This window comes from Cataglyphis hispanica, chromosome 17 (assembly GCF_021464435.1).
Source record: "Cataglyphis hispanica isolate Lineage 1 chromosome 17, ULB_Chis1_1.0, whole genome shotgun sequence".
NCBI classification, from domain to species: Eukaryota; Metazoa; Arthropoda; class Insecta; order Hymenoptera; family Formicidae; genus Cataglyphis; species Cataglyphis hispanica.
Window position 1 is genome coordinate 3,594,726 of NC_065970.1, and position 216,869 is coordinate 3,811,594.

At 33.0% G+C, this 216,869-nt stretch overlaps 21 protein-coding genes across 54 annotated transcripts; 12 read left to right on the forward strand and 9 right to left on the reverse strand.

Annotated features, from left to right (window-relative positions):
• Positions 1-2,054: 2,054 nt before the first annotated feature.
• On the reverse strand, positions 2,055-5,226 carry LOC126855879 (uncharacterized). Its single transcript, XM_050603941.1, has 7 exons — positions 4,974-5,226; positions 4,685-4,858; positions 4,206-4,408; positions 3,976-4,129; positions 3,583-3,851; positions 3,259-3,477; positions 2,055-3,176 (listed from the first exon to the last, which is right to left on the reverse strand). Exons 1-7 carry the CDS (start codon positions 5,020-5,022, stop codon positions 3,123-3,125), a joined length of 1,122 nt encoding a protein of 373 aa, XP_050459898.1. The 5' UTR covers positions 5,023-5,226; the 3' UTR covers positions 2,055-3,122.
• Positions 5,227-5,950: 724 nt separating this feature from the next.
• LOC126855889 (60S ribosomal protein L18) lies at positions 5,951-7,733 on the forward strand. Its single transcript, XM_050603952.1, has 4 exons — positions 5,951-6,026; positions 6,168-6,254; positions 6,979-7,185; positions 7,376-7,733. The coding sequence occupies exons 1-4, from the start codon at positions 6,024-6,026 to the stop codon at positions 7,643-7,645; spliced, it is 567 nt and encodes a 188-aa protein (XP_050459909.1). The 5' UTR covers positions 5,951-6,023; the 3' UTR covers positions 7,646-7,733.
• Positions 7,734-9,028: 1,295 nt separating this feature from the next.
• On the forward strand, positions 9,029-27,455 carry LOC126855878 (cAMP-dependent protein kinase type II regulatory subunit). Of its 4 annotated transcripts, none has more exons than XM_050603938.1 (9): positions 12,095-12,444; positions 12,535-12,873; positions 13,877-13,968; positions 17,833-17,916; positions 18,601-18,707; positions 18,990-19,251; positions 19,499-19,657; positions 19,775-19,877; positions 20,144-27,455. In XM_050603938.1, the coding sequence occupies exons 2-9, from the start codon at positions 12,837-12,839 to the stop codon at positions 20,272-20,274; spliced, it is 975 nt and encodes a 324-aa protein (XP_050459895.1). In that variant the 5' UTR covers positions 12,095-12,444; positions 12,535-12,836; the 3' UTR covers positions 20,275-27,455. The 4 variants fall into 4 exon arrangements, with proteins under 4 accessions (XP_050459894.1, XP_050459895.1, XP_050459896.1 ...); XM_050603939.1 differs by having other exon boundaries at positions 12,095-12,423; XM_050603940.1 differs by having other exon boundaries at positions 12,095-12,286.
• An 853-nt stretch (positions 27,456-28,308) lies between these two features.
• On the reverse strand, positions 28,309-30,599 carry LOC126855880 (transcription elongation factor, mitochondrial-like). Its single transcript, XM_050603942.1, has 6 exons — positions 30,298-30,599; positions 29,912-30,054; positions 29,609-29,819; positions 29,350-29,496; positions 29,030-29,192; positions 28,309-28,757 (listed from the first exon to the last, which is right to left on the reverse strand). The coding sequence occupies exons 1-6, from the start codon at positions 30,349-30,351 to the stop codon at positions 28,441-28,443; spliced, it is 1,035 nt and encodes a 344-aa protein (XP_050459899.1). The 5' UTR covers positions 30,352-30,599; the 3' UTR covers positions 28,309-28,440.
• Positions 30,600-30,773: 174 nt separating this feature from the next.
• LOC126855869 (kinetochore protein NDC80 homolog) lies at positions 30,774-33,225 on the forward strand. Its single transcript, XM_050603914.1, has 2 exons — positions 30,774-31,023; positions 31,348-33,225. The coding sequence occupies exons 1-2, from the start codon at positions 30,885-30,887 to the stop codon at positions 33,069-33,071; spliced, it is 1,863 nt and encodes a 620-aa protein (XP_050459871.1). The 5' UTR covers positions 30,774-30,884; the 3' UTR covers positions 33,072-33,225.
• A 3,128-nt stretch (positions 33,226-36,353) lies between these two features.
• On the reverse strand, positions 36,354-39,495 carry LOC126855877 (E3 ubiquitin-protein ligase MSL2). Of its 4 annotated transcripts, none has more exons than XM_050603934.1 (4): positions 38,717-39,495; positions 38,407-38,570; positions 37,730-37,930; positions 36,354-37,646 (listed from the first exon to the last, which is right to left on the reverse strand). In XM_050603934.1, the coding sequence occupies exons 1-4, from the start codon at positions 39,303-39,305 to the stop codon at positions 37,374-37,376; spliced, it is 1,227 nt and encodes a 408-aa protein (XP_050459891.1). In that variant the 5' UTR covers positions 39,306-39,495; the 3' UTR covers positions 36,354-37,373. The 4 variants fall into 4 exon arrangements, with proteins under 4 accessions (XP_050459891.1, XP_050459889.1, XP_050459892.1 ...); XM_050603932.1 differs by having other exon boundaries at positions 38,335-38,570; positions 38,717-39,494; XM_050603935.1 differs by having other exon boundaries at positions 36,386-37,646; positions 37,730-37,927; positions 38,717-39,493.
• A 92-nt stretch (positions 39,496-39,587) lies between these two features.
• LOC126855865 (uncharacterized) lies at positions 39,588-53,831 on the forward strand. Of its 5 annotated transcripts, XM_050603902.1 has the most exons (13): positions 39,588-39,714; positions 39,930-40,185; positions 43,253-43,376; positions 47,301-47,368; positions 47,640-47,929; positions 48,870-49,080; positions 49,235-49,512; positions 49,890-50,013; positions 50,544-50,764; positions 50,870-51,056; positions 51,528-51,743; positions 51,841-52,059; positions 52,421-53,831. In XM_050603902.1, exons 3-13 carry the CDS (start codon positions 43,354-43,356, stop codon positions 52,789-52,791), a joined length of 2,208 nt encoding a protein of 735 aa, XP_050459859.1. In that variant the 5' UTR covers positions 39,588-39,714; positions 39,930-40,185; positions 43,253-43,353; the 3' UTR covers positions 52,792-53,831. The 5 variants fall into 5 exon arrangements, with proteins under 5 accessions (XP_050459859.1, XP_050459856.1, XP_050459857.1 ...); XM_050603899.1 differs by lacking the exon at positions 43,253-43,376; XM_050603900.1 differs by lacking the exon at positions 43,253-43,376 and having other exon boundaries at positions 39,589-39,681.
• Positions 53,832-56,469: 2,638 nt separating this feature from the next.
• LOC126855882 (BRISC and BRCA1-A complex member 1-like) lies at positions 56,470-59,442 on the reverse strand. The gene is made up of 3 exons (XM_050603945.1): positions 59,285-59,442; positions 58,252-59,180; positions 56,470-57,865 (listed from the first exon to the last, which is right to left on the reverse strand). The coding sequence occupies exons 1-2, from the start codon at positions 59,372-59,374 to the stop codon at positions 58,293-58,295; spliced, it is 978 nt and encodes a 325-aa protein (XP_050459902.1). The 5' UTR covers positions 59,375-59,442; the 3' UTR covers positions 56,470-57,865; positions 58,252-58,292.
• Positions 59,443-59,743: 301 nt separating this feature from the next.
• On the forward strand, positions 59,744-63,058 carry LOC126855872 (probable ATP-dependent RNA helicase pitchoune). Its single transcript, XM_050603922.1, has 10 exons — positions 59,744-59,935; positions 60,045-60,083; positions 60,257-60,310; positions 60,398-60,664; positions 60,937-61,251; positions 61,331-61,632; positions 61,720-61,872; positions 62,014-62,184; positions 62,385-62,562; positions 62,805-63,058. The coding sequence occupies exons 1-10, from the start codon at positions 59,851-59,853 to the stop codon at positions 62,930-62,932; spliced, it is 1,692 nt and encodes a 563-aa protein (XP_050459879.1). The 5' UTR covers positions 59,744-59,850; the 3' UTR covers positions 62,933-63,058.
• A 494-nt stretch (positions 63,059-63,552) lies between these two features.
• On the forward strand, positions 63,553-66,658 carry LOC126855873 (pre-mRNA-processing factor 17). Its single transcript, XM_050603924.1, has 8 exons — positions 63,553-63,727; positions 63,885-64,101; positions 64,261-64,587; positions 64,870-65,084; positions 65,184-65,447; positions 65,662-65,795; positions 65,869-66,090; positions 66,369-66,658. The coding sequence occupies exons 1-8, from the start codon at positions 63,593-63,595 to the stop codon at positions 66,544-66,546; spliced, it is 1,692 nt and encodes a 563-aa protein (XP_050459881.1). The 5' UTR covers positions 63,553-63,592; the 3' UTR covers positions 66,547-66,658.
• A 204-nt stretch (positions 66,659-66,862) lies between these two features.
• LOC126855874 (transmembrane protein 181) lies at positions 66,863-76,651 on the forward strand. 3 transcript variants are annotated; one of them, XM_050603927.1, is made up of 13 exons: positions 66,863-67,160; positions 67,859-68,043; positions 68,350-68,453; positions 68,573-68,722; positions 69,374-69,476; positions 69,686-69,839; positions 69,925-70,005; positions 70,665-70,764; positions 70,850-70,977; positions 71,272-71,421; positions 73,223-73,325; positions 73,500-73,730; positions 74,151-76,651. In XM_050603927.1, exons 2-13 carry the CDS (start codon positions 67,892-67,894, stop codon positions 74,282-74,284), a joined length of 1,590 nt encoding a protein of 529 aa, XP_050459884.1. In that variant the 5' UTR covers positions 66,863-67,160; positions 67,859-67,891; the 3' UTR covers positions 74,285-76,651. The 3 variants fall into 3 exon arrangements, with proteins under 3 accessions (XP_050459884.1, XP_050459883.1, XP_050459882.1); XM_050603926.1 differs by having other exon boundaries at positions 67,871-68,043; XM_050603925.1 differs by having other exon boundaries at positions 66,864-67,160; positions 67,853-68,043.
• On the reverse strand, positions 71,436-73,222 carry LOC126855884 (chitin-binding domain protein cbd-1-like). Of its 2 annotated transcripts, none has more exons than XM_050603946.1 (3): positions 73,192-73,222; positions 72,256-73,097; positions 71,436-72,005 (listed from the first exon to the last, which is right to left on the reverse strand). In XM_050603946.1, exons 2-3 carry the CDS (start codon positions 72,649-72,651, stop codon positions 71,691-71,693), a joined length of 711 nt encoding a protein of 236 aa, XP_050459903.1. In that variant the 5' UTR covers positions 72,652-73,097; positions 73,192-73,222; the 3' UTR covers positions 71,436-71,690. The 2 variants fall into 2 exon arrangements, with proteins under 2 accessions (XP_050459903.1, XP_050459904.1); XM_050603947.1 differs by having other exon boundaries at positions 72,256-72,617; positions 72,868-73,216.
• Positions 76,652-83,952: 7,301 nt separating the features above from the next.
• On the reverse strand, positions 83,953-164,028 carry LOC126855860 (maternal protein pumilio-like). Of its 5 annotated transcripts, XM_050603884.1 has the most exons (18): positions 163,885-164,028; positions 162,707-162,928; positions 162,369-162,503; positions 162,163-162,276; positions 147,431-147,572; positions 144,453-144,564; positions 143,911-144,010; positions 143,681-143,811; positions 141,573-141,921; positions 93,127-93,513; positions 91,768-92,008; positions 90,451-90,615; positions 89,435-89,554; positions 88,278-88,572; positions 87,562-87,802; positions 86,823-87,213; positions 86,458-86,626; positions 83,953-86,351 (listed from the first exon to the last, which is right to left on the reverse strand). In XM_050603884.1, the coding sequence occupies exons 1-18, from the start codon at positions 163,978-163,980 to the stop codon at positions 86,018-86,020; spliced, it is 3,744 nt and encodes a 1,247-aa protein (XP_050459841.1). In that variant the 5' UTR covers positions 163,981-164,028; the 3' UTR covers positions 83,953-86,017. The 5 variants fall into 5 exon arrangements, with proteins under 5 accessions (XP_050459841.1, XP_050459843.1, XP_050459842.1 ...); XM_050603886.1 differs by lacking the exon at positions 90,451-90,615; XM_050603885.1 differs by lacking the exon at positions 89,435-89,554.
• A 332-nt stretch (positions 164,029-164,360) lies between these two features.
• Positions 164,361-172,163, forward strand: LOC126855870 (alpha-(1,6)-fucosyltransferase). 7 transcript variants are annotated; one of them, XM_050603919.1, is made up of 6 exons: positions 164,361-164,496; positions 168,616-168,898; positions 169,018-169,203; positions 169,288-169,506; positions 169,630-169,711; positions 169,787-172,163. In XM_050603919.1, the coding sequence occupies exons 2-6, from the start codon at positions 168,663-168,665 to the stop codon at positions 170,846-170,848; spliced, it is 1,785 nt and encodes a 594-aa protein (XP_050459876.1). In that variant the 5' UTR covers positions 164,361-164,496; positions 168,616-168,662; the 3' UTR covers positions 170,849-172,163. The 7 variants fall into 7 exon arrangements, with proteins under 7 accessions (XP_050459876.1, XP_050459875.1, XP_050459874.1 ...); XM_050603918.1 differs by lacking the exon at positions 164,361-164,496 and adding an exon at positions 164,799-164,929; XM_050603917.1 differs by lacking the exon at positions 164,361-164,496 and adding an exon at positions 165,214-165,351.
• A 553-nt stretch (positions 172,164-172,716) lies between these two features.
• Positions 172,717-179,872, reverse strand: LOC126855863 (retinoblastoma-like protein 1). 3 transcript variants are annotated; one of them, XM_050603895.1, is made up of 9 exons: positions 179,730-179,872; positions 178,631-179,162; positions 178,231-178,527; positions 177,632-177,694; positions 177,283-177,377; positions 176,797-177,177; positions 176,277-176,716; positions 174,949-175,891; positions 172,717-174,838 (listed from the first exon to the last, which is right to left on the reverse strand). In XM_050603895.1, the coding sequence occupies exons 1-9, from the start codon at positions 179,865-179,867 to the stop codon at positions 174,656-174,658; spliced, it is 3,072 nt and encodes a 1,023-aa protein (XP_050459852.1). In that variant the 5' UTR covers positions 179,868-179,872; the 3' UTR covers positions 172,717-174,655. The 3 variants fall into 3 exon arrangements, with proteins under 3 accessions (XP_050459852.1, XP_050459850.1, XP_050459853.1); XM_050603893.1 differs by having other exon boundaries at positions 177,593-177,694; XM_050603896.1 differs by lacking the exon at positions 177,632-177,694.
• A 39-nt stretch (positions 179,873-179,911) lies between these two features.
• On the forward strand, positions 179,912-191,582 carry LOC126855868 (leukocyte elastase inhibitor A-like). 5 transcript variants are annotated; one of them, XM_050603912.1, is made up of 10 exons: positions 179,912-180,045; positions 180,845-180,971; positions 182,666-182,813; positions 182,963-183,450; positions 187,745-188,089; positions 188,492-188,827; positions 189,149-189,405; positions 189,513-189,642; positions 190,007-190,413; positions 190,486-191,582. In XM_050603912.1, the coding sequence occupies exons 5-10, from the start codon at positions 187,760-187,762 to the stop codon at positions 191,009-191,011; spliced, it is 1,986 nt and encodes a 661-aa protein (XP_050459869.1). In that variant the 5' UTR covers positions 179,912-180,045; positions 180,845-180,971; positions 182,666-182,813; positions 182,963-183,450; positions 187,745-187,759; the 3' UTR covers positions 191,012-191,582. The 5 variants fall into 5 exon arrangements, with proteins under 5 accessions (XP_050459869.1, XP_050459870.1, XP_050459867.1 ...); XM_050603913.1 differs by having other exon boundaries at positions 190,007-190,305; positions 190,414-191,582; XM_050603910.1 differs by having other exon boundaries at positions 182,963-183,273; positions 183,345-183,450; positions 190,007-191,582.
• A 443-nt stretch (positions 191,583-192,025) lies between these two features.
• LOC126856047 (U1 small nuclear ribonucleoprotein C) lies at positions 192,026-192,985 on the forward strand. The gene has a single exon (XM_050604224.1). It carries the CDS (start codon positions 192,196-192,198, stop codon positions 192,721-192,723), a length of 528 nt encoding a protein of 175 aa, XP_050460181.1. The 5' UTR covers positions 192,026-192,195; the 3' UTR covers positions 192,724-192,985.
• A 485-nt stretch (positions 192,986-193,470) lies between these two features.
• Positions 193,471-198,194, reverse strand: LOC126856048 (uncharacterized). 3 transcript variants are annotated; one of them, XM_050604226.1, is made up of 3 exons: positions 198,172-198,194; positions 197,897-197,956; positions 193,471-197,722 (listed from the first exon to the last, which is right to left on the reverse strand). In XM_050604226.1, exons 2-3 carry the CDS (start codon positions 197,937-197,939, stop codon positions 193,893-193,895), a joined length of 3,873 nt encoding a protein of 1,290 aa, XP_050460183.1. In that variant the 5' UTR covers positions 197,940-197,956; positions 198,172-198,194; the 3' UTR covers positions 193,471-193,892. The 3 variants fall into 3 exon arrangements, with proteins under 3 accessions (XP_050460183.1, XP_050460184.1, XP_050460182.1); XM_050604227.1 differs by lacking the exon at positions 198,172-198,194 and having other exon boundaries at positions 193,471-195,937; positions 196,013-197,722; positions 197,897-198,163; XM_050604225.1 differs by lacking the exon at positions 198,172-198,194 and having other exon boundaries at positions 197,897-198,163.
• A 333-nt stretch (positions 198,195-198,527) lies between these two features.
• Positions 198,528-203,274, forward strand: LOC126855798 (tRNA (guanine(10)-N2)-methyltransferase homolog). Of its 3 annotated transcripts, none has more exons than XM_050603756.1 (9): positions 198,528-198,847; positions 200,148-200,213; positions 200,604-200,840; positions 201,012-201,146; positions 201,204-201,467; positions 201,579-201,717; positions 201,791-201,989; positions 202,115-202,241; positions 202,310-203,274. In XM_050603756.1, exons 2-9 carry the CDS (start codon positions 200,151-200,153, stop codon positions 202,472-202,474), a joined length of 1,329 nt encoding a protein of 442 aa, XP_050459713.1. In that variant the 5' UTR covers positions 198,528-198,847; positions 200,148-200,150; the 3' UTR covers positions 202,475-203,274. The 3 variants fall into 3 exon arrangements, with proteins under 3 accessions (XP_050459713.1, XP_050459711.1, XP_050459712.1); XM_050603754.1 differs by lacking the exon at positions 198,528-198,847 and adding an exon at positions 199,576-199,851; XM_050603755.1 differs by lacking the exon at positions 198,528-198,847 and adding an exon at positions 199,673-199,805.
• Positions 202,790-205,764, reverse strand: LOC126855801 (ER membrane protein complex subunit 2-like). The gene is made up of 7 exons (XM_050603760.1): positions 205,311-205,764; positions 204,749-204,862; positions 204,457-204,607; positions 204,239-204,382; positions 203,907-204,063; positions 203,632-203,727; positions 202,790-203,543 (listed from the first exon to the last, which is right to left on the reverse strand). The coding sequence occupies exons 1-7, from the start codon at positions 205,342-205,344 to the stop codon at positions 203,370-203,372; spliced, it is 870 nt and encodes a 289-aa protein (XP_050459717.1). The 5' UTR covers positions 205,345-205,764; the 3' UTR covers positions 202,790-203,369.
• A 400-nt stretch (positions 205,765-206,164) lies between these two features.
• Positions 206,165-215,953, forward strand: LOC126855792 (uncharacterized). Its single transcript, XM_050603741.1, has 3 exons — positions 206,165-207,349; positions 207,504-210,251; positions 210,997-215,953. The coding sequence occupies exons 1-3, from the start codon at positions 207,341-207,343 to the stop codon at positions 212,674-212,676; spliced, it is 4,437 nt and encodes a 1,478-aa protein (XP_050459698.1). The 5' UTR covers positions 206,165-207,340; the 3' UTR covers positions 212,677-215,953.
• The last annotated feature ends 916 nt before the right edge of the window (positions 215,954-216,869 follow it).

The following is a 216,869-nucleotide window of genomic DNA, read 5'->3' on the forward strand; positions in this document are numbered from 1 at the left end:
CATTTGAAAGAATAATTTTTTGAGAATTACCAATATTATTACAAAAAGAAAGAAAAAAAGATTAGAAATTTGAGATATTTGAACATGCAAGAGATTTTTAACTTTAAGAAAGGTATGACGCGCGTTGAGTGAATACAAGCGGCAGAAAGTATGTAATAAATAATAATGCTTTTCGCGCTATTTTTTACTTCCTCTTGTGTGTTAGATATACGATTGGCAGAATTGAGTGAAAGAGAATGGGTTTACGCTTATCAAAACTGTCCTCATCTATCTTTTTACATTTAAATAGCGTAATATACTTTTATACATTTCTAGTTGTAACACACGTTACTTTGGTCATACATTTCTGCTATATTTCCTGATTTTATATCGCTATATTATATATTGCGTATCATGTAGAAAACACCGTGCAGAAAAGTAACCGCAACGCCAACAATAGCAATCAGTAATTTAATCCAAACACTCCGTACATACCATAGTGCTCTTGAAATAATTTCATGGATGTGATAAGTTTTAGATGTCGTAAACAATTGAGAGAGACTATAGAGTCGCCGTGCGGAGAGATAATCGCGTCAACTATGCAAAGTGTCTCGCGTAATGCGTTATAGGTCGTTTTCTTCGATAAGAATACAATCAGGTAACACTCTACGTGACACATTCTGCATATGTCTCATAAAATCCGTGAAGATAATATTATTATCTAGTATATATAAAAGCAATAAGCATTTCTCATCATATATAGCGTTCTTCATATTACTACGAATGGAAACACACACACACACACACACACACACACACATACATATATCATAGATTTATAATCTATTTATCACTGTATCTCAATATTTCGCATATTCATTGATCATTAATTACTATAATAATATTAACGATTTGGAGATGACACATGGATTAACATATTGTGTATCTCTCAACAGCTCTCAATTTTCATTTTACGCATTACTCTTTTAATACATTAATTTAGAAATAATATACAATATACAGGCAGCCAAAGAGAGAGACATTTCTTTTTCATCATATTTTAAATCTCCCTCATATAAATGAGATCGGTGCAAGATTATTTCATATGCATAACATTCCTTTTACGCAGAGTACGATATAATTCATCACAGACAAACTGTAGTGTTGAAATATACAGTAGCAAGTATTGATTATATTGTACGGCGGCTCTAGTCGAACGAATATACCTCCGTAATTGTCACTCTCTCAGCACAGAGAGTGATTTACATTACTTAATTTTAACTTAACTTCGGTACCTATTAGACACTATTGTTTACATTTATGCACAGTTTACCTCAAAGAATATATTTTCTCGCCCGGTGACATATGCACATATATATGTATATATATATTTATATATAAATACGTATATATATATATATATATATATATATATATATATATATGTGTATGTGTGTGTATATATTGTATATTAGCGTAATATATACAATATATGTATGTTAATTGCCAAGACATACTTTACATACTTTATTTTACACATAATATATACAAAAAGAAAAGAGAGAATTCAGCAAAAATTTATTCATTTTTACTATCGTTAATCATAATTTTATATATTATATATAAAATAAGAAGACTATTAACTTATTTTCTGTAAACCCTCATTTCACCCTCTTCTTTTTTTAAATTAGATTTATTATTTTAATATATTGCGCGATTACATTTTTTAGGATGCAGTTACTTTGTACATACGTTTTATCTGCGATTTGTATATATATATTATATATGTATTACCTGCAAAGAACATTATATAAAATATATATTTTAATATATTACGTATAAAAAGAATGAAAAACTACATGAAACTATAATCTTATTGTTTGAAGTATTAAGAACTAAATATACGAAATATTTAATAATATTGTTGACCCTTCTTGAACACGTCGTCTTGTTGTAACCACTGATTCAATAAAATTAAGACTGTATAAATGCATTTTATGTAGAAAAATCTGTGTCCCCTCTGCACATGGAAAGAGTTTGGTATATTACAAGGATACAGCAAGATCAAAACACAGTTTCATAAATGGAGCAACTTTATTATCAAAGAATCTACACTGCGACATTGGCGTGTAACAATAGAATCAAATATGTAATACTAATATCATCGAGACATTCAATGCCAATAGACGAATAATAATTTTCTTTCTGTTTTTTATATTAAATGTATGCAAATACAGCATTCGTATATAAATCTACCAATATAAACAATCATTCATACATGAATAAGGAATATCATCTTCTGTGTATATTTTAAACACGTCTCTAACAATGTTTGTACTTACGCGATCCTTTAGGTCGTACATACTCGAGTTATCGATAAAACTATGCGATAGTAATATTTGACTGGAATAGAAAGATTTCTCAACTTAATTCACAGCTTATGGAAGATACATCATGGAATGTAGCAAATATAAAAGAGAGAATTCCTTTTCTATACATCCCATATATTCAACAATAAAAAGTATATGGATTCTCAACAACTTTATTAGTACAATCCACAGTCTGGAAAAAATAGCATATAAAAAGCGTCTTTTTTTTCTTTTTTGTGATGATTTACTAAAATATATTCATCCAAATCGATTTATAAACTATGAATATTATCTTAAGTTTAAGCATTATTATACATACATACATATATATATATATATATATATATATATATATATATATATATATATGTATATATGTATATATATATTTATACATATGTATGTATATATTTTCGTGCACAAGATCTTAACATTGTTCCGAATCATTCTTGAGAATTTGACTAGCGCGACCTTTCAAAAAAGGTGCGAAAAAATTATGTACTTTGAAAATTAACTTGGTATAATTAAGTACATTAATTACTATTTTATCACAATGGCGATAGGCCAGTCTACGAAATCTTCGAATTCCAGATAGTATTATCTCTTGACGCAGATCAAGCGTCACGTGTAATATAGAATGTATATAACATGTATAGAACCCTTTTCTAGGCACACAGTGAAACGGCGCTTGGCGCGTCTGTATGTATCTAATATTTAAAAAATTATCATAAGCTTGTCGATATATTTGAATTCGGCAGTCAATATTGCTAAAGTTTACAGGACCAAAGAATGTGGGAAGATTTTCATGCTTATATAGTCATCGAGTACCTGCAAATTCATGAGATCATTTTTAAATATTTTTGTGTACATTTTTCTCTCTTCAGATTTGATTTCCAAATTGTCGACTTACCTCTCTAAGGGCTTCTTTTGTTAATTTAGGATATAGGTATGTAAATCCTGCGGTGTTTGAAAGCTTTCCAGGTTTTAAATATAAATGTTTATTATATAAAAGCTCTTGATCTATGTAGGGCGACAGAGGGCTGTTTTCCACTCCATCCTTGCGACATGCTTCTGCCCAGGGACCCATGTGCTTGTCATTTACTTCCTCAACAACAGAGTTCATATCAGTCTATAAAGCATAAAATTATAAGTTGTAATTATTATCTTATTAAAATTTTAATAATCTATCTTTAAACATTACTTTGGTACATAAATATATGCAAAAATGATATACTTTAGCCAGTGTTGATAGTGTTGTGCCCCAATAATCGTGGTTGATATTGAATAGTTCTGAGACTATGGCACTTATGGAACCTTGAGTGGAATCTCCCTCGTCAACGAGGTTATATGTCTGGCCTATTGTTTCTGGTCTATTGGCCACATGCCAGATAGCTCTCGCGACGTCTCTTACATGAACTGTATTCATATGAAGTTCTGGTCCCCAGAGTAATTTCATCATTTCTCCTAAATGCTTATAAACTGCACCCACTACTAATCTCGGTGCTAAAAATTGTAAAACTTATTAAATATAATACTGCTTTCTTTCTTTATTTAATTTTGGTAGAGGAGAATGTGTAGATATTTATCAATAAAATTAAAAAAGAGCAGATATATTTTGTAGAATTACCTAAGCCATTTTTGTCACCACAACCATATACAATGGCTGGTCTGAGTATAGTATATTTCAAATCTGGTATATTCTTCAATTCATGTTCTACTTGTAACTTGTATTTCGCGACAAACGTCCATGGTTCTCCAGCATCCTCTTCCTTATGAGGAGCCTATGCAACATTGCATATTGGTAAGTCCTGAATCTATATTCATATATTAAAATATATATCAATATCACAAGAATACCTTTTCAGAGACATTAAGATTGCCGGAAGATATCTCCACATAATGCGAGACTTTAATCTTGGCTGCTAGTTGAGCGCAATTCATGCTCAATTTATAAATTCCCTCTTTATACACTGCATCTGTAAGGCCACTCTTTGTCTCGCCAGCACAATTGAACACATAATCGATAGGCTCATCAGATGAAAATGCATTTTGGCAGGATGCTTGGGTAAGTTGACAAAAATTATCTCTTTAGATATGACTGTTTACATCATATTTTATATGATAAACTGAGGCAAGAGAGCGACGAGATGATTTCAATTAATCAAAAAATATAGACTAAATAAAACGATAGAATCATTCAATTATTCTCCTACAATCAAAGATTTCTAATTAATAATCGAGATTTGAAGAAAATTAACGCTTTAAATTTACGCTAATTATAGAATAAGACTCCCACTCTTTCTCTGCTTGCCCTAGTATATCCTATTGCATATTACCTATGTTAATCAAGTTAGCGCTTTTGAATTCGAGCAAGGGGTTCTCGAACACTCGCTGGTGCTTTGCGTTGAGCCACGCTGTCTGCGGTGGTACCTTGTCCACGACTCGCACGTACGAAACCAGATCATTATCCAGCAGATATTCCACGAGATGACGTCCGATAAAACCGCATCCTGTGCGATAAGAGTCTCTCAGTCACCGTTTTATCGGCACTCTTCCGCTCTTATGTACTGCATGTGTAAAGTATATATATATATATACATATATAAAATAAAGAGTATCTCTCACCTCCTAGAACGATCACCCTCGCTTTCTTATCACAAGTGGGCGTTGCCATAATCGTCTGTCATTTAACCGTTCGACTACACGTTTCCTCGTCGGGGAGCGCGGTGTCGTCGGCAGAAAAATTGTCGGATGACTGTTTAATGACACTTTGGACTGCGCTCTCACCCGGTCTCGTCGACATTCGATTAACCTAAAACTCGCCGCTAACCCGATTGACATAAAGCATATTTGACGCGAATGATGCGCCCTCTGTCCGCTTATCGCGAAACCAGATCGCGCCCGGCCTAAGTATTTTCTTGGAAGAAATAACAGGCGCGAAAAGTATACACTGTAGCGATAGTAGGCAAAAAAATCAGGTCAATTTTCAGTGCGCATCGCTTTCCGCGATCAAAATATGGCTGCGCCAATCGCATCATAATATTATTGAACTTGATTGTTTATTGACAAGGAAACCTCGCAAATCCGAAAATTTTGATTTTAATGAAACTTTACAGCATGCAAGAGGAACTAATAGATAAATTTAGAAATTTTCAGCAAGTCCAAAAATGATTTTAAGGGGTGAAAGCAACTCTCATATGTAGAATGGTTTGTTTTTTTTTATGTATCTCGAAAACTATTCGAGATATCAAAAAATGTTTTATATGAAAAAAGTTTTATGGTAAAAATTCTATTTAATTATATTATTTTTTTTTAATTTTGCAAAAATTTTTTTGTATATTATTTTTTCAAATTTTTATTAATATGACTAAATACACTTGGTTTTGATAAAACTTTTATATAAAATATTTTAAAATATAATAAATATAACATAAGTATAAAATATTTTTTAATATTTCAAATAGTTTTCGAGATTTTCGTGAGATTTTTTTGTGAGACCAATCAAATTTGATCTTAACAACTTTCAAATTGGTCACGTGTGAACACTCTATTGTATATATTTATTCTATGGCGTTTCTTTTGCCGAGAAAAATAACCTCGGCGGTGCCCTCTGTCATTTCCGCTCTTTAGAGCATACGAGTCTCACGTGTGTGGTTTCTTTTCCGGTTTGTCAAAATGGTAAGACGGTGCAACGATGCCCGATTCGATCGAAAAATCTGACTATATTATATTTGTCGCCGATCAATCGCGACAATAAAACTCGCGCATCGAATATTAAACTTTTCGAGTTCAATTAACGATGCGTATTTCTTTTCGCAGGGTATCGATATTAATCATAAACATGACAGGAAAGTGCGGCGAACGGAGCCCAAGTCGCAAGATGTGTATTTACGTCTTCTCGTCAAGGTAAATAATTTTTTTATTTTTTATATTATTTACTAATTAATATATATCTTTAAAATCCTAATCCAAGCACTTTTTTTGCATAAGAACTCGACTTTATTACATTCGAATCTAGTTTAGAGAGCGTCCATTATTTCGTATTGGTTGAGGTTAGGTCTCGCGTTTTTATTACACGTGAGACAACAGAACTTTCAATTGTATCTTTAATCATCTTTCGATTATCAATCGAATAAAGTGAAAGTTAAATTTCGTATGGATTGGGGAGGTAATTCATTTAAGTTAACTCTTGCGAGCTGCACTCTGTGTCAGATCTTACATAGACTGATTCAATTTTGAATGTTCGCTAGAGAAACGCATGTCAATTATCCTATCTCGCTTATTTGTAAAATAAAAAGGCGATTATTATAGTTGACACATGTATTTCTATTATATGTATTTCTTTTCTGCTTATTGTGGACTTACTGTTTTCAAACTTTCTCCAGTGTAGCTTTTCTCGCATGGATAGAATTGTATGGAGTCTTAAGAGGACATATTTATACATGTTTTGTCATAATCAATCTTTTGTGTTTTTGATAAATTGTGCACATATTTGTTTCTTCTGATTGACAATATCATTTTTTGTTGGAAATTGATAAAGTTTTTGAAGAACTGGAAAGCTCTGGAGTTAAAGTTTGGAAACTGTGAATTTATATTACGAAATCTTAGTGATAATTTGGTAATGTTTTAGTTATATCGGTTTTTGGCAAGGAGAACAAATGCCAAATTCAACCAAATTATATTGAGAAGACTCTTCATGAGCAAAATTAATCGACCACCTATCTCAGTTGCACGTATTGTACGATTCATGAAAAAACCTGGACGGGAGAACTGTGTTGCTGTGATTGTCGGTACTGTCACTGACGATGCTAGGATTTTTGCAGTTCCAAAATTGACGGTACATATAACATATATATATATATATATATATATATATATATATTAATATTTAAAAATGTTAAAATTGTATTATATAACAAAAAATTATTGTATGTTATATTTTGAATATAAGATAAAATATATGCACGATATATGTGATGTAATGTCAGCGCATATAATAAATTTATTTTGTTATTTTGATCTTATAGGTATGCGCTTTACGCGTAACCGAGAAAGCTCGGGCACGCATCTTAAAAGCCGGTGGTGAGATCATCACATTTGATCAGCTGGCTTTACGCGCACCGACCGGCAAGCGCACAGTTTTAATGCAAGGACCGCGTAAGGCTCGCGAAAGCGTGAAGCACTTTGGTCCGGCACCAGGTGTACCACATTCTCACTCGAAACCGTACGTGCGTTCTAAGGGACGAAAATTCGAGAGGGCAAGAGGCCGTAGGCGCAGCTGCGGCTATAAAAAATAAATTTAGCACTTCAATGATCGTTCCATCATTTGCAATCATTTTTCCATACGATTGATTGGCTTGAAAATAAATATTGATTTAATAACTACTTCTCGTTCTCTTCTTTCTTATACTACAGGTACATAGATTTCTATTTAATAACTTTTTTGTTCTTATTACACTTACATGTTACCGTTTATTTGTAATTATATTCAAAGTTTGATATTTATTATACATTAAGAATTGCGTAGCTGAATCCTTTGTAAACATTTGACATATGTGAAGGATTAAGATAAATAATAAATGACAGAGACTCAGTGTGATTTGCATGACGTTTTATTAGTTGTACATGCATTAATTATAAAAAGAAAGCTGTTTTAGTTTAGCATTTATGGGCAATTTATGAAATTAAATATGCTAAAATATTTAATATGTAATAAAACACTATCATATTTTCTCTGTTGGTGGCTAGAAAATGTAAATCACACTCTTTAGGCAATATTAAATTATCAAAAATGTTCATAAAAATAGGCTTACGAATATACAAATCAAAGAATAAAAAAGATAATAGGAACTCAGTGATGCATTTAGTAGGGAACGCAACTTTAATAATACTAAATGTGTTTACATTAAATTATAATCAAACTTTCCAGGACTCAAATCGGGTCCTTTTTAATGGCTGAGTAAAAAAAGAATGCAAAATAGAATATAAAGATAATGAGAACGCAGCGGTCAAATTAAGCGCAAGCAATAATCGTTAAATCATAGCCATGGAAAATAAAACGTAAATAAAAGGTTAAAATATGAAAAAACGGAAGCAAATTCAAGCTAACGCTGTGAGTATGCCGCTGTTAATTTGAATTTACTTTCGTTTCTCACGTTTTGATCTTTCATTTGCGTTTTATTTTCCGTGATTATAATTTGCACTGCATGCACTTAACTTGGCTATTACGTTCGTTTTACATTTATATTCTATTTTACGTGTTTTCTTATTTTATTTATTTTTTTTATATTTTTTAAATTCTTTTTATTTTTGAATTTTATTTAATATTATTAAATTTGAATTCTATCAATTGTCGTTTGGGTTCCTATTCTATTTCCTTAAAAAACATTAAATAACAATTTTTATTATATTAAAATATATGTGGGATATAACATTGAAAAAAAAAAATTCTTGAATACTGATATAATTTTTTTTAAAGAAATAGATTAAAATTCAAATAATTATATTTATATTTTCTTTTTTATTCTTTGAAGAGAAAAGAAAAATTGAAATATGCGATTGGAACGAACATAGCCTATCATCGATTGACACTCGAATCGAACTCGATGACCGAGACCGAATTCGACTGAAACTTCATGCTTCACGCGACCCGCAGCGCTCACGACGACGCGGATGTTATCAGTCGCCATCTTAGCGACCGCGATTGGTTCCTTGTCGGGATCCGCGTCGTATGTTCCGCGCGACTGTGCGTAGCGTCGTCTCGGTAGGCAGGTAGCCCTCCCCCCGTCCCTCCTTCTCCTCGGTCGTGCGGAGAGTCAGCGCACGACACCGGGAAGCGACCGGGGAGCTTCGTCGGCGGACAGGCAACGAACTTGCCGGTGCACAAGAGGAGGAGGCCGGTGGGAGCGACGGCGACGAGAGAGAGAGAGAGAGAGAGAGACAGCCAGCCAGCCAGGCAACAGCGCGCCGAGGATAGGCGATCCTTTGACGTTTCACACCTGATCCCGGCATCGGCGTGACGTGTGTGTTAGCCGTGGACGAATTCGCGTCGCGCGACAGCGCGACTTGGAAAAAGCCGAGGCATTGAGGAGGAGCGGGAAGCTTGATAAAGGTCGCGCTTGGAATAAGAGCGAATAGGACGAGGGGACATCGGTGAGATCCGTTCGCGAAGATGAGCTGTCAACGTAACGTCGGCAAGATCACGGTGCCGGACGACCTGCGCGACGTCCTGCTGGAGTTCACCATCAGCTATCTCCTGGAGCAGCCGGGCGACATCATCGACTACGCCGTGGACTTCTTCACGCGCCTACGTGACACGAGGCGGACGCAGCTGATCCAAACGGGCGGCCAGACCTCGACGTCCACGCCGGACGAGTCCGTTGACGACGAGGGTGAGTTTCGTAGGCGAGGTCCCTCCCGTTTTCCCCATCCCTTCTCTCTTCTTACGGACTCTCTTTTTATTCTAGCTAATTGAAATGAATTGCGAGAGGTCCAATTTTTTATATTTGTGACATTAAAGATTATTGATATAATTAAATCTCAAATTGACAAGTCGTCGTTGGAGAAAGATAATTGGAACAGGACGTAGAAACCTCTCGTCGGAGTTAAAGGTCAACTATCGTCGTAGGTGACCGATCGGAATTCTCGATCTCTTTTTTTCCAACATATGCGAAGGAGATGGAGAATCTGTGATTATAACACTGGCATAGAGAATGATAGATAGTCACGGTTAAATGATTGTGATTAGCGTCAATCGACGTTGGCAAAGTCAGTCCCGAGAGCTCGACGAGAGCTCGGCTTGAGATCGATATCGGTTATTATGTTATAAGCTCTGGCGAACGTGGGGTCTCCACCGACGTCGATCGTCGTCGTCGTAGTTAGCGAGGTATTCGCACTTTATTTCCGGATCACGTATATAATACACGACTATAAAGCATGGAACATACATCAGTAATTTAGCGATATATGAACCATGAAATAATTTAATGACACGGAACAATATTCTCTCCATCGGCGTAGATTTTTTTTTCTTCGGTATTCCTTATTTATTTTTATTTCTTTATTTATTTTTATTTATTTATTTTTCTATTTATTTATTATTTATTATGTTTTTTATTTTTATTTATTTATTTTTCTATTTATTTATTATTTATTATGATGTTTTTTATTTTTATTTATTTATTTTTCTATTTATTTATTATTTATTATGATGTATTATGAATTATTATGATGTTATTATAATATTTATTATGATTATATGCTGATATTATGATGTACGGGAAGGCTCATTTACGTAAACAAAAATAAAACAGAAATTAATTTCAGCAGATAAGAATAAGTGACATTAAATACTATAGTAAATTTAATAATACCGGATGACGATTTCTATTTTTTTTTCTTATCAACGTGAGATATCGTTTTTACGGTAATTGTCGATTGTCTAGAATCTAGATAGGTAGATCTCGCGGTTGACACTCACGCGATATTAATTACGAGCATGTTAAATGACAATAATACAGACAATTAGTGCAGACCGTTATCAGTAGAAGTGAAATGAATGATGTTTGACAATCACGCGTTACGTCTGAACAAGCGCGAGGATATTCTACTTAAACAACGAGATGCAAAATAACAGTCAAAACATATATTTACATTTATTACATATGACATATTACATATTTATTCGCGCACAACTTTGATTTCGTTTCCGAGTCCGATGATTTGACGGCGGGGGGAGTGAGGGAGGGGGAGGCGGGAGAGAAACAAACTACAGATATTCCTTTTTTTTCTCCTTCTTGTTTTTCTTTCTCTAATCCGGATATCCGTCTATTTATCTCGGGGAATTGGTATTGCTCTTTTACTCTTCCCATCTTTCTTCGAGGGTTAATTTAATTCTCGATTTTTTTTTCTAAGAAGAAATCCCTTAAATCTCATAGAGAAACTTGAAAGATAAATGCTTTTAAGCTATTATTAGAATCCTTTTGTCTGTTGATTAGATGAAGAAAAGATGTATTTAATACAGTTTTATACGGAAAAAAAATTATTTTTTATATTAAATTATATGGCTTATCACGCATCGAATTTTAGTCACATTTCGATATCTCGGCAGTTTTCATTGATTAGGAAAATAAAAATAATCATTATCTTCTCTCTCTCTCTCTCTCTCTCTCTCTCGAATTCAGATTCCTTCGCAAGTTATTCGATCGTGAACTTAACGAAATCATTTGAACGTTTTATATCTTGCCGATAATAAAATTGTAGAGTATTAATAAGTTACTCTCAATTGAACTGTCGCGTTTGACAGGCGCATCTCTCAGTTTTTGATGGATTGAAGCCGATAATCGATCAGAATCCCTCCAGGCCTCTCTCTCACGTGGTTTACCAGACACCCCGCCATCTTCCTACCCCTAAATAGCTGAAGATATTATCAGAGCGTCGCGCAGGGATGAGAGCAGTCTCTCTGTACCTCGAGACGCGCCCCGAGGAATCTCGTGCGTTGGAAAGAGAGATGTATACTTAGATATAATATATATATATATATATATATATATATATATATATATATATACATATAAATATATATTATATATATGTATATATATACGTGACGCGTAAACGGTACGTACGGTTAAAGATCCAGACGTTTGGCAACACTTTGGCTCCGATCTCTCGCCAGATTTTTCCCCGAGGCTTGCGCGCGGTTGTGGGAAAACTCTCGCTATTTTCCGCTGTCAGGCGCTGTCGCGAGGCGAGATTCTCGGGTGCGCGGTAGTTTCGACAGTTTGGTCCAGCGTTTAACCGGTATAACAACACGAGCGCGTGCCTCTGTCTCCCGTCTCGTGCGATTCGGATTTCAATTACGATTTGTTTCTTTTTTTCTTCTTTTTTTTCAGCCACGCGTTTATCGTCTCCTCCCTTCGCCTTCTCTCGGAGAAAACGTAAGATCGGTAAAAGATGCGATACCTCGTAGACATCACTTCTCTTTTCCGAAGTATTTTTTTCAATCGCGAGTTTCTTTCGAAATGTTAACGCTCGATCGTTCGATCGATGTAATGTTTTTATACGATACGCTGAGGTAGAAAAGGCGAGAAATGTCGTAAGAAGATATGTAAATAAATGTGTGCGTGCTATCGCGGAAAATTGTTTATCTCTTATACATACATGGGTGTGTGTGTGTGTGTTTCAGAAACATTTATTTCGCGCCGCATCGATATTTCATCTCCCCCCGCGTGATTATTGTGATAAATTCATGCGCCGAGTGAGTCATTCGTAAGCAGAGATACGGGATATCGCTCCCCCCGCATCGATATAAACTTGTTTCGCGGTGTCACAAGTGTATCGAAAAAGTGTGCGTAAACGTAATTACACACATTGATTATACACGGGGAGAAGGGCAAATTTTCTCCCTTGCGTGTTCGTCTCTCTCTCTCTCTCTCTCTCTCTCTCTCTGTCTCTCTTCTGTGTTGTGTGTCTCTTTCCGTGGGCCAAATGTCGCTCTCCGTCATCGAGCCACTGGATGATAAAGGTGCGAACATTATACCACGTCCCATTATTCGAATAGGAGTCCGGATAATCCCCTTTCCGACATTCAACTTCATTTATCTCCGAAGGAAAAATAAACGATCGAAAGAATCGACAGAGTTTATTCGCAAATCCGTGACTTCCACATCTGTCAAACGTCACATCTGTCAAGAGGCTCGATTTTTTTTTTTTTCAAATTATTAAAATTACATTTTTTTGTGTCTCTCGAGTTATTGCGATAAATTGTTGTATTTTTGTTGAATTATTGTGTCAGAATCGATTCTTTCGGAAAGTTTATTGTAAGAAAAGAAATTCATTTTATACCCTTCCAATTTGTCTTCTCTATGAATTACAATTTTGAATCCAGATAAGGAAAACTTTTGTATTATACGTGACAGCGGAAAAATATATCTCTGTAATTGAGATATGAAATAAAATCCTTCTCAAGAGGAATCCCTTAAAGGAAGATGATACGATATATTGCGTATCATCTTATCCAACGTATCCGCGAAATATAGTTCGTTTTGAAACGAAGGAGTAACATTGATATCGTGAAGTTATTTTGTATGAAAAAAAAAGAAAAAGAAAAATCGATATTAGTGAAATTATCGAAGGATCGCACGAGGTGCATCGACGAGGTCGAGGATGCAAATTTCATGGCGAACTTACGGTACAAATTTGGAAGATAAACGTTTTTTGCGTGCGACACCACTCAAAATGCTAATGTCGGGAACTCTTAAATGTTAAAGCTGCAATTTATTCCTCTCTCGTAATTACCGGAGACCGGATTTTGCCGCGGCTGCGAGAACTAAAACAAGCTAACGCGTAACCTTTTGCATTTTACATAATTGAGTGGATGATAATTTTATTTATTTTTTTTTTGCTTTTCTCGGAAATTCTTTTCCTCTCCTTCTCGGTAGCAACACCATTCGTCGCAAATTATGTCTAGTTTGCAATTGTATAATCTCTATTCAGATTGAAATATGCGTCTCTCTTTTGCATTTTAGAGCCACCAGTCGGCCGATTCGCTTCCAGAAGGAAGAGCGTTTTCGCGGAGACGTACAATCCCGAGGAAGACGAGGAAGATGACGGCTTTAAGGTAGTGTGTCATACTTTGTTATACCATTTACCACGATCTATCGGTCACGTTCTCGATAACGAGGCGAACTAATGAGACATCCTTTGCGAAGATATGACATCTCGCGTCTTATATCTTTTAAGAAGAAAAGAAAAAAAAATGTTTTACGCGCCAGCGGCTGAACAAGATTATGGAAGTTGACTGAATAACAAAAATCACATGTCGATGTATCGCGACTTATTTTGTTAATATAATTGTGATAGTAATCTTTGTATCTGTTCAGATCGTTCCATTGACTTAATAATGTTTATTCGAAAACAGTGTTTCTTTTCTCGAGGTCTCGATATGTCATATCGCTGTCATATCAAGGGATCCTCCGTTGATCAGATATCACAATGACCGATATATATTCTTTCAGATTTCTGAGTGTATTTTTTTGTTTTCTCATAAAGGAAGCTTTGTTTTCGTGACAATTTTTTTTTCATTTTTTTATCATTAAAGATTATCATTAAAGAATTGGTATTGAATTTGGTGAGGATTGATGAAAGGGTTTATTTTTTATAAAATTTTGAATTTTTTTTGAGAAATGTTTGTCCTAACTTTCAAGATTTTAAGATATCGAACTAAATTTTTTTATTTGAATATAGTATTATTAAAGAATGATTGAGATTTTCTATGCAATTTTGAATTTTTTGAAAAGTGTCTGCATGCTTTAACTTCCGCAAATTTCGAGATATCGGGTTAAATTTTTGAACATGATAAAGCTTCTTCTATGAGAAAGCCAAAATTGAAAAACTTGTTTGCTCTAAAGAGGAGCTTTGTGAGCAAAATAAAATGACGAGGAAGCAAGTTTCTAATATGCACGATTTTCATCTCTTTTTTTTATGCTTACGACACAACATTTAAAGCACCTGATCTGCCGATTCGCCAAAATATATAATCGACGAAAACACGTGTAAGCACGTGTGTCGCTGAAGCGTATCGCCTCTATAAAAGGTGCATTATGCGTGAAAAAAAAATCAAAGTAATATGAATTCAGCGAAGAAACAAGCAATTAAGATCAGGATGTGTATCTATGCAAATCGATTACTCGGCGACTTCCTCCTCGTCGACGCTTATTGTTAGACAAGGTCAATGTATTTGTGTTAATTATTTTCATAGATGTAGATGATGCTTGTACAACATATTTATGCGTACATATTAATACATTGCATATTGCCCGCTTATATTTCACACCAAGAATGGCTCCGTCTTTGACGGAGAAACAGTTTAGGTCTTTTTTTTTTCGGTAGCGGCAGAAAATAGAGTCTCGTTACGAAACGTCGTCATACACCGCGCTTATGTATGTGCGTGTATGTATATAAGGAAGTATAGAGGTATATAATATATCCTAGTCTATTAAAGCATCACAGCATATTCTCTTTCTCTCTCTCTCTCTCTCTGTCTCTCGGCTTGCTGCCGCGCGAATGACGAAACGCGAAGAGAGTTACTTTGCTCGACGATGCGAGGCCGGCGATGTACCTTTGTGACGTCAGGCCGCGTATTCGATAACCTGGTCGGACGTGATTACATATACATACGTATATAGATACGTGTATATGGTGTGTATCGCGTACGTCCATACATGAGCGCGCGCCCGTGAATGAGGGAGAAAGGGCGTATACATGTGTGTGTTGTGTGTGTGTGTGTGTTAGAGAGAGTAAGATTTGCCGCGTGGTAGCCGCGATAGGTCGGGTTGAACGAGAGAAAGAGAGAATTTTCACAAAGCAGGCCGGTGAATCCGATTATCGGCATCCCGTGGTGGCTCAGGTTACACGAAGAGGAAAATCGGCGATCTTTCTCTCTCTCTCTCTCTCTCTCTCTTTCTCCTCTAGGCTGCTAGGCCGACCGATCATATTTTCTTCCCTACGTGCTACAACGAGACCAGGACAACAGGTAGAAAGAAACTGGGGCACCTGCGTCTTTTTAAAAAGACTACGATGAGTCTCTACAAATTATACTACGCAATCTTCTCTCAACTATGTTTTACTTATAAAAAGTAGACATCAAGCTCCCGTATTATTTATTTATTATTTTTTTTTTTTTTTTAGGTAGATTCTTCGACTAGGAGAGTTTGAAATCAATCCTCTAATACAAAAATATCGAGGCATATTTTCAATAATCTTCGAGAGAGGAAACTCACACATGAAGCCGAATTTATATTTTTCAAGAAACTAATTTTTTTCAAAATTCTAATAGAATTTTCGAAGCTCGGTTGCAAAGAACGTTGCCGAAAAAACGCCGATCTCTCTCTCGACGTTCTTGTTGGAAGGAAAAATCGATTTTAAATTCCGACCGCAGAATCTTTCTCGTTGAAATGTAACGGGATACCCTGGTACGTGTTCGAAAAGATAATGTATCGAATGTGGCGAAATAACAGCTTTACAGGTGGCGAAGTCAACCAAACGGCTGGTCGGTCCGAGTCTCTACAACGAGATCTTTAATCGTGTGATACAAGCCGCACAATGCTCGCAGATGGAATATATAATAGGAATAGAGAGCTAGAAAGAGAGAGAGAGAGTAACAGCAAAATTGATCGCTTTTGTGCAACAATTGGGACGATAACGAAACAAAGAATTCGTCCGCTTGTGGAGAGACTGATTACCGCGTGTGTATTCGCGAGAGAAGCGATACAAGTCGCTATCGCGAAGAAAATAAAATGCGTGATGTCTTAAAAGTAATTAATTTTAATATAGAAGCGCGCTATATAAGAGAGAATAAAATTTTTAGTTGTAAACGAACGACTTAATGTAATATTTTCAACGTCTTGAGAACAAAAAGCGGATAAGCAGCTTTCTTGAAAAATGGATCTTTTAAGTAAAATATTGTTTTTCTATGCATAAAAAATTTATAGTAAATATAGCGATCAAATATGTCTCGTTCTAGATATTAAAATAGAGATGCTACACATAATACTAAAGCGTACGCGCAAAGATAATGACATTTTGAACTTTCTGCCGTTATTGTCTCTAATTTCTCAATTCGTGATGAGGTCGTCATCTGACATATGACGCATAATTTTGTAATATGTTTAGTAGTTTATGGCTATAAAATAATTACATGCGAAGGCTTTGTTGCGTATGATTTACGTGTTTTATACAATTTATATTATGTTTGGGTTGCCAATAATTTCACTGAAGGTTCGATGCAAAAAACTGCGTACATCGCTTGACAGTCCTTCAAACTTGACAAACATGATGTACTTACTATCTTGAAAGTTACGTTGAATGCAGAGTGTGGGAGATGTCAAAGTTCATATATCTAGTCCAACGTAAAGGGCAATGTTTCTAAAGTTGAAATATCGAATTTGCTCGCGTTGCGGCTTTTAGAGAGAATTGCACTCTCTTTCTCAGTTGCTTATAAAATCCTATGAAATATAGTCTTCAAAAGTTCAAGAATCACTTAAAGAGTAGATAACGTGGGACGCTGGCAAATATAATATATATCGGCACAGCAAATAATAATAATATAAAATAATATAATAAATATAAATACATATATTTATTAGATAATCATTTATGCTTCTCTTTTGTAAATAAATTGTTTGACCTCCAAGAGAGAAGTATTGACAATGACATCGAACTGTCTTTAAGAAAGAAAACATCATACATATACAAGTTTTATTTATAGATTTATATGTATTACATTAAAGTATACTTTCTCTCTCTCTCTCTCTCTCTCTCTCTCTCTCTCTCTCGTTATCCGTTAAAAAAAAATCTTAAGCAGATGAGAAAGGAAGATATTTTCCGTTTGTACTGACACTTTAAGAATAGAGTTAGCAGTTTTGTCTAAGTTGTGTTTTATCTAAGCTTAATTTTGTCTTCATATTCGGTTTATTGATTTCAGATGGTCCATCCAAAGAGCGACGAGCAGCGACAAAGGCTCAGCGAGAGCGTCAAAAACATACTTCTGTTTCGCTCTCTAGACGAGGTAAGTTAAACATCTGCGCTTTCATCAGCCGTGATCGCAAACAGGAATAGATATAACAGCGGCTCGTATATTCGCGCCAGCTCGGCAAAATACCAAGAAATCCACGAATAATCTCTTATTAAGAGCAATTGGTTTTGCCGACGAGAGATGACTCGCACATAGTATGAGATAATTATTTCTTTCATCAGCGATTTACGTTCGAGCCAAATAAAATAGTACAGCGGTCACTTGGTTATTAGATTAATATTGATGCTATACGAGTTATATATCTTTATTTAATGTTAACATATTTTATTATATATATCTTTATTTAATATCAATATATATTTCATTTTAATGTATATTAATTGGATATTTTATATATTAATTCAAGACTGAATTATATCAAGTTCTATTTAACATTAAAAAGTCGCGAGAAAGAGAAAGACTTGTCTATAAATTTTTGTCAAGAGAAAAATCAATTTCATATCGTTTAGAAATCGTTCAACTAAGTTTTATTGAGCCAAACGTGAAATACTTTTGTAATAAACGCGTTTACCTTGCAGAAGCACGTACATTATAACCGTAATACTCACGCGATTTCGTATTTGCAATTTTAAAACCGATATATTTTGAATCATGGATGATAATATTGCTCTAAAATGTATTTATATGTGTATAATATTGTAAGAATTACTTTTACAGGAACAAATGGCGGACGTACTTGACGCGATGTTCGAAAAAACCGTTCAACCGGAAGAATTTATTATCCGACAGGGCGACGATGGTGATAACTTTTATGTGATCGAGAGGTATAATACTTTTTCTTTATATATTACAGTTAACGTATCGATAGGCTTCTCCCTTCAACGAGAAGCTCCAATGAACCAAGATGAGAGATGCACACAATCGATCGCGGTGCTTTTACTTAGAGCTGAAAATATTCGAACAATCTTTCAATCAATAACTTTATTATTTAATTATTCATTTTATCACAATTTGAAATTTCTTCAAACAAGACAAATTGAATCGCTTTTTACAATTCTCTCTTTCATTTCCGATTGTCTCTAACGATCTTGCTTTTTGTGTTTTAGGGGAAAATTCAACGTTTACGTGAAAGATCCTGTCACGATGACGGATAATCACATTCACACTTATGATAATCGCGGTGCTTTCGGAGAACTAGCCCTTCTATACAATATGCCCAGAGCAGCCACCGTCAAGGCCGTTTCGCTCGGCACACTCTGGGCTATGGACAGACAAACTTTCCGACGCATTCTCCTTAAATCCGCGTACAAGAAGCGTAAAATGTACGAGGCTCTTATTAATAAAGTGCCGATGTTGAAATGTCTCGAGGTAAATATTATTATACAGCTTTCTCAATCGCTTTTTTTTTTAATCGATTATGTTTGCGTTGTAAAATCTTAAATAACTCTTGAGTTTTTTTTCCATATTTTGAGGTCAAATAAAATTATAAATTACTATGTGTCTTCTATTCCTTTTTTTACTTTAATCAGACGAGATTGAAATAGAATAAAAGAGAAAAAGAAATTTTTGAAATGCCAGTTCTTATACGATATTAAACGTGAAAATTCTTTTTCAGCCTTACGAACGTATGAATTTAGCGGATGCCCTTGCGCCGAAACAATATTCCGATGGCGAGCAGATAATCAGGCAGAGTGACAACGCGGATGGAATGTATTTCGTCGAGGACGGCATCGTCAGGATTACTATACTGGGCGAGAACGGTCGTGAAATTGAGGTGCGCATTTATATTATGCGTTAATTCAGTTTCCCGCGAAACGATCCGATTACGACTACGATGAGCGCCAAGAAAATTCTGTCCTTACTTAACCCAGTTACCTTTAATATCGCGCAGATTAATCGTGTTCCGGCTGGCGGTTATTTAGGCGAGTTGGCACTTGTGACGCATAAACCACGCGCTGCTTCGGCCTACGCTGTAGGGGACGTCAAACTGGCATGTAAGTCTATTTCGTTATCGCCCATGATTTTAAAATTGATAGGTAATCAATAATATAGCGTCAATAACCCAGTTACGAATATTGATATTTACAGTAATATTATTATTATTAGATGTTGAGAGATAATCGCGATATTTCTGCGTCATTTAATATCCTTCTGAAATCTTCTATTTATCAAGCTTTTAATCGATTTTTAAATCGATTCACGCAAATATTTCGTTTTCGTCTAAAGTAATTATTTTATTTATTTAAATCATTACTTACAGTCTTGGACGTTGAAGCTTTCGAGCGTTTGCTCGGCCCGTGCATGGAACTTATGAAACGTAATATTGACGATTATGAAGATCAGCTAGTCAAAATATTCGGCAGCAAAACCAACATCTCCGACATTCGATGAATTGTCTTCGGCAGAGACATATCGCCGCGCTGCTGTACTAAAGGACGCGACACTTTCGTACAGTATATAATGTATAACGTGCACAAAAGAGAACTTGTACCACCTACTTTTGAATCTCATCCCGCGTATTTCGAGTATCGACTCGAGAAGATCAACTGTTTCGTATGACTGTTCACTTTGGACGTATACCGATTAAGATTCGTCGACGATAGTTACCAAGTTTATACCTACGACACACATTGAACAAAACTATAGGCTGCTCGACTATGTATAAACAAATAACAATGATATTTAATAATTATTCTCTAAGACTGTACTAGATCAAAAAGAAGGTACGTTAATGCATTCTATTACGCGCTCGATCGTTTGCGAAATGAATATCTCCATTTATTATAATCTCAGTGAAAGATTGGAATATAATACTTTGAGATCTAGGACAGCATTATTATTACATATTATTATATTAATATTCTTATCCCTGGAATAATTACAGTTTATCTTGATGTATTCTACGCATACAAACGTCGCGTATACTTCCTCGTATTATCCATTATTTAAATCGGCAGCTACGTTTAATAAGCCACCAAGAGTCTTGAATATTCGAAATTGAATGCTCTTTTAACACATTCTTCTTCTCTCTGGCAAAGGTGGATTACAAGAAAAACGACTCTAATGATCGTATAGCGACATAAATCTTGTAAAGTTTCTATGAGATACTTATATATGCATATCACTCCTTTTCGAATATAATGAAAGTAACATTGCCACTATTAAACTAAATAAAAATAATATCCTTTGATACATCTATTTAATAATAAAATATCTTAATAAAAAATATCAGGTTAGACAATCAAGATTTTATCTATAATTTTCAACGAGTATTAACACGCACTTTCTTCGTGAAATAAATACGCACATATACATACACGAACAAACATCACACATAAACGCACATACTTGTATGTAGTAAAATCATTTTTAAGCGCAACATTTAATCTACATATTATTTTTATTTTATCTTTTTTTTTCTATAAATTTGTGAGTTTTATATGAATTATTTTATTATACATATGAATATGTACGTATTTTATGTATTTTATGTTAAAATCAAGACATTTTGAATTTATTGCAATTTTATATATAATTATATATGATTAAATTAGCGTGAAGTATATCAGATTGATTTTTCTACTTGAGAAAATATCAATTTTTTTTCTAAATTGCAGATTAAGTTTTTTTTTCAAGTGAAAAAAAACGCGCATTAATTACGTCTGACATTTTTGTAGTATTTAAAAACTTCTATAATATTGCAGACGTAAAAAATCGGTGAAAAGAGTACTGATTTATATATCCGCTTGTTTATGGATAAAAATTAATAAACGCCGGAATTTTACAAAACGCATTCTATTTCGGATATAAAGCACTCTCACTAAATGCATAGGAAAATTAGCGAGCCTTAAGATTGACTTAAATGCGCGGATATAGCAAAACAAAATAAATATATTTGAACATGCGTACGATATAAAAGATATACAGTCTCTTTTACAATAACACAAATGTAAATGCAAAAATAAGAGAGGAAAGGGATAAGATTCTCGAATTGTTTTTTACTTACATATATTAGTGTAAATGTCATCATTCGCTAAAGATTATGTGAATTTTATTGTGAAAAAAATAACCGCGCGTTTAAGCCAAGCGTTAAATTCAATGTGTTTTGCTGTTAAAAATCATGGTAACTCGAGGATCGATTATATGAGAATCCGTCAACTTATGTTTACTACGTGTATATATGATATACACGTTATACATGAATGATATACGTCTATATCACGATATACACGAATGATATCATCATTATAAGAGCCCAGTCGAAAACTGATTATTGTACGAACAAGAGTTGCGAATGCTAGTCACTTTTTTATGATCGTGCTATCGTCACTCATCTTTCTTGTGACAATTACGCTCGATCATAAGAAAAAAAATAAAAAAGGAAAGATACATTTTATTATTAAATCGTATATTTACTACTGTGACTGAGAAACTCAATGAAGCGACAGAGCTTTTCAAATAATATCACAATCGTGTGAGGGAGAAAGGGGAGACTAGTATGAAAATGAAATAGAAGATAGCATAGGAATTGTTAATAACAATTGTGTTATCAATTATTCTTTGCTTATGGCATTTGCAATGTCTTGCACTGGAATTTTTTCTTTTTTTGAATATAAGAATTTTTCTTATAAGCAAATTAATTGAGAATTATTCTTAAGAGAATAGTTAAACGAATTTGACTAGACGTCAATAACCTGGAAAAAATTTACACTTTAACAATTAAAGTTTTACTTTTGCTTTATAATGGCAGCATCTTTAGTCTTCCACTGTATCTCCAGGCTGTGATATTATTTTCGACTGAGTATTTCATTCCCTTTCTTGTAGTTTTTTTTCTACAAGATGAATAAAAAAATATCGTAATTGTTATTGAAGTCGCGATACATCAAACTGATGAATTTATTTTAAATGACTAAACCAACGTATCTTGTATATGTAAATGCGACAAAGACTTCAATGGATTAACAAAAGTGACTTGATTATTGTTGGATACGAGGAACTCTAGACGTATCGCAAAAGAAAAACCAAAAAAAAAATAATTCGCATATTAAATAAACTTGATACGCATAAGTACTTACTTGTGTTAGCTTACATTTGATGAATTAAATGTAAAGCATTAAAAGTTAGAAAGTCTGTCCAATTCACATTATGCTGTATGTATCTATCATGTGATTTGTCTTATATGTTGCGTGTTGTCTTTCATGTGCGAGTGTGGATATGAATATGCGTGTGACGATCGAGCCAGTAATTTGTTAATTTATGTTGCTATTATATCGATAGTTTACAATCTTTGATAGTTATATAATTCATGTTATCGTCATTAAAGATAATGCAATATATCGAAATATGTCCTATGGATAAATATCGTAACAGTAGTATGCCTTACTGTGCCGCACACTGGATCTTCGCCTTTTTACTTCCAAAGAGGAGAAGATCTATAAAGTATCGAAGATATAGATTTCGTTATATATCCACGATTTACATTGCTGGACAAAATGATTAAAATTATTAAATTAGTGTAAATATATACAAAAACTTTTTTTTATAATTTTTTTTTTATTATAATTTGTAATTTTGGTCACAATTCCATTATTTTCGTTTAAGTTAAAAATCACTTACATTAATAATTTATAATTAGTATATGAATCAATTTGGTATGCTTATAATGATAAGTTTTTTGTATCAGAAATTTTTTAAATATTTTATCATTAAACCAGCAGTGTATTAGTTATATATTCACATGTTCTACATCCAGCAATGGGCATTCAATTTTTCGTCTTGCAAGTCTTCAAACAATTGAATCAATATGGAATTTCGTGTTATTTTGAATATTATTGGAAATTAGGATTTTTTATTAATCTTGATTACATCTTGTAGAATCTTCTCTTGTTTTAATAATATCTCTTAAAATTAACAAAGAAGTTTGGAGACACTCTGGACATTCTTGTTTATTGAATATGAATTATGTATCAATGTTTACGGAATATGAATTATGTATCAATTTTTGAACGAGCACATTTTTTATTTACATTTATAAATTATTGTAATGAAATTATTATTCTTATTATTGTCATAAGAAATATTATGCAGAGAGAGTATAATCTTATTTTAGATCTCAAATTTAAATAATATTTCGCGTTTGCTGTATCCATTTACAATTTTTAAAACTTTTAACAATTGAATATATCTCAAGAGATTTGTTAAAACGAGGCCTTTGTAATTGCCGTTTATCAAAATCATTTCAAGGATATTCAATTTTAAATAATATTTAAAATGACTCGAAACTCTCTTCCATTGTGTGTTTTCAATGATTCGGAGCGCTTGACTCAGCCCGCTAAATTGCAATTCTAGTCCAAAGTGACATGTGACATAATAGAGAAATGTTTCCGACCAAGTAGCATATATCGAAGATCTGAGAATCGACAAATTGATCGCTAATAATATTTATAATTGGCTAATTATGTACCAGTAACTTATTTCTTTTACACGTTTAATTTAAGTTTTCTCTTATGTGCAACGAGATATATTTCTTTAATATATTTAAATTTATTAAATGTAACAATTATGTATTATTAATGTTATTGTGCACGTAACACAATGCACTTTGCATCGGACCAATTTCAAAGATTGAATTTGCGACTATTTTTTTTTTCTTTCTCTCTAATATCACTCTAATATTCTTTCTTTCATCGTATAGCTGAATATAAATTCTTCCCCGACGTTCACCCGTTATACCGAGTTCTAAAATGTTACGTTCTAATAACTTGATTGTCTCTATAATTTTTAAATTGTATTATTTCCACGAATATGTACGTGGCAGATAAACTTTATACAAATTTAGTCATAAACGTGGCTCGAGAAATAATAATTCTTCAATTAATTCTCAAGTCACATGCTTTAATGCTAAGAGAAGCAATACGAGTCTTAAACTCGATTGCGTGCCGACAATCGTCCGATGTCATTGTCTGAAAATGCTTGTATGATTGAAAGTGTCTTGATGAAGTTTTATATATCTTATATATTTTATCTCTTTTTCTTTAGAATAATCTCTCATCATCTTGTTAAAAGACCGACACTTTCTTCATTTTAGATTCATATACTGCACTTTCTTTTCCCCACACTTGAATGCCAATAATATTACTATTTTACTGCGAGAAAAAATTATATGCTTCTCTAAATTTCTTCAGAAATGGCATAATTTATCGCAAACATTCTGTGCAATTAGAATAAAACGAAAGGAAAGAGTATGCAGTTACGGGAAATTGGGATGTTCGAGGACCCAGAAGTATATATATATATGTATGTCTCTCTTTTGTTACGTGTCCCCGTTTTATCATTATATCTTCGAACCAAAGCATGATAAAGAGAAATCTCTTTGATTGTATTGTAAATGTTGAATAAATTTAGAATATATAATTAGCTTTATATAAAATGTGTGTATACACATGTTGCTCGAAGCGTGACATATATATAGCGGATATAACATCAGAATGATCTCTTTGTGTTCCGTTAGTGATGTAAGAAAAAATTGATCTTGTTTTTGGTTGAGTTATACATATCGTTTAAAACAAACAGTAAAATTGTTAAGTATTTCCTATATTTTGTAACCCGTTCGATGACATATCCATCTAACGTGTTAACAATCCTTATATCTTCAGAGAAGAAGAAACAATAAAAAAGATCCGCATATAGTAGCCTTCTTTTTAAATGCGAAATAACCGAGATAGATTCGTTTCACAACATTTCGTAAAGAATTTTTTTTATCGATTTTTTGGATCTATTATTATCATCCAAAATTTCTTCTTGTATCTGTCGGATAATATTATGAGATGCGACCCTTCCCTGAACTGTATATCTAAACTGGATTGATTTTATACATATGCATGCAATAGGAACGTTTGTAGTTATAACAGAGTGTTGTAAATTATACAAATTAGTAACACGTACTTAATGCCCCTCGTTTCGCAATGTGTTATAGTATTATACAATGAAAGTTGCACACACATATATATAGGGTATTTTCTTATAGATATGATACAGGTCGATACTATTGTATTCTTCGTCAAAATGTAAGCTTTTACCTTCGGCAAAAAAAATTTCGAATTGTATTCTATCTGTATATGAGACACTCTACATATATGTGTGTACATATAGTATATAACATATACCGTTGTTAAGGTATATAGTGTATATACCTAATATATTTATGTACATAAATATTAGGTATATATACACATACATATACATATATATAGAATATATCAGTATATATGTCGACACTCGTTTCCAGCTGGTCTGATCGGGTCTCATTTTAATTATATAAATTGTGTTAAAATCTGACGGCAATGCGATTCAAAGTAATCGAGAGCCAAATGCAATGCAAAACGGATCGATTTATTGTATGATACAATGCAAATGTATGTCCATATATAATTTGTTAATATATATCGAGAGGTAAATAGATTTTACTAAAGATTTTCTGTGTGTGCTCTGTGGATGCAGCGCAACAAGTTTATCTGCGTATAAATATATAGATATAACCCGGAGATATATATAATCGAAGGACGAAGGGTAAATTAAACGGAGTACTTGCGCACGCTTTGTAATATAAATCTGTAAGATGCGCGATCACATGTCGTCCATGCGTCTTTTTCTTTTCTCTTTTTTTAAATAATATAAAATTCATTTATATAAAATAAGTCTCTCGCCGCAGAGACACTTCCAATGCTTGTAATAATTATGCGTTATATATGGAGCAAGAAGGCAATCGATAAGTAAAAATTAGAGATACACGTGCTCACTTTTACATGCCTCGAATTTAACGATACTTAACAGTTAATCACGCTCCTCATTCGATTGTAGATCATTTCTGATCGTCACACTGATTCGCGTGCAAGTGAACGTCTTCGCAAACTGATATATTAATTATATTTAATCGTTAGAATCAATAATTGGAATTTTATTTAGATCTTAATTTAGACTATTAATTATTATACTAATTTTTCTTACAAATATTCTATAGCTAAATATGTTTTTTTATAACGTTTCATTTTCTGCTCGATAAGGAATTGAAAAAAGATTGAAAGTATATTTCTGGCGGCAAATACATATCTCTATACGTGCAATAACACATACTGATTTGGCACGCGCAGCCAATCGAAAAGTCAGGATTAATCGAATAATCTTGTTCATACATACAGCTGATGTAATTATTATTATTTATTTTCTCATACATAGGATGTCGTAGAAAATTGGATGCTGTTCTGTTTATTAGAACAAGGAATTTCTTAAATTAGTATTATGTTACAATCCTTTTTACGGCCATCCTCGTGCAGTTTTTTGTTCATATATATATATATATATATATACACAGGCTTCATGATTCATTTAGCTGTAAACAGCTTCCAAATTCTTTCTGCGATATCCTTACGTGGACACGTCTCGTCGCGTATAAGCTTAACTCGGATACGTTCATGTACGTATTTTCGTGATGGAGCCTAAGCGCGGTTGTAAACCAAAGTCAAGTCTCAGATACATAGAATGAAAAATAAAGATTTGGTGTCTTTCCCTTTAAAGCTTGATCACCATTTTTGTACACAAGTTTTTCTTTTTTACACACACAGTATTACTGTTCAATTAAGCAGCAGCGTTTAAATGTAACTATATGTCACGAGCCGTGATTCGAGTCGTGCATTTCAGTATAAAATATACAGAATATATAAAGATATATATTACACATCATCAAGAATAAGCTTCTCGTATCGGATTCACGAGGTAGCCACCGCTCATCATCTCGCTCTCGTATACTCGCTCAATCATTTTGCATCGTCCGGATAATTTTATTTTTGTCGCAAATGCCGCGCGATACGCTATACAAAATTTCATATAAAATAAACGAATACGAGTTTGTATCCGAGTAGCGAGCATAACAATATATACTTGGTATAAATAGATAGGTTAATAAAACGTGAGGATATAATAAATGAAATGGATCTATACAGAAAGAATCAGTCTATCGTATTTGTTAGTATCATTATTATTATTATTATTATTATTATTATTATTATTATTATTGATAATTCTCTCAGATTTATGCACTCTCGATTCTCTCGCAATTTCATAAATAATTATTTTCACAAAATACAACATTCGCAAGTGAATAGACTATTATCAATTCCTTTTATCACTTAGGAGATTCCATTAAAATTTCAGAATTAGGAAAATCCATTCGCATACACATATTGATGCTTATAAATATATATATGCATATTGAAACTTATAAATATATAAATATCCTCAAAAAGATTCCTTTGTATGTTATCTATTTATATTTATATCAAACTTATATTGGATGACAACTTGAAATGTTAAGACAATAAGTTTTGTGACATTTAACCAATAATTTCGGATCTACCTTTCCTTCTCAGATTGGAAATAACAAAAAATATCTTTTTATTAGCTATTAACAATTATATATAATATCAATTTCAAAATAAATTCATCGATAATATTAATATTATTTTCTTATTGACATTATTAGATAACAATAAGCAATAGATTTTACATGTCGCTACGAACGATCATATCAGGTCTTTGATGTACAACTAATTCTAAAAAAGCTAATGCTATCAATAAAGACCAACTAACTTGCTCTTGATAGACAGGACTTTGCGCATTGTACATGTTTCTTAATTCTGTCTTTATTAATACACTTGGCAGGCGTTCTTTGGTTTCCATTAATCTGTCGTTCTCTTGCAGTAGCTTTTCCATTATATATTTTGTAGCTATAGTTTCATTACCAACTACAAGTCCATAGATTTTTGGTAAAACACGTTGGCGCAATATAAATACATTATTCAATACAAATTCTGCAGTACCTGAAAAATTTACAATGCAACATTAACTTTTGTTTTTTTTTTTTAAATATATAATAGATGTTTATTAACATTAGAATGATAAAAACGATTAATTTTTTTGTGATAGTTGCAAATAAAAATCTGTTTAATCATTATCTTATTGTTCAGCAATTAATTCTTTTGCTTTATGTAGAAAGAAGGAAACAATTTTTTCTTCTTTTTTCAATACCAATAATGAATTTTAAGTGTTCAAGTATTAATATAATTGTCCATGTATAAAATAATTTTCATACTGTTAAATTTGCTATTTGATGTTGCCAGGTACGATAGAATGATAGCGGTTATCGCAGACTCTTGTACATAAATCGACCGATCCTTCTGATAGCCTATATTATTAACAATGTCCTGCAGTACATATCGATCAGCTTTAGGTAATTTTGCAGCTATTGGTAATGTCTAAAAAAATAAAAATAGATAGTTGACGATTTCGAATATTCATTCTACAATTAATAATCAATTTGAAATCCTTGGACAATAGATTTTTTTTATTAAATTATATTATTATAATTATATAATAACACTATAATTGTATTTGTATTTTTGTGATACTTACTAGTTGAAGAAAAGAATGAATATTTTTCTTCAACTTATTTTGTGGAAAAGACTTATAGCTCCATTGTAATACTTCGCAATCGCGATTTAACAATGACCAACTTATCATATTTGATCCTATGTATATACCTAATACTGTATTAACATCCTGCAATATTTCATATAGATAGAATTGATTACATATTGATAACAGAAAGAAACTATTAATAATTTATAAAGCAATATTTTTCAGTTTGAAAATTAAATTTGATTTCTTGTACCTTTTGGTTAAAAGTTTTTGGTGTTAGGATTAAGCCTCGTGTGATTTTTCTGGGACTCTTTGTCTTACTACTTATGATTGACTTGTAGAACTTGAATAGACATTTGTTATTTATACCCTTAACTTGTAATAAGTCCTCCAATGAGTTATATGGTCCATTATATGTGCGATGGTCTTCTAAACTCTGCGCACGCTTCTTAGTAATGGAATACCTTATAATTTCAATGATAAAAAATATATAATCAGAAATTTGCCATCATGTTTGCAAAACAGGAAATTTTTTGTATACAAATAATTAATTTACTGCAATAGATCTTCTGTGCCTTTGCTATTTATTATTTGGAGTATTTTTTCTTTATCTTCTTGAGAGAGGGAATCTATATTTATAGTATCAGTACACATATTTATTTTGAAAGCAATTGTATTTGATCCCCATTGTTTGTAGATCTGCAAATTAAATCATAAAAAATAAAGAGAACATTAAATCTAACAGAAAATTTCTTAGAGAAATTATATATATATAATGCAAATATATATATGTAATAGAATAAAAATATAGGATACATTTTATTAAATTGATTCTTAATTATAAAGTTTTTTTTTCATATTGTTTACCTATGTAAAAGTTATTAACTTCTACAATGTATATTATAAAGTATTCTCTCTTATCATACAATACGTAAGATTTACCTGCGGTTTTTGGCTCTTAATAAAAGTATTAAATAACTTTCTTATGTTCCACATTCTCTTTATTATAACAAATTACACATGGACATAACATTCGCCCATAAATATATCTATGGTTATTTTTTGTCCGATTGGCGTGATAAAATATATTAATTATGTATTCAGTTATATAAATCGTTAACAATCATCAATTTATACTTTGTTTATAGTGTTATAAGTAAATATTTACACATGAAGAAAATTATGTAAAAAATGTTCTTTTTACTAACAAAAGAGGAAAAAAAATTCTTTATACTGATTAGTTAGTGGAACAATTTGTCAAATGTAACAATTGGCTACTGGATAGACAACATCTGGAGTTTCGAAGATGTCTTGCATCAGCAGCCAATCGGTACGTTCGACAAAATCTCTATCGTATGTCAAATTGGAGAAACATTACCTTAAGAAAACTTTATTGTCTTAAGGTTGGCAATGTTGGATTCGGATGATTTAACTGCAAAATTCAAATATTTGTGTACTTTGGCGTTACGTTCTACAGGTGAAAATTCATTTCTCATGATATTCATTTCATTTTATTTCATTTCTCCAAGATGGATCAGCGAAGAACTATGACGTTGAAGCCGAAGAGAGTTTCGACCGGCGACAGTCACATTCCCAGGCCTCGTTTCAGGAGCTCCTCCAGCGATCGAGCGGGATCGATTGGCCGAAAATCGTATTTAAGGTCTTCAGGTACAGAGTTACAGTACATTTAAAAGCATTCAAATTTGTAATGTCTCTCAATCAACTAAATAATAATACCACGATAAAGGTAAATATTCCAAATATATACAAGTTTCTTTAAATTTTTTTTATCTTATCTTATATATTTTTATATATTTTATATATTTTGAGAGGTAAATATTGAATCTACCCAAAAAAATTGTTGCCCCTTTTATTTTTTATATATATTTTAATATGATGACTATGGAAGTAAATATATATATATGTAGAAAACATTTATTGTTAAATCTTTGTCTCATTATTTATTATTTTATTTATTATTTATATATATAGGTATAGCTAAACCTCTACATCTATTGGCGACTCCAGTTACACCTGCAAGAGTTTCTAGGGCTAATGTGCCAAGTTCAGTACGTTCAGAGGGACATCATACGGTATTACCAATAGGACGTTCGCCATCCGGCGATCGTAATGCCAGTAATGCCAAGGGTCCCAGAAAGGACACAAGACCCTTGGGCGATAAGAGTTATCAGATGGAATTGTTGAATAAGATAGATCATTTTTTTCACTTAAATCAGCGTTCAAACATGCTCAACAGTAATGGAAGTCTAAAGCCGATTACATTGAATATTTTCGTAGATGTTTCTAATTTTCTATTGAAGTCCCTTGATGTCAAGATAGATATCAAGCAAGAAATCACAACAAAAACTTACATAGAGGAGATTCCGAAATATGCAAAGAAGGTGCATTATCCTGGTGTACTAAGCAAATCATGGTTAAAAACCGCCAATGTACCGCATTCATGGCCCAATGTTCTTGGATGGATTGGCTGGTTGGTGGAAGCATGTCAAGTTAGAGAACTTGCGTTAAACACATATCAATTGGAAACTTTACCATTCGTAGGAACAGAGCAACAAGCTCATAGTAACAAATTAGAGTTTATAGCACTGTTGCAATGCTATAAAGCTTGGAATGACGAAAAACATGATGAGGAAGCGGAATTGTTGGAAAAATATCAACAGGACATCATAAGTCAGAAAGGCATTTCCGAAGAAGATATAGCTCAGGGACAAAAAGAATTGGAAGACAATAATTCGAAACTACAGATAATAGAAGAGGAATCTCGGAAAATTGATGAAATGGTTAAACATTTGAGTGAAAAATTATCGTTTTTGCGTGATAAAGAAGAAAAACAGTTAAATAGTATTAATGCCACAGAAGATTATATAAAAAGGATTTCTGCTGAGACACAACAGTTAAATGCAGAACGCAATGTTTTGAATGAACAGATTCGAGTGGGAAAGATACAATACAAAGAATTAATCTCGATTGTAAAGAACCAACCTATGTCTAAATCTGAAAAAGAAAAAATTGTCAAAGAATGCACAGAGATACAAAACTATATACATGGATTTGATGAGCATTTGACAGATTATCATAAGGAATCATACACTTTAGATATCAAATTAGCAGCCTTCAATAATGATCTCAATAAAGCAGTATTAGCATATAATAAAGAGATTTTTATGCATACCGATAACGACATTGAAGTGAATTTTGATGAATTAAAACTTCCAGAGAAAGGATTATTAAATCCAGAGATAATGGATATTATGAAAGAAAAAGTTACTTTAATGAATACTTTCAAAGAATTATTGGCAAAGCAATGCAATGAAGTAGATTCTCGTATCTGTTCTGAAACTTTAAAACTGGAGAAACTGCAAGAAAAAATTAAATCTATTGTAGATGAAGATAAACTAAAAGAGGAGAAATCTTGCATCGATAAAACGAAGACAGATATGAGAAATAAAAAAATTGAATTGACAAAACAAATAGAAGCCCTGAAAAAAGAAATCAAGGAAATGCAGAATACAATGTCAAATATACAAGCAATAGACCTTGAAATAGAAGAGGCTAAGGATAAATTAAATGCACTAAATAGAAGGCAAACATTTTTAGAACAATCTGCTGAAGAATTTTTCGACAAATTTTATAAAATCATTGGTGAACATAGAAGCGAGCTTTATAATATTTTAGCAAGAAAAAATAAAGATTGAATCTCTCTAAATCTCTGTAAATATTCTTATAATAATATGTTCATTATTTTTTTTCATATTATTTGTAATATATAATCTATTACACATGTAGTATACCGCTCATATTTGGTTGTATGATTTTAATACAATATGTTACAATATAGTAAAATGATAATAAATACAAAAATATAAAATGATAATAAATATAAAAATGTGTGATTTTAAACAAGGAATTTAATAAATACGTTTCTCATGGAAACTCTCATATGTCGTTAACAAAATAAATGCACTTTTTTGTTTCATATTTCTTTTTCATTTTCTTTTTACAAAATGATGCAAATTCTGGTATGTAAAATATTTTTATTCTATTAGTTCTGTGTCATGACAATGTGCAACTCATTTTTTTTCTTTTCCTTTTTTTGGATAAATTTTAGACATAATGTGACAAGTTACACAGTTGAAATATACATTCTTTAACTCCGCAATGTACATGATACATTAATAATTTATGAATAACAAAAGATTTTAATGAATACTATGTATATTACATATAAGAGATGTTGCATCCAATAAAGTATTCATCTTTTGTGAGAGTTATATTTTACAATATAATCGCGTTTCATCGACTCTTAATTATATCATGAGTAATTGATCTTCTATTGAGGAGTAACTTTCTAATTAATTTGCTGTACAATTTCACTTTAAACATTTGAACTAGAACATTTTTTTATATGAATTTTTAAAAATCATTTTATTTAAAACATATTAGAAATATATAGCAGGAAAAAGTCAAGTAAATATAGGAATGTGTGACATGTATGTTTTCTATTCTGCCCGTTGTATTATCATTATTATTATTTACTATAAATATGCTTTATTGATGATAAGTTATGATCATTTAAGATCATTAATATTTTCAAAGTCACTCCTCAATTATACTTGAACGTATTATTTAGGCTATAACTAGGTCCCAACTGCTATTTTTACCTTATTTTAATATGTACATATGAAATAATTAATGTGCTATATTGGTTAAACTGCATTGTGCAATACTTAATATAATGGATTTTAGTAATTTGCGATTTCTTCGAATTTGTTTTTTACTACAAATATATTTTTAAGTAATTTAAATAATTTCCAATTTATTTAGCTGTACATAAGATAAAATTAACAAACAAAGAGAAAGATTTAATGTATTATTTATATATTTGTGTGTAATTCTCAAAATTAACACAATTAGATGATATTAACACAAATATTTTACATATAAAAATATATGATATTACATTTTTGCATTAATTTTATCTTATGTAGAGCTTTATTGTATATTGCCTTAATTTTATATGTACGTGGATCATGTATAAATTTTCTTATTTATGAGATTTACAAAGGATTTAGCCCATATGCATATATGCTTTTATTTTATTAATATCTCTTTCCATGTTTAATGAAAATTGTCTTATTGCAAACTATGAGATCATTTATGTGCTGAGTGTATGCTATGTTGTGTTGACTATTGTGAAAAGATTGATGTATGCTATTTGTATCCAAGCATGATTATATATGAATAAAAATTGATGGATTCGTAGATGTTTAGAAGAATGCACACACATACACACATCACACATACATACACACATGAAAATTAAAAAATATTCTACATACACTTAGTAATTTTGTACTAATATTTCGTATGCGTTAACTATAATGAGTAATTAATCACATTCGATTATTCTCGAGTGAATTAAAAGTCTAAATTTTGCTATTCTCAATATCGTCTATAGACAAAATTCAACAGAATTATTTCTGAAAAATTTTACACGTCTTTAACACATAAAAAATATCGTTTATATACATATAATAACGTATTTAATTATTATAATAAGTTTTATATAATATATAGTCACAACACAGGATTGGATTTAACTCTTTGTTGTTTATAGGCACACAAATAATGTTGTTTAAAAGAAGATTATCAGCATATATTTTTATATATTTATAATTTATTAAATATCTTTCATATACGTGTAACAAAAATAAATAATATACATATCACATACAATAATAAAAAACAAAATAAATATAAATAAATAAATTTTGATATTTTAATATTATATTAATTATCATATTACAAATAGAGTATCTTGTATTCTTCTATCACACATCTTATATTCCTTATTGCTCTCTTTCTATGATCAATGATACATATATAGCAGATTTAATCATGGATAATAACATAATTTTATAGTAACAAATTTTATTAATAAAAAAATAAAAGTATTCTCTTATTTTTTCTTTATAAACAATTTTTTATATTAAGTAAATAAAATTATATTTATTCTTCTTTTGAAATGTGGTATGATAAAAGATCAACTTTTAGATTTATTTTAATATTTTTTTTATTAATGATAGTTTTTGAGAATTTGACACTTTAGAATCCATGCCCGAAGTGATTATTGGAAAAATCCAACCCTGATAGTAACGCTACTTAATACAACTCAGTTTTCAAATGAAATTTCAAAGCAAATAAAAACTAGGCGTTCATCTAATTATATCTTCAATTTTTTAAAGTAACAATTTTTACAATCTGAATTACGTATATGTCTCCTTACCTCTCATCTATTATTTAAATTATTCTGTTAGTGTACGCTTACTTAAAGTATTTGTCATTATTTCGATGCAATCTTAAATTGTAGGAAAATTTAACAGGTTATCGCCCTGCACATTCTTTGCATTTTATACGGATTATAAAAATTAGTATGCAAAATAGATAATGATCTTTTTGTCATATTGTATGTACAACTGGCAAGTTGATGACGAGATATCTTTTAATATATAAATACATCAATTCATCAGCTTTCATATTTAAATTTAGCTCACTTCACATAATTCTCATAGAGAATTTGTATGTTTGTGGTTTCATTATCAGTTTTGTAATATTTATAAATTTTAGAGAAATGTGAATAGATAAATTATTTAGAATATATGTATTATGTAACTCAAAATATGCTTCAATATATATTCATGTATAAGACATGCAATGCTATATACATTATTAGTGTATCTATATATAAAATATGAATAAAATATAAATTTATTTAGTAGGAAATTATTGGAACTATAAAAAAAATATACAATATATATACACATATACATACTCAATCGACACATGAGAAATATTTTTATATATGAAACTTGCCTTTTATACTATACAATTAACGGATCAATATTCAGTAGAAATTATAAGCGTTTACACAATTTAATTTAAAAAAAAATTAACGCATTATATATAATAAAATAATAGATGCTAAATCATAATGATGATTAATTTACAATATAGACAAAATTGACTGTTGTCATTGTGATTAACATGTTCTATGCCAGACTAATTTTTGGTCTTGTCTTTCCATTCACGACTATTGCTCACCTCACGTTATCGAGGCTCATAATTTTGCTTATGACATGTAATTTTTATAAGATTGCGAAATTTTATTGTTATCAAGAAAAAAATGTAAGCTTAAAATGCTCTATAGAATAAAATAAATAAGAATATATAATATAATTGCTATAAAATAAACAGAAAGAATAATAACAACAATAGGCTCAGACAAATAATTAAGTGGAAATATTGGCAGATAAGAGCCAAGGCACAAGTGCCGGTGCGCAAATTTACTATCGTTAAATTTTTATTAACAAAATGCATTCAAAATGTACGTTTTGGAGCGTTTTTTGGTCCATTTCTTCAGCATGGATATAAAAATATAAAAATTAAATTGGAATTTTGAAACTTGACATGCACAATATTTGTTGTTGCAATCAAATTTTAAATTAAAATTAATTATTAGAAATGAATGTACGCGTTCCATACACAATACAATAATTGTACTTATGCATATATATAGATATCAGCAGATGATTTTACAAAATATTTTATAATAATTACATTTAATAGCAAAAATATTAAACGGTTTAAACGGAAATTTCCATAAGGTTGGCCCATGTGGCAGAGAACATGTTAAACGTCTAATTAAATTTCTTAGTTTTTTTATGTCATGTACAAAATTATTTACACAAATATATAAGTGATAGTAAACATATACACATATGCGCGCGCGCACACACACACACACGCATATATATATATGTTTACTATTACCACTGCAAATTTGTAACTGCTATATTTTTGATTCTTACAATTTTCAACATTAATTTTAATTAAGCTTATTTACATAACGCGTCCTTTTCTATTTACAGGCGCACTCGCCATATTCTGTTACTACAAGTATTTATTATCACCTTTGCAAAGTTTATTTAAATATTTTGTCACACATCAATTTGTATATCACTATCTTCTGCTTCACTTTCAGTACTCACCATAGCATCTTCCCCCACTAACAAAGCAGCGGGTAAGTTTTGTGGTACATTGTCTATATCTAGTCTCGGAGTGGAATACACATTTAAAACTTGTATTGTTGTAGGAGACGTCGATAAACACTGCGGTACAGATCCCAGAGGATCTCCACTTAATGCATCGCAATCCAAAGAAGTGGACAATTGCAATTGTAAATTATGAAGTTCAGGTATATGTGGACGGATCTGAAATACATAAAAATTATGTATGATACTTGAAGACAAGAATTAAACATATGACGAGCTTTAAATCGAATAAATTAACTCACCTTTAATCCATCTGCCGTGTGAGGATTTCTGCAACCTCTACATCTACATTCTACACAGGGTTTACTTTCCACATAACAAGGACACCTTTGACCACAACAGGTAAGTTTGCCAGGTATTGCAGTGGCATTGCCACATCTGCATCCTTTCCTTTTACTTCTAGCTGAGCTTGACCTTGGCTTCTTAAAACTCCCTGAAGACTGCTTAAAAGAAAGCGTGTTATGTTATTATTAATATTCATAAAGAAATATTGGTTTAAAATTAGATATTACAGATTAATGCAGAAGTAGTTAAATTAAAAGTTGGAACAAATAACTCTTTGAATATGATAAAAGAAGACAAACGTCTGCATTAATCTTTCTTATGGGACCTAGACGAACATAAGTCTCAAGATTTCTTTAAAACTAGTATTAGTATAAAAATAAGAGCAATATATATATAAAGGTTAATCACAAGTTCAGATATAATTGTTAATAGATCAGAAAAATTATTTTACCTTACAAGAAGTGTTAACGGAGGACACACACTTTAAGCATTTAAATAATGATTACAGTGCAATATACAATCCTGTAAGGCATAAGATTAACCGAATATCTATTGAAATTACTTTGCTGCTCTTTGAAGATTTTTTCTCAGAAGGGGTCCCATATCTAAGGTGGGAAGACGGAATGCATTTTACCCCTCCTACAGAGCTGTGCTGGCTGCCATCTGTCTCCTGTTGACTCGTATCCATGTCCTCTGTAGCAGCAGCCTTACGTTTTATTGTAATTTTATTACCAGATCCAGCATACATCACAGAATATATAGAAGATCCATTCGATACCGTACGAATCGTTGGCGATTCTAGGTTGACAATAAGACACAAAAGAGATTATTTATGTATTACTTAATCACTGATTGAATAATATTCATATTTATATATACTTATATATTTATAACTCGAGTTAATAGAACGTTAATTTCAACAGAATGGCATTTATGATACACACCAGGTATATTCTGGGATATCGCCTCAGTGGTCTGAACGCTATTTCCCTGGGTCTGAGTTGAAGTGGTACTGGTGTAAACACAGGGTAGGATACTGTACGCGGATTTGGACAGACCGGCGTTGCTTTTGAACTCGTCCTTAAAACCCGCGCCTTCCTGGATAAGCTCCATGAGACTAGTGGCACCGATGGTGGACGGTGCCCCGTTGGTGGTAGCGCTGTTGGCGGATGTCACGGACAGCAGAAGGGTGCGATAGATACCGGTGCTGGTCAGGTATTCGCATAACTTCTTATAACACTGCAGCAGTATCCGCAGCTGGACGTTCTCCACGTATTTCTCGTAGTCCTTGCACCAACCGCAGGACGGTTTCAGCTTCTTGCGGCCGCCGCGGCATCCGCGGCACACGTGATGCTGACAGTTGGTCTCGGTCGGCGTGTGTGGCTCGATGAGGAGGTTCGAGCATACGGTGCAGCTGAGACTCTGCCGCAGATACGGCACCAGCCTGTACAGATCCGTCCAGGAGTTGGGATCCTCGGCGTCCGCCTGCAGCACCAGTCGACACGTAGACACGTACAGGCTCGTCGCGTTCATCGCGCTTCACGCAACAACCGCGTCCACTCCGCGCGCCGAAGCCGCGAAGACATGCGATGTCAGGATCACCAGGTTCTCCAACCCCGCGGCCGGGGGGAGGGGGGAATCCAGTTCTTGAATTATTGGTGCGAGCAGCCGCTGCTAAACACTCCGCGCGTAATCATCCTCGCGCACACAAACAAAACATACGCCATGTTTCGTCGGTGATTCGCGTATCCCTCGCATTCTCAGAGAGGACGCTACGTGTGTTCTTTCCGCGCCTGAAGTCAGACGCATTCCGAACGCAACTGCCGTCTCGTAATCATCGTTTAAAGTTTGAGATGTTTTGGATTATATCCGGATTATAAAAAAAATTGAAGTATCATAAAATAATGTGGTATTTAACGTCTTCTCGTAAAGGAAAATAGTTGTAATTTAATATTATATATTAATTATATATTAATTATTATATATTAATTATATAATAGTTATAATTAATAATTTTTTTAAATTTATATAATAAAAACTTTTAAACTTTGAATATAGTCTTTGAAATAAACTGCAAATAAAACTCTTACATTAATTACGATTCTTAAATAATATTTTTCTTATAACTTTTTTTTTAATATAGAAATTTAATTTCAGATTACTACTCTCCTTGTGGCAAGAGAAAGATACACGGAGAAAGGTGTTTATTTATACAAGAAGAAAATGTCATGACAGTTACGCGGTGTCGTTAAACGGATGATTTACGACGCGCGACATCGAGGGGAATGTTCTTTTTCGTCCTTGCATGTTATTACTGATGCCGTTTCACGCAATGTATGGTTTTCGTCAATATTATACCGTCACCGAGACATTCCGGGCTGGACTGTCTTCCCTCTTCCGTCGAGATGTACAGGTGAGATTGAGAATAATACATACATATATATACATATATATATATATATATATATATATATATATATATATATATTAAATTGATTCTCCACTTTGTATATATAAATAAAAAAATAAGTGGATGCTTCAAATTAAAACTGATATGAGCTTTTCAAAAATAATATTGAATTAATTTTGTAATTATTCGATGATAAATCTTAGACGGATATAATTATTTATTTATTGAATAATTAAAAAGTAATATTTTGTCTTGTGATTATATTATTGGAAAATATTACATTTTTATTTTTACAATCTTTTTTAACATATTTAGCGATACAACTCTGAATATAAAATATGAAATGAAAAGGTATAAAGCATAATAATATATTTGCTGTATTTAAATGTAAACACACGCACACGAAGAGGAAAAATAAGAGATACTTTATATTACTTGTGTTGGAACGATAGGAATATAACAATAACGCAATGAGAATATTACATTCTGCATACATATGATTTGAAACGCAAATCTTACGATACAAAATGAACAGATTACTAAAATATGTATCGGCATTTACTCAACCACACTGACCTATTTCTTAATGACCTGATGCTTTTCTACGAGAGACAAGGAAACTCGGAAACTATATGTATTACATATGTATTACATATGTACTAACACGCACGTATGTCGAGCCGTGTCGTAATATTTCTACAAATATCATTATATAGACACCGCGACTCCGCTTACTTTCCACATCCCTTGATTTTGCGGCCATGGCCCATCGCGCGCTTGGTTGCGGTTGGGTAAGATTGTCTCGTAGAATGTAGATAATAATTCGCCTCTCGTGCACGATGTTCTTTTTTTACTCTCATAAGTCTGTATCGTTATTCCTTACGCGTTCATTACGTGACCTTCGCGAACGAGCCCGCGTTCCAAAATTATGTAATATTTTGCTCTTTCTCTTTCGTAGCGTTTTAGCGCATTAATTCTTTTTTTTCTTCCCTTTTTTTTTTATCCAACGGATTTAATCTTGAGAATCGATCTTCTGCTTTTTTTAGCTACGTCTTATACACTCGCTTCCTTTTCCCCTTCTCTCTTCGAAGATTGAGTTAGTAGAAACAAGATAATTGCAATAAAGGTTTTGTTTTTCGTTAATAAAGGATATTTGAATCGAGAAACAAGCGCGATGATAAAGATCGTGTAATATTTGTTGTAAAATTAATGAGGCATGATGGCTGTTAATTATGACCAGTAAATCCGATGATAATTGATCGAAAAATTCATATTGGATAGAACAAAAACTATTCATATTGTAGACTGTAATTAGATGGGCTATAAACTAGGAAGTTGTATCGATATTAATGAGATATTTTATTAATCAGGATCGATTGATGCGAGCTAGCAATTACCGGTTATTCGTTAGATTTGACGGGGAATTCCCTTCGAGCTCGTTTCGTGGGACTTTTGCTAAAGAAATGCAAAGCGATCTTTATCTGATTCATTTTATTCATAAAAACATGAGGAATAAAAATAAGTAAAAATATGTTTTGACTCATACACAATACCTAGAATATCTTTTTTTTTTATTTCCGTTTTGATATTTTTATAGTACAAATTATAAGTATAAAAAATATTTTTTTACAATATTTATAAAGTTGAAATATAATGATACTTAGATATTTATTGTTAATAAAAAGTGTTAATTACGCTTTTGTTTTATTGTTTATTTTTTTATCGATTACGCATTTGTTTGTGCATAAAAATATTTTAATAATTACAATATAATAATTAAAATATAATACATATATAATATTATTATGAATAAAAAGATTGTAATTTTTCTTATATTTAGTGCGTTCCACGATTACAATTTTTATTAAGTATAATATTTTTTCCGTGTCTTTACTTATTTTTTTTTTTTGCAACTTTAATCATACTCCGATCGATGAGGATTTCAATTTCGTGAAAAGAGAGATTTTTCTTATCATCACGCACAACGTATTTAAAAAAAGATATATGAATTTTCGTGCTTCATTTCTCCTTTGTGATTACGCAAAAACTGATCAGTTGGTATTATAAATGTCAATTATGGCGCAATGTTACATAATTGCTGCAATAATTAAGATACATATCTCAATATGTATCGAAGCCTGCTCTTATCTGCGTTATAATCGCAAGATATATGCGCTTCAGTCTTTTACGAAAATAACTATAATCTTTTCGAAAAATACAGCACATATAATTAATACGTTTTACGTATTTCAGTGTTTTGTTTATTACATTAGTGCATAGGTATAAACGTGTAATAGATCCTGATATATAAATCACGGAAACACGTGTGTATAGAATGGAATTATTATAGATAGATGATTTTGATAAAACATATCGTCTCGCGCAATAAGACGTACGAATACGTCATATATTTGATTTTACATATTTCAAGTCAGTGCATTTATTATGTAAAAAGAATAACTTTTTGCCGATTAACGGGTTATAGAACAAATAATAGATTTAAACGTATATATTTTTAGCGTATTCATTATGTGACCAGCAAAAAATTTTCCTAAGAATATCAATTTTATTTATTGAAAATAATCTTGCTAATTCTGTGAATTAATTCGCTACAATAATATATTAATTGATTTTTAATTTATCATTAAGTTTTAATTTATCATTAAGATTTAATTTATCATTAAGATTTAATTTATCATTAATTTATTATTTAATTATCATTAAGTGATGATTTTATCGCGAAATGCATTTGATCATATCACTTTTAGAGTACATTTAATTCGCTTTAGCTAATCCTTTTGCAAAACAGATTTTTTTATTTATTCAACAAAAATTTTGATGCAACGTCAAGTAATTGATTGTGATAATGAAGTTTGGTCATTTTATAATCAGCAGTTTTTACTAAATTTTTTTTATTATTATCTGTTTTTGAATTATTATTATTATTCGAAAATTATCTGTTTAATCTTTTATTATTAATTAATCTATATTTTTGAAACTTCCGTGACATATACATGTGTAATATTGGAAAAAGAACTATAAATATTCTGTGTGCAACGAATATTTTCAGAATCAATTCTCGAAGAGTGCAGCTGAATTTGTCATAATCGTACCGCGACAGCTGATCGCGACTGCAAAAATTCACAAAGAAGAGATGCAGACATTCATATAATGAACTACGTCACTGATATAGCGTAAGTTATCGCGCCTTCATAGACTTAACATAAATAATTGTGTCATAATTGTAAAATGAGTGACGCAATATGCTCGAGTAATATTCTTTTTGAAATTTACGAAATCAGCAACACTTATCGCATTACATTATTATCGGGTATTAAGTTCCTCAGTGTCACCAGAAAGATAACACAATTTTTCTTTAAACTTGAATAAGGTATGCATGACATTCATAATACGTATTTATCAGCGAGTGCATTATCGAGTTTTCATGGTGCGTTTTTTCGTCGTCGCGTTTTCATAACACAGTTGCGTTCAGATATTGACGATGGACGAATTGTAAATAATGTCACGTTAATCAGCATGATAAGCTTCAGAAAGATTAGGTACCAGCATTTCTACGATATCAATTTATCAAGCTATGAATTCAAAACAATGGCATTGATATCACGTAGTTAGTGATGAGAAGACAAAAATTCGACGGAAATTTGATCGAAAGTGACTGCGATGTTAATGAAAATTAATTATTATAAGTAAGTCTTTTTTATTTATTTCCAGAATTAGCGATTTAGATAGACTTAGTGTAGAACGTTTCTGAAGAAGATATCATTTTTCGAGAATCTGAAATAGACCGCATTTTTGAATTTTCAATATGTCAAAAATTAAAATATCACATCGTTGCGTAGACATAAAAAATAATGTTTATTTCCATTTTTTTTGTATTTACACGCAATTGTTTACTCATATAATTATTTAATTATGTTCTTTTAAATTTTGCTTTTGGCTAACGGTGAGCAAGAGCTCTTTTTATACATATATGTTTTATATTATCTCTAGAGATTTTTTGATATATATGTTTTAAATTATCTCTATTTTTTATTGCATTTTTAATTTTAATATTAATGCACAAAGAAGTTGTTTATCGATAAAAACAAGATTACTCATATCTTGATTTAAAATTTTTATGTTGCTAAGAGATATTTTTAAATGACTATGATTTATGATTCTTTTTTCTCTCTTTCTTACGTATAATTTATACAAATATGTTAGAATCATTTTTAAATAAAACTAAAATATGTATTATCATCATTTATTGATTGCTTTGTATAAATAAGTTATATAAGAAGGCATATACAATATTAAAATAGATTTTTAATTACTTAGTTATATATGTATAATTAAAATTCAAACAAATGAATATCATTTTATATTAGCAAAAATAAGTTTAATTAAAAAGAAAAGAAAAAAAAAATAATGAGAGAGAAAAGGTACATAAATTTTGAATTAATTTATTTTTTTTTTTTAATTCTCTCTCTTTTTTATCTCAAAATATATTCTGAGATGATTTACAAACAATTTTTTTTTTCAGCGAAAATATCAAGAAGCTCATCGTTTCTTGCAATTTGTAATTGACATTTTAAAATTATATATCTTTGGAACGTACTTTGAATGAAAGCTTTGTTCAAATAAAGGCCGGGCGAAATCAGCTGATAAATATCATTTATATTTTTTTTTTTTTTTCAAATTTAGTTTGACACACATTAAAGTACTCATTGAGTATCTTTCTCTCTTTTTTTTCGCGATTAATTTCTACGAGAAAAAGGAGGACACACCGGTTCCGCGTATATTTGCTGCTTGTCAACGAGTTTTGGGTAACGAGTGGAAAGTCCACTGACGAATTCATGCTCGGGAAAAACATACATAGTTATTGGTCGCGTAAACTATGGACGGGGGAAGTTGTACTCGTAAACGGGGGATTCGCGAATATCCTTTGTATCATTATCCTAACGACAGCATCATTCTTATCCTCTATCACTGTTCAGGTAAAGCACAGGAGACCTCTCTCGAGTCCGCTCTCGTTGGGTATACGCTTGATCTCCGCGCGGGAGAGATCTCCTGTATTATATAGACGAGCGAGTGGCGCGATGTCAGTTCAGTCCTTCGTAAAACGTCCGTGAAATCGTCTCCCGGTGGTGTGTATCCGCGATCGCTTTCGTCGAAAGCCGGAAGAGACACAGCAGCTTCCATTGTTTCGCGCGCGTTTGTGACATGGTGCGGCCGAATCTTAGCCTTGTCCAGAGAGTTGAACGCCCGACGACACGTGTCGCGAATCGGCTGCAATAGCGCAAATTGTACTCGCGTACTTTAGGGATCGTTATTTTGGGATTATCTTGTCTCAAGAGTACGATACGGTGAGTCGCCTTAGAAATCTGAGAAATGTTTTATATTATTCTTATATTATTTTGAAAAAATTGAATGAAGAAAAATTGGAGTAGTTTTAAAGTAGTATAATTTTTACAATTTTGAAAGCTGCTTTATTGATACTTTCATCGCACGTGCTTTAATATTAAGAATGACGTAGGATTTCGCTTGCTTAAATATCCTTGAAATTCCTAAGTATCTTTAATGACTTCTATTATATGGACACTTGGATACTATTCAAAGAACACTTAACAGATGATATTTTCTTGTAACGGGAAAGCTAAATATAAAAACCTATAGTTTTCCTGTTATAATAAATGTTAAAAAATTTTTGTACGTTTTGCATATTATTTTGTTCATACCACATTACGTTCAAAAAATTTACGATCCAAAATAAAAAAAAAATATTTGCATCTCATTACATTTATCGCTACGTAGTTAAAGTAAAGAGAGATAAAATTAAGTAAGGAATAAAAAATTCAGATATAAAATCATTTTGTCACCGAAAAATTAATTAAAAAGATTATATTAAATTTGTTTGGACTCGCAACAAATTTTATGTTTGCAATAAGAGAAAGATGATTATAAATGTGGATACAATTGCGAATAACTGCTCTGTCTCGTGCTACAAGTAATGCAGGTGCAGATGCGCGTTGCGCTAAATTCGTAAAGCTACGATGCGTATATGTCGTGTTGTAAGAGAGATTTCGACATTGCAGCATCGGCGATTTGAAGCGCCAAGAGCGACTTTATATTTATTCGCGGCAATTAAATAAAATTCTCTTAGCGAAAGACTTAACCATTTTTTATTCTGTTTCGGTCTCGACATTACTTCGATGAAATTTTTTATTTGAAACTTAATTATAAAGATGCATGATATGAAAGATTAAAAAATTGCAAAAAATTGCGATTCTCATCATGATTGAGGAAAAAAATCTCATTTTGCATTAGTTGTGTGTGTGTGTGTGTGTAGGAGAGAGAGAGAGAGAGATACATATATAAGATAATATTTCATTTGATTATTAACTTTAACGTAGAATAATACAAATGAAGCTCTCGTTGGAATTCAACGGTCGTATTTAAGCGATAGTCTCTTTAATGTGATTCCCTATTTCTGCAAATCGATTATGTGAGAAATCTATGATTATCTCTAGACATATAGAGGTCAAAAATGTAACGTTATCGAGAAACCGGAAAAGCGGCATTAGTAGGATAATTCACTCTAATTAGTAGACTGATAATTTTTTACAGTATGGCTGACATGGATAAAAAAACATTAAAAATATATTAAGATAACACTTTATTTTATGAAAGAAATAAAAAAAAGTTATTAGCTTATCTACTTAATCATTTATATGACGTACCTAAAATAATTCTAGGAAAAGAGGTATAAGAACAAGCTTAAACGCTCTCGAATTTAACTTCGCAAAAATTAAATCTTTCGATTTGTCTTGCGTGTTATCTTTTCAAATGTTTTATTCGCACAGTGATTACACACCTATAACGCCTTAAGCTAAGTTTAGATTTTTAAACCGTCTCATGTTAAACATCTCACATGCACGCATTACATAAGGCGCATCGATACGCACGAATCAGTCTTTTGAATCAGTTTGCGTATACCAGTTATCTTTATCGAGAGATTTTATCTACATATAATAATAGTATTTTATTAATTAGACATGTAAAGAATTGAATTTACATATGTCCTCTGTTCTTTCCTTGAATTATAAAATATCTTACAGAATGAATATGATAATTGGGAACGTCTTACTTATCCTGCTTCAACTGATCGTTCATGAAAGCCAATCAGGTGAGTGCGATTTTGATTACATCTAATGTTAATTATGCTTTGATTTCTTATGGCATTTTGTGATTGCATTTTATTGCACTTTTATTTTTGCATATATGATTTGGGATTTTTTATTTTTTATTTTGCAATAAAAGCCTTTGTAAGATAAAAAGAAAAGAATAATCGGGGCGCTTTTTAAATATTTTATAAATTTTTATTCGGGAAAATATATTTGAGTAAAAAAATCGCTTTAGATAAAGAGGAACATTTTTAAATGGTTATTTTTTTTCAGAAACAATAATAACGGCGTATGATGACTTCGGTTTGTCGCCGATCGATCCAGAGATCGCTGACAGCATCGATTGGAAACGTCACGCGTGTCGACGAACGTGCAAGGATGGCGCGGCACCTCTGGACTGCTATTACACCTTCAAGCTGGAGTCTTATTACGCGATGAGCAAAGCTTGTTACGACTGCCCCTTCAATATCACAGACTGTTTTCGACCTCATTGCATCCCGGCGGATGGCGTGAAGCGATCTCTCTTGGTCGTGAACCGGCAATTGCCAGGCCCGCCGATCGAGGTGCGTTGAATTGCAAGACAAGTTTTACGAGGCTGTTTTCATCAGAGATCGCTTGTGTTTCTATTTTTACCTGTTCCGTTTTTCTTTCATTTATTTTGATTATTTTGAATTTTTTTCTTAGAATTATGTGAAATGAACTTTGCAAGATTATGATAAAAATTTTTATTTCTTTACAATATTATTGAAAAAATTTTTTTAAGCTGGAAATTTTTATTTAAGTAGTTAATAATATATTAATATTGTAAAAAATTAAAAAGTTTTTATCAAGTCGTTCGCTGCAAGAAAATCTAGAAAATGTATTTATTTTTAGAAAGTTTAAACGTATACCCTCTTAATATTATTAATATACAAGTTGTGTAAAGTTAATATACATATTCTCTTTAGCTATTTTTTTCTGTGTTATTGTTTGATAAGCTAGATTTTGCAATTTAGTCAATCACGTGAAAGGAAAATTACAATTTGTCTATTTCATCTATATTTTCATGAGCAATGAAAATAATTATCGCTCACGCTGCAATTATTCGCAATTATATATGATATCACGAGAATAGCACTGGGATTCACTTCCAGATCTAGTCTCTATAATTAATACACTTTGTGGCGAGATCACGTGATAAATGCATAATTACACGATTCTGAGGAAACACTCGGAAATTTTCTTGTTTGTTTACTTAGTTTGGCTTTATACATATTTGCTCTTTTTTTATCGCTGTGCAATTTTATCGCATTTATTAGCTACAAAAATAGAATTGTTTGTCATTTGCCTGAGAATATACTATAATCTACTCATGCTAATCTCTCCACGTATCATTTTAATAGTAGATTACAGATATTTGATAATGAAATCCTATCTGAGACACTTTGCGCGATCTCAGATGCCGCGGGTTCCAGACTGTTAATTAAAAATAACATAACATTAAAAAGATTATTTTAATTATAGGTATGCCAAGGTGATAGGATAATAGTCGATATGATCAACTTGTTGCACTCGGAGAGCACCACGATGCATTGGCACGGCCAGCATCATCTCGCCACGCCTTATATGGACGGTGTACCCTATGTATCACAATGTCCTATTCCTCCCGGAGCGATCTTCCGATATAATTATATTGCCAGCGAAGCCGGGACGCATTTCTGGCACTCGCATATAGGTGCGTCTTCACTTTCGCTAAAGTATCATTATATAAAAGATGACATTTTCAGCAGAAAGTTTAAGAAAAAGAAATTTTGTTTATTAAATTAATTAATCAAATAATTAATTACTCATTTAATTGAATAATAATTAATATTTTGTCGCCCTTGCAGGATTTCAGAGAGGCGATGGCGTATTCGGTTCGTTAATCGTTCGTGTACCTCCTAAAGTTGACTGGCACGATGATCTGTATGACTACGATGAGCATACTCTAATAGTCGCCGACTGGGTTCACGAGCTGGGTCTTACCAAATTTCTAGCACATCGTCACGCGGACGGTGATAACAAAGCACCCAATTTACTTATAAACGGTCTGGGTCGTTTCACTTCCGTCGACGGTGAAAACGAGACATTGGCTGATATGCCTATTTCAATATTCGTTGTGAAACCGGTAAACTTTCAAATTTTTACCGTTTTATAAATTTTTGTAAATATTTATAAAAAAATGTGTATTTATAAAAAAAAAGAAAAAAATAAGATGCAAATATTTCATTAAATTATTTTAATTATATTAAATTAAATTGTATTAAATTTAACTATATTAAAAAGATTTGAATTATTTGCATTACACTTGAGAAAAGAGAAAAAGATCTCACATTAAAATTGATCTATTTCGAGATAGCGATCTTATAATCAGTGTAACTTTATCCTAATTTATGTAGAATCCGAGTTTTGAATAGATTAGAATTGAATAGAAGTTTTATTTTTTTATTTTTTAATAAAATGATTTATATTTACATCAGTCGATTTTACGATTTATGCTTACAGAATTTTCGGTACAGATTCAGGCTTATTAACGCGGAGTTCCTTAACTGTCCAATAGAAGTTTCCGTCGACAACCATACTTTATATGTGATCAGCTCAGATGGACGTGATATTGAACCAGTACAAGGTATGATTTTATTTTTATATTACATGCCACTATTCTTTTATACAAGATCAATGATTGAGAGTTTTTAATAACACCGCGAAAGTTAACGGATAGTTTTACTCAAATATCGACTTTATAGATAAGATAATATAATAAAATTCAACCAAAAAATACTAATTAAATAAATGAAACTGTTTATTAACACTCACAATATTTTTTTAATAAAGTAATTTATTGTAATTAAGTATATATCATTTATTTTAACATTTATTTGATGCTATAACTATTTGTTTAATTATTAAAAAATGTTGCAATTAATTACATTGCATATATTTTTACACATACACAACATATACTTTAATTCAATTTATTAAATAAAATGAGATACACGATTCGAAATTGATTGTGTAAAGATTATGATAGAATTTCTAAAATATGTATAATTTGTAATTTGTAAAGTAAGAAATATAAGTAATAATTTATGAAATAAATGCAATAAAAAAATAACTTACATGTTGAAATATTACTTATATATTATGTAATGATTACAGCCGAATCGCTAGTGAGTTATGCCGGCGAGAGGTTTGATTTCATAATCGAGATGAACCAACCGGTGGATAATTATTGGATGAGATTTCGAGGACTAATGGATTGCGATGAGAGATTTTTAAGCGCTTATCAAGTCGCAATACTTAGATACGAAGGAGCGCCCGAGGAGGAGCCGGAGGTGGAAGTTACATATGATCGTGTACGGAATGATTCCTATGGATTGGTACGTGTATGAATTTCACGACTTCCTTGCTATGTTCTTCTCTAAAGCATTACCTGTAAAATTATTTTACGAGTGATTAAAAATTACGATATTTCCGATTTTCAGCAAGTGAACGCTCTAAATGAAGGAACTGAATCGAATAATAGTATCAGTATCCCGATGTTGACTGCAATGGACGACGATGACGTGTCGAATACCAAAGAACCGGATTATCAGTTTTACATATCATATGATTTTTACGCGAAAGATAATCCACATTTTCACCGCAAGAATCTATATGGCTTCCATCAAGGTAAAACTCAAAAATGTTACAACAATGTTAGTAAATTTTTTTAAGTACTATTTTAATATCTTTGTAATCACAGACTGTACTTAACTGTTACTTGACTGTTTTATTATGTTTTTTTTGGTGTACACAAAAATGCACACAAGTGTGAGCTTTGTATTGATACTATTAAGAAACAACCGACTTTTGTTAGTTGGGTATTTACTGTCAAATAAGGATGTTTACGTTTATTTTTTTTTTTTGTATTCCGATATTTTATAAAACACATAATATTTTAAATTTATAGTCAAATGCATTAAAAAGATATGAATTTGTTAAAAAACAAACTTTCAAATTCTATGCATAGTTTTTTAACAATTTATATTACAATATAATATAAAGTACTCATTATAAATATATAAATTTATTTTTTCAACGATCTAAATTGTTTATTATTTTATAAAATATTTCGATTATGGATTCTTTTTTCTTTTTTAGTTAAAGATACAAAACAACGTTTGTTTACACCGCAACTGAATCACATATCAATGAAGCTACCGCCATTTCCATTGTTGCCCGAAAGAAACCTTATTAAGCCGAATCAGTTTTGTAACTCTAGCACGGTCGAGGGATGCGAGACTGATTACTGTGCTTGTACTCATGTACTTCAGGTGAAAATTAATAGTGTAGTGGAACTGCTATTGATCGATGAAGGTATGCGAGTATCTCCTCTTACATGTACCTTTTTTTATTTATATAAACTTTGTTTCTTTAAATTTAACCGTAAGTAAATTTAACGGTTTTTGTTTAGGTGTTCCGTACGACGCGAATCATCCGTTTCACCTTCATGGTTATCAGTTCCGCGTCGTGGCAATGAAAAAGATAGGAAGTAATATCACGGCCGCTGAAGTAAAGGAATTAGACAGGCAAGGTTTGATAAACAGAAGTCTCACGCGAGCACCTTTGAAGGACACAGTGACCGTGCCCGACGGTGGTTACACCATCGTGCGATTTCACGCCAATAACCCAGGTAAGATTTCGCGGCAAGCATATTACTAGAAAATAAAACAATAGAATATTAATGTTTGTCGGTAAATAATCAGACTAAGAAATCTTAAGCTCAAAAAACTTTCTCACACGTGAACAAAAAATAACTGTTAATAAGTGAAATTATACAGTTGCTTATGTAACCTGATTTTTATTTGTTTCATTACAATTTAGGATCTATTTTATTTAACTTTAGCATTTGGAATTAACATATTATTTTTAATGGAAAGAAAAAATTTAAGCTTGTAAATTTTTTTTGATAAAATATAATAATAAAATACAAAACTTATTTTGAGATTGATTGATAAAGAGATACATCATTGATTGATTGTATGTTTTTTCAGGATATTGGCTGTTTCATTGTCACATTGAATTTCACGCGGAGATAGGAATGGCCCTGATCTTCAAGGTAGGCGAAGATGAAGAGATGCCGCCAGTGCCTCGTAATTTTCCTAAATGCGGTGATTGGAAACAAATGGACGATCAGAACGAAGGTAACTCAGAGGCCACTACAATTTCAACGTCAACCGCTGGAAAGGAATTAAAAGAAAATAACCGAGTTATGGATGCATTAGAACATCTCTTGAGATATATGGCGTATTTTGAGCAACTTCTGAAAGTACAAATGACTTCTTCGGCATCGAATTCAACTGTGACATTGCTACTTTTGTCTTTTGAATTCTGTGCGCTCTTTATGACACACGTATCCATGTAAATAGTAATAGCAGATTATAAAAATATTATTATAAGGAATACTTGCAGGAACAAAACAATATAAATGAGCTAGAGAATAATAAGTAATAGACGATTTTTTCGTCGCGACTAACATAAGTATTATAAAGTATTAATATTTATAAAAAGTATATATACTATTTACATTTTTTTATTATTAATTGTCAGATATGTTGCGATAAAGGCAGTCTAGTCAGTCGCGCTTAGCTGACGAGTTTGAACTAAAATTTTAAAGATATATTATGCGACTATTGTATATTAATTTTAAGTGAATAAGCGTACATTATATCAGCAACATCAGTGACTTATATTACTATGATAAAAAAGTATATTATAGTTATTTTATTAGACTATTGACTACATCACTCAGCAATGCATACAAAATGTCCTGCTTTAATACCAGTATTAATTTTATTAATGAATCGATTTTGTCCGCGGAATAAATTTTTTGGCTGTGTAACTAATTACACCAGAAACAGGATATCCTGAAAATTATTGGAGATGTATTTGTTACGTCATTAACCACATATTGTGATTATAAATAATATAATATATATAATATATATATGTATACTAACTTATACATATATATATTATATATAATATACATATTGACTACATATTATATAGCATTTAATTTAATTAAGAATTTATAATTGCGTTATTAGCGGAATGAATAATGTTTCTTTACCGGAATGTATGTGTCTGTATTTATATTTCTATCGAATATGTATCATACTTTTAAATATGTACAGTAATATTCGAGAAAAAAATCTTCATATAAAAACTATTGATATCTCGATGCTTTTATTAAAAAACCGATAATATTTTGTAACATTTATAAAAATAATTGCAGAATGTGTTTACTGTATTCGTTATATCGTAACTTAAACCCATTGTACAAGAATATATGGAAAACCTATTCAATTTTGTAAAATTGTTTGTAATCGATATGCAAATTCAAATTTGATTGTGTAAACCCGCACAGAATCTGACTGAAATAAATTCCTACGCGAGATCAAATATCTTCAATATAATTGATACCGCGCATTATCCCTTCTGTGAATTCTTAATCCGCGTGTGCGTTATGTGCACTTATATTAAAATCTTCATACGCATTGCAAGATGCTTAGTCGGACACGGATATTCCCACTATACTTTTACAATCATATCATTCGTTTTACCGGAGAAATCGTGCATCATTATTCAGACATAGGTCGGTCGATCTACCGCTTTTTTGTCTAGACATATAAAGTGCTTTAATCTTATATTCGTTTAAGAACATATGTATCCATAATTTTAGTATTTTGCCGGTATAATGTATAATGCCCATATAACATGTGCCGGTGTTTGGAAAGAACGAAGCAGTACACACTCTCCTACAAAAATTAGATTTGAAACTTATAATAAGCGCAATAATTATCATCAGAATAAATTGTGAATCGAATACGTTTTGTGAAATCGCTATTTAATCTCATGCACTTGTCGTATTTTTAGAATTCTTTTTTGTTTTGAGAAATATTTATTTTTTTTTTGAATTATTTTCATTCATTACATTCGTCAGAGAAATTTAGAACTAAAATCAAATGAATTATATTGGGAAAAAAGTTGATATGTAGCAATTTATCGCATACAGAATACAAAATTTAATTTTAACACGATGCATGTATTTTTATGCATTTTATTAATATATTTGTGAATATAATATATATTAGATAGTAAAAATTCTTATTAATACATTTTCAAAATACATCACTCAGCTTCTTTCACAAACCACACAGTTTTGCGGAGTGCTTTTTTATTTTATAATAATAAAATTATTTAATGAGATACTTTTATACTATGTATCTCATTAAATGTACTTATCACGACATAATGATTACGACAAAGAAATTATTGATAATGTAGCAATTATTGGTCATTATTAATTACATTGTAGCGATATCACAAAACAGCTAATTTGATCTGGAAAAATCACATTGCATTTGATTGTACCCGATATCCAATATGTATATATAATAATAAAATATCAAATGTGTATTATAGCGAAAGCAAATGCTACAGATATTCGATATATGTATTATGTAATAAAATGTCAGTATTTATTTTGTATAATAATAAAAATGACTGTGCGTGCGTGCGTGCGTGTATACAAAATGTGTAACAGCGAAAGCGATTGCGTTATTGTATAATAATAAAAATGACTGTGTGTATGCGTGCAAAATGTAATTAATAGCGAAAGCAATGTATTTTTACCTGCGAATGCATATAAAGTCATATTATATTGCGATATCAAATAGATTAATGTACTTTCTGTCTTAGAAAATACATTAAATAATTTTCTTTTTTTTTATTATTTGATAAAACACCGATGATAAAAAGCGCAAAATGTAAACGAATTATGTATATTTATAAGAGAATCGATAATATTCTGTAAAATATATTTTGTAATTTTAAAAAATATTGAATAAACTGCATTATTAATAATACAAAACGCATATGTCTTCTAATTGAACATACCATCAATTCCCACACATCCATTTCCCACATATCTCTTTTTTAATTAAGTCAGCAAAAAGATAGCATTAGAGATAGAAAAATTGTCAAAAAATGAAGCTTCGAAATTCGCAAAAGTATCAAAAGAACATAATCAGCAAAGAGGTGGCATATCAAGAGAACATACTAAGGAGGTGGCACAAATTAAAATTTTAAAAAGCGCGAAAATTTGAAGCTTCGAAATCTGCAAAAGTATCAGGAGAACATGATCAGCAAAGAGGTAGCGTATCAGGAGAATATAATCAGCAAGGAGGTGGCACAAATTAAAATTTTAAAAAGCGCAAAAATTTGAAGCTTCGAAATCTGCAAAAGTATCAGGAGAACATGATCACCAAAGAGGTGGCATATCAGGAGAATATAATCAGCAAGGAGGTGGCACAAATTAAAATTTTAAAAAGCGCGAAAATTTGAAGCTTCGAAATTCGCACAAGTATCAGGAGAACATGATCACCAAAGAGGTGGCATATCAGGAGAACATAATAAGCAAAGAGGTGGCACAAACTAAAATTTTAAAAAGCGCGAAAATTTGAAGCTTCGAAATCTGCAAAAGTATCAGGAGAACATGATCACCAAAGAGGTGGCATATCAGGAGAATATAATCAGCAAGGAGGTGGCACAAATTAAAATTTTAAAAAGCGCAAAAATTTGAAGCTTCGAAATCTGCAAAAGTATCAGGAGAACATGATCACCAAAGAGGTGGCATATCAGGAGAATATAATCAGCAAGGAGGTGGCACAAATTAAAATTTTAAAAAGCGCGAAAATTTGAAGCTTCGAAATTCGCACAAGTATCAGGAGAACATGATCACCAAAGAGGTGTTATAAAATCTCAGGAAACGCGAAATTTAAAGCTTCAAAATTCGCACAAATATCAATTTTTTTTTTGTTTTGCGAAGGAAGAGAAAAATGCATTATGCATTCCCACCGGCCGGTCCGGTGGGATATGCGGGACTCCCACCCGCTAAAAAACTCTCCCTGTAGGGCCAATCTGACCCTGTAGGCCTTTTTGGCTTCCCGCCGATACTTACACAAATTTAAATTCTGAGGTATAGGGACCATAATAGGTAAGAGAGGTAATACAAATAAAAATTTCAAATTAGAAATTTTAAAAACTCCAACTTTATTTTCTTTTCTTATTTACATATAATAAAAATTATTTTTACAATTCATTCCTCAGTTTTAACAAATGATCGCTGTACAAATTATTATAAATGTTTGAGGAGAAAAAATCTATATATATTTGAGACAGGATTCATTACTTGAATCGATTTTAAATGATGTTGAAACTGCAGTCGAAAACGTCATTTATACACTTTTCGATGTCGAATATATTCGAATTTCGATATTAATTTTGACGTCGAATAAACTACACATATATCACGCTAAAAGCCATAAGTATAAAAAAAGAACAAAATAAATTTAAATTAAAATTTTTTCTCCTCTACAAGTTATGAATGAAATTTTTAACAAATGTTTTATCTATCTCTTTTTTTATGATGAAAATAAATGTTACAATAGATACAGAACCGCGTGACAAAGAAATTTATTGCATCCTATTGTAATATACACACACACACACACACACACACGCGCGCGCGCGCGCACACATATATATCTTTGTAACATTTACAATATTACTTATCATTATATTTTTCAAGAATAATTTGTAAATAATATCACATATCGTAGTTACTTCTAAAAGCCATAAAAAATATCTTATATACTAATAAGTGAATATATTTGTGACTTTGAGATGCATTTAGGAAAATCGTTGATAATTTACACACATATTAAATCTAATTACATATCTTATAGAAAAGAAACAACATCAGTTCATTTCTTTTATATCTGTACTTTATCTGTACTACTAAGTTTTGAACACAGTTTGTTCTCTTGTATCACTAAACTCGAAATTCTTCCCAAGAAGAATTTTGCTGATTTGCATATCTTTCAAAAGAATAATCGTTAAAGTTCACACAAATATTTCAACAGGATTTACTAGTCAAAATATCTCAACTAGCATACAGTAGAAATGACAAATAAGTCACAAGTCAACGAAATTCTTTGAATGCAAAATATAATCCATGTTAATCATGTCATTTCTCATCGGAATACGCAATCTGAAAAACCCGCGAAAATTGACGTTGGAATCAAAGGAAGCATCGGAGAACGCGTTAAAATGTTAGAGGGACCAGAAGAAAACAACGTCAATTAACGTGCGACTTCTGTCAAAAGGCATTCAATCACACATCTCAACAAGCATACCGACGAGTAGCCTTACACATGTAACAAATGTCAACAGAAGTTCTCATATGTGTCTAATCTTATCAGGCATCAACGAGTGTATTCCGGGACCTTTTTTCTGTCAAATCTGCGGACGCATCTTCATTCGAAAGAAGCTTTCCATCCATTTAACTTAACGGCAAAGCGTTGTATCGTTAAATTTTGAAATCTTTGTTTGAGATGCGATAATGTAATAGAAGTCACAGCAACCAAGATGTCCTGTAATAACATAAATCAGATAGATACAATCATTTCTAAATAAAGAGAAGAATAATATATTTTTTAGAATAAGATTTTTTAATTAGAATCTATCTTTTTGACACTTTAAAATCAATATTTGTTACAAAAGGTGTATTTGTGATTTGTTTATGTAGGATTAATTTATAAATCTATATACAAAAATAATATTATTTATTTTGCAATAATCAATAATAGTGTATAATGATGTATAATGATGCGCAATCACTTTTGTCTCTTATATAATTTCTTCAACAAATATAAAATTGTTTGAAATTTATTAATAATTAAATATAAACACTGCATTGCTTTGTAATTACATCATGTTAATATAATAAATCTGATTCCATGAAGAAAAATATACGCACCTTTCAATGAAAATAAATAATGCTAATGTGTACACAGCATTCTATACATTAGTATGCACTTCCTGTGCGTTTGAAATAAAAGTATAACAAGCATCTTTTTGCAATGGACGCTGCAGCGGATGCGCCAAGAGTTTTGCCATATTATCATGTAGCTTAGCTGGATTTCTGCCTACTTCAAAAATATAAGAATAATTTGTTGTGTCCAGAGCCGCTATTTCGGCGTACACCGCCTCGCACATATTGTCATCGCTGGGTGGTTCGTGAACGAACAATACGTCCAAAAAGAAATACGGATTCTCCGTCAAGTTCTCCAGATACTTCTGGCCAGTGCGAAACTTGGGTATAGAATTCGATCGTCCGTATATCAGGATCACGCGCGAGACGAACGTCGGCCGATTCGTCGCCGGAGTCGCTATTCGCGCGTGTATCGCCTCGAACAGCTGTCCCAGATCGTAGGTCCTCTGATCCTCATCCAGCACGTCCTCCGCGATACTCTCCAAATGATTGACCACCGTCTTAATGTTATTGGTATAGTCGCAGAGCCAGGACGCACCCTGCGAATCCAGACTCATCAGTGCGTACTCGTGTACACCGGGCTGTATTGTGGACTTTGCGCAGACGAAGCTCTCGACCACGCGTTTTGTCATGAACAGTGGCGAGAATGTCGCACCCGTGCCAAGTTTAAAAGGCGTGCATTGCTGTTCTCGTACCGTATCGATAACGAGAACAATCTTCTCGGGCAGATTGAGCTCAGGGATATTTCTCACAAGGACATAATCATCCATGGTGGTAGTGGTGGTGGTAGTGGCGGTAGCGGAGCAAGATTTTTTGCCGTCCACGGGTTGGCGGATCGCGCCATTATTACTGTTCCTCCGCGAGCTTTTTCCCTGTTGTTGTTGTTGCTGCGCGTTATCTATAGTCGTGGCGGCCTGCAATCTCTCGGATATTAGCTCGATATCGTCATTCGATTCCTTGTCTGACATACTTGTATTCTATAAGTATTCACAGGGAGAGCGTAGCGAATAAACCGTACCTCGAAGTAGTCCTCGTGTCTGTCCTCGAAAACAATCAATCCGTTGTTCGGATCGATCGGAATCGAAGCGACAAAATTGGATTGTATCATATAATTATTCAATAATATTACACGACATTCACCTGCGTCTGCATGCTTGCGAGCCCATGCGAATTAATTCGTCCCTTGAATGAATGCATTGAATGTGATTCGAAATCAATGATCCAAAATGTACAACTAAATCCAAAATTGTCCTAATAAATTCATAATGCATATGTCCAGAAAATTGGGCCAATCAAATACAAGAATACTATATCACTACGTTTTCATTAATCTATGATACTCACGATTGGTCGATTTTTCTAGATTTTTCCAGATAGAAAATATTCTAAAAGTTGTCTGTACTGTTTGGCCAAACAGCAATAGACAGATCAAGCATGCGCGTTGTAATATTGCAGTATTTATGAATTACGAATGTCAACTAGTGAACCACATGTTCGTAGGTTTTAAAAAGGTTCATAGGTTCGAAGAGGAATTAACGCGTTGTGAAACGTGAAGCGACTTTCTTTAAATATCTGTTAAGGAACATGTCTGAAAAAGTTTTGATGCGAAAAATTAAAAAACGAGAGAAGATTAAAATAACCAAGATAAAACAACGGGAGGAAGAGAAAGGTAAGAGCGTAATCTGAAGCTTTCATTTTTTTCAAATACATACTTTTTTATCATTCCTCTCTATCATTATTTATTTTAAGTAATTTATTTTAAGTTATTTTTGTTGTAGATGCAATGGAGAACATAACAGAAGAAGTTCCTCCAGAAAGTAAGACAAATTATTTTTAAATTATTTTATTTTCATGAAATAAAATATGTCTATATTTTGTATATAATCTGTTCTACTGGGAAACTAACAACGTTATTTGCAGATTAGTTTTATTGAGATTTATATATTTTTTATTTATTATATAGTTATTAACTTTTTATATATCTTTTTAGAAAAAAGAAAATTATCTGAACAGTCGGAGGTAACCAAAGAAGTTACTGAGAATTGTATGTATACTTTAATGCTGATAATAGTAAAATAATATTTAATATTTCTGTTTCACAAATGTATATATATTTTCTTTTTTTATTTAGTGCCAGGTACAGCTATAGCTGTTGAATTAACAATCAACAATGATACAAGCTTCTCGGTATTGAATGGAAAGGTATGCGAGAATACATTGAAAGCGATAGAAGATATGGGCTTTACAAAAATGACAGAAATACAAGCAAAGGCTATTCCTCCTCTTTTGGAAGGGAGAGATCTAGTAGGTGCTGCTAAAACTGGATCTGGCAAAACACTGGCATTTTTAATTCCTGCAGTTGAATTGATTTACAAGTTGAAGTTTATGCCTCGTAATGGTAGGTAAACTCGATAGAGTTTAGGATTATAGTCTGTATTAAAATGATATTTTTTAATTCATGATTAATTTTTATGGATTCTTATATAAAAAAACAATAATAATTGTTGTTTAAACGCAAACAACAATAAGTTTAATTTATTTGATATATTACCTATATAGAAATAAGTTTACAGAAAAATTATATTAATAAAGTTTCTTATATTGTCTTGATGCTTTAAATGTACAAAATTAGTAAAGGTAAGAAGAAATGTATTTTTTATGTATTTGTAGGTACTGGATGCATTATTATGTCTCCTACTAGAGAATTGTCTATGCAAACTTTTGGCGTCCTGAAAGAATTAATGAAATATCATCATCACACATATGGTTTATTGATGGGTGGTGCCAATAGGCAGACCGAAGCACAGAAGCTCGCAAAGGGAATCAATATTATTGTGGCGACGCCGGGACGATTATTGGATCATTTGCAAAACACACCAGACTTTTTATACAAGAATCTTCAATGTCTAGTAATTGACGAAGCTGATCGTATTTTAGATATTGGATATGAAGAAGAATTGAAACAAATTATTAATATTCTTCCTAGTTAGTGATATGCTACAATACAAATTAAAATTAAATTACATATATATTTTTTCCATTACTATATAAGTTGTTATTGCAGAACGTCGGCAGACTATGCTCTTCAGTGCAACGCAGACACAAAAGGTAGCAACAATAACAACATTAGCTCTTAAAAAAGAACCTATTTATGTTGGAGTCGATGACAACAAGGAAATGGCAACTGTGGATGGTTTACAGCAGGGTTATGTAGCATGTCCGAGCGAAAAGCGATTTCTTCTTCTTTTCACATTTTTAAAGAAAAACAGAAAGAAGAAGATAATGGTTTTCTTTAGTTCGTGCATGTCTGTTAAATACCATCATGAGCTCCTAAATTATATCGATTTACCTGTAATGAGCATACATGTACGTGTTATTAAATACTTTGTCTTTGATACTTTTTAAAGTGGCTACTCTCTCGACTTAACATTTATGCTCTGATTACGTTGACAGGGTAAGCAAAAGCAAACGAGAAGAACCACCACTTTTTACCAATTTTGCAACGCTTCTACTGGAATTTTACTTTGCACTGATGTGGCTGCGAGAGGTTTAGATATACCCGATGTCGATTGGATTGTGCAGTATGATCCACCGGACGATCCTAAGGTAAAAAAAGATTGTTATGATATTTCATTTTGTTTATGTTGAAAGAGAGGAAGAAACAAAAAACTTGCATACATAGTTGAACTACTATTAGAGAAATGATAAATCATAAATATGGATTTACGATAATCATATGTCTTTTAGGAATATATTCATCGGGTAGGCCGAACTGCTCGCGGAGAAGGTAGCAGCGGTCATGCTTTATTGATACTGCGACCAGAGGAGCTTGGCTTTCTTCGTTATCTCAAAGAAGCTCGCGTACCTGTCAATGAATACGAGTTTTCTTGGAATAAAATTGCTGATATTCAATTACAGGTATATATAAATATATTTATGTATTATATTAAATACAGCTTTATGAACCATAATTATGAACAAATTATAATTAAGAAGTCTAGAAACATGGATTTGATTAATTAATGGAAAAATGGAGAAATCTAAACTAATCTGCAACTCTAATTAATATTTCTGCATATTACAGAGCGATATTGATAAGACTTTTATTTTGTTTCTAGCTTGAAAAACTAATATCGAAGAATTATTTTTTACATCAATCGGCGAAGGAGGCCTTCAAAAATTATGTTAGGGCATATGATTCGCATCATCTAAAACAGGTTTTTGACATAGAAACCTTAGATCTGGCGAAAGTTGCCAAATCATTTGGATTTATTGTACCGCCGGCGGTAGACTTGAGTAAGTTCTTTTAATAAGAGATTTAAATTACTATATAATAGAAAAAATACACACATTCTATAAAAAGATAAGCTTGAACAAACACAGAAACATGTAAAGTATTCTATAATAAATTATTTGTAACTTTAATATTTTAAGAATATGTGCAATATATCTTTAAATTTCAAGTATTCAAGGTAGAAATTCTTTTGATAAATCTGTGAAGAATATTTTATATTCTATTTAACTTTTTAATTTCACAGAAGTTGGATCCAGCAAGGCTTCACGACCACGAAAAAGGCTCGGTGGAGGTGGTTTCGGACATTACAAAAATATGAACAAACCAAACTTTTCAAAAGGAACTAAGACATTCCGACAATTTAAGCGATAATTACAAGGCATATACATTGGCAAGCAGTGGTATATAATGCGTCATCAAGAATTTATATATCAGAAATATTTTATTGTACAGCTTATGTTTAGATCAAAAATACATTTGATTTATTAAAATATTCAATATCATTCTCAGTATTTTCAATCAAGTTGGATTTTTAATCATCTTGAATTATCCTGTTTTTCCTAAATTTTTCGTCACGAATTGGAATCTACGAACGTGTTATGAAGGAATAAAAATTCCTCTGTATTTTTTAAAAATATTAGTTACATTTTTATACTTGTTAAAGTAGTATAATGTGCATATAGATAAAATTGTTCTTTAATCAGCTCATTTGAGATTATTGAAGATTAAAAATTGGAATTAAATCAATAAACAAAAGTGAAAATTTTTTCTAACTGATCAATTTTCAATCCTCATTTTTAATCTTAATGTAAGATCAATATCTAATACGAGTTTTAGACTGTTAAGCTACGTTTTCTAATAGATAATTAAATTTTGAATTATGTACTCTAAAAAGCCGGAATAGATCTTACGCATGCGCACTACGTCATCGACCACATGACCGATATTTTCAGCCTTGTATCTTGTATCTTGTATGTATCATGTATCATACATCTCGTATCATGTAATGTCGTAACTGGTTAAATTGTGACCATGGCTCTCAGCCTTCTTTGTGAATATAATAGCAGTGACGAAGGTAGTGAAAACGAAAATGAGTCGCTCGCTTTTGATAAATTAACAACGCCTATTAATTTAAATATTTGTTCCGCTCCAGACGTTATACCCACGGTAAGTATTTACTCGTTGTGTGATTTTTATTTTTGAGGTTATGAACATAATAACATGTGATGATACCATTTATTTCCAACTGTTTTATCTTTTTCATAAAAAGAAAAAAAAAATAATAAACAAACATAAGATTCATTTGCATGTATCACGTTTTTAGGGAACGGAACTGTGTATAAAACATGTAGATCCCACTGCTACAGAGATATCATCTAATTTAAAGTACGAAGAACTTTTTGGACCAGAGGTTGGACCAGAAAATCCATTTAAAACTCAACAGCAGCGCGCTGTGAAAAATATGCTTTCTGGATATGTAGAACATGCACACATTAGCCCCTTTCAATTTGAAAATCAAAGAAGAACATTTGCTAGTTATGGTAATATAAATATTATAGCTTATATATAAAAACTATCTCTTATCAATAATATACATATATATATACTTAAATATAATAAACAAATTTTTTTAAATCAGATTAGATTAGAAATTTATTTATTACTTAAATTTGAATCAATATTTAAAACTTTTTTTTCAGGATACGCATTAGATCCAACTATAGATGGTAGTGCAGATGAAGGCAGAGTAATAATTGGTTCAAAAGAAACTGCCGAAGAATCAGGTGGTAAAACTGTTTTTGAAAACACTGCACTAAGACCATCGGATAAGCGAAAGAGGCATAGAAATGGCGATCCATCTGATATAGAAGGTTTTCTTGGACCATGGGGTGGATATGTGGATGAAAAACGAGTCATAAAGCCGACCGAAGAAGAAGCTGCTGAATTGGAAGAAATACTAGCTAAACGAAATAAACGAGGAAAACAGACAGAGGAGAAACCACTGGAAGAGAAGACAGTATTACACAGTAATATCTTTGTATACATTTTTAGAAAAAACAAAATTGCTATTTTCTCTCATATAGAGTTGTAACTTATTCTATCGTTACTAAATAATTCGGATAAAATGTTAATAGCGTAAAATAAAATTCTTAATTTAACATGAGTAACGGTTTAATTGATTAAAATTTTTGTTTAAATATTTAAGAAAATTCTTCATCTTAAATATTTTTGAAAAAGAAAATAATTACGCTAATAACTTTTTATTGCTTTTAAAATTATTTGTGATACTTAATAATTTTATATTGCAGTCAAAGACAGTGTGGATTATCAAGGACGCTCGTTCTTACACGCACCTCAGGATGTAGGCGTAAATTTGAGATCGGAATCGCCACCCGATCGTTGTTTCCTACCGAAAGCACAAATTCACACATGGGAAGGCCATACAAAAGGCATCTCACAAATTCGATGGTTCCCTCGTACAGCACATTTGTTACTATCTTGTAGCATGGATTGTCGAGTAAAGGTATTCATTTCATTAAATAATTTGATGATTATTTTGATCTATTAATATATTTCTTGTGTGTAACTAATTTATTGCAAATATATCTTTTATTATTTGTAGTTGTGGGAAGTGTATAAAGATAGAAGATGCGTTCGTACATATTACGGACATCGTCAAGCGGTGCGAGACATAAGTTTCGACAATGATGGTAAGCGATTCTTATCAGCGGCTTACGATCGGTATGTGAAACTATGGGACACGGAAACGGGAGCTTGTATCAGTCGTTTTACAAGTAGAAAAATTCCATACTGTGCCAAGTTCAATCCCGATCCAGATAAACAGCATCTTTTCGTAGCTGGTACCAGCGATAAGAAAATTATTTGTGTAAGTACAGTATATTTTGTAAAAAATATATTATGAAGTTATTTCATATATCAAAAGTTGTATAGTTTTGACAAAAGTTCAAGTTAATATGATATATGTATGACATATATGTGACAATGTTTATTCTTGACTATAAAAATACAATTAGCATGAGAGATAATTTAATGAGAATAAATCTGGAATTGAATAATAAATAAATGAATTTTCGTTTTAGTGGGATATACGTTCCGGTGAAATAACTCAGGAATATGACCGACATTTAGGTGCAGTGAATACTATTACGTTTGTCGATGAAAACAGAAGATTTGTTACAACAAGTGACGATAAAAGTCTGCGAGTTTGGGAATGGTAATGTTTTATTGCCCGTAAAGAGAGTTATTTTCGAAAAATAAGATTGATTAATAAATTCTTTTTTATACAGGGATATTCCAGTGGACATGAAATATATAGCCGATCCGTCGATGCATTCCATGCCAGCCGTAACGCCATCGCGAAATCAAAAATGGCTCGCTTGCCAAAGTATGGACAACAAAATTGTCATATTCTCGGCGCTGAATAGATTCAAAATGAATCGAAAGAAGACCTTCACGGGACACATGGTTGCTGGATACGCGTGCGGTTTAGATTTCTCTCCAGATATGAGGTAATTTATATTAAAAAAAAAATTGCCAATTTATATATCATTATATACTATTTATATATTATTATTCTCTGGAAATGTCTTCTTTCGTAAAGAATGTCATTTTGCATAAGTTTTGATGCAAACTATATTCTAGAATTAGTAGCAGAGAGTATAGTGCAAATGTCTTTTGCAAAAATATTGAATATCATTTTTAATAATAATAACACGCACATACAAAAATATTTCTAGTAAAATATTTATGTATTATTAAAATATTTGTTTTTCTTTCAAAAAAACAGCTATTTAGTATCGGGTGATGCAGACGGAAGATGTTATATATGGGACTGGAAAACAACGAAATTGTACAAAAAGTGGAAAGCACATGACGGAGTATGCATTGACGTACTATGGCATCCGCACGAGCCTTCTAAGCTCGTTACAGCTGGTTGGGACGGAAAGATCAAATATTGGGATTAACGGATCAATACCTGGTTTTTCAATTTTAAAGTCGTATTTTGTACGAATGAAATTTTTTTTTATTTTTTAGAATAAAATATGTAAATATATGTAATAAGTAATTTATTTTAATCGTAGGAAATCTGCTTTTATTTCTCAATCCTTTCGTCCCGCGTTCGTGCGAATTCCTTATCTAAACTCTACAAATGTATCATCAGCGTATATAATCGACTTCAATTGTATTTTACTTTCGCAAGGCATATATAACACATAACAATACTATTGAAACTTCTTATCGAGGTGATACAAATATTTGCCCCGTTATTCAACGTACCGTTTCCAACCCCCCGGATGCCGATGAGTTAGCAACCCTGTGGTTCGTAGCATATGACGTGAAAATCAATAGTGCGCGCGTCTCGCGATGTTCTTCGTTCGTACATACACCGCTCGCGTTCGTGTGGTCGCTCTCGTATTTTCGCTTGTAAAATTACGCGAAACGAATGTCAACGAATCCCTTATCTATTCTTAATACAGCATCACGCCGATGAAATCGTCCCTGAATTATGTCGGCGGGTGATATTTATCAAGGATGCAGGTAGAAATAGCATCTATTATCACGCAGTAAAGTGAAAAAGGTGAGTTTATTGTTTACATGCACGACGTGTATATCTGCAAATTTATCGTTTATAATAAACTATATATTATTGTGATTAGATCCGATTGTTGTTTCGCGCGCGATAAATTTCTCTAAAAAATGACAGGTGCAAGATATCTTTTTACAACATACCTCTTTCTTTTTAAAATTGAAGTATTTCATTTTTATTTTAATTAATTGCGTAAATAAATTAAAATAAAACAAAATTTTATCTGCTCTATTTGATAAAAAAACTTTAAGAATTAAAAGATATATTTTATTTATTTTATTATTCATTTAATGCAACTATTACTATTTGTATAGCAAGATATTTTCGACATATAAGTGTGCATTTTTATAAATTGAAAACCATTTAATATTGTCAGTGTCACACTCGTGATTTGTGAAAGTTTTTTAAAGTGATTTTTTTACATGACCAATAAAACTTTAAAGTGCATATGTCTTTAAATTCTATTACATATATAAAAAAAATAGTTTTACGGATCATTTCATTACATCTCATATCACTTTCTTGTAAAATATCAAATTTGTTATTTTCTCCTCAAAATTCAATCCTCTCGATGCAAAAAGAAAAATACATATATTAATAATGTATAAAAACATATGTGTCGTATAAAAGTTAAATTGTATGTTAATTATTGACTGGAAAATTAAAAAAATGCGCATAATCAGAATTAGATATATGAAAAGGCATTCCACGAAATCCTGAAGATGATGGAGGGGCCCGGATTAGGATACTCATATCATCTCCCATCCGCTGGTTGGAATCTCAAGGTCAGGAACGCACTGTCACAGTTCAGTGACCTCTTTAGCGAATTTAACAAGTACATTGCGCCTGCTTATCATCATGATCGCTGCGAGAGGTAAGCAATTTTCTGAAAAATTATATTTAAAAAACTCAAAAAAACTCGGTAAAAAAATAGCAGGACTGTTTAAAAAATTCGTTCCTTTCCTTCTCCTTATTAATATATGAATGTATATATGAGGGTCATATAAAAAAAGCGAACGGATTTTTTTCATCATAATTTGACATAATTCACGACGTTCATATTTATATTATGAAATGTCGTAAAATATATATATTTTTTCGTCACTAATATATTTATATTTAATTCATAAACTCTATATATATTTTAGCTATGTATGATTAATTTAAATTTGCCGTCTAGATCCGTGCAGATGCGATTGTATTCGATGCACAAGAGGGAATTTGTTATGGTATTCGTTGCCTTTTTTGCGTGTTTTGGATTAGCGGTGTTTATCGGTCTTGCCGGTGAGTATTCTAGCAATAATTTCTAAATTATCTCGAAATAAATTGCACGATAACGAATTACTATTATTAATCTCGCAAAACAATGACGGTCGTATTGAAAAATATTGACGCTTTTAAAGGACCGCCTATAACATCGACCAGCGAACACAAAGAGCATCTGAACGGCAGCGAGATGGCCACTGGTCCATTCATCATGAAAACACCTCTCTTGTCTACATATAGCCAGCAATTATGGGTAATCGCCAAGCTATCGACATCGAATAACGATGGTAACGTATGATTTTCATTTGAACTAATAGCGAAATCGTTTAAGAACGTATAGATCGATAATTAGAATAAGATAATTACGTCGTTTATTTTTTCACGGTAAATTTCTTGCTAATTTATTTTTTTTCTCTATATTAATGTAATAAATAAAATAAAAATTAATTACATGCAAGATTCTTAATTTTATGATAGATCGCAACATTTTTTTTATGTCTCTATTCTGTAAGCAAACAAAATTTTTAAAATGTATTTTTAATATTTATTATTTATTAATTGCACGTTATATAATTAATTTTTAAAAATAACATTTATTTAATGGTTATTTTAATTATTTATTTTACATGAAATATCATTTAAAATAGCAAATGTTAATACAAACATTTTTAAAATAATTTATTTAATTTTTTAATATAATTATATTTCATTTAATGAATATAATATTCTTTAATAAAAAGGGATTTAAACAATTATTTTAATGTTTATAAAAATGTTTTCCAAAAATTTTCAAAAATACTGTTTATTTATTGGATAACAATTACGATTTAATGAAGAAAAAATCTATATTTTTTTTTGCTTTCTAATGTATTATTTATTTTTTATATATTTAAAACAAAATCTATTATTAATAATGGATGATAATTTCTTTTTTGTAGACGAAAGATACGATAAGGGTTTCCAAGTTAGCGTCTCTATAGACGGTATAACTGCTGATCGCAAGCTCGTGTCTGTGCTACCACCGGAAGCTGGACATAATCGGTACGAATTCTCTCGTTTGCTTGATAATAGAATTTCGTAAAATAATTATTGTTTCAATGATATATTCATGACAAAAAAGAATAAAAATTATCAATCCTAGAACTTGCAATTACGCGTTGTGATGAGTGAAATTTGTATAATACAAGTAGGTCCAGAGTTTAAAATGTGTATAAAAAATTATATGCGAAATTAGCGTGATCGTTTTTCAGAACCAGACACTTGAAGTGCGAGAGACAATCCTGCGAGGAGCTGGTCGTCGCTCATCTCGGATTCCTCGATTATAGCTACTACGTAATCACCGTCCGCTTCCATGGACTCGAGAGCTTCCATCACCGATATACGATACGAGAACTCACATTCTACGTCAGTAAGCACTGCGCCCGAAATAAGATTGCGTCCGTTTCGACACGACAATTCCGAACCTCGTTCTTGTATTTCCTGTTCACAGTTTAAGAACTATAATCCGGCGTTCACGCAGATCGAGATCTGGTTCCGATTGATCTTCCTGCTGACCACGTTCGGAGTAATGGTAATTCATGATTGCTACGATGACGTAGCAATGCGTAAAACGCATGATTAAAATGAGTCAAAGGAAGGCGCGTTTTATTGCTTCTGTGAAATTGAACGAGTAATCTTCGATATCGAAGATTGGTTTCAAAAATTTATCTCTCTCTACTTCCAACACATTTGAAGATGTTAATTATCAAATGTCGTGGAATAAAAAAATATTCTGGTTTAACTTTTTATCGCATTAAATCGTTTTCAGGCAACAAATTAAATGGATATAATATTTTAAGAACTAAGTTTGATACTTGAAACATTCTTTTCATAAAAAAATAATATTAAATATAATATAAAAAAATATATTATGAAAATGTGTCATCTTGAAAAAATTTATAGATATATATTTCACGCGATAGAAGGATTAATTTTGTTTGTTAATAATTAAAATTTTATCGCGTAAAAGGAAAAGGATCCTTTTTTAAGAAATCAGAAAAGGATTTTAAATAAAAAAAATTCTTTAGAGTAAAAAAAGCGTAGAAAGAGATTAATTCTGTAGCTATCTTCGATCTCAATAATGAAGAACTCGCATTGATTCTTTTTTAACTCAATCCGATTTTTTGTTTCTTCGCGAATAATTAAAACTCGCTCTAGAAACTGAAAGAAGAATAATGTATCCGCTTTCAGTGTTGGTTCGGTCATTCGCTTAGAAAGTATCCCCTGCACGATTGGTCGATAGAGCAAAAGTGGATCTCTATACTTCTTCCATTATTGATTCTGTACAATAGTAAGTGTTCTTGAGATTGCAACGTTATTTTTACAAATCTTCATCATTTTTAATACATTGTCAAATTTATATTTGGTCCAAACAGATCCGCTATTTCCCATGACGTTTTTAGTGAACTCCTGGGTACCCGGTATGCTAGATGCAATTCTACAAACGACTTTTCTTTGTGCCATTCTTATGTTCTGGCTCTGCGTCTATCACGGCCTCAGACAGGTATTGATATACAAAAAGTCAAAAGCGGAATAATTAAATGCTATAATTCTAATGCAAGACTAAAATAATAAAAGATTAAATTATCTGGCTAATTTGTTAAAGAGGCAACAATACACTTCGAGACTTTTAAATATTGACTTAAATAGTGCCTTTTTTAAGGGTGGATAAATATATATTATGTGTTTCAATATTATTATTAAATTAATTAATTAATTTGAAAATGCATTCTTTTCATTAAATAAATAAGGTTTTAATTTGAAATATTATAACCATTTGCTTATTTTATTTTTTTAGAATGAGAGACGGCTCATCACGTTTTACCTACCCAAGCTTCTAGTAGTAGGTATGTTATGGGGTGCAGCGCTAACTCTTGCTACATGGCTTCGTTGTACCGAGCTGGAGGATCCCACTTACAATTATGTTCTCGATACATCGAATTATTACGTAAGTGTTAATTAATAAAGTTCATTATAATAGAATATTACCATTATATATACGATACATTTGACGGAACTAATATATCATATTACTAATATATCATTATTGTATACGTTATTGTATACGAAAAAAAAAAAAAGAAAAAACGACCGGACGTATCCGTTCGTGGCATTTCTCGACAAATGCATTTGCATATATATCTTCAAAAAACCTTTCCTTTTCAAAATTCGGTTGTCAACTTGTGTCAACTTGTGCAAGTTCGTCTTTCGATGATCTCAGCAATTTTGACAGTTGGAGTTGTAAGACCAGTCGCACACCTTGAGACGTGAATTGAAGTAAAGTCCGGTAGGGCAGGTCTGTAATCGCGGCGTTCCCCAATCGCACTGATAGAAACGATCGCACAGAAAGGGATGCGGCAGTATTAAGCCCGGATAATGTGACGGGCATCGTGGAAACGGTCGCGGGCAACCGATCCAGGATGAGTCGCAGTCTGCCTGCCAGGGCCAGTCGCACACCTGAAGAACGGGATTGAAGTGCAATCCCTCCGGGCACTCGAACAACATTGGCACGCCCCAGTCGCATTTATAGAACTAAAAATACACACTCGATTAGATAGTGTTCGATATTTTTATAGAAAATGTCAACAAGTCAAATTTATCCACTTTTTAGTTAAATTTTTGAACATGATAAAGCTTCCTTTATGAGAAAGCGAAAATTAAAAAATGTGCTTGCTCTAAGGAAGAGCTTTGTGAATGAAATAAAATGATGATGAGGAAGCAATATCCAAATTTCTAATTTACATAATTTTCTTGTTTTTTTTTTTTTTTTTGAGGAACTTACTAAGCTGCAGTTAGTAGAATGGGATAGCAACACCTGATGTTCGTGATGAGCGAGATCGGTACATGGATTTTTCTCTTCCGTCTCGATCACGCTCAGATTTTTCACGATGTTAATCTTGAGCTTCATCTCGCACATCGTCGTGGCGACAAGATTGTATTCGTGTACCTGATAACCCCGAACGCGGTTCTCGTAATTCGTCGAGTCTTCTGTTAACAGTGGACATAAGAGTTGCATTGTGCAGCTTATTTGCAGCTTCGGATCGCCGTATTCTGCGTCGTCTCTTCGAAATTCCACTGGGCATTCGACAATTGTGTACAATCCATTAATCCTCAGCGAAACATCCAGGATGATAATGGCAATCGCTGGGGCAAAGGACCGATTATTTATTTTTCTCATTTCGAGACACAAAAAAATTGAGATAAATTAAAATAAGTAAAATAAAATTATATATTTGAATAAACGATCTTGAAGCATGAAAATGGAGCTTATCTTATTCGATCAAAATTTATTATATATACTATCAGCAAAGATATATAATTATACATGAAAAACTGAAAATATATTCTTATTTAATTGCATCACTATTTTCTCAAAGACTGAAGAAATATTTACCGAATTGTCTCATGTTCGTGTATCGATAAATCGAGTATAATTTTGCTGTCACTCCCTCTCGACGTTGCAAAACACTTATTGTTTCCAACTTTTTCTCTTCTTTCTGCTGTATACGCGGATCGAGTCACGATCAATACTGTTGTAAATAATTTTCCATCGAGCTAGTTCTTCCAAGATTACCAGTCCTCGATCTTTATTTGGCATCGCATCGAAAGCGGTCCGAAACTGGTCTATCGATGAAGAGTGGCAAAAAAATGTGATAGATCTCGCGATGGACAATGAACGAGCGATATCACTTATAATAATGGATATGTTATACGTTACATCTATGTTCTTGATACATTTTTCTTTCCAGGGCTTCAAGGTATTCTTCTTCACAGTCGGTGGTTTCTACATCGCATACTTGCTGCTTCTCATATTGAAGGCGTACAGCGAATTACGGTCTATGCCATACTTTGGTAAGTATGCAAGACTCTCATTCTGTAAAAGTGCAGTATGTCATTTAATGTGTAACTGCATCTTTTTATTTTTATTTTTTTTAATATACTTTTGTATAAATAAAAAATTCACAGATATAAAAATAAAAATAATAAGAATAGAAGAATTGAAAAATTTACCTTTTTTTTTTGCAGATCTTCGTCTACGGTTCTTGACACTACTCGCCGCGGTGGTGGCCGGCGTTTGCAGTTTGGTCACCGCCCGTCAATTCGGAGCCGGTGTATTAGAAGACAGTTTCGCCTCTCGCCTCTCCACTTATTATCGCACGTCTGCGCAATTCATGGCCCTTTACGGTCTCCTCAATTTTTATTTGTACACCATGGCGTACGTTTACGCGCCCGCACTCCCGCAGGTTTACGGACAACGTGAGTATTACGAAGAAGATCCTAACTTCGATAATATCATATCCAACATGACATTTAATTTTGCTTAATAAATTAACAAGACAGGACTGTATAAAGTTGCAATGCCAGAAAAAAAATTGAGGAAACATAAAAAAATGTTGAAGAAAAAAATTTGATAATTTTTCGCACGTTGGTTTACTCGAAACAAAAATTTCTCTTCTCGTGTATCCTATTGATGCTTTTATGAAAATGATATCCGTAATATTTTATATTGTTGTCGAGACGTCCCCATTCTTTTTCTATATAACTCATTTATTTAACTATAAGATAATAATTTAAAAATAATTATGAAAAAATTCTACAAATGTCATTATGACTGTCAAACTTTATTCTTTGATTTTTATTATTTATGCTAAAACAGAATTTCTTTATTTATTGCAGACTCATCGATAACGAAAGATAATCCTGCGTTCTCGATGTTCAACGATTCGGAGGAGGAAGTTATATATGGATCGGACGAGGACAGTCGGCGACCACTGACTCGCATTCCGCGAAACGCAGAGGACAGTGACTGAGGACCTTAAAAAAACATTAGTAACCCCTTACGCTAAGCGAAGGGTAGATTTTTAAACAAAGATATAACAAGAGAATCAACAAAAATTTCTGATTCTATTCCTAGTCTGATTCGCAGTTGTACTGCCATCATTAAAAGTTGCAAAAGTGAAAAAAAAAAAACAAAACCAAACTGAAGTTTGTGCATAGATAATTTGTTAAATAAACAAATATTAATTTAAACGAAGATTTTTCACGTTTATGCAGTATTCAAGAAAGATGTATACTGTATATATACGCTAATATAAATTTATGTATCGTGTATAAAAATAAAATGTAAGAATTGAAAGAGAATAGGAATAGAAGAATGATGAACAGATAAAGAAAAAAAAACATAAAAAAAGGAATTTAGAAAATTTTTCAAATGATGTTTTTAAGAATTGTAAACTACTTGTGTACTGTAAAAAAAATTCCTTTTAATTTTTTTCTTCATTCATGTATTTTTATATAACAAAATTATAGAGACGAAGCATCATCTTCTTTATTTTTTTTTTGCAAATAAATAAGATGACAGATATTTTAATTTGTGATTTGCGATATTGAATTTTTATATGCATTTATTTATTCATAATTTTCTAAAACTGTATTTTGAAATTCTATTCAATACTTTGGTTGTCATCATAATATCTATGATGGCATTTTTCACCGTAGATTCTCAAGATACTCTTCGCAATTAGATTTACGGTGGAAAGGCCATTGCACGTTAAAAAATTTTAGTCATAATAATCATCGTAAAGCCGTTAGTAAATCAACCAATCACAGTTCAAACATTCTTATTATGTTTTAGAATGTTTGATTGTGATTGGTCAATTTTCTTACGACATTATGATTGACTAAAATTTTTTAACAATGCAATGGCCTTAAGATATAATGTTTATTAAAAAAGAATAAAAAATAAACATTGATAAGAGCTAATCTCTATTATATTACGTTATATATTCGTAAGATATTATCATAGTTTTTATACGAGATGTAATTAACTATTTGGTATGGCAAGAAAGTTTAATACGAATAATAGATGTAGCATTTCTGTATAGTATATTATTATATAATGAAACGTTATTATTGTTATTATATTATTATTATTATACAAAAAATGTGCATGTAAAAGTACACCGATAAAACGCGTGTTTTATACTTAAAAATCTGTTACATTAAAAAAAAATTTATTTAAAACGATTTTAAGAATTCGCAACATGTATTACAGTTACGATTATGCTTTTTTCAGTGTTACTTTATAATAATTGCCTATTGATTCTCATAATTATTCTCTTTTCGATTATGATAAACTTTTGGAAATCTATTATGTAAACAAAATTTTTATTTAACGAAAAAGAATCATAATAACGTGCGTTAATGATAACTTGCGTTAATAATTATAGTTTCTTATCACCGTTTGTATGATGTAACACATACGACGCTTGCTATGTATCTAATAAAAAAAAATCATACGCATCTCTAGAATATTTGTTCTCACCAATCTAATTAATTTGCGTTTGCAATATTTAATTCAATATTCTATTTTCGTTATATTTTATTTTTTCCTGTCTCTTTGATTCCGCGATCACTATTCTTTATCCAGTCTTATATCGTGTATCAAATGAAAATTCAAAATTTGACAAAGATAGAAAATGCGTATGTGAATTCTTTAAGATTTATAAATCATAAAATACTTGCAAGAATTATTTTGAAGGAACAATTTCTGTAATCATTCTGTAGCGTTTCAAATTTTATAATTAAATTTGATAAATACTTATATATAACAATATTATATAAGTAATTACAGGTCACATTGTGCATCCTATAATTATTTATATTACATTATAATTATGTATTATAATTGCAATAGCTACAATCTAAGATGCTTATATCAGATCTTAAATTATAAAATGTTAGACGCCAAAAAAATTACGAGACGCAGGAAAATAGGAAAGAGACAATTTTGCCATTCAATGTATGGTTTTATATCATAATGTTATTACAGAAATGGTATTTCATAATAATTAAAAGTAATAGTAGTTTATTGGTGAATCACTCGCGCGAGTGCGTCGGCGGATCATTATCGCGTGATCATCATCGCTGTCATATCAATCGACGCGCGCGCACACATTTTTTTTTTCTTTTGTTCAATTACATTTTCTTTTTGCATCAAATCTTCCCTTTTTTTCATCATTATTATTATTATCATCATACATAATGGAAAAAAATGTTACATTTGTACAGCCATCATATACATGTTACATTTAGAATACCGTTAATCCATTATCCACTTTTTTTTGTCTCGTTAAATGTGTGTATATAGAGAGAGAGAGAGAGAGAGAGAGAAAGAGTACCAAGTATTTCTCTCGGTGTGTGTGTACGTGTGTGTGTGTTACGTGTACCTTGACGTGTAAATATATGCCTATTTAATGAGAATGAAATGCTATTTAGTCTCAACACAAACTACCAGCACGGCTCTCTGCATCGTATAATCGGTCACTAGGAGGTGGATTTTCGGAGGAATTCGTGCGCGAAGAATTCACAAAAATTCAAAAATTATACTTGTACTATCGGATTTATACATATATGATTATATATCAAATTTAATTATATTTATATATATATATATATATATATATATATATATTATATATATTAATATATATATATATATATATATATATATATATATATATGTATGTATGTATGTATGTATGTATATGTTATGAATGAAGAGAGAAAAATGAAACACTTCACGCGTGTTTACGCACATATACATAGACTACAATCTCAGCCTCCTGTAACAATGTAGATTGCCCTACGTGCAATTTGTATTAAATCTAGAGTGTGACGAAGAGAAAGAGAGAGAAAGAGATATATAGAGATGACAATAAATAAGATCTAAAAGTAGATAGTAGTATTTTTCGCTGCGTATAAAAAAAAATGACAAAACTCAAGCAAGACGAAAGCAATACATGTGTGTAATTATTTGTATATATAAACGATTAATCAATACAATATAATCACTGCATCTACTTAGTCGTAATACGTTAGCCGTTTGCAGCACAAGAACAAATCTTATTTATCACTCTACTCAAATATGTATAACCATCCTTAATTGATTATTTATAACTTTATTTACTTCATTATTTCAATGCGCGGCGAACCGCTACCGAGACAATTCTAAGATAATAAACTCGATAGATCTCTAATCCTCAGTGTCTATATGTGTGTGTGTTTGTGTGTGTGTGTGTGATATGTGTGTGTATATATATAAAATGCAATTACATTGTCTCGCGGCTTTTCTTTATAATCGAGGGAGAGAAAATTAAACTAAATAATAATTAAAGTAGACAGGCGAAAAACAGTGTGCAATCGTCTCCCATAATAGATAATTAATAAAATCAAAATGCAAATACACGATAAAACGATAAAGTCAAAAAAAATAATCGTAAAACGAAATTAACGAGATTGGTTTACGAATAGATATCAACGGTTCGAGGCAACAATAAAGCGATAAATTCGCCGATTGAGATCAGAAATTAAGAACGTGAAATCTCTAATTGCAGACAAAAAAAAATCATTCTCAAAACTAATCGAAACGCTAATTTTTTTTTGCTCCTACACAATGTTACAATTTATTATATTTTATTCAAATATTAAACCACATTTTGAGAGAAACTTCATTGCCTAAAAATGTGTTTTTTTTTTTAATGTATGGGTTAAAATTGATTAAAATTTAATTTCTTATTCCGACTGAGTAAGCTTCCTGAATAAAAATTGACGTCGTATTAGGCAATAAAATTTTAATAAATTTTTAAAATTTTAATTGTAATTTTCTTACAATTTAATTGAACTTTACAACTGCGTTTCTCAAAACTTGAAATCTGTATTATATTTGTTTAGTACTTTCTTACAAGAGCTGCAATAATATCTTAATATTGCAGCTTGTTGTAATAAATATTAATGTAATTATTTTCAAATCGACAGTAACGTTAGCTTATACAGATTTAACGGAATAATTATATTATCGACGACAATACTTGGAGTGACTTTAAGTCATACTCGTAAATTGTACTCCAAGTAGATGTTTTTTTATTTCCTTTTAATTTTATACACATACTCGATGATATAAACAGACTACAATTATAATTATAAAGATGACAAATTATTATTTATATACGCCCTTCCTATATCGCGCCTGTCGCCGCGAACCGTTGTAACGACAGATAGTGAAATAAAATTGTGAAATATAAATCGGAACAAAGACGGAGGGAGGAACGAAACCGAAGAAAACGCTTTTCAACGACAAATCAATCGCATTGATACCCGCTTAGAGTGTCGTTTATAAATATCTCAAAACACATTTCCAGATTTATTCCAAGATTTAGCCAGCGCGTAATCAGTCGAATCTTATTTTTTTTTTCTTTTACGTCAAACGAATCTCTATGAGTCTCTTTTCCCTTTATTACGACAATTGTATATGCAGTTTATCATGTCTCACGTGAAGTGGCGGAATATAATAATGAAGACCTTGTCCCACACTATTTAACGCATTTATAAGATTGCGCCTTCCTCGAAAAATGCTCCCTCGTTACGCTTAAATAATACAATGACATTTTTCTCTTTTTTATCTACTTGCACTTGTTCTGCCTGTTTGTAAAAAACATTGTCGAAAATGATCCTTTTTTTTTTCTTCAATGGCTATTTCATCGTCTACGTTCTATACACTAATATACAAGTTATGTAATTTTGTCTTTCTTGTAATCCGTACGCCTGTCCGTTTCACTTATCTAATTAGCCGATAATATAGAATACACCTCACGCGGCTGTTTTTCCTTTCCTTTTATCTTTCCCTCTGTATCTATCGTGTGTCTCAGACAGCGCACCACTGGCTCGTATATTTGTCGCACAGCTTACACGAATATTTTGGCGGAATAACGATTCTCCTTCGTTAATAATAATGAATTAATAATGAAGAATTTGACGCATTGCGGGCCGAGGTGCGTATCGTTAATCGATTAACGGTGACGTATTTAAGTGGCGATACGTCTGTTCGCAAGTTTTTACAATTTTGACAATTGTGTTTCAAAAGTATTTTTTTCCCCCGAGGAATTTCTCGCTTCCTCGCGGGATAATGTTGCAGTCGCGCGCATTATAGGAGCCAGTGACGGATACGAACAGCGTTACGCATACATATATGACATATATCAGACAAATATATACGAGATATTTATATATATATTTAATATATACGTTTGGTATATATACGAAATATATATATACTTAATTAGCCCTGCGATTCCGTATTGTTGTGTACTTGTGTTTATTCGCGTGTGTTAAAGCACGTGTGTGTCGATTGAGGCGGCGGTGAAGGAGAAGAAGCATGACTTATGTGAAATGATGAGAATAGCGCGCTACTGTACATCAGTCTTAATATCAGGGCGCACCATTCCCGTTGATGTTCGCTTGCTTATCCCGCTTTGCAATTTTACAATATCGTCGGTCTCAAAATAAAAAAAGGTCGCATTAAAATATCCTCTATAATCCATTTTTACAAGTTTCATCTAAAGATTTCTTTAGATTCATACAAATTTAACTGTAGTTATCGAAGAAAACTGAATTCTCATAATTTTATATTATTAGATTATATATATATATATAATTTTTAAATATAATTAGATATTTTAATAATTATATTATACAAAAATATGTGAAAAAACATATGGCTACAGTTCATAAAAATTGAATTTCACAATCATAATAATAATATTATCGCGTAATAATAATATACGAAAATATAATTAATTAAAAAAAAATTGAAATTTAGTTTATCATTGAATTTTTGAAATATCAATGATTTCTTTTTCCTTCAAGGCCGACGATATTCGAGAAGGAACCCCGGAGGCTCTTTATTCGATCAAACAACTGTTCATATACCAGCGCCGTGGCAGTTGAATCCGGTGGGTGTGAGATAAACGTGGGCAATCGCAATATGTCAGCATGTCAGTTTCTCGACCTGTCTTAAGATTGCACAATCGTTTGCAAGTTGCGTGTATGGTATAGTGTATACATTCGCATGTGTGTATATGTATGTGTACGAGCGTTCGGTGTTTACATACGTACCATGAGTAGGAAGTGCTGTATATGTGAGTGCGTATCTATTGTTCGTGTATGTGTGTGTATTTGGTATGCTTGTCTGTATATGCTGCAAAGTGGGAGGTCGCAGATCCTTCATATATATATGATACAATTAGCGTGTAGTATTAAAATCATATACAATTGTTACAATATTTAAATAGTACTTATTACATATATATATCATACCGATAAGGCTTAGATATACATATACAGATATATATATATGTATACATATATTTATATATATGTATAATCAATATTTATAGGGCTGCTTAATCTGTTGCCTTAATGTTTTAATGTCCCGGTGAGAAAGAGAGAAAGAGGAGCCTTTCGATCGCGTTTTGCGAGTCGATTTTCAAAGAATAGAAATTAGGAAAGCGGCAAAAAGAGGATTGAGAGAGAATAGGAGAAGGAAGAGGAGGCAGCGGAAAGAGAAAGGGACAATTGAGCCTGAAGTATATAAATGTTCAAAGAGAACGGAGATGACATATGTATAATACAGTTATATCACGGCGATGTTGCGTCTTCAATCACTGTATACGATAAATTCAATATTTTATTAAAAAATCGTTTATTTTTCAAATGTCAAAGTTGGCTCTTAAAACTTAAAATTTTTTTCACAATTATATTATTCAGAAACATGGCAACTTCGATTTTAATTTTCAAATTTCAGTTCTTTATTATTCAATAATCTCTAAGTAATTAATTCCTAAATCACTTTTCATGCTTTTAGGCAAAAGCTTGATAAATAAAATTTTACAATATTCGTGAAATTTGTAAAGTTTTATAATTCTCTGCTTTTTACCGAATTCATATCGAAGAATTGAATTTGTCGTATACAGCGATATTTTTCACTTGTACAATTCCTTTCTCACTTATACATATTTTTCGTTCTTCGAACATACATTGTTTCGAAATGCGCGTTGCTTTAAAATATTTTATCGCCGAAATTTTCGCACACTATTATATCAAAATAGTAGCGAAGATGTCCCGAAAAATGTATACGGCAATTGGATGAATCAAGTCAATCGCTTCTCCCTTTGTTTTTCTCTTTCACAATTGATAGTTTACATCGAGTTTACGCGACTTACAAGTCACGGTGTTCAAGACTGTTGTTAGTAAAAAAGATACGCAATTCTTCAATTCACGTGCTCGTAAATAGAAAATTAAATTTGTTCGAGATTTATGAAACCGAGAGGCCAGTCTGGAATCAACGTGATTTGTAAATCCAGTCTCAGGAAGTATATAGCTGACGAAAGATGCAAAATAAAGCGAATAAAGATCGCGTGTAATTTCACCGGTCCGTATATTTTTTCTTTCTTTTCTTTTTCTTCTTCTTTACATACAATAAACGCATTTACGGGAGAGCAGCGCGTCTCGTCAGCGATATCGTATTTCTTTCGCACTATATAAAAAATTTACACTATTTATATAATTAAAAATCGATAAGAAGTTCTTTTCTTTTTTTTTCTCCTTTTGGTACAAGAGGGAGGCTTAAGTAGATATATGACGACAGAGCGCTAGGTAAATGCGATTTTCTATGTCTAAACGTTCATACCAAAATCTTGACAGAGAGATTTTTTCAACGAGTTAGGGGGGGAAGGTAGAGAAAGAGAGATAGGAGAAACGTGACAATCGGAGAGAGATTAATGAGAAATGTATTTGGAATATGCTATACCATATTTATAAATGTGTTATGTGTGCCGAGTTTACATGCGTATATGTATATATGTATATGTATATATGCGCGTGTATATGTATATATATGTATATACTTGCGGGGAGGGATATAACACATATGCATATACATACATTTACATATGCTTAGCGTGATTAATAATAGCGGGGAAAAAGAGAGGGAAGGGGTGGGATGAGTAATCAAATAGAAGGAAAAGTGGGGGGGGGACCACCGTTAATCAAAACAATATTTGATAGTATCTAGTATAATAATAGCAATAATAATACAATATACCATAATAATATATATATGTATAGAATAATAATAGTAATAAAAGTATGTGATAGGTAAGTCGAGTAAATCTTACATTAGCTGATAAGACATGAGAGAGAGATTTTGCATTCGACTTTCGCTTCATATTTCGTTTTTTGTTAACACTTTTCTCGCTTAATTTTTTATTACCTTGCTTTTTTTTCTTTATGCGCGGTTCGACGGGTGATTAATGGATTACTATTACAGATGAGAGGCGCGGTGTTTTTTTTTTCTCGACCTTTAATTTACAAGATGACGTGCGCGCGCGATTATTACACGGATGAAGGAACTATTTTTTTTTCTCGTCGTTTCCCTTAAACATTATAAACACGTTTTACACTGTCTCTCGCGTTTTATTTATAATAATTCGCTGCGTTTTAACGGTTTATACAGGTCTTGTGTCCTGTCGACTGAGGATGAGGTGGCGGTTGGAATGTCTGTCTATATTCAAGAGAGGTTTATCAACCGTCTCGCCTTTTCATAGCGTATCAATCGTGTGTATATGTGTGTCTCTGTATATGTTTGTATATTAACATAGAGCAAGCGCATGTTCTCAGCGATTTTCAAAAGGGTCGCTACTGCCGAGAACGAGCAAGGACACGCATATTCTGTTGCGGAATTTGCATAACATAGTATGGTTTTTTGCGAGATTTGATCGATGACGAAACGTACATTTTTGTGTCGGGTACTCATCCGTTTTAACGCGCGGTGATGCTTCGCGATATCTTAAAAGCAATCTTCGCTTGGAACAAAGAGAGATAGAAAAGGTACTTAGGGATTTGTCAATTACATTAATACATTGTTATTTACAATATCTCACAAAACTGCTACACATTCTTCCCTCTTCCTTTTTCCTTTCTTTTTATATGAAATTAAATGCATATACAGGCAAGCGATTTTAATTTTAATTGCTGGCGAATTTCGTATGTTTTCTCTCTCAATTTCTATTATAAATTTCTATTAATATTTAATGTCAACAAAATATATCATACATTAAACACGGAAAAATGATTGATGTGAAAAAAAGTTATATATAAAAATCTGTTCAAAAAGGTCCTCGTGATAACAGCATTCTCGCGTTTTTACCCTCTTTTCTTTTTCCTAAAACGCGAGTGCGATCCTAATGGAAAATAGCTGAGTATACGCTCCTTTTCTTCCAATCGTCGGTCTATAATACAATTAAAATGTTGCGTGTGTACGTTTGTGTATATATGCATATCCGAAGAGATAAGGGGGAGAAAATGACGCGAACGAATTATAGATACACATGCGATTGTGCACGATTTCCTGATATTTTTGTTTCTCAAGAACGCGTTATATCATTTATACAATGTACAATGGGCTTCGGCATTAACGTTCTAGGAACGGTAGCTGCAAATTATTTTGAGGAGGGAAAGGATCGATGTCTTATATATATATATATATATATATATATATATATATATATATATATATATATACACATAAACATATTAATATATTAATATGCATACATATATATAATATGTATGTATATATAAATGATTTTTTCTCCTGATGTGATTCTATAAAAAAAAAATGTTTTTATCTTACAATTGGATACTTTGAAAAAAATGTAAAATCGATTGAGTTAAGAGAGGGAGGGTGGGGGATTAGACAAAGGAGCGTAACTTATCGGTTAGGACAGCAGCGTTAGAACGTAAATCATATTTAAATTTAATATAATTAGTAATTATTATAATACATAATATTCACAAACCGTCAAAAGTAGGAGGGAAAAAAAGTTCCCGTAAGAGATAAAATATTCATTGAATTTATCATCGGTCCTCGCGTATTTCGGATATTCGTATCTATACACATTTGTTATTTATTTATATCACAATTTACAAAATTCGAGGATCTCTCAAGAGGGCTCGAAGGATGGGATACGGGATAGCGGAAAATGCAAAAAGGAGGGAGGGGAAAGGAAAGAGAGTAGGAAAAGAAATATTATTTGCACCGGAAGTCTTACAAACTTGAAACTGAACAGAGGTGAACGACGGAGCGTTTGAACAACAACGTTTGTTGTCTTGCTCCGTTTATTTCTTATTTTTCACATTTTGCTTTCTTTTCCCTCTGCATGTATGCGTAATCATACTCGAAAATCAAAGCACAAAAAAAAGAAGGAAGGAAAACCTATTCTTATTAAGAAATCTTTAAAGATTATCTCGACGTAAAAAGAAAAAAAAAGAGAAAGTAAAATAAACAATGAAAATAATCGCTCTTTTATGTGTAAACATTCCAAGTAGTCTCAAAAGGACAGATCGATGGTCTGGTCAGGTCAGGTCAGGTCAGGTCCAGGTCAGGTCCAAGGGTCGGTACCCGATTTTCATTCCCATGTCAAACGCTATGCTACATTTAAACAACATATCTATAACTTCTAATCTTCTACTTCCTCAAGTTTTAGCTTGTTCTCTCGTCTGCTGATTTCTCGTCGATCGAGCGAATACCGCGCGTTAAAAATAATACTAAAGCAGCACTTTTGTGTGTAAAAGAGAGGAAAGCGGCGCGGTATACGAGGAATCGGGAACGCTACACATACGCGCGCGGCAGGTTAGTACGTGTGTATGTGTGTGCTACAACCCTCCTACAAGTCGATATAAATGCATACAGCACTAAGACCTAAACTTCCTCTAAAACTGTCCGTGATTTTACCGTGCCGCCCTCGTAGAAGCGTGTACAATGTCCGTCGAGTATATAATCTCAACGAGCCGCGCTTTATCTATCCATAATAATGCTCCATTCTGTTTTACTCTCGGGATAGTACTCTACTTTTTCCCTCGAGGTGCTGAATCGAGAGGACTTGACGAATCTAAATAATTCAGCAGCTGACTGCACGATAATCTAGTAATCGAGCGATTTATCTTTCTTTCGAATCTATACAAAATTTATGCGACGCAAAACAATAGCTTAAGCTTAGCTCAACTCATTTCAGCTTAGCTTATCTCAGCATGCGCCGCTGTCATAATGTATCTGAAACTCGTTGAGCTGTTCATCACGATACATCATTCGCAAATTAAAAATTATATAATACGATTTTTATTCAGTGTACTCGTTAATATTTTTCTACGCATGTGATATTCGCCCGCGCAGGGGAACGTTTTGCAAAACGATAGAAAAACGCGCTACGACATATCTATCTTCGTTTCTACGGACTGTTTTTCATGGGGTTTTCATTAAAATGGACTTCATGTGCTGTCTGATCTCGCGTTGCCCGGATCCCGAAGACGCTTTAGAATTACTGTACAAGTATTATCGTCGATTATCGTCGATTGCAAAAATAAAAAAAATCGTATATTAGCAAATTTCTCACGAGAAATCATCTTCGAAGCTTTCGTCTTTTCTTCTCTCGTCTTCGAGGACACGGGGCAAAGCGAGAAAACAAAACGAGGGATCGTTAAAACTCGTTATTTCCATTAATAGATAGAACAGATCTCGCTAAAGTAAAAGTAAGACAGTAGTAACGCACGTCTGCAACATGCGGAAGTTTTTTTGTTTTGCTTGCCTCTTTTTATGTCGGTTTTCTTCTTCTTTTCGGCGACAGAAGTAATCTCGTGCGCGTGCACGTTTATAAACCTGTCACCTGCGCTGGTTGCTGGCTCGACGCCGAAACCGGACCGGACGCGGAGGATGCGGGCGGTCCGATCGGGCCAAGATCGCCGCCTCCGCCGCTCGTCGATGTACCACTCGGCGTTGCTCCCACGCCCATCGCCGAGGCGGTCTTCATGAAAAATTTCTCTAGTTTGACAATAATATGTTTGCCATAAGTGTACTTGCGCAGACTTCCTAGATGCGGTCGGATCTTGTGCATCAATATCTTGCGCTGCGCTGGCTCCGCCACGTCGATCATCTTTTGCACGACGTAATTGGCATACTGATCTTTCATCATAACGTTTAATGCGCTGTACGAAAAAAAATGAATATTATTCTCTGTAGAATCGCACTATAACACCTATGTAATATATGTTGTAATATATCGTTCCTCTCGTACAAAAATTGTATACTCACTTGTCATTGAAGCCGCAAACTTCTTCAATCAGTACAGCGCGCTCTTGTCTAGTAGCATGTGTCACGCATTTCTCGACTACATTGCTTGCGAATTTATGTTGGGATAAGGCAAGTACTTTGCCTCTAACACTGCCGATTAATTGTGCTTTGTCTTCTGGTTTTCCGTGCTCTACGGGAAGCAAAAATAAATATTTTTCTTGCAACGCATTAGTGAGACATTAACATTTTCAATTTGTATAATAAGATAATTATCTCTTAATTAATTTTATCTCAAACTCAGTCTGTGTTCTATAGCAAATTGTATCGCAATGGAAAAAAAAGAAATACGTTCAAGTAGAAAAATTAATTAAAAAAGAAATATTTACCAAGCACATGTTGTATGACGTAATTTCCATACTGATCCTGAATGAGTTGATCTGTCGCGGCATGTAATTCCTGCAGAATCCCTTGCGTTTGTTCGGCAGTGCAATGTTCAAGAATACGTTGAATCACTCGGCAGCCATAAGGATGAGTGCTCAAGGAATATACTTGCCCGGCGAATGCACCTATCACGAACTGCAAAGCCCGCGGCTCAACGCATTCAATGCACTTTTGAACGACGTGGTTGCCATTTTGATCCTTCACACATTTCAACACATGCCCATCAAGCTCTCGCACGATTTCTTGTTGTTGTTCCGGTGCGATCGACTCGAGGGCCTTTTGTATGACTCTACAGCCGTACATCTGCAACGCTAGTGGTAAAACATGTCCGCGAACCTAAAATAAATAAAAAAATAAAACAAAAGATTTTCATTAGGATATTCTTGATGTAATCATTTCAAAAATTATCAGACTATTTTATTACGTAATCACATTGATTCAGATGACACGCAAATTATTTCATCATATATGATAGAATAAGCGAAAGGCATGTGAAATAAACATATTACTAATAATAGTAATGGTAATAGCATTTATTTATTGATAGCTATCTAAAGTCAAAAGTTATTTTTAAACGTGTTAAAACTTTGATACATTCTGTAGAAACAAAATTGATAAATTAAATTAATTTTGATCGATTTTCATAATTAAAATAATTTTCTACAATAAAAATGTGGAATTTACCTTTTGAGCGAGGGTTGATTTTTGTTCTGGTGTACCATATTCAAAGAATTTCTGAATGACATAATTTCCAAAGACGTCTGTCATTAGAGAATATGCAGAGGAGAGGATTTCTTGAAAAACGAGTTGTTTTTCATTTGCCGAGGCTCGCTCCAATTTCTGCTGAATAAATCGTGAGCCATGCTGATCTTGACTGAATTCAACTATATGATTAGCTAAATCACGTAATTGAAGACTCGGAAATCTGAAAAAAAAAGGAGTATGTTTAAGTTATTAGCGCACTGTTCGGCTGATATTGTGCTATGATAATGCTATTTGATAGCTACATAAAAAAAAAGGAAAATTAAATATATATTTATTTCTTTTGTAATACATATTTAATCACATTTCGCATGCGACAATATTTGATAAAATTTGAAACATAATATAAACTTTTTTTATTTTTCTATATAAATAACTACATACATATATTCAAATCAAATGTCATAAAGTATCTTTGCTAAGAAAATATGTAATACGTTATTTAAGAGAGGATAATCAAAAATGTCTCTTCGATATAATTTTATCAATTTTATCTATTCTATCAATCATAAATAATTATGGCATTCGACAAACTAATATATTTCGACATATAATATAAAAAAAAAATATGATACTTATTTGCCATTGATATTATAATTTAATAAAAATCCATAGAAGATATCATAAATTTTACTAACCGATTATTTCGAAAATCTTCCAATAGTCGAGATCGTCCTCCGGGATTCTTGTCGTTGATATTAGCGGCGCCTCCGCGACCAGGTTTGCCCACGAGGTTGGGGAACAGAGAGCTACTAGAACCAAACACTCCGTTGGCTGTCAGAGCGGGAACCGCGCTCGCACGGAATTTAGCTTCGGCACCGGGAGCTGCTGATACTCGACTGGCTCCTCCGACAAGACCACCTAGAGATCCGCCTAAGGTCGGTGGCGGTGTTAATGACAATCCTAAAGGACTCGGTGATGCGGTAACTGTACCTGCGTATAAGAAATCAAATACACATATTAGAAAAACAAATTACCACGCACAAAATAAAAATATTTCACAAATTTAAATGTTTATTTAATAATATAAATCTTGAAACTATATAAAATTGCATATTACGAAAATACTTAGATTGTACTTGGGTACACTTTATCTAGGTACATTGTATTTCAAATACCTGTATCTACAGAATTAAGAGAATGTACTTCTTATTTCGTTGATAAGTCGAATAATGCTCTGTACAATTTTTTTTTTATAGAAGCAATGTACAATGTATAAAGGCTAAATCTAGTCGCACAGCGTGTTATGTTAAAATGTTATATGAATTACAATGGCATGGACTGATCGCTCTAAACCGGACATCCTTGCTGGCGCTTATTCACTCCCGTCTCGAGCATCAGGACGCAACATAATTCATAACGTCAGGATAAATTTTAAAATAGGGTAGTGTTGTTAGCATAGCCGAGTTATGTATACAAAAGCACGTGTACATGAAAATTACGATATATTATAGACACAATGTACAACATAGGTAAAATCGAGCGTCTATGATTCCGAGATGTCTCACAACTGTGTATAGGCATCTAAAGCAGTCACAATACTCGAAAATATCTTCGTTGCTGTCACAATATACGAAAAAAAAAAAAAAAACCGATAAGAGAAGTCTTTTATTTTAACAAGAAAAATGCAATAGCAAAGCAAATATATAATAATTCTTCTTCAACTCTCTTTATCGTTACTTCTTCATATATTTTTCATGTGTGCAACGAGAATATTCGCCGCAAGCTTATCACTTTAGATGCCCCACATCCTGTGTATCAGAATACATTTCACACACAACAAAGCGATCCTTACCGAGGGCGCCGTAACTCTGAGGCCACTTCGCCCGGCTATATTCCAAGCTTGGACTGAAGGCTGAAGTATTTCTATCAAAGGAATCTCGTCTGCCGGTCGAAGACGCACCGAGGCCTAAACCTGCACACAAGACGGACACCGTCATCTTAACACGGGGTGCTCGAGGTCGACCGATATCGAGCATGTTAAAAGACGTAACAATATCGAAAGGATTATGATGATCAACAAATCGGCACAAACGCTCTACTGAGAAAGGCGCGTGACTGAGAGAAGGTTAACTATGTTTAACACGAAAATACAAATCAATCGGATTATATATGAAGCATGCAAGAACACCTTAGGTTGTTTTGTTTTTGTATATGAAAATTCGTACACACACCACCAATGTAGAGAGCCGAAAGGAATTCTCTGGTCCCAGGAAAAAAGCGCTCGAGTTGAAAAAAAAAAAAACTAAGAATATTTCAAGATGTTTATTTTTTTCTATTCTTTTTTCAATTGTAATAAATTATCTCACTCTTTTCCTTCGTACAGATCTTTATAAAAAGTGATATCTTACCATATATATATACTCTGCGACTATTGACAAATAATTACAATATATGCAGTGACCCAAATTTTTCTTCTTTTTCTATCTTTCACTTGACCACTTAATATGCATACTTGTTTTTCATACAAGCGCATACTTACTTTGTATTTTTTGAAAAATGGCCCTTTAAAAATTATGGTTATTATACTGATTATATGTACAAGATTTTTTTAAGTTTACCTCCAATCTATATAAAAAAAAAATGGAATTACGTATTATGAACTTATAGGAAGCTTCGTTACATGCAATCTCAATTTTTTTTAAATATACAGGCTTGGATTAAAATAGGTCGATGGAAGAAGAATCGCGTGTCTAAGGGACCGGAGAAAATCGTCGGCTTCCTAGAGAGATAAAAAAGGATTCTCCAAGGACAACACGAGGACGGTACGCTCGAAGAAGATCCGGGAAAGATCTCGACGATGATATATACCTGTATTCTGTAGTTGGGCAGGTGAGCCCAATGCCCCGAGCGGGGAGCTGCCGTATCCTAGGGCCGCTAAACCCGCGGCAAGTCCCGAGCCTTGCTGCTGCGCCTGTTGCACCGCAACCGCCTGGGCTTGTGCGACCACTGCCGCTGCGCTGCACGCCGCCAGACCTGCACCAAAAGCCCGCGAGAAACCCACACGCGCTCTCTTAGTCGTCGTAAGTGTGATTAGCGTTACGTTATACCAAACCTTAACACCGTCTTACGAAGTGAGAAGCCTTAGCGGTAAAATACACACATCACGCCGCGCCGCTTGCGATCGCGTGTTTGAGCGATCGGGGGTGTAGATAAGGACAACAGATTACCCTCCGAATCCGGAAAAATAAAATTTCGGCGATCTCGTTCGCGTGTGTAAAACGCTTCGAACTTTCGTATCAGGATCATGATTATATCGCGGGTATTATATTTCCGAGAGAAAGATTATGTAATAGAGAGAAATTAGCTATTCACATTCGTGATAAGAAACTCTGTGATTTCATATCAATCTTTTCTGATAATGCGTAGAAAATTTAAAAGGCAGGGAGAAAAATGTGAAAAAAATATGTTTTCGTATCCCGTATATTACATTTATATGGAAATAGCAATTAATAAATAATAAATTTTTCTTTTTCTAAAAATTAAAATTTTATCTTGTTTTTTTTATGACTGTAGCTGATTTAAATTATAAAATATGATATGATACGAATTCTCAGGTTCTACATACTCATTTATCGCATTTCAAGTAAAAAGTTTCAATGTACAGGAATCGTGATCTAACAATCTATTAAATGTTTAATTCATAAACATTCTTTTGTTTTACAAACTTTAAATTTTTAAAATCTGACACTGTATACGCAACGACCAATGACAATAGTATCTCTATTATTACGCAGAATAACCTTTTGTTCGATGGATTCATCAGGTATCGTTGTCCTATCTACGACACGCGAGCCCTCTTATCAATGGCTTCCTCTTTTCTCTTCTTTTCACAATATTACAGTGTGCCGTGGTGTGTGTTTCGCGCGTATTTACAGGAAACAGGTAAATTAATTAGAAAGTGGAAAACGATCAAACGTTGGCACTGGTTATTATCATAATCGGACAATTTCTTGTCATAGCACACGGTCATGCATTTACACACGTGTTACACGATGAGGAAAGGAGAGAAAGATATATATCTTTACAAAATGTTATACACACGATTTTACAAGGTTTCTTACAAGTATGTTTGTACAAGGAGGACGGTAGTAGTGCCAGAGACTACGAGATTCCCGTTAGGCTCACCTAGACATTCGCCGGGCGTGGCGTTGCTGTGAGATGTCGGGGTCGGCTGGGAATATAGGTTCGGTGGTGGTGGCGCCGGTGGACCCGGTGGAGGCTGAGACGGGGCTCTGTTCACGAGAACTGGCGCGGGGCTAACTAATCTCATGGGAGTCGCCGCTGAACTCAGACCGCGAACGCCTCCCATGACGATGGAACCGTTCTGATCATAATAAGCTGGTATCACCTGATACTGACCCTGAACCTGTAAAATAATTTATTACATTATTGAATTATATTGCAGAAACATTAGTTAATTAATTATATTGCAGAAACATATTATTAAGAGTATCGATAATTTCAGAATCTATTAATCTTAAAATTAAATTTAAAAAAAAAGTAAATTAAAAGAAAACGAAAAAAATTTGATTGAAGCAACTTGCGGTTTTTATAACAACTGAATCATATTGTATCAAAACTTTAATTTTTAAACGTAAAGATTTTTTTGTGACTTCAGAAAAATGTGAAAATTTTGAAAAGATCTGAACGTTTGCACAATTTTCAATTTAAATAACCAGAAATTCCTGTCTACATGTTATTGCACTGCATGTAAATAGACGTAAACTCGCCAAATTGAACGTTTAATTTTACAAATTGAAAACAGATTCCCCGGTATCTCGCACACATACTCCCACTTTTCCTCCACTTGTCACTGCAGTGAAATATTTGGCTACAATTGAGGAGAGCAACGTGGCAGCTTCTAATTGGTACAATAAGCGCTTCTCATGGTACGTCAAGCACGGAGAAAACAGGTATCATCAGTTATTCGCGACACAGAGAGGCGGCAACATAAGAGAGAAAATAGCTATTACAGGATTAGAACCACACCTAATTCGCGGTACGCGGTACACCTAATTCCTAAACACTCTATCTTACCCCGTCTAAATTTAACCCTTTCATTTAATGGTCATGGTTCGCGCATCATCGCGAGACTCTCGTGCGGCTTGATTTATTTGGAAGCACGTGCACCGAAGCGAGCATGCCATCCCAAAAATTCATTATCGTGTTTTTATTTAAAAAAAATAGAGAGGGACGGACTTCTTGTTGAAAATCTTGCCAAAAATTGTGAAATTTTCATTCTTCGAATTTGTAAAGATACATATATATACATATCTTAGATAATTTTTAACTCATATTGATGCTGACTAGATTCTACAATAATAATTTCTTTATAACGCGATGGCGCAGAGACAGTGGGAATAAATCCTTTTATTTTTGCAGTTATACAAATATAATTCATGAATATTGAGACCCCTTTTTTTTCATCCTCTCTTCGCGCACAGATTTATAATTATCTCTAGCAAGCGCGTATAATTAGCTCACCGTTTGTGCCAGATTGTTCGCGGTGTCCTGTGCGGCAGCGGCCGCGGCCGCCGCCGAGGAGGGGGTGAGCGGTCGTCGGGGTGGCGGTGGTGCGGCCGCTTGGGGTGGCGCCTGCGGCAGCAGTCCGGCCGGATAGACCCAGGGCCCGACCCCATAATACTGCGGTACGACTGGCGGCGGTGCGCCGGCTATCAGTGCACCTACGTAAGGTTCCTGACCGCTGATAACGGTATACGGGGCCGTGGGGAAGTTCTGCTGCTGCTGTTGTTGTTGCTGCTGCTGCGCCTGGGACGCGGCCAGGTATTGTTGCTGCTGCTGTTGCTGCTGCTGCTGAAGCAGCTGCAGTTGCTGCGGTGTCGCGCCTTGCGGTTGACTGCGAAACAGTTGCTGAAAGAAGAATGAAAGGAAGATGCATGAGTATGTAATGTGGGAAGATCTCCTTATTGATAATGTTAATAATATTGCCTCCCCCCCTCAGATGATTCTTTGGATAATTAAAGATAATAAAATTTATAAACATTTAACAAAATAACTTGATTATTTTTGCAACTATTTTTTTCATTAAAAAAGTAAATTTGCAATATTTTCAAAGAATATTTGAAAATATCTTGTCAATGATTCACAAAATGTGAATATAATTATGAGTCTATTTTTCATTTTAAAAACATATAAAATAAGAGTGTATAAATTAATTTCAATTTTAGAGTATTAATTAATTAAAATTAAGTAAACTTCGAGAAAGGATTTTTCGCAATAATCTTCGATAATATATTGTTATCGATGCTTCCAGAAATATTATTTCGATTTATTTGAGAATTTTTTGGACACTATATATCAGGAAGGGATCTTATAATGCGCAAATTGCGCCAGAGAAAGAGAGAGAGAAAGAGAGAGCAAAACGGCCTTTCGGGCCTTCATGGCTCGATGACGACATCGTATTACGGAGGATAATCGGCCACGACCGAAGGTTTTCAGCATCGAGGATCAAGGTCGAAGGCAAGCAGTGCTGGCCGACTGGAAGCATCGCAAAAGACGAGACGTACTCGGTCTTAAAGTCGAGAGGAAGACAAGCGAGACCTCCTCTTTTCTCCGGTCGGTGGTCGGGGCCTGGGTCGACGACCCCCGCGGACATTCACCGACAACATACGTTCGTCTCTCCTGCGTTACCGGACCGGTGAGAATCGCGCCGTGAATTTCTTAATTGACCGGCAAACATGTGCCGTGATTCGGCGCGACGTTAGAGTAGAATACGAATTAAAAAACACGAAGGAAGTAGCGATAAATCGTAATAACTCTCTCGCGAAGAAAAAAGAAATAGAATTTTTTTTTTATTTAATAGAAACGCGCATATAACTCTTAGTTCGTTATTTATTTCCTTCGCATAAAAATCTTCAAACTGAACTCGAGAAACTTGTCTCATATCGTGTCGAGAGTATAAAAATAATTTCACATTTTTCAATTAAATGGAATTCTTATTCTTTTTATTGCTAAATTATTTCATAATTAGTGCATCTACTACATAATTCGTATTTCAAATAAAATATATTATTTTTTTCAAATTCTTTGAGAAAAAAAAAAGAAAAAAAAAACGGAAAAAGCCTCATCTTGTTATTTTCTTTCTCGAAAAAAATAAAAGAAATAAATTTAAGACATCGTATCTCAATCAAAACTATTGTACTAATGAAAACATTTGTCTTATAATTTTTTTTTTCTCGTCACAGTCATTAATATAGTACGAATTAAAAACTTGGGTATTTCACTGATCGATCGATAAATTTAATAAAATTATTCGCCCGAGTTTCTTCGACCTTCAAACTTACGAGAGAGTTAGAAAATAAACAGGAACGTCGAACGGCTGATTCTTCGAGCAAAGCGCTGAAAACTTGAACCGTACAACACGACACGCTCCAACCCTAAGAGGCAACGATGCGTTTCGGGTATTAACCTCTTCAGGAAGCGGCTCGAGCTTGAGTCAAGGCCATAGGATATACTTAACCGTTGTTCTGTGCGGGCACAATCACGAAAGAGGAGGTTCCTCCATTGTCATTAATGAATATTAATAGTAATTAATAGTAAGTTTTAATTTATTAGCATTGCGTGCTTTGTAACACATTCTATAATATAATTAAATTATAAGCGCATACATCCCGAAGCTATTGCTAAATTACTTCATAATTATTTCATAATTAGTGTGCTAACTACTGGCATCTAATACATAATCATATTTTAAATAAAATATATATTAAATGTTATATATATAAATAAATATAAAATATATATTTATAAATAATATATATTTTATATTTAAATATATAAATATTTATTATTAATAAATAAATTATATATATATATATATATATATATATATATTAAATAAATATTAAATATTAAATAAATAGTAAATAAATATTAAAAAATATAAAAATAAATTAATATAAAAACATGTATAATTATATATTATCTTTTTGCAATTCTTTGAGAAAAAAAAACGAACCAACTCATCTTCTCATTTATCAGTTCTATATCAATTTTGACATATCTTCCACGAAAAAAACTATATTGAAGAAAAATGTAATATAATGAAGAACATTACATTGCAAGATGTATGAGATGTACAAATGGATCATTAAGGCCAGATATTGTGCTCCAAAGTTGTCCCTTTTTTTTCTCATCCGAACGCCAAACCGTTAATCAAGGAAGCATCGTCATCGATCGAGAGACTTTAACTGGCACAGCACCGAAGGGAGCGGTCGTTAAGACGGTAATGGTATATCCTATCCCGGCGAATCTGTGTTTATCTCGTCTCTATTTGTTTAATAAAATCGTAATCTTATCGTCGTTCGAATGACCAGCTCCAAGCACGAGATCATTTTCTCGAAGCTGAGCGGCGTGTTTCTATCTGGTTCAGTATATCATGCTAATAATTATTCGTTTAATGCAATTTATTACGATACTGCGTTGAGTGCTAAAGAAATGATACGATAAATTCTTTAATATTACGGCGAGAACCTCCTTCCTTTAGTTTTATTTAAAGTACTGATACTTTATTTTAAAAACTGATAATAATTTTATTCTTGTTTATTCAGCATAATTCAATCGGGCAATCGGACTTATTATTGATAGCAATAGAGCTGTCAATTTGTCATTTTATTTTCGACGATTTTAAATAACCACAACATCCGTTTTTGGGGATAAAAATTTTATTGCGAATAAAAATTGACTCTTTAATAATAATCGTCGTTTAAAGCTCAAAATAAAGATGTTAGCACTTTATTTTCAATTTAGGTGGAATCTGGAAATAGCTTTATACGAATTATCTCAGCCATTTTTATCGTCGTTCTCGAAATAAATGGACTGAAATAAACGTCTAAATGAAAATTACAGCGTGAAAATGGCAGAGTCCGCGACGTGAAAAAAAAAGAAGAGAGAAACTGGGTGAAGTATGTCATATCGTGGAGGAGCAGTCGATTTCGGGAGCCGGGGAGGGAAAACAATGGGCGGCGATGCATTGTCGTGGGTGAGAAAGGGGATGAGTTAGACTCCTGGAAATGTGAGTCATCGTTGAATACGTAAGGCTTCCGCCGGCGGCTTACAAATTGGCGGCCGACAATACGGAACTTGATTCCTCCCCCCCGTCGTTCAAAAATATCCGTCGCGATTATCGTCGCATTTTTCGAGAGAAGAGCTTTGACGGAGATAAAACGAGATCATCGCATTCCTAATTACAGCTTCTTGTTGACGTATTTTAAAAATCGTCGACAAACATTTTTATCGCTTACGATCTTCCCTAAAGTAATTAAATTTATTTAATTACTCTTGGGAAGTATTTAAATTTATACAAATATTTCCTCGTCACGCTCGAAATTAAAACCGAGTTTTTCAGAGATACATTTTCGTGCAGGATTGCAAGAAAACGAGAGAAATATCATTTAAATTAAATACGAATATGTATAAAATAGAATCATTAAAAGTTCAGCATTCATAATTTTAATAAAATAAAAAAAATAATTTTAAATAAAAATCTAAAATGTCTATATAAGAAATAAAAATTAAAAAAAAAATTATTACAAAATTTAAAAGAATAGGATGAATGTTGAATCAGTAAATTCTTATCGGTTTTTATATAGATAAATAAAAAAAAAATAAATTTTTGCAAAAAAGAATTATATGTAAGTCTTCGATTAAAGATTATCATTCTCGGAATAATTGATAACAACTATGAGCGACATACCACAAGGTGCGAATCACACATTAAATGATACTCGACTTGAGGTCCTTAGCAACAGACAGCGCATTGAAAGTGTACGTCATTAATTTTAATAGATGCCAAGATGCCGCGAAGGACTTTCCAAGCGAAAGATTCATAGTTGATTGCATAGTCGGAACCTTGAGAGAGAAAGAGAGAGAGAAAAAAAAATCAATTAAAATATATAAATTCCCTCGTCGTACTATCATAGTATCATTGTCCTGCAATAATGAATAAACCAACGACTTTTCTCCTACGCTCATCAGTATCCCGGATAGACTTTCACTGATCCTACGATACTCTACTTATTATCCTTGTTAAATTACTATTCGCACTCTCTTTCAGAGAGTGCAAGAAATCGCATTATGTCAAACATGTGTCAGTGTGGTTTCTGCGATTTTTTTATTGTCACACGAACATCACGCGAACTTTCTTTTGTCGATTTTAAAATTTTATGTTATATTACAAATTCCAAAAAAAAAAAGATATTTTTAGATTGCTTCCAGATTGAAAAGAAAAAAATCCTTTTTCAAAGTTAATCGATAAATTGATCAATTTGCAATCTCTTTTCAATTCCACCTCATCGATGACATTTTTGTTTGCCTTTCTTTATTTTCGTTTCATTTTTCATCCAATAATCTATTATTAGTGCAAATAAAATTATTATAATGCTGCTTATGCAATGCAAAAGAGCAGAGTTTCTCGCCGGGAGATCTGACAGCAATCAGCTGATTGGCTTTTAACTAGCTACTTACGAAAAAGCGTAACACGATCAATGATATGGGAACGATTAGATAAGAGATATTTCGCATTGCTAAATTCCTCGCGAGCCATTCCTCGCGAAAACAAGTTTGAGAACGACGTAGAGTTCAATGACCCTTCTGTGTGCGCCTCCGTCGCGCGTTTGCCTTTCATAACCGTGTTCTTTAATATTTATCACCGGTTCATCTATCGTCGCGTGTATATCTCGCGAACACCGAACGATTCGATTCCTATCGACTATCGATTCGCCGCTTTCCATTTGAATGGAATAATCTCTACCGCTACATGACGTCCATTAGTGGGACAGAAAAGTCGCGTGCCTTTAATTACAAATAAAACAATTTTTATTTATTTTTATTTGTACAATATATAAATAATTTTCCTTTAAAACTTTAAAAATATATGGAGATGTCAGCTTTTCACAATTTTATGCTTTTCCCATTTCTTTTTAAAAATAACGGATTTAAAATCATTGGCTTAAAAGTAAGCTATTCGATAATCGATAGAGTTTTTATTTAAAATCATTTAATCCAGCGTTTCCTACTTTTCTCACTAGTTATCAGCATACTTGTGTCGTGATAAAAATAATAAACATGTGAATTACACTTCAGTTGGGAGATCAGTTCATTAACGCTCTATATAACAGAGTGTCACAGTTATTCAGAGATAGGGTCGTCAACAGCGCGCGCATAATACAGGTATTGTCACTAATCTCGTATCCGCGAATACGTATCCATCGCATCATCTTATCACACTGCATTGTTATAATCGCGAAAATCAGTAATAATAGAGCGGATGTTCCGCGTGCAACAGAAACCATCGATAAGATGACAGTAGACTTAATAATAATGAAGCCAACAAAATTTTGCGTTTAATTATTAACGTATAAATTATTTTTTATGTACTTGATAGAAACTGGGATTTTGTATGTAATATATATAAGTGCGAATTATGTTATTTACATAACTTCGATATAAATTGATACTAATTACGTTGCTGAAAAAAAAATCTGTTTTAATATTTAATATTTATTAGGAAAAAAAATAATAGTAAGAGTAATTTGCAGAAAGAGAGAGAGAGACAGATAATATTTTTCTATGATTTTTAGTAAATAAATTTTAAACGAATAAATGGATTTAAATCAAGTTTTGCACAAATTTTATTAGAGTTTTCTTATGTGAATTTTTATTTCGTTGACAATGCTTTTCCCTTGTCAATAAGTGCTACAATACTTGATTTTTCAGAGACGAATCAATACTAACATTAAACTTAAATAATTTCCAAACCATTAAGAGAATCGTGTTCAAGTTCTATTAATTCAGAAGACAGTCTATGAAATTTTTATGCTTATGTCAACGTGAGACATATGACACATACATGCTTAAAAGAATTTCTGCTTCTTTCGAAAAAAGTCATGAGAGAATAATAAAACTACAATAGTGCCTATCTGTCTCAAAGTAATTCGTCGACGATTTTCTCCAATTAAATATTATTTTCCATCGCTCCAACAACGTACTCATCCGTGAGGGCTTCGCGTTAAAATCAATAGTTGGCACACAAAATGTACGGTAATACATACAACGAGAAATCTGTATTCAGTTCTAATTCAGCGTCGCAGAAAGTTTCGCCGACATATATAGCCTCTCTCTCTCTCTCTCTCTCTCTCTCTCTCTCTCTCTCTCGTCCTATGCACATTGCGGCTCGCAGACGCATAAATGTTTCACCGCCATTCATTCCGAAAACTTCGGTCTGCTGAATGCATATGTGTGTGTACGCGTGAGCGAGAAAGAACGTGTGTTGCGGAAGAGCATTTTGACGCCTGACAATAATTTAAGTTTATTCGCATACGCGATGTTAAGCAATTTCTTTTCGCGCGCTCGTAACACCACTGACGTAAAAATCTCTCTACATATCGTGAAAATAAAGTATCGTCCATCATTCTGATAATTAATAACATTGCTCAACTTCGAAAACTATCAAGCTTAGAGAGCAAGATGGAATTTTGCTCGGCGATACGTAAGAGAAAATTAATTGAGCCCCGTCCCTGATTAAAAAAGGACGATATATTCCCGATATCGTAGCGATCGTTCGAGGAAGCAGATGAGGCGCGATATATTCTCGAGCATCCCGTGAAATAAAGGTACAACGACGAGACAAATCGCGGCGGGGTCCGTTACTTCACCGCTTCGGAGCACCGTTAGCTCACCTGGCTACGTGTACGGAATATACAGGGTGTCATGGAGAGAGAGAGAGAGAGAGAGGTCCGCGTTTCGTCGTTCGAGAGATCCGTCTTCCCGTTTGACGATGACGAGGAGGAACGTATATAACCGATATACGCATCGTGATCCGTGTCACTCGATTTTACGATCGTTCGTCGCGACAGAGAAACGACATTAAGCCCCTCATCATCTGCATCTTCCCTCCTTATTACGTCATACCCTCCGTTCCGGATGTATCGACGGTACAAGTGTGTGTAGATTCGCGGTGTTGAGCGCGGTGTCAGCCGAGTTCTCATCGCAAGTCTTCGCGTGGCATTGACCTTCGCTTCGATAAAGTGACAGATCGTTCATCAAAGGCCCCAATAGTAATAAAATAATATTAACGATTCGTTATAACGTAATTTTTTTTTTCAACATCTCTAATATGCAGGATATACAAAAAAAATGTTGAAATTTTTAATATTTCGAAAAAAATGTTTCATACAAAAATTGTAGAATTTTATGTGACGCATTGCACTGCAATATTATTATGACCTAGAATAGTTGTAAAGATAGTACTTTTTCTTTAAGTATTTTTCGAGTTATTTTTATATTTTAATCTGACATATTTTGATATAAAATATAAAATATCTCGTCAAATATTTAGATTTAGATAATCTTATTGTAATAATTTTATGTATAAAGAAAATAATTGTTTAAAAAAAAAATTATAATAATTTATAATATTTTTTTTATAACAATTATTTGTTTTTTTATATATTCATATTTTTTATACACCCTGTATATAAAATATTTATACTTTCAACCTATTCCATTTATCGTCTATATAATTTTATTATTTTATATATTTTACATTGCCCTATAATTGATGTATTAAATTTTATATAATTACTTTAATTTATCAAAGTATCATATTGTCGCGCACAATCTATTTGTCACTCTAATTGATTTTACGGTTCACGTTAAAAGCAGAAACAATTGACAATATGTTGTATTTGGGGCGGCAATAAACCTCCTGGCACACAAGCGAAGCAATTATACGTTTTTCTCAAGTGTTGGCTTCACACTTTGCAAAGTCTCGTGACGAAGGAGTAACGACGATAGCGGAGAGAATTTGGGTTGCATTTATCGCGACTAAAAGAGGTCAAGGGTCAAGGTATGTAAGGTGCACGACGATTTTCAGATGCAAATCCCGATGCAAAATTCACCTTAGACTTTTTTATAGTAGAGAGAGAAGTGGTAAAATTAATCCGAGCATAATTTATGAAATATATATTAAGTCGTGCGAAGAATTCTACGAGAAATTTAAATTACATTTATTTTTCAATTTATGTATTATTAATAAAAATTAATAAATTATATAAATTAATAATTATTATTCAATTATATAAATAAATGTTTTTATTAATATCTTTTATATATACATTATAAATAATAGTTATTATTTATAATGTATATATAAAAAAATATTATAAAAAAATTTATAAACAATAATTATTATCAAAATATATAAATAATCCATTATTCAAGATGTATAAAAAACTGGGAGTCTATTAACATCTCATAAATGCGTTTGCGGGCGAGAGAAAAAAAATGCAAGGAGAAATTTAATTTATTAAATGACAAATTGTCAAGAAAAGAATAAAGGAGTCGAGATTTGACCGAGTCACGAACTTCACGGATTATTCAGTGCATATCGATCCAGATGTTGCCGACTGTGCACGACCATATTACGGATAATAAAAAGTCAATCTGCTCGCATTTTTGAAGCGCATAATCTTCTGCACGAAACGCGCGTGTCGAGTGAGCATCGCGAGACTTTTGACGAGTCATCACACCATGTGGTGTTTTTTTTTTTGCAGGAGTAAATATAGATCATATATATAAACGGTCCCTTATACAATATTCGTTTTACTATTTATTGTAGCGTTACAATTTATCTTTGTTAATCGCATTGTCCCCATTTCTGTATGTGTGTAACTCAGCTCTCTTTATTCTGACGAAGCTCTAGAATAGAAATCTATTCGTACATTAAATTTAAATCGCGGCTGATCACTTGGCTTCTACATGGAGTTGATAAATTTCGATGAACAAAATTCGAATCTCTTTTAATAATTCATGGAACAATTTCATAGCTTAAATATTATACGTGAAATTTAATTTCGAATCTGTCACATGTATATATATATGATGATATTCACATTCTTTATATGTAAGATTTACATAATTTAGAATAAAATCCCCTGCATCTATAAATCCATCATTTCTAATCAAAATTTTATCCTAAAGTATTAATAATCACTCTCGTGATAAGGCGATCCTATTGGAAAAGTCGATGTGCATTATACTTGGTCGCGAAATTACGCTATCGCGAATCAGATTACGCGGTCGCAAATCGAATCATTTCCCCGGAGAATATTCCACTCCCGTGAGGAATATTGTCGTGGAGCCGCCGAGTCGTCGAGCGTCGTTTGCGAAACCGTCCGTCGTTCGTCGTTCCAGATTACGTGTCGCCGCCATCAGCGGCGGCGGCAACTTTCTAAGCGCACACACAGGTTGCACGGAGCAACCGTTTTCGTTTCCTTCTCGCGGTCCTGCTCGTTAATCGACCAGGACACGCGGCGTTCGTTTCACTCGCGGAGAACCGCTGAACGTTAAATCGCTCCACGAGGGAAACCGGTTTCTTCCTCCAGCAGCGCGCGAACCGATCGATTTGACCCGAGCACCACAATCGATGCACAAACACCTCCCTCCCTCCCCCTCTATCTCACAAATTGTACCGTTCTACCGGACTTTGGATGACTCGAGAATTTTCATGTATCAGCCAGTGGCAGATTTGACTAAAAAGTATCGACAAAAAAGTCTTACGTCAAGTCGATGGGGTTGCACGAGATATCAAGACTAATAATTGATATTATTTTGTCTTTTCTCGAAATTCGATTTTTAATTAGTTATCTAGACAAAATTCAAGCTAAGATTATCGTTGATTTTTAAAAGAACTAGTGTAAATAAATAACATAAATAATAATATAATAAATAGTAATAATTAAAAATAAATAATAATTATTATTATCTTAAATTATTACATATTATAAAGATTATATTAAATATTATTTTAAACAATTGTTCAATATTAAAAAAAAATTATTAAATCGAGACAAGACGATACAAGATTTTTGCTGTCAAGATATTTTAATTTTCAATACCAATATAATATTTTTACGAATATTGTCTTGTTTTAAGTCTCGTGCAACTCTAGTAGTCGACATCGAAAATTTATATTTTTATTATCATCGAGCAATTGGATAATTTGTCGATATTGTTTCAGTTAGAACGGTTCTATTAAAGAATAAAAAATCAAAGAGTCGAAAAAAAAAAAAAATCAATGGATCCTCGCGTAAATGCTTCGACACAAAAGCAACAAAAATAAGCAAAATTCAGCGATTAATGTTTCGTGCAATTTTCTTAGGAATCATTTTTCTCTTCATTCTTTCTGCCTTTTCTATATCAAACTACAGAGAGCCACTGAAAACTATCGGAGAAACGATTTGGTTCGACAAGGTTTTTTATCATCATGGATATCGAGAGGTACGAATATCTGTTTTATAATACGTGTACTGTTAGATTGTCTCTCGATCGATTCAAAAAATAGTGGCAATCGAGACAATCCCGTGTGCAATAAAATTTTGTATCTGTCATAATTCTTTCAAGTGTGCAACGAACATATATATCTTCCTTTTTTTTTATTTTTTTCTCAATAATCTCCAATAATCGAAATTTCCATTACACGACAAGACGATATTTGCGTGACTCGTCTAAGAATAACGAAAGCAACTCGAGTATCGTTGATAAAGGATTAGAAATGCAACACGAATGAGCGACGATGCCCGGCGGTTTCGAGGAAGACAGAGGCAAGGGGAAAAAAAAATGGCGAAAAAAAAGGATCGTGGGGAAAAAGCCACGTACGTCCGCGAGATGTCCATTAATGAGCCAACCCCGTATCGAGACTCGGAACAATGGTTATTGTTGCCGCCTATATAATGACAGAGACACGTTAGCCTAGTTGCAAAATTCAATTAAAATAAACTGTCCATCTCCTCGAGCGCGCGTGTCATCCTATCCCCGTCGTGGCTAGGATAAAAAAGAGAATAGGAAAAGGAGGAGATAAATATGAAACACACACACACACAGATCTGCGCAAGGTGGGTGCAGGTCGCGTGATAAGGGTCGCAACAACCGCCACACCTTGATACTAGATATCCTCCTTCGCGGTAGCTTTTAGCCAAATGACGCGGATTTTATTATTGGATAGTCTTTTCAGGGGTGCGGCCCGAGTTATATCGTCATTCACCTGGCATTAATGCGTCGCGCCACTAAATTAGCAGCCTCGCCTTTCTCGCTTCTCGTCTTTTTTTTTTGCCTCCCCTCGTCGACAGCGAAATCTGACAAATAAACTCTCTGCACGCGAGAATCCGTTAGGACGATTCGCGGATTGATCGGTGCGAATGACCTGTGGAGGTCGATCGCGAAGATTTTCCGCGAGACTATTGTTTCTGTGAACGAGAATTTGTTGCAAATTATATATAAAAAAAAAAAAAAAATTTCTGCTTATTGAAGATTTTTTTTCCATATTTCAAGACAGATTTCAAAAATATACATCCATTCATTACAAAAATCTACATTTCCTGGATCTCCATGATTACAAAAAATTTAATCAAAACAATTTCAAGCAAGAATTTTTTTTTGATTAAAGATAGATAATGTTTTTCTGAATATCGATTAGGAACTCTCTCGTGAGAATCTGTCGGGGGAGCAAGAAAAAACGAGCGTTCGACAAATTTCCTAAAGATCCCACGACAAAGTGTTAACGCTTCGCGGATCTTGATCGAATCCATCATTTAATGAAAATAAATGCATGAAAAATTGCGCAGGAAAGCGTGTCGTGGCACGCAAGAATGCCGATGGTACCGCGAGCATTTTATTTATAAATGTGATTCGATCGAGCTGATGAATGAAGAAATGAGAAAGTTTACTCCTGAGAGAAGGTCTTTTCGAAGCAATGAACGGGATAAAGCAATTGATAAAATGTAAATTAAGTACCATCCGGAAGTACGTATAAAAAAAAACCTTGACGAAACCATAAGTGTCAAACAGAAATAACTCGCTATTTTATATCAAATAATTTCTCTCTAAATTTTTGTTAACGCGCTCTCTATACGTGCTTTAAAATACTTGAATTGGTTAAAAAATTGAAAAGGAACAAAGAAGAAAAATTGCAAAGAATTGAACTACACGTTTTCCAACGATTAAAGGTAAAGGAGCCACACCTCTCTCGTTGTAATATTCACAAAAAAAAGTGCTCCGGAAAATTGTTTCCTCCGTCAAGATTGTCGAGCCAACTATTGCCGATGACAGACGCGGAGGCAGGGAACCGACCAATTAATTTTATTAAGGGAGCTCGAGTGTCGTGACGTGGGCACGCGCGCGCCGTAATGTTATATATACGACGACGTATCTTGCAACGTCAATTTTATTAGACCGTTACCGGCGAAACACTACCCCCGTAAAACAATCTGTTCTCGTCCTTGCGAACTTATATACACAAGATGTACCGCAAACAAACGTGAGGGAGGGAGTATCTTATGTTTGAACGATCACATTATTCTTCGTTTCTTCGATTATTCTCGAATATTCTTAATAAAATAAAATAAAATAAAATTTAAAAACATAATAATGTTAAAACGTCAGTAAAATTGTCAGTAAACAAAGCTCCCTATATAAGAAAGCGAAAAGGAAGAAAAGTCTTATGTATTTCAGAATTAATTATTGATGTCAGAGTTATGATGAAAAAAAAAAAGTTTAGAGAGAACTCCGAAGAATATGCTTGCGTATTTTGTCATAATTCACGTACACCCTGTATGCGACACGTGCGATGTACCCATCACCGCCAGGCGATGCGATTCGATTTTTCCAGCAAGAGAGAGCGCCGCCGAAGTTGTCTCGCGTGGCGATATCAGATTTATCATCCAACCCGAAGCATGTCGATGGATATGCGTGGATGTGGCCGGATAGTTGGACGGAGAAAAACGAGGCGGAAAAGTTCACGTTCTCGCACGTGTGAGAGGATTCGCGGTGGCGATCAATACTCGCGGAAAATCTGTCATTACGCTCGCGAAGGATCGCGTTTCTCAGATTTATCAATTTATTCTCGCGACCGAGGAGGGACGAGTAGAAGAAGAGGGGGAGCTCGTGCCCCGTGGAGAGTTCTTAATTTGCACGATGCCCTCGAGAAGTCCCAGAAATACGCAAGGCAAATTCGACAAGTCGTTACCAGATGTTGCGAAAGTGGAGCAAGATTTAATTGAAGAATTCAGGAACTATCACAGATTGACGTCGAGTAATATCGCGTTCGAGAAAGCGAGATAGATACTAATTTCTGTCAAGATGTAGTTACGAAATTTCAAACCGGAATTTTTACGCACCGCTGCTGCTGCATCATCCGTCAAATTTATGCTCGAGAAATAGAGGGTTTTATCCGCGCTATCGTCACGAAAGAATATAAAATAGATAGGATAATAAAAAAGAGAGAGAGAGAGAGAGAGAGAGAGAAAGCTGAACAACCGTTACAAGAAGATATTGACGTAGCCGGAGGCGTTCGAGAAGAAAAAGGCTGGCCCGGTTGGGGTTGATTTTAATATCCCCTAAGGGAGGATGGAGGTACGAGCTGTGGTAGATCTGACCTTTATGAAATGCTACAACCTTTGTAAGCCCTGATTGCAGCTTCTTCACGCACGCATGCACGCACACACGTACACTCATTATATGTATCTGCGCATAACGTCGCGATATAAAATATAAACATATATATACATTAAAAATAAATTTTTTTTTTCAATCAAGTAAATACATTTTATTAATTCTAATTTTTTTTATTTAAATAAATATATACTCCGTTCTCAAAAATGTTTCGTTATATTAGATAAATTATCAGTGTTGTATATAATAAAAATTGTAATTTTCAAAATACATTATTTAAAATTTTAATATAAAAAAATATTTATATTTGAACACGTAAATAGTACAATATTTTATTTATAAAAAAAAAAAATTAATCCTGATCAATTTCAGCAATTTCCGGCTATAAATCGATGAGAGTTCGTCTCGAATTAGTAGCTATTGGAGAGAACACGTGAATAAAAATACAAAATTCTATTTTAGAAAAAGTGATACTGATAACTTATCTCTCTCTGGCAAATTGAACTATTTATATTATTATATTTACAAAACGAAAAATTATGATATTGCTCAACGAATTTGGGCTCTCTCTTTCTCTCTCTATTGGCAAAGATCCAAAATATCTTTCTTCCTCACGCAAGTGCATCTCAATGCGGTATCTCAACAACATGTTGCGCATTCCTACACAACGCTGCGTTATCGCGGTGCGGTATACATAAATTCCTTCTCTTTTTAGTTCCCTAAAAGAATAAAAGACACCGAATAAGCTCTATTTATATTTTCCGCTTCGAATAATATTCTCCACCATCTCCGCGCCGATTGACGTTATCTTTCGATGCATCCTGCATATACAGGGTGAACCCAAACGTCCGGCCAGACTTTCGAGATTTTATAGAAAATTTAATTCTGAACGAAAAGTTTTCTATAAACATGGGAAGAATACTTCCTTAAAAAGTTAGCACCCAAAAATTATGATTATTTTATATATTTTTACAAATGTCAGGGAAAGTATGAATTTTTTAACCAGTTTCGAATGTGCAAAAAAATATTTTTTTTGGCTATAGACAATAGAGCTTTTCAGGAATATTCTATATTTTAGTTTAAAAATATAAATTATTTTACTTTTATGAAAGAAAAAAATTGTTATTTTCAAAGATTTTTGGCCGCTATCTTTTTAAGGAAACCTTTCGTTCTGAATTAAATTTTCTATAAATTCTTAATCTGGCCAAAACACTCGATCCTGATCCTGATCCAGACTGCGGACGCAATCGTGATCATGCTCCGAACTGATCGATCGATGATCCTGATCGTCGATCTGATCTGCTCCTACGGTTTACATATATTTACGTAAGTTTACGCGCCGTCGCGAGGGCGGACGCATCGGTTGGAAATTGCCGGTCGTTTGTAACTTGGCATGCGGGGGAGGGATTTACCAAATTTGATTGCGCCACAAAATACAGACCGAGTGAGACGATATCTTCACGTTTTGCGCCCCGATAGAGTCGAGAATCGCGTATAACGTCGATCGCAATCGTCGTACTGACGTAGTGCGGATGCTTATCAGAGCTTTCCGATCAGTTTGAATATAGATACTAAGATGCTACAGATAGAATTATCAATAATGATTATTAAAAGATGTAGGATAATTTTTTTTGATCAATCATCCATTATTGTCTTTATAAAGTAATAATATAAATATTATTTATAATTCAATATTATTTTGAATTATAAATAATATAATGTTGTTTGTAAACACGAAGTGTTTCTATCAACTTTAAATACTTTATTACAGGATGTTTCTATTCAAATCTTATAAAAATATTCTCTGAAAATTCCCTGATCTTGCGAATATTTTTATTCAAAAAATTTCAGATAAAAAGAATAAAGATTTTGGTGCAACTTTTTAAAATAAAAGTTTTTTTCAATTGTATGCGTTTTCTAATGCCGTTCACTTATACGAAGGAAAAATCGAGGTCACTTAAGTTTCAAGCTCTAAATCTAAAAATATACTAAACAGTTTTCATTAAGATATGAAAATTTTTAAATTGCATCGCATTTAAATTTTTATCGCAACATTTTTATTTATCATTAAAAATTAAAACAAAGAATACGTAGTGCATATTCATATTTCAATATTTTCTAAAACATTGAATATACATATGTGCTACATACTCAATATTTTCTTAAGACATTTTAAATATATAATTTACAACTTGGCTTATCAGTAGATTGCAGATTACGTACAGTATAACAGCAAAATTATTAGAGAGAAAAATTTTTTTTTTATATTCCTCGAGTTCCAATAAAATTCCACGAAAATTCACCGATTTCTCCAAATATAAAAAAATTCTCTGAGAATTTCAGATTTTTCATGTTTTTCCAGAGAGTCGACACCCTCTATATTAATACACGCAGCGTACATGATTTCGTTTTGCGAAAATTCACGAGCACGAGTTCGGGCTTATTTATATATGTGCGCGACTTATATAATGCGTGAAATTCGCGATGGATGATCCAGCGATGCTCGCAAGAAACGTAGAATACGTCGACCCGATGATCGAGCAACGGTACTCGGTTGGTCATAAATGTTGGCTGACCGTTAAGTCGACTCTTTTCTCGTCGGTGTTACGACATGTTTTGCTGCCTCTTTTCGTGCTTTCCGTATGGCCATGAACTAAACTTGATAAACCGAAGCTCGTCAAAAGAAATCAATCGTTAGCGGGAAAAAGAAAATCCTGATCTCGGCCAGGATTAATCCAACTTGAATAAAGACGATCATAATTCGAACAAATAAACATTGATGTTTACTGACTTTTTTTGCGTGGATTATATGTTACAATCTACTCGCTATGCAAAATTTGTTGCGAAATTCAATAATCTGTTGTCCTCCACGTATAATTAGTCATATATGCACTGAATATATAAATATATGCAATATTCAAACGTAATATACATGCGGCTTAAAAATATTATTTTGAGCGAGTGTAATATATTAATGCTTACATCGTACTTTATTCACACGATATTAAAACGAGCTAAAATATTACATGTAAATATTACATATTACATTACAGTATTTAATAAAATTTATTATTTTTTTTTTTTTAAATTGTAGTCATAAAAATTAATTGAAAAAATTATCACATACGTGAGCGTGCTCTTGAGAAAGATATAAATTACATTTTTCATATCTACTCTATATTTCTTATCGTATATAAGAAAATTGTACGGTAAACTTAAAAATTATTTGATTACTTTTGCGTGAGAGCAGCTGAATATCATAGTTCATCCATTGATATAGTCGACATATGATACTTCGAGCTGCAACTGTAATAAATACGAGATTCCGCTTGTCTCAACATGGACAGTTTCCTCTCTTTAAAATGGAGAATCTTGCTCTTGATATTTACTATCTGACATAATAATATGCGCGCGCGCGCGCGCGAAAGAGAGAGAGAGAGACAGAGAAAGCAAGCGCGAGAATGACGTTTCGTGAATGTGGAACAACACGACGTTGTGTCGCACGCGCCAGGAAAAGCGATCGAATCTCACGTGCAACGGGCAGTTTACGCTATTCTGCTGCATCGAAATCGTGAGCGGCGATCAGTAACTACTACGGACCCCGATGCGAATCGTCGACCGTACTAGTTACCCAGTGATAATTATCGGCGAGCAGGCCCGATAATCAGGCGTCGAGAGAATTGAATTTCAGGACTGACAAATATATACGCGATAAAGTCGCTTTTGATAAAAGAAGATGTTCAATGAATAATTAATTCGTTTTTTTTTTTGGCAATTTTTGGAAGCGAAATATTTCTCCCACGTAAAGTTTATAGATGGATAATAATAAGGAAAATTGCATATTTCTATTGCATATTTTTAAGATATTTTTCTCAAAAGTATTGAAACTGTCAAAAATTATATCGAATGTGTTTCGGAATAAAATATCTAAAACTCGAAGATTGTCAATAATATTTAAAGAATATATTTCATGATATTTTTTATTATTATATCGCTTATTCGTTTTTAATTATTCCTTCATGTATATTGCTCTGTAATAAAAAATATGACCCGTATATGACAATTTATAAAATCTCTTTTAGATCTGGTTTCTATAAATTATATATATATATATATATATATATATATATATATATATATATATAATTTATAAAAATGATGTGATCCGATATATATATATTATAATAAATCTCACACATATAATGATGTAAATCTATTATCTTCCATCTATTATCTTATCTCAAACTGCTCGGATTGTCAAAAGATTAAATCCGGATGATACATCGAGGAGATAGGGGGAGGAAAATGCTGTTTCAGCATTCTCGGGCTAAAAGTGCTAAAATCCTCGGTCATAGTCTCTCTGGCCACGCCGGGGCATCGCGATTATCGGCCAGTTCGCGCACGAGCTAACTCCGTCGATCGTTATGAATTATTGTTGCGGCGCGATGTCGCGCGATAGCCGCCAGTAATCCCTCCTCCTTTTATACGCCCCCCTCCGTTGTTTATCATCGTCCCTGTGTATGCGTGTGTGTCATAGTCAATATTTATTATTTACGCGAATTATACTCTGCGGCGTGTTCGAGGGGGCGGGGTGAAGGAAAAAGCTCGCCCGCGCGCGGCGTCTCTACACTCTTTCCGCGCTGTTCATAAATGCGGCGGAAGAGGCGTTTGCCGGAGAAAAAGAGACGGTCGGCCAAGCCGACATTATATACACAGGCGGAAATTCGTCGCGATAAGCGTAATCGCGGATCGGCATCCTCCGAGAAGGCGCGCGCGCGCATCCCGCCTCGCGTGGTCAAGTGACATTTCTGAAGTTTCGCTTCGAAAGACGCGCGATTCGACACGGAGGCTCGCCATCCGCACGGCTTTATTAACGCGTCGGAGTATAATTTTACGGAGTGCTCTTTCATGTTACGCTAATGGAAAATTACAGATCCTACTTACTTACACACGCGCGCCTGTAATAAGATAGTTGTGTCGTATCAACTTCGCGTATTTCGCGCGCGCCTGTCAATGTAATTTATTTTATTACTTCAATCTTTTTTTTTTTTTTTTTTAATCCATCGTGATCTCGTCCCTAGATTAATTCATTTTTACGTAATGTCATTTATCTCGCGCTTGTACAAATTGCTCGCGCGTAATTAGTTTCTTTTTTTCTTTGAGTATTCTAGATCATTACTTATTTAGAAAGCTTTCTTATTAATTAACATTTTCGCATCGATATTATTGCGTGCTCGCCGACAGCAGTTTCTCTCATATTTCATGCAAAAGCCTCTTGTCCTCGAAATATCAACACAGAGGAGCAAGTAACGTTAGAACGATTATTAATATCAATTACGGTTTCGAGTTTATTTGTCATTCATATACGCAAAAATATATAGATACAAAATATATAGATAAAAAATTATATTACAAATCATGGAATAAAATTTCTAGAATAAAAGCAGAAAAGATCAAAATGAAACTCGTTCATCAATCTAATTACCCATTTAATTAATCATATTTTTATTAATATTATTTTGTTCTTCAACAATTATATCTGTCACTGAATGATTTTATAATGAGACAAAATGCACGCTTGCTACGAAATATTTTAATGATTTTAAACGCGACGAGAGTTTTCCGAGAATTTTCGTAAACTGCACAACCGACAAACAATGCAAATTATATGTCAAACGACTAACTAGACGCGTCCGAGGAGAGCTCGGATCAACGTCTCTCTTTCGAGCGTAGGAGAAAACGCCAAAGCGAAGACACGGCGGCGCTATCTCATCGCCGCGCGCCGTCTACTCAGCTTAGTAATACGAGACCTCCAGCGTAATAAGAGCCAACCGGTAATTATTACATTCCCGGGCGTTGCGCGACGCGATAGTTACCTCCGGATAGGATCCCCCACGAGAGGCGCACAACCTCCCGGAGTACAACCCGGAGGAAACGCGCTCTATCAGAATCCCGCTGTTATTATACACACGCGAGAGAACGTTTCCTCCTCTATTTATTTCCTCCCCTCCCACGCGCGATTTAAGGATGTTTTGACTGTAGATAATAGTAGAAACAAAGTATCAAAGTAAAAAATAACATCATTTTTTTTATGTTTAAAAAATTAAATAAATAAATCCGAATTACAAAAAGAATTAAAGTATCGTAAAATAATATGGTTTTTGACATCATCGTCAAAAGAAAATAGTTATATTTAATATTTATAATTAATTTAATATTATATTATTATATAATATTTTTCCTGTGATTTATGACGAAAACTTTTGATCGTAAATGCCCCCTGAAATTAATTATAAGAAACAAAAACAAAAAAAAATGAATAATTTGAAGAAAGAGAGAGAGAGAGAGAGAGATAATATTTTTCTACAATTTTTTAGTAAATAACATTTAAACGAGTAAGTGGATCTAAATCAAATTTCGCACAAATATTTATTAGAGTTTTCTTTTAATATATGTGTAATAATAATTTCTATTTCGTTGACAATTTTTTTTCCTTGTCAAAATTATCAGTAAGTATTATAATATCCAATTTTCCATAAGAATCAATACTAACTTTAAACTTAAATAATTTCCAAACCGTCAAGAAAATTGTGCTCAGATTTTGCAGATATTCAAAAGAAATAATACAACAGTCTACGAAATTTTTATGCTTTTGTCAATGTTTCGACATATGACACATGACATGTGACACATACATCCTTAATTAGATGAGATTCTAAAGCACGACTGCGCGTAACTCACGTTCGAACGTCACTATAGATTCACCGCGAAACAAGATATATGTATACATCTCGGAATAAGGAGAATTAATATTAGCTTGGAAATTCTGTCTCTCTCACCCTCTCGAATAAATCGCGAAACTGATATGCGCTTATACACAGGATGATAGGTTTACAACTGGCCCACATCGCGCGTCAGCTGACTTCGGCGCATCAGAAACGGGAAGTTGATATCACGAGTTTGCGTCTCCCCGTGGAATCTTCCTCTTCCCTCCCGCCCCCTTCCCCGCCCTCTCAAACTGAATTCCGCACGGCGACATGATCAAAGCCATTGGATTGTAACTCGAAGTATTCAAACTTTTGGTGACAAAGAGTGGCACGAGCGATGCGTAATATTATTAATTGCACGAATGACAGTGTACTTAAAGTCGATTCAACGATTTCTATTTTCATAAACTGAAATTCTTCATTGGTAAGAGCATTAATAAACAATTAAAATTTAAATTAAATTAAATTTTTAATTCTTGCACGAAATTCTTGCCGAGATATTCGAGGAATGTCCACGCGACACTCCTTCGTGTCAGATTGCGAATATTTTTTAGTAAAGAAGCTGACAGTATTTAGACAATATTTAGACTTGATTTGCAATTCTCAATAGTTTATATTTTTACAAAATATACGCGAGGAAAGAGTTTCTTATCGCGAAGGGGACCTTCAATCGCGCGCAAAAAATATCGAAATTATTAAAATAAAACTTCGCGCGGAAAAAAGCTTCGCGTCGCGTACGAGAAAAATCTCAGAGAGACATGCAAAGAAGTGCTCGCGACTCTGTATATAGCTCTCTCTCTCTCTCTCTCTCTCTCTCTCTCTCTCTCTGTATATTCCGCGGAGACTGCCAACACTGTGAAAAAGCAGAGTGAAAAATCTCCGCCGCGATCATACTTCAACGTGGGACGACGACGACGACGACTACACACTTCGGTAACGCGGCGACACGATTGAATTTCGCGAAGTAAACACGGCTGATACGAGGTTTCCACGGGTACCACGGCATACAGAAATCCACGTCTGCGAGTACGTTTCGTTGTAAATCTGTCGTATGCATAATGAAAGCGCCGCGCGCGCTACAACACCTTTTCTTTCGTACCCCGGAGTTTCCTCCTCCCTCCTCCACCCCTTTTTTTTCCTTTGTCGGACAGACATCTCTGAAAAATGATCCCTCGCATTTTTCACGTACTAATCCGAAATGCGTTCCTTACGGATGCGTCTCCTCTCTCTGTATCTGTCGAATGAATGTCTAAATTCGGCTTAAAAAAAAAAAAAATGTTTAAATTTTTAAACATATCAAGTACTCGTCAATTATTTGCTGCCTGAACAGATATCGATAATAAGCGAGAGAATCTGTACTGATTTTTACAACATGATATAATTATGTATATAATAATCTCATTTTTAATCAATAAAAAATTCAATAATAATTTTAAATAAACTTTTTCCCATAATCGATAGGTATTTAAATCAAGACATTGCTCGCATAAATAATGAGTGAAAATCGTTTCAAATTCTTTAATTACGAATATAAGTATCGACATATATATTCCGTTCGAAATATATATACTCTTCTCTTGTCTAAAGTACGATAAGGGCGCGTCGGGGAGGGAAGGGGAGGGACTAGTCTAGCGCACTAAGACCGATTTTCCGCGTGTGTCGATGTCGACAATGAGCCATAGAAATCACGTGACGCACCAGGGACAAGAAATGTCGGACGATAGTATTGAATACGCGACGCGGAATGACGTTTCCTCGGCGCAGACGAAATACGCTTCCCGGGGAAGAGAGGCTCACCGCCTTCTCGCAACGATTTCTCTCGCCAGGAGCTGCGGCGCGGCAGCTCCTCCCAAACGACGAAATGTTGTCCCGCGAGTCCCGCAAGCCCGACGTCTAAATTATGGACGAGGACGCCGTATATTAATGTTGCCGTTGCGCAAACAAAACACGGTGAACAAACGGGAGTACGGGGCATGAGAAGAAGCTCCGTACTTTACATTACTTTCCTCGGAAGGAGCACGAGAATTTCGAGTACCTGCTGCACGGAAGCGTCAGACGAGGATCATCTTTATGGCATTTTAAGCGCGTCCGTTACTCGATAAAAATATTTGTAAAAAATTGTATACATAAATATAAATCCGGTATAAATATAACAGCGGATTTAAGGAAGTGTACGAATAAACGTAACAATAAAATCAGAGAGAAATAAAAAAAAAAAATACATTTATATATGGAAGTAAATTTAAAGATTTGATCTCATTAAAACAAAAAATTATTTAATTAAAAATTAAATTTTATTTTAAATTAAATTTTCAATTAAATTTTAAAATATAAATTTTCAATTTAAATAAATTATGCTAATAATCGAGGTTTTTATTCCTAAAAAATTTTCCACCTGTGTTGAATAATTACTGCCACTATGTATCGTTAACTACTGTTTTTCTCAATTCGTTCCGCGGTTGCGAGACACTCTGTACGCGAGAAATACTTGTTTTTTAAGTGCCGACAGTAGCACGGTCTTTGCATAAATCCATGACGATGTGTAAGTAGAAAATTCGTTTACAGAATATACATAGTGTGTACCTGGAAAGATAAACTCAAGTGGCGAAAAGGAATGGGCTTTTGCTTTGCGATACGAAAGCCTGTATACCGCATTGTCAAGATCAAACTCCGAAATACAACGCTCGCGATCTTGCTAAGATTCCGATCTTGCAGCGAGGATTCATTCGCGAGGCATCGCGTACAAATGTATGTTTGGCACAGTTTCATATTCTACGCTTGAATTATATTTTGCCGATGCTAATGCTACGGTATCGCATTCAACTCGAAACGTCAAACGTCAACGTTTAAATTTTCATGCAAAGTATTTTACTTTGCAAGATATACGTACTGTTTTTTTAAACATCTTTTAAATAAAATTATAATTGCACAGATATATATAAAGGAAACTATATTCCGAAAAATATTGAAGATAAAAAATATGACGAGATACGATGTTATCTCTTTAGAAAAATGTTTTCTCATTAATATAAAAATGACACACTCACGCATGTTATAAATATTTATATTATCGATTTTTTGCACTTATCAAAAGAATTAAAAGAATTTATTATAAAATAATCTTTCCTTTCTTTTTTCAACATTAAATAAAAACTAAAAAAAAAAAACTACATAAAAGGTACACATTTCCGATTTTATCGCCATTTAAATATGTTTTTTTGATGAGAAAATTACTCAGAAGAACCTCCCCTACAACATATTTAAGTGACTATAAAATCGAAGGTATGTTACTTTTTACTCAAAATTATATTTAATAAATTATTATTATATAATATTTAATTTATATTTAATTAAATTATTATAATATCTCGAATGACACATCTAAAAAAGCGAAATAAAAAATATAAAAATATAAAAAATATTTTATATTTTTTTTGCGCTGGTTATAACAAAAAATCGTCTTCGATTCAGTCAAATATATTTCTATCCATATGTCGATCGAAATCATCTTCAATATCCGCAAATATTCCGAATTTCGCGGCGCATCATGACAGTTTGTGCAGCAGCTGATGCAGCGACGATGCATCGAATGCTAAGGAGAAGAAAGAGAGAGCGAGAGAGAAAGATCGAAGGGGATAAAAGCCCCGCACTGTCTTCTTCTCTTATAGCATTCCGCATCGAGAATCACGGCTCATCTAACAGCGACGTAAAACGTCATGCGAGAGGAAATCGTGTCTTCGAGAAGATAATGACGGTACCACGTCGCGTCGGGATTACAACACGCGCCATTGAGGTCGTTAAATGCCCTACACTTCCGCAAATTCTCGAAACGTAATCGGCCCTAAAAACGATCGTCTACCGTTACGTTCGTAAATTCTTTTCTCGGTCATCAATCTTATTTCTTTTTATTATCTGACGTCTTCGAGAGCTATATTTAAAAAAAAAAAAAATATTTTTTGAAATAATTAAACTTACACACATACATATCAAGCTCTCACGCTGCTATTCCACGGGAAGGATTTCATCGTAAAAGTATAAGTTCAAACATCACTAACGAACAAAGTTACTGCAATGAAGGCAAGGACGAGCGTAGCTCATTATCGATATTACTTCGTCGGGAATGTCTTTCCGCTCGACGTGGCCGGAATTAATGAACAAAGCTACGTGGCCGTTATCGCGACTAAACTCGATACGTCGCCCATCCGTTTCCTATTCCGTCATCTACTTTGAATCATTGACCCGTTGCAAAACATCGCGACGTTTTATTTCAAGACAATTGAAAAAAGTCTTCAGCACGCAACACAGTGTCCTCAAAAAAAAAAGTTTACTCAGAGAAGCTGTGCGCACTGTTGTTTCTGACAGTTACAATTTTTTTTTTTTTTTCTTTATGCGCCTTCTCGTGAATAGTTAGCTAATTAAATGTTTTTTTAAATAATTTTTTCACAGTAATTCTTCACACATTTCTCGCGTAATAATCAGTACGATGCCTGGCGAGAAATCTTGGTGAAACCAAGTAGTTCACGTCACGGTCGGTTCTGCGCGCGTGAACGGCCAAGCTCGGTTGACGCGATAATTAAATTTTCACCCAGCGTAGAAGAAAGATGGAAAGAGAGAAGGTGCCGGCCGCGATATATCCGTAGAAGGCGGTTCGAAATTAGAAAGAATGCGTTCCGCGAAAGCTCGCGCGTACACGCTGATAAGCCACGAGAGCAGAAGATGCGTTAACGAGCCAGGTAAATTTACCTGGTAACCGGTTAAACGCGGTATTTTTACGCAAGCTGTAAACAATATTTATCCGAAACGTCGAGACATTGTTAGTTTTCAAATTATCAAAGGCTTCAGCTTTGCCGAAATAAAAACTTAATAAGGAAGATCTTTTGTATGATTCAATTTTCGCATTTTAATTCTTGATAAAAAATATCGTCCTGTTTCCCGGATGCCTACATAATACATAATTAATGCGTAATACATAATTAATGAGCCAATCTTGCTCACTTGATAATATTTAATTTGGACCTTCTTAATATATGTACCTTCTTCATTTATATACATATTATACTCTTGATATCAATCGAAAATTCCGAGAAATAATTGAGCACAGAAAGATAAACGCATTAATATTTATTCCACATCTTTAGTGGAACAAATTAAATATGTATTAAATATATTAATTATTATTTTATATATATAATAATTAATATTAATTTTATATATATATATATATATATATATATATATATTATAATTAATTATATATATTATGATTTATATTACTTAATTTATTATAGTTTAGGAATATTAATTAAATATTAATAAAATTTATTGCCGCTACTTACACACGACTGATCTCAATTAGTATATCAATTAGTCTATTTCTTTTCTTTCGATCATGATTCCGGAGGACTTGTTATGCATGTTAAGAGGAAAATTGTTCAAGGTAGAACAAATTAGATTTTCAGGATGGGAAAAAAGCCAATAGCGGCTTCGTGATCCCATGATGTATTTACAGAGATTCGATGAACGAGAGAGGCAAAACAGAGTATTGCATATTTTGTGTCCATGTCCTTATTATTGACGGTAATAATTTTTGCGGTTGGCGCGGAACGGTCCGGACACGAGGGAAAATCATTAGCGCGTGTACACCCGCTATGCTCGCCGAGCGTAGCGATGTCGACAAGATAATTAAATTCCTATTAGCCAAGATCCTCTATTGCGTCCCCATTACCGCGAGAAAAATCAAATGTCATGGCGAGATAAATTTTTCCGGACCATCTTGTCGGCCGTTCGCCTTAAACGTATGAGTAAAAAATTTCGAAAATTCTTGGACTAACAATAAGGCTATAAAATTACATCATCAAGCATACGCAGTTACTTTTAATTGCGCAGTTATTATTTTCCTAATCACTCAAATTTACAGACCGAAACGGCGCAGAATAAAACTCTGTTGTTGCATAAAAAAAAAAAGTCAAGAATTACGAGGAAATGATTTTCCCTCAAGTTTTTCTGTCGCGTATGAATTATTTCAGAGTCAGACACGGAAAAATTAGAAGATTTCCTGAACTTTTCCGATTCTACTAAATAATTTAAGTTACACGTTTCTTTGCCCGAGAATTAATGTAAACGCTATTATTTCTCCTGTCACTGATTTTGACGGTGTTTACTCTGATCGAGCTTTCCGGCTCTTTTTTATTCGCGCAAAAGAGAAAAATAATTTCGTCTGGATCGCGAGAAAAGCGTTATCGTAAAAATTACATCACGAACGTCTCTGCGCGGCTTGCCAAAAATTTTCATTAAAAACCGCGAAAACGATAGTATACGCGCGCCCGTCGTGTAATTAGAGTCCTAATTTTTCCACCAACATAAAGTGTGCACACACACAGCAAACGAGATTACTACCACTCGGAGGATTTCTATATACCGGGCGGGATGAAAAGAAAAGACCATGCGAAGACGTGCGCGGAGAGATAACGCGTGCGTGTGTCGTATATACGTAGAACCACCTCGTCTACCTGTCAGTGTGATTAAGGCTATACACACATACATACATACACGCTCGCGCGTGGCAATCTCGATAAATTATAAGTGCAAGCTCTACGGATACTTAAACATTTACACCTTAATGGAATATGTTTTGCTCATTGCATCTTGCTTCCTCAAAACTGAGTAAAGCCGGCCAAATAATTTGTACGCCCGCACAAGCATCTTAAAATTTTATTATAGCAATAAACTAAACCTCTCGTGGAAAGCCTCTGAAAAATAAGATAAGAGCTGAGGTAAAGGCTAGCGTTATTACACGAGATGTCACGTAATACGCGAGAAGCTCTTGCGTAGAATGGATACGAGGCCTGGATATGAAAAAGATGTTTAGAGGGAAAGAGAAGTGCGTTTGAGCACACCTAAATAAATTCGCGTGTCTTCAATATTTACCGTAAATAGAGAATATTTATTGCCATCTTTTGAGAATTTTTTTCTAAAATTTTAGGGACCTATATTTAAGCGATTTAATTATTGTAATATTTTTTTTCGAGTACTTTGTACTTCCTGCAAATACTCTTCGTGCATCGTGCGACGCTTCATGTAATGCATAAGAGCAATGGAAGGAAAAAAGCTGACTAATCAGGAAACTATGGAAAGTAAATTTTTGTTTAATAATGCCTCTCAATGACGACGCTTGTTAGCGCTCTCCTTTCGAACCGACAACGACGACTTCTTTGCGTATACAGGATGTATCAAAATCGAATGGAAACATGACAGAGAACATTGTTCGAAACGGAAAAGGCAAAGTTTATTTTAATTCGTCATCACTTTCGAATGCGCGAATTTTTTACACATTAATACAATAATTATAATATTAATATATTAATATAATAATTTAATTATAAAATCTATATTTTAAAAATTATATATATTATAATAATTATATATTTATATAATTTAATTATAAATTATATTATATATTATATTATAATTAATAATATATAATTTTAGACATATAATATAATATTCTAAATAATATAATAAAGAAATATATAAATTAATTAATATTTAACTAAATTATATATATGATATAAAACATTAAAAAATTTTTATAACAGTTATTAATATTCTATAATATAATACAATTAACACACTGCCTTTATCAAGGGAGAGAGAGCCAGTATAAACAATAGAAAACTTCATATTATGTACAATGTTCTTCAATAATTCCTCGCTGACTTTATCTTTTGATACATCCTGTATACCGAGTCTCGAGATATCGCTCGCGGGCTAAACTGCAAACCAATGAAACCACTGCACGCGCAACACAAGAACAATTCCGTAGCCGATGATAGAGGATGGCTGCGCATAGTTACAAATGAAATGAGAACAAAGCGTGGAAAGCGCTCGTTCAATTCAAGAGTCCCTGCCGTGACACTAACCGCGCCGCCCCCCGCTCCACCCCCACCGTTCGTTTCACCACACGTTTACCCTCATCACGTCTCGGGAAAATATATTGGAAATATTAGCATATCGCGTGCGCTTTCACCGAGGTTATCAGCGATAGTTCGCGGGTACGGCGTACGATTTCGTCGCGCGTGCGAGCGCGAACCTCTTTAAGGATTAAATATATGTCGAGGGTGAAATTTCGAAAGGTGGGTAGGTCAGATTTTGGTGCAGTAGACAAAATGACTATCTCGACGATTTACACGCCACGATGTTTCCACGAAAATGATATCCCCGCGCCGTTTTCTACATTCGTGACTTAAGATAGAATCGACGTAAGACGGAATTGCCTTAGGCCATCACTGAAATTTCCAAAAGGGGAACTCTAACTAAATTTACACGCTGATGAATTTGCTGACTAAAATCGCGAATTTGCCGTAGCAGATGTTCGTAGGAATTCCAACTTACAAGATCGCGATATCTCAAACATAACTTGTGTATGATTAGTGTACTAATCCTTATTTATTACACATGATATTTGTTAATCCTTATTTATATGAGAGACGTAATAACTTCTTACTCGATAAATTAATTTTTTACACAAACAGATGCGTCTCAATAATAAGAATTTTTGTATATATATATAATATAAAAATTACTTTAAATAATTATATTTTCTATTAATTTAAAATTAATGAAATTTATTATAAAATACATATTTTCTTAAACAGTTGTGCGTTTGACCTTTATAAGGCAAATTATTCGAAACATTCCACGCATATATAATTGTCATAGAAATCGCGTCAACCTAGTATTACTAATATCAAAATATTTCCCTTTCTTTTTCGTACATCTGTTATTAAAAATTAGATTTTTAATTATTTATTGAAACAATTTTCATTAACTTAAATATATCGCGGAAAATGTCGACATTTCATGAAAGCGCATATGTAATTGAAAGATCAAATATTTATCTTATAAATATAGATTGATGCTTCGCAAAATTCCTCGCTTCAGCACATATCGTGTTGGGAAAAAAATCTCGCCTAAAATATTTAGCGCTCCCGTTCCCGACCGGCCGAGCCGAATTTCTGCGGCGTAAGACCTTTTGAAGTGACAAGTCTGGAACGCAAACGTGGAAAGAGAGCTTGCCGGCGCGGAAAGAAGGAGATTTCCTTACGCGATTAATATTCTAGATTGGAGAGAGGATCGAGTTGCGCGCGCGTTGTTATCGGCAAAAAATTCCAGAGGACACCGAGTAACCGGGAGAGGCCACTTGGTAACAGGAGGATTAGGGGGAGAGAGAGAGAGAGAGAGAGAGAGAGCCCGCGATCTCTGGTCGCGAGTCGAGTCGAGTCAGCAGAACGAAACGAGCCCCAACGTTATACACGTACTGTACTGCCTGCCCATTACTGTACAATGCATCGCGTCCGCATAAATATTAGAACGCAACGCAATGCAACGCAACCCGCCCGTTCCCGTACTCATTTTCTCGCTTAATTATCGAGGATCTCACGGTTTCCCCCCTCCGTCGCGACTGCAGTCTCCGGCTGCATTCTCTTCCCCTCTCTCTCTCTCTAGCTTTCTCACGGGGGTGAGAGAAGAAGGGAGAGGAGGACTGAGAACCGCGAAGAGTCCGAGAGCCAATTTTCTTTTCAAGGGTAAATACGAACAGCGTTCTCTCTCTCTCTCTCTCTCTCTCTCTCTCTCTCTCTCTCTCTTCGATGAAGATTGCCTGGTTTCGATGAATCAGCATTGGCTTTAAAAGATTCGATCGAAACGAAGGGATGAAGGAGCGCGAAAAATTAAGGGGCGCGAAATGCCACTTACACTAATTTAATCATCTACAGAAATTCTTTTCTAAACTTTGGATATATGATTCTCGAAATGCAAATAAATTAATATAATAATATTAATAAAATAATATTAAATATTATAATAAAATTGGCAAATTATATTCAATAAATAAATAAATCAATAAATTAATTAAAAAATCTCTATAATAATTCTCGAAATGCAAATAAATTAATATAATAATAATAATAATAATAATAATAATAATATTAAAATATATAAAATAATATTAAATTGATAAATTATATTCAATAAATAAATTAATTAAAAAATTTCTACACAACATAAGTAATTTTTATATTGGGTAACAAGCAGATAAACAATATCAGAATTATAAAAAAATTAATATTAAATAGTGTATAATTTTTTAATTAAGTTTCTCATAATAAATATTAGATTTTAATATAAAAGGAAGTAATGAAAAATTCCATTTGGGGTACCGATTTCCTCGAAATCGGCACTGCTCTTGTGCCGGTTTTATTCGTACCCGTGAATACATACTCGTGTAGCTTTTCAATCTTCATCGTTCACCAGTCTCGCCGAGATATTTATTCCCGACCGACATTATCGTCGAACCGCGATTATGAGGGAATTTCAACGCGACTTGGTTTTACAGAATTTTCCCCCGACACTATACAAATATAATACACGTTCGCGTTGTGATTCGCGCATTGAAGAACTCGTCTCGAGATGCTTTTGAAAACGGACAATTCAAAAGAGAGAGTTCAAATCCGCAAAACGATATTAAACGACCATGCAATCTTAAGACACGCGAATAAATTTACGGCACGTGAATAGGTAACTAAGAAATTAACTCTCAGAATTTTCATAAAAGAGCGACGAGAGAGAGAGAGAGAGAGAGAGAGAGAGAGAGAAAGAGAAAAAAGTCATAATAAATTCGTGATAAGGACTCGTTGAACCGATCCTTAGATTAGGAAAACCGAACTCGCCGCGTGTTCCGTTATCAATATCACGACACGAATTATTCGGGAATAAAAAGCGGGTTATCCGAATTATACTTACCGCGATATACATCGAAGAGCTATCAAAGGGGAAGCCCGTGCACGATATTTCCAACCTAATGCGAGTAATGCATGCAGGAATGTACGTGGAAAAAAAAAAAGTTGAGCGACGCATCAACAAAAGTTAAATATTTAAAATGCCGAAAGTTTTTATTGCGCGTCCGACTAAAACGGTTTAATGGGGAATCGATCATCGCTCCCTCCCCCCCCATGCCTCACCCCCCTCCTCCTCACCACAGATTCTCGCGAGTCCATCCACCTCTCGTCGATCCGTCGCGCTCAATTAATAATAACGGTCCACTCCGGAAAATCGCCGCTGTCAAAAATAACAATTGCATGCTCCAATGCCGATTCTTCTTTTATAAGCGAATCGAAAATCTGTACGAAATTTTGCAACATTTTTCGGGTGTATCAATTCATGCGTCGATTTACGAATCGCGATACAACTCGATGACGATGTACGTATGTATGTATGTATGTATGTATGTATGTATGTATGTATGTATGTATGTATGTATGTATGTATGTATGTATGTATGTATACGCAGCTGTTCGCGAGGGGCTCTCGACGATGTTGATTGTAAAAATGTTTATTTCGTTTTTCAACGCGTAAATATTATGATGGATATCATGAAAAAAACTGTCTCGCGCGTGCGAGTCAATCGAATTGAAATCGACGTGTTTCTTTTTTTAATAGGTTTTTATGGAAAAACGTAGTATATCAATTGTCGCGTTTTTTTTTTTAATATCGCAAGCAAGCATTGAGTTTATTATACTTGGCCAGTCTACTCATAACTGGCGAAATCGAAACTCGCTGAAAATATATATCGGTTTTAAATTTTTCAACGCGCGAGATATTCGCAAAATGCTTGGATAAATTTTATAAAATATTGATTAGTACTATAATACTTGCCTAATCTTTTTTCAATGTACACGTTATTCTCGATTTATATATATATATATATATATATATATATATATATATATATATATATATCTTATTTTTAATTCTAATATATGTATAATAAAATATTAATTTAATTATTAGCATTTTATTAATTATACGTATTTAAGCTCGTTTTAAAATAATCTCTTAAATAATATTGGTAAAAATGCATAAAAGATCAATCATGTATGTCAATTTTAATCTTTTTTCTTAGTTATTTTAAATTTAGTTATTTTAAATAAAATTGTCAAACTTTGATTTGTTATATCTTTCAAATCAATACCCTATAATTCTCCATTTGATTTTTGCGAAGAATCACTCAAAACAACCTCATACTACAACATATCTAAGCGACGGTAAAATCAGTAAACTGACGCATTTTACGCATTTTTACCATAATACTAATTTTTATCGCGACACCTCAATTTTTCAGCAAAATAAACTGTCAATGAAATAAATGCTTGCTAAATGCATTACATAATCTATTCGCGCGTGATTAAGGACGACCGGAATAACGAAAATGTTAAATGTGTCATCGTTCGTAAAAACGTGTTTCCATAGACCGTGGATGAAGTGTCATCACTTTGCGAGAATGCTGCGGTTTTATAATCCCGGAACGAGGAATCGAAATCGTTAATTTCGGCAGCTTCGATTTTTCGACGGTACAGAAATATGTGCTTTAACTGCGGTTGTTCGCATTCCTTTTCATTTCTCTGTTTGACGAGCACGTGTAGTATTCTTGACATTTCAATAACTGTTATTACCACTTTCGTGCTCATACACGGGATGCCCTTTTCATCATGGACACTTTGTATGTGTGTGTGACCCCAATTTCGAATAGATTTTTCCCCCAACAAAAATATCGAAGTAGTTACAATATTTAAATAATTGAAAAAGCGCTTCTAGCGAAAATGTATTTCAGTTAATGCAAATAAATATGAACGAAAAATTTAATATATATATAAAAATATATCAATCACAGATTCTGCGTATTATGCTGTATAAAAACGGTCACGTGTCCTATACATAATTTAAATAGTTGTATTTATCGCGTCTGTCACAAGTGAAAGACAAAATGCTTCAACGCGGAATTTTCGTAAGGCGGAAAAATCGCGATCGCAAGTGAATCGGGTCCGTACCTTGTCAGCCGCGAGTCGCGCGACAAGAGCCTCCTTGAGCGGTCCCAGCCAATGATGGGCCCCGACGAAACGCTTGTTCAGCAGTTTCGTGTGCGGGGCTGCCTGGGCATAGATCGCCTCCAGCTCGAGCACCACCATATCTTAGCACCCCTTAAGCTCTTCTCCTCCTCGCCTTTCCCTCCTACTCTCCTCCTGGTTAGCCGGTTATGGTGACCGACCGGCGACGCACTGACATTTATATCACGCACTCAACACAAATTCCCCTTTTCGTATCCTCGTGCACATGCGGCACAGTAGTTACTATCGCACGTGAAAGCGCATCATTCGCCCGCGGTTAAGTATTCAACTGTCAGGCGCATCCAGCAGCATCGTCTTCCTTTCAGGAACGCCGTTATTTATGCACGTCGCGTTAAATCGCACCCACCATCGTGTCAGTACGAGAAAAAAAAATATCACATCCTCACCAGAGATATCGGTGATGCGCCACGTGTTCTTCGTATATCTCGCGAACTCACCGGCGACGATAATTCCTTGACCGCGAACGACGCGTCGTGTCGTTGCTCCGAGGTACACACAGGATGGAGGAGGGAGCGTACACTTTCAAAGATTCCTTCCAAACTTTCCTCGGGAGTCGTGTGTAAAAAAAACTCCGAGGAAATAACCAACGGATTCTCGCCGAACGATCTCTTATCCCGTCGCGCGAATCACTGGCGTTCGTTTGACAATACGAGCTCAGCTGTTCGATCAGGGAGAGGGAGGGAGGGAGAGAAAGAGAGAGAAATGCGGAGAAACCGAGGGGGAGAGGGAGAACTGAAGGAGAAAAAAAGCGAATAACGTAATACCCCGAAGGGGTAGAGGATCGCGAACGAAGCCCGGCGTGTGATATGGTAAAACCGCGCGCGCGCGCTCTCCGCAACCGGCTGCCGCGTAGAAAGGCAGTTGAGAACTGACTGCTGCCTCCTCTCTCGACGAGCCTCCCTCACGGCTCTCCCATGGCCCGAGAGCTTTGAGTGACGCGAGGCGACGCGACGCGCCGCGCCTGCGCCTTTTTGCTGCCTGCTCGATCTGTTCTTCGACCTTGACTGTTCGTCACTTCCCTCGCACGTTCATGACGCGATCTTTGTCATCTCTCTTCGATTCTCAGTGCTCTTTGATCGCGTCTTCGTGTATGTTGCGAACGGTGTGTGCATGTGTGGCATAGATCAGAGCTCTATGCGTCCGCAGGACTCGCCGAGAATACGGACCTGTCGCCCTCAGCTTCTTCACCCTCGGCGCCTATATACCCCGCGCCCTTGTCGAGCTATACTCTTTACCGAGGAGCTACGACAAAGCCTAGAGCTTCCGTTTCACCGACTTCCTCCTCCTCCCTTTTTCTCGCTCGTAGTTCGTTCAGGATGCGTTTCAAGGATCCTAATGACAGCGAACGAAAGAGAGCTTCTTCCCTTTCACGCCATAAAAATTCTTAGAAAGTTTTCAATGGATTGCGCGAAATCTTTATTACTTATATATTTATATCATTTTCATATCGCTTTAATCATAATTGTTCAATACGAGAAAGAAGGCATTCTGAATATTTGTAAATCGGCAGAACAATATTTCCGCAATTTTCACAACAATATAAAATTGACGATTTAAATGCATCGCAAATAATATAGATGGTTTCTTGATAAAATATCCTAGATATTGTTTGCATCGAGCTAACGTTTCACCAGTATGCCATTTAAACTTTCCGAGAAAATAGAGAGAGATTCTAGTTTTTCATGGTTTTTTAAGTATTTGTCTTTCATTAAAACGGTTTCCTTTTCTACCTTCAGCGCTTTGTTTCTATTTCCAATCTTTCATTTTATTTTATATATATATATATATATATATATATATATATATATATATGTGTAATTTTATATTGATTGTATTGAATTTATAAGCATATTTTTTAATATTTTATTTTGAACTCCCCTTGAAAATTCCATCATAGATAAAAAAAGATCAACCTTAAAATAAAATATTAAGAAATATACATTCAATACAATCAATATTACATATATTTTATTATTGTTATATTATTATTAAACAAAAAATTAAAGCTATTTTACTAAGAGAGGAATTTATATATATATAAAATTATTAAAAATATATTTTAGCTGAAGATTACAATAGTAAAGCAAGATATTGTATTACTATTTCCCTAATTCTACATTATATGTATACTAGGTAATTAATATGCAGGAAATTTGCATTAAACATCTATTAATAATTATAGATTAATTAATATTTAACAGCTACACAATCGTGTAATAAATTTAACACCGTCCAACAATTTCGAAATTAAAATGAATAACGTATAACAGGATTTCCCGCATGACTTGAGGGATGCAATTTAATATATACATAAAATTATTTTCCGTTCGGTAATCTTACATAGAGCCACGTGATAAGCATTGACGTAAATCATTTTGTCCGTGTACAACGTAAAAGCGTAAATATGTCGGCAACTTAGCTCGCGAGTAATTGCTATAATGCGGGTGATTTAAAACGACTATCAAGAAACGTAAACTGTTTGTGAACGCCGATATACGCGCCACGCAATACCCCTGTATATCTTACCATCTTATATTAAAACACAAAAACAAAGCAAAAACAAAAACATACACATATACATGTATACTGCCCGACAATGACTATGTTTATACGTCATCCTTTAAAATCGAGTTTAATATAACATCCGTAATTCTAAAAATGATCAATCAGTTATTCCATTCTTCAGAAGAATAACTGTAATTGTTTTAAAAACTATGGATATTTATACGTTATTAAAAAATCGAATTAAAGATGACGTGTAAATATAATGTAATATCAATGATTCGTTTCCCTAGCAAGAAAATAAAAAAATATACTTAAAAAAAACGTTATTATCACACAAAACTATGATTTACTCGGCTAGAAAAATTGCGTTATCTTTATACTCGTCATAATTCTATCGTTAACTGACAGTATACATTTATAAAATGTAATAATTACTTGTAAATATTACTTGAAAAATAATGCGACGACACAGGGAGCGACCTTCCTTCTCACTCGAGCTTCACCGTGCGACTGATAACATGACAGCGTATCAAAACAATCACGCCAATCCCCTCCCAATGTCAAAAAAATACCTTATACGTTAAATATTTTGTATAGAATAGACATTCCCACTCCTATGTTTACCTTTACTAGTACTCATTGTATCCGATTTAATATGTCTATTTCTACAGTATTTCATTCATTCGTAAATTTATGCGATCGATGGGATGATTTATTTCATGCAATGTAAGAAAAGAGAATAGGAGGACAAACAGGATCAATGATTAAATTTTAAGCTTCCTTCAATGGTCGTGTCACTTCAACCTAGTTTCTTAGCTAGCGACGTTAAATTTATTTTTCCACAAATAAGCTTTATTCTACTTGGAATAAATTTGCTCAAATTTTTCCAAAAATTTATTCACAATATATGAAAACGATCGTTGACAGGTATTCTAAAAAATTCGAATAATTGCAATAATTTAGTTTCGAGACTAAAATAATTTCGCGTATCCCGACGTGATTTTCAATATTGACAGACGTGCCCCGAGACTCGCACTTATGTCAGAACTCTTTTTCACCCTTCGTCGAGACGCGCTCTCGTTTTCTCCCGCTACTTTCGTTCCGACCGAAGTGCCTTTGAGGAGAGCGTACCTAGAGAAGGGACAACGTCGTCGCGGTACTTGCAACGAGGGTGAGACAAAGGAGCGCCCCACGAGAGTTTCACGAGATTCAAAAGAAGACGAGTAACCCCTTTTCTCGCCCCCTCCCCCTCCCCCCGCCCCCTATTACCTGTCTATATCGCCGGAACGGGTGACGGCGGTATAGACGTCGAGTGGTTTCATGCGCCAAAGATCAGTAATTCGTTCGCAGGTGAAAATACTAACGACCATCATCAACGATGCAAGGAATCGGTGAAAGGCTCGTGATCGATCGATCGCCTCGTGTTTTTCACCGGAGCGCAGTTTCCGTCTCACTTGCCAAGTTTTTCTCCCTTTTTTTTTTTTCAATTTCAATAATTATCGCTTTGCAAGAGCAGCGTGAGAAAGGCGCGTTAACTAGATGATAAATAATAATCTTTCCCCGATACAGATTTATTCGCGCTTGATAGAAAAATTATTCGATACGCGAAGAATTAAATTGCGTAACTACCTTCGCGTTGGCACAGTTCTAATAATAAGGGATCTCGAATAAATGGATAATATTGTATGTGAGACTCATTTCATTAAATTTGCAAGCGATTATACACAATTTTCTCAATTGGCGGTATTATAATTTCGATAATGCGACGTATCGATCGTAACACCTGCCTCCTCAAGGACAAAGAGATGCAAAATGACAGTAGGGCACACGAGGAAGTGAAACGCGAATAGCATCGTCTGCTTCTCTCTCTCTCTCGTCGTCGGCCATGTCCAACGGTCTATTGTCTCCCGAGGAATCTTCCCCTTTCCCTCATACGCGTTGCCTCATATACTCTGATATGACAACAGGGAGATGGAGACAGAGAAGCAACCGCCATGTGCAAGCGAGAGCGATGACGTTATGAAAGAGAAGGATACTCTCGATGACGGCGAGTGTAAAAATTAGAAAAGAGAACAAAAATGAATGATGGATGAAGAGAGAGAGAGAGAGAAAAGAAAAAAACTATGAGAATAGATGCAAAGTAGAATACGTGAATAATGTAGCAAAAGCGGAGTATGTAGTGTAATATATATTGTAACTTCTTCTCTAAAAATTAGACAAATATTTAAAAAAAGAAAAAACGGAGCAAACAATATAAAATTGAAAAGTTCCTCGAGTTTTCTCTATTTTTTTTTTTTTTTTCGTTAATAAACTTTCTTGTATCGCGAAATAAAATCTTGACTATTACAAATTAAGGTGTTTGGAAGAGTCCGAAAACTCTTACACGCACATACACACACACGCACACATACCAACGAAATACTTGTGTACAAGAGGAGGATAACTTGGCGCATTTCTCTTCTCTTCAGTCTTATTTTTTTCTAGACGTAGTTCTTAATGGCGAATAATACCGACGCGCAGCGAGAAAATCCACAAGTTTCTCGCAATTTCCCGGCACTCCTTTACCTCGACTCTTTTCAATTTCCCTTACCTTTTTCCCGAGACTTGTAACAACCCCGGTAAAGAAAAAAAAAAAAAAACTCCAGGGTATCGATGATGGTTGGCGTGCATAGAGTTGCAATGCCGGCGAAAAGAAGAAAAAAAATTAAAAGATGAGACGAGATGAAACGTAATGGAGAGAGAGAGAGAGAGAGAGAGAGAGAGGAGCAAAGTAAAAAGGAAAGAAAGAGAGGGATGAGCGAGACGAGATGCCGCGATGAATCCTTATCGCGGTCGCAACTCTACTCTACCGTATTATTTTCACGTCGGAAACTTTGCTGCGTCGACGATGTTACATAAACGCATAAATATGTTTACCCGCGTTAAAACCCTATGTGTGATTTCTGAAAGGCGAGACGACATTCGCGGTATCGGAGATACGCCCATCCGATACACACACACGCTGGACTCGCCAAGGTGTGGTCATTGATTCGAGCCACCCTGCATGACGTAGGAGGGGGGAGTTCGATCATACGTTACTTTAACAAACGTAATCCAAGAGAATATATGTATATATTCGACAATATTTCGAATCGACAATTCATTTGATGCCCGTCAAACATATAATAAAATTGTACGAAATAGTATCGGATATTTTTATCTGATTCGCGCTTCATAAAATTATTATAAAGATTCTCGATAATATAAAGAAGGGTCCGCGATTACTTCCACTTTTAGATTAAACAACGATGCGATTAAAAGGCGTCTTTCTTCTCTATCGATAAACTATCAACGTAGAAATTGCCGAAAGTTGAGAACCATCGCATTCCAAGGGATGGATGAACACGCTAGTTCGCGTGTTATATACGAGAGCTCTTTGTTTCTCTCCCTCTCTCTCTCTCTCCCTCCCTCCCTCTCCCTCTCTCTCGATGTATCTCTTTCTCTCATTCTCAGTCGACCTGTCACGTGTCCTTCTCTCGGCTATACAAGCTTTCAACCCTCACGTGAGACACGGCTCACCCTGCCGCCACTCTCTCTCTCTCTCTCTCTCTTTCTCTCTGGAGTCTCTCTTATTATAATAAAAAATTTCCACGTGAGCGCGACGCTCGCGTATATAAATATACTCGGCGACCGCGTTCAACTTAAAGAGAGTGCCCGACTGCATCTACCTAGCTAGCTACCTGTGCACATGCACCTGTGGTGTTGGCGTAATAAACATCCTAGACTGGGACACAGCGGGGGTTTTAATCGCGCTCAGAAAAAGGGATCGGCATAAAACGGCCGACCGATATTCGCCCGTCGCGCTTTCCACTATTTCTCGTTCGTCGACGACGTTATTAGCGTTAAACGTGCGCAAAGTTCATCATATTTAACGAGTTTATTAATCAATCTTAAAAAATAATCTAATACCAGCCAAATGTTTATATTCACGCGTAATGAAAATTTATATTATAAGCAATAATTTTTTTTTTATGTAGGAAGAAATAAAAATATAAAAAATATATATATTTTCTAGAAAATATATGTTCAAAAAATTTAGAAGATTTGAAAGATATGAAATATAACACTCATTTGCGATTTATTAGCTCTCGTTTATTCTAATTGATTTTCATAATTTTTCAGTCTCGATTTCTGTGGAATATTTAAGATTATAACAAAAAAATATATCCTACAAAAAAAAAAAAAAAAACCAAAAAAAATTATGCAAAATTAAAGGCAAAATTTTTTAATATAAAAAAGGCAGTTTGTTAAATTATCGTGAAAATTTTTTCGTTTTAACCAACCCGTGCGTGAATGAAATCTGCCATCCTAGATTTGACAAGTTTTATCTCCCAGATTTGTAATCAGCGACATAAAAAATCCTCAGGATCCAATTTGCATGGAAATTAAGGCACTTTTAATCGCAGTAGACGGAACGTTAAGCGCAAAAGGGTACCGTTGAATTACGCGAGCGCGAAATCCACGCGCTTACCGCTAAAGTGAATAACGTATGCGCTCTTCCACATTGAAATTTAACAACACGAAGAAAAAAAAAATAGCGGCGGCACGATCTCTGAGATCCCGGCGCGCTTGGTTCTTTGCCACCGAAGGCGAGGCAGATGAGGAGGCGAAAAAAAGGGGTTGCGACCGAAGGATGGTTGAAGTGACAGTAAAGAGGCTGTGACTCAAGTCTAGCCTAGATCCGCGACTCTCCGCGGGTGATCCTAGATTTTTTTTTTTTTTTAATTAGAGAATAATAATCCAGCCACGGGAGGGATACTCAGAACTCCCTCGTGTCTCTTTTACGACTAATGATCTTTCCTTCCGTTTGATTAATAACTCGTATACGATGTTCCTGTCCGGATTCAAAAACGTGTTATGTGACGGTAATGGAGTCGTGTTATCGATCCGCCGACATTTTACAGGCTTTTGCCGACGAACGAAATCCGTCTCGAACACGGAGGCGCCAATTAAATGTCATTAATAATAAATGACATTTCACTCGGACTAAAAATATATATCACTCTTACGGGGATTTTTATGAAAAATATTGAGTTATATAATTCCTCGTGTACATATGAACAAAATCAATAATAATGACATCTCTCAAAAAATCTTAGAACTTGAAAAGAAAATAATCATATTTATAAATGTATCTTATTTCGATTAAAATTAATATTTCATTTTTTCGATATCAATAATTGCAATTTAAAGGAAATTTTTTTCCTACAGTCGTGTTTTTTTAAATTTCTAATAATATTTAAATTCGTCGATTTTTTCATCGCGGAAAATAAAATTTTTAATAAAAATCCGGATATGTGCGGAGGATACGAAAGTATGGAAGCTCCAACTAAACTTAGCGTAATGATTCTCTCTCTCTCTCTCTCTCTCTCTCTCTCTATATATATATATATATATATATATATATATATATATATATATATAAGAATATGTACGATTCGGCCCTACCTACTTTTAAATTTACACGGCTATTTGACTGGATGAGTCATCGGTCGATTTTCCGCACGTGAAAGGCGCCGCAACGCAGTGATAAATTTCAATAAGGTTCAACCTTGACCTTTCTTCATTCGTTCCGTCTATCATCGCGACACGGAGGAAGCTGGCGAAGAAGTTATGCGATTCCAACCCGGATGATCTGACTTGAAATGCGAATAATATGCGAAGATACTGATATTAATAATAGATGTACGAGCCAATTTTCTTGCTCTAATAATGTAACGAGAACAAACATCGCTCTTTATAATAATTCAATTTAATAAAAAAAAAAAAAATAATATAAAATGATTCAATTTATACTTTCTAATTTATTTTTTAATTTATTTTTAATTTATATTTTAATTTATATTTTGTTATTAAAAAAAAATGCTCAAATTAAATGATAGAATATTTTTTGACAGTGTAAAATATATATACTTAAATATTTCGAGACAAACTTTAATAGAATTTCGATGCTTGATATACAATTTTTTATTAGAACAATTAAATATATCGCGTTAGCATTGTTCGAAACGAAGGGAATCTCTCTTTGAAACGAGCGCCAGGCGCGTTTTCCACGTTCGTAAGAGTGAAAAATAATGAGGTAAGACTACCACGTGTACGTGTGTATGCGCAGCTAAAATAGCATATGTCAAGAACATCCCAGGCTTGGTTTCCACAATCTCTGTGTGAAGCGCAGTAGCGGCTCAATATAGTCAACAAAGAGTGTCGTAATGAAGCTATACTACGGTTTGCTACTCTTACTTGATTATTTATAGGAAACAGTTTACGAGAGGGGAAAAAAAAAAACAAACTTTCTATATACCGTTATTTTCTTTACTCTCTCGCTTAATAACGTAGATATGACAAGTTTTTTTTATATTTAATCATCGCGACAGATTGCGATATCCCTTCCGAGACACTCGTCTCGGCAAAGAGACTCTTTGACCCCTTCTCCCCTCCTCCTTCCCGCCCTCATCGCCCTCGGCTTTCTCGTCGACGAGCTTGATGCGCAAAACACGCGCAAAATTTTCAAGACGATGACGAGTGCATCGAGACAGGTGTCGGAAAAATGAAGAAGTATACTTGTCTGACTCGGCAAAAATTATTACATGCAATTGGCGGAATGCAATTCATCAACGACTGGTCGGTCCTCGAATGCGTAAAGAAAGGGGAAGAGAGAGAGAGAGAGAGAGAGAAAAGGGTGAACAACAAAGGTAAATGACGCTGGTTTACAGAAATGCTAGAAGGACGACGATAAAAATTTGACATTTGCACCTTTAAATTAAAAAAAAAAAAAAAAAAAAAAAAAAATATTAATATAAACTTATTACACGTATAATATAATAACGTCATTAATTAATTTGGCAAAGAAAGATAAATTCTGCACATGAGAAATAAACGCGTTTCAAGAATCTCGTTATAATCGCGATGGAATACGGATTACACGGTATTCCGGTGGAGAAAAAAAATTTCAGAAGGGAAAAAAACTATATACCGAGTCGCTGATAAATCGAGAATGGCTGAATCACTCAGCGTGAAAAATGGCGGGGAACAGCGAAACGAAGACGCGAAGGAAAAGGAGCCAGCGCGAGCTTTACCGTAGCCGAGGTATGGCCGGTTATGTTATGTAAGAATGCCAAAAATATCATCGAATGAGTGACAGGCACTTGGCCTATTCGGCCATATTCGTTGTTAGACAATTTGAGGCACACGAATTATTCATTAAAATAGTGGAATCCTCCACCTTATCTAGCAAAATATGCCCTTTGTCACTTCCTTAGCCGTGTTGAAATTTCGATTTCTTTTTGCAGCGAAAATGTCGAGAAACGTCATCACGTACAATATTTTTTCAATTTTAAATATTGTGTACTTTTATACTTGAAGTTGAAATTAAATATAAAATCTTCTAGGAATTAAAAAAAAAATATGATTAATCATTTCCTCTCCTTATTCACATCAGATGAAATTTATTTTAATTTTCTGAAATTAAATTAAATCGAATAAATTTTACTGTGCAATGCGCCCAAATTGCCTGACATCCGAAAGTTAACGACAGCCTAATCCAATTCTGACAACGTATAGCGAACTTTATATTTCACTGTCAATCGCAACGATCGGTTTAACATAAATTTCAGGTAAAGAAGTTGAAAATTACAAAAATCATTTTTTACTTATTTTACTGGCGGAATACTCACAATTTGCAGATCTAATTTTCGAGAAACTAAAATATGTAGAGCGAACGACAAGATAGTTTTTGTCTTCATTTGTATTATAAAATCTAATCATATTTTCATAATATGTACATACTTATTACAGATAATTTTTCAAAATAGATACGCTGCTTTAATACATTAACTGAATAAAAATCTAATTTTTTTCATAATTTTAAAATGTACATCTAAAAATATGTAATTGTCAAAAGCAAAAAATATTAATAAAATGTTATTCAATTTATTTTATATAATGTTTGACATTTATTTTTGTAGGCATTTTTCGCAAACAAATTTATCGATTTTTTGACGATATATTAATATAAACGAAACTTTATACCTTACACAGTTTTCGTCTTATTCTCTAAACAAAGATTAAAATGTCAAACGAGAAGGGGCAAGATAATTGTCACTCGAAGCAACAAATAAATAAAAATCAGCTAATATCCAACCGACAATGATAAGAAGCAGATCATGCGGAAAATCTAAGATCGATAGGAGAAACGCACGAATGGCGGATATATTCGAGATAGAATCTTCGAATACCCAGGCACAAATTGCGCGCAAATGGAAAACGATTTTGATGCCCCGAAGATTGTAACCTTCGGGCGATGATACAGATTTTCATCGGGATGTAGAGTCATTGCACTTTATGCTGAATGGGCAGCGAGTCAACAACCCGTTCTCTCTCTCCTCTCTCTCTCTCTCTCTCTCTCTCTCGCTATCTGTCAGTATATGTTCACACACATACATCTTTACCGTCTTTTTTTCCTTTCTGTCTCTCTCTCTCTCTCTCTCTTGCTCCCGCGAGAGGAAAAGCAAAGAGACGGAAAAGGGAGAAAAGGACAGAAGCAAGGATGAAGGGAGTCGAAGAGAGGGTGAGAGGTCTGGGAATCGCTTCATGCATCGAGGAGCACAAGCGCTCGCGTAATAACACGATCGGAAGGCGAGCGAGCGAGCACCGTCTCACGCGTGCACGCACTTTTCGTGCACGGATAAGCGTGCACTCCCCCGCGGGGGAGATGTATATATATATATGTGTGTGTGTGTATATATATATGTGTGTGTACGGCGGTTAGACACGGCGAAAGCACCGAGAGCGTACGCGCCGAGTTTCCTCGTCAAAACGCGCGTGCACGCGCTCATGATGCGTGCCCGGAATGAGAGCGTACGTGCGTCCTATTTTTATATATACGACGCACACAGGACGGCCGGCGAGCGTTACGAAAATCTCTATCCGACGAGTGAAGGGAGAGACTCGAAGGTCGACCTTTTTTTTTTTACCGAGTGAGGTAGACCCGAGGTAATAGAGGTATACGCGGTTTAACAATTAAAACCTGTGAACATATTTCATTATCTCGTTGAATAGTAATAAAGTTGTAATTCTTTTTTTTTTAATATATAATTTTATAAAAAAATTTAAATTTATTTTAAGTTTCTTTTTAATTTTTTTTTGGTACGTAAAAAGAATACGTTTGTGCGTATAATTTATTTGTCTCTAAGCTAACGTCTTATATTTTATATAAAACATACATATAAAAGCTCCTTATCTTTGTTTCTCTTTAAAAAAAGATTTGACAGCGACTGAAGTGGAAGCTAGAAAAATACTCGCTCTCTAAACACTGCATATATTCACGGAAGTAGAACCTGCTTGTCAGGTAAAATTAATACGTCGCGTCTATCTTTTTCCAGACATCTAGTCTTGTTCACGGTCGCCGACGACTTTGCGCAGCATTTTGCGTTTTCATCGAGGCGTGAGACGCCTCGAGTAAAGGGAGAAGCGAGAAAATACGAGAAGACTGATGGCACGATATTCTCTGCTATCGCGTTAGCAACAATCTGTCTTAAAAAAACCTAGTTAAATATCATTTACGATAATTACAACAGCAAATTGCACGCTATAGAAATTTTGATAATTAGATTAAATAATTACTGGAAATAATATATTTATATAACTTAATTTCATCAATAATAATATTATTTATTAATATTATTTTAATCTCTCATTTATATTCAAAATCTCTATACATATATATTTTTTATAATTATTATTATTAAATATATATATTATATTTAATAATAATATATATATATATATATATATATATATATATATATATATATATATTATAAATGAATTATTATTCCATACATGCAATGTTTGTTAATAATTAAAATAAATATGTTGCTATAATATAAAAAAAATATCAATTGACCACTATAGTCAATGATAACTGATGACAATCGACTTGCTGTTCTCGATGAGTTTTGTTCTTTGCGCGGAAACTACTTGGTCGCGGCTTTTTCCCGAGAACAATGATCAGCGGTGGGTATCATTTCCCGTAAGCAAGAAAGCGCGTTACAATTGTCCAGTCTTTTTCTTTATTCGCAGTTGTCTTAATCAATCTCAATCAACACGGAAGAGAATCTATTCAACCCTTCTTTATGTTCGAGAAAGAATTTGCTATCTCATTCTAGATATCCAATATTATCAGAAGCTGATAAAATTGCATAAAATTTTCCACGTTTGCAAATTCATATTAATATGATATAAAGAATAAATTAATGACAAGAACGCAATTATATGCTCGGCGATGTGTCCGAATATAAACACTTTGACGAGATGCAAGAACGCTTAGTGGTACCGATATACCGCTGTTCTATTTTCTGAATAGATGCTCAAAGTAGACACGTAGAGAAGCTGTCACTCAATGATTTATACGATCGCCGGTCCCCCTCTTTTAAACCCGTGTAAATCGCCACCTTTTATCGATACGAGGGCCGCTTTTATGAGGCTGAATAAAAAAAAAAGTATGCTCTCGAGAATATTACACGATCAAGGCCGCGCGAGTAGTATCTGTATTCGTCGGACGAAAAGAGGAGAAAAGAAGCCATTTAAGCGAGATAAAAAAAAAAAAACCTCGCCTGGTCGAAATGTCATACGATTTATCTTGTGTCGCGTTAAGCTACACACAAACAAGGACATACATTTATAAAATATAATAAGAAAAAATAAAATTAATCTTTTTTATTTTAAAATATTCTTTTTTTGAGAAAGTAAAACAAAAATAATATTATTTCTCTTTTTCATAGAATTTGTTATTACATAAACTTCTCTGTTCTTCAAATTATTATCATCTCTTATTTTTCAGCATGTGTATAGTTTTTTTATTTACAAATTGGTGTAAAATAGTTTTTACGCGCAAAAAGATTTTTTCGGCTTAACGAGGAAATACGCTTTAAAATAATGAAACAAAAAAAAAGTCAAGAGACTAAGTGTTACGCGATAGTTGTGTCAAAGCCAAACAAATCGGTCCTGTCATCGAAAACGAGTGGATAGTGCGTCATATGACACACGTATGCAAAATGATGTGTGCGGGTATGTGTACATAGCTATTTTCTTCGGCTTGACTATTCGAAAATAGTGATGCTTTAATCGCGTATCATGTGATTAAACTGCGACTAAAGGCTAGAAAACGATTTGGAAATTGAATCTTATTTCGCGTTACGTCATAGTAATCTTCATCGACAGTCCGACATTTGTCATATTACGTGGAAGAGCATGGATATCGTCAGAATGAATAACAAGTTTTTTAGCTGAGAGCAGCACGACTAAAGTGATCAGATATTTTGAGAAATTTGAGTAGCATAGCATTTTTAAAACTGTTAATAAAAAGTTTTTATAAATATGTACACTTCAAGATAATAAAGATTCTCTCCTTTTTCCCTTATTAGGAAACTTTCATTAATATATAACTTTTGCAAATAAAATATTAATATATAAACATTAAATTTTAAATATATTAAATATTAATATACATATAAACATTGCAAAAAAAATTCTTTTCTACTTAAAAAAATATATTAGTTTAATCTGTAACAATATTAATTTTTTAGAATTAGTCTCTTCATTTCGAGAATTAAAAAAGAAAAGTTAATGAAAATAAAAGCTTTTATTTTTTATGGAAAGTTTCGTAATGTCTTCTGAAGTGAAATAATCATATCTAACATCATAGTAATTTCGGGGTATTGTGGAGCTATGTAAGAAAATTTTCTCAGAAAAAATCCGTATGAGAAAGAGGTTACAAAGCTAGCCGGTACAAACCGAATATGTATTTCTCAAGAATGAGCATTTACTACGTAATAGAGATTAATCTCATTGCAGTAACTACATTACAACAATGAAACATTATAATTGTTTTACAGGAAGTGTAAGAAAAAGAAAAAATTTTGTAAGCGTATATTATTTACGTCCAGGGGAAAGTCTCATATTATATACATATTTAAGTTCTTTCTATTCTATATTATCTGTTCTTCTATATCTTAAAATTTTATATTCATATAATTGCAGAAAGTCCCCCTTGTATTCTCTATTTTTTTTCGATACTGAATTAAAGGTGCCATCTCTTTTTATAAAAAAAAAATTGAAAGTAAAGAGATCTCAGCGCCTTCTCTTCGTTATACAATAATGCCTAAAAAAAGGGTAACAAAACGTGACTTACCTGTACGTCGAAATGCGTTGTAGTGTCTTGCGGCTGTGGTGGACCCTGCTGCTGTTGCTGTTGCTGCGAGGGCGGTGGACCCTGCGGTGGCGGAGCTTGCGCCCCGAAGAGTTGTGCTGCCGCATGCGAATGTGGATGTTGCAGATGATGAGTTGGTGGGGCCTGGTGATGTTGCAGATGATGCGGCGGTGCAAACGCTGCCATAAAGTGTTCTTCGCTGCCGACAACGTCAACCCCGGGTTTCAGCAGCACGACGCCACCACCGCCAGCGCTTACAGCCAGAGTGGCGGCAGCGTTTTTCTGAAATTCCTCTTCGCCCGGTGATGGTTGACGGCTTCCAGGTGTACGACTGTAATGAAAATGTGTAAAAATCAGTTAGATTAAATATAAGAAACGTAATATATAATTATAAATTTAATTAAAATAGTTTGATAAACAAATAATTAAGTTTTTATCTACTTTTTCACTTCAATTTTAATAATTCAATTTTATTAAAAATTATATATAAGCGTATCTATACATAACAAAAAAACGAATTTAAACAAGTTTAATAAACTGCCGATTTTGCAGCAAACAACATTTAATTTTATTATTAAGATCCTCGGGTTAGTAGAATCATTATTTCCTATTTCTAGGCAAAAGGCAGTTAAAGAAAGAGTTAAGAGTTAAGAATCCTGATGTGACCAATCTCATGAATAATTTCGCATAAAGAAATCACGCAAAATTCTATATCTACGCAATTGACTGCATGTCGTATAACGGTACTTTGCATAATAGTAACGCATATAACAGGATGCAATCCGTAAGTTCAGACAATCCGCTGATCTTGTGAGAAAAGAAAGCATGTAATGCTCATGCACGTCAATGACGGCCATCAACGGTGACCTAATGTCATTATCATAATGACGCAAAAAACTGCAATAGCACTGCATTCCTGTGGTTGCACCACTTCCCCTTTAATCAATATGTTGGAAAAAAAAATTTGAAAACTGTAACATGACAAAACAATAAATTTTCATTTAAAATAAAAATTATTGTGAAAGAAAGACATTGTGTGTGTCAAGTATATCCTAATTTCTTTTTTATTAATTATAATTTGCGAAAAAAATTTCACAAGTAAAATTAAAACTCAAAATTCTCAAACATTTCAAAAACGAAATTGATGATTTAAACTGATTAAATTAATTTAACAAAAAAAAAAAAAAAAATGTAATATGAAAATAACAGGCATAAAACAGAAATGCAACCTAAGAAAGGTGATGTCGGTAATATCATTGAGGATTGTGCTTTCTGTTGAGTGCTACTGATGGCGCAACATTGCTGGAAATCGGGCGACGAGCTATCACGAAAGGAAATAGTGGAGAATGTGATGTCATCGGCCGCGCGTAGTACATGCCCTTGACAGTTATCGTTATTACGCTATTTCATCGTGCTACTTGCGCGATGCATGCGACATATAAAATGTTAAGATAGAATATATTAAACCAGCGAGACTTATACCTAGTATTACTATAACTTTCTACGATTCCTGTTATAATTTTTTGAATAATTTCAATACTTATAAGATTTAATAACTCTATGATTATATTATACAGCTGGCTATATAAACTATATAATATATTTTAATTACAAATTCAACCTAGAGTAATTATTTCTGAATTTATTTCTAAAGTAATTATTTCTAACATTATTATATATTATTATTTTGTATTCATTCAATATTTATTATTAATATTTAATAAGTATGTCAAACGCACGGAAAAAAATCCCATGTATATCTCGATTTTATAAGCTAATAAAAGAAACTGTTTGTAAAAAAAAACTTGAAAAAAAAAATAGTAATAAACATTCAGTTTATTCAATCCCGAAATTAATTTCAATATTCATTGTACAAATAGTTGTACAATAAATTCAAAGTATAGATTTTACACATCAAAATATATATATTGTAAAAAACAAATTAATTAAATAATCTTTTAAAAAATGATCAAGCTCGCATTAAATATCAATTTATATTTTAGAAAAAAAAAATATATTTGAAATATTTTGTATATATAATGTATTCAATATCAAATAATTTTAACAAAAATAAATTTCTTAAAACTTACTTAAATCCTTTATCTTCGTCCAGACCGTTTTGAGATGCTAATCCGTTACCCTGAGGGCCAGAGTCATCCTTTGTACTATCAAAGGGACTTGCCGAACCTTTCTCTTTTTCTTTCTTGTCTGCATCGGTATTCTGTGATAAAATAAAAATAAAATAATAAAGCAATATATGTGTGTATATATATATAAATTAATAATAATTTTTTATCCAAGCATTGCGTATAATACTCACCAATCTTAGAGAAACCATTCGAGGTTCCAAATCTTTTGGTGTAGTGGGACTCGATCCAAGAACATATTCAACCATTTTAACTCCCAAACCACCTGTTTCGCTGCAAAAAAGAAAATGAGTTGCTATTAGAACAAAATTCGGATATTGAATTTATAATCAATTCTTTTCTAACATCAATTTTATGAACATTTTTTAATAATTTTTTATAATTTTTCATAATTTTCGTATCAATTATCTATCTTGTTCATTAATTACATTGTAATTAAAATTATATTTCAATAATTAAAGCCAACTTAAAATCGTAAGATACAAAAAATTAATATATAATATAAGATTTTCTCATCTATTTATATCATCAAAACTTAATTCGTCGAAAGACTTTTATTTCTCCAAATAACAGTCTTATAAATTAAAAACTATCAATGTTTCGCTATATTGGAATAAATACCGCTTGTCTTATTTTAGAATTTTGAGTCAACAGATAGAAGTGTATAATATTCGCAAAGTTGTGAATACAAAACAAAACATATAAACATACTAACCTGCTTCTGGGACTAAGCACTGTTCCAACTTCTGATGCTTGATGATGATATCCCGTCCCAACTCCTACACGTCTACCCGTGCCCATTGAAATTGGCTGCGACACTGCATGATCTGTAAAGGACAAACAACATACATATAAATATTTACTCCAGAAAAGTGAACATATTTATATTTGTACAATTCAGATTCGAATGTCAATAGTGACAAATATTTTCGATTGGTTAACAGTAGTGATCAAGTTGAAATCACATACAAATGATTGTAAGAAATAGTATTTCCTATACGTAGAGATCCGAATTCTCAACAACTGCGAGTCAATACAAAGAATTAATAGACACAAATAAATAAATAAATAAATAAATAAATAAATATATATATATATATATATATATATATATAATATAAAAAACATCTGTCGTTAAAGGAATTCATGTCACAGAGAGAATGTCCTTGTATACAATTTGTACACAAGATGTTCACATTGTTTCACAGAACTTTTATTCAATATTTATTTCTGCTTTTCTATCGTAATTTATTTATTGTATATTATCATATGCATCATTCGTTTCATAAAAAGTGAGAGATTATGTGGATTGTTTTTTTTTGTAGTATAATTCCGATATGCAATGAGAGAAAAAGCTTCAAGATGCTTCAGAAATAAGCTCTTCAATTTCGAGACACGTTCTTGAAATTTGTCGATCTAATCGATTCGCGTTAATGGATATCCATTAAAATCTAATGACAGATCTCCACGCGAGAGGATTTTATCGATACGGGAAGAGAGAGAGAAACAGAAAACGCTAAATGAAATTTATCCAAATAGCAATTTGCCGCCATCGGACGGCAGCTGCGGCGCCGAGCATTATCGAACGAGATTCCGTTAGGCTCCCGTACAGATAGAGAAGTTTTTTCCGCCCTTTCATGCGGCTCCATATGACGCCAATAGTACGGCCCAGGTGGACGATCAGCCACGTCGGGGAGGGTTGGTCGGTCGGGGTGCTCGCTAACAGGGTGGATCAGTAGGTACGATCCTGGGCGTTGGGACGTTGCCCCCACCGCTGTCGCTGATGCCGGGCGTCTGTCGCCATGGCAACAGCCGCGTTGCACCCATCGTGGGTATGACGCACACACGGCGGCCGTCGCCGTCGTCGTCGTCGCCGCTGCCGAAGCCGGTACACACACTTCTTACGAGAAATCAGGTGTTTCGTGCACACCCTGTATATACATCTTTGTATATACAGTGTCATATATATCCTAACATTTATTAAATACATATTTATTAAGTCCTTTCTAATCGGAGCAAAACTCATATACAACTCATATTCAAAATTGTGTCTAACAAATATCTGTAATTGACACGATTAAATGTAAAATTAAAAAATTAAATGTAAGATTAAAAAATAAGTTATAGATTGTATTATATTAAATTAATCAATAAAAATATTTGAAATATTTAAATATAATGCGTCCGATCTAAAAGTATTTAGAAATTGTGAATGTAATAAATGTTAAAGCATTTATGTGACAGTTGATATACATATGATAGGCATCATAAAATGATCTGACATTCCCTAGATCGTGTCTTGATATTTTTCGAAAGCGTGCGTTCATGTATCATTCTCTTGGCATCCCGGATCTTTAAAGCTTAAATTCTTCATTAATATATCATTCAATTTCTATCATTAACTTTATATTTTTCATGAACTTCTGCTCTGAAGAATTTCAAAACAATAATAGTCCCAAAAATAATATATAAAATTAAATATTAGTGTGATGAGATTAAAATGTTATTAAAATGTTGTTATCTCTCTCTCTTCCTTTTTCTCTTTTTCAGTCAAATAAATAAATCAATTATCACAACATGTCAAAAATTCGATTAGTCAATATCAAATTATCAAATATTATGAACAAATATTAAAAATAATTACAAAAATAATTAGAGAAAAATATTTATCGCTTTTAAAATGACAAATATTTAAATTAATTGAGAATTTATAAAAAAAGAAAAACTTTCCAAAATATTATTTTCCTATCCAATATTCAAATTAAATATAAATTCATTTTCAAAAAAATATATGTTATTCCCGAAGTTTTCTACTCTTTAAATTGCACACATGTAGTAATTTTAAAATTTATTAGTAGTAAAAATTATTTGTAGTAATTTTTAAATTTAAAATTTTTATTTTAAAATTTCATAAAATTATATAAAATAATTAGATAAAATTTGCCCTGAAATAACAAAATAAATTCTAACTCAAAAAAAATTTAAATAATATTGAAAGAGCTCTTTCAGAATTATATACATTTACAATATTAGTCAATGTTGGCATACAGTCGGTCGCGTATACTGCAAAAAAGCTTGGCACTGCCCCCTCTGGACCAGCAGAAGGCGGCAGCAGCGAGCAAACTACGTATATGTGTATCTACATGCTGTTCTTTTAGTGCTGTATCAATCAATAAGAGTGTACGACGTAAAATACGCGGCATCGCGCTTCGTACCTCGGTGTTTCCTACACGGATATATCGCCTTTCGCAAACAGAGACATTATCGTCTGTGATGAAACAGCGCACATTTAATCTCGTGTACAATCCTTCGGTTTTATTCAAAAAACGATTAAACTTATGAACAAATATTCAACAATTTTATATATATAATTTTTATATTAGCGTAACAATCGTTCATCTTTTTCTGATAAATTTCTTAAATAAATAAAAAAAGATATTTTTACACAAAGGTACGGTTGTACTCTTATCAAAAAATTGGATATATTTAAAGATATCATTGCTCGCAATTTAATTTGCTATGCTATGCTAATTAGAGAATATACAGGGTTGCCTACACATACTCGAACGTTATGAGGGAATTAGCGTGTTTTGGATCGGCTTGTTTACGAGCCTTTACACGTTTATCCAAACGGTTTCGATTATTCCGCTCTGTTTCCGTCAACAATAAACATGATAATTGCGCCAATCATACCTGACGTGCTCCAGGTGGAATCCCGCCACATGGTGGTCTGGTGGTCGCCCAGGTGAAGCAGGGTCCCACCGCCTTTTACACCCCCTTCGTCCTTGGAGCCTCCTTCGTCCACGCCCCAGAGCTTTTTTGCCGAGGGAGCAATCTGAAAAAAAAAAGAGAATAGGTCGTAAGCACCGAGGTCAGTGAACACTCTTTTCAAACGCGCGTGTTGACATGAAATTCCCAGGAGCTCCATCCCTCTCTTCCTCCTCCTCGTGCACACATCAGAGTAATACGAGGAAATGACCGTTCGCCACTTGCATTAAGGAAATTAAAAGTCGACGACAGGATTAACGCGTTTCGTGATACGTCACATTGTTTGCTCGAATAACGCATCAACGAAATTCTGTTTCTTTGATGAGTGCATATAATTAATATCCAGTCCCACTGACCCATTGCATAAGATTTATTCTTTATTATCATAATTGCAACGACGCCTTTTATAATTCAGGCCACAAAAATAAAATATTTTATATGTATATACATCTAATGAATTAATGATATATAGGGTGGAGCCAAAAGTTTCGGCCGTATTTTGAGATTTTATAGAAAATTTAATTCTGAACAAAAAATTTCCTATAAACATGGGCCCACTCTATATAAAGAAACACATATCCATGATAAATTGTTATTTTTTTTACAAATTGTTAATTATAATAAAAATGTTAATTAATTTATTTAATAAAAACAGACTTTACTTTAGAGTGATTACTTTAAATTGATTGGCGTATTAAAAGGTCGAAGCTCATTTCAAGTGATGCATATTGAATCTAAATTGGAATTCAAATAACAGTTTTCATTAAAAAAAAAAAAAATATCAAAATTTTCTAAAATTTTCTTGTCCTGTAAATACTATATTAACATTATAATAAAAAAATATTTAAATTTAATAAAATAAAGACTTCTATTATGTATGTTTATTATATATTTAATACATACTAGATTATTCAATATATAAATTGGTTATTTAATATATAATTTATACTGATATATGTTAAATTATATATTATTTTTAAAAATAACCGTAAAATTCCTGAATGCTCTCCTGAATGTCATATTAATGATATGCTCCCTTCTTGAAATGTCAACTTGATCACTGCGCGAATATTCAAATTGAAAGCTGATAAAAGTGCGATGCGGACTCGGCATGCGGCACCGATCCCGACCTCGCCTAACTAGAGGTTAGTGACGTAACCTCCGTTGGGAGGTGAGGCTAGAGGGGAGAGAGCGCTCGCGGACCGCGGGTTTTTAGATGCGGGTGCACCGAACGCATGATGAGACACCGAGTTCAAAGTCACGACGGCATCCTGGGGTTATAACGCATGAATCGCGAAAGTTGTTTCAATTTCAACTTTCGTGATTCAGAGATCAAGAGCTTTCGCTTTTCTCGAAGTCGCCAAAAAGTTTTACGGAGTTTGAATGAAAAAATAAAAAAAAAATTGATCGAATCTCGGAGAAAACACGAGTCAACAACTCTTTACGATTAAATATCAGAGGGCACATCAGCCTGTTTTCTTTTTTCTCCTAGAAAAGTATTTTGTATCGAATTTTGATACAATATGACAGCTAAAATCTATACTTATTCATATTTTTTTTTGTTTTGCTTTCAGTTTTACAAAATAGATATCTATGAAGACATATGTACATTGTGGATTTATATATCTCACGCGTGTGATATAAGCTTTATAAAATTTTAAAGCATATTATAACAAAAAAATATACAGATAGCAGATAAAATTCACGAGCGTGTCAAAAAATACAAGCTTTATTATTTAATATCATTTTTGAGCAAATATGTCGCTCATATAAAATTAAAACAAAATGTATTGTATATATTATTTGTATATATGTATTAAAAAAAAAAAAAAATCTTATGTATAATATTTAACGCATATTTTTATCGTAACCAAAAAATTACAAATATAATAATCGATTCCTTGAACGTCACTTATTGTTAGCTATATCTATAATTATTTAACTTTAACTGCTGTGTGCATGCGTTTTTATAAATGTATTGTAGTCTATAATCTAAAAAAAAAAATATAGCAATTATCCGCTGAACGAACCAATTCAACGATTATCGAGAAATAGAAGAATCAAATATAAATCAATCAATAAATCAATAAATAAATAAATAATAAAAAATATTTCATATATTTTGTTACATAATTGAATTAATAAAAATTTAGAAAAATATATATAATTTATCAATTTTAATACATCAAATAATTTTATTAAAGATAAATTTGGTCATTTAGAGATAAATAATTTATATTAGAAAAAATGCTTGTCCAAATAAAATATTACAAAGTTTTCATAACTTTCAAGTATGATTTCTATTTTAAATCAGAGAATGATTGATTGATTCTTTCATCAAAACTGACGATGAGTCAATGGATTTACAAGTCTTACGAGCTTAGAAACCGGTTGGACGTTAAATGAGTGAAAAGACTGTCCAAAAGCAGCGATTCGTGTCCAACGAGTTCCAACGACTTCCAACAAGTTGGAAAGCGAATCTCCTTTTCGGCATTATTAAGCAATTCATTTAACAACATATTGTCTAAGTCAGTTGCAACATCTGCGTAAAATTTCCTAATCAATCGTAATTATAAGCAAGTGTATAATTGTAAAGATTTAAATCATTTCAAAATACTTTTATACACATGTTTGTAAAAAAAATAAATATACGAGATATAAAGCTAATTGTTGAAATAATTTTCTTCTTTTTCTCCACTATTTCTTTCCATTGTTTCATCGTATTCCATCTCAAAAATTCATAGAATTTTGGATTAAAAAATCTTTGAAAATTCTAATTTTCGAAAAAAAAAAAAAAAATGAGACTAAATATTACTGGCAATTTTGTATAATAATGTAAATAGCAAATAATAACATATAATTCTTATTTCTGCTCATTAAAGACATAGATTATTTAATTACCAAATTAAATAGGAAGCTTCTAATTTGAAATCGACTTAATAAAACAATAAAAATATTTACGCGCGCGCGAGAAAGAGAAAGAAAGTTGTCGTTAGTTTTCAATTTCTATTCATTAGATAAAGAATTAATTCTGAACACGAGTTCTTGCAATTTACGAAAATTCCTCCAACTTTTCCCGAGTTCTTCAATGAAAGGGAAATTCCTCTCGCGATTCTTTTCCAGAAGAATGACAACTATGGAGAGATACCAGCTGGATCTGTCGGCAATTGATGTATCGCTGTTCGCATACAGATGGAGAGAAGATATGGCCACGTAACGCGGAGAAACTGAACCGGTGGACCAGTCTAAAGGTTCAGTAAGATAAGGGTAAAGCTCGGTCAGCCGAGGGTGATACGCTATGAGTATCGACCGCGTCGCCGGAGACGCTTTTGTACATTTAAGCGACCGGAGAGAGAAAGAATATCAACGAAGAGAAAGAGCAAGAGAGAAGGGAAAGAAGCAAAGAGCAAAATAAACGAGTGAGAAAAAAAAACAATGCAATAATTACGACATTTTTGCACTTATATATAATGTATATATTATACAGAATGGGCCAAAATGTTTGGGCCCACCCTGTATACATTTGATCTTAAAAATATCCCCAATTATATTTCTAAAATTTTAAGTGAAGAGAAAAGCAGTTAAGAAATTATTATGTAACTTGTGCGACTTTTGGATCACCTAAAACGGACTCAAAATTATCTTTTCTTTTCTCTCTCTTGTTCCATTCTTTCCATTCTTTCTATCCTCTATTGAACAAAAGATGACAAAGCAATATTTTTTCTCTCTAAACCGATACCAATCGGTTTTTACCCTAAAAGAAGGGTGATGAAGGGTGAGGAAAAGAAAAGAAACGTAGGGACGAAATAAAAATCAGCCGACACAATGTCAACCTCTCATGTGTCACGTTGCTTCAGTTATGCAGCGAACAGAGGACTTGGGATTATAATCGTGCCATTGGACATGACCTCTCTAGAACAATCCCTGTATTAAACAGAAAGCCGCAAGACCAACTTATATAGAGGAGAGAGTGATAATGTTGTCATACAGAATTACGCGGTGACGTCTTTGATACAAGACAATGAAAGGAGCTTCAGGGAATCGCGCTTATCTGTCATTTTCAGCTATTTTTGAATCGTCAATATCGTTCTTGACCACTTGTCAATTGAAAAGAATTTTTTGCAAAATGTCAACTTTTTTCATTACTTAATTCTTCTGTATTTTTAATAGGAAATATAAGTGTTATAATAATATATATTTTGCTGATTTTAGCACAATTTTTATATTTATTTCTCGTTGTATATATTTGTCTGAAAAATAAAAAAAAAATAAAAAATATAGGTAGATATATTGATAGTAGATTAAAGAGGACAGATTGGAATTTTGGGCTCCATCTATTTCTCCAATATCCAATCACGAAAACTTTTTTCGAAAGTCCAAAGTGGATGCTAATCAGCTGTTGCTTTTTACAACACATGACATTTTTATAAACTAATACAAAAGAAAATTCAAAAGAGAACGTGATATATAAAACTATCGTTTACATAAAAATTAAAATAAAATCAACTCGTTATTTTTAAGTAAACCCTCTCTCTTCCTCGTTTTTGAACTTTAAGAGTAAAACGGACGCGACTCTCGGAATGAACGCGAGCGCGAAAGAACAAAAGCTAGATATCCGCGTGCTAGAGTATTCGAGATCCTCTTTCTCTTTCTTTCGCTCATCCAGCCAAACACCAGACGGACTCGCGCCGATTTCATCCCACCACGATTCGCTTTCCTCCCCCCTGCCTCCACCCCTTTCCCGATCATCGCCCTTCGGATTTTCATCGCACTCCCACGTTCTCCGTGACGCGATGCGGTGAGGACATCGTTAAATTGCCACGGGGCCACCGACCCCTTTCCCCGGGGCCCGCGGCCACGGGTCACGGCCACTGTCCTCCAGTTTACTCGCGGAGAAGAGGGAGAGGGTAGGGGGAGAGGGGATCAGTCGGCACAATTGCGAGAGAAGACGAGTCCCGCGCTCTATGGGTCAATATGCACGCACGGTAAGATGGTATCGTTATACATAGACATCCCCTTCATAAAGACTATTGCATATCGATACTTTCGCTGGTTATCATCGAGAGTGACAGATCGTAACAATTGTCAAATCGTTATATATCTGACACTTGATACAAAAAATACAGAAAATTAACACATGGATGAATGGTTTTTTCAATTTGTCAATCTGTCAAATCAAATCAGCTGTTTTTCGTAAAAAAATTAAATTTTAATAATATTATATTGCCTGTAATAATAAAAATTACATAGTTAATAAAAAACGATGCGTAATATTTATTACGTATTGTTTTGATTTAAAAAAATTCATTCTCTTTGACTTAAAAAGTTTTTAATTTAATGCAAAATAATTGCAACACATTTTTATATTTTTACTGATTTTAAATTGGTGGTTATTATTTTTTCAAAATGGATATCTACATATATACTTATATTAATAACCTATATTTTTTATTTTTTTTTTATATTTTATTTTTAACGCTTTTAAAATTAAAAAAAATTTCTAAAAATTAATAATTTTTAGTTTTTATAATCCCTTCTCTAAACAATAATATATCTATCGAAAAAAAAAACCTATCTTTTAAAATCTTTAGAACACAAAATATTATCAATTTAAAAAATATTGACATTATCCCGATAATATAACATATTAAATTCTAGTAATAACAGCTCACAATTAATAGAGATAATAAATAGAGATAATAAACGTATGTCATCAAAGCTGTATAAAAATAATCCCGAGTTTATATCCTGGAAATAAATGTCCATGATAAAAATAAATTCTAACGCGCATAAAGTGATCGCTCCTGTAGCTCGTAATATTGTAATAAGGCGGGGGATATATGCCGGACATGGCGTGGAATTTTCGCGCTGATAAGAAACCCACCGAATACACATTCTACATGCATCGGTCAGTCCCCATGTGCATTGAATTCGCGCCGATAATGAGCGCACGACTCCTCCACTGTCTCTCTCACCGCCGAACTTTGAGACTCCGAGCTCGACACAACCAACTATCGATTACCGATACTGTTACGCATAAAGTTCAGTGACATGCGTCTACCGCGATAAATGAACCTTTTCGCGCAATATCATACGAGAATGTTCTGCACATCATAGATTTTCTCTCGTAAATTTGAAAACGGGGTGACAGATTTTCAATGCCAACGACATTTTCAAAAATTAGGATAAATGCATGCAAGATAAAATAGAAAAAATCTTGTTACACATTTGCATTCATAAAATTCAATTTGCTTAATTTAAAAAGTTGTAAAACTATTAAATTATGTAATTACTTTAAAACTTTTGCTATTTTTGCATAATTTATTTCTTAGAAAAAAATCAAAATTTGAAAAAAATAAATAATTAATAAAATCAAAATTATAAAAAAACTTTTATCTTTGTGGTTAATGGATTAATATTTTTGTTAATATATTTCTTGATTTTATTTGTAATTATTCGTCGAGACATGCGCGATAAATTTAATGACTCATTTCTTCCAGATAAAACGAGAAAGAAAAGATTATCAAGCAACGTAATTAGAGAGTAACACTGATCTTGTGTAATATTTATCAGACGTAAGTTTCCTCTCGCGCTCAATGTAACAGCTGACTACGTAACTGTCAGTAACTGTTTAACGTCGCAACAATCAACTACGTCAGAATGAAAGTTCACTACGGAATACAAGTACTGCTCATTTCATCATTGTATTATAGCGATCGTTTGTACATAACAATACACACAGCGCACGTATTGTATTAATGTGTATTTATTTTTTTAATAACTCGAAATTTACCTGCCCGATCTATATGCAGGATGTTCAGTAAGAAAGTGTTTACTCAAATTTTGTAAAAAAAATCCTTGATTTTCTGCGTCTTTTTGTTCAAAAGTAATAATCCAGGTAAAGAGAATATTTTAAAGAATTTTAGGTACATTTCCTAAAAATTTTAGGTGCATTTCCTAAAATAAGTTTTTTTTATTGCACACTGCCTTTCTAATGCTTTTCATTCATATAAAGAAAAAACACAAAGCTATTTAAGTTTCAAGTAAATGCTAGATTTTCAACTGTATTGAAAAAGTTTTGAAGTTATTGAAGTTATTTAAAGTTTTTATTAAGATAAAAATTTTTAACTTGCATAACATTTTCATTTTTTATCACTAAAAATTAAAATAAAAAATATGAACTGCATATTCAATATTTTGTTTAAACATTCAATATATGATTTTTCAGAAAAAAAAAATTTCCTGAGAATTTCACGTTTTCCATGTTTTTTCAGAAAGCAGATACCGCGTATTTAATTCAATACTATTGATATTGGCTACAATATGCAAGAAGTACACGTATGTCCTATTTATAAATTGATTAATGTGACCTAGACTAATATAAATTATAATTCTCTAAAAAAAATAATATTGAAAGAAAAAAACATTATTCGTCATATTCGTCATTTGAGAAAAAATTGTTCGTAGATATACATATCTTGTAAAGTCTAAAAGTAAATATATAAACACTTAAATATGTCTTTCTTCTAATTTCACCGAATGTATGATTCATCAAACAAATATTATCAATGCGGACAGGATCGAAATTACGGTAAATAACATAGATTGAAAATAACTAGGGCAACGAGTGAAATCAGATCCTAACATGGAGCAACTTGAAAAGATGATATGAATCACGACCCGAATCGATATCTTCGAAGTTGCTGTTTGCTATCTCGACGCGAAAGCAATACATATATATCTCGTAAAACATGCTCAAGCGATCTTTCCCTTAAATTTGGAAACATTCATAAACTACTTAAAAATATTCGAATTTTTTAAACATCTCTCGCTGCAGTGGTTATTCTTAAAAATGTATAATATAAAGACAACTTTATTGGTTATATTTAGCCTGTATTAAGATAGACAAAGATTTATTTCTTCCATATAATTTTGAAGGACACATTTTTGAAGGATATATATGTGTAGTTTTAAAAAGCTGTTTTAAAGATTTTACCTTTTCCTTTTATGACGGTTTCTTTATCTCTCTCTCTCTCTCTCTCTCTCTATTGAGACATTCTTCGTTTAAGAGTCAACATTCCTAAGAATGTTCAGTTATTTTACAATAGAGTCCTTCTTACACAAAGAATGTCGTGCTATAGATAACTTTGTTTATTTTCAATTTCCAAGATATTTGAATGCGTATTTCATACACACTATTTATATACGTACAAAATTTTACTTGAAAATAATATGGATGTTACAGTGAAAGAAATATACTGTTTTGTTAGAAAAACGTAGAGATAAAACATGGAGCGCTACGAAAATTACAAACACGTGCGCTGGGCTTTCTAACGATCTTCGTCGTTACAAGGTAACACTATCAGATGATAAATTACAAGGTTAAAGAAATACGAGAACACGGATAATTAAATAATACTTGGAAATAACTTTGACTGTGTATCATTTTGAACTTTTCTGATTTTATTGAATGCTATTTTATTAAAATATACTTTTTGAACTTTTCTGATTTTATTGAAATATATTTTTTAAATATTCAGATATATTTTTTTGAAATTTAAACTTGTTTCAAAATATAAATATTCTATACCTCACAAAAAAATTAATAAAATATATTTTTGTTGCTTTTTCTCATTAACAAGCCTTGCTTTATATTTATAAGTATTTATATTCTCCTTGTTGAAACAGTGTTATAAAAAAAGATAATGACTAATGCTAATTATTATAACACAACTATTATTAATAAGAAAATTCTAAAATTTCGAATTTTCGGAAGAACGAGTGTGAGAGCAAACCTAACGCTATCAAAAATCACGTGTAATATCGAGGAAAGAAAAGCATTAAATCAATTTGCTTCCATAAATAAAAAAAAAAAAAAAATCGTCTTCTTGTAATTACATTAAATTAAATTAAAATGCGATAACCCTAATTATGCAATTTTATACATTTCTCCAATTACAATGTTATGCACAAAATATTATCATTATGAGTGCATTGATTCTTTTTATTAAATTATTTCTTTTTTATTAAAAATAAAAAAGAAAAAAATTATTAAATAGCCAATTTTATAAAGATTTTTATAATATTGTAAGGGTATGAACATAAAATATCATGTTATATTCCTCAAATTTTTGTTAAATCTGTAATGAATTGTACTAATTAAATTTAACTAATTAAATTTTCTACTTTAATTTACTTAAATTTTTGAAAAATATTCCATCTACTAGTATAAGATAAACCTTATATAATATAATAGATAGAATATTTTTGGAATTGAAATATTTTTACTTTTTCTATACTGGATGTGATTCATTACTGCCACGCTATGTTGAGTTCCTTTATTATACTTCAGAAAATTCGAAAAAATTTCAAATATTGACTTCTGTTATCAGTTTCTTTGAGAAATTTGATAAAGAAACCTTAAAAATATTGACCTTCATTATTTTTTCAGGAAATTTAAGAGAATGAAATGTTGACTTTCGTTATCATTTTTCAGAAAATTCAAGAGGATCTTCTGAAGCATGATAAAGAAAATTAACATAATACTATGATAATGAACCAGGTTCACCAGGTTTTGGAAAAAAGCATAAAATAAATTTCAAATAATACTAATACAATTGACAGAGGTAAGATAAGAGAACATTCTGCAATTTATAAAAAGAATATTGTATAATTTATTACAAAATGCTCTTTTTTTAATTTTAGAGATCTCAATCTACAATTATATTTTTCATCTCTTTCTCAATTCAAAATTGACTTTGACTATATCTTAAATGCAAAAAGTATATATAAAAGTGTAATAAAAAAACACGTGATTAGAATATTTTGTAATATATTGTTGAAATTTGTAATATTTTGTTGATCTGCTAAAATTTGTAATATTTTATCGAACAATCAGAAAATAGATGTTTGATCAAACAATTAATCAGTATAATGTGAATATTTTGTATTTACTAACACAATATTTATGCTTTATCCCACATGTTGGGTTCAAAAATAAGCATACAAATTACAGTTGTGAGATCAGGAGAAACGAGCTGGAAAAATTGGAAGGAAAAAAAAAGTATAGAAGATACGAATAAAAGAAACTAATCCATAGACTCGCACGAAAAGGATCTTTGATCGCACGTCACGTTCGCTGGCCGCGTGAAGAACCTAACCTGTACGTTACCAGCGCGACGAGAAAGATCGACGAGCATGGCGACGAAAGGAGAGAGAGAGAGAGAGAGAGGACGCGAGGCTAGGCTAAAGCTAGGCTAGGAACAGGCGACACGACGCCACACGACGCGGCCCGGAACAACGCCGGCGAAGGCGGGCGCGGTTTCGAAGCGATCGAATAATCGTCATCGAGCACAGAGCAGACACAGCTCCGCCAGACGTACAGGACAGAAGAGACAAACAAAGAGATAAATAATAATACCATGTCTCCCACGGCACCCGTAAGATCCTTCATGTCGAGCGTTGAGTAGAGAAACAAATCCCCCGGCGGTTTCATCCAGTCGCCTGTGCTCGCGCCCGCTCCCTGACCGTAACCGATTCCGAAACTCTCCACTGTCTCCAAGGTCGCGGCGACGTCGGCGGCGACAGCGACGTCGTCGGCGCGGTGCGTCACCTCCGAGATATTCACCGTTAACCCCGTGGTAGTGCACTGGCGACAGCGCGTGGTACGAAAAAGTCGAAAACAATGAAAACACGCGCCGGCACTTTTTCCTCCTCCTCTTCCTTCTCCTCACTACTACACGCGCACCACTGTTGCAACCGGCAGTGACGACGACGGCGACGGCGGCGGATCGGCGGCCGGCAATCGATGGGGAAACGACGTCGGCGACGATGTCGGCAACCCCCGTCGCGGCGCGCTGAACACTGAAGGCGGCGGCGGCGGTAATCGACGACGACACCACACGGACGAATGGAATTGTACGGACGAAGGGATTTCGGCGGCAGCGCTGCTACTCCACCCCCCGAGCGTCGTCGTTTGACGTTTTTGTCTCGTGGACGTAACGACGTCGACGATGACAGATCGACGTGATCTCTCCCCTCTTTCTCTTTTTTTTTTCTTCCTTTCCTCTCCCTTGTCGTGCAATGGAGCGAAGAGCCGCGCGAGTAACGTCGTGCCGGTGCAAACAATGCAAAATTGCGGTACAAACGCGCGTGCGGAGAGAGTTACAGTGTCACCACTACACACGTTTCTGCACTCACTTCACGCAACTAGCGAGCGAAGAGAGAAAGAAAGAGAGAGAGAGAGAGAGAGAGATAGAGAGAGAGAGAGAGACAGTGAAAGAAGGAGATGGAAAGTAGAAGGCGAAAAAGCGTCGTTGCTTCGACGACACTTCCGATACCTCCCCTTCTCCACCTTCACGACACTACCTTTACTCTTACACTCCTCTCTTCTTGCTCTTACACCTTCGCCTTTATTCCTTCTCGCCGCTCACTTCGCACACTCCACTCGCGCCGATATTATTTACAGAGGGAGCGAGTCGATTCGATTGTTCTCGCGGCAAAGGGACCGCTCGTCCGAAACATACCGGCACGGAACAACGCGTTAACCGTCACCCGGGAGAGCTCGTAAAGAGAGACGTCTCTGTTCCGTCGTCCTGTGTCTCTCTCTTTCTCACCTCTCGTTGCCGCGCGCTCGAATTTTCATCAACCGGGCTCTGCGCTTCGTCGGACGGAGACTGCGCTCCAAACCGAAACAAAGAACGACGCTCCCGAGCGGGGCGCCCCTGGCGGTCGTTTCGTCAACCCGTCGCCGCCTCGTACTACGATTTCCCCTCACGCACAAGTGTGTGTGTGTTGTGTGTGTGTGGCCGTGTGCGTGCGCGCCTACGTACCTACATTTTTTTTCTTCATCGCGTCGCAAAACAAATATGTAAAACGTCATACATTCATGAAATTTTGAAAAAAGCAATTTAGTAATTAAATATGAAAATATGTGTGTATCTTACATATTGTAAACACAATAAATGTATAAATATATAAATTCCAAATTAAACCTGAAACAAGATTTTATTTTTTTTTATACATATAATTGTTCTATGTATAGAACAATGTATAAAAAATTATATATATATATATATATATATATATATATATATAGTAATTATATATAAATAAAAATTAATCAAAATTAATCAAAATAATTGCAAAATAAAATATGAGACTGATTTTTTATACTTTCATAAGACTAAATTTGATATATTTATAAATTTTATTCAAGAAAGATAGCGCAAGTAAAAAAAATAAAAAATTGTACATTTTGTATTTTTAATATTTAAAATGGATTAAGTATGTGTAATGTAAAATATGTATGTCAAAGATTTTATTTATAGAAGTAATTAAAAAGAAAAATGATTATGTCCTCAAAATTATAATATTCTTCTTTTCTTTTAAGTAACCTTTTAAGTAATTAAAAAAAATGACTAATTTAATTAAACACATTTCCTATATTTAAAAAAGAAAAGCTACTCTCATTTACCAAATATCATGGAAAAGATAAACCATTGATGGACATTAGCTTTAAAATGCTTAGATATATTAATAAATAGTAATGGACTTAGTAATGTATATATATTATCATATATAATATGTATAATAACATAGAATTAAATAATGTAATAATAATTATTATATAAAATATATTTATATTAATTTTTATTACATAAATATACACATGCAAATTTTCTAAGCAACTTTTACTAAAAACTGAAAAATTTAAATTTTATTTATAACTTAAATTTTATAATTATAATTTATAAATTTATTTTATAAATTAAATTTATTAGCATTATTTAAAAAAATAATGATAATCCAAATAGTATAAGTAATGTATTATTAATTCTCTATCTAATATAATTGTAATAGAATATTAATTACTATATTAATATCTAAATTTTAAATATCAATGTCCATCAAGAGTTAATCTTAAAATATATTAGATTGCATCAAGATCTACACAATATATAAGGTCTTCTATCTCCCACCCCAAATCGAATTGGTACGTCTTTTCACGCATTTATACAATGATGACGCTAGTCGCGGTTTTATATTTTATACACGAAGGAAATAATACTGGCGTGCGGAATAAAATATAAGATACCCGGTATATAGCGGCGGGGGAGATATCGAGGACGAATTTATTCATAGGCCAAGTCAGTAGTTTTGCTTTTCTCGCATTATTGGACAGAAAAGAGAAGAGTGTATATTTAGATTAGATACGAGTTTTCTATTGTTTAGTGAGATCTAGTACTATTGTTGCGTATCAAAAAAGATAATTATGTTGATCAATTGATTCTCTAAAATATCATAAAATCAATCAAAGTAATTACGATATCGATAAATATTTAAAAGATATATTTTCCATATAATAATAATTTATTTTTTAATGATTTTATTTAACAATCATTAAAACATTATTATTTTTTATAATTGTTAAATAGTTAAATAGTTTTTTAGTTTTTGAAAATTGTTGCAATATCAGCAATAGTTAATTGATATTTATAAATCATTTTGATTTATCTTAACATATTTTATGTCACTATCGAAGCAAATATGATGGATATTAAACAGAGTAGTATAAGTTATAACGTGATTTCATCATTTCATAAATATGCTGTATATATATTTACGTTAAAGTAAATTATAGCAACAAACGTTTTAGGAAAAAAAAAAAAAAAAAAAAAAAGTATCTAAGATTATCAATTCTATCATATTCTTTTCATGAATTTAAAGTTAATTTTTCACAATAAAAACTTTTACATCTTTTCAATTTTAAACATTGAATATAAAACATTAAAATAAATCTTTGATAAAAATTCTATTAATTCTATGGATCTAACAAACAGAAGCTATTGAAAGAGAATTTTAATTATAATAAATAAATAAAGCTATAATACTATAATAAATATATTTTATAATAATATTATAATAAATATTATAATAAGTAAATAAAGCTATAATACTATATTCGTGTATATACATAAAGATTATTCAATATATATATATACGTATAAAGATTACTCAATATTAAAATTTATTAATCAGACAAACAATAATAGGAAAATACTATGTGCAATTAATATCCATTATTTATGCCTCATAAAATAAGTGTCAACGAGCAATATCTACCTACTCCCTTCTCATATATTTTCGTTTTTATTAAAAAATTTTGGGATATGTGCAATGGAAAGTTATTAAAAATGACAAATAAAAATTTAACTGCATTTGTCTGTCAAACAGTCAAATTTTACTCTAATATAATTTAAACAAAAGTTCAAATAAATCCATGGTACAAAGTATATTATCAATTGCAAAAATTTGTTGAATTCTAATTATATGCTTTAAGTTAAAACACAGTAATATGTTAAAGTTAAAATTTTCAATAACTAACTATACAATTATGATAAAGGAATTATTAAGATTTTCTAAATCTTTAATTGTATATTCATAATTTCTATTATATTATACACCGATAAGAGAAACCAGGAAGCTTTCTCAATATTCATGTAACGTTGCCTATGTATATTAAATGTATGTTATCTCTCAAAGAATGGGAAGTTAGCTATAGCATCGTTTTTTACAAAGCAAAAAGTATTTTTGTATCTTGTACTCGAGAACTAATAGCATTCGATGTAACTTGTATCATATATGAAAAGACTTACCTGTCCATTTCTGAATTGTTGTTGTTGTTGCTGTTGGTGATGAAAGAGCGCGACCTGTTGTTGAGTCATCTGATTATTCAAGTAAACCAAATGTTCTGCACCAGGTGCTCCACTCTATAAAGTAAACATAAAACATTTGTATGAATAATAAAAGATTATATATTGCTGTATAAAGTATAATTGACATATTAATAATTATTGCTTACTTTCAATTGCATAGGATGTATCTCATATGGTACATTACTCAGATGTACATTATTCATAGTCAATCCAAGTTGCTGAGATTGACTTTGCTGAGGTACACCGAGCTTAGTCATAGAATATTTCCACTTCTCTTGATTCTGAAACAAATTATTTCAATAAAATAATTTACTGATCTTTACAAATATAATATTATTAATATTTTAATTTGTTTTTTTAGAAAAAATGCAACTACTGATAAATATTATATATAAATTTGATAAATGTAACAGATGCATAAATCACAACTATTACCAAACAATAAAATATTAATCAAATTGAATGCACATTTTATTATACATACATTATCGACAATAACATCATCCGCTAAAGCCCATGCTCTTGGAGCTTGTTTCGCTTGGAAAGTCGAAGATTGGGTATTAAATTCTGGTTCCGTAGGTCGTTGAAATACATAACCAACCATGGCATCGTCTTGAGTTCTATTCACCCCCATCTGATGTGTCTGACCAGGTTGAATTCGCATATTATCTCCACCAGCCATAACTTGTCCACACTGTTCCGTATCCTAATAACACAGATATATAAAAACGATAGCTAGTATTATCATGGCATGTTTATAACATTATATGTAATTACACAATCACAATTCCTTCATATAAATAATCAAAATAATTTTTGACAATTGTAATTGTGTAATTGTTTTAACAAGAGTTGATTACGTACATGACTTTACATTTATTTTTGAAATTTTTAATATTAAGTATCATATTTCAAAATATTCAAAATTCGAATTTAAATTCATATTCAAATTATGTTGAAGACCATTTATCACTACGTTTATCCTCTTTCATCACAAAATCCTTTACTTTTCACTTGCTTACAATTTAAAAGCTATTAACATTATACATAATAACACATTCACAACTTCATACAGTGATAACCAAAATAATTTTAATATTCGACAGCTGCGATTGTTTCAGCAAAAGTTGATTATGTGCATAATTTTACATTTACTTCTCTAATTTTTAATATCATATGTCAAAGTATACAAAATTCGAATTTAAATTCATATTCAAATTATGTGAAAGAGATCATTTAAGATTATCACTATGTTTATCCTCTTTCGAGACTTCACAAAATGCTTTACTTTTCAGTCGCTTACAATTCAAAAGCTATTAACAATTGAAGATATACCATAACACAAACATCATTTCTTCCTAATCCCGCATTATATACCTAGATCACTTCATCGCGCTCTCTCTATACGAACGTACAAGACCGAGTCAGCATCTCTCGATACCTTAACCCACTCATGCTGACATTTGCAAACGCTCATATTCTAACTACCACGGGCTGCTCGTCGAGGTTATGGCGGCCGATCTCGTGCGCCGCAATTAATCGTAGTCACGCTCGATTCGCAGCCCAGCGTCCGCGTTGCTCAACAAGGAGCAATCGCAAAATAAAAAAATAAAAAATAAAAAAAAAAGAGAAAAAGAATTAGCAAAAGGCGAACGTGTGTACCGTGGGTATGTGGCCGTTGGCGGAGGTGTGATGCAGCTGCATGGAGGATGCCGGTTCGCCTCCGGCGCCTCCGCTGCTCGCGCCGAGCCACTTCATGTCCTCGTGATGTCAGGTCTCGCCGCTGTCCGGCCGAGAGTGCTGGGGAGGTGGGGGTGGGCACCCTCGAGCCTCGTGAAGGTTAACCCCTTGTACGGTGAGGTGCCGGCGTCTCTGGCAGAGATGCCGATGATGATGCCGCTCGTTACGGCCGTTGCGCAAACATGTTTCGCATACACGCGTTGCTGATTAACGGCGGCACATTTTCAGGTTTCCACGACGACGACGTCGACGATGATGATGATGATGGCAGCGACAACGGTGACGGGGCGGCTTTTGTCGCTGCTGTGACGGTGGTGGTGACGGCGGCGGCGGCGGTGATGGTGGTGGTAGTAGTGGTGGCGGCGGTGGTGGTGATGGTGGCGGCGACGACGACGACGACGACGACGACGACGACGACGATGATGATGATGATGATAGCGATGACGGCAAGCGGCGCGCAGATATCAGTCTCGAGAAGACCGCAGCGTATATCGTGCTGCGAGCGAAAAGCAGATAATTACAGCAATGGCAGCTGTATGTGTGTGTGTGTGTGTGTGTATGTGTGTGTGCAGGCTCCGGCGCACTGCTGCCGGATTTTTGACAACACTGTGTACGCTCGGACACGAAGATAGAAAGAGAAAGAGAAGGAGAGAGAGAACACAAAGGAAACCGTCGCGAACGGTATAGGCGCGCACGATGATCGCGAGGATCACTCGGTCCCGACTTATGATTCTGGCTAAAGCGACGGCCACCGTGCCACCGGAATCGACGTACGTACGAAACGAGCGAACCGACCACACAACACCGCGGCGGAAACGCTCGAGAAAAGACGGAGGAAGAAAGATGAAACAAGCGAGAAACGACAAACTGCGTGCACGTCGGCGGCGAGAAAGGAGAGGGAACGGGAAGGAACGCGAACGGGAGAGAAAGAGAGACAGAGAGAAACAGGGAAAGATAGATAGAACAAGTGAGGGCGCGCACGCGAAAGAGAGAGAGAAAAAGTGAAAGAAGGGAGGGGAGAGGGAGACACAAAACAGGAAAATCCACAAAACTCGTGGAAACTTGCATTTCCATCATCCCCGACATTTTTGCTGACGTGAGATTGAGATCCTGAACGAACCTTTACCTCGCCCTCGAACGAACGGCGTGCACGGCTTCTCGACGACTGTCTCCGACGTTCCGCAATCAACCGTCTCTCTTTCCGCCTGCGCTACCCTCTCTCTCACTCTCTCTTTCTCTCAGTTCTTCCTCCTACTCTCGCTTTCACTCTCTCTCTCTCTCTCTCTCTCTCTCTCACGTATATTCACCGTCTTTGCGGCTCTCCTCTCCCGTCTTCTTCTTCAGTCGGTCATTTCGTTAAAACTAAGGCTTAAAATACACTATTCACAGGTATGTACAGCCACGCGAGAGCCATAGGCACACGATGTGCGTCCACCGGCGTGTACGCGTGTTTCGCGCGCAAGGATGCTGCGTGCGCGATTTTGGGTAGTAGTGGGAGGCGGTTGACGGGTGAGGGCGGGGAGAGGGGAGGGCACAGCGCGGACGGTTAATGTGTCATATGTCATATACCTTGTCTCGCTTTATCTCGTTACCTCACGTTCTCGCGCGCCAATTTACATCGCGTTCCCGGACAACGGAATCTAGTTCGATATTCTCTCTTTTCGTAATTTACGTCGATAAAAATTCGCTTATATTTTCTACGCATCGGCGTGAAATTGTTGGGTTAAAATTGGGAAGAAGAAACAAGAGTTCGCGCGGACATTTCGCAGCCGCGATGGAAATTCAATTTTTTATACAGATCGACAGAGACGAATATGCAGCGCCATCTGCAGTCGCGATTGTTTAACGTCGTGAAAAAAGATAAATGGCTGTTTATGGCGCGAAAATTTGAATGTCACAAAATCATAATCATTATTATATTAATATTATATTATATATTATTATTCATGATTTACACGTTATACAATTGATTGTAAAAATAATATTTATTTAATGTTTCTTAATTATTTATTTTACATGAAATATTCGTTTAAATTGCAAATATTAATATAAACATTTTTTTAATGATTAAAAGGGGAATTAGAATCTTAATCCATTATTTTAATGTTTATAAATGTTTTTCAAAAATTTGTAAGAAAATTTTCAAAAATATTGTCTGCTCATTAGGAATGTACATACATATCTACGAAACATCATGCATCTCTCAACGCACTTTGACGAGAAAATAAATATGCAAAGGCGATCCTGTTAAATTTTGAAGATAGATCAGTGACATCGTAATCGCGATGTATCGAAACTACTTGTAGAATATTCGATACATTATGACAAACGATAGTCCACGAGACATTCGGCAAAATCCTTCGAAAGCGAGATTCACTTTGAGATTAAAAATAATCGCGGGAAAGATCGAATACTTTGGTTTTTCAGCAATCGCGTTCTACAACTGATCTGAACTGATCGCCATTCAAAATCTCATAAAGTGATGTTACAACGATTCTAGTATCGAGGTATATCGAAGTGGATGTAGCGCCAATTTCAAATGTAATTAATGAAAATAAATTTCGGAATATTTTATGAACATTAAGAATCTCCCTATACAACAAATAAAATTACAATATAATTCCATTGCTATAAATAATTTTTTGATAATGGAATGAAATATTAAATATCAACGATATAGTACAATGGAAAATCCTCTGATATTTTATCGATTGTTTTCTGTCAAAATGCATTTTTCTGAAAATGTGTAACATATATGAAAGAATCTATATAGAGACGAAAAATCGAAAAATTAATAAAAATCGATAATTAATATACTACATTATAAGCTAAATAATATCCAAATGTTCATATAAAAGATGAACAAAAATGATGTAATGTCATAAAAGATTTCAACAGTTAAGAAATACACACTTTATTGTGTTGAATAAAATGTGTATTTCTTGACTATTGTCTCGTAATTTCCATTTTTCAAAGAATGAATACAAAACGATATCTACCCAAAATAAGCAGACAATATTTTTGATTTCAGACAAAATGTTCTTAAAAATTTTTGAAAAATTTTTATAAACATTAAAATAATAGTTTAAATCCCCTTTAAATCATAAAAAAAAATTTATATTAACATTTGCCATTTCATATAAAATATTTAATGAACAATAAATATTAAAAATATATTTAAAAAATATCGTCTGCTCATTGAGTATGAGAAATAAAAGCTCTTAAAAGTTACACGTTAACAAAGTCTATGAATGGATTTATACCAATCATCGCAATCGCGTTCGCTTTCATAACAAACTCGATTGAATGTTCCAGTAAAAGCCTTGATAAAGGTTTTCATAGACAAAATGAGATAAAAACAAAAAATATATGCACAGCAAAAAAATACGGCTGATTCATGAAATACTTCGTCATGTTATCATTTAATAGAATTTACACTTAGACACTTTAACCCATTTTTACGCTATGCATTTCATTCATTTATCATAAGACATCCTTCGATGTATACTATATACAGTGCAATCGAATTCGTTATTAACAACTGCGATATTGATAACGCGCGGCGAGGTGGTTAGCTCTCCTCTATTATACGCTAACCCGATTTGGATATTCGTTCGAGTGCGGGATGGAACGAGTAATCAGCTCGAGAGTAAATAACGGTGCAGTGCCGGACGGAACGTGTCAATTCGAGCGTTCGTAACGGCGCGAGAGTGACGGATGACAGATGACAGATAAGCGTGTCGTCTCTCGTAAGTCAGCGGAGCGTGAGGCGAGTGGCCGACACGTAAGTGCGAAAAGCGGTTCAACCAGATTGCACGACACGCAAAAAAAAAAGAAAAAAAAAGCAAGATATTTCGCTCGAGTTCGGATGCAGATCGTATTAGCATCCGTTGATAGTGATATTATATTTATACGACACGAACGAAACAACGCGACGATCATCGGAGAGAAAGAGAAATAGACGAAATTCTTTACGCATATCGAATTATCTACGATTAAATTCGCGGAGATTACGCGCAATTTTCGTACATAACGAAATTACGATATATTTTGCGTAGATACATTCTCGAGTGTAACAATAACAATAACGAGTTATTATCACCTCATCGTTCGTGGCATGTTACATGCGTGCGTGTGTATACGCACTCCTGACGAAAAGATAGTGAGATAATACAGAGGTTAGAGCAATCATGAAATGGTCGCGAATATAGAAACGGAAGTAATTAACGCCGTTTCGTACTATCTACGTTGCTTCGTAGGCGAGCTCGTATTTATTTTTAAATTTTTCTATTATACACAGTAATAATAAAATTTTGACGGTATTGCGGTATTCCCTTATTAAATGGAAATCCAATAAGGAAAAAAAAACGAGAGAAAGTTATAACTTCAGCGAGATGTGTCAATAATGTAAAAATATATCGGAAATTTTTATATCCAAGATGTATTAAAAATTATATTTCTGTATCATTATAAACACTGATATTCATATATCACATAAATTTCAAAATAAATTACAACTTAAATATATATAAAATTTGAGAATATGACAATTACTCTTAGAAATATTAGAAACTTTACATATATTTAAGTATATAAGAGAGGAAGTATGTCTAAATAAAGTATATTTACTTTATTATTTTATTATACTTTCAGATATCGTAATGTTGTGACACATCACAAGCAAAAATACTTTATTCAAGATGCTAGCGATTTGTTCAGGACGACCTGGTTGGCTAGGGAAGATTGGAATAGTATTATTGGTCACATGGTTTTTGATATTGATTATATCCATCATTCATATATTTAAGTTGAATTCTTTGTCAAGCCGAGATGCTAATACTGCCAATAAAGAGAATACACAACGCCTAGCACAAATGGTTAACGACTTTGAAATTCTAAAGAAGCAAAACGATGCATTAAAGAACTACATATTAGGGTATGTTTGCATACAAGAATGTATGAAAAACAATGGAAATATTCATCAACATTGAAATGTGAAATTTGAGACATGGAGCATTGCGATCTTTTCATTGTATAGGCTAACATAATTTCCAGAGAAGGACCAAAATCTATAAAAGGCGATCATTTAGGTTCCATACAAGATAAGATTGGGAAAGCATCAGCCTATTATCTGATAGAGCCTGATCTGATAGAACATCGAGATGGATTACAGCATGGTGTTCCTTCCTTAGAACACGAAGAACTGCGACGGCGATTGAGGAATGATATTCAAGAGACATGGTAAATATAATAATGACTAAGTGAAAAATGCAAATATGCTTAACATATTATAAAAAAAGATTATCTACTTATCATATGTCACAGGTATTATATTAGTGCCGAATTAAACAAATTTAAAAAGCACATTGATGAATTTACATATGATCAGAGAGAGAAAGAGATACAAGATGTACTGAAAAATGTATGGGAACACAAAAAGTCACTTATAATAAATATCGATAAATTAAAGAAAGTAGATGGTTATGAGGAATGGCGGGAAAAGGAAGCAAAAGATTTATCTGATCTAGTTCAGAGAAGATTTAGGTAATATATAACTTATCATTATATTATATTGAAATATTTAATATGTCGAAGCAATCTTGTTAATCTAATCTACCTATGTAAACCTTCTCAAATTTGATCATACATTTTGTATTTAATTTAAAGGTATCTACAAAATCCTGCCGATTGTAATAAAGCAAAGAAATTGATATGTAGTTTAAATAAAGGATGCGGTTTTGGCTGCCAAGTAAGAAAATAAAATTATGCTAATTAGATTCTTATATAGGATAAATAAAATAAATGCCTGTTTTCTCGTTTGCAGATTCATCACATCACATATTGCTTTCTAGTAGCTTATGGTACAGAACGGACATTGATAATAAAATCTAAAGGATGGAGGTATCATAAGGATGGCTGGGAATCTGTATTCAAACCTCTCAGCGATACTTGTGTGTCTACAACAGGTGTTTCACATTCCAATTGGCCTGGTGATCCTTCTAAACAAGTAATATCCCTACCAATAGTAGACAATGTTTATCCAAAACCAAAGTTCCAGCCACCTAGTGTACCTGCTGACTTAGCACCAAGATTAGAGAAGATTCATGGTCATCCTCTAGTTTGGTGGGTAGGACAGGTATTGAAATACTTGATGCGACCTCAAGATCACGTGAAACGAACATTAGAGAAGGCAAAAGAGAGACTTGGTTTTAAGAAACCTATTGTTGGTATTCATGTACGTAGGACTGATAAAGTAGGTACAGAGGCAGCTTATCATGACATAGATGAATATATGACTAAAGTGGAACAATATTTCGATGAGCTTGAAATCAAGCCAGATGTAAAGAGGGTCTTTTTAGCTAGCGATGATCCAAAAGTGATAACAACAGCTAGAAAACGTTATACAAATTACGAAATAATAGGCGATCCGGATATCGCCGAAACAGCGTCTGTAGCAAAGCGATATTCAGATACTTCGTTGCAAGGAATAATTATCGATATTCATCTTCTATCTGAATGTGACTATTTGGTGTGCACATTCAGTTCTCAAGTGTGTCGTGTCGCCTATGAGTTAATGCAAACCTTTTATGTTGATGCATATGATAGATTTACATCTCTCGACGATATATATTATTATGGGGGACAAAATGCCCATCCCCACATAGCTATTTTAGATCACAAACCGAGAAAAAATGGGGAATTAGAATTGAAGATCGGAGACTTGATCGAAGTCTTTGGAAATCATTGGGATGGTTTCTCCAAGGGATACAACACTAGAACTAGCATGACAGGATTATTTCCTAGTTTCAAAGTTAAAAATCCCGTTGATGCTGTAGATTTTCCAAAATATGCGAATGTTCCTCTGCTGGAAGATAAAACCGATTAAAAAAATTAATAATTCTCTCTATCTTTGTAGAAAGAATTATTGGAGCATCAATGAATCATAATTTCTCTTTAAATCAAATTTTTAAGGTGTTAGCAAAGATAATATGGCACGATGTATATATTTTGCTACTTGTAAATGAAAATTTTAATGCTTGTAAATTCTTACAAAAATGTCCATGACTTATCAAATATAGGAATCTATTGTATATTGTATCAATTACATAATCACATTTGATTTTAAAAAGATTACAAGTATGATTTATACTAAATGACATAATAGAAATTTTTAAAACATTTGTGATTTTTTACATATGAAATCATATAATAATAGTTGATACTATGCAGCTTTAGTATATTAAAGATTAATGTCACAACTACAAATATGTAGCAATACAGCATTTGTAAGATTTTGATATATTGTCATTGAAGTTACAAGATGATTGTTAATTGAGAGATTTAATTAAAAAAAAGGAATAATAATTATATATTAAATCATTACATTTTGAAATATAATGATTCGCGAAATATTGTATTTCGGTATTTTTAATAATTGATAAGCTGAATTTGTTCTGTATTATGTACATAACATAGATGTAATGGACTGAGAAAAGAATTTCTTATCGCGCGAATTGAAGCATCTGACTTTGTGCCAATATATCATTGTGAGGTATTGAGTTAAGTTATACTTCGACGATTTCACTGGAAAATACGTAAAAATATGATCAGGAGTTTGTTTTTTCGTTTACTACGCGCCCATTATTCTTTGTAAATAGATTCGTAAGAATTTCGGGAGACATTGGTTTAGCAGTCAGTAACATATTTTGATGATTCTTGACTAATGACTCAATGTTCACAGCGTACAAATTGTATAATATATAATTTACATATTCATCACATTTAAACATTTCTAAAACTTAATGTATTATGCATGATTTGTGTAAAGTATGTCCAAATGCATATATTATATATGTATATAAATATGCATATATGCATGCAGTACATATTTATATTATGTATTATACAATGTATACATTGTATATATAAATATATATACAGTACATACTATACATACATACTATACATATATACATATATATATATATATATATATATATATATATATATATATACATATATATAATAAATACGCGCGTGCGAACATATAAGCTAGGCTTGAGGCCTATCTTAAATATATAGGAATTTTCTTTATGTATATATACATATTGTAATATATTTTATACGCAAAATGCAAACGAGAATTGTTATTATAAGATTCGAATTTGATTTTGATTAATAAAGACTTAATTCATAAAAGATATCATGTATTTGTGATTTTTTAATGTTACAAAATATGAATCGTGTTATTTTATAAAAATAAATTATAAAATTTTATATGTGAATGCATATGCATTCTCCATAATGTATTCTTATAATAAAATTTTAATTATAGATGTTCACTTTTCATAAAGAAAGTTTATATTTTTGTAATATATTGTTGATTCATTTTTGCATTTGATAGTTGTAAATACATAAAAGCTGTAATAGCAGATCATCATATGCCAATATATGTATATACATATAATATGTATAAAAGATCTTTTATATTACTTATTTATAAGGAAAATTGAGAAATAATTATTAATTGCATATACAAATCATGTAATAAAAAGTAGTTTTATCTGTTTTTTCTTCTTAAAAAATCTTGTTTTAAAAATACAGTATATATATTTTGATTTTAAAAATAAAAGCAAACAGCGTTCTCATACATATCTTATTGTGATCGATAAAAAAAATAAAACGCGATGATAATCGAAGTATGTAGACAATACTGTCTGTATAGAATAATGCAAATAAAAATAAACAACACAATTTCATGCATAACGATATTTATATTTAATTACATTAAAGTATCAATATTTAATTTTATTAATATTCGATTAATATTCAATTATATTAAGTTCAAGTTACAAAGTTCTTTCAATGCAATAAATATGATAATTGTTTTCCTCATTCTTATTTTATAAGTTTCATTTTATACATTGTTCGATAATAAATGGCAAATTAATGAGATCATAGAGAATCGAATTTAGAAATACTTATACATCTACTTAAAGTTTTTTAACCTTTGATAAACTAAATTTTAAAAAATACAAATAATTTACACTTTGAGATAGAAGATACGCTTGTGATAAATATAATTGTGATTTTAGGTTCAATTATTACATTGAATCTATGTTCTTCTCTTATAAAAAAAAAAGTAAATTTAATCAAATATCACCCAACATTGATATTTACTGCGAGTGTATATTTCTTGTCCCATGGTGAACTTAAATCTATCATTAAAATAACTACTTCTACCAAGTATGGCTGCAATTATACTTTTATAAACCTTGTATATGTTTTGATTGCAAAACAAAAAAATAAAAACAATGATTTTACTGACAAGTTATAAAATACCCACTTGAGTCAGAACAATTTCCAGTGTATGACAGATATATATCAAATGTTTCACAAATATTGACTAGGTTATACTTTTACAAGACATCATGCAATCAACGAGTTTTAATTATAACAATTAAAAATAAAAGCTATTTATAATTAATATAATATTTTATTTAACTTATTTTACAAATTCAAAATATTTATATGTATATGAATTGTTCGACCACAACTAGATAATATTTTAATGGCAGATATTATAGCTCAAATAACTAATAATTAATTTAATGTTGAATTTTTATCAATACAGTCTTTCAATCATAAAGAATAAAAAAAATTTCTAACAGATTAAGTTTCAAATATAAATATACATAAATAATATAAGATTATATTCTGTGAAAAATTCTGTGTAAAATTTTTATTTAATATTTTTTGAACATGAATATCCAATATTAATAGTAATAGAAAATAATCAAATTTTTATTTAAGCAAAATAAATTTTGAATTTTTTTTAATTTAAAAATCTATCATTAAAATATTTGTTGATGGTAGTGGGCCATCCATATATCATAATGTGAATTATAATTTATTATCATGATAATTATATTCTTTTTGCAAATTTTCTATTTAATGTTCTTTTACCTATTTAAACAATAATTTTTTGTTTAAATATACGTTATCCTGAAAAAGTGATTAATTTGATGATTATATAAAATCATTGGCTAATACTTCTATAGAATTACCGGTAATTTTATATACACTAATTATCACTATACATATATGATAGATATGCAATTTTATTACATAAAGATAATTTTATGTAACAATCATGATGGAGAAGTAACAATAAACAAATTTAAAAAATCATGATGTTTGTGTTTTCAATTAATTCTAAAAGATTGTATGTTAATTATAACATATATAATCTATAGAAAGTGCAATTATGCATGTTTCGTGGTTGTAATCCATTATACATTTTTGTATTCCAGATTTCAGTATGTTATACAGTTTGAAAGACAGTTTGGTTCAGTAAATTATAAAATAAAAAGAAAAAAGAAACTACTCTGCTACAATAAAAGTCAACCCCAACAATACTGGAAATTGAATTCTGACTTTACACTAAATAAAATTACAAACATTACAGCATTCATAGATAACGTGAATGTTACTTAATATTGGATTCCAATTTGTTAGAATGACTATGCCTAAGAAATAACATCTGACTCAAATTTATGCTGCACAACTAAGATTGGATCATCTGCCTTGTATAAGTAGGTTTGTTTTTAATAAGTCAATTCAAATGCAAATAAGCAGATGGTACAAGTTTTCGTCCTTGTAAGTTGATTGACATTATTTTACCACATTCCGCTTATTGATTTTGCGTTCGTCGTTCTCCAATAATATTTTCTAATTTTCGCGCGACAAAGGTCGCGGTTTTTTTAGGAGATGTTCCCTCTGTCATTTCTATATCTGTGTCATCGGAAAGTAATCGCTTTCCTACGCTCTTTTTCGCATCTACAGATATCATCATCTTATTAATAGCTTCTAAATCCTAAAAAAGAAAAAACAAAATATAAGATCATCAGATAAAATCAAGTTTTAGTACCTCAAAGAACTAGAAATTAAAGAGAAAACTTAAATTTAGATGAAAATCAATTTTACCTTAGCAGGACTACGACTGAAGCAATAACTTAATTGTGGTGCTGGTGACGCACTAATAGCCCTCGGATTTAGGGTACGCGTCATAATACTACTAGTAACACGTCTCACTGGAGAGTTAGTAGACGTATTTCCTTTCGGTAGAGGGCTTAACGAGAGACTCTGGTTATTATTACCACGAGCCGATCCAAATTTATTCGCATATTCTTTGATTTGTGGCACATAAACTTTGTTGTAGAATCTGATTAGATCGCCTCGTTCCTCTCCATCAAAGTTTTGCGACGTCCCAGCCATATTTGTCGGAGTCGGCGGAGTTATATTCTCTACTGAAGTACCATTATCCTCCGATCTTTCGTTATTACTACTTGTCGGATCTCCGTCGTTGGAAATTTTTTTTATAAGCACCGATCTATATATATGTGACTCTGCCTGCGGTTGAAGACGATAACAGCGCATAATTTCGGTAAATGAGTTCTTTTCCATCTTCACAAGTTTACATATCACATAAATTGCACACATTAAAATTTGATCGAGATGTCGATCCTTCATTAGCTCGGTACGCTCTTTGATGGAATATTCAAAAATCGTCCATATCTTCTTCTTATCGGTGTCTGATATTTCCAACGAATTGCATAAATCTTGCATACGAACGCATGCAAGATTGTAAAACTTTCGAAAAAATAACGCCACCGAACCTGTTCTCCTCGATCTAGCTATATCTTTATTCGTTCCTTGTATAGCTTGTATAGTGGGATTATTTGAGGCTGATATGCCTGATGCTCTTGCAACTTGATCGGATACTAAAAGTATTCTTTGATTATCTATTAACATTCTGTTAGAAGATAATACACTTTGTCCGACTCTTAGAACACTTTGACCGGTAACTCTGGTCTCGGGGAATAATCGCTTCTTTGCTATACCGGATGCTGCGATGGGAGACTGAAATCTAAACACAAGATATATAGCTTCCTTGACAAAGAATTAATTAATTAACAATAATGATAATATAAATTTGATTTTTTGATATTTTTAGTTATTTTGTAAATAGATTAATTTTCAAAGGAAACAAAATTTAATAATTATTATTATCATATATTATTATGTAATATTATTATATATAAAGCGATCATAATTATGTATATATCCTTAAATTTATTAAAAAACTTTTAATAACAAATATTTTTTTTTACAAATCGTGTTATAAATATATAAATGTTTTTTTTTATAAACTGTTTTATAAATGTATAATCATACAAATTCTAATTTCTGAAAAAATTAGAAATATTTTTAACTACATTTCTTATCCTTTTAATTAACTGAATATGTTATACCTTTCTGAAGCAGACGAAATCGGACTCTGTTGAACATCATGATGACTACGATCCCGATCTAAAGCAATCCGTCTTAACACGGGCTGACCAGGTGCATTTGGATCGATAGTTTCCAAGGTGCCAGGTAAGGAAACTTCTTCGCAAGTCGGCACATCTTCAGGTAAGGATTTGATCGTTTGCCAAAGAGGGCTGTCGCTCCGCCAAGCCAGAGATTCTAGAATCTTTTCCTCGATCTGATTCAAATGCTTAACAACGTCTCGTGATAATTGATCTTCGGCTCTTACTATAATTTCTATAACTTTATAAAAATAGTATGCATCTAGATTTAAAGCCTTTAATATCCATGGAAATTTTTTGTCATTACTCTTGTACGAATAAATAACTATCTCAAGACAACACGCAAACAGGCATTGAATGAAGACTTCATTCAAAAGAAGATTCTGTAACACACAAATATTAATATATAAACATGTATAGATATAATAATTTCTTGATATATTCACAATTTATATGAACTTACAGTTATATCATCATTCGGTTTTTTACGCTTTTCGTCATTTAAAATCATTTCCAGTAACTTGTAGAATAGGGTTTGTCCCATGATAAGACGCTTCTTTCCAAAGTCAGATGTCGAACCATCATTTACATTGTTATTATAATTTGCACAAAATTGTTCACCAATCTGCTTAACTTTTGCTTCAATTGAAGATTTAACATCTTGAGAACAATTGTTCAACATTTGTAATAGACCTTCACTTGGAGCAGATTGCCCAGCTATCAGAGCTTGCAACTTAATGACACTTTGAGTTGCCGTTGTCACTGGTGTTATATTAGACATATCCTTTGATCGAAGATATTTACGGTTAGTCAATGGTGTAGCAGGTGCTAGATACTGTATGTGCTATACAAAAAAATAAAATTTATATATGCAATACACATTATACTTAGAAAAATGCATTACATTTTTTAGATAAAGTAAAAATAGAGTATTTTTCTTAAAACTTACCCCAGCATGCTGTTCCCTTTTCATCTGCAATCTTTCATGAAAATCGTCAATGTTTATTTGCGTAGGAGAACCAATGTTTTCATTAGCATCATGACCTGAAACCAATTATACATTAATATTAATAGAATTAACATTTGTAATTTAATTTAAAAAAATAAGATATTAAAATTGCATTTTTGTTTAAAATTGCGAACTTTTTGTTTAAAAACTGTGGAATTAATATGACCAAAAGAAATTAATTTGATTAAAATATAACTCTCAAAATATAATTTTATATCTCACTCAATTTTATATCATTTTTATATCCCACCTTTTAAAATTACATGTTTAGCAAATTGAACATGCTTACTATTGTCTTGGCCAGATATATCCAAATTTGATATGATGCTCAAATTTACTCTCCTCCAATCCGCTATAAAGCACAGTCACGACAAGCAGAGACACAAATTTGTTTTAAAAGAAAAAAATAAAATAACTTAAAAGATAAATTACTAGGAACATTTCTTTTTTTTAACTTTTCTTTTTTTCAACTAGAAACATTATCAATCTACAAATTCAGATAGCTTCATTATCAAAAAAAGATATAAATTATGTATTATATGTACATTATAAGAGCAACTCATAATTATAATAAAACAAAAATTTTATTAAAAAAAGAAAAAAAAAGAAAAAAAATATAAAATATAATTTAAGTAAAAATTTAGCATAACTAAAGTTGCAAATAATTATTAATTACACAGCATAGGTTTCTAACTATTTACATAAATATTTACAAAAGCGATATAAAAGCTAGTACAAGACATGCAAGATTATAATGCAAATTTACAGCAATGCATGTGTTCTTCATATATATTCATGTATTTCTTAATCATTTTATATATATTTGTGAGTGTATAATATTGATATAGAAAGGAAGCTTTTTTGATGATTATTAAATAATAATTTTACCTAAGAAAATTCTTTCATCAAAGTCTCCAACGCTCAACACACGCTGCTCATAAGCCTTATTAACAGCTTTATTGTTGCCATCAAAGTTCAATGCCTCTAATATACCAGAGAAGTTTGATTGATCACCACGTAAAATTTTCTCATTAAACAGCTTGTTAATATAATTTTTCATACAATATTCCTTTATAACTTTAGCCTCAACAGGGATTGCTTCATGACGTTCACACAACAAACTAACAATGCAGTCTGCTGTTTGCGGTGGAGTATAGTTCTCATCATTGAAATTTGCTGGCAAACCTAGAAGTCAGAAAAATAAAATATATGTAGATAAAATTATTCTTGCTGTATCATAAAATGTAATTCATATGTGTATTATAAAGCTAACTTAATGAATACTTACCAGGGAAGTTAGGATTTAGTAAATCTTTTCTGTTAGATAACAGAGCATTGCTATATATAAGATCACAGCAAACTAATAAAAGATGATAAGAATTAACAAGATCATCCGAAATATCAGGAATTGCACCTTTTATGCATATAAATAGTGTCCAACAGAATTCAAAAACTCTGGTAGGTGTGCAGGGTACTGCTTTATGCCTTCTAGATCTAGGTGGTCTAGAGATATCCTCTCTTGGATCCTTGAATATATCGGTAAATATCGGTTGGTATTTTTTAAATATGACCATAGACACTGAGAAATTTGCTTCTAGCTTTTGTATCTTGGCTCGAAAGTCTTGTGGCATATTGGCCATATCCGCCCATGATTTGCTCTTTGTGAAGAATTGTATCAATGGGAGATTACACAATTGCAGGAGACGTGTTAGCGATACACAATTGCCTTCCACGTTAGCACCTGTTTTCCCAACTGTGGGTGTGGAAGACTTTCTACAAGCTACATACAATGCACATCCTATCCAATGCAACTGATCACCCTAGAAAAAAGAAAAATATTTTTTATATTCATGGAAAATATATTAACATATTATTAAGGAACAAAGCAAGGGAAACAGAATTGTCCTTATTACTAGAAAATTAATAAGATTCCCCAAATTATTGTTTAAAGTAAAAAATTTTAAAGTTTAGTGTATATATATATATACATATATATATATATATATATATATATATAGATATAAAGACAATATTTGATTAAAAATATATTAAAAAATATATATATATAAATATTCCAAAAAGAAAAATTGCCAATAAGCATCTTTAACACAACCCTTTAAGAGTAACGCGTTAGATTTTTATCAGTCGCGTTTTAAATAAATCCTCGCAAATGCGTAGTATAAAGAATCACTCGACATTGACCGCTTCCTCTTTCCCTTTCTCGCGCGGAACATCAATGATTCAAAGTAGTTGTATTGTCGCCAGTCGAGTGTGTCGTGAAGTATTGGTACCGTTTCCGCGCTTCGAACGATAAGATACGCATAGAACAATCGCACTTTAATCGTCGTGCCGTGAAATTATTAGTTTATCATTAGGATAAATGTCACCTCGAGAGTGTAGTTCTGCCGAATAGTTTCGTAGGATCTCCAGGCCTCGGACGCGGCGGTCGCGTCCATATTCAGCTTCTGGCAGAGATCCTGGTGCTGGCTGTACGTCGAATCCTCGATATCGTCCGACTGCCCCATCTTCCGCGCCGTTATTTCCAGCCAAAGGAGAGCTCAGACGAGAAACCGCGGGGAAAACACTCTTATTATACCGCCATACAAAAACTTCGCTCCTCCGTGTCGCCGAGGTTGCCGCGGGGGCTTGGCGGGAAACGACACGAGCGCCGACATCTTTGCCATGTTGGCGGGAAACGTAGTAGTAGGTAGTAGTGTGTGGCATCACTTAATAGTGCGCTTGCCTACCGCGAGCGAGCGTTTGCGGCGAGCATTTTAATTTCCTCTCCTTCCGCCAGTGTTTTATTATATATTTTTCTTATATTTTTCGAATCAAGCCGGTTTGATCGATCGAAAGTTGATTAACAACGACATCGTCTCTGCCAAAAAAACTTTATAATAAAATAGTGATTAATTATTCTGGGATAAATTAAAACTCGTTCATTTGAAAACGCTATAGACGGGCCAAATTTTTCGTGTACGCGTGACGCAACGCGATGACGTTTAGAGTCACGTGTATGCGACGGATACCTCAGTTTTGGCGGGATCTCGCAGAAGGCGAGTTAAATACTACGTAAATAAATAGATAAATAAATATAATTTATGAATATTATAACGTTCTATCCTACTGTGTATTGCGTTTAATTTTAATTGACAGGATATAACTAATATTTTCTTAACGTTTTCTTTAATTTTTTATTCTCTTTTCCATGACAAATATATCATGACGATATCTTTTGCACTGAATTATTGAGCTATTGAGCTTTATACATAGAGTAAGCTTTCAAAGATGAGAGGAAATGATCCAATTCGTAGAAAAGGATACATACATGCTGGGTGGATCGCTGTCTTTGTCAGGGATTCGCTGATTGGTCAATAGTATTAGTATTATGACCAAAAACATTGACTTTACTGGATATATATTTTACAAATTGAAAGAAGAATAAATAATTCGCAACTATTTTCATTTCTGTTTAAATTCTGGTCCTGATTTTTTTCTACAGGGTCTCAGGAAAGTTCTGATAAAGCTCATTGGGATGAGCGCAGCTCGTGCCATCGCGCATGCGTAGTATTTGTCCCGCTATTTGGAAAGATCAGCTGTGCATTTTGATGGAGCGCTACCAGTCTTTGGTAATACTAAAATATTTTTATTTGTATATTTTTATTCGTGCACGATATATTATTAATTGAAACAGAATATAATTTTAATATGATGTAGGAGACAAATAATAGTTCCCGTATGATGAAATTTGTTCGACAATTAATTAAGCGCATTTTTTAGTTTTTCCGGTTTTCTATGTTAGTTTAATATTCCTAACTTTTATATCAAAACATACACGTATAATGAACGATTTACATATTTTATTTTTATTGCTCGTTTCTAAGCGTTTTCTTTTCAATAATCTTATCATAGAGATAAGATTAATATGATTCTGGAATGATCTTTATTTTCCCGGAAGACTTGGTTTTGTTATCGGGCGCGCATTTCAGAATTTAGAACAGAATCCATTGGTTTCATAAAATTAATTTAATTTTCTCAACAATATAAACACATGCTTATAAAGACACAAATATACACACACACACACACACATATGGCGATTTTATGATAGAAAAAATTATACATGCGTGTGTCTTATACATTTAATATATAAAAACTAAAAATTGATAGAGAAATTTTTATTACATTTTTGCATCTGAAAGAATATACAAAAGATGTATATCTGATCTCTTACACAACACATACACACACACACACCACACACACATACAGACTAAAATCTATATATCTGAAATTGATCTATCTAATATTCAATTGCCAGCTAGATTGTACATATTTAGAAATATATAAAATGTCAATTTTTATTTTAGAGGAAATCATTGGAAAGAGATTTTAATATTGGATATATAAAAGAGTTGCAATATTAATCAAATATTAAAAAGGAATTATAATTAATTTTTATAATAAAAATTAATGCCTTTTCCGATAAATTGATATTTTCATATGAAAGGTAGATATACTCTGATGAATCCCGTTTATCTATAACGTGTTACAAAAATATATGGCTTATTGTTAATTCCGGTTCTGACAAAGGCAAACTTTTCGGTCCGGAAAGACATTAATGAGCGGAAACGAGAGTACAATGAAAAGCGCGCTGATACAGAACCACAAATTTTTGTTTGCCATATCACGCGCAATAATTATGCGATGAGACATTCACCGTGTAACACATATAATCAACCGTAATCTACACAAAATAAATAATTGAAATGTATGACTCAAAGACGCAATGTATCATGAATTACTAATAGTCATTATTCCGCACAAATATTTTACCGAATCGGTGCATACCTTATTTAATTTTCAAATTTTTTTAATTTTTTTAAAAACGATACAATATGATTGATAAGCGATATTAAAGCAGTTATAAATTAAAATAAATAAATTAAATTATTAAATCGTGTCCCAATGAGTGTACAATATTTTTGAAAATGTTCTTAAAAATTTTTGAAAAAATATTTTTATAATCATTAAAATAATAAATTAAATCCGCATTAAATAAACATTAAATAAATATTATTTTTACAATCAATTGTACAACGTACAATTAACGAACAATAAATATTAAAAATACATTTTAAAAAATATTGTCTGTTCATTGGAATATTAATCGCGATTATATTCGATCAACTATTCGACTGGATATTTTAATTTCACATTCGAGCAGTTTATATTTGCGGGCAACATTCTTGTATTTCATACGATGGATCCTATGTTATCATCTGTTATGATATTACGATCTAACATAACATATGGTTTGCAGGAAGACTGGTTTCTGTCGCAAGTACACGCAATACATCCCGATGATAAATGTTTCCTTGTGCGCCCTCATTGTGGCTTTACCAGGGTGCCTGCATGAATCTGAAGTAGATCGAACACATTATGCAAGACGATCGATATAAAAGCATAAGGTGATCTCAAAGAGAGTACTCAGTTATAATATATCCAGTTTATCTCAAGTTTATCTATTTATGAGCACGTTATTCTCACTTCAAGATGTTTTTCACTATCGTCTCTTACGTATAATTATTTTTTTCTTTAATTTTTATAATTATTCCAGGATACTTTTATATAAACAAAAACATCAGCGGAAGGAAAGTATCGTGTAAACTATGCTTAAAGCGTAAGCGAGATTGGTGTGAGTCACAGCCTCGTCCTCCTCCAGTTATGTCGTGGTATTCGCGCTCGCATCTCTCTCCGCATCTCTCTGCGCTATCATAGTCGGCCTGGGTACCAATAAAAGAGATCGCCGAGACCGATGCCCGGTTAGTATTCGCGTGTTCCACGCGACACGTGTCACGAGTGAGACTTGTCTGACGGCAATTTAAAGCGTAGAGATAAAGAGCTTCATTTTCAAAGCCAGTTTCCGAGGTAATTATCATGTCCATATGACATTCGGCATTCGCAACGTGAAAAATAGATTGAACTTGACCTATATCTAGAGGACATTGAAGCGTCGTAGTAGCGTAAATCCAAGCGGTAAATCGATTGAGAGAATCGAGGACATTTCGAGGACTTTGAGGATTGTATTGTCGCGCTTTCTCTCAGGTGGGTGTCAAATGTCACTTAATTGTATTCCCTCTTGCTTTGGAAAAAGTATTATTGTCGAAATATATCGAAAATGGATTTTTATTAACACTTTTTTACATAGATATGTTTATATATAAATAAAACTCTAGTTTACTACTGATGAAAAAAATAATGAAATATTTTTATAAAGTGTATTAATTAATACTATTGTACATATTCTTCGTGAGAAATATTTTACGCAACGCGGTTACTGTCTCTCTAAAATAATTAATTCAATAATAACAATAGTAGGCTCAGAGTAATAATTAAGTAGAAAAATTGACAGATAAGAGCTAAGACGTATTGATGCACGAACTTATTATTGTTAAATTTTATTAACAAATATGTGTATTAAATCCGAAACGTACATTTTTAATACACATTTAAATTGTTAATAAAATTAATAATAATAAATTTGTGCATCGATATCCTCGTTCTTATCTGCCAATTTTCTCACTTAATAATTCAATTATCTCTTTTCCATTAATCAATTATGAGTTGTCGTAATCTTTAATTTTAATCACATTATTTTTCTATACGTGAATTGCGAAGGTTTTATAATTACTGAGGTAATTATTTCGAATTTCATAATTAATCCCAAATTTCATAACACTTAATAATTACCATCGAGCGTAATTAACGAAAAGCATTTCTTTGGGGAATTGATGGTCACATAATCATATTTCATATATTTAACGTGTCATACAAATTGAAGAAGATATAAAAAGTGCAATATGTGATAAGCTATTTATGATGACTTTGCTTTCACATATGACCTTCGGGATAAGATTAAATCCCGTTTAAAAGCGTTTTAATAAGTAAGAGTAATAGATATATTTTTTTAAATGAAATTTGATAATTATAAAATAAGAGAAGTATGAAGTAAAAGTTATAGTTATAATAAAATAAAAATGGAAAAAATCGCATAAAATAAATATATCGCAATGTAATTGAAAAACTTGTTCCGAAATGCTAATTCTTATGCTATTAATAGTCACTTCATTTTAAACTTGACACATTTTGAGATAGATTGTTGATTGTTGATTATAATTGATTGATCTGTAATAAATAACGTAAGTTTTTCAATTAAAATTATTAATTAATTAATGATTGTTATTGAAAAATTCTAGCATAAATTTCTTGTAGAAAAACAGCTAAAAAAATAATTGGCTCATCATTGAACTTGATTTGTAAAAATAAATAAATAAATAAATAAAAATATCTGATTTTTACGACAAAGGATTGAAGCCGGTATAATTTTAGCGAGTTTTCAATTTTCAACGTCTATACAAAAAAAATTAAACATTGCGTTTTATATATTAACGAATGAATATAAAGATTATAATTATCATATAATATCCAAATAAAATTATATCAATAGCACAATTGATGATTGTTTTATGATTTATTTTTATAATTACTGTGAATTCTATTATATTTTTTTATTATAACATCAGATTAATGAGATTTTATAACACGTGGAGTATGTCATTAGTCAATATACATATCTAGTTACGCGATAGGAAATACATGTAGACATCAACACAACTGACAGATAAGCATGGAAAAAAAAAGAACGGATTCGATCGATTGAACATAATTGAGAAAATAACTCATCGTTACTTGACTTCAAGGCGGGAATTCCAGCTATCAGAAACGTCACTATTCTTGTATACTACATCACATATACTACATCAGCATATAACATTCAATAAAATGCATCGCTACGAAAGATATCGATTATAAAATTGGTTTTGATAATTTTATCTTCTTATATATATGCAGGGTATTTCCTTCAAATATTATTCCTTTTTTTCAGTTACGGATTTCTTAATCGGATTGATCTTTTGCTTTAGCAAAAATTTCCTTGAAGAGATTATCTTTTATTGAAACTTGTTATCATGCGATATTAAATTCCCCTTGCAATTGATATTTGAATAAATAACTCTGTTAGAAGATTATATTTAAAAATTATACAAAGAATAAAATCTTGTTGCTCACATAATTTTTATTTTAAATATCTTTGTTTTGTTTAATTTATGAACATATTGTTAATAAATTATAAGTTGAAAATTGTTGGTAAATTTTTATTAAGGTATAATCGTCTTCAACTTAATAATAAAAAGGAAAAAAAATAAAATAGCAATTTTTGGGACCATATATAGTATTTATATGATTTTATATAGTATCTTTATTTTTTATATAGTACCTATATGATTTTAAAAAACATTTGTATTAGCATATTTTCATATTATAATATTCTTATCGGGGATTAAAAAATATCTTGGGGGAAGTGGCTTAAAAAGATATGTTTCTTTGCGGTTGAACCCTAATCTATGGTACGTTGCCACTCCCTTGGGAATTTCCCAACGGTATTATATGTAGTGGTTTTACAATCGCGTCTTTCAGATAATGTGTAGATATCTACTGACGTGCCCAAAGACGCTGGGTTATTCCTAGCACATCTGCATTGTCCCAATGTTAACGAGCAAAACAAAAGTATTGTAAATTCATTGATGGTTGACATTGATTCATTATACGTTCCAGACAAAGGGACGTCTGAAAAAATATTCAATGCAAAAGTGCTCGGAAACAGAATATTATTCCAATGATACAATTTTTTCTTTTTAAATTAATTCGAATTTTTTTTTTTTTTTTACTTTGGGAAATATATTTTTAGATTTCTTTTTTATTCTGATGTATTTATATATTATTTCGAAATATTTATTTTTATAAGTTATTTTAAATTTGTTCTTTTTACAATATTTGTTGGAGTAAATTATATAAAACATGATGAATCGTATTTTTTCTATGCAACTTAATCGACGTTAGAATATGTTTGCGGCTGTTTTTCAATAATCGTGATTACTAGATAATGATTACTAGATAATATGATAAATACGATAGATTACGACAGAATAAATAGTTTTACGTTGAACACTAGATGAATGATCGTTAAACTATTAGCGTGATGGACACTGAATAAAATTAGATATTCATTTTCTCGTGGCTGCGCTTGGTATGCACTTAAGATTATACCTCATCAATTATACAGAATATTTAATGTTCTTTCTGTTGTAAACTTTAAGACAAATTTTTGACATCACTCTCATTATTTCTTTTCATAAAACTAATCCCCTGTCTTAATAAATTTTTAATATTAGAATGTTTTAAATATTCATTCCGAAATATATTTTATATATTTCGATCTAAGATATTTAGAAACAATTTAAAATTACATTTTCAAAATATTATTAGGCATAAAAATTCGCTCGAATAAATTAGAAAAGATAAATTATTAATTTAAATATAAGTATAATAAATCAAAAATAAATTAAATTAAAAATAAACAACTTAACGTAAGAAAAGAATGGCAATAAATTATTATAATGGTAATTGATTATAATCTTGAGAGTCTTTATACTTATATCTGTTTTTTTTAAATAAACAATTAATTAATCAATGAAGATGTCTATCAGTCTAATTAACACGATACGTCGAATGCGAGCTTTTTTGCGGATATTTCCGGTTTGCAGATATATCTATCAAAATACGTTTCCTGACTAGTTTTATCTCATTAATTTCATCTATCTTCATAATTAGCGAAACGCGTCTGGCATAATTAATTACGATATCCTAAATCAATGATATTTTGAATATCACTTATTGTTAGAAATGCGAAAAAACATAAATATTTTATACATAATGATACAATAATAGTACTTTTTCGTCTTGAGTCTTAATAATCACCAACTGGTAATATATATCGTTATTCTCTTGACGATATATTTTAATATCATTGACAATAATATGAAATATTATTGTTACCGCATTTACAAATAATAAAATGATATAATGGCATTTATCGTTCGCTTAGATATGTATAGGATGTGAGCAATTATGTGAACTACATGTCATTAGGTGTTATTATATTTACGAGATTCCCCTACTAATTGTTTGCAATGAATGCAAACTGTATATTCATAGTTCCAAACTAGTAATTCTCTCTTTCTAATTCCGCTATTGCTATATTTTGAAAAGAAAGACATATAAATAGTTTTAATGGCTTACTATGAAATTATCTAATCGTCTTATGTAATTATTTGAATCTAAAATAAATATAAAATATAAAAAGACAACAGAACTAAAAGAAATACAGAAAATTTAACAGTTAATACTTTCATAATATTACAGAATATATTTTTATCAATTTCTCTTTTGATTTATCGTCCTTTTAGAAAATCAATATTATAATCATGTACCTTTTTTGTAGATACTTGTAGAAAACATGGTACGAATATGGTTGACGTTTGGTCTTTTGATCTTGGCTGGTGGTCAGATCGTCTATCCGGATCAATATCAGCAGAGAATGACATTTGGCACGAGTCGTGCACCTGCTCCTGGATCACAACCTGCTAATTATCCTGCATTACAAACAGTCAACAATAGTCAATCAGTTCAAATTAAACAATCCAATCAAGAGTCCGCTCCGCAATCCGATGTCGCGGGTCGAGGAACGGCACAAATTAATCCTTCAACTCAATTACCCTTTTATCCCTCAATAAGTCCAACAGCTAATCTGACAGCTAGTCCGTTATTGGAAAATTGGGGTGATCATGTAAGTTGTTATCGGTTTCTTATTTGCATGTTATTTTTGCATGCGCAGCAATAACAATTTGACGTGAAAATAAAATTGATTGTAAATTTCTGCAAAATTATAAAATTATATTTTAAATAATATTTTAACAAAGCAGAGATAACAACGTCGCGCTCTAAATAAAATCACAAAAATATTTAATCGAGAGATGTTTCTTTTAAAAAAATTTGATCATAAATTGATTTTTGAAAATATTAATTAAAGACCAATTAATAAAAAAGTATAATTAATGTACATTATATATTAATTAAATAATATATATTAATTATAGAAACAAATAATTATATATTTGTTTTTTCATTGATTCTAAAATATATACGCGGATATATAAAAATAAAATTGTTGACGTATTATTGATTTTAGGTGAACAATATTATAGCCAGAGGAATCATGAAATTTTCTTTGGACTTGAATAAAGCGATATACAATACTAAAGACACATCAATGGCTAATCATCGTGAAAACGTCATCTTTTCTCCACTCAGTGTTGCTGTTGCATTATCATTAATCTTGTTGGGTTCCGCCGGCAGGACTTTCAACGAAGTCTCGCATGTGCTCGGTTTGGAATCAGGTATTGACATATCTCAACACTCGGAAATTGTTCATCAGACGTTTGGCCAATTGCTGGATATCGCGAATTTCAGAATTGAGGGAAGCAATAAGCCGCGCGTAGATTCCGCCAGTGGTGTTTTCATTCAGGTACACATTCAATGTTTTATTTTTATTATATTGGATAATTATTTAAAAATTTTATATTCAGTGTAATGAAATATAAAAATCAAATCTATTAAATCTATAAAAAATATTTTTATAGATGATATATTAAGCACTTATATGTATATGCACACACGAAATAATGATTGAATTAATGATTAAATTAATGAAATTATAAATTATTGAAAATAAAAGATTTTTTCTAAATTAAAATTCAAGCATGCAAATATAAATATAACAAAATTCTTCATTTAATTCTAAAATGTTATTTTATTAAATTTAATGAATTTTTAATTTCTATTTTAGGAAGGATATCCAATTCGTCCTGAATTTCGCGCGATTAGCACGAATGTGTATAAGAGTGAAGTAATAAATTTAGATTTTGAAAAAAAAGGGAAAGAAGCTGAAGACATAATAAACAATTGGGTAAAGCAACGGACAATGGGAAAGATCGACGGTATATTGAACAGCGTCCCGGATCCGACGACCATGGTCATTTTGTTATCGGCGCTATATTTCAAAGGAGAATGGAATCAACATTTCTTAGAAGGCATGACACAGAGGTAAGTATTTCTATTTATTTCTATTTCTATTTATTTGGACCTATGGCGATCGAGAAAACGATTCTGTCTTCATTTTTTTAAACAATATATTATATTTTCTGTTGCAGAAAACAATTCTTCATTGAACCGAATGAGACGATCGGGATAGATATGATGTACAACGGCGGTAATTTCCCCTTTTACGAAGACAAATCACTAGGCGTTAAAATATTGGCTCTACCCTATAAAGGCTTAGAGGTAATAAGTGAAAATATATTAGTACACTTGAGAATGTTAATTATATTGCTACCTTAATTTAATATTAAGATATTTTTGAATTAACAAGATTTCATGTTTTTCTAAATAATGCAATCGATTGAGATACATTTTTAAAAATTATATCTTGATTTGTTTATTTTCTATTCTTATTTTTTTAAGAACTATGTTTCATTAACGAGATAAAATCTAAATTTTTGCGATATCTTCAAATTTTGTTACTTTCAATATATCTCATTTTTGCACTTTCTTTTTACATTATTTTTAGTACGTTAACAAATTAGTTTACCTCAATAAATTTTTTTTCTTTAGGTCCATAATACATAAAGATTTTTTTTATTTCTAGATGTCAATGTACGTGCTTTTGCCAAAAGTCGAAGGAGCCACTGCTTTGAAGAATTTTCAGGACCAACTAACGGTTGAGACTATTGAAAACTTAATAAGTAATCTCAAGAATCAAACCTGTATCATCGGTTTTCCTCGAATGAAACTCTCGAGTACGTTAAGTTTGAATAGTGCGCTACAAAATTTGGGTTTACGTTCGTTATTTGACGCGAAAACTGCGGATTTAAGTCTCTTGTCGAGTGGATACGGTCAAAATGCAGCGGCTGCGCCAACTTTACAAGTGGCACCGCATATTTCACGGCAAGTGTTTCCAGAGCAATTGTCGAGTAAAACCAACGATTATCTTATCTTTTCACGGATGGGGGATAATCAGGATGTGAGTAACGGTGCGAGAGCAAATTTTTTCAGGTACGACGATAAGGAACGCGGTTATAATATTGAGCAATGGAACACAGGATTTCATATTCACAAAATTCGTAGAACACGTCGTGAGAGCAACGTTTTGGACGAAAAACAACACAACGTCAGATCATCACGGACGATGTATGCTACGGAGAACGATGGCCTCGAGAAAGACACGAAGATCAGTCACGAAAATACGAGATACGTGAATTTAGAGGAGAACAAGTATCGTTTCCAAAACGCTGAGAAGAAGACAAAGAACAGAAAGAGACGGCAGAGTCGACCCATAGACGAGAACTTCTTGCGATTTATGCAAAGCAAGAATTTCCCGTCTTACGGTCTTGATGCTCTCCGAAATAGTGCGAATCTCGTGAATCCGGGTTTATTCGCCGATGAGGTACTACATAAGGTGGAGATGGATGTGACGGAAAAAGGAACGGAGGCCGCGGCGACAACCGGAATACTTTTACGGCGAGACGGCAACCAAAAGAAACTGATCGCCAATCGACCTTTCCTCTTTTTCATTAGACACGACCCCACGAAGCTTATTCTCTTCTGGGGAACGGTTAATGCGCCAGTTCCCAACTACGCTGTTGTCAGATGAGATGAGCTATGAATGTTCCGCATAAATATGTAGAGTTCATTTCCCTCGAATAATTTATACGCGTATAATCTATTTATGTATCCATTTCGTGATTATTCGAACAAATGCGATTATTATTTCTTTTTTTTTTCTAGTGCTTAATTTTCGCATAATCGTCTCGCATTGAGCAATGCGTTGCAACACATTCCGTTTTATCTATCTTTTGTTTTATCATCTTATATATATATGTAATAGACACCTCGATGTTATCGTGTCATATGCTGATATTTTAATAAGACAATATATTAGTAATTCTTAATATTACTTGCAAATAATGAACGAGTAAGATTTTGCGTGGATGATATTTAAAGATGATCGAAAATATTATACTTTTGAAAAGAGATCAAAAATATTAATAATTTCAATTAAGTTTATAGGACTTCGGATGAATGTGCAACACACTATCATAGTTGCCTTATTTAATTATAACAAAGTACAATTCAAATTTTAAGCTTTATTTGACACTGCAGTCTTATTTTGCTATATGTGATTCATTTTGTACTTTTTCAATAATAAAATAATCTTTCTTTAATCTTCTTTGCTTCTTTATCTAAATAACTTAATACATGATACTCATCTTAGTGTTTCATAAAGACACTATAAATATATATAAAAAAATGATCTACAAATATAAAAACAAATAAATATAAATATAATTGTTGCATCAATGCGTATATCAAATTTTATCGTAATTGATTCATTTAAATTGAACGTTAATAAAATTCATATTTTTTATTCTACAAATTATATTCTATTTATTTGTTAGATAAATAAATAGTTCTATATAAAACTTGCATCAATTTAAATTTTCAAATCCTCGTTAATTGTTACTAACCGTAATTTGGGGAATAAAAAATTCCTACATCGTATAGTTATTTCTATTTGAAATATTCGACAAACCCACAACCATTTATGAAAAAAAAAACGCAACTCTGGTTGGCTGTCGCACTCAATTATTGGCCAACCGATGCGGATTTTATCGCTTCCATTGTAAATTGTCACTGAGTCACCGCCAGTAGTATATACATATAACCTAAAAAATGCTAGAAGATTCTATCGCTTAATTAGTGATTGTAATATAAAATAGCGGCGAGGAGATCAATCAGCTGTAACAAAAGTCAACGAGATTATTGAGAGACGCACCGATGCCGAAATACTATTGCGACTATTGTGACACTTACTTGACGCATGATTCGCCAAGCGTACGCAAGACTCATTGCCAGGGTCGCAAGCACAAAGATAACGTGAAATATTTCTATCAAAAATGGATGGAGGAGCAGGCCCAGCATCTGATCGATGCGACAACGGCCGCCTTTAAAGCCGGCAAGATCGCCTCCAATCCCTTCGCTGCCAATAAGGGTGCGGCGATACCACCGCCGCCGAATCTCGGCTCTAGTCTTGGATCACGATCCGGAGTACCGCCGCAAGGACCTCCGGGGATGATGCCACCACCTGGCATGCATCCAGCTGGACCCATGGGTCCGGGTGGCCCAATGATGATGGGACCTCATGGACCGATGCCCCCTCCGATGATGGGTATGAGGCCACCTATGATGGGACCGATGGGACCAATGGGTCCTATGATGGGCCCCATAGGCCCTATGGGACACATGAGACCACCGATGAACGGACCACCACCTCCCATGGTAGGCCCACCACCAATGAAGAAATAACAGCCAGAGAATCTCTTACGTGTTACGTGTAACATGACAGTGTTGTGGATACAATTGACTCGATTGAGCTTTGCTTGCATGTGGTTGGTCTTACGTAGAATGGTCTTATGCAGACAAAAATGTGCACACACATTGTATATTTAAGAATTCTGTACAAACTATGAAACTAATTTTGTGGCTAAAAAATTTGACAATATCTTGATGTATGTTAAAATGACTCGTGTGTTCTCCGCCAAAAGTAAATGTAATATTATTGCAGCAATATGATATATCTTACTCTATTATTTATTATTCCTTGGCATATAAAATACAATTCCTAGAATACAAACTTGAAGTATATACAGTTCTAAATCTTTGATTTTTTAAATTGATAAATTAAATTATTCTGTTGAAAAAAATATGTGTACAAAGATCACATAAAGTTTAGTCATAAATCAAATAATTTTGAGATTTCAAATTTAATTATATCATATATTATTCTTGAAATACAAAATAAACTTTTCAAGTATATTCAAAATTAATCTTTTAATATTTTATCCAAAGATGTAATAATAATTGAAATTTTATCCAAATATTCAATAATTAAAAAAGCAATATTTTTTTACTTCGTTTTAATTATTATAATAAATAATATGATAGTAATCTAAATGCTATGTGATAGAAATATCTTAAGTCTTAAGATATTATTCTAATTATTATATAAACGATGATATTTAAAGAGGGGGATGATATATTAAAAGGGGCAAGAAAATTGAAATAATTATTTAATATTTCATTCAAAAATTTAATAATATAAAAAGACAAGTTATTCATACTTACTATAGCAAATATTACATAGCTGTAATATTAAAACTACACATTTTGTTTCAAAAACTTTAATTATATTTATCAGAATATATGATTGACAGAATAAGATATATGTGAATATATAAATGTGGTTAAATAATTTGCAAAATATTTTACAAGTTGTTTGTATACCAAATGACTTCTTTTTAATATATTATGCACATCCATATTGATGGTCATTTGATATTATCCATAACTCAAACAATACTTTCGTCCACATTTTAAATTGTACAAATATTATATCATTCTCTCTCTCTCTTTAGAAATAATTTTATTCAATATTGTAATAGCATCGAACAAGTGTAACAATATTTGCAAATAAATTATGTTTTTAAATCTTTCCAAAATGTGGTAACAGTCTGACGATATTTTTTCTCTAATTTTATCATCTTTTTCATCGACTCCACATGTTTTAGCGTAATTGTTTGACTGTTAAGTTTTCTTTCCAATTCGTTTGCTGCTTTCATCATATGAGGTAGTTCAAGTGCACGAGCCTCTTTTATGAGTTTTGAGGCATTTGGATACATATTTGCAATTGCAATATTTCTTTTTCTTTCCAATTTCTCTTGTTTTTTTTTCCATTGTTCTACTTTTTTAGAATTTTTGTATCTACATGTGTATTTATTTTGAATCCATTTGTTCACAGATGATTCATTTAGACCACTTGTTAATGGTTGGTCATCATTTCTGTCTTCTGGAATCAATACTGGTTCTGTTGGAATCAATACTGGTTCTGTTGGAATCAATATTGGCTCAACAGAGTTAAATATCTCAGGATTTGATGATATATCATTCTGAGCATCTTCCGTAACTGAATCTTCCAGTATCATTATCTCATTATCATTACGATCTACAGTATCATTAATTATAGGCGAAATATCGTCTCTTCTTTCAACAAGCAACTCGTCACTCGTATTCTGCTGAACACCAATCGCAGAAACATTTTCAGCAGAGTGTGTATTTTGCGAAGTGCTAAATGTTACGGTTAACGAAGAATTTACATTAAAGTGTGATGCAAGATTTTCTTGTTCACATATTCCATTATTTTCCAATTCCTGCAATATCTGCGGCGAACAATTCATATTTTTTCTCATCATTTCCGAGTGTTTTTCAATGCGCGCCAGCATTTTGAATAGAGTGACGGGTGTGTGAGGCACAAATAAACGATTATAAAGCAGAGTGAGTTGAAGATAAATGACAGCATCAAGATTCTCAATCATCCGATCTCGTTTCACAGATTCGAGTTGCTTCATTGCATTCTTAAATTGAGATATGTAATGATTTGGTTTGGGCTCAGTGTTGAAAATCATAAGAAGCTTGACTTGTAAACGCCACATCTTTGTACGTAAGCGAGAGTATTGCCTGAAACTACCATTATGCTTTTCCAATTGTTTTTTGTGGTCTTTTATTGATTGAAAAATCCATCGTGGATCATTTATTCCTTGTATGTGATCATTGTAACATGTAAAGCTCATTTTTGTTAGCTGTGGCATTCTCGAAGACAATAGGTTAAACATTTTTGTAGGATTCATGGGTAAAGTCACATCCACCCCATAATCCTTTTCATTGTCTGGAAGATTGATCCAGTGAAACAGCAGATCGCATAGCAGTTCTATGTGTCCTTTCATTGCTATTATCTGCAATATTACATCTTGATATTGATGCCTTGTGTGGCCTATTTTTATTTCAAATTCTATTGTCTTTTCAACCAATGTCTTGAGAAAAAGTGGAATAATTTTGCGCTTTGGGAAACTTGCTATAGTCTTCCTTCCATCACTTGACAAATCCTTTTTGCGCAAGACTGAAAGATTTCTCGAGATCATCTGCGCGTCTTTGTTATTTTTGTCATGGAATTTACCACAGGCAAATAAAATAGTAGTAAACTCTATTTCATTTATTCCATTTTGTCTATATTTCTTCTGTTTATCTTCGGGCTGATGTATCTTATTTATAGAAGATTCCAAGTTTCCTTCTAGATTGCACAGAGAGCCTTGAGGAATCGGCATTTCGTTAGTTTTTGCATTTGATGATAACGTGTCTGCACTACTAAAAGATTTCGAATATTCTTCTACTGGAATCGAACTACTGCTTGTTGCCTTGGATGACAAACTTATTTGAAAATCAGAACTTGAGAAACTCGTGTACATAGGTCCGTCCGTGTAACTTGAGACCGCTGCCGGAGTTTGAAAGTGCTGGGACCATCGATATGCATTGCACGTGGACGACTCGTGGCCGCGCTTTGTGCAATTGCAGCAATGCAATAAACCCGGCGGTTTCATTATGTTACCTGGATTCTGGGGTGGGCCGCTCATGTCGGTCGTTTGATGATACCGTCGCCAGAGATCGGGACACTGCGTTGACTCATGTCCTATCGAATTACACATAGTACAATACAGGACACGACAATATTCGCAAGTTTTACGAAACGTGTTCTGCTGCTTACCGCATGTAAGACACATCTTCTGTGGACAACGAGACTCAATGTGACCTTTGTTGCCACATATATAGCAGCAGGGCGTTTTGCGTGGCACTGGACAATCATAACGTTGGTGACCATCCTGATGGCAATGCGTGCATCTGTTGTACCAGAACCTGTTGCGATGTCTGCTGGAAGGACATGGCATCAAATCCGCGTCCATTATCCTCCACATTTGCGGATCTTTCGACATGCTTCGCTGTAATTCGTCAACATCAAAGTTCTCCTGACTGCGAGATGAGTTATAGTAATGATTCCTCAATGACTCTGACATTGTTTTGAAAAACTCATTCCTTGATTCGCTTTTTCTATTTTCGCCGCTGCTGCTTTGCTGCATAACATATTGATAGTTTTGCTGAACAGTGCATTGTCGTTTTTGTTTAGGATTCTCCATCCTGCTATCGTTTTGTCTCTTCCGATCTATTGCTGTATCATTACTACTGCATGATGCTGTTGCATCTAATATATTGTTTCTTTCTGCACTTCTTAAATTATATCTATCAGGTGTTGATATAATATTATTTTTATTAATTTTCTGTTGCACTTCATGAATGTAATTATATGAATATATTTCTGGAATCATAAATTGTTCTAAATTAGCAGTACGTTCTTTAGATGTAGTTTGCAACTGTTTTGTAGAATTTTGATTTATATCTTCAATTGATACATTTTGATTTTTATTTAATTTTGCACTTTTGGATGACTTTTTAATTTCACATATACTTTTAGCACCTTTCTGAACTATTGTGCAATTCAAAACAATATCTTCTCTAATTTCTTGCGTACGTGTATGGTTATTCCTGGAGTTTACTGTTGTATCCTTATTATGTAGAGATTTATTAGTATTTTTATTTTTAACAGATGTACCTTGATGATTACTCGATTCGCCTGTAATTTTAGAGCTAACATTTTTTGAAATTAACTCATCCATTTTTGAATTTGTATCGTTTTCCTCATCAGAATCATGCAGATTTATAAGTGGTGGTTTTGGTTTTGGTGGAACTGGTACTTCAAAAATAGATTCTTCAGAGTCAGAACTATCCGAAGTTTGTTTATCGTTCTTTAATTTGTCTAAGAAAATCTCTTGTTTTGCAGATTTTGACATGACATTGTACTTTGAATGTATCATGTCATTCGATAAAGCAGTTTGATCTTTTAGCAAATTTTCTCGATGCTTACTTTTTGTATTAGGAGATTTATGTTTCTTGGCAAAGCTTTTTTCTTTTTCTACTGAAGAGTTTTCTAGGTTGTCATTATTAATATTATCTTTATAATGTATTATAGGATTCATCTCTTGATCAGACAATTTGTCTATGCTAGTCTGAATTTCAACCGATGCAGGATTGATTGTATCAGTTAAATTTTGTACGCGCGATATATCATTGTCTATGACAGAACTCTCATTTGGTAATAGAGTATTCTGTTTGCAATGCTCTTTTGATATTTTCTTAGTTTTTGGAGACTTATTAGCAGATTCAAATTCTAATGGTTGCTTGTCTTCAGATTGTTGTTGCATATTTTCTGGTTCAAAATTTAATTCAGCATCCATGTTAGTAAGTTGAATCGTCGTTGAAATATTCGAAGTATTTGGTTCATCCCCGACGTTTGATTCATAATAAATTTCCGCGTACAATCGTGACTGTAAGTCACTGTCATCGAAGTTTTCGTTTTTATAATCTACAATACATAATAATTGCCTTTAATACTTGCATCTTAAGAATAATGTGACAAATATGAACAAACTTTATAACAAAATTGTAAATATATATATATATATATATATATATATATATATATATATATATAATATAAAATTATATATATATATATATAATTTTATTAATTATTTACCTCTGAATAGATTATTCCCCTCTTCAAAAGTATTTTCTGACATGATGTTTATAGATACTTCTGACATAAGTAGATATATTCGGAAAAATTTTTAATTTCATTAAATGAAACGCCAATAGAAACATAATAGAAATTTTTCAGCATTTGTATGCATGTACGTTATAATTAATACACACGTGCAGTGTATGAAAGTGCTACTTTACATAATCTTTTTGTTAGCAAAAAAAACGTGTGCAATGTTACCACAGACTTCTATATAATACTAGATCGCTAACCAGTGTTTTTCTATGCACCAAGCAGGAACCGTGTACATGTGATGCGCAGAACGCGTTGCGCATCACATGTACACGGTTCGCGCTTGTGTATGCAGGAAAACAAAAAACCCAGCCCGTCTATAACAACACTGCCGCTAACTTCCTTATATACTGACCGAAATATTAATACCATAAAGTATGTATAACCTATAAGAAGTAAGCATCTGCGCATGCGTGACTTAAATAAGAATCGTGGTAGGAATCAATAAGAAAGAAAAGGATAAGAGCTGAATATGTAATATGGCCGACGTGTCAGAAAAGTATGTTTGTGTAAGTGTGTGTGCTGTACATAATTTTTGAGGTTATGTATTTCGTAGAGTAAAGAGGGGAACACAAATAAGCGCATAGCCATAAGTATAAGGAAATTGATTCATTTCGTTAGGCATATGTTTGTGGACCAATCAATTTCTTTATGCTTATGACCATGCGCTTATGCAAAACTGTGTGTTCCCCGCTTTAGCGCTCTAGGCTGCGTTCCAAAACGTACTCTCTGAGGAATGATATTTTACTCGATGGCCATTCCGAAACTTTCTTAAGCGTTTCTGATTGGTTCCAAGCCGGCCATCGAGTAAAATTTTCCTCGCAGAGGAAATTTTTCACCGTTTTGGAATCTAGCCCTAGTATTATATAGAAATCTGTGAGTGTTATTAATTTTCTTCATTCAATTTCTCTAGAAAGCAACTTATATCATGGGCTTATTTTACATCACACCGATATATTTTAATACGTAGTATATTGGGCAATTATAACCATTCCTCCATAGAATGAAATAATTATGATTGGCCAGTATAGTATTTAGTACGTATTAGAATATGACATTTGTTCGTAGAACAAACTTGCTTTTAATAATAAATTATTAGCCTTAAGCCCGTATCAGGCTATGCAGTTAAAGTGTTTTATATTGATTTTAATTGACAGTTGCGGATTGACCAATCAGCTGGCAAGCTACTTTGCTCTGATAGGTCAATCCACAATAAACAACCATAATCCTCCAATCGCAACCAAACCCGTAATGTTATAGGCCTTTAAAAATTGAGATTGAAAATTCAAGATTGAAATTTGACCAATCAGAACATTATTAATATATTTTAATTATTTAATAGATATTCATATTTCTTTATAATATATTTCTTTTTAATATTATCTCAACGAGGCAATACTTGCAAATTCAAATAACAATAAATAAATTATCAAATATGTATTCTATATAATATTTTATATTTCTATATTATTTGGATTTTTATATGAATTTAAATCAGCATTTCTCAACCCTATCCATCTTTCAAAATAAAATATAATCTTTTTTGCAAATTTTTACATATTCTAAAAATTTAGCTTCGCGAAATGACAGAAAACGTTTTCTATTTCCAATTAATTAATCTGGTAGTTTACTAGATACGCAATTAAAATGTCGAATGTGTTTTATAATCTTGTAAAATTTATAATCATTGGTTGAATGTGCTCTTAGAGAGGTTAGATGATTGTCAACAATAGCTCAAGGGAATCTGTGTTTATATATATATCTAATATAAATAATTATTACGGGTATAATATATATTATAAACGATGCTAAAAATGAGCAGCCCATTAAAAAGGTATCTCTTTTGGTTTGCTCACGAACATATTGATTTCCGATTGGCTGTAAGTGTTTTTTCATGAAATATTTTTAATGATTATAAATTAAATTATAAAACAATTTTTCGTAAAATACTATTATATTTTTATTATATATTTTATTATATTCTACATTTATGTAAATATTGTAGAAAAATTTTATATATTTGAGAGAGACATTTTGCTTGAGAGTTTGTAAGTCATAAGATTTTAATATCTCATTAAATTTTGTAGAGAGCAAAAGAAATGTATTTATATTTTTATATTGATTATATATATTTATTGTGAAAGTAACTATTATTTTTCCATCTATTATATTTCAGGAAATGCAGTCTATATTTGATATGCACAAAATTAATCCACAAATAATAACTAGGCCAAAGGAACATGTAAGGAAGTATGAACATTATTAATTATCAATATTCATGTGTGTGTTGTGTGTATGTGTGTGTTAATATATGTTCTTTTTAGATTACATTGTTGTGTAAATTATTTCTGTGCAAAAAGCATTTCTCAATTATAATTTATACTGTAAAATAACTTTGTAAATGTGAAAAATATTTTTATATAAATGCTATTCATTATATATAATAATACAAATATTGTATCAAATTATGCTTTAAACAATGTACAATTTATGAAAATATCTATACAATATACATTGCTTAGAAAGATATGTGTATGAGATCTTAATCACGATTATTAAAAAAACAATATTGATTTATTTTAAATTACAATTTACTGTAAACAAAAAATAGACTTGTAAAATTTTGTTTTAGCCATACTGGATTGTAGATTTACCTGATGAGAATGCAATACATCAAATTCTTGGTAGAGCAATTTCAATACGCTTTTGTTTGGAACTATGGGCACAAGGCAAACAAAATGAAGATTTACATAATTCTTTAAAAGCTTACTCTGTCAAAAATATGACTGGAGAGAAAAGATCATTCAAGATTGCAGTCGAGACTTTCTGTAAACATTTCTCACAACAAGAAAAAGTAAATAAGATTGAAGTAAGTAAATAAGGAACTTTAATAATGAATTTAAAAGTCATTATTACTCTAAAATTATGTTTTATTAAAATATATGCTATGCATTATTAAATGCTAATCATTTCATATATCAAAATACATATTTAAATTAACTAATATAGTGTTATTGACTTAATGCAATATTGGGGAAAGTCTTTTAGTTATTTACCTCTTGAAGGACCAGTCAGATTGAAAAATCCAGATATCACTTTATTCTATATAGAATATTATGGACTTAATCCTAATAGCATTCCTGAGGAACCATATGAATATTTCTTTGGAAGATGGGTAAGTAATATGATTATCGAAAATATTTTCTTTTTACAGATTATATTTTTATTACAGATTGCTGATGGCCAGCGAGAATTAATTCAAAAGTTATCACTAAAAACTAGAAAATTTATAGGAAATACTTCAATGGATCCACAATTGTCGCTGATAATGGCAAATCAAGCACAAATTAGAAATGGGGATCTAGTTTACGATCCATTTGTAGGAACGGGTTCTTTGTTAATTGCTGCATCTCAATTTGGAGGATATACATTTGGAACTGACATTGATTTTTTAATGCTCCATGGTCGTACAAGACCTACACGGATATCACAAAAGGTATAAGACTAACAAACATTTTAAATATTTATCAATTTTTATAAAACTTGATAAAAAGAAATTTAAAAAATCGAAACAGCCGAATAATTATTGTATTATGTATGATACTAGATAAGGGAAGAAGACGAAAGCATTGCAGCAAATATGCATCAATATGGAATGAGTTCCTATTATCTTGATGTAGTAGTGGCAGATTTTTCGTATCCACTCTGGCGAACAGATTTACGAATAGATGCTATTATAACAGATCGTTAGTACAAAAAATCACAAAATCCGATTACAAATTTTTTAAGATTTGTGAGCGACTAAAGCACCTTTTACAGCACCTTATGGTATAAGAGAGGCTACAGAACGTATAGGTACTATGAAGATAAATCCTATAATAGAAGAGCATCAAGCAACTTCTCATATTCCTTCTAAAATTGGTTACGGCCTGAATCAAATATATAAAGATTTATTGTGTTTCTCCGCGAGACATCTGAAACTTGATGGCAGATTGGTGTGTTGGTATCCATTGTTTAGGTACATATATCTATTAATAATTATTTGTAATTAATGATATGTAAGAAATGTGGCAACACTAGGAATGATTATTTATTAACTAGTAAATGGTACAGAAAATTATATTTATCAAATTTATGATTTAGGGACCAATATACAGAAGATCAGTTACCAGCACATCCATGCTTAGAGTTGTTAGCTAATTCCGAACAAGTCTTGAGCAACTATACTAGTAGAAGATTATTAACGTACAAAAAAATTAAAGAGTCAGAAGTATGTATGCATGAGCCATTTAATTTTACATGCAATTCTTACTCTTCTATATCTTCAATATTTGATAGGCAACCGATGAAAGCATCAGTATGAATTTAGTCGACTTTCGTGAAAAATATTTTGCATTACGCGAAGAAACAAGGAAGGAAAGGCGAACGAAAAAAGCCACAGAAAGAGCGAGAAGACGAGAAGAGTGGGAACGTCGTAATAACAAGGAAGTTACTGAAAGATGACTGTGATCTTTTGTAGACAGTAAATGTCTTCTTTCATTTATATAGATATTTTCACAGGTGTTAATCCTTATATATGCATATTGGATTGTTCGGAAAATTTTCTTATTTTACAGTTATTTCATAAGGAAAAGATTAAAAAATTTTGTAAGCAATCCAGTAATTAAAAATATATAATTATTCAGAAATATCTCAAGATGTGGTCACCTGATTTTTGCATTTTCTCTTATTATGTGCAAAATAATTGTAACAATTGATATGAAAACAAGGCTAATTGTTCCAATTAGTTTGAAATAAATGATATTTTTTACATACATATATCTTATTCATCAACGCCGTTTTTATTTTCATTATATTTATATGCAGATATAATCAATACTTTATAGCACATGAAAATCAACAATGATATTAGACAACAGAGAGAGCCGAGAGAGTGATCACAATTACAAAATCAATGATGATTATACATTCACTTAATAACATATACAGTAAAATACAGAAATATTAATATATATATATATATATGTTTAGAAGATAATTACGTATATAGTGCAGCTAAAACCTGAAAACTATATAGAATTTACTAATTGAGTGATTAATAATATATTAACATATGCATTTTATATCGACATTAGACAAAATTATACTCTTGGGACATAATAATATACATTACATAATTGAAAAATAGAATAAAAGATAATACTGTTTCAATACATTAATCATGATCAGAATTTTATTAACTTTTTTTTTAACTGCATAGAACTAAAAAATGTACCTAAAAATTTCTCGTGCTCGATAGATTCTTTGGAAATAGTTATATGCAATATGTTTAAACATATGCTATTGACTTTTGTTACAAAATTAAAATAAATATACAATTTGTCAAAGATAACAGTACCTAAGCTTCAAGTTGCAGTTGTCCTAATAAACGTTCTACATTCTTAACATCTTCATTCGATACTTTACTTTCATATTGTTTCTCAATTTGTTTACTAGCCCATTCGCTTAGCTTCATTGCATCCTTCTTCTTGGATGCAGGGCATTTAGGTGATGTTGCAATATTGTTTGTTGTCTGAAATTACATATTTACAGAAAGCTGTTTACACATACACACATATAAAATTAGTATCTAATATTATATGTGCCATTTTAAAACTTACTAATAACAAACCATATAAGGCTCTAATGTTATTTGGATTTAATTTTGCTGCTTGGCAGAAATATGCTTTCGCTAACTCCATGTTATCAAATCCGCCCTGTATAAAAAAATACAATTTAAAAATATATACTCTATTTATAAATATATATCTCAAATGTATATTATTCTCATTCAATCAAAAAGGTCTTTTTTGATATTTATTTTTTGTTAATTCATCTAGTTAAATACATTGTGGCTGTTGCAAACAATCATAAAAATAATAAATGCATCCATTACCTGAGAATATTTTATTTCAGCATATCTTTGGTAAATTAAATGGCTGTGTGGATTATGCAATATAAGTTCTTCCATGCAATAGGCTGCTTTGGAATACTCTTGTTCTTGCAAATAAAGATCACACAACTCGTGCCATGCTTCTTGATCACTCATAAATCTAAATAATGATTTTGTAACATAATATTACTAATATACATATATCATTTATAAAATTATAAAAAAATATATAATTTTATAAAAATATAATATACATTTATTTATATTTTATAAGTTTTATAAAACTATTTAAACATGTTAATATATATATATATATGTAAAAGTGTGAAACTGACCTTTTTAGATATTCTGTAAGTTCTTTGATTGCCTCTGGAATACGTCCTCGAGCTTTCAAAATAGCAACACGACGTTTTCTTGGTGCTGCATTAGTCTCATCTCTTTTTATAATAGACTCCAAAACTTCCATTGCTTCATCATACCTGCAAAATATATAGATAAATTGTTAAAACAAGTATTATTAAATATTTGTAAATACTTGATAATGTATATTTACATTTCTAATGCTTCCAAATGCATGGCATGGTATTTGTGAACACGCAAGCTGCCTGGAAATGCACGCATTAAAATTTTAATGCAATATTCAGCAAGCGGCAGACGGTAACAATCCAATGCTGCTACACATACTTGTTCCAGAACCAAATATTCTAAATAATTAAAGATGGAGTGTTATTATATATACTTTTATTTTAAAAAATGTGACAAAAATGGTATTATTATTTAATTATATTGCTATTATTTATTTAATCAATTTTAAGAATAAGAAAATGTGTTCAAAATGATTGTACTTTCATTGCCTAAACGATCAATCTTTCCTATTAATACATTTTCCCAAAAGTCCACTACATCTTTACTTCGTCGTTCGGAATCTTCTCTCCAAGTTCTCAATAAATCCCGTACTTCTGTATAACAAAATCATAAAAAACTATTATTAGAAATATATAAAAATATTTTTATAGTTTGCAGAATGTTATCAACACTAATAAAACAATTTAATCTTTTTTTTGTCCGCTAAATTACAAATTCAAAAATTTTCATTATACTTTGTTATATACAAATTTATAAAAATAGCAAAAGATATATCATTAAAGTTTACAATATTAAAAAAGAAAATATATGTACAATGTACATTATCAAAGTACAATAAATTAAAAATAGCCTCAATATTAAATCTTCTGTAATAATTTATGTTCAACTTTTTATAAAATTTCTTCTTAATATTAAATCTATATAAACATATTTAAAAAAAAAAATTAAATTTTAATTAGTATTTTTTGGGTTTATACACATACGAGAAAGAAGACGTACATTAACATTACATCCAATCGTCACATGCGATACAAAACTCACCTGTCCAAGATAATTTGTCGTAACACCCTGCCATGTTACTATTTTATATAATTGGAGAAATTTCTATAAGAACGGATAAACCACTCGATGAAATGAAACTGTTGTCACGCGATATTTTAAAGGTTATACGATGTGGCTCGCAAAACGTAATGTAAACAGTATAAGATCAGATGCATTTGTATAAATTCTTCACGCTTGCAAAAGATACAAAGTTACTGCCACAAGAGACTTTCTAAAATTGTAATACGCTAATTCGTCTGAGATAGCGTAAAGAGATAACAATGTGATGAATAATGGATGTATATATGACGGATGAAGTCGGGAAGAGGGGAGGATGATAACTACATACATGTATGTTCACTTCGTCATTGTTGTAAAATTAATATACCCGTGATCATGATAAAACGTATGATTAGAAAACTCTTGTATTGTATCAGTATGAGTATACATGTGAGCGATTCGATTATTCGTACTTTATGTACACCTGTATATTTTATAAGTGTATTTTGTTACATATATTTATTACGTAAATAATAACACGGATAGACACATGTCACCCAATTGGCTATTAAATGGAGAATTTTTAAAGACCCTAAAATTTTTCTATTTGACAGCTAATCATATGACATTGTGCTTTTATGAATGTTCTTGCTGGAAAGCTCGCATTGATACATACGTATATGTGACGTATGCACACATATATCTGTTCGTTTTAAATGCACCTTTCTCTCAGCACACAATTTTTACAAAAAAAAATTTTATATATATCTGTTTTATTTTAAATACAAGAGATACCGCCATAAAAAACAATTAAACGAACAGATCTAAAGATCTATCTCCATTTAAAAATGCCCATCAATTTCTGTATCGTATCTCTCTCTCTCTCTCTCTCTCTCTCTCTCTCTCTTTTTCTCTTTCATAAAAAGAAACTATAATAAAATATGCGATTGGATGTAGTTTCCTCGGGACACACCTAATCCTAATCTCATCTAACCTAACCTCAACCTAATCTCTTAATCTACGATTTAATCTTTTTTCAGCCGCATTAATCGTACTGTCTGGCATCTCTCTCGATTACTAAAAATTTCAAGTACATATCTACTTCATTTTGAACGCGATAAGTAACGTAACGTGGCTCGATGAACCTCAAAATCCTACAATCCAATCCTAACCTAACCCCAAACTCGCAAGGTTGGTATCACTCGACGTTGACAGTTGACAGTTGACGCGCGTGTCATTGCGCGTGCGCGCGCATTATTTGTCCGTGGGGTTCCGTCGATAAGCTCGGGGAACAGGTGTCTCGCACGACTATACATAGAGGGCCACGGGTGGATCCGGAGGCGCAGGGAGGCGCCACATGGTATCCTTCGGTAGCTCTTGTTGCTCCCATTCCCAGGCGGCGGATTATCATCGCCCGTCGCTGTTTTCTGTTGTGTTTTCGGGGCCGTGTCGAGGAACATGCCGTCGCGATAATCGCCTGCCGTAAGGGGGGCCAGCCGTGCGGGGGCGAAGTGACGTGTGTGCGCGCCGCGGGAGAGTGATCGCGATCCCGACACACACACACACACCCACACCGTCCGTCGTCGTTGCTGCCCGTGTCGTGTCGCGTCGGCCGCGCCGCGTGCAGGCAGGTGTAATTTAATAAGCGCAGGCAGAGGCAGAGGCAGGTTGGGGTGGCTGGCTTGGCGATTTAACAGGATATCGATTTGTCTGGCGAGCCAGTGTCGCCACCGCCGCCGCTGTTCTTCATCGGGCAATCGGCGATAGCACGCGCTGAGCTCGCACCGCCGACAATACGGCCGTCAGGCGTTACGGGGGACAGCCATGGACGTCGATATTTTTGGGGCACAGCGGTGTTGTCGTGCAGCTGTGCCGTGCGTCGCGGTGGCCGCGTGCCTGATGAGCGACGAGATGTGACGCGAGACGGCCGCCCCGGCGACGATTATATTCGGTTTCGTCATCACGAGGAGAGGTGCGACGGAGGAGGCCCGCAACGATCGCGATTACGAGAATCCGTGTACGAGAGGCAGATGCCAACGGTAAGGAAGAAGATCTGTTCATTGTGTCGGCTCGTCGACGTGTTGTACGACGTTCTTCCACTCTAGAGTTCCGCTGGTTTGGATTATACGCGACGCTTTGTAAAGGGAAGGGGAGAAAAAGAAAAAAAAAAAAAAAATAGCGACTCGTTTGTAGGAAATGATGGAGCTCAACAGCGGTGCGGGAACGCCCGTCGGGGCCGTCGCCTGTCCCGTGTGTACTTTGTACCTGCGCGAGGGTATTAGTCTGCAGAAGCATCTGGATACCCATCCCAAGGAACAGGTTATAGATGCTCTCATCAAGGCGAGCGCCTCCTCGACTCAGACGCAACAGCAACAGCAGCAGCATCAACAACAACAACAACAACAGCAGCAGCAGCAAACTACCCCGGCGACATCACTACCGGTATCGCTGCAACCGCAAGCTTCACAGCAAACCCCTACCTCTATTCAGACGCCTCAAGCGTCGCCCCAAGTGTCACAGAATTCCGCTCACATTTCCTCCGCTCATTCGCCGTATCCCATAGGACCCATCTTCGAATGTCCTCCCATAAGTACCATGATGCCACCGCAGTTCACCTCGTTCAGCTATCAACAATTTGTCAACAATGGGACCATGATGATACCGCAGTATGCGATGGCACCGCAGGCCAATCAGATGATGCAGATGCTGTACAATCCGTATGGTATGTACCAACAGCAGCAAATACCCACCGTCCAAATGATCTCACCAGTTGCAGCTATCCCGGGCGCCGCGAGGATTCGACCAGTGGTCACCATGGCCGGGGAGAACAATGTCAGAGCCGCCCTGGCAATTCCTGTAAATAGTCCCGAGCCGAAGCAGATCCTGCCTGAGATATTGCCTGATACCGAGCCTGAATCCGGGCAAGTTATGCCGGATGTGAATCTTCCAGCCTCGCCTGTGCTGCAAAACGAGGACGCATCCGTCAGACAGGAGGAGAGCGACAACAATGCGTTGCCGATCGATCATAGAGGACAGCAGATGCAGACTACCGCGTCGCCTGGTGAAGGTACAGTGCAGCACGGGTATAACGCTATTCCTAGATCCATCACAATCGCTTGCGCCATAAATACCAATGACGATAAAGTGGAGAGTGTACTGCCGGACATGGAGGATGAGGAGCCATCGAATAATATTTCCACCGTGGACTTGCAGTGTAAATCTGTAACATTTGAACAACCTGAAACACAACAGTTTGCGCAACAGGTTATGCAAGAAGGATACGTGAGTATATCCAATAGGAAAACTAATGCAACGAGTGATGTTGACTCTATGACATGTGAGCGCGAATCGGAAATGATGAGCGACGAAAGACCGGCAAGCCGCAACAGCACTTTAAGTGTCAGCAATAACGTTTCATCGTCGCGGGATACAATAGCGATTCCAGACGTATTGAAGGACTCTATTCAACCCGAGCTTAATTCGGTAGAAAAGCTGGAAAACTTGATAACCATAATGGAGACGGAGCTGAATAGCGCTTCGCTTCAAAAAGAAAATAGTTCATCGAATGATCGGGAGAGATTAATGGATGCGAGGGAGAAATCGGATAGGGAGGAGACTGTAATTCACGATACCGTAGTGACAATTCTAGGCCCTCACGACAAGGATCACATATTGCCTGATATACAAGAAGATAACAATACATGGTGCCCGAATGATTATGTAGATAACGAACTGAGAACGCTAGAAAAAACTTGTCGGTATTTGTCGTACAATACAGAGTGCTCGAAAATAGATGACGGTTTGAAAATGTTAGAGAAAAATTTGTATAAGTATAAGCATAGTTTTTCAGCACCCCCGTCCCCCGTCACGAGGAAGAAGTGCCGCAAGACCGTGGCGCGTCGTTATAGCGCGCGATCGGAGCTCGGATCCTGCGAGAATCTCAGCCCGTATCATCATCATCATCATCATCATCATCGTGGTGGCTTTGACGACGCGGCGGCTATGCAGGACGAGGAGGAGGATGAGGACGATGACGACGATGTGGATATCGATGAGGATGAGAAGATTGACGAGGAGGATAACTTCGACGAGGCGGACATGGAGATCGAGGAGATTCCCAGTCCGCATACGCCTTTCGCGGAATGCGGCGTCAGATCGCACACACCATTGTCCACGATCAGCGGGATTTCCGTGTTAAGAGTTAGGAAGGATCTCAGCAAACCATGTTCACCCACATCCATACATTCGTTTCATCATGTGGACAGTGATTGCGTAAGTCACGACGAGGACAGTAATGCTGTAGATAATAATATTGTAGATAATATTGCAGAGAAAGATCCGATTGACTGTTCTCAAATCGAAGAGAAGATTAAGACTGATCATCAGCATCAGGAGACGCGCGCGACATTGTGCGAAAATAATGAAAAAGTTCAGGAATCGAGTAGTAGTAATAGTTATACGTATCAGCAGTCAGTGATAACCGAACACGTTAGTTCATTCCCTGTGATGCACTCGCAGCCACCCGTCTTGATGCAAGAGTCATATTCCGCGACGAGCAAGACGCAAAATCTCTTAAACTTGTCTGAATCGATTAATCCTACAACCAGCACTGAATCCAAGAGCTTTCATTCTACCAAATCTACGTTGATGCCGAAGCAATCGATGGAATTGCTCAACATAAATGAGGACGCCCATGCCGGACCGATAAACGTCTTTGAATTTGAAGGATTACAAATATTAGTTCCTAGTACATTTATAAGCGATTCGTCCCAGAAAGCGGTTAGTGCGACCAGTCAGCAATCTATGGCAAGTAGCGAGGGTGCAATAGGTATTGATGAAGAAGTCAAAAGTATTAATATGCGTGCCGATGAGACCATGCCGCCTAGAGGTGAACTGTCCGAACAAGAGAGCAATGGATGCACAGAGCCGTCTGCATGGCAGGTTTGTGTTACGTGTATTATCTTCAAATATTTTCATATAGAGTCGAGACTCTTTAAATGTGTGTATATAATATTATGTGCATATATAATGATATTCGACATTTGCGATCATTTCTGCAAAGAAAGATTACATAAATTGTTTGTTGAACATTTTGCGGCTTATATCTTAGTCTACAGATTTTTCTAACATAAATATATACATACAATATCAGCAATCGTAATATATAAAGAAATTGTATTTATTAATTTTTATTTATTTTATAATATCTCTCTTTATATAAATAATAAACGATTAAATGTTAAATATTACATATTATTATTAAAATATGCAGAGTTATGAAATAATGAAAAGTTATACTTTGTGTATTAATTTTAAAATGAATTATTAAGAAAATAATATAATGAAAAGATTTTACATTATTATTTAAAATTATTGTGCAACTATTATGAAATTATTATTATTATTGTTATTATAAAATTTATATTTGAATGTTTTATTTTATTTACATTGTAATTAATATTTAAAATAATACACATATAATGTATTTTGAAAAAGTATTAATGAAATTATTTTATTATACCATCATATATATTGTACAAGTTAATCATAAAAAAAAATTAATATTTTCTGGAAAATAATTTATATGCAAATTTAATAATGATAAATTTAATAATAGTTACAATAAACATATATTAAAAAATTATACACATATATAAATTTATTCTTAATATATTTTTTCTTGTAGCTGTACATGGGTCAAGAATCTTCGCGCATGTCCACCTCTTACGATCTGTTGGCACGAGAAAGCTGGGAAGAATCAGAAGGATCTGACAACGAGATCAGCGGCCCGTTGTTGGATAGTAGATCGTTGGCCACGCACTTCACTTCGAGTCTGTTCCTGGATCGAGACCGGAAGACACCGACCAAACGGACGTTCAAGTGTTCTCACTGTAACGAAGTATTCGATTGTCCAAAAGAGCGCAGAGTTCATAGTACAACGGTACATAAGGAAGCAGTGCCCAGTAGTAGCAGAGATCAGTTGGATCAGCCGGAGATGAAGGACATCAAATTGCTTGACAATCGCGTGAATGTGTTCGACGATATATTTGTGCCGGGTCTGCACATGCAACAGATGTACCATCATCAACAGCCACTCCTGCATCAGCTACAACCACCACCGTCGCAACCTGGAGCGGATGGTTTGACCAAGGCTGAGGGCGATCAAAAGATTGGCGAGAATCTGGTGATACCATCGAGCATCGAGGTGACCTGCGCGATATGCAGCCAACGATTTAGCAGCGAAAAATCTCTGCAGATACATCATCGGCGTATGCATCTAGCTGAGGTGAACAAACGCATACGCGAGAACGCCAAGTGCCAGATATGCAATGAGGAGTTCCCGTCAGTGTTGTTGTTCAACGCCCACCTGAAGATACACCCGTTGGAATGCGGACAGTGCGGTAAGTATTTTTACCGAAAGCAAAATTTCAAGCTGCATATGAAGCGGCATTTGGGCATCAAACCGTTTCCGTGCACTGTGTGCGACAAGGCGTTCCTTACCAAGCAAAAACTGGACGAACATACCAACGGCCACACCGGCAACGCGCCTGTCAAGTGTAGTTTGTGCAACGAGACTTTCCGCAGGTATTCGAATTTGACGCAGCATAAGAACCGGCATCACCTCAACATTAAGAAAAAACTCAAAGACTATATATGTCACTGCGGTGAAGTGTTTCACACGAAGAAGAAGCTCGCCTGGCACAAGGAGACACACGACGAAAAGCCCAAGGCATGCACGTATTGCAACGAGCGATTCATCCACATGGCCAGTCTGACGCGTCACATGCGTCGCGCTCACAATCGCCGATTCGTTCCTGATGCGCAGCGCGAAAGCGAGAATGTCGAATGTCCTATTTGCAAGTGTATCTATCTACGATCGTCGTTGGCGGTGCACATGCGTGTTCACAACGGTGAACGACCGTACGAGTGTCAGGTATGCTCCAAGGCGTTCAGCACTAAGTGGAATCTGCAGTTGCACAAGTGGACGCACGCGGCACGCAGTACCAAACCGTTCAAGTGTAATCAATGCAGTGCGGCCTTTTATCGTCACAGCGACTACACGGCGCACATGAATTCCCACCGTAACGTGCGTCCGTATACGTGCAACTATTGCGGCGCGCAGTTCATTCGCAAATATAATTGTCTACGGCATGTCAAGGAGCACGAGGAAAACAAGGCGTACACGTGCGACGTATGCAATAAGACCTTCCATCGCTCCTATTATCTCAAGGAGCATCTGCGGGTGCACTCGGGCGCGCGACCGTACACGTGTCACATCTGCGGCAAGTCCAGCGGCACCAAGTCCAATCACAACAAGCATGTGCGAATCCATCACGCGCGCGAGCCTGTAAATACCGAAAATTAAATAAGGATCATCTACTATATACACTTTTTTCTTGTCGCAGTCGTGAGACGAATTGGACAATCCGATCCCGAGTTTGCCCCGCGCGCTGTACTTATGCGCGAAATTTAATAGCAAGTGTTCAGAGACTGGGATTATATTTTTACGCTTTAATCAGGTATCGAGATCTCGATATAATATCTCGGCAAGCTACGAACACTGTTTTGTGCCCGTGCATGCACGAAACACTCTAAATATATATTAACTCGTCGCGAGAAATTACAACATGACGTCAGCATTGAATCTAGTTTCAAGCACCTTAACTGGGTACAGCATGAATTCCCAGGAACATGTTTGCTAACTGATTTGCTGGCGATTTTTGCTGTCCTTTCTCGAAATTATAGCTACAATTACTCGGGACTAAAGAATTTAGTTAAGATTATTTAGCGGTGATCGACACATGACGTCGACCGTTTTACTGTACTCAATCTGAGTACTCGTTCGTGTGATTCATGCACGAGGGACATGTAACGAATATGTGGCGTACATGCGCCGACGACAATGATGGGATTAAGTCATATTGAAACTGAAACAGTGAGTCTACTATCATGACTTATTTGATTTCGTATAAATGTATACATATGTACACATTTTTAAATATTATATACACATTTTTAAATATTATTACTAAAAACAGAGGACGAAAAAAAATGCCTGAAAAAAACTGATTTTTTTTAAAGTGTAATTTAAATTATACATGTAATGTTATGTTTTTTGAATCGCTAAGTATGATAGTAATAGTTTTGTTTTTTTAAAGTGATAGAAAATGTTGAACGTGATTAAAATTCGCAGAAAGGAGAAATCAAATTATTTTTTTAATAAGATTAATGATAAATAATTGGAACAAATTTATTATTATTTATATTAATATTAATTATCATTAAGAAAAACTTATCGACACTTTTAGGGCGAATTTTGAGCTATGTTTATTAATATTTAGATGAAAATGTTACTATTGTTCAATGATTCGAAAAACATACAATTAACACATAAATAATTTACATTAAACCATATTTAAAAATTTGTGTACAGATATATATACATTGATAAAATCAAATAAAAATCTTTATATGTAGTTTATTTAGTGTTTCAGACTCAACGATGATTTAATTCCATCATTGCAGTCGACGCGTATATATAACATTCTTTCAATAAGAAAATTGATTATCTTTATTAATTTTTATTTATCATACTGATTTTGCCCATCGTCTTTTTTATATATCCGAAAGTGTCTTACAATAACACACTTTAAGCATTGCCATACGTGTAGAATAAAAATCGGAGGCGTTATTAACTCTGTCATCCGTGCAGTTTAATTCTAGATAAGTAACTTTTATTATATCTAAAGTTTCCTTTCTCTTTTTTATTGAAATGCTGTTATATATCATTAATTTTTTGTTATTGACTGCGAGATATTTTTATTTCTAAGGAATTCATCGCTACATTTGATACGTGCATGATAAAGTATGATGATAATATTACTTTAATATGTGATTTAGTTTAATTTGATGGAAAGCACTTTAATCCTTAGATATCCAAGTATTTAAAAATATTACATGCAAGGTATTCTAGAGAACAATTTCATCAATATATTTTATCAATATATTTCATCAATATATATTTCATCATATATATTTTATCAATATATTTCAATATATTTTATTCCATTTAATTTTGTTATTTTATAACAATTTTGAAATTAAAAACATGGGTACATTTGTATATACATTAATTCTTTTATCGGTCATGTGTGTTGCATGTTAATTGTATTATTTATTTGTTAATTTTAATGAAAACAAATACATATATTTGTATTTCAGGATTAACAAATTATATAAGATTATTAAAGATTTTCTTAATATTTTATAATAAAATAATTGTATATTAAAATTAGCATATTTCAAACAAATTTTGTGGAAAAAAAAACATCCCGCAAAGGTATCTAAGGATTAAATAGAGAAAGAGAGAAACAGAAATTGTTGTTTATATATCGTATTATCAAGCAATCTTGATTATACAGGGTTGGGATTTTATTACGTTACGTGCTATGTTTGTGAACATTTGCATGCTGTGTAAGTCCAGTGACTTGAGACTTTCATTATCTTAAGCTAATAACAAATTTTTAATAAAGATAAACTATTATAATATATGTCACAAAACAATTCTTGAATAGTTCTTGCGAAACTATGCAATGAAGAAACACGTTTGCCAACTAATAGTATAATTATTATATAAAACTAATTAATCCAATTCATACTTACAAAGATATTGAGCACTTTTACATGTCGTTGGTTGTAAAGAATTTTTTTTTACAATATCTATTTTACATAAAAAGTGTGCAGGTTCTTGCACATTGTTTGACTCTATATAAGTATGAGAACAGCTCGTATGAATTGCGTTCAATATTCTATGTAAGGGCCTATGGACTAATATTATGACTATCGACTACCACATAATAGTTACGTATTTTTTAGTTGTTATTCTATATTTATATATTTTGCAATATGTGTATAAGGCCGTATTTTTTATTGGTTACTATAATTCCAAGACTGATCGGTGTTGGTTCATCATATATTGCTCTCTAATACAAATCAAAGTACACTTCTCAGTTTTAGTTTGATATCTTAATGTTTTTGTTGCGATAAGCAATAATATTGCTCCTTGGAAAATAGGAAGATGTAAATCCAAAAGAAATCAATTCATGCTTCTAAGGTAAATTTCTTAAAGAAATATCTTGCCACAAGTTTCGTCACATTAAAATTTATTTAAAAATTTGTGTATAAAATAAAAGATGTTTCTTGATGAAAAAAATGCATAATATTTATGTGAGATTATATTAAGTTTTTTACTGCAAAAACTATATTAATTTTCTAATATATTATGTTATTACATTATTCTCTAAGCGAATTAAAGTTTATTATATTAGTCACATATAAAAAAAGGTATCAATAACAACCGAATATTTTGGATTTATTCTCTTCTGATATACTTACTACGATTAGCATATATAAAAAATCATATGCTACTTGTACAATCAGAAAATAATGTATTATAATATAGATATATGACATTATTAAAAATTAAGCAAATAGTTATGAATGTAAGAAAGTAGGAGAGTAATTTGACATCTGAAAACAGAAATATCTGATAAATTAAATTTGACAAATTATTGGGAGGAAAATGTCATTCTTTTTTTTTATTTTGATATAAGAGAGCAATATTAAAGAGAGGATATAAAGCTATCTGAAATAATGTTAGATTATATATATACACATATACATATACATATATATATATATATATATATACATACATATATACATATACATATATATATATACACACACATATATATATATATATGTATATATATATGTATATATATATATATATATATATATATATATATATGTATATATATAATCGATTAGTTAATTTCATGTTAATCAAATTATGTTTTAAAACGAGTTCTGATTATTAATTTTAAAAGAGGCGACCAATGATGAGTGACTAATAAAATATAAAAAAAATGCAGATTTATAACTCTACGTTCATAGATATTTCGATAACAATTTGAAAATTTTAATGTGATGTGCAAAAATTAAAGCATGTTATATACGCTATGATAGAATTTGTTTTAAATTATATATTAACCCTTTGTACTCGATGTGCTTGTTATTCAACATTATCATATTTTGTGTAACAAAAATTTGCAAGTATTTTATGTTATTCCTAAAATCTATAAAATCGTAAAATTCATTGCTCAGCTAAAATTACAACTTGTTGGCAATTAATATAGGAAAGATAATCGAAGAAAATACAAGAAGTGTTATAAAACATATTAAATTTTGACAGAAGATATTTAGCTAGTTTTAGAAGATATAGACTATGCACAGATAAAAACAATCACACATACGGAAAACAAGTGCGAATATGAATGTGGTAAAAGAAAAAGATGTTGTCTAATGTGACTCAAATCATTAAAATAGATATATTGTAGAATATCGTTATATAATATCTACTCGCGAGTGTAGTGTGGAAGTAAAAATGAAAGTAAGTGTAATTGATAATAAACGAATTCAATTTTCACCACGAGATTTCATAATGGAATTGTGCATCGTATTTAATATAGGATGAGATTTAACATTGTGTATATA

What these genes read in the sequence shown, in the direction of transcription:
- LOC126855884 (XM_050603946.1), bottom strand. Translation starts at nt 72,651, where the DNA reads ATGAGAAAAATAAATAATCGGTCCTTTGCCCCAGCGATTGCCATTATC. An exon ending in ATTCTACTAACTGCAGCTTA is followed by an intron (nt 72,006 to 72,255) that starts GTAAGTTCCTCA and finishes GTGTATTTTTAG; the next exon opens with TTCTATAAATGCGACTGGGG.
- LOC126855801 (XM_050603760.1), bottom strand. Translation starts at nt 205,344, where the DNA reads ATGGCAGGGTGTTACGACAAATTATCTTGGACAG. An exon ending in TGATCGTTTAGGCAATGAAA is followed by an intron (nt 204,608 to 204,748) that starts GTACAATCATTT and finishes TTAATTATTTAG; the next exon opens with AATATTTGGTTCTGGAACAA. An exon ending in CATTTGGAAGCATTAGAAAT is followed by an intron (nt 204,383 to 204,456) that starts GTAAATATACAT and finishes TATATTTTGCAG; the next exon opens with GTATGATGAAGCAATGGAAG.
- LOC126855878 (XM_050603937.1), top strand. Translation starts at nt 9,520, where the DNA reads ATGAGCTGTCAACGTAACGTCGGCAAGATCACGGTGCCGGACGACCTG. An exon ending in AGGAAGATGACGGCTTTAAG is followed by an intron (nt 13,969 to 17,832) that starts GTAGTGTGTCAT and finishes TATTGATTTCAG; the next exon opens with ATGGTCCATCCAAAGAGCGA. An exon ending in TGTTTCGCTCTCTAGACGAG is followed by an intron (nt 17,917 to 18,600) that starts GTAAGTTAAACA and finishes TTACTTTTACAG; the next exon opens with GAACAAATGGCGGACGTACT.
- LOC126856048 (XM_050604225.1), bottom strand. Translation starts at nt 197,963, where the DNA reads ATGTCAGAAGTATCTATAAACATCATGTCAGAAAATACTTTTGAAGAG. An exon ending in GGGGAATAATCTATTCAGAG is followed by an intron (nt 197,723 to 197,896) that starts GTAAATAATTAA and finishes TATGTATTGTAG; the next exon opens with ATTATAAAAACGAAAACTTC.
- LOC126855792 (XM_050603741.1), top strand. An exon ending in CAGAGCCGTCTGCATGGCAG is followed by an intron (nt 210,252 to 210,996) that starts GTTTGTGTTACG and finishes TTTTTCTTGTAG; the next exon opens with CTGTACATGGGTCAAGAATC.
- LOC126855874 (XM_050603927.1), top strand. Translation starts at nt 67,892, where the DNA reads ATGATGGAGGGGCCCGGATTAGGATACTCATATCATCTCCCATCCGCT. An exon ending in TGACCACGTTCGGAGTAATG is followed by an intron (nt 70,006 to 70,664) that starts GTAATTCATGAT and finishes ATCCGCTTTCAG; the next exon opens with TGTTGGTTCGGTCATTCGCT. An exon ending in TCTATCACGGCCTCAGACAG is followed by an intron (nt 70,978 to 71,271) that starts GTATTGATATAC and finishes TTATTTTTTTAG; the next exon opens with AATGAGAGACGGCTCATCAC.
- LOC126855860 (XM_050603884.1), bottom strand. Translation starts at nt 163,980, where the DNA reads ATGAAGTGGCTCGGCGCGAGCAGCGGAGGCGCCGGAGGCGAACCGGCA. An exon ending in TACATCCTATGCAATTGAAA is followed by an intron (nt 162,277 to 162,368) that starts GTAAGCAATAAT and finishes TTTACTTTATAG; the next exon opens with AGTGGAGCACCTGGTGCAGA. An exon ending in TTCCACCTGGAGCACGTCAG is followed by an intron (nt 144,565 to 147,430) that starts GTATGATTGGCG and finishes TGTCCTTTACAG; the next exon opens with ATCATGCAGTGTCGCAGCCA.
- LOC126855863 (XM_050603893.1), bottom strand. Translation starts at nt 179,867, where the DNA reads ATGGGGCAGTCGGACGATATCGAGGATTCGACGTACAGCCAGCACCAG. An exon ending in TGATGAAAGAATTTTCTTAG is followed by an intron (nt 177,695 to 178,230) that starts GTAAAATTATTA and finishes TGTGCTTTATAG; the next exon opens with CGGATTGGAGGAGAGTAAAT. An exon ending in ATTTCGTCTGCTTCAGAAAG is followed by an intron (nt 175,892 to 176,276) that starts GTATAACATATT and finishes TCTTGTGTTTAG; the next exon opens with ATTTCAGTCTCCCATCGCAG.
- LOC126855873 (XM_050603924.1), top strand. Translation starts at nt 63,593, where the DNA reads ATGGCTCTCAGCCTTCTTTGTGAATATAATAGCAGTGACGAAGGTAGT. An exon ending in CTCCAGACGTTATACCCACG is followed by an intron (nt 63,728 to 63,884) that starts GTAAGTATTTAC and finishes TCACGTTTTTAG; the next exon opens with GGAACGGAACTGTGTATAAA. An exon ending in GATTTCTCTCCAGATATGAG is followed by an intron (nt 66,091 to 66,368) that starts GTAATTTATATT and finishes TCAAAAAAACAG; the next exon opens with CTATTTAGTATCGGGTGATG.
- LOC126855872 (XM_050603922.1), top strand. Translation starts at nt 59,851, where the DNA reads ATGTCTGAAAAAGTTTTGATGCGAAAAATTAAAAAACGAGAGAAGATT. An exon ending in AATTATTAATATTCTTCCTA is followed by an intron (nt 61,252 to 61,330) that starts GTTAGTGATATG and finishes TTGTTATTGCAG; the next exon opens with AACGTCGGCAGACTATGCTC. An exon ending in ATCCACCGGACGATCCTAAG is followed by an intron (nt 61,873 to 62,013) that starts GTAAAAAAAGAT and finishes TATGTCTTTTAG; the next exon opens with GAATATATTCATCGGGTAGG.
- LOC126855879 (XM_050603941.1), bottom strand. Translation starts at nt 5,022, where the DNA reads ATGGCAACGCCCACTTGTGATAAGAAAGCGAGGGTGATCGTTCTAGGA. An exon ending in CACTATCAACACTGGCTAAA is followed by an intron (nt 3,478 to 3,582) that starts GTATATCATTTT and finishes TATGCTTTATAG; the next exon opens with ACTGATATGAACTCTGTTGT. An exon ending in CAAAAGAAGCCCTTAGAGAG is followed by an intron (nt 3,177 to 3,258) that starts GTAAGTCGACAA and finishes ATGAATTTGCAG; the next exon opens with GTACTCGATGACTATATAAG.
- LOC126855868 (XM_050603910.1), top strand. Translation starts at nt 187,760, where the DNA reads ATGGTACGAATATGGTTGACGTTTGGTCTTTTGATCTTGGCTGGTGGT. An exon ending in TGGAAAATTGGGGTGATCAT is followed by an intron (nt 188,090 to 188,491) that starts GTAAGTTGTTAT and finishes TATTGATTTTAG; the next exon opens with GTGAACAATATTATAGCCAG. An exon ending in TACCCTATAAAGGCTTAGAG is followed by an intron (nt 189,643 to 190,006) that starts GTAATAAGTGAA and finishes TTTTATTTCTAG; the next exon opens with ATGTCAATGTACGTGCTTTT.
- LOC126855870 (XM_050603919.1), top strand. Translation starts at nt 168,663, where the DNA reads ATGCTAGCGATTTGTTCAGGACGACCTGGTTGGCTAGGGAAGATTGGA. An exon ending in AATGATATTCAAGAGACATG is followed by an intron (nt 169,204 to 169,287) that starts GTAAATATAATA and finishes CATATGTCACAG; the next exon opens with GTATTATATTAGTGCCGAAT. An exon ending in GATGCGGTTTTGGCTGCCAA is followed by an intron (nt 169,712 to 169,786) that starts GTAAGAAAATAA and finishes TCTCGTTTGCAG; the next exon opens with ATTCATCACATCACATATTG.
- LOC126855882 (XM_050603945.1), bottom strand. Translation starts at nt 59,374, where the DNA reads ATGATACAATCCAATTTTGTCGCTTCGATTCCGATCGATCCGAACAAC. An exon ending in GACACGAGGACTACTTCGAG is followed by an intron (nt 59,181 to 59,284) that starts GTACGGTTTATT and finishes GAGAGATTGCAG; the next exon opens with GCCGCCACGACTATAGATAA.
- LOC126856047 (XM_050604224.1), top strand. Translation starts at nt 192,196, where the DNA reads ATGCCGAAATACTATTGCGACTATTGTGACACTTACTTGACGCATGAT.
- LOC126855889 (XM_050603952.1), top strand. An exon ending in ATTTACGTCTTCTCGTCAAG is followed by an intron (nt 6,255 to 6,978) that starts GTAAATAATTTT and finishes GTAATGTTTTAG; the next exon opens with TTATATCGGTTTTTGGCAAG. An exon ending in TTGCAGTTCCAAAATTGACG is followed by an intron (nt 7,186 to 7,375) that starts GTACATATAACA and finishes TTGATCTTATAG; the next exon opens with GTATGCGCTTTACGCGTAAC.
- LOC126855798 (XM_050603754.1), top strand. Translation starts at nt 199,777, where the DNA reads ATGCTAAAAATGAGCAGCCCATTAAAAAGGTATCTCTTTTGGTTTGCT. An exon ending in ATATTGATTTCCGATTGGCT is followed by an intron (nt 199,852 to 200,147) that starts GTAAGTGTTTTT and finishes ATTATATTTCAG; the next exon opens with GAAATGCAGTCTATATTTGA. An exon ending in CTACACGGATATCACAAAAG is followed by an intron (nt 201,468 to 201,578) that starts GTATAAGACTAA and finishes GTATGATACTAG; the next exon opens with ATAAGGGAAGAAGACGAAAG.
- LOC126855865 (XM_050603899.1), top strand. Translation starts at nt 40,109, where the DNA reads ATGGTTTTCGTCAATATTATACCGTCACCGAGACATTCCGGGCTGGAC. An exon ending in GGAATGATTCCTATGGATTG is followed by an intron (nt 50,765 to 50,869) that starts GTACGTGTATGA and finishes TCCGATTTTCAG; the next exon opens with CAAGTGAACGCTCTAAATGA. An exon ending in TCTATATGGCTTCCATCAAG is followed by an intron (nt 51,057 to 51,527) that starts GTAAAACTCAAA and finishes TTTCTTTTTTAG; the next exon opens with TTAAAGATACAAAACAACGT.
- LOC126855877 (XM_050603932.1), bottom strand. Translation starts at nt 39,305, where the DNA reads ATGAACGCGACGAGCCTGTACGTGTCTACGTGTCGACTGGTGCTGCAG. An exon ending in GATATCCCAGAATATACCTG is followed by an intron (nt 38,571 to 38,716) that starts GTGTGTATCATA and finishes TTGTCAACCTAG; the next exon opens with AATCGCCAACGATTCGTACG. An exon ending in AATCTTCAAAGAGCAGCAAA is followed by an intron (nt 37,931 to 38,334) that starts GTAATTTCAATA and finishes CTTTCTTTTAAG; the next exon opens with CAGTCTTCAGGGAGTTTTAA.
- LOC126855869 (XM_050603914.1), top strand. Translation starts at nt 30,885, where the DNA reads ATGGATCAGCGAAGAACTATGACGTTGAAGCCGAAGAGAGTTTCGACC. An exon ending in ATCGTATTTAAGGTCTTCAG is followed by an intron (nt 31,024 to 31,347) that starts GTACAGAGTTAC and finishes TTATATATATAG; the next exon opens with GTATAGCTAAACCTCTACAT.
- LOC126855880 (XM_050603942.1), bottom strand. Translation starts at nt 30,351, where the DNA reads ATGTGGAACATAAGAAAGTTATTTAATACTTTTATTAAGAGCCAAAAA. An exon ending in GGCACAGAAGATCTATTGCA is followed by an intron (nt 29,820 to 29,911) that starts GTAAATTAATTA and finishes TGAAATTATAAG; the next exon opens with GTATTCCATTACTAAGAAGC. An exon ending in ATCAAATAGCAAATTTAACA is followed by an intron (nt 28,758 to 29,029) that starts GTATGAAAATTA and finishes TAAATTTTTCAG; the next exon opens with GTACTGCAGAATTTGTATTG.